A 288,358-nucleotide genomic window follows, 5' to 3' on the forward strand; every position below is an offset into this window, starting at 1 on the left:
TTCCTGTCTCCACACCCATTCTCCTGCCTCAATCCATTTAGGTGCATAAGCAGGGAAGGCATGCTAGTCAACCAAGCCCTCAAGAGACAGTTGGATCTTAATAGCCACTCACATTTGGGATGGCAGACATATATGTAGAGGCTTCCGACATGATCCCAAAAGTCACATCCTCCGTGGGCCCTGTGGTTTCTACTGTCTAGGCAAAGCTTTATGTCTCACCAGGAGCCCTTCCGCCTCTTCCCTGTGATGGTAAGTCAGAGCCCAGAGAGGAGCTGGTGCGTTGATTAACCCCCATCCAGGCCATTTACTATTTACATTTCTTGTTCCCATGGGACAGCATCTCCACACACAAGATTTGAAATGACAAAACTATTATGTACCATGGAATTTTGGGGTCTCTTGGGAATAGTAGAACAGATGCTAAATTCACTCATGCTAGGGTCTACAGAACCAAGAGCCCAGAGGGGTTGCCTGTGGACCCTTCTAGTCACGACTCAGAGCTGTTTGGAGGAAGCCTTAAAAGTAAGGATAGCCATCCTTAACAAGAATACCCTCTTCATTGAGACCTGGGGAGCTGTGTGTGTGTGTGCATGTGTGTGTGTGTGTGTTAGCTTCTTCCACCAGGAACACCAGACACAGATACCCTGAACCACAGAGTTAGGAAGAGGACTCCCAAATCTCACATGTGAAAGGGCTCTACGGCTGGGGCCTGACTGGAAACAACTGGAACCAACCAGCCTTTCTTCAGGAAACATTTACATGGCTACCAGGGGCACTTTTCAAGTACCAAGGGCACACAAAGCAGCCATGCAGTCTTTGCCCCTCCAACTGATAGTTACCGATGGAGAAACCATTTGTGCACTGCTCAGAGCAGAGCACTGGGGGAGCACAGAAGAGGGACTTAATCCCACGATGGTGGGAGGAGGGGGTGGGTCTGTGAATGGTTCCTGCAGAGGGAAGACAAGCGCGCACACAGAGTGCTTGTGGGAGCCTGTGGAGTTGGGGGTCACCACCCTCGGGGAGGGGCGCAGGCTCAGGGGTGGTGTCCACAATTGAGCCAGGAGACAACACCATCTTCCCCAGTCCTCTCCTCTCCCCAGTCCCTCTCCCCTTGGCTTCTCGGTGTAGATCAAAGATAAGCTGGGGTCCATGGTTCACTTTAGGGCAGGCTTGCACTCAGCTGTGGCGGGGCCCTCTGTCTGTCTGGAGGCCTGTGTGTCCCAGTGAGGCCACTACTTTGAGAAAAGGACCTTGGTGTTGGAGTCAGGAAGGCAGCCCCGGCTCTGGCCTGTGCTCATGGCCTTGAACAAGTCACTTTGCTTCTGTAGCCTTATGTCCTCTCCTCTTCAGGAAGGAAGCAGAGCATCTTCCCTCCTTATTCTGCGGTTCCACAATCGACTCTTTCAGTATCAGAGGCCTAGGCTTTGTGCCAAATTAGATGTTACCAATCACCTGCTGCCACAGAACTGGAAAGCAGCAGCATCAAGGAGACAGGCTACTCCCCTGCCTCAAGCACGAATAGCACTTCTTATTCGGAGGTCATGTGCAACCAGAACACTTGCTCTGAGCAAAAGATTTTTCCTTCCCTTGCTCAAGCCAGTCATAATTATTCTAACCACATAGCAAACCTCAGCCACTCTGGTTTCCTGTAAGACCCCTTATCTTTTTTTTTTTTTTTTAAGATTTTATTTATTTATTTGAGACAGAGAGAAAGAGAGAGAGAGAGAGCACATGAGAGGGGGAAGGGTCAGAGGGAGAAGCAGGTTCCCCGCCGAGCAGGGAGCCCGATGCGGGACTCGATCCCGGGACTCCAGGATCAAGACCTGAGCCGAAGGCAGTCGCTTAACCAACTGAGCCACCCAGGTGCCCAAGACCCCTTATCTTTACAGAATATGCCAGATGATCTTTTGGTGTCTCTGGTCTCCATGGACAGCTTTGCCAGTGATCTCCAGGAATTAAAAGACACTCCTGGAGCTCAGGCCAAATGTTTCTCCCTGGAGAGCACAGTTGCTCTGTACATTTGTAACCCTCCTGGCCACCTCATATGCTAAAGGAAGAAGCCAGTGGAGCACCAAGGAAATGGACAATTATTACTCTGTGTCAGGTGCTATGCTAGACATGGTATTCTCGATCATGCATGTGGTCCCCACACTGAGGAGGAAACTGAGGGGCCCTAAGTGCTTTGTCCCAAGACAGATAGCTAGAATGTGATCGAATACGGATTTGAATTCAGATCTACTCCAAAATCCATATTCTTCCTGCTGCCCCAAAGGTCTATGGCTACCACACCACCTACATGCTTTGGAAAAGAAAATGTCACTGTATCCAAATCTTTGGGGACTCACTGCATTGGTAAAGTTACTTTGGGTGCAGGATCCACACCTGCTCTACTCTATTCCTTTTCTCTTTACCAAACTGGAGAGCAAGTTTCTCCAGCAAAGATGAACCAGAGCAGGTGTTCCTTCAACTGTCCAACTTCTGAGAGCATTCATTTACCCATGTACACGTGCGTGTGAGCACACACACACCCCCACACGTAGAAGGAGGGAGAGAGCCAATATACACACGGAGTACGTACTGCCTTTCAGCTTACAAAGCCATTTCACATCTGTTATCACATCTAATCCTCACATCAATTATTAAGGGAATGCCATCGCTTTAAAAAAAAATTTAAGCTTTTATTTTGAGATAATTATAGAGTCACAAGAAGTTTCAAGGATAGTACAGAGAGGTCCCCTGTACCCTTCACCCAGTTTCCCCTACTGGTTACATCTTATGTAACTACAGGACAATATCAAAACTAGGAAACTGACAACTGACATTAGCCTAAAGTGTGCTTGTATAGTCCTGTGGCAATTTGTCACCTGTGTGGAATCATGTAACCACCATGGCAGAAAGGCCAGTATAGTAAGATCATATACTACGTGATTTCATTGACATAGTATTCCCGACTTAAAGATGAAAAGTTAATGTTCAGAGAGATGATGGGACTTGCTCCAGGTCACACAGCTAATGAGTGGCATGTGAAGGTGGGCCATGGCTCCAATTAAATGTACTAGATTGCGCTGAGGGGACCTTCAGGGACAGGAAGCGATTCAGCAGAGAGATCTCAGAAGTGCAATGAAAGTTCTCAAAGAAGCTGATTTCTCTGAAAGTAACACAACTGCCATTGTGAGGCCATCCTGTCCTGTCTGCAGTCCTCCTCTGGGAAGGGTCCGCCCCTTGCCCGGCAGCCCCGGGGGCAGCTCCACCCAGCAGGAGAGGGGAGCAAGGGCTGACTTTCAACAGCAAGTTCTCCTGTCCCATCTGGGACAACCGTGGCCTCACGGTGTGGCCACTTCTGCGGCTGTAGTTTCAAGAAGGCCTCACGGAGGTCTCAATTCTGGATTCCAGCTCAGCCACCCCCACAGAGATCCTAGAGAGGCTTGTCATAAAATAGTAAGCAATCAGGCATTTCCTGAGCATTTGTCCCAAGTGCTGTGCTTTTTTACAAGGGAGGAATGTGTGCTCAGAGCTCTTGATTGCTTAAGAATCCTGCAAATGTGATTTGACCAAACCAGTATTCTTGGCATATGACCTTTAAGGGAGGAAATTTCCTGCCATCATTGGCCCGATTCAGGCATTCATCATTTCTGCTTGGATGATTAGAAATTTTCCTAGTAGTTTTTCTGTTCTAAATCTTATCCTGCTCCAATCTTTCCTGCCCACATCTTTCTGGAATCATGATTGTGTTAACAATAACTGTTGTGTCAAGCACTGCAGTGAGCACTTTAGACCTATGATCTCATTTATTCCCCACAAAGATCCTATAAGGTAGACAGTCCTGTTCTCCCTATTTTACAGATAAGAAACGCTCTTAGAGTGGTTTCCACAATAGCCTGGGTGACACTGAGTGAGCAGAAAGGCTGGTGTAGAATGCAGACCCAACTGACTCCCGACCATTGCCTCTCATTTCCAAAATTCAAATCTAACCTTGTTATTGCCCTGCTTAAAGGATGGGGTAGGCTCGTCTCTCTCTGCTTTTCCCTGCCAAATACAACTATAAGCCCTAGAAATCGACACAAAATGAAAAGATGTTCAACTTCGGTAGCCATGAGGAAAATGCAAATAAAAACAGAAATGAGATGTGACGACATACCTATCATAATGGTAAAATAAAAAGTAACGATGTTACCTAATGCTGGTAAGAGCATAGAGAAACTAGTTCACTCTTTCCTTGTTGGCAGGAATGTAGAACACACAGCCACTCGGGAAAGAAGTATGAAAGTTTCTTACAAAACTAAACATGCAACTATCATACAACCCAGCAATTGAACCCTTGAACATTTATCCCAGAAAAATGAAAAGCTAAGTGCATGAGAAAACCTACACATGAGTGTTCATAGCAGCTTTTTTCATAATAGCCAAAAGTTGGAAACAGCCCAGATGACCCCCTTCAATGGGTGAATGGTCAAACAAATCGCAGTACACCCGTATTGTGTGTATTAGGCAGGGGTCTCCAGAGAAATAATAGTATATAGACAATAATATACAATAATACAATACAATACGATAATATATATAACATATAATATATATATATTTATAATATATATAGTAATATATGATATATAATAATACATGTTATATAATATGTACATGAAAAGAAAGAGAGAGAAATTATTCTAAGGAATTGGCCCATGTGATTATGGAGGTTGACAAGTCCCAAGATCTGTAGGGACTTTCGGCAAGCTGGAAACCCAGGAGAGCTGATGGTTGAGCTCCAAGTCCGAAGGCCTCAAACTCAGGGGATCTGATGTTGCAGTCCCAGTTCAAAAATCAGCAGTCTCTAGACCCAGGAAGAGCTGATGTTTCTCTGTTTAAGTCCAAAAGCAGGAAAAAAGCCATTGTCCCAGTTTGAAGACCATCAGACAGAAGGATTGCCCTCTACATGGGGAAGTGTCAGGCTTTTCATTCTATTCAGATTTTCAATTGATTGGATGGGGCCCACCCACACTGTGGAGGGCAGTCTGCTTTACTCAGTCTACCAATTTTAATGTTAATCTCATCTAAAAACACCCTCACAGACACACCCTAAATAAAGTTTGACCAAATATTTGGGTGCCGCATGGCCTAGTCAAGTTGACACAGAAAGGTAACCATCACACCATGGAAAACTCTTCAGCAAGGAAAAGAACTATTCATATATAACAGCTTGGGTGAAGCTCAAGGGAATTATGCAGAGTGAAACAAAACACAGTCACAAAACATTACATACTGTATGATTCCATTCATTCAACATTCTTGAAGTGACAAAATTCTACAGATGTAGAACAGATGAGTGGTTGCCAGGGGTTAAGATCAGTTGGTGCTGGGGACAAGAGAGAATGGGTGTAGTTATAAATGAGTAATTCAAAAGATGTCTGTCTCCGATTGGACTGTTTTGGATCTTGACTGTCATGGTGGATACAGGAACCTACATCTGTGATAAAATTGCATTGAACTAAATACTCCCTCCCCAGACACACATGGGTACAAGTAAAATAGCAATCTGAGTAGGACTGGTGTATTGTGTCAATGTTAAAATCATAATTTTGATATCACACTATGATTTTGCAAGATGTGAATGATTGGAGGAAATTAGGTGAAGAATATACAGCATCTTCCTGTATTATTTCTTACAACTGCATGTGGATCTATAATTATCTCAAAATAAAATGTTAACTAAAAATTAGTCAGTAGCAGAAAGAATGAATCTGTAATAATTGGCTGAGTATTCAGGATTCGGCCCTGAGCTGAGATTCAATCTCCTCCCATGAGAACATGGTCACACAAAACAAGGACTCCAAAATCAAGGAAGAAGGGGGGGTGGATATGGGGTGGGCAACCAAAGGTATCTGCTTAACTTAGTTCTATTCCTTCTTCCCAGGCTTATCCCCTCTTTCCTCAGACTAGGTGAATCCAGTAGTCAATCGGATATTCCCATCTGAAAAGACAAACATTTCAAGTTTATGATGTTAGTAACGGAACTCCTCTTCTTCCACAAATTTTCCTTTCCAACTGTTTTTCTCTAAATTAACTGGGGGTGTCACCTTGCCTTTGTCACTACTCTAGGAAATGTTTCCTTCCATATGCCTCCTCCTATGCATCTCCCCCTGCCTCACCCTTGTCCTTACACCTCTAAACCCATCTCTCACTCCCTAATCACATATTTCATCTCTGTAACTCCTACTTCCCTCTCGGATCTCCACCTAGCTGTCTTTTCTGCCTGCCACATTTGAGTCCCTCGTGTCACCATGTGCTACCAGCACCCTATACATCCTGGCAAAGGTGCTATCCCATTTCAGTTCACACATCTCTTTGTCCTCTAGACTGTAAATCCTAAAGCCAAGAGTCTCAGCCTTGGCTACACGTAGGAATCACCTGGAGAGCTTTAAAAAATAGCAATGTCTTGTCCTGCCACCAGATTTTTTTTCTGGTTTAAGTGGTCCCATGAGTAGCCTGGGCATTGGAATATTTAAAAGCTCCCTCAGGTGATTCCTATGTGTAGCCAATTTTGAGAAGCACTGTTCTAAAGCTTCCAAGTCTATCTGTCCACCATTGTATCCTCACTTCCGAAATAACCTCACACGTAGTAAGTCCACAGATCATAGTAAACTCATTCATCGACTGAATGGGGCAAGTGAAATTGATCAATGTCTTCCTGGAAATCCTTAGGTCACAGGGTCTGCGAACCTCCCAAGATAGAGAATGACTCACGTCTGAAGGGGAGTGGAGCTCACTACCCTTGTGGCAGCGGCAAGGCCCCTCTGGGAGCTGGACCACACTCCCCTGCTCCCCGCATCTTGGCGCGAGTAACCTGCATCCCCGGGCAGAGGCCCCAGAGTGCTGGGCTGGCTGGCACCCCTTTCTTTTATGCCTTGAAGCGCTGCAGACCAAGCTTGACAAAGTTAAAATTTTTTCTTCGGGGCATGAGCCAGGATGTCCGATTCGGTGATTTGCAAATGGAATCTACATTCTACAGATGCCAGTGCATGTGCTTACACTGTGTTTCTACCAGCTGTGCGTACCAGGCAGCAGAACAAAAGCCTTGCTGCTGAAGACAATCAAGTCACAAATAACTGGAAATGCATGCACGGCTTCTTTTTGCCCAAGCCTCGCTTACTCCAGGCAGATGTTCTGATTGTCTCGAGTCATTCAGAAAAATCGTTCAAAGATGCAGACAAGAAGGTCAGGTTATTTCCTCCCACAGAAATTAGCTGAAATGCACTTTGTGGATGGACAGAGTTGAGATCATTTGACAGGGAGCCCAGAAGAGCAGATTTTTAGGACTCCAAAACATGACTTAGCCCAGTGACTTCATTCTACATCCAAGGATCCTTAGGCATGAACGGAGAGGAGTTAAATGTTCAAGGTTGAGGGTAAAATGCCTATTTCCTGGCAGAAGCAGGAATAGAAGCCATCATGTTTGGAATAGCACCAAAGAAACTGTTGCAAGCTCTTAGGACTTTTCAACAAATAAATAACCGCCACTCATGTATCTGCATTCAACAGCATTCACTGAACACCTACTATAAACTAAATATAACATGAGGCACCAGGGATTCAGAGATGCAAGTGGAATCCTGCCTTTAAGGAGGAGGAGGAGAAAAAAATAAACTAGAAATAAAACAGAGTAGTAATGGAGTGATAGTGGCAGGTGGGGCACGGTGGAGAGACCCCCTAAGGCAGGCATGGGGGCTGGGCAGGGGAAGCCAGGAAACCTGACCGACTTGATACGAGGAGTGCATGGGAATTGAGGAAATGGAAAGAGTGTGAATGGTTAGGGCTTGGGAGAGGTAAAGCCATGATACAAGTACTAAAAAAAAGCATAGGTAAATCACTTTGTCACTTTTAAGTGGAGAGAACATTTCTAACTACGTACGATTCAAAATCCAGTAGCAATAACAAGAAAGATGGATAAGTCTAATTATGCTAATCTTTACCAAGATAAGAGACAACATCATAAACAAAGGTAAAAAGACAAGATACACAGGGGTGAATACAACTGGGGCTGCACAGGTAATATGCACCGGACCTGGTAAAAAGCTTGAATTTATTCTCAAAACAATGAGAAGCCATTGAAGGTCCATAGGCACTGAAGCAACCACAACCCAAGCTAGGTTTCCTGACTCTTCTGCATTTTACAGGTGTCTCCCTGAGCAGCACCAGCTACACATTAGTCACTTCCCAGCATTTATAGGTAAACAATTCTTATGCCTGGGCCCTACTTCCAGAAACTCTGGCCTCATTGGTCTGGAGTGGGCCCCAGGCTGCATGTTTTTGTTTGTTGTTTTGGTTGTCGCTGGCTAGGTGATTTTAACATGTCCCCAAGATGAAAACCTCTCACCAACTGAGCTTCCAGCAGCCTGACAAGTGCTCTTTGTCTTCGAGGATTTTTCAGATCACTTGATTGTCTTTGGTTTTTTTTTTTTTTAACCTTCTTTATTGCATTCTGGCAAGGAGGGGAACAAGATCAAAGAGGGGATCTGCACTCCCAGCTACCTGCCCGCCAGGGGAGACATTGTAACTTGAAGTCTCTGCTTTCTTATGCAACCAGTATTCTCCAGTAGGTCCACTTGGCCTACAGGCTCAGATGGGTGGTTAACACAGATAACAGAGAGGGGTTAACATGTCAACAGCAGAAATAATGAGGTCGGGGAGACTCCCTACATGCACTGGAGGAAGAAGAGTTACCTTCTTTTTGTCTTAAGAATCCCAAATTTCATCTTGATGGATAGGATTTTCTTGAATGGTGCTTTTAAAACTTTCTCTTTGAAGGTAAAGTATCTTCAGGTCTTACTCTGAAGGAAGGGAGAAATCAGAATGTTCTCTAATGTATCTTCCAATCTCTGTGTCCGGAAGAGTTCAAGGACGAGGAAGTGATGGGAGAAGGAGCTCCCAGGCCCTGGCCCTAGCTTCCTCTCCTGAGTCACTCCTGTGGGTACCCTCCTGGCTCTGCACCCTGCCCCCCAAGTCTGTGGCATGCCCCACCTTCTCTGAGTTCCAGCCTGTGAATGTGAGGTGCCTTGAGGATGCACGAGGACTCCTGTGCTCAGCAGTCCTGCCTTCCCTTGCAGATCTGGTCCTTCCCTTTCAGGGATGGTCCCAAGGGATGGCCTCACCACAGAGAGCTTGAAGTTATCCTGAGACGGTTGAACACATCCAGGTGGTTCTTGGCAAGTGGTCCACATTCAACAAGAGTTACGTTTCCTTTCTTCCCCCTCTATCATTGCCCACTCTCAGTCATAACCAAATCCTGTACAATCTAGCCCCCAAATGGCTCCCCAAACCATCCCACTCCCTCTGCACCCCTACCCTCAAGCCCAGTGGTGGAAGTGGTCGGCCTAATGCAGGCTATAGGACAGCCTGATGAATTTAAAAATAAGAATAAAACAAGCTTAGGGGCGCCTGGGTGGCTCGGTCATTAAGCATTTGCCTTCGGCTCAAGTCATGATCCCAGGGTCCTGAGATCAAGCCCAGCAACGGGCTCCCTGCTCCGTGGGAAGCCTGCTTCTCCCTCTCCCACTCCCCCTGCTTGTGTTCCCTCTCTTGCTGTGTCTCTCTCTGTCAAATAAATAAATAAAACCTTAAAAAAAAAGAAAAGAATAAAAGAAGCTTAAAGTCACCAGCAATTCTAGAGGTCAGTGATAAAACACTCCTTTCCCCACAAAATCTTTCATTAGTTTATGTTCTAAAAAATTGGGGCAGTCACTTTTGATTTTAACAATATATTTGCAGGCTTCAAAATAGCAATTTTATTACATATGTTTTTATAGCCATCATATTTTCTATGGAACTTAGTTTGGAAACTTCCAATTACACAGTTGGTCTTTGACCAGCTAGACTTGGTTGGCCACATGGGTCCATTTCAAGAGAAGGCTTGTAACAATTTAAAACCATCTGAACTGACTTCCTGTCTGTTTCTCAAACATCGTTTCAATACATATTCCTGAACCTAAATGATAGGTTCAAAGCACATGATGATAGCCCAGTGATGTTAGGCCAGAGGAAACAGAACTTGAGCTATTTCATTTCTGTCATTTGTGTCCTTGATGTGGTCACTGGGAATGTTTACTTGTTCATAAAATTTAAAACAATGAAGCAGGAGTATGAAGTGCGAGGCTTAACATTTTTGTTTGACAAGTGCAAATTTTAGTTCATCAGGTATTTTATTCCATTTGAAAAACGTATTTAAAATGGACAGATATTATTTTTAAATTTTAAATTGTTTGAAAACTAAAGACTAGAGTAAGAAAAGAATGAGTATCACTAATTATCACACGATTATTGCTAAAAACAGGTTTTTTCCTGCAGAGGAAGGGGGGTGTTCAAACCTGCCCCACGCTGGGCCTCAAAGGCTGGAGTCCACCCTGGAACCGACCTTCCCCGTGTTTCCTCTCCCAGAAAAAGCAGCCGCCTCCTCGCTGACCCTCATGCCCCTTGAATGCGTCCTTCATGTCACCCCTAGGATAATAGTCCTGAAAATCTAATTTTACTCCCTACATGCAAATTCTATGCTCTTTAGTTTGAGGGCCCTCACAATGTGACCTGACATCCTATAAAAAAAAGAGTAGAAACAATCAATCTGCCACAGGGTTGAGGGAGGCAGTTGTGGAACAGATATGGAGCGGGGAGGACTCAGTCATGGCTGGCGTGAGCAATGACAGGCGGGGAAGCCCTGAGGGGGGCCCCATGCCTGGCCAGCTGTGCATTTAAGGGGAAAAAAGGTGGAGGCTCAGGTGCGAGACAGCCTGAGGTGCCATCTCAGCTCCAGATTAACCAACCAGCAGGACTCGAGCACTTGCACTCCTTCTCCTTATTTTGTATCTGCTCTTAGGGGTGTTGCCATGATTAAACACTGAACACATGTGGTGCTGGAGGACATGCTCCTTACCAGTGGTTGTGAGGAGTCACTGCTGCCCTGGGCAAGGATGGGATGTAAAGTTCCTAAGGCCACCGTCCTTCCTTGAGGTGCTTGAGTGTGGACGGGTCAGGTCTTGGTAGTGCGGGTAACTGAAAGGGCGGGAAAGCCCAGTGGGCGTGGCGGAGCTGGGTTGGAGTTCTGGTGTGCCGCCTACTGATCTGATGGCAGGCAAGAGCCTTGTCCTCTGTGGGCATCGGATTTCTCCCCTCTGTGGGAAAACAATCCAGACCGAATGTAACATCCACTTCCGAGAGACCAGGTATAACGTCCAGAACCCCTATGTTCCAGCACGGCGGTGTTCACGGTTCTCCGTCACACCAGATAGTCAGTCCTCCTGACTTTGCCATAGGAAAGTCCTTCCTTCCTTGTGCTCTATTATTTTTATAATCATCTGGATACATATCAACGTCCCCCTGGGATGAGTGAGCCCCTCAGGAAGGGATGTTCCTTATTTACTGGTACACCAGCTGGTGTAGCCTAGAACCCTGTTGGGTGGTGTGTGCATTTGGTAAATGGTGGAATCCATGGTCCATTGTAATATAATATTCCAGAGTACTATGAGAGTAGCTTCGCATGAAAATCCCTTCAGTCAATATTTAAGTTTATTGAGTTTGTGATAAGGTGATCCTAAAGTAACTGTCTTTGATATTTCAAAGGATTCTCATCACTTCATTGTGCAACTCCCAAGATAAGATACACAGTAACTCCACTTCCTGTCTTTTAGTGGTTCTTTCGGGAGGGCACTAAGTCCGTTTCTGTAGAGGGATTGAGCAGGAGCTGGACAAGAAGTGAGGAACGGCAACCTCTGAATATGTGAATGCAGAGGAGGAAGGGTAGTAAAGGTTTTCAAGGTCACTTCCTTCCAACCCTGAGATCCATTAACCTGACACTACATTGTCCTCATAATGTCTCCATGAAGATTGAACCCAGATTCACAAGAGGGTGACTTCAAAAGCAGGAGCTCCCATTTGCTACAAAATCCAGAGCAGGGAGTCTCGGGCCTTGATATTCTTGTGAATTCACCTGTTCTCACCTCAGTTCCAGCACTGGCCTGATACTTTCCATCTGTGTCAGGCCATCCAAGTGACTATAACATGGGCAAAGACCTTCAGAGTTGGCTCTCCTTCCCACCTGCCTCCTTCCAGGAGGAGGCTGTACCACTTGGCAGTGCTCCTTAACCTTTGTTCACTGCATTTCTCAATGCAGAGAGCACTCAGAAACCTTGCCTAGAGCTCATTGCCATCTTCATAGCAGAAATTGAGGTAGGCTTGTTAAAGACAAACCCAAACAAGTCCTAGATTCCTCACATACCCTCATGGAGGATGAGTTGCAAGAGCACAGTGAACTCCGTCCAGCTGTGGGAGCTGAAAGACCTCACTCACTCCGACCTGCACCCTCCACTGCACCAAGGTTCTGTGCATTGAGGCTGGCCCAGGTCAGGGCCTCCCCTGCAATGTCCTCGCCTCCTGACTGCAGACAGGATCCACCTGTCCTGTACTTATCAGTCTTGCCACCTAGATGACAGTCATCATCCCCTTCCTCTCCATTCAGCCCACCACCATCAGCTTTGAGCCACCAGTCCCTAGAAGTTCTGCCCACCAAAATCACCAGTGACCAATGACGTCCTCATGACCAAATTCACAGCCTACTCTCGGTTTCTACTCAGACCGCGTCCTCACACCCAGTTGCTCTTCTCCCTGAGTCCACAACTATACTATATTTCTGTAGTCACGAGATGGTTCTGGCTGATGAAATGCAAGCATCATCTCCACATTGGCACACGAAGACCCCCTCATGTGCCCTCCCAAAGCTCTTCCTTCTGCTGGCTTGCTACAGACTAAGGTGATGTCCTTGGAAACCAGGTGTTGAATGGGGGTAGGGGGCAAGAGGAGTGCACAAGATCAAAGGAGACTGAGTCCCCGAATGGTCCCCTGAAGGTGTGAGCCAAATGCCCACATTTCGGACTTTATATGAACAAGAAATGAATTTTGTGTTCAGGTACTGAAATTTGGGGGTTCATCTACTAGATCACATGCTGTTAAAGTTGCATCCCCATGGGCTTCTGTGCCATCTGATACTCTCAATTCAAATCACTGTGCTTGGCTCCCTGAGCCTGAATTTTACCTTCTCGGCCAGGGTCAGTCACCCCTGGCCACTGTCCTTCCCTAGCACTAGGCAGAATTGGTCCCCAGACAGGGGCTGGGGGCCCCCTAGCTGAGCAGCGCAGCATCATGGCTAACCTGGCTCAGTGTGAGTCCCTCCTGAGGTCCACTGCCCATACCTCTGGCCATAAACTCGGCTGCCTTGGATATTTGAAATAAATGGAAAACCTAAAGTCCTGTGAGGGGAATCTGGAGGCATATTTACTTGGCTATTCTAATATCATTTTCTAGGGCCAGAAAGTGACTGGGTGCTGGGCCCCTAATAATCGGTAATTGAAGATTTGGGTATGGTTAATGTAACTATCAGTGGTTTCTCTTTGATGAGGCAGTTGGGTTCTGACAGGAATAAATGTTTATGGAGGAATAAGGATCATGTCCCTTCTGAATTGTTTTGTCCTTGTTCTGAGCATGTGCTTTGAAGAGGAAGGGTTCCTGGGATGGTAGAACCCTGAGTTATGGCTCAGATGTGGTACAGCTTCTCCCAGAGTCCACGGACAGGTCCCACTCGAATTGTGCCTGTGGGGAGTATGCCAGACCAACCTCACGTAGCCCGGAGCTGGTCCAGGAATGTCATGGTTCTGGGTTGCATCAACTCTCTAAGGAGGCTTGGCCACGCTTTTAGTTCTAGGCATGCTGTAGCCAGCCTTTCCCAAACATGGCACACCCGTCAGCACCAACAGAGACTGGCAAGGTCCCCGGGGGCCAGACTGAATGCTCTGTGCCCAGGGAACCCAGGCCTTCATGAACCACAGGGCCAGCTGTATGGGGCTCACCCGGGCAGTAGAATTTGCCCTAGAGTACACTGGTACAATTAGTGGGGGAGGTGGTTAGGACAAAGAAACACTCCATCAGCAACAGGCCTGGTGAACAGAGCATGAGACACTCCAGAGTAAGCCTCGGCATACACCCACAGAGCCTCGGTGAGGGGCGCCTCACCCACCCAGGAGCGCTGAGCCCACACTGCGTGCTGCACACTGGCCTGGAGGGGGGCATTTAAACAAGACCGCAGGTGCCCCTTGGGCACATCCTGGATAAGACATGCTCTGCTCAGGGGCGCCTGGGTGGCTCAGTCGTTAAGCGTCTGCCTTCGGCTCAGGTCATGATCCCAGAGTCCTGGGATTGAGCCGCGCATCGGGCTCCCTGCTTAGCGGGGAGCCTGCTTCTCCCTCTGCCTGCCGCCCTCCCTGCTTGTGCTCGCTCTCCTCTGACAAATAAATAAATAAAATCTTAAAAACAAAACAAAACGAAACAAAACAAAACATGCTCTGCTTAACAGTCCAGCCTGAGCGCTGTTTACAACACTCAACAGAGGGCAAGTTACCTGAAGGCCAGGACCCCAGAGCTGGTCCAGACACCTTGGGCCCGGCTGTGTCATGTCACGAGTGAGGAAACTGAGCAGAAGGGTCCCGCCAACTCAGTTAGAACCGGGGCGGGCGGGAGGCCCAGGCGGCCCCACACCAGCACACACGCTGGCGGTGCCCCAGGTCAGCAGCGCTGACAGCCACTGAGCTTACAGACCTTGGACGAGTATCTGAAGGGCTTCTAGAGGCCTCTGCCAAGCTATGTAGGCATCTGGAAAGAATTGCGGTCTGGGCTGGAAACCGTGTTGAGAATGACATTTTCCTGTAATATCCCCGTTTCTAAATAGGCACATCATGGCTATTCTGAGTCTGATTTCAAGGTCTAAAATTTGTTTAAATTCACACTGACTTGGGAAGAAGGGGGAAAAAAATACATTGTGGGAGGGAGCAAACAGCGCGGGTCGGTCCAGCCTGTCCCCAGGTACCGTCAGCAGGCACAGCAGACCGCCCAGGCCTGCCGGGAAAGAGGACCGGACTTAGGCCGCGCTCCTGAAGGGGGCGCTCGCACCAGCCCAGACCCCAACAAATCGCAAACCCAGGGCTGAGTCTCCTCTCCCTCCTTCGCGGAAGGGCTTACTCCGGTTTCCTTTCCCATTCCAAGCGGAAGCACAGAGACAACAGCTCCGTAATCAGAGAAGCCTGCATCCCTAAGGGATGGACGTTACCAGAAAGAAAGCCCTACTGAGGAAAGACCATACATTCATGGGAGGCTCAGAAGACAAAACTGAGAGGTCTCACTTTGCCCAGTAAATTGCCTCTTGTTCTGGAGAGTCTCCCAGGATGGACAGCTGGGAATCAGTTCTCTCTGGTCCTTCTCTTTGTTTATGTCCCAGGTCCCCTCCCTCAATAAGAAAGAAAGTTCTCTGAGCATCCCCTCTCCCTGGAGATCAGGGCCGGCTAGTGCTCCTTCCCACTGAGTGGTAGGTGAGGATGAATTCAGAGGGAATCCTCTACAGGAAGGAAAGTAAGCCTTGTGTGTTCACTATCAGCTCTCCCTTTGTACCTTGTGGACGTGGTTTCAGTCTCTAATCTCCATATTGCCAAAGAGCAGCCACGAGGAGGGGAGAAGCAGACGCTGCCACAGAGTCCCCCAGGGAAGCACTGTTTCCTCACCCCCAGCCTAGGGGAGAAGGGGTGGCCGCCCCAAGGCCCACTGTACAGAGACTTCTCCTCTACTCCATGTCAGCTCTGATCTGGAGCAGGCTGTTTAGAGCTCTCTGATTTTCTTGTCCAGATGTTGAGATTGTCACCCCGACCCCCACCTCACATATGCATGTCCACACATGCACACACACTGGTGGTAGGTATCACTGCTCCTTTCTCAATTCTGCAGTCCTATGTTCATTTTGAATATATGTCTGGCTCCCAGACTTGGGCTGCTAAGATCTACTGAAGAAAATAGAACGCTTTGTGCCTGTGTGGTTGTGAATACCACATTGGGCTCCATGTTGCTGGATCCTTACTTTCTAGAGGTCTTTATCCTCTTCCTGCTCATTTTGTATCTCCTGGGAGGGGAGTGCAAACACCTTTTTGGCCCCAGTTGATGCATTTCTAGATTATCCAGGCACAGTTATGGACATTGGCACTCGGTGGGGGGGGGTGCCCTCAGTCACCTTCTTTGGCAGTTCTCAGATGACTGAGCTTAGCTCGCATATGTTGTCCTCATGGCTCCAGCTGCACCCAACACACTGTTGAGGAACCTGACGGGGCTGTGATAAAACACGATGCCCTTTCACACAGACTGTGTCCAACTGGTACTTCTAAATTTTGTAGTAATCCCATGTCAGGCCCCAGTGCTTGCCATTGTAGCCCAATGTCGAGGTGGTAGGCTTGAATTGGAGAAGTCATTGCAGCCACCCCACACCCTACACTATATATATTTTTTCTTTCTGATTTTCAATAGCAGTGATGTTCTCCTTTTCTACCAAATTAACTGAAATAAAATATGGAAACCAGGTGTCTTTAGGGCCCTCCAGCCAACCAACATTTGCAAGGAGATTGCCTGAAAGCGTTTCCCACCAGCAAGCAGGATTCTTGTCTCTCTCACCCATTACTCCATTCTCTCCCAACTGGTTTAGGTAAAGAGGTCTTTAATTGCCTCACAAAATGGGGAGTCTTTTTATTCTCATCCTCTCTCAGGCTCAAGGATAAAAACTTAGCATGTGTTTTCTTAGTAAGTCTACCCTGCCAAAGACTTAAAGAAAAGCCAGCAGTCAGACATGCCCTCCAGGCCCCTATGCCTTCCCATCCTGCCTGCAGCTCTGCCCAGGTCCCTTCAACCCTGCAGGTTTCTCTAACGCATGGTTAAATCCTTTCTCCCCTGGCATGTGCTCTCTCTCAGCTTTCTCTACCCTGTTCTGGTGCCTTTCATGGGTTGCCAAGCTTAGGTCTTTGTAGCCCTACATATTTCTTATGGATCATCCTTCCTTCTACAGGGTCAACCCAACCTTATCTTTTCAAAGCCTTAATTAGAACACACCATTGCTTAGGGCCCCCACACTCAGTATCACCTTCAAAAAGTCTGTCATGTAAATTCCTACGGTCAAGTGTAACTCCACCTTTCTGTCCAAACCAGGCACTCTCAGTATAACTCCACCCCAGGAAAGAGGGCATAGTCTTCTCCACCAAGTTCCCTCCCACTAAAAGTCATTGCTTTTGCTGGAGCTATTCGGTCTTGGTAGAAAATCACTCAGCTCCATTAAGCTCTAAGAAATACTGAGAAATGGCCATTCAACAGCCCAGGTAACATCACCACAAATATCTCTGCTTAATGCCTTGAAGATCATTGGCAGCAGAGAGAAAGCATCACTATTGGACAGTCACAAATACACAGAGACCCCAGATGATAAACTATCTTCTTCCCATCAGACCACAGAGCTCTTTGTGGGCAGCCATGAGATATGTTTTCTCTGTGGTTTCCATTCCTATTTCTCCCCAGCACAAACCCCAGAATATGTGTACGTGTCTGCCTCCCCCTAGGATTGGACAGTCTACTTCTTCCAATTTTTTACTTGGTGAAACTAGATGCAGAGAGTTTGGTCTTCCAGATCTTCTGTAGAAAATGCTCTCTACAGTCAAGGAGCCTTTCCCTTGACAATATGGAAAGCTTCTTCAACCTACATTGGGACATTCTTTGCTATTTTTGTGTCTTTTATCTCCCACTTTTCTCTCTATGAAGGACTGATGGAGAGAGGAAAACCTCACCCTGCTCATAAGTACAGATTTGAATCTGAGCTCTACCACTTACTAGGTCAGTGACTTTGGGAAAAACCAATCAACTTCTCTGGTTGTCAGTTTACCCATCTATAAAATGGAGTTAAGACTCACCTCACAGAGGTTTCTGAGAATTAGACAAAATAGGTGACAGGAACATTCAGCCTTCACCACCCGTCAGTGAAAATTAGGCCATTGTCATTGATGCCACAAATTTTGAGAGCTCTGAGGTACCTCCAGTTCTTATAGAACCTCAGTTCCCCTAAGACTCTCACCTTGATGTCTTTGAAGTGGGCTCAGGGCTGCTCATCTCTGCTCAACAGACCTCGCCTCCAGCCTCCTTGAAGTTGTATGCTCCTTACCTCCTCCAGCAGTCCCGGGAGCAGACCCTGCCCTCCCTCTAATTCTCCATTCCTAGTATTCTCTACAGCAACTTGGCAAATATTTTTGGTGAGTTTGACAAAATTGGGCTCAAGATTCATGAGTAGAAGGAAGCTCATGTGCAAGAAGTGACTTTGTATGTGCCCTTCTTAGTACCAACTTCCCCAGGCTCACTGTCCATAGGTCCTGTCTAGCATTCACTGTCCACCCGCCATCCAGCTTGCCTCCCTGTACCAGGGATCATATGCGTTGGGACATTTTAGGTAATTCCAAGTGCTACCTGCAAAGGCACTCTTCAAATTCACATTTGCCCTCCTAGGCCGTTCCTTATTTACAGTGTTCCTTCCACATGATGTGAACTTCAGGCCACCATACCCTTCCTGCAGTCTCTTGAACTGAGTGTCCACATCTTGTCCACATCTGGCAAAATCTGAAAAATACTTCCAGGTTTAAAGTGGCATTTTCCCCCAGATCTTATCTGTTCTATACTCGTTAAAGAAAAACAAAATGAACAGTAAGAACCAAAGAAAGATAAACAAAACAAAAGCCATAGACAGCTCAGTCAAGGCATCCTGCTTCATACATATGGGAGTAAACAATGTTAGGAAAATATAATCACTCCTTAATTGACTGTGCAGGGGACTCATTGCCTGTTTAAAAATAATAATAGACCATGTATTTATAGAAAAATGCAAATTTCCATCCATCTGAGGAAACTTCTGGAACTACACAAAAGCCACCATCTTGCGTGTCTTCTGCTCCATCAGCATGTCATGGGAACAAGGCAGGAACAGGAAAAAGGAGGAAATGTTCAACACTTATCAATAAAACATGGCGTTTCATCTCTGTGAGTTAGAACTGCAGATCCCTGAACCCAACCCAGACTGAGTCAGTCACCCCTCCAATGGGCAAGGTCCAGGAAATCAAGAAGGGGGGACAGAGAGGCTGCAGTTAGAAAAAATAAAATAATTAATTTACTTATTTTACAATCTTTTCAACAACGACAAGAAAATTAAGTCTTTCAGCAGAAAAGGAGCCAATGAGGAGGCGGGAAGTCACAAGGCAAGGGTATGACAAGCCATCCCCTTATTCAGCAGACCATCTGCAAGCCTGTTGTAGGATGAGGAGGACAGGCCACCGAGTGCCAAACTCATGCTGCGGAGGTTTCATTTTTCACATTTTTAAAATAAAAGGCTTAGCTGAATGACAGAAAACAATAGCAGATTGTTTTAATTGAGTTTAACCTTTTGCCATTTTTTCCTCGTCAACTTGTAACAATTTTTCTGCTTAAATTGTTGTGCTTTTTGTTTTCCATACACTTGAAAATGGCATCTGGAGCACAATCATTATATTCTAAATAATTAATGTAGAGTTAATATTAAAATTAGATTTTAATCATGCTTTGACAAGATTTATTTTATCTCCAATACCAATAATCTTTTCCCCTCATTGTCGGATTGAGAGTGGATACAAATAGGTACTTGATGTACCATTGCTAAAGAATGAGCAAAGACCAGAAAATCCCCAAGAGCTTGGGAGCCCCTCCCAATCCTAATTCACATCAGTCTGATAGTCATCACTGTTGCCCTTGTCCATATTCTCTCCCTTTCCCTTGAGCACCCTTGAACTTCACCCATATAGCTCTGGCTCCCTGGAAATGTGTGTGTTGGCAGAGGAAGGGTCTCAGGCACATGCAAGTCAGACTGACGTGAGAAAACCTCTAAGAAGATAGTGCCTCACAAGGAACTTCTGCCAGGACACAGGGTTTGCGGAGTGAATGGGGACAATGTCCTCAGAGGAATGAAACGTGTTGAGAGGACCACCTCTAAAAAGGAAGTGAGGCATGGAGTCACCGTGAAATAAGTGACTTTAACCACCCACACAAGAAATTGTCCTAAACGTAAGTTACTAAATACCATGATGAAAATAGACATTGGTTTCCATGAAATCTCCCCAAGGAAAGTAAAATGATTGTAAAAATGGATGTGTACTTTACAAGTCATGCTTTAAAAATGCTTTATAGCTATTATCCCATTTGATCCTTGCAACACCCGGAAACATAGGCAGTAGTTCTTTACTTTGTTACACAGAAGGCAGGAATAAAAGGAAAATCTTGAGTTTCTCCTACATCCTTCCAAGTCACTGATTATGAAATGAAAGTTTTGATAATGACTTCACTGAACTGTTGTGAAGTAAGTAAAGCAATTAAAACAATGTCCAAAACTTAATGGGACACACACACACAAAACACGCACAGGGTTGCTATTATTACAATAGATTTGAGAAAACTGGAGTCTAGAGGGATAGTTTAGCTTGGTCGAGAATATACTGAAAATAAGTTGCTGGTACAAGCAGTGTCTTTATTAAGGCTGAAGTCCAAAACCTCCTCAGTATGTCAGTTTCAACTACCAAAAAAATATTATGAAGAGGTATCAAAGTTACATATGCTTTGATAATTCATCCCAGAGATGGTAAAAATATGAAAAGATGTAGGTGTAGGTACAAAGTTATTCATTATGGGACTATTTTTCATAATAGTATAAAAAAGATTGGAACAAATACCCATGGCTATCAATAAGGAGCTGGTAGAATAAACTTTAGTTCAGTCACACAAAGGATTAATCTGAAGAAATAAAAAGAAATAAGGAATAACTCTACATATTCCCTTGAGTGCTCTTCAGGATACAGTTTGAAGTAAACAAAGCAAGATGGGCAAGAAAGTATGTATATTATGCTACCATATACTTATGAACAAAAGGAATAAACATGTATGTAGATATTTTCCATATTAAACAAGTACAAGAGACTTCCACTTTTGGAAAGATGGAGTAGATGTACTTTTTTCTTATTCTTCTTGCTAAGTACAACTAAAATACTCGACAGTAGATATAGAGCAAACATTAGATGGACTATAAAGTAGAGAGAAGGAAGACCACCAAAGAACCTTGGGAACGAAGGCCCAAGTTCGTTGGTTAGTTCTGTGGGTTTTCTTTTTCCCCCTATTTTCCAAACATGGAGCTGAAGAAGACAGCTACCTAGAAGTACCAATGGTTACAGACAAAACAAAACAAAAAACCACTAAACAAAAGCCTACTCTCCTAAGCCAGAGGACTATGAAATAAGCAGCCCAGCAAGAAAAAATAATGACTCTACTCCAATCAAACACTCCAAATAAAAAAAGTGACCCCACCTACTTCCATGGCAGCAAAAGCTGAGTGACGATCCTAGGCTTCATCACTCTGTCAGGAGGTATCCCAACACCCTTGTTGATGCAGTATCAGAAAAGCCTGAGTGGGGATCCAGGACTTTCATCTCTACCAAATTATAGAGCCTCTCTCTATGCACAGTGTCATGGACACCATATGTGGAGCCTGGACTTCCATTTTTACCATGAAGTAATAAGGCACCTTTCCTTCCTAACTGGGGTGGTGACAGAGGAGGTGAGAGAGGAAAGTGGGGACCCTCACCACCACTCAGTAATAATGAGGTCACACTATCTGTGACATCAGTGGATCCACGTGGAGAGAAGTTACAAGGTATATCTATCATTCCCAGAGAGAGAGGTACCAGTGGAGGCTTGGTGGGGAGATAGAACTCCTGTCCCTGCCCAGCAGTAATGAGAAGCTCCTCCCATCTTGGGTACCAATGGAAGCCAAGTGGGAAAACTGGATTCCTAAATCCATCTGGCCATAATGACATAACAAATCTCCCTTTCCTTGGTGGAGCACTATCAGAAAAAGCCAGCTAAAACAGATGGTTTAGATAAGATGCAAAAATCTCAAAACATAATATGCAAACTGACAAGAATTCAATAAAAAAATCACTCATCATACTGAAAACCAGGAAGATCTTAAACTGAATGTAAAAAATTAATCAATAGATGCCAAAACTGAGATGACAGAAATATTAGAGTTATCTAAAAAAGATTTTTAAATCAGCCATCACAGAAATGCTTCAATGAACAATTATGAATGTGCTTAAAACAAATGAAAGAAGAGAAAGTTTAGCAAAGAAATGGAAGACATAAAGAAAAACCAAACAGAATGGATATTTTCTAACTAAAAAATACAATAACCAAAATTAAAAACAAGCAAACAAACTCAATGGAATCGGCTCAACAGCAGAATGGAGAATCAAAGGCAAGAATCAGTGAATGGACAAATAGAAATTATCCAATCTTTACAACAGAAATAACATAGGCTGACAAAGATTAATAGAGCCTAGCCTCAGGGTCTATAACAAAAATTCTAACGTTTGTGTCATTGGAGTCCTAGAAGGAGAGGAAAAAAAGGATAGGGCTACAAAAGTACTCAAGAGAATAGTGGCTGAAACATCCCAAACTTGGGGAGAAAAAGATATAAATCTATAGATTCAAGAATCAGAGCAAACCCCAAACAAGATAAGCCCTCAGAATATACACTGTGACACATCATAGTTAAACTTTTAGAAACTAAAGACAAAGAAAATATCACGAAAAAAACAAGAGTATTACATTACTTACAGGGAAAAGAAATTCAGGTGACAGTGGATTTCTCATCAAAAACCATGGAGGTCAGAAGGAAGTGGAACATTTTTTAAATGCTGAAAGAAAACAACTGTCAATCCAGAATCCTATACCCAGTGAAAATATCTTTCAGGAATGAGGGGAAAGCAAGATATTCTCAGACAGAGGAAAACTAAGGGTTTATCACCAGCAGACCTAACCTAAAAGAATGGCTAAAGGAAGGTCTCAAAAGAGAAAGGAAGAAGGAACCTCAGAACATCAAGAAGGAAAAATGAATGCATAAGAGAAACGATTGGTAAATTAAATAGTAATACTCTATAGTACCATAGTACTGTAATATTCTGTAATACTCTTGGGTTTCCTAAATTACGAATGATGGTTGAAAAAAAATTTTAGCACTACCTGATAATGGTTTTAAGTGTATAAATGGGGATGAGTAGAGGAACATAAAGAAATTACATTTCACTTGAATTGGTAAATATGACACCAGGAGACTGTGATTTATATATTATGTAGATCAACCATTAAAACAGTTATATAAAGATATGTACTCACAAACACTATAAACAAATCAAAATAAAATTCTAAAAAAAATATTCAAAGAACCCACAGGAAGGTAGAAAAAAAAGACACACACACACACACAAAGACAATAAACAAAATAAAAAACAAAATTGTAGGTTTAATCCCTAACACATCAATAACTGTATTAAGTGGTCTAAATGTACCATTTAAAAGACAGAGATTAGCAAAGAAAATTGCTACAGATGGAAAGAGACATATAATGGTTAAAGGGTCAATCCATCTAGAAGATATAACAATCATAACATGCATGGAACAAACAATAAATCTGCAAGTTATGTGAAGCAAATCTGATAGAACTGAAAGGAGAAATATGCAAATCCACAATTACAGTTGGAGTTTTTGACATCTCTTTCACAATTGCTAGAAAAGCTAGACAGAAAATCAAGGGAATACTGAAAACCTTGGTGATAATATTAACCAATAGGTTATACTGGACATGTATAAAACATTTCACTCAAGAGCAGCAGAATACACATTTTTTCAGGATTCACAGAACATAGACCAAGGGAGGCCATACCTGGGCAATAAAACAAAACCAACAAGAACTAAAAGAACTGAAATTATAGCAATTGTTCTCTGACTCCAATGGAATCAAAATAAAAATCAACAAAAGAAGATTTTGAACATTTTCAAGTAGTTGAAAACTAAACAAAGCACTTTAAAATAATGCATGGATCAAAAATAATATCAAGGAAAATTTTTTTAAAAATGTGTCAAATTGAATGAAAATTAGGATGTAACATTATTAAAATTCAGGGGGCACTATTGATGCAGTACTGTGTTGGAAATATATAGCACTAAAACACATTAGGAAAGAGGAAAAAACTCAAGTCAATAAACTAAGCTTCCACTTCAAGGATCTAGAAATACAAGACAAATATAAGCCAAAAACAATTAGAAGGGGACAAATCATAAGGATCAGAATAGAAATTTTAGGAAAAGAAAACAAAATAAATAAAATCATTAACTCAAAACGCTTGTTGTTTGAAAAGATCAGTGAAATTGACAAAGTTCTAATAAGACTGGCAAAGTAAAAAGACACATGGTACAAAGTAGCAGTATTAGGAATTAGTCAAGGAATATGACTTGACACTGCATACAAAAAAAAAAAAGTAATGTGAAAATGCTAGGAGTAACCCTATATATATGAACTGAAAAACATAGATGAACTATACCAACTCCTTGGAAAGGAAGAACTACTACAACTCATCAAATATGAAATCAATCATTTAATAGCTTTAAAATTATTAAGGAAGTTAAATTCATAATTAATACTCCCCCAAAGAGAAATCTCTAGACTCAGATGGTTTCCCTGGAGGATTCTATCAAATTTCTAAAGAATTGACACCAACTCTACACAATTTGTTCCAAAAATGTTAGATGAAGGACACTTGCCAATTTATTTTATGAAGCTGACATTATCTGGATACCCAAATCACACAATACAAAAAATAAAATTACAGACCAATATCTCTCATTAATATAGATGTGAAAAAATATTAACAAAATATTAGCAAATAAAATCCAGCAATATATGAAGAAAAATTATACACCACAGCCAAACAAGGTTTATATCAAAGATGCCTGGTTAGTTCAATATTTTAAAAATCAATAAATGTGATCTACCATATCATTAGGCTGAAGTAGAAAAAAATCACATGATTATGTTAATGTAGAAAAATTATTTGAAAATATCTAGCATTTGTTAATCTAAAAGTTCTCAAAAAACTAGGAATACTAAACTTCTTCAAGTTGATGAAGAGTGTCTACAAAAACCCCACTGCTAATTTCATATTAATGATGAAAGACTAAATACTGTCCCTGTAAGTGTGGAGATGAGGCAAGGATGTTGCATATATAGAAGTTCTGGCTAGTGGAATAGAAAGAAAGTAAGAGAAGAAAGTAAAAGGAATGCTGATTTTAACAGAATAAACAAGAATCATGATTACCTAAATGAAATGTTTTTAAAAAAAGAAAATTCCTAGAATTAATAAATGAGTTCAGCAAGTTCACAGTGTATGAGATAAACATACAAAAATCAATTGTATTTCTATATCCTACCAGTTAACATGTGAATGCCAAAATTAAAAATACAATATCACTTATAGTTGCTCAAAAAATACATAGGAATAAATTCAGTGAAATATGTAAGGAGCTTATACTCTGAAAACCACAAAACTCTGGTGAAAGAAATCAAAGTTTTAAGTAAATAGAGAGCCATATAATGTTCCTGGACTGAAAGATTTTCATAGTAAAAATGTCAATCCCCCTCAAACTGATATATAGTTTTACAACCATTCTTGGGCACCTGGGTGGCTCAGTCCATTAAACGTCTGCCTTTGGCTCAGGTCATGATCCCAGAGTCCTGGGATTAAGCCCCGCATTCTCCCTCTCCCTCTGCCCTACCCCCTGCTCGTGCGCTCTCTTTCTCTCTCACTGACTCTCTTGCTTGTTCTCAAATAAATAAATAAAAACTTTAAAAAATAAAAAATAAAAAAATAAAATAAAACCATTCTTATCAAAACCACAAGAATTTTAGGGGCGCCTGGGTGGCTCAGTTGGTTAAGCGACTGCCTTCGGCTCAGGTCATGATCCTGGAGTCCCTGGATCGAGTCCCGCATCGGGCTCCCTGCTCGGCAGGGAGTCTGCTTCGCCCTCTGACCCTATCCCCTCTCATGTGTTCTCTCTCATTGTCTCTCTCTCAAATAAATAAATAAAATCTTTAAAAAAAAAAAAAAAACACAAGAATTTTAGATATAAGAAAGCTTATCATAGCATTTATTTGGAAAGTCAAGGAAACTAGAAGAGCTGAAATAATTTTGAAAAAGAAGAATAAAGTGGGAGGAATCTGCCTACCTACTTACTCTTAAGACTTATATAGCTGACAGTGATCAAGACTCTGGTAATAACAGAGAAACAGGTACATAGATCAATGGACCAGAAGAGGTAAGTCAGAAATATGTCCACACAAATATGCCCAACTGATTTTTGACAAAGGTGCAAAAGCAATTACATAGAGAAAAGATAGCCTTTTTAACAGTGTTGGAAGGGGTGACATTTCTAGGTAAAAAATGAATCTTAATGTAAACCTCACACCTTATAAAAAAATTAACTCAACATGGATCACAGACTTCAATTTAAAATGTACAACTATAGGGCGCCTGGGTGGCTCAGTTGGTTAAACGACTGCCTTCGGCTCCGGTCATGATCCTGGAGTCCTGGGATCGAGTGCCACATCGGGCTTCCTGCTCAGCAGGGAGTCTGCTTCTCCCTCTGACCCTCCCCCTCTCATGTGCTCTCTCTCTCTCTCTCTCTCAAATAAATAAATAAAATCTTTTAAAATAAAAAAAAAGTACAGCTATAACATTTCCCCCCAAAATTGAAAAGATTCAAAATCTAGTACTAGGCAAAGATTTGACACCAAAAGCACAATTCATAAAAGGAATAATTAATAAACTGGTCTTCATAAAAATTAAAAAAAAAAGTTTGCTCTGTGAAAGACCCTGTTTAGAATATAAAAAGACAAGCTATAGAATGGAATAACATATTTGAAAATCACATATCTGACAAAGGACTAATATCTGGACTCTCAAAATTCAACATTAAAAAAATCTAATTAGAAGATGAGCAAAAAAACATGAACATTTTACTAAAGAGAATAAACAGATGGAAAATAAGCACATGAAAATATATTCAACATCATTAGCCATTAAAATATGCAAATTAAAATCTCAATGAGATATCACCACACTCCTATCAGATTAGCTGAGATAAAAAATAATGACAACACCATATGTCAGTGAGAATGCAGAGAAATTGGACTACTCATACGTTGCTTCTAGAATAAAAAATTACACAGTTCTTCTGGAAAACATGTTGTTAGTTTCTTATAAAACAAAACATGCAATACCATACAATGCAGAAATCATACTCTTGGGCATTTATCCCAGAGAAATAGAAATTTATGTGCATTCAAAACTGATATATAGATTTTCATTGCAGTATAACAGCCAAAAAAGCTGGAAATGCCCAGATGCCTTAGGGTAAGTAAATGGTTGAAAAAATAGTGGTATATCCATGCCATGGAGTACTACTCAGCAATTAAAAAACAAACAAACAAACAAACACAGAAAACTACCACTGATACATACAACAATTTGAATGAATCTCAAGGTTGTTATGCTGAACTAAAGAAGTCAATCCCAAAAGGTTGTATGCATTTGAATTCCATTTATATAATATCTTGAAATGACAAAATTATAAGGATGGAAAGGAAATTAGGAGATTCCTATATTAGGAATACAGGCAAAATTAGATCCCTATATTAGGAATATAGGCAAAATACAGACAAAATTATAGGGATGGAAAGGAGATAGGCAATTGTTATATTAAGAATATAGGAGGGGTGGGGCCAAGAGAGTATCTTGACTCAATCGATGTCAGTATCTAGTTTGTGATACTGTATGTAGAATACTGCATTTTACCTGATATATTTTACATTATAGTACAACATTGTGTCTATTGAACTGTACTGGATCCAGGTTTTGATTTACGAGATGTTACCTTTGGAAAAACCTGAAGAAAGAGTACCCAGGATTTCTTATAACTACATGGGAATCTGCAACTATCTTAAATAGAAATTTTAATATTCACAACAGCAGAAGAATGAAACAATACAAATGTCCATTGGTGGATGAATGGATAAACAAAATGTGGTATACTCATACAATGAAATATTATTCGGCATGGAAAAAGGAATGAAATCCTTATGTCTGCTCTCACGTGCCTGAAACTTGAAGACATTCCACAAAGTAAAATAAGCCACACACAAAAAGACAAATATTGCATAATCCCACTTACATAAGGGCATCAAGTGGTCAAATTCATAGAGACTAAAAGGAGAACAATGGTTACCAGATGTGGGGGAGGGGGCAATGAGGAATTTAGGCTTAACAGGTATACTTTCAGTGCAGGATGATGAAGGACTGCTGGAGATGGATCATGGTGATGGTTGCAAAACAGGGTTTATGTAATTAGTGTCAATGAACTGTGCATTTAAAAATGGTTAAAATGATCAATTTTATGTTGTATCTATCTTACCAATAAAAGGGAAGAACCTCAAGCAGAGCAAAACAACAACAATGACAAAGTTACATTTGGGGGAGGAAGAGAACATGATGGAAGGAACAGGGATAAACCTGGACTTCTCACAGTATGCTTTCTTTTAACCTTGTAAATCTTTTATAGAATTCTAATACAATTAAATTTAAAATATGAAATCCTTAAAAAACAAAACCCAGTTGAAAGAATATAATACACCTAACTCTATTGACTTATGGCATAAGCACACATAAAAACTGGGAAAATAGAAATATTTTCAATGATTATATTGTTGGAGATAGTTTTGGGATTGTTGTTGAGACTGGTTTTTATGTCTTTAATTGTAAGATAAAGCACGTAAGTAATTTTTTTGGAGTTGCAAGGAACTGAGAATTTTAGCATGACAGAAAGAAGATACGAATGTTAAGATTAATGAAGTTAAGGGGTGCCTGGGTAGTTCAGTCGGTTAAGTGTCTGACCATTGATTTCAGCTCAGGTCATGATCTCAGGGTCCTCGGATCTTGCTGTGTCAGGCACCCCCCTCAGCAAGGAGTATGCTTGAGAATCTCTCCCTTTCCCTCTGCCCCTCCCCCTGTACTTGTGCTCTCTCTCTCAAATAAATAAATAAATCTTAAAAAAAAAAAAAGATTAACAAAATTAAGTAAATGGTGGATCGACACCACCTCCATGCAGCCCACAGCAGCAGCACTCTGGGTGGAGAATCCCCTCCCTGCCCGCCCAGCAGCATTAGGCTGCTCTCTCTGCTGGAAATGGTGTCAGGTGAAGGCTCTACTTCAGTCGTAAAACAGGAGCTGCTCGGAGCAGGACCTGTGTCAGATTAGATCCTGGAGGCACTACAGGACAGTGGGAAAGAGTGCAGGCTTTGGGATGAGTGGGGTCAGACTTGGATTCTACCATTTCCCAGCTATGGAACTTGGGCAAGTCTTTTCACTTCTCTGTAGAGGAGTTCTTCATCTGTAAAATAGTTATTGCAAGAATGAAAATGAGTCGATATATGTAAAGTACTTAGATCAGTGCCTGGCATATAATAAACACTCGGTATATATTAGTATTATCATAATTTTCCCTTATCATCCAGTTTAGCATCTGATATATTGTAAGGACCCAATAAATCCTGAATGAATAAATAAAGGGTCGGTGGGAAGGTGGGTGCAGCAGGTTCAGGATGCCCGCAAGTTCTCTGACATCCCTCCTTTGGAAAGGGAGCTCTCTGTCCCCTCCCGTTGAAGTGGGCTAGCCTGTGACCCCTTTGACCAACAGAGTATGGTGTAAGTGACACACACCAGCTCTGGGAGACCTAAACCACCACGTGAGAAATCCATCTACACTGTTGGAGAGGGAGAGGGTCCCAACTGGACTTACCCTTCCCTCCGTCCCCTTCAAGGCACCAGGCATGTGAGTAAAGACATTTGGAGCCCTTCAGACAATCTAGCCATCCGCTGATGACCACCAAGTAAATCCAGTCCACACCACGGGAGGTAAAATTGTCAGTTACGCTCTGACCAAATTCCAACTTGCAACATCATGAGATATTCTAAAGTGGTTGTTGTCTTAAGCCCAAGTTTTGGGGAAGCTTGTTATGGAACAACGGGTCTTCTTGGGCTTATTGCTTCCTTCTTCAGGACCCTCAAGGAGCCTGCCCTGAGGAAGCCCCATCAGGGCAAGGAGCAGAGTGAATGCGGGTGCACTCATGTCTTCCTCCAGGGGGCACCACCAACGTTTGATGATGACCTTCTCATCTTTCTGCAGCTCAGGGACTAGTGATAAAAAACTAGTCCTCCAGGTAGACGAACCATGAGAGACGATGGACTCTGAAAAACAAACAGGGTTCTGGAGGGGAGGGGGGTGGGAGGATGGGTTAGCCTGGTGGTGGGTATTGAGGAGGGCACATTCTGCATGGAGCACTGGGTGTTATGCACAAACAATGAATCATGGAACACTTCATCTAAAACTAATGATGTAATGTATGGGGATTAACATAAGAATAAAAAAAAAAACTAGTCCTCCAGTGAGTGTAGAGCCTGTGACCAGTCCATCCACGGGGCACTACAGAAACCCCTTGCCCCTGGGGTCCAGGCCACTTTCCCTCCAGGCAAGTCTGAGGGGCACCCCCATCAAAGCCATCATGACCTGTAGGACATGAGGCCAACAGTCCTCAGGCCTGGTCTGCAGCCCCTGACCTGCTCTCTCTACTTTCACTGGAGCTGGTCACCCCACAAATCCTGCTACCCATGCCATGGACTCTGAAGGACCTTCTGCCCAGAGGTCATCTGTGTTCTCCCTCCATCACTATGCTGCCTGAAGGACTGGACTTGGGGAGGGGGCACAGAAGGGAGAAGAACACTGGCTAACAGAGATTGCCCAGCACACTTAAATCAATCACAGTTCCCAGTGAGCTGCCTCTGAAGGCTGATTTTCTTGCTTCACTCAGACAGGCTTTTGGATCTGATTTTATAGATTTCTCTGGTCTGAAATACTCAATAAATTTCCAGGAGCCTTTCAGAGTCCTGCTCTGTGTTTCATTCACACCTCCTGACAGTTCCTGTTCAAGTGAGGAGCCCTGCGCAGAGGCTGGTCGCAGCCTGGCCCATCCCCCTGAGCTCCGAGGGATAAATCTGTCTGTATCCTGGCAGAACAGTGCCCCCTCCCTGAGCTTCGCGATGTATGTACGGGGGTAGGACCTGGGAGTTTCGAAAGTCTGGGAATGTTTAATGACACCAATGCTTTCCAAAAGCATGAGAAGAGGAGAATGTTCCAGGCTCTTCCCTTACATCCTGAAGATAAACATTGATTGAAGGGAAGATGGTAAAGCCAATCTACATTTTCTTGGCTCTCGTGCAAAGTCTGGTCTTAATACGAGCTGGCCCAGGACAAGACCAATCTTGAAACATCATTAGACTGGCCCTGGGAGCTAGCAGCAAGCCGAGGCCCAGGATGGGAACTCCTACTATGCGCTGCCCTCCCTGGAGACACTGATCTGTCCTACCGCTCCAGGTGCCTCCTGCAGAAGTCCCTGAGGCACGGCCACTATCTGTTTTCTCCTGTGGACACAGGGTCAGAAGATGAGCACCTGCCATACCCCTGCACCTGTCTGTGTAGGATTTGCAAGGACCGGCCCAGTGGAAGAGGACTAGATGCAAACAGACAGGCTTGAGGTGGGAAGCACTCCCTGGTGGGCTCTCTAGTACCCTGGAGCATCTGGAAGTTGTCCTGAGACAGACAGTGCATTATCTCCTGACTGCCTCTCCTGATGACCAGGATAAGGCCCATGGAACCCCTGGTGAGCTTTCAATAAAGCACGCTCTGACTCTTTCTTTGTGTTGAGCAATATGGCATGATGACCTTTCTTTCATGTGACTATCCAACTTTCACTTGAATACTTTCAGGGCCATGGGACCCGCACTGTACAAGGCTGATGATGCCATCCACAGAAGGACTGTTCTTCACCATGAGCGGCCTCTCTTGATGATCCTAAATCTTCACAAAGATTCCCCATAGAAGATGTTCCCCTCTCCCTTCTACCTTCATGTAGCTTTCCAGACCCCTCACATCTTGACCAAAACAGGATTATAAATAGACTCTTATCATCTTGTCCGTGGATATCCAGCTGGGGGGTGGGGATGTTAGCTGGTTGGCGCAATTTGTTGGTTTGTCACTCAGAACTCATTGGACATGATTTTTAGTCTCCTTTACTATTCTGGTCGCTCTCCTCGCAATGCGTTCCAGTTTATCTATGTGCTCCTCAAGCGTGACATTTGAACTATCGCGTTCTCTGTCCACCATAATTGTATTAACCCAATATTAAGGCCATATTTGTATTTATAACAGCAGCTGCTATATCACATACTATGGTCAAACCAAGCTCTCTACAGCTGTATGAAACCCCAGGTCACTGGGAAAGCTGCGAAGCTGGCTCTTCTCCGTTTTGCTTTTCTAGTGGATGGGCACACCACAAGCCCATGGCTTTGGGTTAAGTTCCACTTTCTTCTCCAATGTATAGTATAACTGACTGACCAAATCAGAAAAACAAATACAAAGAAGAATTGCATAAATATGTTCCCATGTACAGAAAAAATAGAGATGGAAATACACACACATACGCATATGCATTTACATCTCTGTATTTGCTGGTACATAAAAATTTCTGGAAGGATACACAAGAAACTATTAATAATTGCTGCCTTGGGCAAACGTGATTAGAGGATCTGGAATGAGATATTAAATACCTTTAATATTGTTTGAATATTACCACGTACGTATATTACTTCTTTGGTAAAAAGAGTACTAACTATATAGAAATAATCCGTTTCCTCTGAGTCAACCCATTAATCTCGCCTATAAACTGCTTCCTTCCCATAAACAAACTTGAGGAGCTTGGCTTCTCAACTTTCATCCAACCTCCTTTTCCTATTTAAAATGAAGGACAAAAGAGGGGCACACTCCCTTAGGCCCTCCCTCAACAGCAATGTACTGACAGGACTTGCATTAGAATACCCTGCTAGTTTGGTTTCCCCTGAAAGCTCTTTGAGACAGACTACATTTCTGGGTCTTTCTCTTGATAAACTTCCTCTCTTCAAGTACAAGAGTTGCACGGGCACCTGGGTGGCTCCGTCATTGAAGCATCTGCCTTTGGCTCAGGTCATGATCCCAGGGTCCTGGGACCAAGCCCCAGAGCGGGCTCCCTGCTCAATGGGGAGTCTGCTTCTCCCTCTCCCTCTGCCTGCCGCTCCCCGCTGCTCATGCTCGCGCTCTCTCTCACTCTCAAATAAATGAATAAAATCTTTAAAAAAAATAAAGAACAAAAGTTGCAGCAAGAATTCAGGATGGAAGTGAGAGTGTGAATGTGTGCATGCAGATGGCTGGGGGAGGTCTCAAGTATACACTGCAGAGAAACATGCTCTCTCCATATGTTCCATGCTAATGGCACACACAACCTCATGGAGACCATGACCCACTGAGCAGACTACTTTATTTTCTGACTTGCATTTCACTCAAGATCTGCTCAGTCCAGGAAACCTTAAAGAACAACTCCAACACAAGGCCCATTGGGTGAGAAAGTATCTTTTTTACTTGTCCAAACAGAGCAGACAGACGCTATGGTCACAAGGGAGGAGCATTCGAGAAGAGGTCTTCCCAGTGTTTCCCACAGACCCCGCTGCGGGGGTGCTTGGGTGTGACTCTCAGGAGTATGCGATGGCCGAGCAAGGCCAGGGCAGAGTGGAGCATACAATTCCAAGCTTTCCTCTCCAGACTTGTCACATGCCTTGCATCTCCCATACTGCCCCACGTTCTATAATATATTCATCTTCCTATTCTCAGCGAGCGGCATTGAGCCCAATGGCCACATGTCTATGAGCACTGAGGGCTTCAGTGTGTATTTTCTTCTGTGGATCACTCTATAGTCTCTCTGCCTTGGAGATGATCCACAATTGGCTCCCAAATCCAGCCCGATTAGGCTCATCCATTCCACAGCTTCGATGTAATAATCTCCAAGGGAACTCCCCAGAGATAGGCTTGCTCCGCATTCACTCCTAATTACCCTCAGCATCACAGGACATATTATCCAGGGTAACATGAAATCCTGCACTGGAAACACTCATCACTTGGACAAAATTTATACAAAATAGTGCTCTAACTGTGGTGTTATTTGAAAGTGGAGGGCGACTTGCTAGAATTTAGTGAGAGGCAAGCTATATATAACTCATTTGGATGGAGTTAACCTCTGTGTGGACTTCCTTGGGGACCCGCTGCATTTATTACACACTGAAACTATTAATGCCACGGCAGATTGCTGTAATATAACACACACGTGCTGTCATCATCTCGCAATAATGCAAAACCAAGACATTCACTTGGGCCCTTCATTTTGACAGTTCCAGCTCAGTGCCCACTGAACTTGCCGTGCAAATCCACATATTATTTCCCGACTTTGATTCACATTTGCAGCTACATGAGGCCAAATATCCATGAGAAAACCGAAAAGCTCCATTGAAAGTCTTGCTTTTTAAATATCCAGATGTACAACTTTGCCTAGCACAAACATCTAGAATTTTTCCTGCTCTGTTTCTCCGTATTTAACCTGTGTTTGGAAGTCTGTAGACCTTTTTAAGACATCTGGCCACTCAAAACTTAGGCCTAAGGCTTAAACTTGAAAATGACCGATAAACAACTCCAAGGCATGTGAAGCTGCTCCTTTCTTTCCCAGGCCGCTCAGAGCAGTCGTCATGAGCCCAGGGAGGAATGGGACACAGCTGTCTGGACGGTTGGCGCTAAGCGGTCCCAGGACATCGGGGTCAGGCTCACGGTGAGAACTCAGCAACACGTGTCTGATGTGTATTGAATGTCCTGTGGCAAAGTCTTGCTCTCCAACGACTTTTAATGTTAATCTTGTGTCTTACAAAGAGAAGGACATGTCGGAAAATTACAGGAGGCTAGAGCTGGACAGCTGGCCAGTCTAACACCAACAATAAAGGAAGAGGAAGTGATGCTTTCAAATTCTGTTTCTAGGATGGGAGCTCCCTACCCGGGAGTCCCCAGGGAATCCCTTTCCTAAGAGGTGTTCCATATCACCCATCTAACATTCCAAACCCACCGTCTCTCCAAACCCACGTCACCACTCCGTGCTGCCCCAGCTCCTTACCACCATCCACTTGATGCTCTCATCTACTGGGTATCTATGCCACCCTCCCTGGAATTCTTTCTACACTTTGAGCCTTAGTTTCCCCATCTGTAAAATGGGGAGACATTTTCCTAGGATTTTTTAGGGATTCAGTATGACCGCGTATGTAAGGGGCTCAGCCTTGCCCATGGTAAGCTCTCCTTAAATACACCATCAGCATCTTTTATGGACCCATACAGAACAAAGGTTTGAAAGTCAGACTGGGTCTCTAGCTTGAGCAAGTTAGGAGCTCACACGTAGGACGGTTAGAGCAAAGGAGTTAGTCGTGGAAAGCACCTTGAGTAATGTTTGGCACCCAGAAAATCATTGATAAATGTTAGCCATTTGGATTAGTGTCCTCTCCAAGGAAGACCTGTTCTCTCTCCTTTGTCATGGCCCCTCAAGAGAGATGTTAGTCTTACATACTGAGTATTTCAGGGATGACATCACTTGGCTGTTCCTTGTTTCTTGGGTGTGTTTTTTTCACTTAGGGAAAACTCTCCCTTTGTCTCTCCAGTAGGTGCCCAAATACATGTGAAGAATGGTTTGAATGGTGATGGACCTGGTGCCATGTATGCTTTCAGACCCCCATGCACCCTCGGGGCCGAAGTGGACTCCCGCTTTGAGTGACCAGGCCTGGTGATGAGGATTTCCTGTGGCTGCTGGGGGAGGCCAGGGGCCTCAGAACAGCTGCTGGAGGGCAAAGGGAGAGGCCGGGCTCAGGGCACGTTCCGGGTCTGATGCCAGCTCTCTACTCACCAGCTGGTGTCCCACTGCAGTTGCTGTCGGTGGAGGGACCATTCTGGGGGTCTGTTCTCACAGTCCCGAAGAGCCGATGGCTAAGAAGATGCCCTCGAAGCTGCCTGTAAACTGTGAACCCACTTGCTCTGTCCCCAGGTCTTCTTATTCCTGTCTTTCCATTTTGGGGGGTAATAAGTGATTTTTTGGTTAAGATAGAAACCATTTCCTAAGTTACCAGGGAAAACAGTCTTGCTTATTTGCACTAACTGAGACATAATGACATATTCACATAGTATCAGGTCCACCCTTGCAGGTCTCGGTGACTGGTCAGGACCCAGGGAACTGAGGCTCATGGGGAGCAGACTGCCTGCCCCTCAGAGGACACCGTGCGTCCACAGGAACAGGAGGTACTGGCCAGTCGCTGAGGCTAAACCCTGTTTTCTTGACCAATTCCTCTGTCTCTGCGGGAAGGGGAGCTCATGCCTCCTTCTCCCTCCACAGGGACCTCTTCCCACCTTGCCCGAGGGAGGCCTGGCTGGCTCCTGGGACATCCGCACCTTCGAGGAACCACCTCAGCCAGACTCCGAGCTTCCGGGTGGATACCAGCCGTCCATCACTTTCTAGTCACGGGCTTTCTCTTGCTCAGCCCCAATCCCATTGTCTTTTAAATTAAAAAGAAGAAATTGAAAAGGGAGAGAAGAAACTCTAGAAGGCTCCAAGTTCTTATCTGGTGGAGCTCCAGCAGGGCAGAGCTGCCGTTGGGCAGCTAACAAGGGAAGGGGTCCCTAGGGGGTGGCCCTGTGGCCCCCAGCTGGGTGATGCCCGCAGTGCTCCGTCATCCCCGATGGCAGCTGCGGCAGAGGGTCCAGCCACTGACCCCGCACCCCACTCCTTGCCCTCTTTCCCCTTCTCTCCCCTAATCCCAGCTTCACATCAGTCCCTAACCATCCCCACCCACCCCCCACCCCCACATGCCAGGGGCAGCGTTTCTCTCTCACTTCTGGCTCCTACTGCCCAGACCAGACCTCATCACCTCCACCTCTCCATCTGTGACAACAGCCTCGGATTACATCCCTGGGTGTTCGAGAAGGGTCTTCCCTAAGTAAGGCCAAACACCCGAGGTGACAGAGCCCCAAGTTCCTGCTGGGGGGGCGATGTCTCTGTCCACCCCCACATGCAGCCTCAGCACCTGCTCAGCTGACTTCCTTCACTCACACTGTCTCCATTCCCACAACACCACCCATGGAATCCCCTCCATCCCCCAGGGCTGCCCACATACCACCTCCTCCATGAAGCCTACCCTACCTCCCCACCAAGGGTGGGTCCTTCCTCTGTTAGCCTATCAAGCTCACTTTGTGGCTCACAGATCCCATCCTCATTGGTGTAGTGATGATTTGGAACATCTGTCTCCTCTGCCTCGCAGCATGCTTTCTGAGGCAGTTGACCGAGGTTTTCCAGGTTGGCACCTGCGGGTAGGATGTGAAATGTCCATTCTCCCATGGGATCTGCAGTACTGAGGAGCGATCACAGTAGAGGAAAACCACAGCTGGTGGCAACGCCAGGTGTCGGGCCAAGTCGGGGGACTCGGGGGACACACGTGTACACAGTCGCCAACAGACTCAAGTGGCCCAAGAAGGCAACCCAGTCCCGGGAGGAGACCCACGCCACCTGGAGGAGCCATGGAGCCAGATCAACAAACTGTTGGTGGGCTTCAGCCAGCAGACTCTTCTGGTGTCTGCCCCCGATCCTGGGCCTGCCTCAACCAGGCCCCGTGCTCAGCTGTAAGGAGGCTCTGAGGGCCACGTGACCTGAGCCTGGGCCGCTGTCTGGCCACGGTCTGTTCGTCTGTTATGTGTCTTTACTGGGGAGCCACAGCCTGTTTATTATAAAGCTGTTGGAAGTTGCCTGGGGGAAAAAAAAAAACCCAGAAGAAAACCAAAAAGAGCCATATTTCCATAGGATGCTACTTCTCATCAAGTAGCTTATCCCAAAAGTCCTGCCCAAATCCTTGCTAACTGGAGAGCCTCTAGTTCATCGGGGTCACAGAGGCCCTGAGCTTCCTCTTGGTCCCAGACAACAGCATCCCGTCCAACTATGGTTTTCCCTACACCTGGGCCAAGCATGTCACAATTTTTGGCTAAATGAGCCTAGAGCTGGTGACGGTTACCAGACATCTTGTGACAGGTAACTCTGATAACAGCAAATCCTTCGCCCAGGTTTCTGTGGTTTTTATGCCGACTCTGTCTTTCATTCTGACAGACAATATCCTCTGTTCCTCTCTTGCTTATATCTGGATCAGACAGATAAATCTCCAGCCATGATTCTCTGGTCCCGGTCTGGTCAGCGCTGACCTCACAGGAAGTTCGTGGGGAAGGTTCCGACCCGCCTGGAGGAGAGGAAGCAGAGTGCCAGAGAAGGAAGCCAGAGCGCAGGCCTGATGGATGAGCCTGGGAGGAGAGACTAGGGGAGGTTCGGGAACACTGCATGTGCTGGGGAGAGGGATGGAGCCTGCAGATCTCCAGAAGATAACTAGAAAACGGATGGCATCCCATCCTCCTCCTCTTTACTTCCTTCTTGCTTTTTCTGGAAAGCGCATTTAGCGGTCAATTTCCACTCGTTCTCCTCACTGCCTCCCTGACTTCTCCTTCAAGAGTCAGCCCCAGGCTCACCTCCTCCAGGCAGACTTCCCTGAGTTTGCCTTGTCTGTACTGGGGCTTCTCCCCCCATGGAGTGTCAGTGATGCTGTTCAGTGGCTATCAGCTCCCATTTCCCTTGCTCAGGGGACTGTGAGCTCACTGATGCCATTCATCTCTGTGTCCTCAGTGCCTAGTGCTCTGTCCGGCTCAAGTGCGCTTCTGCAGGAGGCTGGCCCTCATACTTTCTGTGTCTGTCTCCAGCCCCACTGGTGTTGTCCTAGCCACATTCACATCATCTCCCGTCCACGCAGCTTCCATGGTCCTCCACTCCCCCAACTCTTCTCCCTGCCTCCACCCAGCCAGTATGTGCTTACCTGTCACCAAAGGGCCATCTCAAAGGAAGCAGAAAGACCTGCATTCACATCCTAGCCCTACCACTCTCTAGCTGTGTAATCTTGATGAAGTACTTTAATATTTCTAAAATTCACATTCCCCATGTCCATAATGGATGCAGACATCTTTGATGACAAAAATAGGATCATGTGTTAGAAGACACCAAGTACTGAGTCCTCCTCTCCAAAACATGGAAAGTTAAGTAAGACAAGAAGCCCTCTCTCCTGTCTCAGAAGGAAGTAGAACAGAGCAATCCAGAGCTGCAAGCCCCTCGTTTCTCCTCTGCCAGATGGCAGGCGTTTCAGGGACAGAAACACAACTTTTCGTTTCCCAGAGGCCAGCACAGTCCACAGCTGATAGGAGTCACTGGGTTGGTATTTGTAAATCAACCACAGGGTGTTTCCTTTGTGTTTTAGATACAGGCTGGATCAATGCTCTGCTTTATGTGGACTTCCCCCTCTGATTATCACCTCACGTGTCCTCCTGGCACACCCCCTCCAGGCCTGACTCCTGGCACAGAAACAACGCCTCAGGGGATTAGAGATCAGGGAGAGGTGCCCCAGCACCCAGCCCTCTGCCGGCACACTGTGGGAGCTCACACACCGCGAGGGCTTGTGGAAACGCTTTCACATGCATCCTTAGCTGAGCAGCTGCTGTAATGAGGGAAGTTCCCTTAGGGGGAACCCGTGACCATGTGCGGGCAAAGGGGGAAGACTAGAAGGAGAAGTACAAAGAAGCAGAGTACTGGGTGAGGATGGTGAAAGAAGCACCGCGGAGGACAACTCTGGGGGAAGGTAAAAGAAGGACAAGTCAGAAGATTCTGGGGGGCTAGGAATGGCCTCCCATCTGAGCCCCAGAAACTGGAGGAGAGCAGAAAGAGATGGGAGCAAGTGGGCCATGCTGAAAATAAGGCTTTGCCCAAGAAACTACATTTACCAGCAGATTCGGGTGTCACCACAAGTGATTTAGGAAGTCATGCTTATAGGTCTGGGCATCCTGAGCCCAGGGTCCTGTGTCCATCCGCTATCAGTCCGGCTGGAGGCTGCCTTTCCACAGAACTAACCTTAGGGTCCAGCTGCCTCCTTGATCCTGTCCTCCTTCACAGAGCACAAGTGAATTATTAAGTAATTACCCACCGACCCCCACCCCCAAAGCTTACCCAGGCTCTGATACATGACAAGCATTGTCCTTCCCATCTCACAGGTCAAGTCACACTGTGAGTGAGAGTCCAGGCTCCATCTGAGCCGGGCAGATTCCAGAACTGTGAGCTTATCTCTTCACTATGCTGTCTACCCCAAGCCTGGAAACCTTTCCCATGTCCCCTTCTAACCCCTTACCTGTTAACTTGTCTGGAACTAGTATACAGAACTAACTCAACCCCACTATTAAAGTCATTCCCAAAAGGAACAGAAAATCAGAACATGTCTAACCCCCGATCCCTGCCACTGTCATAGGCTATATGGACACCCAAGACTCAGACTTTGGACACTAGGATCCCAAATCGTGCAGGTGGGTAATCATGCTCTCCTTCCAAGTTCTTTGGAGAGAAAGGAGGCTCAGGAACACCATTCTGTTTCATTGAAAATCTAGGCTTGACTCCTAATATCCAGAAGAAGATCAACCTTGGTGGTAACTCACCTAAAACTGGGCATCCTAAAAAAGCAAGATGGAAGGTAATAATGGAAATCAGTTACTGAATTTGGTAAGTATAGGAAATGAATTGTCCCTAAGTTTGGCCCCATTTCTAGGTAGCAACTTTCTCTCTCAACTTTGTAAGGGGCCCTTGGGCCCTGGAAAGCTCCATAGTCAAATGATAGTTGCTAGGTGTGGGTGTGCTTCTCTGGGTAGTATGGGGCCCTTGGCGGGGGGCCCATGCAGAGGCATGTGGGACTGAGCTCAGAGTGAATGGAAGAAGGAAGCATGGCTTACAACCTTCTTTTTTTCCTGGAATAATGTACTTGAAATATATTTTATTTTGTCCTTTTCATCAGAACCTCTTGACTTCCTCATCTTTTAATTATTATTCTCTGGATTCTTCCCCTATAATTTCCACCTTTCCTTGGTCTTTTTTGTTGTTGTTTGTTTGTTTGTTTGCTTGTTTGTTTTTGGCAGTTTTATACCTGTATTTGACAATCAGTGATTAGTTCTCATCCACATTAACTGCCTGTAGATTTTTGAAAGTGGTGACAGGTACATAGATAGCCAATGTATAGAGCTTGTTTGGTGAAACTTCATCCTCGTTATGTTTTCTGGACAACCACACATGGATACAGTTTAGAACATTCCTTATTCCTTTGGCCCAGACAGATTTGTTGAACCTGGTATCAATGCACACATCTGGAGTTCCCATCTCCTTCATGGCAAATTTCCAGATCTCTTTGAGTGCCCGACGGGCACGCTTCTTGAAGCTTACTCCATGAATGTGCCTCTGAATGTCAGTGGTGTATTCTCGGGTCATTACCTGGTCGATGGCAGAACAGCACTTCTTCATCTTGCCGCCCTTCTTTGTGGGTGCCATTCTGCCGGGCCCTGGTTGGAAAGGAAGCTGTTGTTTTTAATATAAACTTTTACTGATTTAACTATACATTTACATGCAGTGATAAGAAATAATACAGCAAGGTCCCATGTACTGTTTATACAAATTCTCCCAATGCTAGCATTCTGCAAAACGATAGTATAATGTCATAAACACAATATTGACATTGCTACAAGCCCCAAATCTTATTCAGTTTCACTAGTTTTTTTTTTTATTCATTTGTGTGTGTGTTTAGCTTCATACAATTTTATCACATGTAGGTTTGTTTATTCATAACTAGAGTCAAAATACAGAACAGTTCTATCTTTATGACCACATTCACCTCCCTTCTCCATCGCCTGTCTCTAACTCCGGGTGACCACCAATTTGTTCTCCATCCCTATAATTTTATCATTGTAAGCATGTTATATAAATGGAATCATACAGTATGCAATTTTTGGAGATTGGTTTTTTTCATTCAGCAAATTCTCTTGAGATCCATCCAAGCTATTGCATGTGTCAATAGTTGTTTCCTTCTTATTACTGAGTAATATATTCATGGTATGGATAAACCACAGTTTGTTTAATCATTCATCCATTGAAGGGTATCTGGGCTCCTTCCAGTTTTTGACTATTATGAATAAAGCCACTTTGTACATTTGGATACGGGTTTTTAAATGCACATAAGTTTCCACTTCTCTGAATAAATGCCCAAGAATGCAATTGCTGGGTTGTACGTTAGTTGTATGGTTAATTTTATATGAAACTGCCAAAATGTTTTTCAGAGTGCCTACAACATTTTACATTTCTACAAGTAATGTAAGAGTGAGGCAGTTTCTCCACAACCTCACCAGCATATGGTGTTATCATCATCACTGTTTTTAATTTTCACCATTCTGATAGATACATAGTGATTATCCCATTATGGGTTTTAATTTGTATTTCCCTAATATCTAATGATGTTGAACATATTTTCATGTGATTATTTGTCATCTGTATATGGTCTTCAGTGAAATGTCTGTTCATAACCTTTGCCCATTTTCTAATTAGATTGTGGTCTTTTTACTGGTAGGTTTTGAGAGCTTTCTTCTAGATATTAGTTCTTTATAAGATATGTGGTTTGCAAACATTTTTTTCCCCAGTATATAGTTTGTCTTCTCATCCACACAGAGCAAAAGATTTTGTTTTGGATGTGGCTCAGTGTGTCAATTTCTCCTTTTATGAGTCACATCTTTTTTTTTTTTTTTTTAAGATTTTATTTATTTATTTGACAGAGAGAGAGAACACATGAGAGGGGATAGGGTCAGAGGACGAAGCAGACTCCCCGCCGAGCAGGGAGCCCGATGCGGGACTCGATCCGGGGACTCCAGGATCATGACCTGAGCCGAAGGCAGTCGCCCAACCAACTGAGCCACCCAGGCGCCCTATGAGTCACATCTTTGTTGTCAAATCTAAGAACTATTCCTCTATTCTTAGATACTGAAGATTTTCTCCTATGTTTTATTTCAAAGAGTTTTCTAGTTTTACATTTTACATTTAACTCAGATTCACTTTGAGTTAATTTTTGTATAAAATGTGAGGTTTAGCTCAAGGTTCATCTTGTAATTTTGTTCATTTGGATTTCTCTATTTCTTTTCAGCTTTATCAGTTTTGCTTTATATATTTTGAGGCTCTATTGTTTGGTATGTACATATTTAGTTTCATTATATCTTTCTAGTAGATTGCTATGTTTACCACCATGTAACATGCATCTTAGCTCTAGTACTTTCTTTGTGCTAAAGACTACTTTATCAGAAATTAATATAGTCACTCTTTTTTTTTTAAAGATTTTATTTATTTATTTGACAGAGAGAGGCACAGTGAGAGAGGGAACACAAGCAGGGGGAGTGGGAGAGGGAGAAGCAGGCTTCCCGCCAAGCAGGGAGCTCAATGTGGGGCTTGATCCCAGAACCCTGAGATCATGACCTGAGCCGAAGGCAGATGCTTAATGACTGAGCCACCCAGGCACCCCATAGTCACTCTTTTTTACTAATATTTGCATAGCATATTTTTCTATCATTTAACTTTCAATCTGCCCATGTCATTGCAATTTTTTTTAATTTTTTATTGTTATGTTAATCACCATACATCATTAGTCTTAGATGTAGTGTTCCATGATTCATTGTTTGCGCATAACACCCACTGCTCCATGCAGAACGTGCCCTCTTTAATACCCATCACCAGGCTAACCCATCCTCCCACCCCCCTCCCCTCTAGAACCCTCAGTTTGTTTCTCAGAGTCCATCCTCTCTCATGGTTCATCTCCCCCTCTGATTTCCCCCCTTCATTCTTCCCCTCCTGCTATCTTCTTCTTTTTTTTTTTTCTTAACATATATTGCATTATTTGTTTCAGAGGTACAGATCTGAGATTCAACAGTCTTGCACAATTCACAGCGCTCACCATAGCACATACCCTCCCCAGTGTCTATCACCCAGCCACCCCTTCCCTCCCACCCCACCCCCCACTCCAGCAACCCTCAGTTTGTTTCCTGAGATTAAAAATTCCTCATATCAGTGAGGTCATATGATACATGTCTTTCTCTGATTGCATGTCATTGCAATTTAAGTCCATTTCTTAGAAACAGCATTTACTTGAGTTATTTTATTCACTCTGCCAATCTCTCTCTTTTGATTGGTAGGTTTATACTATTTATATTGAAGGCAAGTATTGATAAATTAGCAATTAAATCCTCTATCATTTTATTTATTTTCTCTTTGTTTCTTATGGTTTTGGTGTTTCTGTTAGGTGTTTTAGGATGAGATTTACATTTAAATAGGTGGACTTAGAATAAAACAATTGTGCTCCATAATGTGGGTTGCCCTCATCCAGTTAGTTGAAGGCCTTAATAGAACAAAAAACTGACCTCCCTAAAAGCAAGAGGGAATTCTGCAGCAGGCCTTCAGACTTGAACTGCAATACTGGCTCTTCCTGTGTCTCCAGCCTGCCAGCCTACCCTGCAGATTTTGAACTTAAGTAGATATACTACCTGTTTACATTCATCACTTGATGGTTGTTTAAGCTGTTCAAACTTGTTTTTTCAAATTTCTCCTGTGATTCCTTTTTGACTTATTGATTATTTAGGAATATGTTGGTTAATTTAGACAAACTTGGGGATTTCTCAAATTTTTTTCTGTTGTTCATTTCTAATTTCAGTCCTTTGAAGTGGAGAAAATAAATGTATCGTTGCAATCCTGTTAAATTTATGAAGACGTATTTTGCGGACTGGCATATGGAGAATAATTCATATGCATTTATATAGTTTATAGTGTTTTTTTCAAGATGCATTTATTTGGTTTATAGAGTTATTCAAGTGTTCTATTTTGTTGTTGAACTTCTGCCCAGTTGTTTTATTCTTTACTGATATTAGGGTATTGAAGCCTCCAAATATTATTGTTGATTGTCTATTTCTCTCTTCAATTCTGTCATTTTTTGCATCACGTATTTTGAGTCTTTGTGGTTACATTCATAAATGTTTACAATCATTATATTTCCTGAATGGATTAACCCTGATATTATTATAAGGTCTTTCTTTGTATCTAGTGATGATTTTTGTCTTAAAGTTCTCTTTTGTGTGCTCTTTGTGTGGTATATCTTTTTCTATTCTTTATTTATGTCTTTGAATATAAAATATGTCTCTCTTAGACAGTTGGATAATTTTTAATACATTCTTCCAGTCTCTGTCTTTTGATTGGGGCATTTAATCCATTTATAAATAACATAATTGCTTATAATGTGAGATTCTTGTTTGCTATTTTGCCATTTCTTTTATATATGTCCTATAGCTTTTGCTAGTGTTTCTCTATTGCTTGATTTCTCAATCTTCGTGGTGTTAAATAGACAGTTCCTAGTGTAGCATTTTAATTCCTTTGTTATTTCTTTTTCCAGACTTTTCCAAGTTATTTTCTCAGTCATTGGCCTGGGATTGCAAGTAGCATTTTAAGAGTGTATAAAACTTTGCTCCACTATTACTTCATTCCCTACCTCATCCTTGGTGCTATTATTTTCATAAAAATTATATTTTATATGTTTATATAAGTTTATATTTATATATGTTTTATGTTTATATATAAAATTATATTTTTATATGTATATGATACAGTTTTATATTTATTTTAATGCAGTATTTTAAGACAGAGGAGAAAAGATTTACAAACAAAAACATGTTTATATTGTCTTTCATAATACATGGTTATTTTTACTGCTGCTTTTTCCTTTGTGTGGATTCGAATTATTGTCTAGTGTCCTTTCATTTTAGCCTAAAGAATTCTGGTTAGTTTTTTGGTTTTTGTTTTGTTTTGTGTTTTATTTTTTTGTTTTCAGGTGTGCTAGCAACTAATTCTTAGTTTTTATTTATCTGGAAATGCTTTAATTTCCCTTTCGATCTGCAGGAGAGTTTAGCTAGATAAAGAATTTTTGCTTAATAGGCTTTTTCTTTCAATACTTTGAAGATGTCATCCCATTGTTTTCTGACCTCTGGTTTCTGATGAGAAGCCAGCTGTTAATATTATTGAGTATTCCTTGTACTTAATAAACTGCTTCTCTTTTACTGTTTTTAATATTTTCTCTTTGTCTTTGAATTTCATTAATTTGACTGTGATATGTCTATAGTGGATCTTTTGGATTTTGTTCTATTTGGATGTGTAGATTAATGTTTTTCATCAAATTTGAGAAGTTTTCAGATACTTTATTAAATTATTCTCTGTCTCTTTCTTTTCTCATCTCTGTCTGGGACTCCTATTTTGCATATGTTGGTATGTTTGCTGGTGTCCCACAGACCTCTGAGGTTCTATTCATTTTTCTTCATTATTTGTTCTTTCTGCTTCTCAGACTGGATAATCTTTAAGCTTATTGATTCTTTTTTTTCCAGCTCAAATATGTTCTTGAGTTCCTCCAGTGACTTTTTCACTTCAATTTCAAAACTTCTATTTATGTATATATACAATTTTTCTCTTCACTGACATTCTGTATTTGGTGAGGCATCATTGTCATACTTTTATTTTATTTTATTTTTAAAGATTTTATTTATTTATTTGAGAGAGAGAATGAGAGAGAGAGCATGAGAGGGGTGAGGGTCAGAGGGAGCAGACTCCCTGCTGAGCAGGGAGCCCGATGCGGGACTCGATCCAGGGACTCCAGGATCATGACCTGAGCCGAAGGCAGTCACTTAACCAACTGAGCCACCCAGGCGCTCTGTCATACTTTTATTTTAATTCTTTGTGCATGCTTTCTTTTCGTTATTTGAACATATTTATAATAACTGATTTAAATTCTTTGCATACTAAGTACAAAATCTGTGCCCTCTCAAGGACATTTTCTGTTGCCAGCTTTTTTCCTTTCTTTTTTTCTGTGTATGTGGCATATTTTCTTGCTTCTTTGCACATTTCATAATTTTTTGTTGTAAACTGGACAGGTGACTTCTCCTTGCCTCGGCCTTTGTGCATGTGTGCTGGCTTTTAGATCTCCAGGAATATGTCAGAGTTTTTCGAAATTCCCTATGGTGGTCTAGTTTGCCAGAATTTCTTTTTAAATTCCCAATCAGGGTCTCGTTTTCCTTAAATGAAATCACAGCCTTAGGTGGCTGAGATGTTGCCAGCAGTTTGGTATCGGTTCAATACGGTCCTGAGAGTAGGTTTCCTTTTTGTCTTCCCCATTTTTCATCCCCAGCTGAGCTTAGACGAGCTCTGAGTCAAATCAAATAGCCACCACATTCTGTAAATAGAGATTTACCAGGGAGCTAAAAGTTCTGACAAAATATTGACTGTTCTCTGGCAGACTACTCCTTCTCTGCCTCCCTTGAGGATGTTTCCTTCCCATCCCATCTGCTAGCAGTAGGTGTGCCTTCGGTCCTGTCCTAAAATAACTATCATCTCACTGGACCTAGTCTCTCTGAATGCACTCATCCATTCATGGGTCATGTATACTCTGATGACTTTGAAATATAAATCTCCCTCCCAGCACTCTGAGGATTTAAGCTCTCAATTGGAAAGTTTCTCTTAAACATTCCTCTGGCAACAAAAAAACACAGTATTTCAAGAACTGAACTTATTCTCTTCCATGCCGATTCCTGAAATGGTTCATCTTCCTATTTTTATATTAAAGACAGGAATCTCTTTATCAGGCAGCCCAAACGGGTCTCCCTGTGGTTTTTCTTCCCACATCTCTGCCACTCCACATTCACGCAGTTGAGGTTCCAAGCAGTTCTGCCCCCTATACTTTGTCCCAGGCTTCCTTTCTCCTCTATTTACACTCTCATCGCCCCAGCCTGGGCCACTGGTCTCAATTTTCCAGGCCGGAGTGGAGACATCCTTGGCACATACCCCTGTGGTGCTCTGTAATTAATCCATTCAGAGCTCTTACCACTCTGAATTCTAGTTGTCTTTTGCTGATCTATCTTCTGCCCCAGAACATAATCTTTAGGAAAAGATCAGGTCTCATTTGTCCTCATTCCCTTGGCTATGGAGCTTGGTAGGTATTCAAAAATACATGTTGAGTAAGTGAATATTTGCCACAGTGACTGAAACTAATGACACTCGTCAGATTGTAAGTTTAGGTTATCCAGGTGGGGGAAATGGGTGATAGTTAATAAAGACAATGAGTGACACTGAAAATGTTTCTGATATTAATCAGATGTGCACTCTTGAGCTGTTTCACCAAACACTTATGAAAGAAAAGGCTATGAGAACACCATGAAAAGCTTGGCAATCATTCTCCACTCCACAGAGTAACTTTGTGGTTCAGAAGTAATTTAAAGAAAGATATGACTAGACAGCTCAGGACCACCATCTTTTTGGATTCCACATCCTTGTTACTTGGCTAGAAAACCCACAGAGATTTGACTTCAGGTTTCTCAAGAGTAAAAATGTGTTTCTTCCAGTTAATGGCAGGTCAAAGTATTTCTTTGTGAGATTTGAGCAAACTCTGCCTTAACAGTACACAGAAAAACAGATAACCTTGACCACCGGGAACTTTAAATTTGAATTTGAAATGAAGTCACTGGAAAATAAAATATTCAAAATGCAAGCACCTTTAAAAGGCATCTATCTGCACAATCTGGGATTTGCGACAGACAGACTCTCCCACAGCTTGCATCTAAGGCTTGCTTTCTAGTGAGGTCTGGGAGTAATGTATTTATTTATCCCACTGTACTGAGTTGGATAGTGTCCTACTAAAATTCACATCTAGCTTAAGAAATAGAACATCATCCTTACTTTTGAAGATCCCAAGTGTCTCTCCTCTACAACCGTAAGAACAATTTTAAAGGAAGAAATCTCAACAGAAATGCTAGCTGTGGGCAGGGTCTCTCCACCCTGCCACCCCCTAAGGAATCCAAAAGACCAGCTATTCCTCCCTGCTTTCTATCACCTAGAGTTCAGGTAGATGGCCTGGATTTGGCCAATCTGCTCCTTCCATTTAGTACACTGAATCTTGAGAGAGTGACCCAAACACTCAGGGACACTTGAGAAAATATTCCGCACAGCCAAAGGCCCACCGGTGTCATCTGGAAAAAAAAAAAAAAATGGCTCCCATGGCTGATATGTTTCCTGTTATTTAGCTTCCCTTGGTTCCAGTCAGTTCTCCAAGTCTGCTCACCAGCCTTCCTATGAATTCTGGGAGTGTCTCTATATACATCCAACAAATTCTTTTGCTGCTTATGCTAGCCAGAATCAGTGTCTATTGCTTGTAACTAAACCTCTTCTCCTGTGCTCTCTCATAGTGGAAAATCCATTGCAACATGGCAGCTCCTGTCTGACACATCTCTGAGCTCCAGCCTCCAGTCCAGCCCTGGACCAACCCCAGAATCAGCACCAAGAAATAGCTGTTGGCTAAATGAAGCCTTAGGGTTAAAAGAAAAAAAGATCTTGGGACATGGACTGAAGGGATTTGGGAGAAAACTGCCCAGCTCCAAGAACCCTGCCTGTCACAAGAGACGCCATTGTGTCTATTGAGTTGGATTCTCTGGCTTGGAACAAGGAGCACAAGTCACTTGTCTTTCTCCTTGGTAATACCAAACAGCTGCTCTGAAGTGAACACCAGATGAAGTGCTTATAACCCCCTTCCCTAAATAAATGCAATAAAGATGACTTTCCCTTTCATAAACCATGGTTAGGAAGCATGCCAAAATATCGTTGTCTTCTCTCTGCTCTGGCAACTCTCTGGTATCCTAGGCAGCAAAGCAAGGGCACATGTTCCCTGGGTAGTACCAGCCCCACTCCAGGCAGCTGCCGTTTCTCTACCTCTAGAGCTGCAAGGTCAGGTGCTGTCAGGTTTGAAGCCCTCTGCCCAAGAAGATGTTTGGTTGGCCCAGTGGTTAGAGAACATGACGCCTTCTGCCCCTCTGCAGAGGCAGGTCAGTCCCGTCCTACCAATTAATCCTTCCAAGGAGCATTTACTGAGGGCTGAAGTCGGGCTGGGGATCTGTAGTCTAATGAGTAGAACAGATCCAAGAACACACTTGCCCAACAGATGGCCAAGGCTTTTGTTTGATGCTTTCTTACACCAAGTGCAAGGAGTACAGGGGAGTACAGGGGAGGTGCCGGAAGGGGTCAGAGAAGATCCACTGAAGAGGTGTACCTGGAAGTGGGTCTTGACATCAGATTAGGGTTTTCCAATGGGAAATGCAGGGTGGATGTTTCAGATTGAAACACAACCTGAGCAAAGGCACAATGGCCTGAAGGTATAAGCAGGAGTCAGGATGGGAAGGCAGAATTGCCAATTGTCTGCGACTGCAGCTGGGCTTCTCTGGGTGGGTCAGGAGTGGGTCCTCCTTTCTGGGAGACCTGGGGTACCAAGGCTGAGTCACACTCCGTTTGGAAACACTGGAGTGAAAGGGCCTCTTGCCCAGGAGAGAATCTTCAACATGGGAGCCATGACTCCAGCTGGTACCTGAAGATTTTCCATAAGCCTGGAAACAGGCCCTTTCTTCCTTTACAGGGCTGGGCTGGAACATGTGAAATGCCCAATGAAGAGACTCATCAGGCACTGTGGCCCTCAGCCTGGCCACAGAGCTCTATCAATTCATTCACCCAACATTTATTGAGCACCTATGGTATACTGTGCCAAGGGTAGATGGTCCAGAAGTAACTGATATACATTCTTCACAGAAAGGTCACTAAATACATGCAACCACTGGAAATTATACAGAAAGGCATTTAATAATTTAGAGAAGGAATATATGCTATAGGAAAAGGCAAGTTACAAATATGTTATACATAGAATAATGGTATTTTTTTAAGATTTTTTAAATTTACTTATTTGAGAGAGTGTGTGCTTGAGTGGGGGGAGGGGCAGAGGGAGAGGGAGAATCTCAAGCAAACTCCACACTGAGTGCACAGTTGGACATGAGGCTCAATCTCACGATCATGATCTGAGTCAAAATCAGGGTCAGATGCTTAACTGACTGAGCTACCCAGGTGCCCTGAATAATGGTATTTTCTATAAAAGAAAAACTTCCTTTCTGCATCTAAAGACACAGAGATTGAAAGGATGTATGGTTAATATCAATACACACACACATACACACACACACGCAACATGCATTTTTTCTGAGTGGTAAGATTACAGGTGATTTACAATTTCTTCTTTGTCTCTATTTTCTAGATTTCCTACAATGCACATGTATAATTTTGAATCTGGAAAAAAACAAAAGAAAAATTTTATGTGTAACAAAAAGCACAACCCTTGTGTTCCCAGAGATGCTCACAGGCAGTATGGGACTCAATCATGCCCACATGGAAGTGTGTTGATGGTGGATGTTAGGAGACTCTGGGTCCTATTTCAACCTATTATTTTAGCAGGCCGTTATCCTGTTTAGTTTTAGCACACAGCTATTGGCCTATTCTGTGGCCTGTGGTTCCAATGACAGTTTAATTGTCAGGGCTCTTGGTTCCAGTCTGCCTGTTTACCTGGTGCTTCTGGGGCTCCCACTGGGCCCTGCTGGTGCTACCTGAGGAGATAGGTGTGGTTCCAGATGGGGCACTGTATCTCCTGGCAGGTAGGGGAGTTCTCGTCCAAGGGTACAAGAGGTTTCTCTGGCCAGATGCTTATTGTGACAAGATTCCCTTATTGTGATGATGACTCCTCTCCCCGCTCAGGGTCTCTAGTGGGAGAACAGGGTCTTAGCCCTAGGGGAACAAAGAAGCTAGCCCCTTGCCTAAGCCCCCAGGTCCAGGAAGCCTCTCAGTGGAGGAGCGACGTTTCAAGCCTGGGGTAGAGAGCTCTGCCCTGGCTGTTTATGGGGAATGGGGTTCCCAATTGATCCCTCTAGCATGTGGTGTTACAGGAACTCTCATGCCATACAGAAAGGGAAGAGCCTACTGGGTATCTCCCATGGTAGGTGGGGATGGGAAACACTGGGTCTGGGTTCTCCTTCTTCGGCTGGCGGGGGTGGGGACCTAAGACACTGCCCCACTGTGTTTTTCCCCCATGCTGGGGCCTCAAGCCAGTTCTCCTTCCTACCACCTGTGAGAGCTCGGGGTGACTCCCGCTGTGCCAGTTCTGGAGCCCAAAGCCGTGTGGAGCAGACAGGAGCCCAGAGAGCTGGAGCTTTGCCATCTCCCCCACAACACAAGCCCCTCGCCGGTCTCCTTCACTTCCTCCCTCTCCTGCATCAGTCCTTCACGCTCTCTGTCGGGGTATAATTCACGTACTATGAAACCGCCCATCTAACACGTAGAGTTCAGTGATTTTTTTTTGCGCAGTCCCCAGCCTGTGCCGCCAACACCACGGTGCAGTTCCAGAGCACGTCCGCTGGCATGGAAACTCTGTATCCAGGAGCAGGCGTTGCCTCCCCCTCCCCCCAGCCCTGGACAACTACTGGTCTACCTTCTCTCTTTAGGGATTTGTCCTTTCTGGACCCTTCACAGAAATGGAATCGTGCGATATGTGGTGACTATGAACGGCTTCTTTTGCTTTGCAAGTCTTCAAGGTCGACCCATGCCGGACACCCTACATCATTCTTTTTATTTGCAAATAATAGTCCATTAAACAGATTCCATTCTGTGTACTCTTTCAACACTTGAATATGTAAGTGGTTTCCACTTTGGGGCTACGATGAAGAATGCTGCTGTGGACATTCAGGCACGGGTGTGTGTGTGGACGTGTATTTTCATTGTTCTTGGTTTTATGCCTGGGAGCGGGATTACTGGCACATTTGGCTGCCATACCGACATCTGCTACAACATGGGTCAACCGCAAAAGCCTTACACTAATTGCGAGAAGGCAGCCGCAAAGGACCACATACTGCACGATTCCATTCATGTAAATGTCCACAATGGGAAAATCCATTGAGACAGAAAGTTAGATTCGTGGCTGCCTAATGATGGTGTCCTGGCTGGGGGAGAGGGCTGACTTCTCATGTGTACGGGGTTTTGAGGGAAGTGAGGAGAATATTCTTAAGTTGACTGTAAGGACAGTCGCGCATTTCTATGAATACACTGAAAACCATCACATGGCACGCTTGCGATCGGTGAATTGTATGGAATGTGTGTTATATCTCAGTAAGGTTATTCTTTAAAAGGACAGAAGGGAGAGAGGAGGACGGGAGGAAGAGAGGCTGTGTGGGGAGACTGTGTCCCCCAGGGCGAGCTGTCCGTGTTTCCGAGAGCCACAAAGCTCCAGCCTCAGGACCTCCTCTGAAGCGAGGCCGCTGTAAATCACCGGCCGGGAATGGCTCTGTAAACACGCACCGGCAGCCTCAGCTAGGTGGGGATTACTGCTTTATTGATCCTCAGGTACCTTCTGGGGATTGAGTTGCTTGGAACTTCTCTACTTGCCTTCTGAGTTCCCCCGTGCAAGTCAGGGCCCATGTGTCCCAGCCCAGGATTCCCGGCGACCCCAATCTCCTGCTGTAAATGTCAGGGATGATAAAGTGGGGCCAAATCTCCTGTAGGAAATGGTGGGAACCATACCTCCAACATGGAGGCAACAGGGCTGGGCAGCGTTCTGGGGAATTCCTCAAAGCTGCCCTCCCGCAGGTGCCCAGGGGGCGGGTGACAGAGGACCGATGAACAGAGAGTGCATCTAGAGCCTTGGCTTTTCTAAAACCCTTCTGTCCTGGTCGCTTGTGCCCACCACGTGATAAATTGTATTAAATTTAAGGTTCAGGAGACATACAAAGTAAGGGACGTGCACAGCTTCCTAGAGAGAATATTGGTGGCATTGAGCTAAGGTAAGAGCTACTGCCAGGTGAGGGCCAGAGCGGGTCTCAGGGCCCCCCAGGAGCAGCAGGGAGTCACACAGCCTGCAGGTTTGGGGTGCTGGCCTTGCCACAGTAACCTCGTCAGGCACAGGATATTAGCAATGCACTCTTTTTATTCATTAGCTTAAACAAAGCAATTAAAGATAGATAGATAGATAGATAGATAGATAGATAGATAGATAGATAGATAGATAGATAGAGTGATGGTTCTCAGTTGAAAGAGAAATGGTTTGGAACCACCTGGTCCTTTGACTTCAGGAGACTGCCCCTGCTTGCCAATTTTATGAGGCTGGAAGAGACGAGAAGGAGAAGATGTTCTGGGAAACACTTTGGAAACTGCAAAGCACCAGACAAACACCAACATCTTATCTTTTCCCTCAGGGCGGTTCTTACTCAGGGACCCATCGGAAGATGCAGCAGGAGAGGCCCAAGAGCCTCGCTGGCCCTCGTCCTCCAGAGAGAAGCAGACCAACCATACAGGCTGCTCCCCACTCCTGCCACCCTGACTTCGAGCAAGCTCCACAGTCTCACCCCGCTTTGCCAGGAATTGCCCTTGTTAGGGAGAATTTAGCAGTTTTCGAAATCCCCAAGTGCCTACTCTCTCATTTGGTGACACAACAGATGGGCAAGACTGGAAGGGCAGGGAGGAGCATCTCCCAGTACAAAGGGAGAAACTGGGGCTCAGAGGGACTGAGATCCTAAGTGCATCATCCTCGCGATCCGGTGTCACGGGGAGGGTCAAGGTTGTTGGCTCATCGGAGAGGCCCAGCATCCCCCAGCCCAAGTGCTGATGTCATTACCCACCCCTGGGTTTCTTAGCCTCTTTGCTCTCCTAACTGTGCCAGTCTGGCTGTACTTAAACCAGGCCCCCAGTGGGCCAGAAGCTCCCCATGCCAGGCCCCTAACTGCCCACTGAGGGAATCTTGGCCCCCCATCACACAGGCACAGGAGCCAATGAACCATGATGCGCACACACTCAGTGCCGCGGGGTCCGGCAGTGCCGTGAACGGGGGATGGGCAGGGCAGAAGGAACCCTTGTAGCCAGAATGTGCACCAAGACACGTGGGGGTATGTCTTTCCACAAAGAAGAGACCCAAAATATTTTTTGAAGCTTGTGCCTCTCTTGATTTCCCATTTTTGATAGAAACATGGATACAGAGAAATATTTCCCTATCTTAAGGGGAAAAATCAATGCAAGTATGATGATCTATGAGCCCAGACCCTCTGCTCCTTAACTGGGGACATGAAGGGGAGCCGTGGGGCAAAACGGACTGAAGTGGGGCTGCTTCTAACCTCCGCATCACCATCCCCACACTGGACAGTGTGTCCAGTTTCACAAGATGTTCTGAGTTTCAAGGGAACCTGGAAATGTGCACCTTTATATGCCACCTGCCTGTTACACAGAGCACAAATCTCGTTGTCCTCTAACAGTCCATGAAGACCAGCTATGCAAAATGCATTGGGGGCCAATTTTTTAAAAAATATGAAACACTTTATGTATTTGCATGTCATCCTTATGCAGGAACCATACTAATCTTCTCTGTATTGTTTCAATTTTAGCATATGTGCTGCCGAAACAAGCACCTTGGTATCCAAATCTGACTTGCAAGTTTGGATGTCTTGCTCAGGTTTTATATTTTACCCTGACTGTCAATGTCTCTGCCTCAGAAGATCACACCTGGTTCTCAGACGAGAAGTTGATTTGCCTTCTGCAAGCAAGTCCCAAAGACCTGAAAGGGAGCCACGGAGAGGTTCCCAAGTGTCGTCTTCCCCGAGAGCACTCAGGGGACACCCCACTCTCTCCTACTCTGAGGATCAGCCACACAAGCATATACTGAGCCTGATTGGTTTTATTCTTAGGAAATAAAAATGGATGAATTGACCGCACTCTTCTCTATTTTTGGTTTCATGATAAGAAGGAAAATCAATTCCTCATTCCAAAAGACTAAAGAATGATTTAGTAGATTTTGTTCAAAAGCCTTGCCCTGTTGAGTTGAGGATGTGGCTTTCTTGACACACATCAATACTAGTTAGCAAAAACTGTAGACATGACCCCTGAGAATCCCAAGTTCAAGGGCTTATATCTTAATATAAACAGGCTGTGAACTTTTGACTAAAACAGGTAGAGTAATGACAAACAAACCATGATGAAATGAAAACTAATCAGAGGAGAATAATTGGCTGAATTTTTTCGAGAAGCCCCGCTAATCCTGGAGGATATGATCTCACCTTCCGGCCATGCAGCTGCTGTCCTCGCAGGGCAGCTGTGGATGCACTGACATCCTGGGTTGCGTGTGTGCCTTTGCTCCCAGCCTCAGGAGCGTGGTGGGAGCGCTTGGCCAGCATCTTCTTCCCTCACAGCCACCTTCTCCTTTTCTCTCCTGACCAACAAGCCCCATGCTTCAAGCTCTCCTTGGTATGCTCGTGCACGCCTGGACTTTTCCTCCTTGTTCAAAGTCATCACAGAATTAAAAAAAAAAAAAAAAAGAAAACAAAAACATTTGAAGAAATTAGAACAACTGACAAAAATGAAGTTGAACAAATTCACTGCCTCCTTCCTTCTGTATGTTCCCCACACAGCAGCCAGTGATCCAGTTAAAATTCAAAGATTCTACCATACCTCTGCTCAGGGCCTGCAGCAGCTCCCTAATTCTCTGATGAAAGCTATGGTCCTTCAAATGACTTCCAAGTGTCTCTATGATTTGTTCCCTACCTTCACACGACTCACATCTGTGGTCTCACCTCCTTCTGCTCTCTCCCTCCCCCATGCGTTCAGTCAGCTACACTGACTCCTCAAGCACACCGGGCCCACCCCACCACAGGGCCTTTGCACTTGCTGCTCCTTCTGCCTGGAATCTCTTCCTCAGATAGCCACATGCTTCAGCTACATCCCTCGCTCCCTCACTTCCTTCAGATCTTTATTCAAGGGCCACCTCATTGTGGTTTTGATTTGCATTTCCCTGATGATTAGTAATGTTGAGCCCCTTTTCAGGTACTTCTAGGCCATTTGTGTGTATACTTCAGAAAAACGTCCGTTCAGGTCCTTTGCCCATTTTTCATAGGATTATTTGGTTTTTTTGCTGTTGAGTTTTCATAGAAACAGAGAAGAAAATGGCAGTTGCCAGGGTCTGAAGGCAGGGGGGGAATAGAGAGATGCAGATCAAAGAATACAAACTTTTAGTTATAAAATGAATAAATTCTAAAGATCTAATGTACAACATGGTGACTATAGTTTCTTTTTTTTTTTTAATTTTATTATGTTATGTTAGTCACCATACATTACATCATTAGTTTCTGATGCAGTGTTCCATGATTCCTTGTTTGCGTATATGTGCCCTCCTTAATATCCATCACCGGGCTAACCCATCCCCCCCACCCCCTCCCCTCTAGAACCCTCAGTTTGTTTCTCATAGTCCTTAGTCTCTCATGGTTCGTCTCCCCCTCTGATTTCTCCCCCTTCATTTTACCCTTCCTACTACCTTCTTCTTAGTTTCTAATATGGTTTGTAAACTTGAAAGCTGCTGAAAGTAGATCTTAAGAGTTCTCACCAAAAAAAAGAAGAAGAAGAAGAAGGAGTTGACTATGTAAGACATTGGCTGTGCTAATTATCTGGATCTCAGCAATCATTCCACAATGTATATGTATATTATATCATCACAGTGTACACTTTCAATATATACAAGTATATCTGTCAATTATTCCTCAAAAGTTGGAGAAACAAATGTCACCTCCTGGAGGCTGTCCTGGCCATGATATCTAACACTTGGATTCAGCGTCCCCCTCTCTAGCACCCCTCCCTGCTCTCCCCTCTTGCTTTGTTCACCCATATCACCCAACACTCACTATCTGAGGTGTGGCCTGCTCTACATATGACCTTGTCTGTTAACTGCTTCCCTCCCAGATTGTCACCTCCCCTAACAGCAAGGATTTTGTTCTCTTTACTTGAGGCATGGTTGACTCCCAAGAAATGTTGAAAATCTTATTCCTTTTTTCAAAAAAAAACACAGAGTAAAAATAGTATCTAGTCCCTGGCACGAGGACACTAATGGAACTGAGCCACGGAGAAAGCTCTGCTCACCTGCTCTGTGCTGTGTGGGGACCTCGGCAGGTCCCTTGTCATCTCTGAGCCTTGGTCACCTCTGTAAAAGGGGCACAATTACACCTGCCTATCTTAACTCACAGGATGTTTGTAAGATATCAGTGAGAGAACAGTGACAGAAGTCCTGCAAACACTGCCCAGTGTCCCTGGGGCATAGGCAAAATTACCCCACCAAGGACCACTGCTCTGTAAGGATCTATTAGTTATAAAAACAATAATATTCATGGCTTAAATTCTTTAACTGGTGTGCTTTTCCACCAAAATCAAAAACTTGCTTTGCCTTGGTAGATTAAATTTTGTTCTTGTGAGAATGAACTAGAATCTTGCCCTGCCCCAGACAGCCCTCTGACTGCTCCTGCCCTGCTTGTCATGGGAGATGTCCTTTCCTCCAGCTGGAGGGCAGTAAAATGTTTTCAGAGTTTACATCTCAATTCAGAGCCTCGAATGAGATCCCCAACGTACTGGGGAGTCTGTGCAAAGCTCCGAAGAAGGATCTGGTAGTAAGTCGTTGGGCGGGGAAACACTTCCCTTCTTTACCAGCCACCATAACCATGCCCTCTGGGAAAAGCTCCAGGTGGGTGGGGGATGCACTAACAAACAGGCTAGGGGCTGCTGGAATGTATTTAATGAAATCCAAGTGGCCCCTTTGGGAGGCCTGGCTTTGGGGGGGCCTTTATGGGGAGGCTGTTCTTCTAAAGGGTAGCAACCATCCCAAATTTAACATGATGCACTCCAATGTGCAAAGAAAAATGTTGCTTTTTTGTTTAAATTATCCTATAGCTGTTTTCATCTTCAACCTGAATCCCTGCTCACAGTAAGTGGAGATAGGAAGGAAGCAAAGATGACTGCGCTTTCCAGTACACAGCATCTCAGTGCTTTGGGGGTTTAAATGGTCGCTTTTAATAGTCAGTTCCAAGTGCAGCTATCCACTCCGGTAGTCACTCCCTCCCTCTTTCTCCAAATGGTGATCCGGGTGTGAGTGAGAGACCTGGGACTAAGGAATCCGCAGCCCATGGAGGGAGGGTCAGCGAGCTGCCTGCTCTGCTGGTGGCCACCCCAGGATTCCGGTGTGGGGTCTGCAGTGAGTAGGCTGAGGACCCTGGCTGCTCTCACAGCAGGGAGGGCACCATCTGCTGCTACAGCCTGGGCCTCTGGCCTTTGTCATCCTCAGTACCTCTCTCCTCCCAATACTAGGCTGCTGCTAGTCCCCATGAATTTCACATGCTCTTATGTGGCAAGCAGGAGCGCCTGGACCCCATGCGTGCCTGGCCTAGATTGCAGGGAGTCAGGAAGACAGCTGGGGCCTGACCTTCTAAATAGCTGCCACTCATCCCCAGCCTGAATTGTATCTGCTATCAAGCCAAGGTGGGGCTTCTCTCAAGAGCCTCCAACCTCGTTCATTCATTTATTCATTTAACAAACATCTATCCAGGGATCACTTCTATGCCACACACTGCTGTGGGTGCTGGCGATGGAGCAGCAAACAAAACAAAGTCCCCAGTCCAGAAGGAAGAAAAAAGCAGTGAGCAATCAAATGAAATACACAGTGTGTCAGAGGGTGATACATCCTGTTGAGAGATATATATCCGGGAGGGTTGACCAGGACCACTGGGGGAAGAGGGAGCTATCTTAAATGCAGTGATCAGGGAAGCCCTCTCTGATAAGGTGGTATTTGAAAAGATTTGAACAGAGATCTAGAATCCGTGAGGGGTGAGTCATGAGACTATCTGCTGAAAGAAACTTTCAGGCAAATAGAACAGCAAGTGCAAAGGTCCTGAGGCAAGAGCATGCTTGGTGGGTTTGCAAAACAACACAGAGTCTGGGATGGCCAGTTAGAGAAGGCTTTAGAAACACCCAGGTAGATACAGGAGTGCCTCACAACATCAAACAGCTAGCTCCCCATTGCAATACGCTCCTAACTGGTCTCTCTGTCCTGACTATTCTCTGAATCAAGAGCCAGGCTTGCAGATGGTGGGCTGTGGAGTCTCAGGTCTGGTTTCTTGGTTCTTCCTCTATCTTGTTCCTCCCTACCAACAACTTCTGGCCCAGGAGAGGTGGGTCTCTTTCAGTCACGTTGGAGAACTCCCTCCTTGTATATCCTGAATTCTCCCTTTTTATGATGACTTACAATAAAACTCCATGATCAGAGTCATGGGAAGTCTCGCTCTTTATGTCTAAAATGGGAAGCTTGGGACTTTCGAAATCCCTACTTTCTTTTTCCAAAAAGCCTGGCTTTGTCTCTGCTGGTCCCCAGGGTGCCTGTGTGAGAATCAGAAAATGTGGCCAGCTCTCAGAGGACACAGCCAGGCACCACGAGATGCAGCTTGCTGAGCCAAGCCCAGGCTGCATTTTCACCCCTTCCTCATACCCCTCAATTAGCAATCCTCTAGCCTGCACCTGGGTGTCAAGGCTATTAGTCCCTAAAGACTTGACAAAGTCATCTTTGAGACTCAACATTGATCAATGACCAATGTGTCCTAGAAATATCAATTCTAAATTTCCCTGGGAGGGGCGCTTGGATGGCTCAGTCAGTTGAGCATCTGACTTGATTTCGGCTCAGGTCGTGATCTCAGGGTCATGAGATCCAGCCCCACATCGGGCTCCATGTTCAGCGGGGAGTCTGCTTGAGATCCTCTCCCTCTACCCCTCCTCCTACTCTCACACACTCTTGCATGCTCTCTCTCTCTCCCTCAAAATAAATAAATAAAAATCTTTAAAATAAATAAATAAATAAATTTCCTTGGGATAACATGTTTCATGGTGCATTCTTGGAGGTAGAAAATGGCCAGAGAATGAGATTTGTCAGGGGGAATGAAAACATTATTCCTATTACCACCATTTCCAAAAGAGCCTGCAGGATCCATTTGATACTGAGAATAACTCTCTTCCCTTCTCTCTCCCCTCATGACCAGGCCTAATGTGTACATTTGTAGGCTGGTTCCGGAAGTTAGCATTCAATGGAGTAATAATGCATGTGGATGGGGAATAAGGTGTGTGGGGGGACCAAGTGAAGCCACGCTTGGGCAAAGAGGGGGCTTCTGAGGAGAGGAACAAGACTTAACGGGTTGATATACAATGAAGGCAGTGGGCATCGAGAGCCCAGGGTTTGAGATTTTCCTCTGCTTACAAAGTAACATGTTAGCCTGCCATAGTTTCAAGGATGAGGGCAAAAGACATGACACTCCTGAGTCAGAAACAAAGGACCTCATAACTCAGCACATAGCAAGCAGGATGGACATCAGCCTAGTTCCATCAAATCCCCTTGCCCCCCGAATCCCACAGTGATGATGCAGAGAGGTCCATGTGGATACTGCACATGGAGTGAGCTTCCATCCAGCTGAGAAACCATGTGCTCAGGAGATCGGAATCATTTATAATATGTAGTTAGCATCTGTATCTGGCCTCTGCCTCAGAAGGAGGCGTTATCTTTCCTACACTGGACAGTTAAGCAAGCTTGCCCTTTGCTTTGGAGGGAACACTCCCTCTGTCTTCCCAGACTGTTCTCTACATAAACACTCTTGGAGAGATTCTGGGACGAATGCAGCCAGTGTGTCTGCTCACAAGAAATGGGAAAAACACATGCACAATTGTCTCCTGGCATGGCAGGTTAGAGCTCAGTCTGTGGTGCTGGTGGAGGGTCAAGAATTGCCTACTGTCGTCCCAGAGCTTCTGTTCTTGGTGAGAAAGCCTGAAAAATATAAAGCTGAAGACCATGCTCGTGTCACTTGAAGATAAGCTCGGCTTTTTCGTCTCTGGTACTGCCTCAGAAGTAAACACAAATGGGCCCAAACACAAAACATAGGCAAGACTGAGGAGTTGGGCAACTTGAGCATTCCTTCCCACCAGGCACGTTTTCTGTCGGAAGTCATCGGCCCCCGGCTGGCTGGGCCAGCAAACCCCTCAATCCATCACTGACAGGCAGCTCTGGCTGCAGCCAGCATGTCCAGCCTCTGGAGCCATATTTCCATGCAGAGACCAGCAATTAAGTGTTTAGATTCAAATCAATGTGTGTAACAGCCTTGGGGACATTTTCAGTACTCCAGAGACCGAGTAAGCTACTATCAATACAATCAGATGAAGTAAAATTGCACAGAGCAAAGTTTTATAAAGTCTCCTGCATATGGAATTATTTGGACAAGAAATCTAGTTTTTCTTACAGCTTCTCTGCTTGTGTAAGAGTATTAATTACTCATTAATCCACTTAATTTGATTAAATGCCTTAATTTTTTCGAAGAAAATTGTTGAACACGTCCTGTGAGTTGGTCTTGACTGTGAGGATACACAGATAATCAGGAAAGTGGCCATCTATTTCCTCAAGAAGCCCAGAGTCCTCTCAGTGACATGGTCCTTTGACAGAAAGTGCTAGAAGTGCAGGCAAAGCCAGTGCCTGACTCATAGCCATGGGGCACTGACCTCTCTTCATCCTATTGATCAGCATGAGAACAACCCCTTTCATCCCCACTCCTTGCCATTTACTGTCTCCTTCTTCTCAGTTCCTTATTTGCTGTGTCCTGCAAATGCCCACTGGGGCTGCAGAAAACGTTTAGGACAACCTGGTCAAAAAGTGAAAATCCAGGCTTACTTGGCATACTCAGAGCACTAAACCAAGGTTGGGCAAGATGGTCAGACATCTCCTCTATTTATGATAGGTGAAGGAATTGAGAGAATGAATGAATGAATGAGTGAATGAATAAATGAATGAATGAATTATATAAAAGCATGAATTCTCGTAAAAAGAAAAAAATGGAAAAAAGGAAAAATGAAATGTATACCCATCAGGATGGCTATATTCAAAAAAAAAAAGGAAGGAAAGACATGTTAGTGAGGATGTGGAGAAATTGGAGCCTTTGTGCATTGTGGCGGGAATGTAAAATGGCGCAGCTGCTCTTGAAGACAGTATGGCAGTTTCTCAAAAGAGAAACATCATTTTTTATGAGCCAGCAATTCCACTTCTGGGTGGTATACCCAAAAGAAGTGAAAGCAAGGACTTGAACAGACAGTTGTACACCAATGTTCAAAGCAGCACCGTTCACAATAACCGAAACATGGCCAAAAGACAGTATATATGTTTACGTATGTATATATGTATGCACACACATACGTACAACAGAATATTATGCAGCCTCCAAAAGGAAGGAACTTGCGACCGATGTTACAACATGGATGAAACTTCAGGAATAAGCCAGACACAAAAAGACAAATATTGTAGGATTGCACATACATGAGGTAACTAAAGCAGCCAAACTGATAGCGACAGAAAGTAACAGGGTGGTTGCCTGGGGCTAGAGAGAGAGAGGAATAGGGCGTTATTGTCTATTGGGTACAGAGTTGCAGTTTGAAAAAGTTCTGGAGCTGGATGGTGGTTGATGGTTGCACAATGCAAATGTACTTCAGGCCACTGAAATGTACACTTGTACATTTAACCATTTAACGTGAGTAAATGGTAAATTGCATGCTACGTATATTTTACCACAATAAAAAGAAAAAGGAAAGGTAGAATATTTGGTGAGCTATCAGTTGAGAAATTGATGGCAGTTTTCACTTTTTAGCCAGATGTTTTGGCGTCACATAGACACAGCCAAAATGAAATGATGAAGGATTTGGGAATTGAAGCCAGGACTCTGGAGTCTCAAGTGACTGTGATAATTACTGCATTTCATTTCCTGCATATAATGTGGATTGAGTTCAAGACCAAAAGCAATATTCCAATGGGCTGTGATTAATTGCCCCTCCTGTGTTTAAATGGAGCTCCTCATGGCTTTTGCTATTGTTCTGCACAAATAATTAGGGCAGTTTCCACTGCCGAGTTCATGCTTGTGCGTGTTCTCGTAGAGAATAACAAGAAAAAAGAGGCAATTTCTGTTCAGTGTTTAATGAGATTTCAGACTTGGAATATGTTAATCCACAGTTAGGTCGCAGACACAGAGGTCTGGCCAGGAAAGGGAAGCACCAGCCTGTGGTTCCCTTATAGCATCTCGCTTAATTGTTTTGGTATGCTATAGAAGTGCAGGCAAAGCCAGTGCCTGACTCATAGCCATGGGGCACTGACCTCTCTTCATCCTATTAGATCAGCATGAGAACAACCCCTTTCATCCCCACTCCTTGCCATTTACTGTCTCCTTCTTCTCAGTTCCTTATTTGCTGTGTCCTGCAAATGCCCACTGGGGCTGCAGAAAACGTTTAGGACAACCTGGTCAAAAAGTGAAAATCCAGGCTTACTTGGCATACTCAGAACACTAAACCAAGGTTGGGCAAGATGGTCAGACATCTTCTCTATTTATGATAGGTGAAGGAATTGAGAGAATGAATGAATGAATGAGTGAATGAATAAGAGTAAGCACAGACGACCTCTTCTTTATTTATAAATGAATTTCAAAGAGGTTCAGTAACTCTCCGAGTCACACAGATAGTAAATGGAAGAGTGGAAAGTTGTACTTTGCTCAGATACCCACCCATCCATGCTTTTGGGAACTCTACATATCCATAGGCCAGAGAAACCTTGACTTTCCCTGAGTAATCTGTTATTCATTCGGTTATCTATTCACTCAGCCAACAAACGATCGTTCTTCACTTCCTATATTCCAGTGATAGGTTCTGAGGATAGAGGCATAAGATACGCTGTTGCTCTCTCCAGGGAAGTTCACTGTTAGTGACCGGGAGGCTCGGGTGGCGATCGCAGAGGGATGCCCGGGTTGGAGACCGCACGGAGGAGATAGCATAGCCCCGGCCACTTTGCAGCTGAGCCAAGGATAAGAAGGACTCAACGGACAGAAAAATGAGAAGCAGGCATTTCAATCACAAGGGATGAACACCAAATTCCCAGCAGGACACTTGAAGCATATGTTAGAAACGAGGGTGGGGGGTAAGCGGTTTGGGTTTTATGTTGAGGTCGACAATGAACAGGGAGCCACTAACATTCTTCTGTGAGAAAATGACAAAAGCAACAAATCTACAATTCAGAAAGATCACTCTGACAACTACATGGAAGATAGAGAGAGAGTGGCAGGCCAACACAGGCAAGGAGATAATACTAATGTCCTAAGACTGTCGTAACAAATTACTACAAATGGGGGCGGGGGAGGGGGGAGCTTGAAACAACAGAAATTTATTCTCTCATGGTTATGGAGCCTAGAAGTCCAATATCAAGGTGCTAGTAGCTCCAAACTCCCTGTGACGGCTCTGGGGAAATGTCTGTGCCCTGCCTTTCCCTCAGCTTCTGGTGTTGCTAGCAGGGACAATCGCTGGTGTTCCCTGGCTTGCGGGCACCTCACCCAAGGCACTCTCCTGTGTGCCGTGTCTCCTCTTCCTGCAAGGACAATGGCCATATTGCTTCAGGGTCCGCCCTGCTCCTGCATGACCACACCTTAACCTGATTATATCTGCAAAGACTGTTTCCAAATGAGGTCACATTCACAGGTATCAGGCATTAGGACTTGAGTGTGTGGACATATATCTCTGTATACATCTATATATATATACATTTCAACCCCAGGGACACAATTCAACCCACACCAGAGACCAGTTAGAGGACACATGCAATTGCTCAGCTGAGAACTGATGAGGTAACTGAGCAGCAACAGAGACCCAGAAGAAAGGAGTTGATCAGGAAGGAGAGCTGGTCAAACCTGAGGGTGGTGTTGGCTTAGGGCCGCTGGGAGGTAAAGGAAGGGGATTCCTGGGAACGGAAGACAAGAAGGGGGAGGGGTGGTGGGGCAAATGACTTGGCATGCCCATCTTTCAAATGTGAAGAAAGAGCTTTGGCAGTGAAGCTGTTGGTTCTCCACTTTTTAAAGCAACAGAACTCTCTATTGCCTGTGAGATAAAATGCCAACATTTGATTTGGGCAACATTTGAATGGTCCAAGTCTGGCTCACACCTCTGTCTCCATCACTCACAGCCCTGCCTTTCCCCTAGTGTGTACACATGTATATGTACATGTATGTACACACACACACACACACACACCAGGTGGTCATTCTCTCCTTTTGTTCACCTTGCTCCTAAAGCACAATGCCAGGGACTATGCTCCTTGAGGATAGGCGGTGTCTTGTGTCTGGCTGTGTCTGCCTGGTGTGCAGGGAGGGATAGCATGGTGTTGCCCCTGCCCTGGGTGCACCCCTCCCTGTTGAACTCCATTCCTCTGCCCATCTATCATCCTTGGAGACAGAATTCATCCTGCCTGCCCCTCACCTTCCATAGTGTGTTGAGTCTAACCTGCACCTATGGGTGTCATGCTCGTTCATGGTCATTGTGTGTGTCTGATCCACCCCTCAGAGTAAGCACAGATGGCATCGTCAATGTTTTACTCATCTTTGTATCTCCAAGGCCTCACAGGACTGGTCGAGAGTAGAAGCTCAAGAAATATTCACTGTAAAGAGCTCTTCAAGGAAAGTTGCTGGAGTGTACTACGGAGATCAGGGGCACGGGCTTTGAGGTCAGGCCGACCTGCATTGGAATCCTGGCTCTGATACTCAGCAGCTCTGTTAACTTAGGGGCATTTTTAAAACTTCCTAAGCTTCATTTCCTTCCTTGAGAATGAGGATCCTGACATTGGGGCTGCCATGACAAGTCAGTGAGATCACATGTGTAAAGCATGTGGAACACTACCTGACACCCAGGCTCAGAACAAGGCTGGTTATCATGGTTAGTGTTCTGAGGCCATCTGGCCTTGCCAATATCCTGCCACAATAGACTGATGGGATTTGTGCGTCCTTGCAGTTCTAGCCCCCTTCCACCATTCTCTTGCCCCAAGGGACCCATAAAATTATGATGTAATTGAGAGGCACAGTCATGGTTCTTCCTCAGTCCTTATGGTTTGGGTGTTGAGCAATCACAAGACATTGGAATGTCATCAAGAATAGCTGTTTGACAGAGAAAGACATGTATCATATGATCTCACTGATATGAGGAATTCTTAATTGCAGGAAACAAACTGAGGGTTGCTGGAGTGGGGGATGGGGTGGGAGGGATGGGGTTGACTGGGTGATAGACACTGGAGAGGGTATGTGCTCTGGTAAGCGCTGTGAATTGTGCAAGACTGTTGAATCTCAGATCTGTACCTCTGAAACAAATAATGCAATATATGTTAAGAAAAAAAAAAGAAGAAGAAGAAGAAGGTAGCGGGAGGGGAAGAATGAAGCGGGGGAAATCGGAGGGGTAGATGAACCATGAGAGATGATGGACTCTGAAAAACAAACTGAGGGTTCTAGAGGGGAGGGGGGTGGGAGGATGGGTTAGCCTGGTGATGGGTATTGAGGAGGGCACATTCTGCATGGAGCACTGGGTGTTATGCACAAACAATGAATCATGGAACACTTCATCTAAAACTAATGATGTAATGTATGGGGATTAACATAAGAATAAAAAAAATTAAATAAATAAATAAATAAATAAATAAATAAATAAATAAATAAACAAAATCTAAAAATAATTAAAACAAAAGAATAGCTGTTTGAGGAGGAAAGTTCCAAGAAGAGCATAGAACCAGAAATGTGCCAAGAGAACATGTGTGGGAGTTGAATGATGTCTTTAGAATTTGCAGAGAAGATGGGAGCTCAAAGCAGTGGAAAGAGCCTGAGCTGGCATCTCCCCCATCCAGTCCTGGCTCCATCTCTTATGGGCTCCCCCACCTTCACTGTTTCAGCCTTGTCATGGGCTGTTGTGAAAATCGGAAATAATGTATACAAACTGACCAACCCAGTGAGCAACAGTAACTATTCAATAAAAGGTGCCTCCCTTTTCTGTCCTTAAGGTGATGGTTGCGGTGGAGAGAGGAATCAGAGGTCCTCAGTAGGGAGTACTCATGGTAAATCAACCCCAGGGGGAACCTCAGCATCCCTCTCCCTGATGCCGAGGGGTGAGCTCTACGGTCCAAGAGAATGTGGTGGACTGTTTGGAAAGCAGGGTGCTCCGAGAGACCAAAGGTGACTGTCCTAGACCCCAACAGAACCCCACTCCTTTTTCTTGCCTGATTTGTCAGGCAGGTATTCAGGCTCCATCTAGGTAACAGGCAAGCCCCATAGGGGTAGTAGCCTTGAAAGTAAAGGACAGAGAGGGAGGCTGGAAACAAGTTCAAAAAGGACCCAGGAGGCCACCCAGTGGGTGAGATGGGGGGGCATGAAGGTTTGAGGCAAAGGAGGGTTTGGGGAAGGAAGAGAGAGCAAGTCACCCCAAGCAACTGTGTGATGACTCTGAAGCTTTTTATTTGGACATCTTTGGAAATGTTCACAGGAGGCTGACAAAGCAGGAGAAACTTCCGAGGGTCTTCAAGAATTGAGAGGGCCTTATTTTAATTCCAATGGGAATTGTTATCGGCCTAGGGATGCCTTTAAGCCTCAGTGTTGTGAACCAGAGGCCGGGGGACTTGCCTCTAGTCCTGTCCTGGCATTTTGTAGTTGAGTGACCTCGGTCAGACCCTCCACCTTGGTGAGCCCAGCTCCCTTCTCTGCGAAGAGCCAGTTGGAAAATCTGATTTCTTGGCTTCCTTGTGATGCTTTGTAACCTTTAATTTCAGATTCCCAACCTCTCTTTCTAATTCTTTTCAGTTGGAAACTATAACTTAGAAAATAACATTTTTGCCTTCACTCTCTGTATCATTTCCTGGACACCAGAATCTCTATCAAAAAATTGCAGCCTATTTTAAGCCTATTTTAAAAACCCTCTACTGGGAGGGGACTCAGGAACATCTGTCAATTTAACAAGCTCTGTAGGTGACTTTTTATGATCACACAATATTAGCCTACAGTGTCTGAAAATATAACCTCATAAAGCAGCTGCTGAAAATTTAACATGATTCAATCCTTAAAAGGCACATCATTAAGCTGTAAGAAATGCCAAAGTCTGGCAAAGTGAAGTCAAAACTTGAGAGAAGTATGATGACAAACACCAGCCTTCACCAGTGGGGGCTGAGGATGTCTGTGATCCACTGAGGTGGCGCAATGTGTCTGGGCCACAAGGTTCCAGGAGGATACTGCTTGTCAAAATAGCCTTAGGACTCGGACAAGTCATGTACCTGATGTGCTGATCCATGCTATAGGCCACATGGCCTTTGATTTAAGCTCAGCATACAAGGTATGTATTTTGAGCTGCTTTAGAAAAATAGGAAAAATTTGTGCAGCCCTTTGCATCTCATAGCCCTTGTGGGAAGGCAGACAGTGGTGGGATCTGGGTGTCCTCTGTGGCCATGGCTACAGCCAGAGGCTGACCATAGATCAGACCCTCAACCATGGCTGCCCAAGAATAAGCTCTGCTATGGCTGGTTTCCAGAAGGCCACAGGCTAAACAGAGAACAGAAGCTCAGACGTTGGTGGCCCCCTTTGAGGAAGTGGGTGGTCTGTTGAAAAGGCATGCTTGCTTGAGCTTCTTTAGTTAAGAAATTTTCCATTGAAAGAAAAGGCAATTGAATATTATTAACATTTTAAAGAGCAGTGGCATTAAGTAGAGTACAGTTAGTCTTTAGTCTTACAGTCCACATTCATTTCCAAAGTTGGTAAGGTCAGCACTTCTTTTCTCTATGCTGCTCAGTAAATTTATCTAATGTATTTGTAATAAAGTTACATTAGTTACATTTTTCTTTGCCATAACATACAGTCCATCCTGATAGCCACTGCCCTCCTAGTTGAGTTCTTAAAATCTGCATACATTAAAGTCCTCTTTTTATTCTGTAAAGTTGTATGGGTTTTGATAAATGCATGGTGCTGTATACCCATCAATCATTATGGTATCCAAAAGAGTAGTTTCACTACCCTAAAAATTCCCCTATGCTTCACCTGTTCATCCTTCCACCTCCCCAAACTCTGGCACCTACTGATCTGTTTAGCCACTCTATCATTTTTCCTGTCCCAGAATGTCCTAAAAATGGAGTAAAACAGGGACGCCTGGGTGGCTCAGTCGGTTAAGCGTCTGCCTTCAGCTCAGGTCATGATCCCAGGGTCCTGGGATCGAGCCCCGCATCGGGCTCCTTGTTCCGCGGGGAGCCTGCTTCTCCCTCTGCCCCTCTCTCTCTATCTCTCATGAATAAATAAATAAAATCTTTAAAAAAAAAATAAAAAAAAAAATAAAAAAAAAATAAAAATGGAGTAAAACATTTCAGACAACAATAGAGAGAAATTGCAGCCAAACATGGATTGCACCCAGAGCCTTACCCGTGCCTGATTTAGATGAGAAGGTTTGGGAGCTATGATTTGATGAGACTTAAATGAATTTTTGTACTTGAAGGCTGTAATGGATCAAGACTGTGGGGACCTCGGTGGCATGGAGTGCAAGTATTTTGCATGTGGGATGGAAATGCTTTGGAGCAAGAAGGTAGGCAAACTCATATCTCTCCAAGATTCTGGAATCTTAAATATGTTACCTGACATGGAATTCGGGACTTTGTAGGTGTGGTTAGGTTAAGGACCTTGCAATGAAGAAATTATTATGGATTATCGGGCTATCAGGGTGGTCCCACTGTAATCACAATGGTTCTTATAAGTGAAAGAAGGAAGCGGGAGAGTCAGATCAGAATGACGTGGTAGAGTAACCATTGTTGGCTTTGAAGAGAGAAGAGGACCAGGAGCCAAGGAATTTGGGCAGCCTATAAAGCTGGAAATGGAAAAAATAAAATTCTCCCCTAAAGTCTCTAGAAAGGAATGAAGCCCTGCCAACACCTTGATTTTATCCCAATAAGTCTCCTTTTGGATTTCTAACATCCAGAACTGTAAGATAATAAATTTGTGTGTGTTAAACCACTAAGATTGTGGTAATTTGCTACAGCAGCAATAAAAAGTTATACAAGATCTATGATTCATTTGAGTTCATTCTTATGCAAGGCATAAGGTGCGTGTCTAGGTTCATTCTTTACACACAAACATTTGATTGTTCTAGCATCACTTGTTGAAAAAGACTACCTCTTTTCAGCTGAAATTACCTTTATCCAAGATCAGTTGACTATATTTGTTGGATCTGTTTCTGGGCTCTTTATTGTGTTCCTCTATGTGTGTATTGTTTTGCCAATACTCAGTTTTCCTGGTTGCTGTAGCTTTATAGTAAGGCTTGAAATGAGGTAGCATGAGTCCTCCAAGTTTGTTCTTCTTTAATATTGTAATGGCTAGGGGCACCTGGGTTGCTCAGTAGGTTAAGCGTCCGACTCTTGGTTTCAGCTCAGGTCATGATTTCATAGGAGGTAGGATCTAGCCCCCTGCTGGGCTCCACACTCAGCATGGAGCCTGCTTAAAGATTCTCTCCCTCTGCCCCTCCACCCACTTGTGCATGCTCTCTCTGTAAAATACATAAATCTTTTAAATATATATATTGTATTGGCTATCCTGAATCCTTTGTCTTTCTATATAAATTTTAGCATTAGTTTGTTGATACCTATAAAATAGATTGCTGGAATTTGTGTTCAGATTATGTTGAATCTAAAGATCAAGTAACAAAGAATTGACATCTTAATAATATTGAGTCTCCCAATTCATGACCGTGGACTATTCCTCATTTATTTAGATCTCCTTTTATTTCCTTCATAAAAGTTTTGTAGTTTTCCACATATAGATTCTGTAAATATTTGCTAAATTTCTAACTAAATACTTCATTTTATGTTATTGCAAAGAGTATTTTTATTTTATTTCAATTTCCAATTGTTTATTGCTGGTATATAGGAAAGAAATTGACTTTTGTATATTGGCCTTATATTCTGCTTCCCTCTCATACTTACTTATTCATTCCAAGGCCCTTTTCTATTTTGCTTTTAGAGATTCTTTGGTGATTTCTATCTAGACAATTTCACCATGTATGAATAAAGACAGTTCTATTACTATTTTCAACTCTGTGTACAATATACTTATTTTCCTTGTCTTACTGCACTAGCTGGAATTTCTAATATGATATTGAATACGAATATTGAGATATTTTGCCTTGTTTCCAATCTTAGGGGGAAAACATCAGGTTCCCAATATTAAGTATGGTATTAGATGTAGGTTTTTCATAAAAACCCTCTAAGTTCCTTCTATTTCTAGTTTTCTGAGAGTTTTTTTTTAATCATAAATTGGTATTGAATTTTGTCACATGCTTTTCTGCATCAGCTGATATGCTTACATGTTTTTCTTATTCAATCTGTTAATAGGATGAATTCCATTGGTTGATGAATATTAAACAACCCTTTCATTGCTGAATGGAATACCACTTAGTTATGTTTCATTTTTCATCTTATAGATTGCTTAATCAATTTTCTAATATATTTTTAAGAATTTTTATAGCTATGCTGTTTAGAAATATTTGTCTGTAATTTACTTGTAATACTTTTCTCTGGTTTTGGTATTAGGGTAATGCTAGCCTCAAAAGTTGGTTAAGAAGTATTCCCTCTGCTTCTAATTTCTAAAAGAAATTGTGGGAAATTGATTATTATTTCTTTCTTAAATGTTTAGTAGAATTCACCAGTGAAACCATGTGGGCCTGGTACTTTATTTCTTTCTTTTTTCTTTCTGGAAGGTTTTAATTATCAACTCAATTTATTTAATAAATTTTCTACTCAGGTTATCTATTTCTCTTTGAGTGAGTTTTGGTAGTTTGTGCCTCTCAGGTAATCATTCATTTCATCAAAGTTATCAAAGTTGGAGACAAGTGTTATTTATGGTATTCTTATTATTTATTTAATGTCCCTGGGGTCAGTAGTGATGACTTCTCTTTAATTTCTGATATTGGTAATTTGCACCTTCTCTATTTATTTCTTAGTTAGCTTGGCTAGAGGCTTATCAATTTTCTTGGTATTTTCAGTGACCCAGATTTGACTTTGTTGATTTTATCCTTTTTCCTCTTTTCAATTTCATTGATAGTTATTCTAATTTGTAATATTCTGTTTTTTCCTCTTGCTGTAGCCATAATTTGCTCTTTTTCTCCAGTTTACCAAAGTTGTAGCTTAGGTTATTGATTTTAGATCTTTCTTCTTTTCAGGTATATGCATTTCAATGCTACAAATTTTCCTCTAAGAACCACTTTACCTGCATTCTCAAAATTTTTATTTTAATTTTTATTTAGTTCAAAATATATTTTTAATTTTTAAGACTTATTTCACTAATGAGTTGTTTAGAAGTGTGCTGTTTAATTTCCAGCACTTGGGAATTTTCAAGCTATCTTTGTTACTGATTTCCAGTTTAACCCCACTGTCATACGAGAACATATTTTGTATGAGTTTTATTCCTTAAAATTTTTTAAGGTGTGTGTTATGGCTAGCATTTGTCTGTCTGTGTTAATGAATATTGCAAATAAGCTTGAAAAGAATACATATTCTGCTGTTGTTGGATAGAATATTCTAAACCCAACAATTAGATCAAGTTGATTCATAGAGCTATTCAGGTCATCTTATTTATTTTACCCTTCCTGATTTTCTGTCTACTTAATCTATCAAGTAATGACAGAATAGTATTAAGGTCTCAAACTGTAATAGTGAATTTGCCTATTTCTCCTTTTAGGTTTATCCATTTTGCCTTATGTATTTTGATGCTCTCTTTTTAGCTGCATGAACATTTAAGATTTTTTTATGTCTTCTTGGAGAATTGACCCCTTTATCACTATTTTAATTCCCTCTTTATTCCTATAATCTTCCTTGTTTTGAATTTGGTTTTGTCTGAAATTGATACAGCTACTCCATCTTTCTTCTGGTTAATATTATGGTAGTATATTTTTTTCTCCATCTCTTTGCTTTCAGCTTGTCTGAATCTTTGTATTTTAAGTGGGTTTTCTAGACAACATTATTTCATCTTATTTCTTTTAATCCATTCTAATAATCTTTGTATTTTAATTAGTGTGTTTATATCACTCATATTTAAAGTGATTCTTTATAGTTGGGTTCTTACCTACTTAGTTTTTGACTTTTTTATTCCTTGCATTTGTGTTTTGTTTCTTTTTCCCCCTATATTTCTGCCCTCTCTGTTTTTAATTGTGTGTTTCATATGATTCTATTTAGAATCTTTTCTTAGCATATCATTAATACTATGTTTTAAAATTTCTTTTTATGACTGCCCCATAGGTTACAATACTCATCTTTAAATAATCTAAATCCACATTCCTACAAAACCATACTACTTTGCGTCTGGTGCAGGTAGCTTATAACAGGGTATTTCCAATTCCTCTCTTGTGTCCCTGGAGGGCTAGCCTGTGCCAGGCACTATGCAAAGTGTGCTGCATATGCAATACTATTCAAATTCTCGCAGGAGGCAATCATTACATCTCTTTCACAGAAGATGAAATTGAGGCTTACAGAAGTCTAATTCCCTCCCTGGGTCATATAATTGATAAGGCCCAAGATTGCCAGAACTCCAGGGCTTTGAAGGAGTAGAGACAGCCCATACAGTACTCAATACAGTGCCAAGCACGTAGCAAATATTCAGTAAATAAGACAACCCACGCCTCCAGGATGGTAAATGTCTCAGTGAGGGGCCTGGGACACATGGTTGCAAAAGGAAAAATACCGGCTGGCTGAGGTTTGGTAAGCAAAACGGGGACTATTTGTTGTTGTTCTTGTTTGTTTGTTTTTAATTTGTTAAACTCATATTCACAAATGTGCCTGTTCTATTTTCTGTGCCTCTGATGTCCACAGTAACCCATCATGTTAGCTCTGATTTACTGAGTATCAATTTTTATCTGGTAGTGTGTTCAGTGAGTCCTCAGGCTTTCCCTATGACTTATACTCTATCCCCATGTGATCAAGGAGGAGACTGAGGCTCAGGGAGGTCTTGCCAAGGCCACAGACTTTTGGAAAAGATGAGACCTGCAGCCAACCTGCCTACGTCCAAAATCTGCCGCCATAGCCCTCCTCAGGCAGCAGGCGTGAAATACTTGCTATCATATCCCTTTTTTCAGGGGAGGAGCAGAGAGCCCCAGCTACAGCTTCCTGCCAGGCATGGAGCTTTCCAAGCTCCCTGCCTCTGGGCCACCTGGGTAGGGGTCCCAGGGCCTCAGCAACAAGCTCATGGATCCAAGGAATAACCCGTATTTGGGCTTAGCGGTTCTCATTCTGAGGACTAATGATGTCCAGAAGTCTCAAGAATTCCTCTGCCAGAAACATCAGATGGAAGTAGGTGCAGTTGGCTCAAATAGCAGCCAGGGGACAATTTATCACAATTTATTAGACCACCCATGAGGCAGGAATCCAAGCCCTGCATTCAAGTTCCATCCAAGGGCTGCACCTAGCATCCTGAACCAGCCTGGGGGGGCTGTCTAGTGATGCCTGAGAGTCATCCAGCAGTCTGCACTTGGGTGCAGGATGTGTGTGTTGGGGTGGAGGGGACCCGCAAGAGCCCACAGATTGGACTACAGGACAGTCTCAGATGCTAGGCACGAGCCCCGGAATGCCATCACGTACCCCTGCCTGCCTTCACACAGGGACAAGTGCAGCTGAGGGGCTGCGTGGAAGCCTGTAGCACCCCCCCAGTTCTTCCTGCCCCCCTCTCATCACTGTATGGGTTTCTCCCAATACCACAATCTCGATACCTCATTTTCTCATTGATTGAGAAATAAATAATCTTATAAAATAACTAACTAATTAAATAAGGTACTCGAATATTCCAAGGCATCCAAAACCACACAGCTAATAAGCAACAGCTCCCTAGTATCTCTACTCTTTTTAGTTCATCAGGGGAAAAATTATTCATTTCCTAGTACATATTTTAGGGGCATCCATCCATTGTTTTTTGATTACGTGAAAACATTAAATTTTCTTCCCCACCCCCAAATCCATAAATGCCTTGAGTGCCAAAGCTTTTCAAGTGGCTGCCACAGTGAGAGCCAATTAGTAAATGTTCTGTATGTACTTGATATTTAGTTAGTCAGTGACAATTCCATAAAGAATTATGGACCATGTGGGGGTCGGGCCCTGTGGACACTTGGGTCATGGGGCAGAGTCCCAACCTCCCCGAGCTCAGAGCTCACGGGACATTGGGGTGTATCAGAGTGACAAGGCTCTCATAGGAGTGCTGCCCCTTTGCCACAGCTGCCCTCCCCACATGCTGCTCCTGCCCTGGTTTCCTGCTCATAGCTCTCATCAAGCACTTACCAAAGGGTCTCATAAATGTGACTTAGATCTAAAACTAGTGTGCAAACCAGTGGTTTAAAAAAGCATGCAAGGAAAATGTAAGGATGTAGAAAAAATAGAAGTTTAAAGATTCTCTTTTATTGTCTCTGAGCATAATGTTATTTTGCCTAGAACTATATTACCTGCAAACACTCCCTGGTTACCATAGTCCTAAGTTCTAGAGATAGACAGATGGTGGACCATGCCATGAAGCAGGAAGAAGCACGTGTGCACCCGGAGCTCCAGGTGTTCAGCTCCCTCACTCAGAGATGAAAAGCAACAAGTACCTGTCAGTGGCCAGGCTTGGGGGTTAAGTGATGAGTAAGGCAGATGAGGCCCCTGACCAGGAAGCTTACATTCCCAGAAGGAAAGACAGACAACAAACAAGTGAGTAAATAAATCTGAATCATTTCAGATCCTGAGAAGTCATCTAAATAAAATGAAGCTTGCTGTGGTCAGGGAATATGAGTGGGCAGTGCAGGGGGATGGCAAATCGGGAGGTTGAGGTGAGGTTTCTCTGAGGGAACATGCTTGAGTGATGTGAGAGATGTGCTCTGAGAAGACCTGGGGGAAGGCCATCCAGGAATGGGTGTGATCAGTGCAAAGGTCCTGGGGCAGGAAACAAGCTTCATATTGCAGGAATCTCAAAGTCAGTGTAGCAGAAAAGGGGTGAATGTGGGCAGAGCAGGAGGTGGTAAGGGCCATATAGGCCATGGCTTGGGTCTGGATTTTATTCTAGAAGAAATGGTAAGCTACTGGTATTTCTGAGCAGGAGCACAATGTGGAAACCATCACCATGGGCACTGTGTGGGAAATAGGCCAGGCAACAGTATAAACTCCTCAGTGTGGGGCTCAAATAACAGGATAAATGGGGTACCTATGGTGAGAAGGCAATCCTCTCTAAGGTGGAGCAGGCTTGTGGGGATGCTTGCAATGGAGTAAGAATCAAAAGTTGAGTATCAGCCACACCACTTCCAAAAATACTCCTTTAAAAAGGAGCAGAGAAGTAGGATGGTAGCTGAAGAGGGATGAGGGGTCAGGATGCATCCTTAGAAGACCTGCAGGAAGACCATCTGGGAAGGAATGAAGCCAGTGCAAAGGCCCTGGGGTAAGAAATAAACTTCATATACATGTTTTTAAAGACCAAGTTTCACCCCAGGTTAATGTGCTGCTGGAATGATCCAGAGGCAAGGGAAAACCCACTAATGCAGGTGACAGAAGTGATCATCGTGGGAGCAATCAGAGAGGGATTCTGCTCTTTGCTTTTTTTATTTCTCCTGCACATAAAAGTAAGGACACAGGTGCCTGGGTGGCTCAGTCAGTTAAGCATCTGATTCTTGATTTTGACTCAGGTCATGATCTCAGGGCGGTGAGACTAAGCCCTGCATCGAACCCCAAGTGGGGTTCTGTGCCAGGCATGGAGCCTGCTTAAGATTCTCCCTCTCCCTCTCCCTCTCCCTCACCCTCTGCCCCTACCCCCTTAAAAAAAAAAGCAAAGACAAAGTGCTGAGGAAGCAAGAGCCAGTGCATCAGACCCAGACTGAGAACTGTGAGAGCTTCCTAGAACAGGCAGCACAACTTCATGCTGAGAAGTGAAGAACCAGCAGCAGCCTGGAAGAAGGAGCCTGAGACCAGGGTCTCATAAGAGGTGGTTAACTAGTCTGGGAGGGAGGCCATGAGGCCTAAGTCAGGGAGAGGGCAAGGGGCAGTGAGGCGGGAAGGAGCTACTTCATGACAAGGGGCATGATGAGGACGTGGCTAACAAGTGGGATAAGAGAAAGAGGAAAGAGCCAAAACTAACATTTGGGTTCTGGCCACTGGGTGTGGGTAATACCATTGAACTGAGTCCCAAACATCCCTGTGGCTTACCAAAAGTAGTGCGCAAACCAAAGTCATTGAGTAGACCCATTCTGGACAAAAGCTGGTAGGACTAGCTCAGTCCCCGGCTGGTAGGGCCATGGGTTACCAGAGCTACTTACCCTTAGTCCCTTGATGCTTTGGGGACACTGGGAAGTGGCCCGAGTGAGAAAGGCAGTACTCCGGGCTGATCTGAGATACGGTGGCCTTTTCCTACTTGTCAGAGCCGATGTCAGCTCAGGCCCTCCCCACTCCCCACCTGAGGATGTGCACTGCCCGGCTTGAGTCCCCAAAGCCCTCGTCAGTGTCACTGGTCCCAGTGTCCCCTCACGGTCCTGTGATTCACTTTCAAACTTTGGTCCCAACCTGAGATGTGAGTGACCAAGTAGAAGACATGAATAGGGCCGGTGGGATCTGTGGGGTTCCCCAGCCCACAGCTCCAGACAGTCCTCCCTGGGCCTGGAGATCTGTTTTGGCCCATTTCCAAATGGGTGGTAGGAGGAAGAGAAGGTGACAGGGAAGGGGCCTAACATCTTCCAAGATCAGAAGCCCACATCTGATCAAGGCTGGAGACAGAAGTCACCTTTGGGAGAGGACTGAAGGTATAGGGTCTGGATAAAAAGCTCCTGGGCTCCAACCCTATAAGACAGCAAGATGGCATCTTCATCTTTGGCCCCTGAAGTCCAGTTAGCCCCAGTGTGTCCCAAAGCTGCTGACACTCACTTTTGACAAAATGTGCCCTTCTTCTGTTTGCTCAAACTTCTGCAAGTAGCATAATGGAGCTAATCCTGCCCTTCTCTGACAATCATGGAAGGTCTTGGAAAAGGCAGACGTGCAATCCCACAGGGACACTTAGACTCACCGTGAAGATCTGCATAAGTGGAAACACGGCAGCTGTGAGCTCTCCCTGGGATCCCCTTGTCTTTACTCAGAAAGATGGAAATGAAATGAGACGTAGGTCCAGAACCTTGAGCATCTAATACCCCAAATCGGCTTTGCTTCCACCAAGGCCAGGCCAGGATGGCCTCCCTGTGGGCTCCAGGATAGTCCCAACCATCAAACTCATCACACTCTGGACATGACCAGCCACACCCACAAGACAACTCAGACACTGGGGTGCTCCCCAGGGTCACTCTGACTGCCTTCAATGCCTGCTCCCCCTCCCTGAGGCTGGGAGGCAGCTGGGTCTCCCTGTGATGAAGGGAAGGGCCCGCCTGGGGTTGGAAGCTCTCAGAGGAGGGCCACACAGTCTAGTAAGACACACAAATAGGACACGCAAGAGGATGGACGATATAAGCACACAAACAAAGGGCTGGCCAGAAATGAATGCCAGGAAGGGAGGCTTGCATTTGTCTGCATTTCCTGTGTGCCAGAGACTGTGCTGGATGGTGTGTTAGCCCGTGTCCACCGCAGGGTGGGCCCGGTCGGCGCCCTGCTCCTGCAGGAGCTCGGACGCCTTGCCCAAGAGCATGCAGCTGATAAGAAGGCGAGCTGTGGCTCACCCCCTGGGGCCCCCAGACACAAAGCCAGGATCTCCCCCTCCCTACTGGTGCTCCCAATGAGGGGCCCCCAGTGGAGGAGCAGAGTTGGGTGGGGTTGTCCCTGTTTTCACTTCCCGGGAAACCCAGTCCAACCCCGACACGTGGAGAGGGCTCCAGCAGCTTCTCTCGGGGTATCATTTTCGAGCCCCGTGAAAGGAGAGTTTGGATCTGAAACCAGGTTCTATTGTGCCCACAATGTCCTCTTTTATCAAGTTACAGCATCTGGGGTGAAGAATAACAGACTTGGGCCTATGGCCCATTCTTGGACAAAAGCCATATTTGTCGCTGGGCTTTGGGCCAAAGTAATAATCATTTTTTTAAAAAATTGACCCTGGTGGAGGGGAGCAGCCGAGGGCCACCAAGGCAGCGGTGGGCGTGCTGAGGAATTCCTCCTCGGCCAATCCGTCAGCACCAAAGCCTGACGGATACTCCATTCCTGACAAGGACACCCAGGGGCTGTGCGCCATCGACTCCCAGCCTTGTTTTCTTAATAAGCAGTGAGGTCACAATAATGGGTCCCGGGTAAACATTAGGGTCAGATGTCATAGGGGTCTTTATTGTCAAAATATGAAAAGCAAATTATCTGGGGAGCACAACCAACATACAGACTCTTCATTAGCCCTACAGAAGCTGCACTGTATTTGATCATACCTTCCATGGCTCTCAAGAGAAGAGAATTTTGAAGACTACCTGAGTTCCCAAAGCAGAGTCTTCCTCTCTCTCTCACTTGCAATATGCATGTTGAGGGTCATCGACGTCCTGGTCATTATGGGGCATGGGCAGGGGGAGCTGGGCTGGTCAAGGGTGGGAATAGGACATTTAGAGATTTTGGAAGTCCACCTCTCACCCCAGCTCATGGCAGGGGACAGGAACCAAAGGTGACATTTCTAAATCAACAGTAAAAACACCTAAGGATAAAATGAAAATCTAGGAGCCAGGAGGAGAAAGCAGGGTGCAGGGAAGCAAGAAGGTGTCATGGGGAGTTAGGGCAGCCGCGGTGAAGGGCAGGCTGTCAGGTGAGTCTGGGTGGGCAGACCACTTTCCCCCAGATGTACTCCCAGCAGGTGGTGGCCTGGAAGCCATGGCACCTGCTCAATCCGACCTGAAACCTGCAGAGAGGACAGGGAGGGGGCCCTTCCTCCTGGTCTCTCACCAAGTTAAGGAGCAAGTCCCTGTCTCCCGCCACCGCCCTCAGCATGCCTTCTCTGCTTCTGTCCCAGGCCTTTGTTCCAGCTGCACCTGAGCTCCGAATGCCCTGCCCCCACTCTCTTTGTTAGGCAAACCCCAGGCATCTCACTCTGGAGGCCTCGGAACAAGCTCCCAGCCCCCTCCGCCTGCACCCTGAGATGAGACGCGTGCTTCCAGGCTGCGCCCTGAGCACCTTACCTCCCACATCGTGGCTGTCTGTCTAGTGGGCTTCTGTCCATTCTGTGGGAGTGCCTCGTGGGCAGGCATTAATTCATATTAATTTACCTATGCCTAGTTCCTGGTAAGTAAGCTCTCTGTCATGCTTGTGGAATGAATGAACCAGAAAGGAGGAGCAGCTGGAGAGTTGGCCCCAGCAGCTCAGAGGGAAGGAGGACAAGGGCTCTGACTTACGCGATGCCCCCGCCACAGGTCCCGGTCTGATTGTTAACCTCTGAATAAAAAGAAAATAAAGACTTCCAGGCCCCACGTAAACTCCGTCCCGAACTGGCTTAATAAATGCATCAGAGTGAAAACAGGCTCAGTGTCTCCCGCAGGAAGCCTAGAGAAGACATGCCGCAGTAAGCGTGAGCGTGCCCTTGCGTGTGATTTACACGCCGGCCCGGGGAAGATGGGCCTGTCCTCATCCTGCCCCGCTGTCTGCTAATAGAAATCCTGCAGCAGCTTCACTGCATGAGGAGGATACGTGAGGGGTTGGAGGATTATCCATTAGGAGAGAAAAACACCCTTTATTAAAACTCGATAATGACTCAGACTTTGAAATTCAGATAAGAGCCACTGAACTTGAGAAGGTGAAATTTCAACAGACTGGAGACACGTGATGGGCCCTGTTGTGGGCAGGAACCAGGCAGAGGGACTGGACCGAAGCCTGGGCTGGAGCACGAGGCTGCCCAGCTCTGGGGGCTCGCCTGCCCCCCACATGGTAGCCTTTTCAGACCGAGGGCAGGAAGGCCCAAAAAGGGCTGGACTCTGAAAGCTGGGTGCGTTTCACTCCCCACAGACCAGGGGAGCACCCGAGTACAGTCTCTCAAATGTGTAAACCTCTCACTGCCTTCTCCATTCTCCTGTGTGTGTCTGCTGGATTGCTGATTTTATTCTCTGGGCCCCAACTTTCTCCTTGGATTTTCTCTTCCTTTGGAAGACATCCAGACAGGGGTGACTCTTACAAGTGTATGTCTTTGTGAGTGTGTGTTCCAGCAAGGAGCAGTGAGAGGGGCAGAAGCATATTCCCAAAAGGTCTGGAAGAAGGCCCAGGGGGGAAGGACAGGCATGTTTGGCCACTACGCTGTGCAGGGAATTCTCAGCAAACAAGACTGAGGAACCTGGAGCACGTGGGGTTTGGCTGATTGGCGTCTAGAAGGGAAGGGCTTATTGGAACATGAGTGCCTTGATCTCTAGGACAAGTCTTCAAGCAGAAGATCCCAGGGAGCTGTCAAGGTTACCATCAGAGGTGGGCACTTACGGGACTCCATGTTTTCAGGGGCAAAAGCTGTGTCCTGTGGCCTCGAGGGAGAATGTTCTGGGAGAAACTCGGATGAACAAAGGAAATGCGAAGAGAGACAGTGGTGCCTAAAGCACAGAAGGGGCTGTGGTCTGAGAGCTGAGGCTGAGCTCTGCACCGATGTCCTGAGGTGAAAACCCTGAGGCTCTTTATGCCCTGGGCTTGCCTGTGGGGTGGGTGGCTGGTGGGGCACCAGAGCTCAGACTCTGGCTTTGTTTAAGCAATCCGAAAATGCCTGGTATTTAAACTAAACCCAGGTTTGGCCAAGGCAGAAGCTTTCTCTCCCTGACTGTCCTTCGTGATCAGCTGTCCCAAAGACTGGAAATCCAGTGGCAGCTTCTTGGCAATCACCACACATCTATTTTCCGTTATCTGTCATATCAAACCAAATCTCACCACATTGACAAGATGTATATACATAAAATATATTAATACATGTTTCAAAGATAGCTATACTACAGACAACAGTGGTCCTTCCAGGGCAACCACTCAGATAAACACATCTGTGGGAAGTCAGTATGGCGTTCACATGCCTCCCACTTTGGGAGGACCAATGACTGAGGCATCTGTGTCTCCTAAGAGAGGGAGGTACTCCAATGGTGAGCATGCAGCAGGACGGGGGGTGGGGGAGAGATGGGGTGCCCTTTTCAGCTCCTCCTTATTCTCATGTCCCCCTTCCCCTGCCTTCCAGCAACCGGGGCTGATGGCATTTCCATCGGCTGAGTCCATAACAGTCCAGACACCAGGTAACACAGCCCAGGAGGGGCGCCTGGATGGCTCAGTCAGTGAAGCGTCCAACTCTTGATTTCGGCTCAGGTCATGATCTAGGGGTCGTGAGATGGAGCCCTGCCTTGGGCTCCGTGCTGGGCTTGGAGTCTGCTTGGGATTCTCTCTCTCCCTCTCCCTCTGCCCCTACTCCCCAGTCCATTCTCTCTCCCTCTCTAAAGAATAAATAAAATAAAATAATAAAATAAAATAAAATAAAATAAAATAAAATAAAATAAAATAAAATAAAAAAGACAACGCAGGAAAACTGCCTCTCTGACCGTGGCCTTGAGCTCTGAGTTTCTCTTCCAGTTTTGTGACTGCACAATTACTGGCTCAAATTTAGCTTTACATATAAAAGCAGTCATGTTTTGCTCAATGCTTTTGACTGGGCAACCTAACCATAGTAAACATGCAGAGGGAATTGGATGGATCTGGGACAGTGGCGTGGGTGACCAGCCATATGATTCTAAGAAGGAGCTGGTGTTTTTGTGAATGGAGGTAGGAGGCAGGTGGAGTCTCAGGGCTGTGGAGACCATGGGCCTGAAGAGCAGAAGAGAGCCACAACGTCCATCACACGGGGCTTCAAAGACTCCGGCATCCCAGCATGTGTGTCCTCACCACGTGTGGAAGCACAAATGCAACACTTAATTGTGCACTTAGGTGATCAGATCCTGCATTCCTCTTCCCAGCCGGGCAGAGGGCGAGGCATGGCTGTCGTCGGTTTTGTAACATGGTAGTGCTCTGCACTCTTGCGTGCCTCCCTTGCAGTCTGTGATAAATAATCTCCTCCTTTGAAGTTGGGGTGACAGGGACACTTCTCAGAGGGTGCCCCCACCAGCCCGCAGCAACAGCCCTGGGTGGGGCCCACAGCTAGAGCTCCGTGGGTTTTCTGGGCTGGTAGCAGAGCAGATCCAGCAGATCTGGGTGCAAGGCCTGGCTCTGCCATTCACTTCGTAGCTGCGTGATTTCGGGCAACTTGCTGAGCCTCTCTGAGCCTCAGTTTCCACATCTATAAAATGAGGATAATAATAGTGCCTATATCAAAGGATCCCTCTGAGCTTTAAGATGATGCACATAAACCCCTTAGCACAGTGTCCACCAAATGGCAGTTTTCATTAAATGGTAGTTACGCTGACATGCTGACCACATGATGCATTGGCAGGGAATGATGGGTTTAATAAGTTTGAAAAGGCCTTCTGGAGAAAACGGGCTTCCAGAAAAGCACCAGTGAATAAGAGGCATGGGAGCCGGTCACCCTGAAATGGAGCAGTGTGCAGCTTGGACCCACCTTCCAGACCCAGGTGCACGCCGGGGAACACAACAGCGAATGCAATTTCATTAAATCCCATTGTGATAACTATTTCACAGAATATCGCAAGATGGAACATGGTCACCATCACCGACCCTCCCATCTCCTTCAGGTAGTTCTCAGACTATCTGAGTGACAGAATAGAGATGTCTCCTGCACAGTTACAGAGAGGGTTGACCAGGTAGAAACTGCTATGTAATACAAACAGGAAACATTACATGTTTAGGCTTCAGAGGAACTCACCCTCAGGCTGCAGTTTGTTCACGTCACCTGAAATCATTTGTACTTTTCCTCAACAGGAAGAGGGCTTGTTGCAGCAGGCATGAGCTTCTCTGGGATAATCCTGGCTGACCCAGCATCCTCCACTCCACCCCTCACCCCTACTCTATTCTGTTGCTCAGGGGAGTTAGACAGAGACAGGAGTTCCTGCTCCGCTGTCTTGGTGAAGCCTCATCCTCTGGTTCTTCAGATATATGGGCTGTGATTTCCTCTCTGCCAGCCTTCCAGAAGCCTCCAACCAAGCCCCATTATCATTTCCCTTTGACACAAGCTGAGGAGGCTGGGAGTGGCAGGGACCCTCCCCACCTCTGGCCCTCCAGCTGGAGGCCTCTCCCCCAAAGTCCCTTCTGCTTTGCTTTTCTTGAACAGAGAGACATGGGCCTTCCTCAGCCACCTCTCCTGCCCCACCTGCACCTGCGCAGACTGTCCCTCCTTATCTACAGAAGAGGCGCCGCCTGGCCTACCGTGCAATACAGCCACCGATGTCTGGGGCCCTGCAGCAAAGTAGCCCAGATGCACTTGGCTCAGGTAAGCAAACCAGCCTTCTCCACACCCATGGAAAATTCCTCCCACAACAAACCAACAGTATGAGCCCAGACTGAACACAGAGTCTCTGTAGATGATCCTTAATATCTATCCATGAGGCCACTGGTTTAACTGGCCAGTGACCTCAGTCCGGGTCCCAGAGGCCCGGAACTGCTCCCAGCGGCACACAGTATGACATCTTTCGGTAAGCCAGGACGGGAGGGCCAGCGTCACAGCCAGGGCGCATGACCCACATCTCATGGGCTCACCCCGGGAGAGCTAGGCCGCGCCAGCATCAAAGGGCAAGGAAGGGGACAGGAGACCATCTCCTGACCTGAGGAGGGCCCCAGGGGAGGAAAGTTGGCAAGTTGCACAAGAAGAGAACAAACACTTCTTGCTCACTCACTATGCGCTGGGCCCTTCCCCTGGGGCCAAAACTGATAGTTGCCCTCCATGCTACCAGGAATGGCTCTGCAGGTGGTACAAGTAATAGCTCAGTGGGCCTCTGCCTGTTCTTCCACCCTCGTGTCCCTGATGGCTCAGATGTGCCCATCACCATTCAGTTCACTGTGGGATGATGTTCAAATGGGGTGGAAGGAGGAGGGAAAGTCAAGCAAGTGTGCCCCCCACCATAAAACCACATCATTACCTCACTTAATATTCCAGAAGCCTACAAGGGAGGCATCATGGTGAAAAAACCCCAGGGTCTCAGAGTTTCAGGAACTTGCCAACAAGTGATTGAATAGGATTCTAACTCAGAACAGACTGGCTCCAGAGCCTGGGCTCTCTGCACTGCCCTCATCAGACTCCAGCACAGCATGCTTCTCTGAGTTCCTACCCATTCCTGGCTGTGGGAAAAAGGAAGCCAGAGAGAATTGGCTTGTTGCACCCATCCTACCAAGAGGAAGCAGTCCAAATCAGGTCTTCCTAGGGAAGAAGAAAGATCTTTGAGGACTTGGTTTCATTCCCCAGGGTTTAGGTCTTTGGAACATTGTGAGAAACCATGGTAAGATCTGTTCTCTAAAGCAAAATAAAGAAAAGGGGCTCAGATGAAAGAGATTTCACGAAACCATGTAAGGTGCTTGATTGTATGTAACGGGAATAAGCTAATCCTTACTGCACTTACGTGTATCGCCACAACAATCCAATGGGGGAGCCCAGAGTATTCTCTTCATGGTGGAGATGAGCACTCAGTAATCTGCCCAAGGTCATGTAGTTAGAGCCTAGTGAAGCTGGGATTTAGGTGACCAGACTAACTCTGCTCCACTGCCCTGCCCTGCCCCTGCATCTCACCTATGGTTCACGGGAGGTGTAGAGTGTTGCCTAAGAGGAGAAAACACTCCCCCCCACCCCCCACCACACACACATCACACACACACCTGTCATTAATGGTCCTTGGGCCAACTTAACCCTGTAATATGACCCCAGTATTTGATTAGCAAATATTCATTCTCCCGTCCCTCCCTGCCTCCCTGTTCCCCTTTCTTCCTTCCTCCCATCCCCCCTCCTTCCCTCCCTTCCTCTCTCCCTCCCTCTAACCCTTTTCCACTTCTTTCCTCTCCCCCTCAAACACTGACCCTGCCCTTACCATGTGAAGGAATCCAAGCAAAATCCTGTGCACTGCAGAGCCCAGCCCTGAGAATGCCTTCCTCTTGGGAGGATGAGCCACACATATGCTTCCACCACATGGACGGATGTAAAAGTTCCAGGAGTGGGGAATGAAGCAAGTTCTCCAGCTGGGAAACCAGAGTCGGTGCAATAACAAAAGTGGAATTTGGACTGTGGGCTAAGGGATCCCTAAAGGATAGGTAATATCTTGAGAGAGATGGAAAAAGAAGATGCTAAATGCCCATAACTTTGCACTAGAAGTAGAGATATGATCCAACCATGGGACTGGAGGGCTAAAGGGACCTTATGGACCACTTTGTCTATGCATCAGACCATCAGAAAGGCCTTTTACAAAGTAAATAATGGCAAGTAACCACCAAGTTCAAATCCCTCCAGTGGCCTCCTGTGCACTTAGCATGACACCTATGTCCTTTCCCTTGGCTCTTGTGGCTCTGCATGATCTGGGTCCTGGCTACCTCTCCAACCTCATGTCAGTCAATCTCCCCTCTTCCACCAAAATAAGGGTGCCTTTCTTTTTCTCAAACACACCAAACATGTTCCCACCTTAGGGCCTTTGTACAAGAGGTTCCCACTCTCTACAACATTTTTCCAACATGTTGTTTTGTGGCTGTCTCATCACGATTCAGGCCTCAGCTTAAGCCTCATTTCCCACAAAGTTCTTCTTGGCCACCGTGGTTAAAGGAGCTCTTCCCCAACACACACACCCAAGCAACCTCTAGATCCAGAGCGTCACCCTCTTTTATGTTTTTCAAAATGCCTATCTCTCCCTGGCACTGCCTTCGTTTTCTTGTTGATTGTCTCTATCTCCTCACTAAAATGTGGACTCCAGAGAACAGACTTCAAGTTATATTTAATCATGGTGTTAACCCCAGACAGTGCCACACGATTGGCCCTTAAGAGCTATCTGTTGCCAAATGCTCTCCCCCACCTTCCAATTCTCAGCACCCAATCTCTAAAATGAGGAGTGGTATGGGTTGAACCGTGCTTTTTGAAAATTCATAAGTTGATGTCCTAATTCCCAACACCTTGGTTTGTGAATTTGTTTGGAAATAGGATCTGTGCAGATATAATTAGTTAAGTCAACATGAGGAGTAGGATAGGCCTTAATCCAAGAAGACTAGTGTCCTTATAAAAAGGGGAAGTTTGGACACAGAGACAGAGGCATAGAGGGAAGATGATGTGAGGACACAGGGAGAAGACAGTTATCTTAAAGCCAAAGAGAGAGCCTTGGAACAGAACCTTCCCTCACAGGGGAATGAAACGCTGGTGAATGAAACCAAGTCCTTGAAGATCTTTCTTCTTCCCTAGGAAGACCTGATTTGGACTGTTTCCTCTTGATAGGATGGATGCAACAAGCCAATTCTCTCTGGCTTCCTTTTTCCTACAGCCAGGAATAGGTAGGAACTCAGAGGAGAAGGATGACATCTTAATTTCAAACTTCTAGCCTCCAGAACTATGAGGCAATAAGTTCCTGTTGTTTAAACCACCCAGACTGTGGTACTTTGTTACTGCAGCCATAGCAACCTCATACAAGGATGTGTAATATGATAGCCAAATTGCTCTCCTAGGACCCCCAACCCATCCTGTTCCCCCCAGTCCTATGGGAAGAGCACTTTCCCTCACACCCTTGGGGAGGGTAGGTGGCAAAGTCTCAGGTCCCTTCCTGAGCTGACTCATTTAACATTCTTAGCAACTGGACATTTTCATTTCACTCAGGTGATATTAAATTCCTTGGCTGGACAGCATCCTAACATCCCCACACTGTTCCTTAAAAATATTTGTTCTACCTCTTCCTACAGACGACTTTGCTGAGGGAGTTTACGACATGGCTTAAAAGAGGAAGCTTTTACTTCCTCTCTCAAACCACTACTACAAGACCTTCTTCAGGGAGCTGCGAGCCTTAGCTCCATCCAGCACCAGGGCACTAACAAGGCCCTCTAGGGCTTACCGTGACAGTCCCAAAGGTCTAGCTCGGTTTGTGCCTCAACCACATTCCATCCATAACAATTCTTCCAGCCGGCACCCCTCGCATCGGAATACATAAGCCCTGGTTAAAGCACAACTCAATCTTCAGTCTTATTTTCCAAAGCTTTTTCCAAAATGGGAAAACTATAGGACTCAGGAGACTAGCTGAACAACTTGAGGTTTCTGGCAAACACAAATCTGTGCAGATGTGTTTTTCAAAACAAGAGCAGGGCCTCACACACCAGTTTGCATGGGTCTCCTCTCCAGGAAAAAGAGGGACTCAGTAGTTCTGGCACATGTATCAGAGAGAGCATTGTTTTCTACATATTTAGATCTGAGGAAAGGGCCTCCAGTTCCAGCTCAAGAGACACAGAGAGCTAAAAAATATCATCCTTACAACAAGAAAAAAGCTAGACAAATTGCAAATTAGTGGCATTTTTTGAACTGATAAATTGCAAACTAATGATATTTCTTGAACTCAGACGATTAAAGAATGGAGATTACAGGTCAACTGACTAGCCCAACATCTGGGGAGAGACAGATGCGTGCAGGGAGAAACGGGGTTTGAGTGTTTGTTTATCTGGAGTGGACACCACCAGGTGCCATGGCAGCTGGTAAGAAGATTCAACTAAAACTTTTTGGTGAATTGATAAATGCCACATGTGGGCTAGCAGGACAAGGTGAAACCCTAGGGCAGGGGAATTGAATGGTGATATAAGGATGTTGGCAGCCTCTTGTGGGCTTTTTCTCCATCAACCCCACAAGGCATTTGAGGAGAGTTGAGATAGTCACACTGAGCTGGAGAGGGAAAGGTAAGAACAGACTCAATCTTCAGAGCAAGAGCAACAAACACTGCTGCCTGAAAGCATTAGCAGAGACTCACTGCAGCTGCTAGGAGAAGGGAAGTGCAAAAGTGAATCTCTCTCCCTGGAGAAGGTCAGGAAAATGTGCTGGACCCAGCATGACAGCTGAAGCATTTAAAGGAGCACTTACTAATGCCATCCCCCCCAACATCATTTTCACTGTGCCTGCCTGAGACTGAGTCTTTCCCATTTCCCCAACACCATGCTGATAAACAAAAACTGAAAGTAACAGCGGACCAGAGCTGGGGAAGTTACAACAAATGGATTCTCTCTGAAGAACAACATGAAGGAGAGACCTCACTCACACCAACCAGCTAGATCCCAAGCCAAGCAGAGTGCAGACAGTGGAAAAAACCCTTGGGAAAATTAACCCACACCCTAAACACAAGGCATTACCAGGGGAATATGAGGTATATTGAGGAAACCAGGGCAACAACAAACTTCAACAAAACCCAACTCTTGACTATATTAACACAAACCCCCACACTACGGACTTAGCAGAAGGAAAAGCATGCCCATATCCAAGCACAAAATAATATTTATCTCAATATCTACTACCCTACATAACATATCCAACTTTCAACAACAATGACAAAAATAGAAGGTATATGAAAATGCAAGAAAAACACACTGTAGGAGATAAAGCATGCATCAGAATCAGAGTCAGATACAACAGGGAAGCTGGAACTGTCAGACAAGAAACTTAAAATTACTATGATTAATATTTTAAAGGTTCTAATGGGAAAAGCACAACATGTAAGAACAGATGGGTCATTTCAGCAGAGAGATTAAAATTCTAAAAAACAATCCAGTAGAAATGATAGAAATTAAAAACATGGTAACATAGGCAAAGAATGCCTTCGATATGGGTATGGGATCAGTGGGTATGACACAGATGAAGAAAAAAATCGATGAGTTTAAAGATGGGTTGGTAGAAGCTAGCTAAATGCAAAGGGAAATAGTGCGGAGCATAGTGTAAGGCATAGAATTGTCGAATCACTCTGTCATACTAAAATAACATAGTGTGTCAACTATACTTCAATTTTAAAAAATTAGAGCTAAAAAAGAAATAAAAATACATAAAAGGGAAGTTCCAACTAAAAAAACAAAAGTACATCCAAGAGCTGTGGGACGATATCAAATATTAACTCACATAGTTGGCATTTCAGGAGAAGAGAGACAGATGATGGAGTAGAAGAAATATTTGAGGAAATAGCATGCAAGAACAAGAATTTTGCCAAATTAGTGACAAACACTAAAACACAAACCCAAGAAGCTCACAATACCAAGCAGGATAAATAGCACACATGCACTCACACACACACACACACACACACACACACACACACACCCCAAACAAAAAATAGACACACATATATTTAAATCATCAAAAACCAAAACAAAGAGAAAATCTTTAAGGCAGTCAGAGAAAAAAGGCACATTACCTACCAAAGAACGTGGATAAGAATTACAACAGACTTCACATCAGAAACTATTACAACAGAGGGATATTTTCTAAATACTGAAAGAAAAATAAAACTGTTGGCACAAAATTCTATAGCCAGTGAAAATAATCCTTCAAAAAGAAAGGAAAGATAAAGACTTTCTTAGACAAAAACTGAGTTAATTCACCCAAGCAGACTTCCTCCATAAGAAATGTTAAAGGAATTTCTTCAGGAAAAAGGAATATGACCTAGTTTAGAAAAATGGATCTACACAAAGAAATGAAGAATGGTGGAAACAGAATAAATTAAAGTAAAATAAAATGTATTCTTTCTTATTTTTAATTACTCTAAAAGATAATGGAATATTTAAAGCAATAATAGTAAAAATGTAATATATATTTGAAGGTGAACTTGGATTATTCTAAAACGTGTATTGTAAACCCTAATGCAACATTAAAATATTGTTAAAGCACATACACACACACACACACACACGTTTCAATAGAAGAGATAAAATAGAAAAATAGATGAGGTGAGGATTTCTTTCAACTCAGTCTAAGCAGGCATGGAGGGAATGGGAGCTGGGAGGAAGGGGAATGTAATTTGGTTAAATGTAAGTGTGTTGCTTCAGATTCGTGTCCACAACTGTCTTTTTTTCCTTAACTTACCCAAAAATGAGTACTTCCTTCGTTACTAGAGAAGTTGTCCACTCATAGAGTAATTTTTCTGAACAATTCCCTTGATCTTTCAGTTCTGTATCTGGTCCTTCAAGTCAATAGTGACCAAGTGATTGTAATAAAAAAGCCAGGCATACTTGATAAAACTTTGTTGACCAAAATAAAACCTACATGATGTGGGAGGTTTATTAATACTAAGCCAAATTATTCTTAATATTATATATTAGATTGGTGACATTTATCTTTTTAACCCATCTTTTGCTTCTTAACAATGAAAAATGATAGAACAGGGAAATAGGTGTGTACAAAATTATCTTCTACTGATGCAACAACTTTAAATCCTTTAAGCCATGAATCCATTGATAATTCATGACTAAAGAAAGAGAGAGAAGAAAAAGAAAAAGGAAAGTTATTTCTACAGCAGTATTTATCAGGATTATTGAAATAGAATCTAAAAGGAGTCTTTCAAATTGAGAACAGTAATTTGTTTTATAAAAAGTAGATATCTATTTTCAGGAGATTAAATACCATCAAAAGGAGGGACCATTTACATATAGCCAAGACACTGACTCTCTTATAATGAGAATTTGGAATTCTGGTTGCCATGTAAGCCATAGTGAAAATTAAAAAACTTCACCAAAAGAAGGAAAGTTCTCATGAGAAACCAAACTGGAAGCACTAAAATACAACCATGCAACTGTAAATTTTCACATGGAAACCACTTCTCCAGATGGTTGAGCCTCTTGAGGACAGCATTATTGCTCCAGAGGCTAATTTACTGTCTATATGAACTTGAACATGGTTCTTCTTCAGTGAAAGTTAAACTTCCCATTCTGAACATTGACCATTAATTACTTCTCCCAAAGAATTTCTGGACTTTTTCATAATAAAATCAAGGTCACAAGAAAATACGCCCTAAATGTTTTTAATGCTTATTTTAAAGAAGAAAAGCTTTCCTTTTTTAAATAAAGCCTTTTTATCGTGTATTTTTAATTCTTTATTATTTTAAAATAAAAATCGTATATATTTAAGGCATACATGTTTTAATATACATATACATAATGAAATGATATAGTCACGATAATTAAAACATCCAACTTTATCACAGTTACCATATTTTGGATGTCTGGGCTGAGAAACCCTGAGATCTACTCTCTTAGTAAATTTCAGGTAATCAAGACAGCATTATTAACTATAGTCACCATGCTGTACTTTACATCTCTAGAATTCTTCATCTGACATAACTTGAACTCTGTACTCTTTGACCTACAGCTTCCCATTGCCCCCACTTCCCCAGCTCCTGGCAACCACCATTCTACTCTTCATGTCTATGAATTTAACTTTTTAAAAAGATTCCACATATAAATGAGATCATGTGGGCGCCTGGGTGGCTCAGTTGGTTAAGCGACTGCCTTCGGCTCAGGTCATGATCCTGGAGTCCCGGGATTGAGTCCCGCATTGGGCTCCCTGCTTGGCAGGGAGTCTGCTTCTCCCTCTGACCCTCCTCCCTCTCATGCTCTCTGTCTCTCATTCTCTCTCTCTCAAATAAAAAAAAATAAATAAAAAATAAATGAGATCATGCATTTGTCTTTCTGTGTCTGGCTTATTTCATTCAACCTAATGTCCTCTAGGTTCTTTTCTCAAAACAGTACTATTAGCTACAATAAAGATAAAAGTTAAACAGAGGGTCACAATGTCAAGCTGGGTATCTCTAACAAAGAAAGCGCATATGGCCTGGCAGGTAGCAACTGTGACAGGGATGCAGAATCTGACCATCAGTTGTCTGTGCTGCAGACGAGAGGCTTACATTTACCAGTCCATCCTGCACACTGCTGAGGTTTGCACCCCACAAACACTCCTTGAGCCCTTCCTGCCTGTCCGGCACAAGGCTAGGTGCTAGAATCCCAAACATGAAAAAAAGACACTCCTCCTGCTTCCAAGACTCCCATCCTGGAGAAGAAGACAGACTCAGAGGTAATTAAAGATGGCATTTCAAGTCAATGTTGCCAAGCCTCCTGCCTAGTAATTTTTCAAATGAACCAAAGAACCCTATCTAGAAAAACGGGGAAATAATCATCCACACAGAACTAAGAAAGTCTCATCTCATTCCACAATCTCTGCAAACCACCCTCAGACACACCACGGTGGGGACTGAGCCCAGGGACCGAGGTCATCACGAAAGAAGCCACCCAGGGCAGGGCTGTCTGACAGAGGGAAAAGCACTCTGGATGTCCCTAGTGCCCTCCGGCATGGAGGAACAAGGGCCAGCAGCTGGTGTTCCTTTGAGACCGGAGGGTAAACCCCATTTAACTTCTCCTAAATACCAATTGCCATGGGCAGAGGGGTTAAAGAAAAACTTGTTGCCAAGTAGGGTTTTTTTTTTTTCTGTCATCAGATTTCACAGACAGGAGGGGTAAGGTCAGGAGACATCTAATTTTATAACTATCGATCACAGGTGACTCAGATCAAGTGTAGAGAAAAACAATACGCTGAAGTCAAATCATAGAAAGTTCTTGAGCTGCAAGGCATTTTTCTAATCTAGCTCCGCATCGTTTTGAATCTTGTAACATGGTAATATATCTACTTTATTATTTTAAGTTATAAAGTAAGACTAAAAATCAACTATATCCCTTTCCTAATTCCTGGCATTGGTTTTGAGGTGAAAGAATACAGACCATGGTTCAAAAGATAGAGAAAAATTAAAAACACCCAGGAAGCATTAAAATAGAACATCAATGCTGTCTTTTTATGAGTTAGCTATAAACGTAACTCATAAAGAAAAGCTATCAGTGAGGGCCAAAACAAAATAATTCAATACCAAATCACATGCATTCTGCAAAAATATACAATTAAAAGAAAAGAACTTAGGAAGGTTGAAAGTAAAAAAGAGCAAAAATATTCCATTTCAGTGTACATAAATAGAAATCTGAGTGTTAACATCATGCATGGTTACATTCAGGGCCAAAAATGAGGATTATGTCACAAAAATATTGAATTGTATTCAATATAAAAATACTGTACTGAATATAGTAAGTATTCAACATAAAAATATAAAATATTTTATAATACTTTTTTGTTCATTCGGTTTACAGTAAAAATAGAGCTGTCAAGAACTTTTATTTACTATGGGGCACCTGGGTGGCTCAGTCGTTAAGCGTCTGCCTTTGGCTCAGGTCATGATCCAGGGTCCTGGGATTGAGCCCCGCATCAGGCTCTCTGCTCAGCAGGAAGTCTGCTTCTCCCTCTCCCACTCCCCCTGCTTGTGTTCCCTCTCTCACTGTGTGTTTCTCTGTCAAAAAAAAAAAGATTAAAAAAAAAGAAAAGGACTTTTATTTACTAAATGGTATAGCATTAATAAATAAAGAAAAAGCCAGAGTCAATAAAAGAATAAATCTGGCAAAACACAAAATCATTAGAAGACTTTACTGTAGCTCTTATTTAATCCTGTATGTCAAGAAATTAAGGATGAAAAAAAAAGAAATTAAGGATGAGTAAATTCCAGAGAATCCAAATAATATAATTAATTGATTATACATAACATACATGTATTTACATAAACACATGTACTTAATTTATATATGAATTTGTCTCCTTCCCTTGTAAACAGAACGTTTATATCCTTTTCTATGGTCCACTTTTCTTATAGTATTTCACAAAGAAAATCTCGAATAAAAAAATGAACAATACCAGAAGCCACCTGCCATAACATTAATAGAGTCAAACTAGAAACACCTAACAGAAGTCCAGTCGTTGCCAATTACAAGGAACAATTTTGGAATTTGAAAATCTCTTTCCTAAACAATACATTGGTCAAAATAAAACTTAAGATAGATCAAAAAAAAAAAAAAAAAAAACTTCCTTAAAACAATACTCCTTGTTAAAATCTTTGGGATACTGTTAGAGCTGCAATTGCAGAAAAATCTGTAGCCATGAATATTTTTAGTAACAAATGTGATAATAAAAACAGGTGAACTAAGAATCTATTCAATAAATTTTTAAAAATTGAAGTCACAAAAAGAATATTAAACATAGAATCATAAGCAAAGTAAGAAGTTAAAACAGAAAAGCAGCATACATTTGATCCTGGTAGAGAAGGTGGATCTTTGGGGGAGAATAGAATAGAATAGAATAGAATAGAATAGAATAGAATAGAACAGAATATTAACTAGCCCTGTTAAGGAAAACAAAAATAAACTGAGAAAAGAAAAGGAACAAGGAGGCAAGGAAGGAAAAGGGGAAAGAAATAGAGTGAGACAAAGCACAAATATTCAAATTTGGGTATAAAAAAGAAGGGACAGAATTATACAACCGTATTAATGACTTTGAACACCTGAATAAAATGTCCTTTTCTCTAGAAAAACACAGATGGTCAAAATGGACTCAGGAAGAGATAAGAAAACCAAAAAATCAAATCAGAATAACTGTTGAAGAACTACACTCAGTAAAGCACCTGGTCCCAATGCTTTTCTGGATGCCCTGAACTGAAACTAATCCCAAGACCAGATACAGGAAAAAACAAAAAACAAAAAACCTCTTTCAATTATTTCTTGGAAAGCTAACATAATTCTGACATCAAAACCTAAAAGAGACAGCCCAGAAAAAGAAGACTACAGAAAATCCTCGCAGTATTCATGCATAAGTCCTACATTAAATATTAGCTTAAGTAAGAATGTGGCAATGGGAAAAGGGGCACCACACTAATACCAGCCGATTTTGTGAGTATCATGCTTGGTCGTTGTGTCCAACTCTGTTTCTGATGCTGAGAGCCGGATCTTCTCTGAAGACACTGGAAGGTCCCACAATATCCCTCAATATGGTGAGGCAGGAATGAGGACTCAAGAGAAGGCCAGGACCGAGGGCCTTCAGGAGCAAAACAACCAAGTGTGGCCAAGCTTGGCATACCTACAGAGAGGGCTGGGAGCAAGACGTGGGCACCCAGGCAGGGTCTCTAGGCAGGTGTGGGTCTGAGAGGTTGGGAATTGTTCAGGGACACTGCAGTAAAGTGGAGGTAAGGGGTGCAGTGGGGAAGAAGGGACGGAGGTACAGGAGAGTGGGGGGACCAGAGTGGCCTCGGGTGTCCTCCTCCACGCAGGTGCAGAGTCATCGGGCAAGGCAGGACTTGGAGCTGAGAGCCAGGGGGCTGGCTCACAGTTCCTGAGCACCCGGAGATTTATCTTAGCTGGAAGATACTAGGGAGGAAAAAAAGTACAAAAAGTGAAAATATCAAAGTAGTATCAAAGGACAAAAAAACTAGGCCACATTTCACAACTACCCAAGTCTCTTTGCAGCTTTTTAGTCTGTTTCTTATCAAGGTTTGGACAGTGACCACCCCCAGGGTCACGCCTCAGGCAGGCTGGGGTGTTAGGGAGAACATGCCTCCCCTTCTGTGCTTTAAGCCCTGCCCCACCATGCCCCCTACATCCAGACCCCAGCCTCCCTCCCAAGCCAGGTGGTCCCTGCTGTTGGGGCTTTCCGACTGGAAGTCCAGCCCAGCTTACACGCATCCAGCCCAGGAACGGCCCAGGGTCCTCGGAACCCATTGGAGCTAGGACATTACCCCTCCTCTCTGTCCCTTCTGCTTTTTGCCACATTTAACTCCATGGATTCCGCATTCTCCTCAAGGCCCTGGAGAAAGTGATTTGTGTGAATGACGAGGTAAACCAAGAAGGTTATATGGCAGAGCATGATTGAGTCCCTGGGGCTTTATTGTAATAACTTTAATCTTCTGGAACTCATCTGGTATGAATTTAGGAACCGTGCAGCATTTCGCTGAAATTCCCCCTTAATGCGGCCCTCGCTCTGCTGGCCTTGGTGGTTACAGTTTGCCATGTTTACGATTTGGCCCCAGGCCCCTTATTAATGGGCCTTGAAAAGAGGGTGTGGAATGTGTGGGCGTCTTTAGTTATGCTTTTCTTGGGGAGGAAACAAACAGAAATATCTACCTTGAAGCGCTTCTGGGCTCTGCCTCCCTTGAAAGAGAAGTAAATCAACTTGTGTTTCTCAGGCCCCATGGGGGTAGAGAAGCGTCTGGCACCTGAAAGGTCTCTGAGCTCCTGGTGTTTGCAGATCAGAAGAGGGAGCAAGATTTCTGAGGTCTTTATGACAAGAAACTCAGATCCTTCCACTGCTGGATCCACCAGGGTTGAAGAAAGAAAGAAGGAAAGAAAGAAAGAAAGAAAGAAAGAAAGAAAGAAAGAAAGAAAGAAAGAAAGAAAGAAAGAAAGAAAGAAAGAAAGAAAGGAAGGAAGGAAGGAAGGAAGGAAGGAAGGAAGGAAGGAAGGAAGGAAGGAAGGAAGGAAGGAAGGAAGGAAGGAAGGAGGGAAAGAAAGAAAGAAAGAAAGAAAGAAAGAAAGAAAGAAAGAAAGAAAGAAAGAAAGAAAGAGAAAGAAAGAAAGAAAAGAAAGAAAGAAAAGGCCATAGGTTTTGAGGACCAGTTTCCTCTACTTTCTCGTTCTCCTGGTCAAATCTGACGGCACCTGACATCAGGAGATGTCCCCTGGCAAACCTGTCACCTAATCTCTCTCCCCACATCCATCCCTATGCCCATTCAACAAGCCCTTCTTGGAGTGGCCTTACAGAAGGGTCCTCTGTGTTGTGTATCCACTGGGCATTGGGGTATCAAGATCAGGAAATGAGGCTGGACCCCAGTGGTAGCAAGGTCGAAGAGTACCTTCTGAACTTCACGTTCCTCTACAAAACCGCCTGCCTGCTGATGAAAACAGGCTCTGCGTCATTACTGGGCTGAGGAGTCCGTGGCTCACTTTATCCCCCCCAGCCAAGGGGCATTTGTAAAGAGGTAGAAAACAAGCCAACAAGACTTGCCCTCGTAACGTTGATGGACCTGTGCAGTGAGCAGCTGAGGGGGTGGGAATCATGACAGCTCACGGTGCAATGTGCCCACCCCTCGACAATTTCCAGAGCACTTTCGCATAGACCTGTTCTTTGCGGCAAACGGCTTTGCTTGGCCATTTGTGGGGACACTGATGCGAGGCTCAGCACTGTAAAGTGACTTTCCCTGGAAAGCGGAAGGAGCTGCTGTTGTAGAGACAGGTGTGTGGCCCTCCCAGGCTTCAATCAGACAGCCCAGATTTTAATCCTGGCCACTCACCAGCTCTGGGGTTGGGCAAGTTACTGATGTCTCCTAAGCCCGTTTCTTTCTTAGGTTAACAGGTGGCAGTAAAATTGCCTGCTTTGGAGGGCACGTGGCAATTAAAGTAGATAATGGGCGTCTACTTCCCGGGAGGGTGCCCACGTGCACAACCCAGATCTATGGCACATCTGCCTGAACCGCTGTCCCCGGGGTCACTGGGGCTTGGACTTGCCTGGAGCAGCTGGGGCTGGGCTGCAGTGGCCCTCCAGGAGCCAAGGAACCCAGCGAGCACTCCTAGCCATCCTCCATGCTGCTACTCCCCTCTCCCAGCTCAGGATGTGCCCCAAGACCAGACCCAGGAGCAAAATATGGGAGGGGGGGGCAACTCCCCTTCTATGGAGCAACTGCTCCTCCCCCACCTCAAATATGTGGAAGGGCAGAGAAAGGGAGAGAGGACATCTAGTCTTCCCTGAGGCCAGTCTGTCCCTCCCTTCCTTGGTCTATTTACAAGAACCCCCTAAATTCCCCCACCTTGGCCCGAGTTAATTCAACTCGGTTTTAGTCATTTGTGACTGTAAAAAATGACTAATACAAAAACCCTTGCAAAAGAATTTGTAGACATTCTGCTCTAACAAGCTGGTGGAATTTTTACATCCCTGCTGTTTTCATTATAAAAGTTTCTTAAACTTGCATTTCATCTTAAACCAGGCCAAACCCACAGCCTGAAAAGTGTCCCATGAAATTCCACTGGCACCCTGAGGCTTCACAGAGGTTCTGTCTCCCCCGGCTTGTCCTAGCTGGCTGCCCACACCCAGGAGCCTTCTGTGTGCATGGATTCCTCTCCCGGTCCCCGTCCAGTGACTTAGCTGGCCAGGTTCCTCTTCTAACACAAAACTCTTCTTAGACGTGGCTTGGCGAGGCAAAGGGGTGGACTATAGTAAGTGCTGCTATGGGCCAACACGTCCCCCTTGGGGCCTGAAGGACTTGTTTCTCCTAAGTGCTGGGAATACCACTGGCTAATGGCCACCTGGCAGCCACCCCACCAGAAGCTGCCCTCTGCTGCAGAAAGCCGCCTCTCCCAGGGCTAAGCCTCTTCCCAGGGGGCCAAGCCCCAGCAGGTAGAAACATGGGGGCCCTGCTCCCTCAGGGACAGGGTTCCCATGAGATTGGCTGGGACCTTTTTCAGGCTTCATCACAGGCTAACGCCCTCTGGCCAATCCTGCTATCTTCCCTCCCCTTCCACAGGTGTCAACCCTGGGAGCAAGCCGGAATAAACTTTGTGCATGCTAATGAAACACGCAGATAAAAGACTTAGTCTCTGATCCCAACAGTCCTGGGCTCAGATGTTGTCAGGGGCCCCCTTTTGCCTCCAGAACTCAGCAGCACTCCCAGCAGTGGTCCAAAGGGGCCAACCGTGGGGGGTGTGGGGGGGGGTCAGGTCATCCCGGGCCTGGCCTGCCCCTGGCTCAGCCAACCAGAGTCAGCTGGCAGGGAGAGTGCCTGCGGAGAAGAGCAAAGTGACACTGACTGCAGGTGGAGGGACGGGAGAGGAGCAGGATGCCTTCTGATTCCTGGACGGGCCCCTCTGGAGAGTCTGAGACAGCCAGAAGGCGTGCTGTGGCCGGTGGGCCCTCTGCAGAGCAGGTCATCTTGGTGGCAGAGTGTGACACAGGCGGGAAAGACGGGCCCGCTCCACACTGCAAAGAGAAAAGCCCAGCTCTGCCTCAGCAACTAGAGGTGGGCAGCTGGCCAGGCATGGGGCTCAGCCCATGGCATTAATGGCCATTTGAGGGCTGGTCCAGCATTTGGACCAGTGTCAACGTGTCCTCAAACAGCTCTGGGGCCCAGACATGAAAGAGCAAGTGGGTGGAGCTGGACTCCCCTGGGCGCTCCTAAGATGACCCCCCCAGAGCAGGGGCATGGGGAAGTGGGGGCCCGGTGAAGAGAGGAGAAGTACCCTTTCCTGCAGATGCAAACCCACTGGTGCCCATGGGCTGGGAGGGTGGGGACACCAAAGACTGAAGAAGAATTCTCTACTCCTTTGTTGGACACTGAAGAATTCTCTACTCCTTTGTTGGACACTCAAGGACTCTGAGACCTGGTCACAACCTGCCTTCCCCATTCAGCCCATGATTTCCCCTCATGCATCTGCTACTCCATCAAATCATCCTCCTTGCTGACCCCGACCACCATGCTCCCAGTGGCCACACACTCTCCTTTGCTCCCCTAACACTCCCCTGCACCCACCTCAGCTCTGGTTTTAGATCTTTTCAGTCTTTAACATCTAGCTGGGATCCGCCCTCCTCCATCCAACCTTTCAAATTGCTCCTGAGATTTGCCTCTGTCCTCTGCCTCCACCCTCCGCTGGCACCCCTCCTGAGACTCATGGGTATTCTTGTCATAACTCAAGACCCCATCCATCCCTCTGAGATGCCCCCTCCACCTGCCCTGAGGGGGTTTGTGCTACGTGAAGGGAAGGGAGAGCACAGGACTGGTGGTTAAAGTGTGAGTTCAAATCCCACCTTTCCCACTGACTGGTGAGACACTCCCTGAGCCTCAGCTTCCTCGTGTGACACAGAAATGTGTAACAACATGCAGGCCCTGAGTGCCATGGCGGGTCCCTTCTCCTGCCCCCATTGTCACTAGGGCTCTAGGGACTTCTTCAGGAAGTGGAAGAGCTCTTGGGAGTCTGGGTTGTGCACTCTGATTTCTGCATGAAAGTCATACCCTTGGGGGTCAGGTCCCGCACTGGGACTTCCAGTCACCCCCTGAAAGGGAATGAGGAAGAGCCCAGGTGGCCACTGAGAAGGGAGTGTGCTCTCACCACAGCATGGCACGGTGGAGGCAAGGAACCTTCGGGAATGGTGCTGAGTGCCAGGAGGGGCAGCTCCAGTGCTCAGGTGTGGCCACTGGGACTGGAGACCCCGCATCCATGAGATACCTTGCTTTGTGCGGTCACTTGCGGAAAGCAAATACCGGGCTGTGGAGAGAGGGGGCAGGGAGGCTGTTCAGTGCCCAAGGATGGTAGAGATGCCTCTCCAGATCCTTTCCCCAGATAGGGAGGCAGGGGACTTACTGGGTAAAAGCACAGAGCCTTCTGTGGCTGCTGGCTAGGCTTTCCCACCATTACCCCACCTTTCCTGAGCCGACCTACCAGGGGGCAGAAAGCTCGGGGTTCACCCCCATCATGCTGTGCTCCATAGCATCTCAAATCTGCCGCCACCTCAGCCAAATGGGTTCTGTCCAAGGTGACAGGGCATTGGGTGGAGACTGGCTGGCTACACACTGAGTGCATCTCATCCCTCCTTGGCCATGATCTGAGCTGAACTTCGCATCTGTGAAGCAGTTCACTTGGTCCTGTCGTGGTCGTTGTGGTCCCAGGCCAGACTGGAGAGGTGGAGGGGACCAGCATGGGAGCGTAAGCTCTTTCTTGGGGTACACTGGGTGTTGCCACCCACTGGGACTCTTCCCTGCTGGGTGCACACCATGTCCTTCTGAGCCCGGAGCAGAGAGTGGGCACTGCAAGCCTCACTGGTGGACCCCCATTCACTCCACTTCCTTCTTTTTTCTTATCTGCAAACTAAACACATCTACCATCTGTCAGCCTGGGGAGACGGAGGTCAGAGTTTGCACACATGATGCATTTCAGGCTGAATAAACAAGGTCTTTTTTCTTTCTTTCTTGGTCCCCTGTCATTCCCAGAATCAATCCAGCAGTTCTCAGCCTGGGCTACCTCCCGGCCCCAGATGTACTCTGGGACAAGGACAGCAACACAGCTGGGCTGGTTGAGTGGGGGGAAGGAAGAGGAGGGGGTCTCTCTGGCCCGGGAGGGAGGTGCCTGCACTGGCTCAGGGAGGGGGGGCAGAGCAGGTGGCAGCCCCCCACCCCCCAACCTGGCCCCTCCCTGGCCCTGATTGCTCTCCCCAGGGGGTCTTGGAATTGGAGGTTCCTTCCAGTGAGGCTGACTGACCTGGACACACACAGGCACCCTCTCGCTCCTACCGCGATGAGGCTCCTAGAAAATGCTCTCCCCCCCGGACCTCAGCGGGCTCCAAGCCCTGCAGCTTCCTTCTGTCTCCTCTACCTCCTCCTCCCCCTTCCCCAGGGCTAACGGAGAGCAGGTCCCCGGGTAGGGGCCAATTTATCTTCTCACTTCTATCTCCCATCACTTCCTAGGCCTGCAGACAGGCTGGTTCTCGCTGAAACCATACCGGCCCGAACCCCAGGGGTTGAAGCTTACAGAAAATAAGCTCCCATTTAAATGCCTGTTAAGGGGCCAAGCTGAGAACAGCAAGGGGAAGAAGTGAGCAGCGTGGGCTCAAAACCTGCTCTCCTTGACATCAGATCTGACCCAGGGACTGCGTGTATACAGACACCTGCCTAAAAAGCCCCCTGTGATAAGAGTGAGGTGGCAGGCAGTGGCTGTTGGAGGTGAACTGGTTTTCAACGTCCTGTGAGGGACAAATCCCTGGGGGACCCGGCAGATGCACCCCCACCCCTGAATGAGCTGCTTCTTCCCGGCAGCACTCCCAGCCCTCCCAGGCGCTGCTTCACCAGCCTTGAGAGGTCACGCAGCCGAGGGCATGACCACCCCCAGGACCCCACCTCCCCTCCTCACCCAGCACCTGAGCAATGTCCCTCAAGCCTTGGAGTCTTGGATGTGTCCTCGGCAGAATGAGGAGGTGAACCCTTGCCTCACTGCAGTTCAGTGGGAGAGAGAAATGCATCTGAGGGCTGTTTCCTAAACCAACAAGAGCTGTAAAATCACAATAAATAACGCGGGCACTCCCTGCCCCTCCACAGAACAGAGGGTCACCTGCAGAGCCTGTGGCTCCGTCGAAAAGGCAGAACAGACTCTGACCCCTCTTCCAGCTCCACTAACCAGCGGCAGCGCCCTTGAACTGTTCCGTGCTAAGAACCTGGCATTTGGGTCTGATGTCAGTCATGAGGATTCCGGGTTTGCTAGGGCACAGTCAAGGCCGCCCCTCTTCGGGAGCCCACAGAGCCATGTCTGGAACCCCCAGGCAGGGGCTGGTAAGCACGGAACAGTAGAAGCCAGTGCCGGCCGTCCAGGGCCCCGGGCCTGCGGCCCCCACGGTAGCTCCCAGGCAGCCTGAGCCTCTGAGGCTCTGCAGACCCCGTGGCAGGCCGTGCACCCGGACCAAAGGGACCCTGGCCTTTACAGTCAGCTATTCTGTGGGTTTATTAAACTGCCTCCTGTTGGCTTTCTGGAGAGCCCAATAGAGATGTGACGGACCCTACTGCACACCAGCAGATGCACCCCGCCATAGGCCAAGGGGTCAGGAGGGAACATGCACGTCTGCGTCCAAAGCAACCAAAGGCCGAGCCTTCCCACACCACGATCAGGGCCACGGTGGGGAGCGTGCAGGCCCTATCATGAGCCCTTGCCAGCTGCCCTGCCAGTTCACATTGTGTTGGGAAGGCCCTTGGCTCGCCGAGCCTGGACGTCTACACCTGAAGATCGGGATAAGCACACGACCCTACAATACTGCTGAGGGACTCAGATGAGCTGGCAGCGAGACCCGTACAGGGGATTGTCTGCATCTGTCTGCCATTCAGCCACACTGTGCTTGTCGCCACACCCAGGACCCACAGGCTAACTGTGGCATCTCAAGAGGTGGCTTGGTGCTTGGCCACTGGGAAAGGTTGCCTGTCCTCATACGTTGAGGCTTTAATTTCCCTTCCGACTTCAAGATCTTTGCCGGGTCTAGTGGACTCTGTCTACCGAGGTTGCGTGAGACAGTCATCCAGCCAAGACTACCATCCCTGCCCGGTGGTGTATCAGAGAGGACAGGTGTTGCAAAGGCTCTGGGACAAAATGCAGCCGACAACTGCACAAACCAGTGGCGTGGTTGGACCAGGTACAAACTGAGGCCATCAGTCTCTGTTGACAACGGCCTGGGTGTGCGGAGACCCTCACCCCATCCGGCCAAGACAGTACAATGTGCTTTTCTTGGCGTGCTCTGGGCAGGGGTGCCTGACTCCTGCTGAGTTATGAGCGCTCAGGGTTTGGGCTTCCTGCTCAAAACCTCAACTCCAGTCAACCGGTAGACAGAATTATACCCACGCTGACCTGCTGAAGAAGCCGCAGAAGTAAATACTGCCTCGGGTCAGAGCCGCTGCCGGGATCTCAGCCGCTTTGTTGAAAGCTGGGGAGGCAGGGGCCATATATCATGGCCGCCCGCCTCTGTTTACAACCGGGTAATGCCTTTTATGACTGCCTCTCTCTATCCTGAATATTTGTTTTATTGCCCCTGTAGGGAGATTTTTCCATTTGGCAAAAATCTTCAGGTGGTTTTAGTCATGTTAACAACTGGTCATTAAATACAGAGGAGTAAACAGAGAAATAAAGGTTTGTTTCTTTGCTATTTTTTCTTTCATTTTTTTAATAACTTATGGAAGAAAATTATGAAATGAACAATTTCATATGGTGAGGAGTGTTCGCGTGCTGCTCTCAGCTCCTTCCTGGGTGGGCATTCCCCAGGAAGCCCTCCCTGCCTTTCAGAGAGGTCATTCCTTCAGCAAGGGGAATGCAAAGGTTTCAATCTGTTGCAAGGTAAGGGCTTGCTCTGTGATCTTTGGATTTGGGGCCCTTGATGCTTGATTATTCTTCCCCTGTGGCCCAGGAAGCAGGAGGCACATCTGTTTCTGGCAGAAAAGGCATCTCAGGGCTAGAGCACCTGGAGAGGGTTGGTGGGGAGTGGTTGAAGGGGAGAGCCAGGGGGAGGGGTGGGTGGGTCCTTGCTGGCTAGGTGGCTGGCTGCTAGATGGATGGATGGATTGGCGAGTGGATGGGTGAGTAGATGGGTGGGTGGATGTTGGATAGATGGGTAGGTGGTGGAAGGGTAGATGGATGGATGGATGGAATGTCGGATTACAGATTTATGAAGGAGGTATATAGCACCTCTTGGTGGCACAGCCTAGGGCTCTGAGGCAAAACTTGGGTACTCTACAGAGAAAAAGGGAACATCAATGATCAATCAACCTGCCTGCAAACATAGAAACTTTATACTGGGAACCTAAGAAGAGAAAGAATGCTAGAAGCTGGAAGCCAATGAGACTTCATGGATGAAGCCCAAACTCCCAGTAGGCATCCTGGATTTGCTTTGTTTTTTGTTTTTTGTTTTGTTTTTTTTTAAAAAAACAACACCTAATTTACAAATTCTTTGTTTGATAAATTACCCCTAAACAAAACCTGCCTTTCAACCTCCCCAGTCTGCTTCTGAGCAGTGGGGTGGGAGGATGGGTACCATAAAGGTGCTGGGCCCTTCTCCCCAGCTGAGTCCATCCCCCACTTACATCCCCTGGGCCAGGCAGCCGGTGGGGCCTGCCTTTGCACTTGGCCTTGAAAGCCTCTCTGGGCAGCCTCCCTGTGCGGTCTTATCCAGTGCATCTGTGCTGCAGGAACTATAGACTCCCAGCCACAGGGAGGTAAGGTGGAGGAAAAAGGACAAGTCCCTCCTCTGAACAAGGAGGGCCAGTGAGATTGGAATCCTGGCTTCTCTGACCAGGGAACCAGCTGTGCAGGCAGCAGGCCCAGAGCCCCCTCCATGACCCACAGCAGTGCTTAACCTCTTTCCTTGTCTGCAGAGCCCTCCGGAGCAGGATACTACTCATGTGAGCATCCCTCCCACCCCCCACCCCCCGGGACCACAGCTCCTCATCTTCCCGTATCTTCAGCCCATGCCACCTAAAACAGAAGGAAGGGTGTCAGGAGCTGGGCTTCTGCCTGGGTGGGAAGAAGAGGAGGGCTGGTGACCTTGGGGAGAAACTTGTCTCTTTTCACCTCAGGTATGAGCGGGCTGTTTCTGGAAGATCGAAGTTGAAGCAAGTATAGTATTAAAATGCTCATGGCAGACAGGAGAGAAAGGGGGAAAAAAGATCATCATTCCCATACTGCTCTAATGTACCATTTCACACCATAATAAAACTCTGTAGTAATAAAACTCAAGAAATCCCTCACTGAGAAAGTGGGTGATTCCAGAACTTGCCTTCCCAATACCCTTCCCTCCCTCTGTCCACATGTTCTGAAGGCCCAGGGAGAAAGCCCACAAAGAGGGCCTCCTTTGTGTTGTGAAGAGTGTAGACTCTTGAGTAAGGTTACCAGGCTCAGCAAATAAAAATCCTGGACACCTAGTTAAACTTGAATTTCAGATGAACAACGGATGATTCTTTTTAGTATGTCTTGTGCAATATTTGGAACATATATGCAAAAAAAAAAAAAAAGACTCATTGCTTATCTGAAATTTAAATTTAACTGGGTTTTCTGCATTTTGTGTGGCAAATCTGCTCTTCTATCCTTCACCAGGAGCAGTCCTACTCCACAGCCAGGCTAAGATGATTTAAATCCTGGCTCTGCCAAAGAGCAGCTGTGTGATCTTAGCTCCCAAATCTGGGGCATGGGGTGAACACTGAACCTACCTCAAAAGCAGGTGTGAGGATAGAAGAAGTTGAAAGTGCACGACACTAAGTAACTCACGTGTAAATGTTATTTATCCTTAAAGGGCTCACACTTCCCATCACCCAAGGGTTTGTGGTAGAAGCTGATGCACACTCCCAATTCTAGAGACTGATGGAGCTCCAGATACTGAGGCCCGTTTACCCACAGGCAAGGGTAACAGGAGAGAGGGGGGTGGGGTTGGGAACCAGAATAAATCTGGACGGGACTGCACTGATTTTGGCGATGGGGTGCAGGCAGAAGTGAATGGGTATGTGAGAGCTAGCGTGGCTGCTGAGAGCACGGACCTGAACCCTCAGAGCCCTTGGGTGAGACTTTCCCTAGAACATTAGCTCTGCACATCCAATGTTCCTGGAGGATGTCCTAGAAAATACCACCCTTATTTTAGGAGTGTCCACGAGGGAGAGTTTTTCGACAGAAGATCTGGCTTGCTGGATTTGGACATCTACCTAGGGTAAGCCTTGCCTGCTTATGTGCCCCACAGCTAGCCAGGACCCGTCAACAGAGCCCTGCATCCACAAGCCCTGACTCAGCCTCCCTAGGCTCCTTCCCTCCAGGAGGAAATGAGACTCTTGGAACTGGCTCCTGAGGCCAATTTGGGATCCAGTTGAGGAAAATATGGCCAGCCTCACAGATGCTAAGCCCTGGTCCTCGGTACAGGCCTCCAAGAGGCTCCCTAGATTTCTTCCGTGAAAGCGACTTACATCCCTATGCACACTCCCGTGTTGTTCCAGAATCCAGAGATGCTGGTCCAGAGAGTTGTGCCGTTGCCCCCGGCCACATCTACCATGCTGGTCAAGGCCTTCAGCCACTCTGAGCTTTGGGTTTCTTGTCTTCAAAGCTGAGCTATGAGGGCTTCTTCTGTGAGTTCTGTCTTTGTGAGAACAAAATGAAACAAATTCAGAGAAAGGAAGCTGAAATCCTATCATCCTGAGGGCCTTCTCTGGGCCAAGCTGCTTCACACGTGATAAATCCCAACACCAGCCTTGAGAGTTAGTAGACCTGTTCCACAGGTGACAGCATCCAGCTCTGAGGATTTGTCTTTCTCCCAGGGGCTCCTTGTTCCCAGGGTAGAATACCTACTTGTGAATCCCAATGTGAGGTGTCAAAGGTGGGACAGCAGAGGTGTGGGGGGGGGGCGGGGGGGGGCAGCATAGACAGCCGTCTCCTGGCTGTGTCGCTCCACGCATGCACCAAAAGTGGGGAGAAAGAAGAGTCATGGTTGGGATGGGAGAGCCATGGGTGCCCAGGGCAAGGGGGCAGGAGGTGGGATCTCCAGTGTCCCCACACCCTGCCTAGAACATGAGCGCTCCTGGGTGAGCATTCTCTGGCCTCTCTTGGACGGCGAGGGTGAGAAAGATGCCATACCTCCTTTGTGTGATTTTGTTTTACCGCTCTGGGACAAAATGGTTTGTCTATAAAGGGGGTGGGTAGTATCAAATAATACCGAAAAAAGGTTCTTTATTTAGGCAGCATTTTCAAACTTCAGGTCTTTTTGTATCACTGTGTGGATTTTTGCTGCATCTCCAACCACTTATCCTATTACATGCTATTAGTTTAAATCTACTTGCTTTTTAAATCATATATTTAAAAAAAATGAAATCAATCCTGAGCCATATCTGAAATGTCTGCTTTAATGTACGAGTTATACTTTTTTTTCTCATTACTTTTAAAAACAAATATATAAATCTGTATTTCTCACAATTAATGTTTTCAGAATACCACCTGAAGTCATCTTGTCGGTTACACACTGGAAAACAATGATTCGGTGCAAACCTTCAACCTTGTACTGAGGTCCTTCCCTGAAAGGCCAACCATTGAACTCCGAAGGAATGAGCAACCGAGGGGCAGAGGGCCACAGGCAGGCACCTGAAGTGGGCACCTGGGATCTAGAGACGCACCTCAACCACCAGACCCCTGCCTGCCTCCCACCTTGAAACCCGCATGACTGTGGTGTTTCTGAAGAGCAGCAACTCAGAGTGCTGAGCAAAGAGAGCCCTGGAAGATCTCACAGGGAGGGGGACCTTGCTTTGGGCCTTGATGGGGAACCAAGTTTCCTGGCAGAGAAAGACATGTGGAGCCTTTTAAGTAGAGACCATGGCACAAGCAGAGGACAGAGGAGAAAGGGTGGTGGGCTCTGCCATCCAGAATCTGGGAGGCACCCCTATGGCTGAACACAGAGCTCAGGCTAAAAGGCATAGTCTAGTAGCCCATGGCCCCCAGGAGTGTCGGCCAGTACCGTTTTAAATTTAGATAGCTTGCCAACTGAAAAACTGTGGAGATTTTACCTAAAATGCAGATTCCTGGCGTCCCTGTTTAAAATCTTAACTCATTCCCCTTCCCTCTGCTCCATTTTCCCATAGCACCTAAGAACCTTCTATAGATTATATGTTTAATTACTTATGTTTTCTGCCATTTTCCTTCCCCCTCCTTCTCCCCCCTCCCATGTAAATTCCAGGACAGGAGGTTTGGGGTTTTCTTTTTCTTTTTTTTTTTGCTTCCTTTACTAAAGTACTTCAAACAATTCGCCAGTGTCTGGCACATAGTGGGTGCTCAATAAGTATTTTAATAAATGAATGGAAGAAGCAGGGGGCTCTGATGTATCCCACACTAATATCTATCCTGGGGTGGCAGGGCCCAGCCAGGCAGGAAGCCTCGGTTCTCCTTTGCCCCAGCCCACGCGGGACACAGGGACTCCCTCAGCTGCGGGGACAAAACCCGATTTGAGGTAAAGAAGAAGCAAGTGAGAGACTGGCATTTGCTTTAGCAGGATTTGCAGGAAAGGCTTCACGCGGCTTCCGCCGGGGTCTGGGTTCCAGCTCCGAGTCTCGCCAACTCCCGGCTTCTTGATTTACCGGGGAGCACCGCAGCTTTACCAGGCTGCGTTGGGATCAGGGGAGGGCCTGTGCCTTGGTCCACCCAGACCCCGGGGGCGGGATGGGGGGGAGACTTTGCCACCAGAGGGCGCCCGAGCTCAGTCGGCGAGCTCTTTCTCATCTGTGGCTGACCAAGGCTCACTAGTTCCGCGATTACCCACCCCGCTCTCCCGAAAAGAGGTGGGGCCTGAGGAATGCCCGAGGACTGTAGTCCCCACTGGATTGTTACTTCTTTAACGGCAGGGACCAAGCCAGTGCATTTCCCGGCTTTACGCCCAGTGCCCAGAAGTGAGCTCGGCCTGGAGTGAATGAATGAATAGATGAAGTTCACAGGGCATGTAACTGGGCGTGAAAATAGTTTTGGAAAAAAAAGACACAAAAGACACCCATCCTCACGACCTGAGCCCAGAGCTCTTGCAGCTTTCTGTTGACCGCCCCCTCCTGTGGCCCCCGGCTGGAGCTACTGAGCCCAGGCCCCGAGGGCTCTGCCCATTCCTCCTATGGTCCGGACTACCGGACTTCCCAGGTACAGAGACCTGTCCCCACCGCGCGCTCCTTGGATGGGGCCTGGTATAGAATTCACTGCACTGTCTGGTTATGCCAGTAAGGGCAAGAGGAGATGGCTGGAGCATCCTGTGGTCACTAGTGAGGCCCCAAAGCGTGCTCCTCTCATCCCTGCGCCTCCTGGGCCGCCTGCCTGCACCCCTCCCTGCTAGGCTGGGGCCGTCTCCGGGTGTCCAGGTTGGGGCAGGGCCTGCCAAGAGTTCAGACACCGCCCAGGGATTACTCGTTTTGTGGACCAGAAAGGCCGATGCCGGGAGTACTGTCCTGGGGCAGAAGGGAGAGGGGAAGAGGGGGGAGTTCTCTCAACACTTTGGGTCGCGCAGGGCATTCAGTGGGAGAGGGAGAAAATGCTGAAGTTTAAACAATTATTCTAGCTTCCATTTATTAAGTACTATATGCCGGACTCAATGGTGAACACTTCATGGCGGAGAAAGGAGTCTCAATCATTTCCCCCAGTTACACTCGGCTGGTGGGAACTGTGGTCAGCCCATTTCACAGTTGAGAGCACAGAGGCACAGCGAGCCAAGTACATTCACGCTTACTTAGAGTTCAGGTTAAATTCACCGAGCCGCAGAGCGGACTGATTATGTTTCCTCTCGGCGACACAGCACTCTATTTTAGAGTCGCAGTTTTACAGGTGAGAAAACTGAGGCTTGGCTACTAAGTGATAGCATTGGCTTGGGATGGCATTCGCTCCTTCTGCAAAGACTGGTCTCCTTCCCTTAGGCGGAGCCTGCGGGGCCACAGCGCAACGAGCCCGGGGCCGGTGGCCACCTCCAGGTTCTAGACTCCAGAAACGCGACGCTCTTCGCTACCTCGGGCCTCGCCGGCACACATCGACTTGTTTATCATTGGTCCTCATTCAGGTCCCGCCCCTGGCCTCCATCTGTCCACCTGCTAAGTGGGCACGATAACTAGCCTTTAGCCCAGGCTCACCGCGCGGCTGGGTTCCCTCGCTGCAAGTCGAGCCTGACCGGAGCAGGGGGCCCCGCGCAACCGGAGAAGGTCAGAGGCCGGAGCGCACCGCAGCCTCCGGAGCACCCCGGGCGCGGAGGGGACGGGGAGGGGACAGGAGGGGCGGCCGTGTGGGAGGGGGACGCGCGCCCGAGCCCCCCGCCGCCGCCGGGCTGCCGCTCCAGGCCCGCCCCTCGCCGCGCGCCCCGCCCCGCCCCGCCCCGCTCTCGCCTCTAAAGTGCCAGGCGCGCGCCTCCCGCCGCCGCACTTTCACTCTCCGCCACCGCGTGCGCTCCGCGTCCCTCCTGAGTCCGCCAGCCGCCCGCCGGTGCCATGAATGCCAAGGTCGTCGTCGTGCTGGCCATCGTGCTGGTTGCGCTGTGCCTCAGCGACGGTGAGTGCGCTCGGCAGCGGAGGCGTGGGCGCCGGGCTCCGTGCGGGGCCGCGGCTCCTCTGCCCGCGCTGTCCCGAGCGAACCCAGTTCGCGCCGCTTCGCACAGGGGAGGTCGAGGCAGCCCCCTTCGCGGGGCGCGCTCCCTCGGGGTGCGGCGCTGGAAGCCCCAAGCGTAGCAGCCACCACCCGCGCTGAAGCTTCGCGCTCCGCAGCGGGGCTCGGGTCCGGGACGGTGGGCGGCCGCCAGACTCGAGCGGCAGGCAGCACAGGGTCGGGCAGGATCCCTGGGCAGGAGCGCTCCAGGAGCGCCGGGGAGTAGAGCGGAGCCGAGAGCCGCGGGGCCCGGGGGGTGGCGCGCCCACCGTCCCCCAGCCCGTGCTCCCCAGCGCGCGGCTCGGTTTCTCCGCGCGAACGGACTCCGAGGCCCCGCTGCGCCGGGTGCGGGAGATGCGTGTGCGAGAGAGCGCTTCGCCAAAGCCTGTCTCGCATCGCGACGCGCGCGTGGCGCCGGCGCGGTCGGGGGCTGCTGCGCGGCGTCCCCTCCGGGCGAGGCTGGCCCTGTCTCCGCACCCACCCTAGCGAGGCTTCGCGGGCGAGCCAAACCGAGCAGCTGTCGGGTCTGCGCCCCCCGCCCGGCCGCGCTTCTGCACAGCCCCGCGGGCCGCAGCGCCGCGGCGAACCCGGGCGCGCGTCCAGCCTGCTTCCCGGCCTTTTCCCGGGGCCACCGAAGAGAGGCCCAGGGGCCGCCAGGGTCGCTCATGCCCCTCCCCGGTCCCCCAAACACACCTGCAGGCTGGCGCCTTTGTCACCGGCCAAGCCATCGCTCTTACCTCAGAAGGAGCGCTGCCGCAGAGTTCAATCGCCAAGGCCTTAGGCCACTGGGAGAGGTGGTGTCCTGTTTCACTGCGAGAGGGAGAGCGCTTTTTTTTTCTTTTGAAGCTTGAGAGAAACCTCGCTGACCTGTCACAGGACACCACTGCTGCAAACCAAAATAAACTGTTGTCTTTAAACACGCAAAACAAGCCATGTTCGCCAGGCCACGCTGTCCTTTCTTGGCTGCGAAGTTGCCAACAAACCCTGCGAAGGGCTGAAGGACACTCGGAGTGCTCTTGGGGCAGCCACGGTCCAAGCAGGGCCTGAGTCCCCACAGCCCTAGGCTGGGTTCCAGCCGCCGACCCTCCTCTGCATCCTGGCAGGCGGTGGACTGGAAGCCGGTGTGGGTAAGGTGACCATGCATGTGTCTGGGCCAGGCAGCAGGGCCAGGACTACCAGGGGCTCACCGCTGACTGCCTGGGGAGTGTTTTTTAAAAGTGTAGCAACTGAAGGGGCACCTGGGTGGCTTCTTGGTTGAGCGTCTCAGGTTTTGATCTCAGGGTTGTGAGTTCGAGACCGAAGTGTGTGTGTCTGTGTGTGGGGGGGAATGTAGCAAGTTGCTTGGCAGAGCTGCAGAGGGACTGGATGGAAGGCAATTTGGATTTTACTGCCTAGCCGAAAAAGTATGCGAAGCTGAGTCTCCACGCTGACCCCCTAGGTCATGGGAGACACTCTGGTTTGAGCATTAACAATTCAGTGTCTGGTGAGAGTGGAGTGGTCATCATGCACCTCTCTAGGGAGATGGTGCTGCCGCCCCTTCCCTGGGGAGCTGCAGAAGGTATGGGAATGTGGGCACCCACCCAGCTCATTGAATCCTAGGCATAGTTGACCAAGAAGGAGCACAGAGGGAGTAACGGTCGGTCTCATTAACAGACTCATCCTGATCCTGGGAAGGGTTGGTTGCTTGCCTCTTTGAGTTGCCGTCTTGGTAGCCAAGTGGCCAGGACAGGGTCCTGGGCTCGAGGCCGGTCTGCTTCTCCTTGCATTCATAGGCTGGAATGTACTTTTTGACCTTCTGGAGCCTGTGTGTCCATACTGAGTTCCAGAGCTGCCCTTGGAGACACCCTTGTTCAGGGTCAGGATCAGGCTGCTGCCCTCCCTCCACTGGCTGACCTCAGCCAAGCAGCGGGGCCCCTGGATGCCCTGGGCTTTCAGGGGTTAAATTCAGGGTGGGCTCCATTCTGAGGCCAGGTTGGAGAGACTGGCCAGGGCTCCTGTTCCTGCGTTAGAGTGGAAGGTTCTCTTGGAACTGCTCTTGAACAGAGCCAAGTTCACCAGCTCCCAACCCGGTAACATCTAGGCCAATCAGAGTCACCTCCAAACCAGTTGGGAAAGTTAGTAATATTGACAAAAAGCTGGAGGAGAGGGCACAAGTGGACACAGCAATGCGTCCTCTTGGTAAGAGCCCTTGGTGCTCTGTCACTTTAAAAAACCTGTTGAAAGTCCCCACTTGCCAGTCAGGCAACTGGGTCCTGGGAGCAGGAATAAGAATTGCCTTTGAAGGAAATGGATAATCCCAGGGGGTAGAGGGGGAAAAGAAGAGAAAAGAAAGCCTGTGTTTTGAGCTCAGAATCAGCTCTGATTTCTGGCCTGATCTCCACTACTGGCTTAGCGGAGCCAGACTAGCTTGCTGACCCCCGACCCGGGAGAGCAGCAGCCCCCACCGGCTGAAGCGCTCGCCCTGTGTACCTTTCAGCTTGCTGAGACCCTTCCTGTGTCACCGCCCAAGCCCAGTTCTCCAGTCCCTGCTCAGCTCAGGAGGACCCAGGAGAATTCCAGGGCGACTGGAGGCGGGACACTCAGAGGGGAGACTTTTGGCTTCTGCTTTTCCTTTACCCTGACCACCCAGCCCCCAGCCCCCAGCCCTGGGGTCCCTTTCCCAGGCGATCTGGTTACAGGGCGGTAAGGGCAGGGCAGTAGGAGCTTCCCCTGCAGGGACTGGGTGCCCTGGCTGAAGGCCAGCCCAGCAGACTTTCTGGAGTCAGGTATACAGCGAAGGCTGCTGCGGGTGCTCTCCAGTACCCTGAGTCTGAGCACCCTGAAGCCAGGCTTTCTCCTTACCGGTTTTTAGGGAACCACGTTTGATCCTAAGGGGCCAGGTGGTCTGCTTTTTCCCTGACTTGGTGGCTAAATAGGCTGCTGTTTGCAGACCCTGCCATCTCTCAACTGAATGCAGCCTTTAGGAGAATGAAGTCCCTTACTCACAAGGTTTCCTGCAGCTTCCCCAGCTCTCTCGCCCCAAAGTACAGAACTTCAGGACCAGCAGGAGGCCTCTGGGAGCTCTGTAAACAGGCAGACTTTTTTTTTTTTTTTAATCTCTGGACTGAATATTCTCAGACATACATTTAATCCCTGATGAAAGGATCCACAAATTCAAATAATTTGGGGTATTAAGAAGGGCTTGGATAAAATCTGCCCAAAAGAAAAAAAAAAACCCACAAAGATCCCAGCCCCCCAAGGCTTGCAAGTCTAGACTTAGAGGGTGAGTGGTGGGTTCCGCAGGAGCCCTTCGCTTATTTAAACTAATGAGTGTCAATTATGGCATTTTGCAAATTGGTGAATTGGCAAACAAAGAGGTAATATAACCCAGGAGGCTGTAGCATCTCTGCACAATGAAAGCCACATTTGACTCCAGCCCTGATAATCTCCCTGCCTTCAGGGGAGTGCTGGGGAGAAGGTGGGCCCTAGGCCTGCCCTCCAAGGACTCCCAGGTAGGAAGCCTGCCAGGATTCTTTTGTGGTTGCCTGGGCTTAAGGTGAATGTGAGGGGAGAGGATTGCAGGAGGGGGAGGGGGAGGGGGGAGGGGGCAGCATTCCCCTGGGGAACTACAGTGGCTCCTGGGACAAGGGAGAGCCTGGAGCCTCCTGCTTCCCCCTCCTCCTTCCCTGAGTAAGGAGGGCTTTCTTAGTTGGCCCTGGAGGAGTTTATTTTGCAGAGATTAACTGGGAACCCCAGTACCTTGGACTGAAACAATTCTCTCCTGGGATTAGTATATTTTATCTTAAAATGCCTGAGCAAGGGGCCGTTTCTTTTAATTCCCCAGTCTCCTAGGGTCCAGCTCTCTACAGCTCCATTTGCCCTCTGGCCCTATGGAAGCTGGGCCTACCCCCAGAGCTCACTGTGCTGCCCAAGAGCTCTTAGCAAGGATGCCCCTGTGACTCGTCCCATGGCTCTTGATCCTAAACATCATTCCACCACCTTAACCCTCAGCCATGGACCCATACACACATGTATCCCCAAGGTCCAGCAGGATCGTAACAAACTGCCCTGTTTTCACTACCTCTTCTAGGGAAACCAGTCAGCCTGAGCTACAGATGTCCTTGCCGATTCTTCGAGAGCCACATTGCCAGAGCCAACGTCAAGCATCTCAAAATCCTCAACACTCCGAACTGTGCCCTTCAGATTGTGTAAGTCTGAACATCATTTTCAGGAGTGTTGCATCTTAGTGGGTATAGTAGCCCCTAACGCAAAACTTGTAAAAGCTAGAGAATTGACCCATGCTGAGCGGCTAGCCTTGAAGTTGGCATAATTAGAGGCAGCTGTGATTACCAGGAGGCTTTTGCGTAAGCTACCAGGCAGGAGTTTCAAAAGACACTCTTCCCTTGGCGCCCTGCTGTGCTCCTGGTTCTTGCCTCCTTTTTTTTTTTTTCTTTCCCAAATTTCCTCCTTTAGCATAGTAGATGACAGTACAGTGGGATGCCTCCAGACCAGAGAAGCAAGGAGTTTCTGCTGAAGTCCCATAAATTAGACAGCTCTCTGCCGATCACGGTGGTCTGTCCTGCCAGGTTCCAGGTTTCAGTGTTCTAAATCCATCCTCATCACATAGCGGAATCTCACAAGACCCCAGTTCAGGTTAAGTGGTCTTTAACCGTTGGGTAAAACTCAAACTTTTCAGCTCACTTAACTGCTTTTTCTCAAACACAACACATGAATTTTTGTTCTTGCTGGTGTTGATGGCAACTGCTGATGTTTGATGTCATTTGTGTGGGAAAGGAGACAAATGAAAATTACACCTAGAGAACACATGAAAACCTCTCGCCCGGGGTGCAGGAGGCTGGGTGAGGTTCAGCAAGAGAGCCTCGCACAGCTGCTCATTGCTTGGCCCCCGTGAGCTCGAATGCACCGTGCTTGCACCCAGCGAGTATGGTCACGTGTCTAGATGCAGGGGTGCTGAGGCTCAGGGTCTTTTACGAGGAGCTCACCTCCTGAGAAGTTCCAGTGCTGAGAATGGGGTGGGGACACAGCAGTGGGAAGGCAGGCTGCAACTTCCTGAAGCCTTTGCACCCCAACACCAACTATTTTAAGTTCGATTTTGTCTTCTTTTTGCCAGCCTTAGCTGTCTTGAATGTGTTTGTCATTTAAAGGGTGTTTTAGGCCACTGGAAGATGAATGTTTTTTCACTGACTTTGCTTACAATAAAATACTCTCTCTCCTTTGAGAAGTATTTTATCAGATACTGAATTTAGCTCCATAGACCTGCTCTGCAGTTCAGATTACGCTGGTGCACATGCTAAGAATGCACATTGAAGTGAAAGAATCCGGATATAATTTGCAGGTCTGGGCAGACACAGAATCACACCCTTCCTCTGCGCATGTCAGTCACTTCACAGGCAGGCTGCATGATTCCCCTGGGTGTCCGTCCCCAAGCCACTATGCTGGCCTGAGTTGTCCTCACACACCCATGAGTGGCTGGGCAGGGGAGTCCTCAGGCTGCTTGAGGTTACTGGTACCCAGGGCTTGATGGAGGGGGACCCGGAGATAAGTCCAGTCTGCCCCCAGGAGGTGTCGGGTGAGGAGGTGTGAGTGGAGCTGAGTAGTGGGAGGAAAGTGCCCTGTGATTTTTTAAAAAACAAATGCAACCATGGAGCATTCAGTGAACCTGTAAAATCTCTCTGGAAATCCCTTTCTGGCAAATTACCTGCACTGTCCCTCCCCCACTGTCCTGTCACCCCCCCACCCACACTGTCCCTCCCTCACTGTCCTGTCACCCTCCCCCGCACTGTCCCTCCTTCACTATCCTGTTACCTCCCACCCGCATTGTCCCTCCCCCACTGTCCTGTCACCCTCCCCCGCACTGTCCCTCCCTCACTGTCCTGTCACCCTCCCCCGCACTGTCCCTCCCTCACTGTCCTGTCACCCCCCACCCGCACTGTCCCTCCCTCACACCCTGTGGCCTCTCTTCCCCAGACTATTGCAGTACCTCTTTTCAAATCTCCTACTTCCAGGCTCACTCTTAAGTCTGTCTCCCATGTACTTTCAAGATGATCTATCCAAATAAAAATCTGCCTTTGTCCCTCTCCAGCGTAAGTACCCATAATCTTGCAGAGAAAGTCCCACTCTTTTGCCCTAACATCTGGCCACCTGCCTCTCGGGCAGCCCATCTTCCTGCACATCCTCCGTGCACTTACCTCCTTTGATGCCCTTGCTCTTGCTTTTCCCTCCCCCCTTATTCCACTTGCCCAGCTCCTCCGCATCCTTCAAAGGCCAACTCAGATGTTCCCTGGCGTGCGCTGTCCCCGGACTCCACTGTGAAGACACGTTCCACCTTCCCTTATCTCTGCGGTATGACTTGGCCCACTGCTAGGGACGTGTTTCCCCATCTTGAGTTCCTCCTGACCCTGAGCCTGCCACGTGGGGCCCTGGTGCTCATGAGGGCCCTGACGTGGGTGTCTGATGAGCCAGGGTCCAGATCACGACAACGCCTCCTTCCATTCAGCGGCACACTGTGGTCTCTTCTCTTTTGGCAGGGCAAGGCTGAAGAACAACAATAGACAAGTGTGCATTGACCCGAAATTGAAGTGGATTCAGGAATACCTGGAGAAAGCTTTAAACAAGTAAGCACAACAGCCAAAAAGGACTTTCCGCTAGATCCACTTGAGGAAAGCTAACATCGTATGGCAGATGGAAGGGCGAGGTGTGGGGGAGGATGGCCTGGATGGGGAGGACCAGGTGTGCCTTGGGGGGGACGGGTAGTGCACTGACCTGGGAACGGGCTTGAGGTTTGCCCAGCATGTAGACATCCGCATTTATAGTGTCTGGTACGATCCTGCAGCTTTTATTCCCCTGTGCCCCAGACCCTTGTGCATTGGCTGTTTTATAGCTGGGGTTTTTCTAAGAAATCATGTTGTCGCAACAGCATTTCCCACTGTCAGCTCTCTCCCGATCATCGCAATCCTCATCATTCCCATTATCTTTTTTTTAAATCAGTGATTACTTCAAGATCTGTATTTGGTTTGCTTTGGAACTTTTCTTCCTTGCCCCCGGGGCATCTGGGCACAGTCAGGTGATGGCCAAGCATGGAGCTCAGAAAAGTCTCCTTCCTCCAGACTCAGCAGGCTTGGAGGAAGGCTATGGGTGGCCTCCGCAAGGAGTGCCCCTCCGGGAATGACACCCCCCCAGGTGACTCAGATACTGGCCAGCGCTAGGCAGCGGCCGCCGCCCCCACCTCCTCTCTCCAGCTCAGGGGTTGGATCTTTAGGCTCCACGTAGAAGCTACTGTCACTGGGGACTGTGCTCAGAGACCCCCTCCCGGCCATTCCCAGGCCTCTCCGTGCCACATGAATAGCATGCTTTCCTCTTGCTTCTGCTTCTCATTTCTGTACATGCTCCGTGGGGAGGAGGGTGATTGCCAGAGCACTGCCCTGCAGCCCCCTCCTCCCTTTGCCCTCCCCTCCTGCTCAGGCCCTCTGTGAGAATCTTCTCTGGCCTTCTCCAGAATGGGGCTGGCCCTCTCCTGGGGTGGGGGGACGGGGGTGGAAGATCATGTCTCCGCCTTCCCTCGAAAGGCCGGTCTTTGCAGAATCAAATGCAATTTTCCATCTGAGAACTTGTTTTGAGGAATTCGGTTTCTGTGATTGCCTCTGAGGCTTATATAGGCCACGGAGGCTCTAGAAACTCTGAGGTCTCTGAAATCAGAAGTGAACAAAATAAATGAATAAATGAGCCTCTTGCCACGAACCCCTCCTCCTAAAACCACAGCAGGGTTTCAGTTTCCAATCAGAAATGTTGGCAAGGGGACATTTCCATGCATAAATGTGATCCACAGATGGGCCTGGTGGTATTTGTAACTTTTTGCAAGGCATTTTTTTATATATTTTTTGTGCACATTTTTTTTATGTTTCTTTAGAAAACAAATGTATTTCAGAATATATTTATAGTCGAACAATTCATATATTTGAAGTGGAGCCATATGAATGTCAGTAGGTTACATTTCTCTATTATCTTGAACTACTGGCAATTTGTAAAGAAATATATATGATCTATAAATGTGATTACAGCTTTTTAATGTTAGCCACAGTGTATTTTTTCACTTGTACTAAAATTGTATCAAATGTGACATTATATGCACTAGCAATAAAATGCTAATTGTTTCATGGTATCAACCTCCTACTGTACGTGGGAATTTATTTACCGGAAGTAAAATCTATCAGCTGTTAGACATGGGGCTCAGATACATTTGTCGAGTTGATGAAGGTAAGGTGGCCTGCTGGTCAGGTGCCTTAGATCCCTCCTGCCAACTTCGCTTGTGAGCGTGGGCCTTGCTCAGGAGCAGATTAGAGCTGCCACTCAAATTTTTGTGCCTTTTTTTTTGTTAACCCAATGGAAACAGCAGTGCTAGTTTTCTGAAGAATAATATTTGACTCACTAATTCCTCTTCTCCTTCCTCCTCTTCCTTGGTTCTCCTAACATCCCCACGTAATCTCCAGAGACTCAACTCTCATAATATCCAGCTTTCACATTTACCCATGTAAAAATCCCGTAATCCCAGGCCATGGTTAATAGCAAGCTTTCATGGGAACAGGTGGCCTTACCCCATAAATCATTAAATACCATTCAGCTTGAATCATTTTAATGTGACAATCATGAGCCAGTTGCTCTAATCAAATTCTGCTAACCAGCTCTCTCCCTTGCTCTCCAGAACAATCCCAGTCATTCCCAAGGGGTGTCCCCAGGCATCCAGAAAGGAGAAGGTGGGATCAGGCCCGCCTTCTTTCTCCTCTCCTGGATGGCTGCCTGAATGCAACACATGATTCGATTTGAAATGGAAGTATTTTTTTGTAGCTACAGCAGAGTTCAGCTCTGCACTGAGAAGGAAGGAAGCCAGAGGAGGTGGGATTGAGGTGAGTTAGAAGGCCAAGTCCAGCCTGGCCCAGAGCGTGGACTTCACACCCTTTCAGATGTGAATGCCCTTCAGGGTTGGAAGCCTCAGGCGATAGCTGGAGCCAGGGCCAGGCTGATACCTTGGCCCATGGCTGTAACCAGTTCCCAGATGTTCTGGAAGGCCAGCTAACATTTTTCATTGAATTGGGGAAAATGTCTGATTTATTTTAATGAAGTACTGATGGACGGTGCTTTGCCCAGGGGCCTCCATGCCTAAGACTGAAGACAAAGTTAAACAGATACCCAGGGCAGTGTTAAAAAATTGTGCAGACTGAAACAGACCCCTGTGTATTTCAAGATCATTAATGGTTCTACTAATTTTATCTAAGGGGGCGCAGAGAAGAAAAAATGGGGAAAAGAGAAAAGATAGGAAAAAAGAAGCGACAGAAGAAGAGAAAGGCTGCTCAGAAAAGGAAAAACTAGTTATCTGCCACTTCGAGATGGACCGCAGTGCACGCTGCTCTTGTCTCCCCCGGCGCTTTGTAAATTTGCTCTAACCCTCCTCCAGGGCAGACCCCTTCCCCCCCGCCCCGCCTTCTGCGCAGGGGCTCAGACCTCCGTGGAGGAGTAGCGTTCCCGTGGCCACACAGGCTCCTGTATTTATGTGCATTTTCAGGCCCTTCCTGGTCTGCTAAGTTATGAAGAAAGTAGTTGTGCAGAGACTGGGGCTGCGGTCTGGGACGAGGAGACTCTGCTCGGGGCTCTGGAGTGGCCCAGGTCTCGCCAGCCTTGCCCTGGGCTGCCTCGCACCCTGCCCTCCACTCCCTCTCTCAGAAGGGCTCCGGAGCCCGCCCGGCCCCACACCCTCACGATCTGCCTTCCTGCTGAGGCCAGGGTGTGGCTGCCCAGCTGCACAGAGCCATCGCTAGCCCAGCAGTGGGAGCCTCGGCCAGCAAGGGACATGCGCCCCCTGCCCTCCCCTTGACTGCTGCTGGTGCCGCCCGTCACTGCCTCCATGGGGCAGCTGTGGCCATGCCTTTTGCAGGTGCTAACTGACTCTTTTTTCCCAAGTGCCTGCTGCCTGGCCCTCCACCCCTCTGCGGCCTGGGGTGGGACTTGTCCAGCAGCCCCTCGCTAGGCCCGAGGCTGTGAGAGCCGCTTTACCTCTGAGCAGGGGTGGTTTCTGCACACCCGGTGGGGAAAGTAGGTGGGAGTTCCACATTCCCAGGGAGCAGCTGTGGAAAATACTTCTCAGGGAGCCTCTGGGCCGGGCAATTCACTTTATAGATTCTTTAAACGGGTCCCCGACATGGAGGAACTGTGTGAAGGGCCTATCCCCACCCACCTTCTGCCGGGAGAGGCTCTGTGACCCTGTGCGATTAGGTTCCAGGACACAGCTGCCTCAGTCCTCACTCATGGGAAATATCTGCTTAAAGTGAACATGGTGTTCTAGAAAGTTCTAGAACTTTCCTCATACCACCCACAGATTTATGTCTTAAGATTTCTTGCCTAGTCTCTCTAATTTGGATCAGAAGGAGGGTGATCACGTGGGAGAGCAAGGTCCTGATTTCAGTAGTACTTTGAAAGAGGACACCTCGCATATCTGGACTGTTCTCCCCATCCTCCTGTCCCTCATAAACACTCACCCTGCACCCCAGGCCCTTGGTCATAATTCAGTATGTGGACCCAGAAAGATGAAGTGGTTGGAGGACAGAACAGGTGGAATCAGGAGAAGAAAATCCAAGGTCCCCGCCTGTCAGACTCCCCTGGCGCACTGGTCCCTTGTGCTTTAGTGCCTTCCTCCGTGACGGCAGCCTAGAGCTCTGGGGGCATTCCTTTTCTCCACTAGAGAAGTGTCCTGCTAGGGTGCTGCAGCCAAAGACCTTTTAGTCCCCATCGCCCTCCCTTTTATCCGGCTGACTCGCAGCCTGCGCCCCTCTCACCAGCCCTGGGCTTAGCAGGCCTGCTCCTGGGCGTGCAGAAGGCACCCTCCCCGCCTCGGAAGGCACTGGGCTGTTTGCTGATCTGCCCAGGGCTGCAGTCTTCTGTGGAAGCTAGCAGCAGGCCTGGTCTGGGGGACATTGGCTGGGGTAGTCCTCCTCTTACAAAGGCACCCCAGAGCCGGTCAGACCTGTGGCCCCATGCTCTCCATTCTTCCTGCAGCAGGATCAGCACATCTCTGTGCCTAGAGAGGGGTGGCAGGTCCATCCTGGACACCATGGAGGGCTGCTCGCCATCTAGCCATGAGGGGTCAAGCTATGGCTGCCCTGAGGTGACAGACTGCTTTCTGCAGTGCTCAGGACAGCAGAGCCTCCCACTCCTGCTGGGGGAGCTGGGGCTGCGGGGACTCAGACAGTTGGCCCAAGGTTAAGAAAAGCAAACAAGCTCAGTCCTGTGGCCCTCACTGTATCTGACAAGCCAGCGTGGTGCCCTGGAAGAGTGGAGAGCCGGCCTCCATTCTGTTGTGGGTTGAAACTAGGCAGCACTCACGCAGCTGGGCCAAGTGAATGGCACTGGGTTCCGGCGCTGCCTGGGGCCACCCCCGCCGTGCTGGCCAAGAGACCCTGGGGCCAGTCGGGAGGGCAGGGGGTCCATGGAGGCGGTTGATGGTGCCAAGGCCTCGGAGGAGCAGGCAGCCTCCTCCGGGCTCGGAGTGAGACGGGGCCACGCTTGGGCGGGGGGCTGGCAGCCCTCCATGGGTGCTGGGCCCTGGTGGGGCGCCCCGCCTGCCCTGTCGTGTGAGCACTGTGCCATGCTGTCTGTCCGTGTGCTCTTGTTCATCTGCTGTGCCCCGTGCTGCCCGCGCCTGTCTGTCTTCTCCACTTCCCACCTTCCACCCATCCCTCCGCTTCAGCCCCCCTCCCCCCGCTGCCTCTCACCACGCTCCCCCTTCCCAGGGCCTCGGAAGGGAGGCACAGCCGGCGATTTGGAAGTCAGGAGTTGGGAGCCCTGCCGCCGTGGGGCTCGGCGTCTCAGGCGAGCGACCTGGCCGCTGTGGGAACCCGCCTTAATGGTGTCTCCCTCTGTTCTTGTTAACAGGAGGTTCAAGATGTGAGAGGCGCAGGTGGGGTCAGACGCCTGAGGAAGCCTTACAGTAGGAGCCCGGGTCTGAAAGCAGTGTTAGCAAGAGCCCGCAGCGGCTCCCCTGCACCCAGGCAGGGTCCAGTGCATTTCCAAGGGCTTCGTTTTGCACAGTTTGCCTTACTTTCACCATTTGATTATGTAGCAAAATATATGGTGTTTATTCTTCATTTAGTTTGATTATCCAATGTCACTGGTGACAGATAGGAACTTAGACTAAGGCCGTTATTTTACTTGCTTTCTTATAATATCTTTCCCATGGAGCCCCTTGCCTGGCCAGAGGTTCCTGAGTGTTGTATCTCCCTGAGCTGTACAGGCTGGGAACCCCGATCATCCTGTCCTAGGATGGAGAGCCACCAGGAGGTATCAGAGCCAGTCGGCCTGGGCCAAACCCTAGTGAAGGCTGCCCCGTGCAGGGGGTGGAGAAGGGTTAGGTTTAGAGGGCCAGGCAGGAGCCTCACCCTTCCCCAGAGTGAGGGCTGGGGTCTTCCCTTTCGGTGAGCATGGCAGAGCTTCCCCAAGCAGGCAGGAGTGTGAGGCCAAGGTAGGGGGAGATGCGCTCCTCATCCTCAGCTCTTCTCTACATCCCATCACGTTCTTCCCATCATTCTCTCTCTCATCCATCATCATGTGTATCCAAGACTGTCTCCATCAACCCGGAAAAAGACTCTCTCAAGACCAAAGCTTTAATTTAAACTGGGCACCAAGAAGCAAATCAAAATGTCTCGTGTCACCCGGTTCTGAAAACACTGTGCACATCTGTGTCTTGTTTGGAATATTGTCTGTTGTTCAATCCTGTGTTCTTGTTCAAAGCCAACATCCTCGCTGTGTGCACAGTCAGCTCCTTGTATGCAAAGACTCAGAGTCAGGAGATGCCTTTTGACCAGGTTTCTGATTAGGGCTGTGAGCCTCTCCGGTAGGCAGCCTGGGTTTCTCCACTGATCACAAACCCAGGATGGATCCGCAGAGCCCAAGGGAATTCGGTTTGCAGCAGTGTTGACCTGGGAGATACACCAGCCCTCCATGCTCCCACAGGTGTCCATATCTCGGAACCATGGGGAGTTTTGTCTCCGTTCGCCAAGCACGCGATTCTTTTGGCAATCACGTGAAAATCAACTCTTTTTTGGTTTTTGAAAACCTGGTCCACAAAACAGTTAATCCTGGACATGAAGATTCCTTCCCAATTAAAATCGAACCTCATCTTTTTCCCCACCTGGCAATTCCATCATTTGCTACCTTGCACAGCGGCCTCTGGACTTGGCCACTAGTGTTATCTTATGCTTCCAGAACATCCAGCAGGGCATTCCTCTTAGGAAAGGGGATGTTTGGGAAAGTAGGTTAAAACCTTAACATGTAGCGTGTTTCCCTTTACTGAGACCAGTTTGTAGACTTGCATTAAACAGTTTAAAAATCTCACTTTTTGAACAGGTGGGCACTTGAGGGGTTTTTGCTTATTGTGCTTTGTTTCACATTTTGTCTAATACTTTGCCCCTTTGGTTAAATAGCCCAGGAAAAAATTTTAAAGTAAGAAAGCGGAAAAAAAGAAGGGCAAAACTAGGAACTGTATCCATTGACAGGACACTGTAAATAACATGCAGGAAGTATATTATAGTAAAATAATCTTGAATTGTAGGTGTTTTTAGGTGTAATAATCTTTGGGTTATCAGTAACATGTTTAAAGCAATTCCATAAATATTCCTTTATATAGGATCTTCATGGTAGAAAGACAATCCATCAGCCAAACAAAAATCTGTATCTTCAAGTCAGCTATGTTATATTGAATAAAATAGAGTACAGGAACCTTTATTAATTATAAGGAATACGGAACTGGTCTCAGGACCCTCTTTTGAAATTAAACTGTCACTGCAGGTCTCCTGAACTATACGTGAAATGATCGAGTTTCCAGTGGGATGGGCATTTTCTAAGTAATCCAAGATATTTAAAACTCTGATGGAAAATTTGGAACCGTCCTCTCCTTTGGAATCCATGAACCAGAACCATTAAATCTGTTACTCCCAGAAAAACATGGCCCTAAATCTTGACTACACTCAAATAAAGAATCATTCCTTTCTCCCCAAAAGAGGGAAAAATAGATAAGAGTAGAAACCACAGGGAAAGTTATCTGCCTAACAATCGCCCTACTTGCAATCTGCTCCTAAACAGAGACTGCCCAGCGAAAGCAAATATGCATTTAAATAGTCTATTTGCAAAGGAAAAGGCTCTCCCGATCCCCTTTTGCTTTAAAAATACAAGTCAAGTGCATCCCTTGATTAGGGGTCACCCAGCTGTTACTCCTTGTCCAGTGCTGCTCCACCTGACCTTCCCTTGGGCTCCTTGTAACCTCCAGGGTTGTCCTCCCTGGCCAGCCTTTGCATCAGGACCCAGGCAGCTGTGGGGCCGGGGTGGGGCTGGGACTCACGGAAGTGCTGTGTGTTTATACCCGAATCTGCGCCATGTGTTGTGTGTACTGTTCTTCGTCCAGCCCTGTTCAGGTGCTGAGACCCCAGCGAGGAGGCTCAGGAGGGGGACCCTCTGCGTGTGCGCCTGTCCTCCAGAGAAAGGAGGTTCAGCTTGGAGCAGAGGGCCTGAAGAGCAAATAGTTGCAGTCCCACCCCTCTCCCCGACCCCCCGCCCCATGTGAAATCCAGAGAACTTGTAAGCTTTTTCATTGGATCCGATTTGACCTTCCTTTTCTGACTGCTGCTTGATGTTATGGCCATGGGCTCCCCACGGGGAGTTTATCACCCCCACCCCTGCCCCAGGCGGTGCACCCTTCTGCAGCAGGATGAGAATTGTGGGGTCCCTGTACCCATCCTCCCTGACCCATTCCGAGGGAGCCCCATCCCTGGGAAATGCTCCCTACAAACCTTCAAGTCCCCTAAGCAGACCACTGACATGGCCAAGTTGAAAAAAAACTCCCAGGCTACTTATGCGTCAGGAACCTCGCTGGCTTCTCAGTCTCCGGGCAGTGATGGGTTCAGTGTTGAATGTGATGAATACTGTATTTTGTGTTGTTTAAATACATCTCCCAGATAATGTGAAAATGGTCCAGGAGAAGGCAGCTTCCTGTATGCGGTGTGCTTTTTTTTTTTTTTAACAAATAACAACTCCTTTTGAGAAACAGCCATTTCTACTTTGAAGTCATATCAATGAAAAGATGTATGTGCACTTACAATTTTCCTAATAAAGACATGTATTCAAATGTAGCAGCCAACAGTTTGAAATTAGTCTTGCCATTCGGAATTTTCCAAACCCGGTTTTTCTTCCTCCAACCCAGCACGGGAGGAGTCGCGTAATCCCAGCTGCACTGGTTAGTGGAAAACAGGCCATTGCAATCACGCTAATCATAAGGAAAATTCTGGGGGCATGCTTGCCTCTCCTAGTCAACTGATCTGTAGCAGGGGGAAAGGCACTCTCTTTTCTCTGAATGTCCTTGTTTTGCTGGAATCCCTTCTTAAAGGCAAGCCAGTCCTCTACTCCAGAAGGGATGGTTTTGTGCAAGGGCCCACATAGTTGCCTGTCAGCTGTGGGGAAGGAAGCCTCCATTTGGTACTTCCCAGGCCAGTGGAGGACAACAGCGGCTGGTCCCTGAAGGCACCATCAAGGACCCAGCACCCTGGGCATATTTTCTGTCCTGCGCTGGGGCCTTCTGGAAACTTACTGAATTTCTCAACAGCTGCCCGCCAGCACTGCCCTGGATACTTGACCAGGCGGTGAGCCTGATAGGCTTCTGTCCTCATAGAGGTCAGCCTGTCACACTTTCTTCTACATTTTTTCTGGTCCACAGTCAACCGCACTGGAAAGGAGGGGCCAGTACAGAAGCCCCAAATGTCTGAGTCCAGATTGCTCTGTCCTCAGACCCTCTGCCCGTTGGCCCAGACATGACCACGTTACCCCTGTGCTCGGAACCTCCCAGCTCTCTATAGGGTGGCTTTGATGTGGTTGCTCAGTTGCAGATGGACTGGAGGAGGAAAGAAGTATTCGAGGAGGCCATGGCAAGAGACAGCATGGTGTCCGGGGACGAGCGTGGGTTTTGCAGAGTCGCAGAGCAGTGCTTGGATCCAGGTCTTTTCTCTGCTCCCTCCGTGACTTAAGACACACCACTTGCCCTGAGTCCCAGCCTCTGCAGCTCTAACCCAGAAGCTTAGCATCCCCAGGAGTTGGGCACACTAGACGCCGGTAGGATATGCTTCGCTCCCTCTCCACCTGCTGTTTCCTGGGGTCCACCTGCCTCTCCTTAGGCCTCAGCAGTGCTCAGATACCTGGAGCTAGAGGTGATTTTGAAAGGTGAGCAGGCGGGGAGAAACCTCTTGTTTGGGTCTTGTAGGTTCCCTGAGCACCTTTGCATGCTGGTCCCAGCACACACCACCACACTTCTGGCACCAGGAACCGACACCGTCTGGGTTAAGTATCAAGATTTCAGAATGATATTGACTCTTCAGAACGATGTAGCTTCGCAGGGCTACTGGTCTCCGTGCAGTTGGCCGACAGCAGCTGCACCAGGCCCTGGAGGAGGCAGTTTGGATGCTGTGGGGAGCAGGACGGCCTGCTCCCTGAGCTCATGGAGGCCGCAGTCCAAGGGACTGACTTGCAATTACATGAGCCTTTTGGTAGAGCATGGTAAATAGGACTTCAGCTAGCACTCCAAGGAGGTACCCTTTAAGCTTGTGCTTGCTGCCATATTGGGACTGATAAAGGACCCAGAGGCATCCCCTAAGCACCCCCACAAAAGGTGCACAGATTCTGTTTAGGGGCTAGGCTCTCTTCCATCCTTGAAGGCACCCACCAGCACCGACCCAACTTACCTACATCACTTGTAGTGAGGTAATCATCAGCCTGTGGAGAGCTCCCCTGAGAACAAACTGGGAAAATGGAGTTCCCAGGTGGAGTCCCTCCCTAGGGCATCCCCCAGGGCGCTGCACAGAGTCCTGGTGGGGATGGGGGGAGCCATGTTCCCAGTGCCTCAAAGAGGACTCGTCACGGTGGGTGTTTAACAGACATTTGACGTGCGAGCAGGTGGTGCAGCTAGCAGCCTCCGGGCAAGCCACACCAACCCCCCCACTCCCCGCGTTCCTACCTGGGCCTGGAGCTACTCTCAGATTTCAAGGAGGTTGCTCTGCTAAGTTTTCAAGAGTCAACACTCATTTTAGAGCAAATGAGTTGCAGCTACCTCTTGGCCCATGAAACCAAACAGAAACAAAGCCGAGTGCTCCTTCCATACTTTCTTCTCTCCCTTTAACACGTTTCATCCTCCCCCCTCCTCACTCCGCTGATGGTCTGGCTCCTAGTCAGAAGGAAAGGCAACAATAAGAAAGGGGATTCATGAGCCCCACCTCTGGTCCACGGCCACCGCTCTCACCGGGCAGGAAGCGCCCTGCTCCCTTGCTACCCTACACCCGGCCCCGGAGCCCAGCTTCTCACCTGTCCAAGGACACCTCTCCCGACTCCCCCTCTCACCTGCACCAGCAATCTTTGACTCTACATCAACACACCAACATGCTCTAATATCTCCCATAGGAAACCAAATGAAGTGAAAATAGAACCAAGCCCGACATGGGATTCTTCAGCCCTCTGTCTCCTACCACGTCCGCCCTCCTCTGCTTCTCGTCACACGCAAGTCTTCACAAGAGTGGTCTATATTTCCCGTGTCCACTTTCTCTCCTCCTCTCTCTCTTCTCTTTCTTGAAAAACCCACCCCCAACTAGAATTTTGACCCTACCACTCACTCCACTAGACCTGCTCGTTGTTAAGGTTGTCACTGAGCCGTCGGGAAGTGCAATGGTCAGGTATCAATTCTCAGCTTCCTCGGGCTCCCGGCAAACTTGACAGCACTGGTCACCCTCCTTGAAATACACGGTCTCGTTGGCTCTCAGGAGACCATTCCTGACTGCTTCTTCAGCTTCATACCTTCCCATTTTTTTTCTGTGTCCTCCTCATCCTCCCGACACCCAAACACAAGGACACCCTTAGGTCAGTCCTCGGATGCTCTGTATTCATACCAGGTGACCTCATTCACTCTCCTGGCCTTGAACACCATGCAAAGGCTGAGGAACCCAGACGGATCTCTCTCCTGGGCTCTGGGCTTGGACACCCCCTCCTCCTCTGAAAGTGATCATTTGCAAAAGGAAACTCCTCTTTTCCACGTCCCTCAACCTGCTCATCCCCATTTCTGTAAATAACAACTCCATTCCTTCCAGGTGCTCAGGCCAAAACCACATAGCCATCTTGGATTTATTTTATTCCCTTACAACCCTGAACTAAATCATTAACAAACCCAATTAGTTAACCTTCAAAATATACCCAGAATCCAATCACTTCTCACGGCTGCCATCTTGGTCCAGCTCCCGCCCCCCACCGTCGCCCCCGCAGTGGCCTGCCGAGCCGCCTGGTCATGCCACCCCTATTCACACCCTCCAGTTTTTAACCAGTGGAGGTTTACACCAACTGGCTCCTGCCATCTCCCTGACCTCACCACTCTCTCTGCTCCTGCCACAGAGGCTCCCTCGCCCTTGATCAGGCCAGGACTGCCCCTGGCCGGGGACTTTTGTGCTGGGTAGCCTCAGCCCAGATAGCACATGGCTCACCCCCTCCCTTCATTCAGTCTCTGTGGGCCACCACCTTGTCAGGAGAGCCTTGGCAGACTCCCCCAGCCTGCGGCCCTTCCCCGATGCGCGGCCCCCTTATCCTGCTCGGCCTCCCCCAAGGCACAGCCCCCTCTGCCAGCCACCCATGCGCTGCCCGCTTCACATGAGAAGGTTCAAACCACACGGGAAGAGAGGGGCTTGGTCTGTTTTGCTCACTTTGTGGCCAGCACCTAGAAGTATTTTTGGAATGACTGCCTGATAAATCAACAGGAGGTTAACACATTGGAGTCTTTCTTCACACATCTCTGAGATGAAGATAGCAGGACTCACCTCACAAGGTCACGTGTTCATTCCCACACTCAAGGGCACACTGTGAAGTCATCATTTAGCACCAAATTCACCTCACGCCACTGTGCACATATCGGCTGGTCACACACACACACACCTTGCCTCATATCTAGCATCCCCCGTGCCTGAGGCTTCCCCCTGGAGTCCCCAGAGCACGGAAAGCCATAGTGGTTCAGTTCCTGTGACCGAGATTGAAGACTCATCCCTGTCCCCCTGGGCACCTCCTTCTGAGTGCTCCTTGCTCCTGTGGGAACCTGCACACACTTCCTGTGCAGATCGTAGGGGTTTCAGTGCTGGCCTGGGGTCCATTAGGCCTGGGCTTTGCAGCCAGGGCCCAGGAGGAGGGCAACTACAACTGGCCCAGGGTCCGGGGACGGGGCCTCTGCTGCTACTGCTCCATCCCAGGCCTGACTTGGGGCGGTGGATGGCAGGCCAGCCCCCTGGGAAGGAGGTCAGGGGAAGAGCTGAGGACTCAGGAAAGGCTGGTGGCAGCAGGGCAGTGTTCCACTCTCCCAGGCAGCAGCCCGGCTCTGCAACCCAGCTGGGGAAGTTGCTCAGGAGGAAGAGCGACCGGTCTTGGTCAGCATAGAAGGCCCCAGATGCAGCCACAGGCTCACCTTGTCCTGGCCTCTTCCAGGCATTTCCCTGAACATCAGCCCAGGTCACATGGGCTTGTAGGCCGTGAGGAAACAATCATTTGGGGGCATTCCTGAGCTCCGGGGGAGGCGCCTCTCCTTCTGGACACTGTGGGAACCCTCGAGCACCATGTCCAAACCTTGGCACCTGGGAATGAGGCCTGCCAGGGACCAGCTCTTTCCAGTTCTTCCTGTGTGGGGGCCTGCCCCCGTGCTCAAGCAGCCAAGGGGAACTGAAGGCTAATGCATTCACGGTGCTTCTCCTTAAGTAGGCAGGACAGAGTTCCCAGGGAGGACAAACACACACCTTGGTCAGATGCTTTCCATCCAGCTGACATTTCGGGAGCAGCCTCTGCCTGCCAGCCCACAGAGATGTTTTTCAGATGACTCCTTCTTCAGTGTTCCCCACAGTCCCACAAGATAACAGCCCTCTCCCTTGTGATGGACACAGAGACAGAAGTCCAAAGCAGCTGTGGAGTCTCCACATCTCAAGGCTGGGACGTGGGAGGCCCAACTGATCCTGGGCTGTTAGGCTCCAGTGGACCTGGCAACCCCTTCTTGCAGTTTGCAAAGCTCCCCAGGCAGAGGTGGTGGGCGGGGAGCTGCTGCGCTCAGGTCTGGGTCTGCCCTGTATGGTTCAAGTGTATGTCCGGGGCTTAAGAGTCCATCTAGAGGAAATGCTCAGCAAGCTCAGGCTACGAAATCAGTATAGACTGTCAGAAGCAGCAATTTTTTTTTCTTTTTTTTTTTTTAAGATTTTATTTATTTATTTGAGAGAGAGAGAATGAGAGAGAGAGCACACGAGAGGGGGGAGGGTCAGAGGGAGAAGCAGACCCCCCGCCGAGCAGGGAGCCCGATGCGGGACTCGATCCCGGGACTCCGGGATCATGACCTGAGCCGAAGGCAGTCGCTTAACCAACTGAGCCACCCAGGCGCCCAGAAGCAGCAATTTTTTAAAAAGTGAAATAGCACCAAAAAATAAAGAAAGAAGAGAATGGTATGGAAAACGTTGGCATATGTCACACCTACTAGAACAATTTGCACACGTGTGTGTGTGCACGTGTGTGTGTTTTATAATGTCAAATCCAATTTTTTATGGTGGACTATCCTCATAACATGTACTGCTCTTATGCACATAAAACCCGATGATGAACATGGCTTGCCTCCCTGAGTAGAAGGAAAGAAGTTAGAAGAGGACACCAGATTTCTTTGATTTAATAAGAGTTTTTAAAAAACACAAATGTTTCTAAAATCAGCCTACATTTTACCACCACGGTAGACATCTAATGGCTTTTTTTTCTCTCCTAAACAGCTGTAGGCTTTACAAGTAAATGGTGATATTAAAGAACCAAGACAGCACGGCCATAATCGCTACCCCGTATTGAGCCTCCGGCTCTGTGCTTCTGCATTGGTACTGAAGGTAGTCCTTCCCAGGGAAAGCTCCTGACTGATACGCAGTGTAAAGGTGCCGCTGATCCCAGCACAGATGAGGACAGGGAGGCTCAGAAAGGTGCAGGGGAGCCCCCGAAGCCTAGGCGCATGTGCTGGGCTGCAGCTCTGGAAGCCAAGCGCAGGTGTCTCTGACCCCAAGGCTCACTCTGTGCACTCTCTGGAAATGGCTGGGTATGAGCCATCCCAGGAAAGGCACGGTGCTCACTCTGCTTTTCTAGAATAACAAAACAAGATCTCACCCACAAGGCGCTCTCCCTTATAGCTGCCAAGTCCTGTGTTCTCAAGTGGCCTTGTGAGAGAGCCCACTCCAGTGTGGCAGGCTCACGAGGCCCCTGCTGCCCTCCCCAAACCTGGTCATTGTGGACCTGTGCACTGGGTCAGCACCGGGGCCACAAGGAGCAAGGGCCTGGCACCTGGGGTCCCAGAAAGGGAGGACTTGAACCCGAAAATTCTCAAAGTGAGGAAGCTGAGGGAGTCATTCTTTGGGCAGTCAGGGGTATCAGTGATGCTGTTCAGATGCCTTTTCCAAGGCCTTAAAGAATTCTGATGTGCCTAGACAGTCCCAGTAGCTGCCTGTTGTCCCAGCAAAATGACTAACAGTGCCCTTCCTCTCTCAGAATGTCCTATTTCAAATGATAAATCCTCTGGCCACCTCATCAAATAATGAAAAAGTGTGTGGAATCTGCTAGGCTTGTGCCAGAATGGCAAAAGGTCCTGCTCCTCCCAGCCCTCTTCCTCCTCGGTCTTCTCCTCTCCTTCTAGCAAAGCCTAGACAAGCCTTGGGTCCACGTCCCACTTCCTCCCCTGGCCTTCTACTCTTCACCCAAACCTGGAGCTGCTCTCTGGGGCATCCGAATCCCCAGCCTGGCCTTGGGCTCTTCATCCTCTCTGGAGGCCAGGCACGAGGCAGGGAGGCCAGCCCAGGAGAAGGAGCACGGGACCTGCAGTCCGTGCCCACCCCATCACAGACCACACGGGAGACCTGGGGAGGGATCCGAGCCTCCCCGAGCCTGGAGCTCCTCACATGCAGTTCCTCCTCTGTAGCTCACTGCACAGGGAGAAGGGCCAGCTCTGGGCTGCCCCGGGGAGGGGGGCGGGTGGGGGGGGCCGGGGGAGGTGCTGGAGATAGGGCGGCTGCCTGAGTACAGGGAAGGGGGAGAAATCAGAGGGGGAGACGAACCATGAGAGACTATGGACACTGAGAAACAAACTGAGAGTTCTAGAGGGGAGGGGGTGGGGGGATGGGTTAGCCTGGTGATGGGCATTAAAGAGGGCATGTACTGAGTGGAGCACTGGGTGTCATATGCAAACAATGAACCATTGAACACTACATCAAAAACTAATGATGTAATGTATGGTGACTCACATAACATAATAAAATAAAATTAAAAAAAAAAAACTTAAGAGTCACTTAAAAAAAAAAAAATAAGTCTGCTGCCCAGGATGTGGTTTGAAAATCATTTTTGCCCCTTTACCTGTGAACTGAAAATCTTATGTCTGGATTTCACTATTTCTTAATTTTGCTGATGGCTCACAAACCATAGACCTCCACACTCTTGAACATATTTGTCCTTGGAAGTTCAGCCTCCCCATCATCCTTGCTTCCCAATCGGTCCAGCTTCAGCAAATTCATGCCACCAGCTGTCCTGCCAGGGGGCCCCCAGCGCCTGCGGGGTCAGTGCAGCAAACACGGGGCCCCTCTCAGAGCAGCCAGATGGCCTCCTACCCACAAATACATTAATAAATAAATGAGGTTTCCAAGTAAAATAAGACGGACGGCGCCCTCTGCTAGGGTCCCCACACGCCCACTCCTTGGCCTGGTCCGCACCCGGAGGTTGTCTTGAATGATGTTACAGAAATGTCCAAAGCAGGTTGGAAATGATTTCCATTTTGTCTTCTCCCCCCACCCCCACACGAGGGGCTGTTTTACAGAAATCAGATCAAAGTGGAACAAATTTGTGAGGTTCCCAGCACTAAAATGCTCCTTCCCCCCGAGGTTTTTGTTCACATGTTCACACCCTTCGGCCCCAAAGTGAAACAAAACAAGACAGAAAAAGGCATCTTCGGCAGGTGTGAGCTTGGAATTGTGGCAGGAACTAAAGACATTTATAAGAAATCTCATCTTAGAGACTTAGCCAAACCCAAACACTCGATTGGCCAAGGGGGCTGCTGCCAGCCTTTGGGAGCAGCTCCAGCCTCGATTTGTGACTCTTTGGGTATGTCCCCCCATGCTTGGTGTAATGAAGGTCAGGTTCGTAGATCCTGGCATTTTCCAGAACCCAGAAATTGAAACCCAGAGTCTAACTGACTCTCTGGACGTGGCCAGTGCAGGTCATCTATGAGAAAAGATATGCAGAGCTTTGATGAGAGTCTGGAAGAAAAAAACAAAGGAAATGAATGGAAAACAGAATTTATAAAATAATATCAAACATTTAATTTTAAACAATGTGAAAAGGGCCTTTATAATGGCCTTCAACTACTTAGGATTTTGGAGTCAATCGACTGCCTTCCTCACAGAAGACTGAAAAAAGCGCCTCCACGGGAGCAACCTGTTAGATTCTGGAACAAAATCATCAGCCTCTCCTTGCTTTGGCATTCCCCCACTGTGCCCAGGAAAAAGCAAGCTTTTTGTAGGCACCAAATAAAAATGTTCCGCATGGATCTCACCACTCCTTTATTTGATACCCTCCAAGAACTTCCCTAGGCATCCCTCTCTACCCCCATTTCCCTTCTCCATCCTCAATCACACGGGCTCCCTCCTGCCTCCTCCAGGGTCCTCAAGTGCACCTTTCCTTTGTCCAAGGCCTTCTCCCAGACCTTCCACCCCACCATGGCCCTTATCCTTCAGCTGGACCCTCCCCTCCCCCGGGAAGCCTCCCTGATAACCACTCCTGCCCCACCCGGTTTTCTTCACACCCCACCGGCCTCTGCATCACCTAGGAGGCAGACACTTCCTTCCACACCGCACCGAGCCCTCCCCGCTAGGACACCCTTTGAGGGCCGCTGGTCATCCCGCAGTGTCGCCTCTCTGGAAGTCCTCTCCTATCACGCAGCCAGGTCTAAGTTTGCTTACCTTCTCTCTGGTGGGACCCTAACTCACTATCCCAAGCAGCATGCAGCAAAGGTGTCACCTGCTAACGAGTTACAGAGCAGCCCCTGTTTTTGTTTGTTAGTATGGCCCGTATGCCCTGAGGATTTTTCATTGGTGGAATTATCATCATTTGAGTAATGTGGCAAGCTCATATTTCTCTAAACACTTTCATGTGGTTGCATTTGCAATATGTGTTAATATATTAAACATAAAGAGTAGTATTCATTTTATTTAAAAAGAAAACAATTTAGTTTAGCAAGCTTAAGACAGAACACTGTGACTCCCCAGAACTATAGATTGCAGCATTAGGAAAACTGGAATGTACTATTTTTAGCATGCTTGTGCAAGACCCCCAAAGGACTGGCTCACAAATATCTATCTTGTTTGGCACTTTCTTCCCCATACATGTTTGGAAAGCAGATTATTGCCTTAGCACATTTTCAGTGAGTATATGAAAGAAAAGAGAAGGCAAATTCAAGAAGGGGATTTAGTAAAAGAAACAGAGAAAAGCAGGCGTGAAAAGTAAGTGGAGAGGTGCAGAGCACCCCCCGGGGGAAGGCCTGGGCCAGGGGCTCTCAGCCCGAGCAGCATGGCAGGACCGGGATTCCCAGGCTGTGACCAGAGAAATCAGTCTTGGGGGTGGGATGCAGGCAGCAACCTTTTTTGTTCTGTGGGTAATATCATGCTGGGAAATCACTGCTCTGGACTCATGGTTCTCAAATTTAAGGAATTAAAAGAATTGCCCCAGAACTTCTGAAGACACAGATTTCTGGCTGTACCCCCAGAGCTCCAGATTCCACAGGCCTGGGTGGAGGCTAAGCAGGTGCATCTCTAACAGGTCTCCGGTGACAGGATGCTGCAGGTCCAGGATCACAGTGTGAGAGAGAGCCTGTGCTCTGGAGCTTGGGGCCTTCAGCCTAAAAAGTTAAAAGTATTGGATGGTGTGTGGGCAGTGACCGTGTCCTGTCCCGGGAGCAGTAGGGCAAGAGAACTGTGAGATTTCAAGATTGAAAGACACACTCATCCTCTGGAGTGTTAATCCTACCTCTTGGTCTCTCCCTCTGCAAGCACCCCTCCCCTCCGGCACAGGGAGCTCCCCTGTCTCCTAGGGGAGTCTAGGACATTTCTTCCAGATTTGATTACTGTGAAATTCTCCCTTAAATGGAGCTGAGTTTTTTGTGCTGTATCTTCTCTTCTTTGGTCTCAGCACACCTGAGAGTGAAGGCTGCATCATTCAGGTGATATGAAGACCAGGGGCGTTACCATCTTGATTTCTGATCCAAGTATCTCCCCAGTACCTCTTTGGATGGGGTGCAGTACCCTGCCCTGGCTCCTGGCCCAGGCCAGCCCCTGTCTGCATGCTCCAATGTTTCCAGAGCTCAGCCTGCTCACACTCCCGTACCTCACCTGTTTGTTTTGTTTTGTTTTAAGTTCAAGTTAGTTAACATATAGTGTAGTGTTGGTTTCAGGAGTAGAATTTAATGATTCATCATTTACATAAACACCCAGTGCTCACCCAACAAGTGCCCTCCTTAACGCCCATCAGCCAGTTACCCCATCCCCCCACCCTCCTCCCCTCCAGCAGCCCTCAGTTTGTTCTCTATATTGAAGAATCACTTATGGTTTGCCTCCCTCTCTGTTTTTATCTTATTTTATTTTTCCTTCCCTTCCCCTATGTTCATCTGTTTTTCCTTGAACTCTGTTTTTATCCCCAAGAAGGGAAGTCCCTGTGATGCCTTCACTTCACTTCTAACTAGCCCTCTACAAAACCAAACAGGATGGGTGCAAAGGGGAGGACAGGTCATATGAACTTGGGCACCAGAGGGCATGTGAAATTTGATCCCATTTCTGTCACTAGCACTAGTAAAACCCTTAAAAAGCCCCTCCATGTCCCTGAGCTCCAGTGGCCACCAAAAGTCTTTGTGGCCAGAATCTGAGGTAGGGGCTCTATTACCAAAGGAAAGCCCTCTTGATTCGGGATCCACTGGCTCCGTGAAGCACTTTCTTTCTCACCTGGTGGAATAAAAGGCTTTGTGGGGCTAGGTAAGGCTGGCTGGCCCTGTACGTTTCTCGAGGCTGGCCTGAGAGGCCCTGGTGAGTGGCCCTGTCAGACTGCCCTTCCTGGGGCTAGGCAGTGAGCACTGACCCCACATGCCCTGAAACTAGGCATCCTGGACCCATGTGGTGTGTTGGTGTGTCCTCCCTTCTGAGGCTTCCCTTCCCACCTGCCTTGGACTTCAAAAATGAGATAGATAGAAGATAGATAGATGATAGATAGAGAGATAGATAGATAGATAGATAGATAGATAGATAGATAGATAGATAGATGATAGATGATGATAGATAGATAGAGAGATAGATAGATAGAGAGATAGATAGATAGATAGATAGATAGATGATAGATAGATAGATAGATGATAGATAGATAGATAGATAGATAGATGATAGATAGATAGATAGATAGATAATAGATAGATGATAGATACATGATAGATAATAGATAGGGAATAATTCTACTCAATGAGGAAGAAGGCGAATCTACCCAATCCCCAGTCACTAAGATCCTCAGGGCTGGGCAGTGCTGAGGTCCAAATGCTGATGTCAAGATTCTGAGAATCCTACATGCATATCTTCCACCCTAATCTCTCAGCGAAGCTGCAAACTCATTGATTAAATCACCTGCTTGCACATCAAAGGCATCTCAAACTTTGCATAGACAAAACTGAAGTCCGCATTTTCACATCCACCTTACCCTGGTCAAGTAATTCCCCTCCCAGTTTTTCTACCTCTGTAGGCTACATGGTGTCACCCCAAAACCCAGAGCCACCTGTGATTCCTCAGCCGCAGCCCCACCCACCCACCCTCACCTCCATCCAGCCCATCAGCAAAGCCAGAGAGATTGTTAAAAAACCAACTCAAACTCAGACTCTCTCAGAGCTTCCCATAGCCCTCGACCTCCACACCTGATCGATCACACCTGCCCTTGCCCACCGCCTCACCTGGCTGCACAGAGCATCTCAGGGGGAGGGAGGGAGTGTGCAGAGAGTGAGAAGCGAGCTGGCAGGGGTGGGGGGCCTCCAGGGGCCCCAGAGTGCGGGAACCAGTGCATTTTGCCCGTTTGCCACTTCCAGGCTGTGGCCCCAGCCTCCGTGTTGCTGCCTCCTCTTAGTCCTCAGCCATGTCTCCGTTGCTCTCATCCAATTCATGGGACGCCCTGAGTGTCTCCAGCATGCTTCATTCCACTCAATTCCTCACAGAACTGAGGGCAGAGCCAGCTGCAGGGGCTTCAGTCTGGAGGAACAATCAGGGGTTAGTACATGTCTTGGAGACTTAGTCCCTGAGACCATGTGTAGAGACATTGCCACCGAAAGAGTGGTGCTCTTTTGGGATGGGATTCTGGGGGACTGTGTGGAGTACCTTCTGTTACCCTCCAGACCCAATCCCCTCTCTGGGGCCTGATGTCTGCCCTGGGGTCCAACGCTGGGCCAGCACTGCTATCTGCATCACCAGCAGGAGGTGAAGATGTCGGGAGAGGTGGGGTCAGGATGTTCATTCCCTGGAACCTTCAGACCAGGTCAGTCCTGGTTTCCGCAGTTGGAAGGTTGCAGCTCTGTCCAGGGGTACCCCCTGAACTTGCATCTAGTCACGGCTCCCTCTCCCTGCTCAGGGGGTGGCGGACCCTGTGTCCTGCCTGCACCTTTGTAAGGAGTCTCCTTGTTAAACTCTTCTGAAATGACCCTCGCGTGAGTGCATCATCTCTTTTCTGCTGGGACCTTGATCGCTACACTCACTTTCCCGTTTTCAGATTCTATTTTCCCATGATGTCTGCATTTCATATAACAAGCCCATGTTACTGTTTAGTAGAGGTCAACAGCAAAGATAAAGAACAAGGAAAGGCAGCATGCAGGCGCTGCATGGTCAGGGGGCTGCTTCCTGACCTGGCTCATCCCAGTTTCAAACCCAACGGGGTCACAGGGCTGACCCAGCCCCTGCATCTGTGCATAAAAATACCCAGGGGTGGATTCTAACTCAGTAGTTAGGATGGCACCAAAAGGATTGGCTGAGCACGACTCAATTCCCACTCTGGAGTGAGGCGTTCTAACTCTAGTCTGCGTTACTTCCATAGTTAGACCTGGAAGGACCTGGGGTCCAGCCGGGCTTAGCCTGTGTGACCTCAGACAAGCCACCTAAACTCTCTGTGCCCCAACCTTGTCATTGACAGAGTACTGCCTATGGAGAGAAATAAATGAAATAATGTATCTAAAATGTTTAGCATATTAAGCACCTAAGAAGTGCTCAAAACACGGAGATGATTTTCATTGTAATTATAAATGCCACTCTAGGGGTGCCTGGGTGGCTCAGTTGGTTAAGCGACTGCCTTCGGCTCAGGTCATGATCCTGGAGTCCCGGGATCGAGTCCCACATCGGGCTCCCTGCTCAGCGGGGAGTCTGCTTCTCCCTCTGATCCTCCCCCTCTCATGCTCTCTGTCTCCCATTCTCTCTCTCAGATAAATAAATAAAATCTTTAAAAAAAAATTAAATGCTACTCTATATAGAGAGCAATTAATGAGCACGGTAAAGGGGGTTATGGTATGCCTACTTCTAGTTTCTTTTTCCCAGGGTGAGTGTGGCAAGGAAGAATTTGTGTCCTGGGTCTTCTCGTGGTCTTCAGGCTTTATTCTGTCCATGCTCTTCTGTGTGGCCCAGACTGCCTGAGGCCCAACCTGCTCTGCCTTGGGGGAGCGAAGGCCTCCTATCCAGGTCCTTGTTTGTTCACAGAAAATCTGCAGTCTCTGCATCTGCAATCAAAGTTCACCCCGTGCACAGAGACATTACCACTTAATGTCTGAGGAAGAAAGATCCCTTATTGGGTCCCCCAGGGCACCCCCCTGTTGCCAGCCTGGGGGTCCATTTGGGACAAGCATCTTGCTGTAGGTCACCTGAGGGCTCTGTGACTGGCTCAGGGTGGCAGTGGGACCCTTTCAACGGTTTGCTATTCAGGACGAGTCTTTTCCTGAATGAGATTCAGGCTGAGTCCCCCCATTGGGCCCCTACATGGACAATTCCCCCATAACAGTACCTTGTCCTTGCTGTCCACCTAACCACTCTACCCACCATTGGAGGCTCTACCAAAGCCTTTGTGAGTCGGCACAGTGAGTTGGACGCCCACAGTAAGGGCACCAGCCCATGTGAGGGTAGGAATGTAGGCCTGAAAGACCAAAGACACGCATCGTCCATTCTAGATGGGCCAGGAGCGAACGCTTGCCAGGGAGGCTTTCAGGACGACACCCGAGAGACAGCTAGAGCGCCACAGACTTTGCCTGCCTCCCACATCTGTCCACTCCCTTCTGCTCATGTGCAGCCCAAGTCCACAGGGAAATCAAGAAGATCACATTTGCAACATCTGGGTAGCTCAGGGCTCCGTTCCACGGTCTCCACCATAGCACCCTGGCTCTAGCTACATGATGCGTAATGGACAACAGGGTTCCCTATGGCACTGCACCTTCTACCCACCTCTGTTGGGTGTTCAACAGCTCCTGCCAGCTAGTTTGATCTTTAAAACATAAATTCTTTCAAACCCTTCTCCCCAAGTGAAATTCTCCAGTGTGTGTGTGTGTGTGTGTGTGTGTGTGTGTGAGCGCGCCTTTAGAATAAAATCCAAACACCTCCCCAGAGCCCACAGGCCCAAGGATCTCTGCCTCTGGTTAGCTTGCAGTGTTCACCCAAACCACCCCTCTCCCCATTTCCTGCCACCCAGCCTCCCCAGCTGCTTCTGTGTCCCTTGGCCAAGCCAAGCTTGGTCCCTCCTCAGGACATTTGCACTGACTGTTTCCTTTGCCTGGAGCACTCTCCCCTCATCTTCCCACAGCTGCCCCCTCTTCACGCTCAACTTACAGAAACGTCCTCAGAGAGGCCTCCCCAGATCACACCAGGCAGACCACCCTCTCCATATCAGCCCCTCGCCCCACCCCATTTAGGCAATTAGGGTGCAAAAGCATTTCCTTGATAATTTTGGGTTTTTTATTCATTGTCTGTCTGTGGACATAAGTGTATAAGGACAGAGCCTTATCGTTTTCCATCCGTGTCACCAGGGCCCTAGAACACCAGTGCAGAGCACATAGTAGGTATGTAGTGAATGTGTGAGGCCTGGATGGATGAATGGTCACCCAGTGTAGAGACACAGGGTTGTAGCTCCAGGATGAGGAGCCAGGAGAAGGCCAGGCCGCCATGCTGCCCTGTGGACCTGCTGCACGACAGGACTCATGGAAGCAGAAATGCCCACACATCCTCTTGTCGAGTGCAGGCCCGGGTGCCCCTGATGAGGGAGACTGGGGTCTGAAAGCAGTGCATGCTCAGACGCAGACATTCAGGTGAGGGGAGCATGGGGGAGACACGGGCCCTGGGGATTCCAGCAGGCCTGGGACCAAGGAGAAGAAGCCGGGCTTGACACCAACTGGTGGGATCCTGGGCTTTGGAGCTAGGCGGCTTGCCCAGGCCACAGCTGGCTGGGCTCTGCCGGGCCTCCCTGGGGAAGGAGAGCTGTATAAACAGGAAATCCACTGCCTTTGATAAGCCCTAAGTCCTTGTAGGTTTCTTTGTCCCAAACATTTTCTCTACTGGTTTGAGGCCTCAGCTCTGATACAGGAAAATGAATTTCACACTTGCCTCCTTCCTTACTCAATCACCATGCAGGAGAGGGGCAGGGGAAGAAAGAGAGAGAGAGACAGAGACAGAGACAGAGACAGAGGAGGAAGGGGGAGAACAGGAATACAAGAGAAAAAAAGGTAAGAAATGGAAAGAAAGAAGGAGAGAGGAGAGTAGGAGAGGGTGACACATGGAAGAAGAAACAAAGAACTGAGTGATTATAAAATTTCTCTAAAGTCAACCATCTATGCAAGAATAGAACTTTTGAAAGCTAGAGGAATTTTGAAGGCATTAACCTATAAAGTTTCATAGGTTGGAATTTCTGTGCACTCCTTGTTTGCAAAACACCCAAGTAAGAAACACTCTCCTTCTGATGAAACGGGTCTCATCAGAAATTCCCTCTTCTAGGGGCGCCTGGGTGGCTCAGTCGTTAAGCGTCTGCCTTCGGCTCAGGTCATGATCCCGGGGTCCTGAGATCGAGCCCTGTATCAGGCTCCCTGCTCGGCGGAAAGCCTGCTTCTCCCTCTCCCACTCTCCCTGCTTGTGTTCCCTCTCTCGCTGTGTCTCTCTCTGTCAAATAAATAAATAAAATCTTTAAAAAAAAAAAAAAAAAGAAAGAAAGAAATTCCCTCTTCTAGCACGTGCTGTCCTCCCCAGGAAGGTGGCCAGAGCCTGGGGCAGTGGGAGGGCGGGCAGAGGGTGTCGTGTCCTTTGTCCCCCAGGAACCAGCATGTGGTCCTCTGCGCACCCACAGCAGCCTGCCCTGGGCCCTCAGAACACGGAGACCTGGTCGGGAGTTTCTGCTACTTGAAGCCGGTCATGCTGGTGTTCACATGGGTCCTGGTGACCCTGTTCTCCAAGGGAAGGTGGTGCTGAAGAGCAGAAGTGAGACCATGTTGCTAGTCGATAACTGCATGGCCTCCAGGAGGGCCTTCAGTATTTTAAACCCCAGTGTTTTCATCTGTGAAATGGGGAGAATAAGAGTACCAACCTCTCAGGGTTATTGACAAAGCTCAGGAGGAACAAGGCAAGGGCAAGTTAACTGTGAGCACAATGCTCGTGCCCACAGGGAAATCAGACAGCACAGTTGTCTCCTTCACCCAGCACATCCAAGTAGGCAGTGTAGAGGATAAGTGGGTCAGGTCATGTGGCCAGTAGGCCCAAGACAACCTGTGCGCTCCCTGCACAGACTTTCTACTTGTTCCAAGCACCCAGCACTGGGCAAAGATGGATCTTCCAGTTTTTCAAGACGAATTTGTTGAACATAAACGAGGCACTTGCTGGCACATGCTGGGGCCTGTGCTGTGTGCAGGGGCTGCAGAGATGAGTAACAACAGCCGTTGATTATCGACCACTTGCTTCATACATCTATTTCCTTTATTCTTCCCACAGTCCTGCATGGTGGGTGTTATTCCCATTTTACAGATGGAGAACCTGAGGCTCAGTGAGGCTGAGTCAAGTCCAAAGGCCATTTAGTCATTAGGTGGCCCCCTAGTATCTGCTGATTCTCCAGCCTTTGACCATAACCACCTCACAGGAAGGACAAGTCCTTGGCTCTGAAGACCTTGGGGAATCGGTAGAAAACAGACATGAAAATGAGCAAGATGTTATGCGATGAAGCTGTGGGAGTGGGAGAAGAGCACAGTGCACAACCTGCACAACCACCCATTGACCCTTGGGGGAGAGAGGTGCAAGGAGCAAGGGAGGGAAATCCTGGCTCCTTTCGGGAGAGACAGGGAATTTGAAGTGGCCGAGATAGGTTTCATAAAAGGTGGTGCTGGGGAAACAGGCCAAGCTGTGCACTGAAGTATCTCCCTCTACCTGACCTCAGGGACCACTCCGATGACCCCACATCAGTGTGTGCACAGCTGTAATCCAGTATATCGGAGACTTCCCCAGCATCTCCACTAGCACGATGGGAACAGGCAAAGCCAGCTCATGCTTACCTGGTACAGACGTGTGTCAGCACTTTACTGAGTAGCCCTTTCCATCGTCCCAACAACTGTAGGAAGGGGGTACAATGATTAGCCCCTTTCAGAGGCAAGGAGATGGAAACTGTGATCGTTAATTTTAGGTGTTAACTTGACTAGGCATGGTGCCCAACTGTTTGGTCAAACACTAATCTAGATGTTGCTGTGAAGGTATTTTGGGGGTGTGATTAACGTTTAAATCAGTAGAATGAATAGAACACGTTATCCTCCAGAATGTGGGTGGGTCTCGTCTAATCAGTTGAAGGACTTAAAAGTAAAGATTGAGGTCCCCTGAAGAGCAAAGTGTCTGCCTCCAGGCTGCCTTTGGACTCAAGACTGCAACATCAACTCCTGTGGGAATTTCCAGTCTGATGGCCCGTCTTGTAAATTTTGAACTTGCCAGCCCCAACAATCGTGTTTGCCAAAGCAAACTTCCCTTTCCACAGGCCCTATGAAGAAAGCTGGTTACATTTGCCAAGGATCAGGAAAATAGCCCAGAAGCTTCTTCCTCGGGTAAGCTGAGAGCGGGCACTCACTCAGCTCTGATGCAGAGCCCCTCAGGTGAGGCGTCCTGTGGCGGGGTATTTGCCACCCAGCCAGGCTCCCTAGGGAGACCACAGAAACCCTCCTCTACTCGGGGTCAGAGGCTGCAGGGCCTGTGTCCCAGGTCTGTGACTTTCGCTTCACCTCTCCCCAGGTCATGGAGCTCCCAGTGTGCCCAGGTCATGTCCCGGGTCCTAGCAGCCCAGCTGAAGCCGCCAGCTCTTGGGGGAGGGCAATACTGATCTCTACACGGTATTACCATGCCCTACTTGGTCTCGCAGAGTGACTCAGAGGTTGGCAGAGACTGGGGGTTCTATAAGAAGGGAATTAGAAAGAGATCCAATGAATGAGGCCATGGCATTTGTCAAATCATCCCTCAATGAATTTAAAGGATCTGCTCAAAAGTGCTTCAGACCTTCTTGGAGGCCTCTGTGCCTGGGCCAGTGAAGGCCTTTGGTCCTCAGCTCCACCCAGGGTCCTGGGTGCCTGTGAAGAGTTCCTTGGATATCCTCAGTGAATATTGCTATTTTCATATATCCCCCTTCCTAAGAGCACAGAGACTCCATTTTGCAGAATCTTCTCTCTCCTTCCCTGATCCCACCCATCACATCTCTCCTGGGGTGAGGGGTCTGGGAATTGAGGGCTTCCTTCCCAAGCTGGGCTGAGGGATGCCCTGTGAGAGATGCAACCTTCAAGTGCAGAGAGGCAAGGACAGAAAATGTAATGGGATGGGGCTCCTTCTGGTGCTGCTGGTATCTGGAAAAGAAAACTGGGGTCTGCTGACCCCCCAAGGCAATGCTGGTCCTTGTTCTGCTTTTTTTTTTTTTTTGTCCTGAGCTGATTTTCCATTGCTCTTTCCATCTATGCCATAAATGTCCCTGGTGCCTGAGCGGGGTGGGGATGGAGGATACACATTTCTAGTTGGTATCTGAGTCCTGAATGACTTCGAACATGGATACTAACAGAAAGTTCTAAGTCAACCAATATATACACGGGGGCTTACATGCATTTAAACACAAAGGTGTGTTTTGTTTAAAAATTAAGAAAATTATTTAATTAAAAGAATTAAGAAAATTAGTTTGGCGGCTGCCAAGCAGGGAAACGTGTGTGGGCCATGGCAGGATGGACAGCTTAGAGCTCCTGAGACTGAGGGTGTTTGCAAAGGAGATCCTCCCAGGAGGGCCCGTTCAGCGCGCTGGGGCACCTGAGCGCCGGCTGCAGGCACGCAGGGCAGTACGCTGTCCTGTCCTTTCACGGAGCTGCGCGTGAAGCTGGGAAAGAGATCAGAGGGGTTTTGTCCCATCCTTGACTGTCTCCCCAGCTCTCTTCTCCCTCCTCCCTCCACTTTCCACCTTGCAGAGCTCAGCTATACCAATCGGTCCACGTGAATCACTCTTAAATCTGCACTCTGTCCCCATTTCACTTCCAAAGTTCAGTCTCACATTTTCTATTGCCACCTCCAGCCTGATGCCCCCTGACACCTCAAACTTACTAAAATCTGGTCTTTGTTCACCAAGCGATATACAGAGATAGAGAGGAATACGTCAAAGATAAACAAGAGGAAAATTGCTTTGGAGAAGCACTCTTTTGTTTCTGCTATATTGCCCTGTCTCCCCACATATCACTTGGTTCTTTGCATGCAGGAGGCGCTCGGTGGCTGCTCACCGACCGAATGAATGGACCATGGACACCACCATCCACCAGCTGGCAATCACGCAGTTGTGAAGCCGGGAGCCCCAGTCCTGCCCTCCTCCCTGCTCTCTCGGCCGCCCTAACGCAGCTTCACCTTCTTTGGACCACATCTGCAGTCGTATCTTTATTGTCCCCCTCTTCAGTTGTTCTCTTCAGTTCCCCCCGCCCCGGCCCTGTGTTAAATCCTTCTCAAGCCAAGGTCTTCTATTATTTGACATGTACGCAGACGTCTTACTGTGTGTGCCTGGCCCTGTGCTCATCACCTCACAGACAGGAGCTCACTTGCTGTTCCAGGTCACCACGTGAGGCAGGTTCTCTTCTCTGCCCCCATCCCTCACCCCGGACCCCATGCTGCTGACAAAACTGAGAGGCGGCACAGCTCACCAGCGCGGGAGCGGGGAGCAGGTGCACTATGACTTTATTCCCAGCGCCACAGCGAATCACTGCTCTGCTCTCTTGGGCTCTCACCTAAACACTATTAACTGATCCCCAAACCGGAAAACACAATAACGGGTCCTTCAGTCTGACATTCCAGGACTTTCCCAGTGTGTGCGCAGCCCCCTCTCCAGGCGGATCTCCCCCTGGTCTTCCGGTTTGAGTCTTCCGAGTGCCTGCCCCACAGGCTCCCCTTTGCTCTTCCCCCAACTGAGGAGTGATTTCTCCACGCGCTCAAATCCTACCCATTGTTGAGGGCCCAGGTCATGGAATACTTGAAACCTCTTTTTGAAAACACCTCTATGTGCCTTTACTGTGCACCCAGTAGTTAGCCCTTGCCCAGACAGCAGCTTCCTGGAGAAGCCCGTCCGGCTGCACCATGGAGCCTTGGCCAGGTCCCCCGGGGCAGAGAGGAATATCCACCTCCTGTGATCCAACTGCAGGAGCCCGCCCCCCCCCTCCACTGTTCCCGGTGCCTTCCCCCTGGCATCCAGATCAATGGCTAAAAGGCAAGTCATCCTCAGAGCCTACCGTGAACCTTCCTTAAAAGAGAAGGGTCTCTAGGGAAGAGAGCCCCGCCTCACCAGCCCCTGCCCCGAGATCAGTACGCCCAAGACCTTTCATAAGAAACCCAGAGCAGAAATCAACAATTGCCTTTCAAATGTGCACTATGACTTTATTCCCAGGTAAGCAATTTTGGTATTTTAAATACTTAGATCCATTACCCTAGCTCATTAAAAATAATCATGAGTTTCAACATTCAATACAATAATTAAGAGTTCACAGGCAGGTTCCTGCCATTTCTTTTAAGCCCCGGAATTCCAAGTTCCCTCATTCCCCAGTTTATTGAAATTTGAAAGCATGTCCTGTTCTGTCAGGTTCCAGAATGACCCTGTGTTAAAAAGCCACTTTTTCAACCCAGAAAGTAGGTGGTATGCATCTGACTCTAAGAACGATTGATTTTAAAGAAGTGTAGGACATGTATTTTTTTAACCATTGAGAGTGCCTCCACCCCCTCCAAAAAAAACCCCTTAGGATTCTTCCCCCAAAGAGCCCCAGGGACAATTTAACGATGTGTACGAAATTCAGAGGAATCCGTGTTAGTTTGATGCTTCTTAGCCCTCCCTTGAAGGAAAGAAAGTGCAGAAAGTTAAATGCAAAAAAAAAAAAAAAGTTATGCTCTGAAGCTGTGCTAGTAACTAAGACAGGAGAGATGGTAGGTCTGGCTGGGCAGTTAGGTCTGGGCAGCTCCTACGCCTGGGTGCACACCTGGTTGGCACCCTATGTGGAGGGACTCTTGACCACCCATGGGCTCAGGGCCACCCTGTCCTCTGCCACTGGGACCTACAGTCTCTGTGGGCTTGAAAGTGCTGGTCCCTGAGCAGTGCAGAGGAGAACTCACATGCATTTGCAGGCCTGCAATGGATCTACATAACCCAGGTTCTCAGAACCTTCCAGGCAACCATCAGAGGCACGGTTGATGGATGCCTAAGGCTTTCAATTCTCTCTAGTCTCCTCTGCAGGAGGGTCTGGAAGCCGTGTTCAAACCCAAGGTATTCTCTTTGCGTTTTCATTTTGCTAAATTTTCCCCATTTTTCTGGGTCAGCCAAGTTAATTTGGGGATCTTGGTTCTGTCACCCAAGGCATTTGAAATTCCTTCCAGCTTTATGCCCTCAAGATCTTGATCAGAGTGTCTACAGTTGGCGAGTATCTCGAACGCCCCTTTGGCAACTTGCCGTTCTGCCTGTCTTAATAAATGGCACCAAGAACTGAGTCTGGACCATAACTTGGGGTTCTGAGATCCCCCCAGAGAAAAAAGTGGAGTCAGCCTTCCCCTTCATGCAATCCATTTGACAGTCATCCCTGCCTCTCTCAGCTAGATTGTGACCCGTTTGTGCCCAAGTAGAAAGGAGCATGACTTGGCCTACTGCATTTTTTCAATTTCATCAATGTTTTCATATGTTAGATACACTAAGTTTGTAACGACACTTTTCCAAGCGTGTTTCCCAGAAAAACTTAAAGAGAAGGGCCTAGCTGAACCCTTCTGTGTCAGAATGTGGAGAGCCAGGTCTTCTATCTGTACCCTCCCTTTCCTTCCGCAAAGTGGGCATAGCTCTTTACACCAGCCCGGGCAGTGGGAACCAGGAAACAAATAGCCTGTTGCATTCTCTTTCCTTCCTACAGAAATGCATTTCCTTCCCAAGCAATCTTATTATTTTTGTATGTTCCCAGTGTCCTTCATTACAGGTGGGCTCTGGACCATCTCAGGACTGACTGTGAAATTCATAAGAGAGCCCTCGTAGATGGAAAGAATCCATCACTAACTCCAGTAAATATGACATTTCTTTCTTTTCATTAATAGAGCAACCCCCAATGTGCTCTCAGCTAAGTTATCTTATTTATCAAATAAAGATTCTATAGCCTGTACATAATTGGATTCTTTAAAAGCTTTAAACTGATCCATCCTATAGACCTGGTTTGTTGAGGGTTCAGTGGCGCATAAGCAAATGAAATGAGGGGGACTGGGGAGTTAATCAAGATCTCATGGGATGGTTCAGAGAAGGGAGGATTTCTGGGGAAGAAAAACAAAGAAAGATGAGACAGGAAGAGATGAGAAGCCTTATGATTTGGTGTAATGAGGACTGTTTGGGGAGTGGTGGCTTTCAGCCATGCCAACAAAATCCTCCCTTAGCTCATCTGAAGGCTACATCAGAATTCTTCTCCTAAAGATTTTAGTATTCCAGTTATGTGTTACTCTCCATCAAACGACCCCAAAATGCAGTGACATGAAACCACCCCCATTTCACTGTCTCACAGATTATGGAGGGCATGTTTGAACAAGGCAGAAGGGAGTAGCTTGTCTCCCCTTCACAATCTCTGGGGCCACAGCTGGGAAGACTTGAATGGCCAGGAGTGATGCTCACAGCTGGGAGTTGAGTTGGACTGGGCTCATCTGGAGGTGCCTTCACTCAATGTCTGACCCCTGAACTAGATGGGTGATAGGCTAGGCTCTGCTGTGCCTGCTGACCACAGTGCCTCCTCCTTGCCATGTGGTTTGGGTGGCTTGTGGCACGGTGGCTGGATTCCAAGAGAGAGTGCCTATGATGGTTAATTTTATATGTCAGCCTGACTAAGCCATGGTGCACAGATATTTGGTCAAATGCTAGTCTGGATGTCACTGAGAGGTGGGTTTTTTTTTTTAGATGAGATTAACATTTAAATCAGTAAACTGAATAAAGCAGAGTACCCTCCATAATGTGGGTGGGTCACGTCTCATCAGTTGAAGGCCTCAAGAGGAAAAAAAGACTAACCTTTCTCCAAAAAGAAGGGATTCTGCCTTCAAACTGCCCTGAAACTCAAGAGTACAACATCAACTCTTCTTTGAGTCTTCAGCTTACCAGTCTACTCTGATTTTGGATTTGCCAGCCTCTGTAATAGTGTGAGCCAATTCCTTAAAAATACATCTCTCTCTGTCTCTCTCTCTATATATATATGTCTACATATATGTCTGTATATCTAGTTTTTTTCTCTAGAAAATCCTAATACGTAGGGACCAGAGAGGGATAATCTCAAGGGAGCGTACTGGAAGACATGAAGGCTAAATTATTCAGGCCTTCTTTGGCTGAGCCCCAGAAGTCACAGGGCATCACTTCCCTATGCTCTATTGGTCAAATGCAGACTCATGGTGGGGGTGTCAAGAAATATGGGTCCATGTCCTACAACAGCACACTGTGGAATTTGTAATGGCCCTTTGAGAACAAGGATCGCAGACAGGGTATGAAGAATCACATCTGTGCCCAGAGCCCTGCTACCATGGCATGGCCTCTGCTTGCATTTCCCTCCTAGAGACAAGATGGGGACAGTCAAGGTCACGTTTGTCCTAGGTGTCAGGTAGGACCAACTGCCAGGTGAGCTCCTGCCTTGCCCTGAGCTTTGGAAGAAGCCTGTAGCACATGGACCATGGATCTAAACATCTGGTCAACCTAGGCAACTTGGAAGAGCACATATGGGCAAACCCTGAAATTCAAATATGGGTTAGATTGGTGGGATGGTTGAGTCCATAGCCATAGGATGCCTCCTCTCAGTGCGTTTAATGTACGGTGGGTCATACTCAAAATTCTTTCATTGTCTCCTTTAACTTTTGAAGTAAACACGTAAAGTAGTTACCTGTTGTTGCTGCACAAATCACCCCCAAACCTAGTGGCACGAAGCAACGCCAATCATTGCATCATTCATTCTTGTGGTTCTGGGAGACCAGGCTCAGCTAGGAGAGTAGGAGTCACCTTGAGGGTCACTCACTCACAAGTCTGGCTGTTGATGAGGGACTGGATGGGACCTCAGCTGGGGCTGTCAACTGGAACATCTGTACTGGCTTGCTCATGAAGAGCGGCTGGATTCCAAGAAAGAACCTCCCAAGAGAACCAGGCAGAAGTTGTATGGCCTCTTATGATCTCACTTCGGAACCATGTAGCATCACTACCACTACACTCAATTTGCTCCAAGTGGGCCACTGAGGCCAGACCATGCTCAACAAGAAGAGTGTCAAAGCATTTTCAGACAGGTCTAAAAACCGCTGCACACTGTATTTCTTTTTGTCATCCTCCAAGGCCTTAATAGGCTGAGCTGAGCATGGTGGTTCACACAGTTAGTAAGTAGCAGAGGAGAGACTTGAAACAAGCTCAGCCTGTGCATTTAACCATCGTGCCGCCCTGCCTCTGTGGGAGCCCACATTTTAGCAGGGCACAGAGATATGTAGGGAGATGGAGATATGCAGGGACAGAAATTTTACAAGCACCAGAAGAAAGGGGCTGTTAAGCTATTCCAAAGGCAAGGGAAGAATGAACATGTCCTGCTAAGAGGGGTCAGAAGAGGCTTTCTGAAGCAGGTGGATTGGAGCAGAATGGGGGAGGATCTGTGTAAGATAAGAATGTACAGAGACAGGCACCTGGCTGGCTCAGTCAGTTGAGCATCCGACTCTTGATTTCGGCTCAGGCCACGATCTCAGGGTCCCGGAGGAAGGTGGAGGGGTACAGGCATTCCTGGCAGACACAGGATGAGTGGATATGCAGAGGCAGGGACACTCATGGCAGCCTGACTAATAGCAGCCGAATGTGCAGAGAGAGATGCACGAAAGAAATGCGGGAGATGTGGACTGCCACCTGATTAAGAATGTGCTCGAATGCCAGGTGGAGGCCTTTCGCTTTCATTTAAATCTATGCTTTTCAAAGTGCAGTCCCTGGCCTGGCAGCACAGGCAGCATCAACATCACCTGGGAAGTTGCAAGAAATGCAAATTCTTGCCCCCACCCCAGCCTTACTGAATCAGAAACTCTGGGCATGGGGCCCAGCAACCTGTGTTTTAACAAGCCCTGTAGGTGATTCCAATGCAGGCTTAGGTTTGAGACCCTCCCAGCTATCTGGGAGTCTCTCGGCAGGTTTGAGGGGAGTATGCTGTGATCTGTGCCACTCTTAGAGCAGATCACCCTGGTTGTGGTGTGCTGGACAGGCTGAAATGAGAGAGCAGACACTTGTCTCCAGGAGAGAGGTAAACCACAACCGGATTAGCGTAGGAGGAGAGCCCTCCCTCACAGCCTCCTCTATAGACCTCACAGGCACAATTGGCGACTTAGAATTTCTCTAAATATTTAAACCACGTGGCCCAAGAATCTGAGTACAAACTGAGGACCCAGGGGTTAAGTTACAGACGCGGTTTCCTGTTACGCAATCAAGCTACTCTCTGCCGTTTGCCTGGGGAAGAGCATTGCTTGGTCAAGTGTTTTCTCTTGGCTTCCCATGCTTCATTACAAGGTCTCCTGGCTCTGCCTGAAGCCCATTGATTTTTCTAAACCACCTCTGCAGAAGGGATTTAATAATATGATGTATCACATATGGTGGAACATTAAATGAGGTAATTCCTGCATGCTCAAATATATTCGCTATTTTTATTATTATCCTTGTTAGCACCATCATTTTTAATCATTAATTTATTCAAGATACATCTGCTGTATACCTACCGCGTAGAGGGCAATGAGAACACAGTGGTGAATTAAACAATCACCGGCTCTTTTCTATCCTCCACTGTCCATTTGTCTCTGAGACAGACGGAACATGGAGCTTAGCGTTTAAAGAATTGGGTTTGAGTGCTAAGGTTTAGGAAGCATTCAATTTATCATCTTGGAAAACCACATCTCTAGGCCTGTTTATTCATCTGCAAATGGAATGAAAAAACTTGCCTTGCTTCACCAGATTGTGTGAAGATCAAATGAGGAAAAGGACAGGAAGACTCTTCTTGACTCTTCATGACTAGTAAAGGCTATGCATCCTCAGGAGCTAAGAAAGAATGCTTCTCCCTCCCTCTAGGCCTTGCAGATTTCGTGGTCTCTTTCCAGGCAGCTACTAGCTCTCCTCCACTGCAGGAAAAGCCAATCAAGTCATGAATCAATTTGCCTAATGACTAATTCAGTGAACATACCAAATGCACAGATTTGTCAACAACTTATTTCTTTTGGCTCTTTATAGAGTGTCTGGCAGTTCTTCCTGGATGTGATGGTTTTATCAGCTTATCAGGGATGTCATCAGGGATGTTCCATTTGTGCCTCGGAGGGGATCCTGGAGGGGACTGAGGCAGCGAGGAATTCTCTGATGGAAGAATAGCAAAGGATGGTCAGCACAGGGTCCCACTTGCACCGCGTGACTCAGAGAGTGAGGGACTGGAGGTAGCAGGAAAATATGGAGACACTGGGTCCCCAGAGCCCCAACTCCTACATCCTCCTTAGGCCCTGCCCATCCATCCAATATAAATCACTGGAGGCTTCAATAAATCACTTTTTAAAATGTTTTTGGTAAACCTGCAAGTTGGTCATTGAAAACTTAGCCATTCCGGTACCAAATGATCCAGGCACTGATGAGCATGTAGTCAACTGGTCTTGGACTCGTAAGGACTCGTCGAGGCCAGACAGAACCTCCCAGGTGGATTTCCAGCCTCTTAGGAGCACAGGTGGCAGGGCCTGGTCTTTAATGCACTGTGGTCAGAGCTGCTCGGACAGCTGCCCGCCCTCTGACCTGAACTGGAAGCCCAGCCCACTTACCAGTGGCCCCGCACAGGCCATCAGGTGAATGGGACAAGGGCTGCTTTCCAGAATCCCAGGTGTGAGACTCAGTGCCACCTGAAAGGGTCCGGCCTGGAAACGTCTTAGGTAACATCTCTATTTTTTCTAACATTCCTCAAAGTTACCACGTTCCCTACCTGTTTCAACAATTTTTCTTTTCCGAGCCAAGAATGAAGGTAAAGGAACTCTCCCCATGAGCACCATTAACAGATGTCCTCTGTGTATGCTCACCTCCCGGGGGTTGGGAGGGGGCAGAGTGGCGGACGGCTGACCTTCCCCTCCTTTCTCTGCTCGGCGCCTGTGGCTGGGTTAGCCGTCCCCAGGGGCCTGCACCTGCGTGGGAGGCCTCAGCTGCGGTTCCACTGAGCATGCGTGCCCTGATGCTGGAGCATCCCTCCACCAGGAAGAAGGTGCGGTTCCCAGAATGGAAGTGACCCCCAGGGCCCAGTGGGCTCAGCATGGGTAAGGCTGAAACCGTCCCATCCTCCCACTGCACTTCCTTAGGAGGAAGAGAGGGGTGTCTGATAGAGAAGTTCACTGCTGGGGTTCTGTCCTCACATTCCACACGTGAGCTCCGTGTTCGGACCCTGCTCCTGCCAGGTGGTGGGCAGTGAAGGCAACACCTCACGGTTCTGTTCACCAGGAGGAACTTGCCTAAGGCACACGTCAGTAAGAGACAAAGCTGGAAGCAGAGCGCTTCCTGCAGGATTCTGAGCCACTCTGCTCCATTCGGTTGGCGGCAGCTGGGTCTCTCTGTTGGGGCTCTCTAGGCCTGCTGCCCTAGCAGGGGAATCGGCTGAAACTCAAACCGGATCAGATGTCTCGGGTCCCACATCCCATTCCAGAATCCCTTGTCCTGAAGACAATTCCCAAAGTCCCCAGTTCTGCACATATGGCCTTCATTATCGGAGTTCTGTGTCTAAAGCCTAACCACCTACTCTGGTATTTCACTAAACCGCAACACCACGTGCATGCTCTCTCACAGGCCAGGGCCCTTGGACAAATGTCTCTTCTCTCGTCTCAGGGCTACCTCTTTCCAAGTGTATGAGTTTGCAAGGGCTGCCATAACAAAACACCACAGCCTGGGGCAGGGGCTTAAACAGCAGATGCATTTATTCTCTCACAGTTCTGAAGGCTGGAAAGACCGAGATCAAGGTGCAGGCAAGGTCAAGTCCCTCTGAGAGCCGTGAGGAAAGCATCTGTCCCAGGCCCCTGTGCTTGGCTTCTAGATGGCGGCCTTCTCCCCGCGTCCTCACATGGTCTCTCCTGTATGCCTGTCTCTGTCCCGACCTCCTTGTCTTATAAGGACACCGGTCATTTTGGCCTAGGGCCTACCCTAATAACCTTACTTTAGTTACTTCTTTAAAGACATTATCTCCAAATACAACCACGTTCCAAGGTACTGGGAGTTAGAAGTTCAACATAGGAATGTGGGAGGACACAATTCAGCCCATAACACCAAGCCCCAACTAGGGGGAGTAATTGCCCTGGTTTGAAGACGCCTGAGGGGTTTCCCCACAATGTGGGACCTGGGGTGTTAAAACTGGGGCAATGCTGAGCAAACCCAGACAGTTGGTCCCCTGGCCCTAAGTCCCTGCAGGCCTCGGTGTGAGCGGTGTGATTCCATTGTGTCTTCTGTCCCTTGTTCTCCTGAGTCTCTGCCTGCTCCGTAGGAACTCCATGAGTGGAGGGGCCATTGCTTACTTATCTCTGCATGCACTTAGCATTTATTAGGTGCTCGTATATGCAAAGGAATGAATAAACGTTCCCTGAGTATGTTCTGGATCCTTCCTTTCCTTGTGCCTCTTCCTGGAATGCCCTTCCCCCTTCCCTTTACTTGAAGTTTTTTTTTATATCCGACCCCCACAAAAGCCCAGCTAGAACACAAAAAGCCATTCCAGATTCTTCCACCAGAGTTGACAGGGAAGGTTTCTCCATCCTTTGTGCCTGACCCGTTGTCCTCTGCCTGGGGCTTAGTTATGTGGGAAGAGGTTTGGCTATGAGTGTGTCTCATCCTCTCCAAAGGCTCGAATGCAAGAAGCTCAGCAGCCCCTCGCCAAGGAGACATGCTCACCTCAGTTAAAGCAATGCCTCCCGCAAAGCTCATCCTTGTCTTGGTTCACCTCAGTCCTCTCAGAACCTGAGGAGTGAGGTCCAGAGAAGTCACACAGGGGGCAGGGGTGGAGTGTGGAGGTGGTTTTGCGGGTTGCAAATCTGCTGTGGTGGCTGGATTCCCCTGAACACCGAGCCTGGGGGTGTCTGGCCCACGTGCTCCTCCTGCCTTGCGTCTTGCTTTCCCATGGGCACCGTGTGAAGCCCTCACTAGCCTGGGGTTCCCTGGGGGTGGGGTCGCCAATGCCTCTCTTCATTTTTCATGGTCTGGGCACAGTGCCTGCAAGATCTCCCTAGCGTCTCCTGGCTGATTTTTGGTCACCTGCTCTGTGCCCATCTGTGACAGGAAGACACTAGAACCGTTCTAGGAACAAGAGAACTGAAGGCTCTTGAACTATAGCTGAAGATCTCCATAGATGGCTCTAAATTGAAATTCTGTGCATCATTATAATCATGACAGTGAATATTTCTTCTGCGCCAGACCCTGGGCAAGGGGGCTTCCATGGATTAATTCATTTTCAACAGACTACAATCCAATCAGGCCAGTTCTCCTGTTACATTGCAGATGAGGAAACTGAGTCACAGGGAGTTTAGATTACCTCCTCAAAGACCAGGCATGCTGGACTCAGCGTTACACACACGTCACCTCTCTAGCCTGCTCACAACAGATCTTAAAGTTTGTGTTCCCCTCTAAACCAGAATTGAGACAGAAACCCTCCAACAGAGAGTTTACAAGCACACATACCTACAGGATTGGGGCCACCTAAGTCCGTGCAGCGCAGGCGCCGTGTGCACCAGGCCGGGAGCTCACCAGACAGGAAGCATCGTGCAGGTCAAACACACCCGCACACTGCCACCTTCATGCCTCCCATCGGCCTTCGCCCTGCCTGTCCTCCCTCCCCTCCCCCTGCATGGTCCCTCTACTCCGTGGTCATGCCGGCCACACTGGGGCCTGGTTTCACCGCAGCTGTGGCCAGGGCCATGGGATTTAGCAGGTAATGAGTCTCTAATTGTATCCTGTGAGTCATGAACATCTCCCGGCTAATAATAACTACAGTTAACCCCTGCGCAAGACCTCGCACGTCTCGGAGCTCTTTTACCCAAGACAACCCAATTGATCCTTCTCATCCCCTCATTAGGAAAGCAGGTGACTTTGTGGATTCCCATCTTCTTGGTAATCCAAGGGCCAGGCAAAAGGACAGAGAGTGGTGGTTCCTTTGCTGGGTGACTGGAAACCTGACCCAGCTTCAGTGTGGGGTGGAGCCGTGGAATCTGAGCACAGCAGCTGCCTCTGTTTGGACTTTCCAAGAGAACACAGATGGGACAGACGCTTACCCCACAGCATGGGTTATTGCAGAAGGGACAGAACGCAGTCCCTGCAAAAGAATCCATGAAGAGACAGAGAGGAAAGAGACAAAACAAAGTGCAGAAGGGAGGCAGCACTACTCAGCAGGCACATGGAAGTGATTGGAGCCTTCGGGGATCGCCTTACACCCCCGGGGAAATCAAGCAGGTGGTGGTGCCCTGGGCTCGAGGGGGGCTGAAAATAATTATCCCCGGTTTATTATTCAGAATGGTGTCGTTTATAGCTGAGCAAGAAGAAGAAAGTAAATCCCCCCTTTCTGATCTTTGGCCTCCTTGACGACACCAACATCAGGAGTTGGACTGTAACCTGGTGGTGAAGAGAACTGGGTCAGACAGTTGGGTCCGGGAGAAAGGCACGCATGCTCAAAGGAAGGCTGCAAATCTCATAGCTGCGAGACAGAGCGAGAGTGTCTCAGGGTCTTAATTTGGCATGCATGGAATGGACATTTGAGACTCTGAGGGTTAAGAACTGGCTCCCCGTCACCACGCAGTTGCAGGGCAGGTGTGGGCGTGATATCTGGAGGCCTGCCTCCCAGCCCAATGCTGGGCAGGACCCCTGTAGACCAGGAAGAACTCCTCATCTTGAAATGCCCTTGGGGTCGGGGCTGACTTGACTTTGAGCATCTGAGCTCAGTCTCTCTTGGACAACTTGGCATAAGTCTTTCTCTCCAGCCCAACCTGTGATCCGCCTGCATAATGCAGGACAGAAGAAAAGGATTTTTTCCCATTTCTGAAGAACAACATCAGGCTTTGTTTATCTATTGTGGATTCCCATCTTCTTGGTAATCCAAGGGCCAGGCAAAAGGACAGAGAGTGGTGGTTCCTTTGCTGGGTGACTTTTTCTCCCCCTTGTTCCTTTCTCTGTTTCTTCACTTACAACAGATCAGCACCAGGCACATAAGTGTTCAACAAATGGCTCTTAAGTATATTACTTTATTCTTCTTCTGTGTTTGATTATGGAATGAATACAAGTTCAACTGTAGGAAGTCTCGAAAATATAGAAAAGTGGAAAGTGGAAAATAAAATGTCTTTAAATTTCCACAATTTAGACAAATACGTGCTAACATTGAAGTGTATCTTCTTCCAGTCTTTAGTAGAATGAATACCTTCACATATATAGTTAACAAAGTTGGGTCATCATTTACACACAATTTTTTATATATTTATAGTTTTGTTTATATACAGTTGTTTTTTTACTTATTATTTCACCAGAAGTATTTTCCCCACATTATTCAAGTTTCTTAGAAAAACTGCATCTTACAGCTGGCTCACAATTCCATCATATGACGGGTCATAATTTATCTAACGCATCCCTTTATAAACACCACCATGCACAAACCGTGTATGTCCCCGGGGGTTTCTTTTGGGTCATTCCTAGAAAGCAAGAGTGTGGGGCAAAGGGCATAAGCAGCTTGGGGTCTCCTGTGCACACGGCACCCCAGATGGTCCTGAAGATGTTGTGGGTGGATTTCTCTGACTTGCTCACTACTCTGTAGCTTGAGAACACCTCGGGCATGTGAAGTTCCATGAGTACTTAGCAATAAGCCTGGGCGTCATTAAAAATACCATAACATGGGGCACCTGGGTGGCGCCTCAGTTGGTTAAGCGACTGCCTTCGGCTCAGGTCATGATCCTGGAGTCCCGGGATCGAGTTCCGCATCGGGTTCCCTGCTCGGCAGGGGGTCTGCTTCTCCCTCTCCCACTCCCCGTTTGTGTTCCCTCTCTCGCTGTGTCTTTCTCTGTCAAATAAATAAATAAAATCTTAAAAAATATATATATCATAACATGAATAAAGGAAGGTGGAACCCAAACATGGAATGCTAGAGAGGACAAAGGTAAAGAGCACCCATCCAGAGTCCGGCTTAAGGACAATGAGCACTTTGTCAGCGCTGCAGTCCTCCCAGGGCCGAGGCAAGCAAACGCACCCATAGTGTCCCAACGGCCACTTCTGTATGGAATGCCTACAAGGGGGCCTGTCTCCCTGTAGCCTGCTCAGCTCAGTAAGTATTAATATTAAAATAAATCCCAGCCGTGGCTCTCCACTCCTTGGAAAATGCCCATGGTTTTCACGCCCATCAGGTGGAAGTGCCAATTTCTCAGACCTCCGGTCGGAGTTTATCTTTCAGGTGTTCTTTTTCACTTATCCACTTGTGCAAGCTTCAGACTCCAGCTGGGAGAAATCTCTCTATGATCTGGCCATACCCCCCACCCCTGGTTTTTCCTTTCTGACCTTTGTGGAGCCAACTCTTTGCCCCTAGAAGGCCACTTCCATCCATAGTTCCGTTCACCTCCTATAGCAGTTCGAATTTCTCCAAATCTGGGAGTTACTCAAGAGTTCTGGGTTTTTTAAAGGCCTCACGTGGGGCCTCTGCCATGTCAAGAATCAATGGATCAGGGGGGCACCAAACTGTCACACATCTAACACATCATCTAGTACCAGAAGAAAGGCACAAGTAGAGAGCATCCTGTGTCTCCGTTAAATTGAGAAGGAAACAGGGGGCGAGGATACCTCATGAAGCCTAACGCTGGAGGACAGAGGGGGATATATCAGCTTCACTTCACCTGGGCTTCTGTGCCCCAGGCTGAAACAAGGCACACAGGCAGGTTCTCTTTCTTCTGATGAAGATGCCCCTCAATACAGCTGAGAAATGAGACTTCGTAGGGAGTGAAATTCGGCATTTGGATCTGGCTAGCCCCACACTGTGTTTTTGTCCAATCTGAACCGGTCCCAAATGGAAACAGCAGCACCCACTTGCAAGCCCTCACAGCCTCGGACTTCCCATGAGCAAAGTGTAGAGCGGGAGGAAGGTGCTTGGTTGACCTAATTTCTTTCCTGTGGAGGAGGAGCCTGGGAAACCTGTGTCTAACGAGGGCTGACAGGCTGCAAAAGCTCAGGCCAGGCTGTGGAGCAGAGACTATTTGGACCATCTGACCAACGTGTTCATCACAGAGCCACGTCAAGAAAGGAAGGGTCCAGCTATACACAGAAGAACAGACAGAGCAGAGGTTTCAGATGGGGATGGGGATAGTTAGTGGAGGGGGGAATGGAACAGGGAATCCTAGAGGTGTCAAGGAAACGAGCTAGTTCTACTTATTCCTTTGCATATTTTGAGATAACAGTTCAAAGTAAGTTTCTAAAAATCAAAAAGTAAACACATTCCTATGATCCAAGATTAACAATTGTTTTCAATATTCTTTTAAGGAGAGCAGATGTTCTCAAATAAACTAAAATATTGTTTTAAAGATTGATTTATTTATTATTTTAGAGAGAGATAGAGCACAGGGGCTGGGGGAGGGCAGAGGAAGAGAGAGAATCTCAAGCAGACGCTCCCCCTGAGCGGGGAGCCCGACTGAGGGCTTGACCTCAAGACCCTGAGATCCTGACCTGAGCCGACACCAAGAGTCAGATGCTTAAGCGACTGCACCACCCAGGCGCCCCATGAACTAAAATATTTTTTAACCACTCACCTCTGTCTTACTTCTTTCCTTTTTGTCTGCAGCAACCATTGCTGTGAGTGTGGTGTGTTTTCCAGTCGTTGCTTTTTATATCCTTACAAACATATATCTTCATGACCAATATATAGTATTGGGGTCTCTATTGTTCCATATGCTTTATTCTTCATCTTGCCTGTTGTTCAGCAATATTTTTGAGATCTATCCACATTGACACATATGAGCTAGTTCATTTCACTGAACATTTGTGTATAAGTTCTATTATATGAGTGTCACACATAGATTTATAACGAGATTTATACGAATTTATACTCTACCAGTAGTGAAAGAGATGCCAAGTTGCTCCACATTCTATCCAACCTCTGTCTTTTTCATTTTAGCCATTCTGGTACGTATATCTCACTGTGGTTTTTATTTGCGCTTGCCTGGCGGCTAATGCTGTTGACAATTTGTGTATGTTTGTCATTTGGATATTCTCTTTTGTGAAGTATCTGTTCAAGTCTTATGCCCTTTTTTTGTTTACTATGCCTTATTTCTTACTAATTCATAGGAATTTGTATATTCTAGATAGGAGCTTCTTTTGGTTTTGTTTTATGGCAACTATCTGCTACTGTTCCATGACTTGCCTTTTCATTTTCTTAATTATATATTGCAATGAGCAGGCATTCTTAAATTGAATGAGGTCCTATTTATCGTATCAGTCCTTTATTTTATGATTGGTGCTTTTAACTCCCATTTAAGGAATATTTGCATCTCTGAAATTATGTGATATCATCTTTTATTATCTTCTGGAGACTTTATTTCTTATATCTATAGTATAATCTACCTTGCAAGTATTTGTGTATGTGTGTGTCTATGATGTGAGATAGGGATCAAGATTCATTTTCCCCTCCAAAGGAATTTCCAGTAGATCTGGCACCATTACATGAAAAGGCATTGCTCCACAACTCCACTTTATCATAAATTAAGTACCCATATTTAATTGAGTCTATTTATGAGCTATTTTCCCATTTATCTGTTTGTATATTCTTCCCTAATATCACAAACTCTTAATTATTGAAGTTTTGTAGACTTGATAATTAGTAGAATGATTCCTCCCACTTGGTTCTTCTATTAAAATTACCTTGGCTACTCTTGGCCTTCTTGCATTTTCACATAGATTTTCTTTCAGCTTGTGAATTTCCATCAGAAACCCTACTTGATTTTTGTAGAGATTGCCTTAAATTGTAGGTCAATTCAAAAGAGAATTAAAATCTTTATGATGCTGAGTCTTCTAATCCATGAACACGGTAGACCTTCTCATTTATTTACGTTTTATATAATGTTTTAGGGATTTTTGCAAAGAGGCTTTGTACATCTTTTACTAGATTTATTACTTGATCTGTGGCATATATTGGTTAAATGGTATGCTTTTATATTTAATTATCTAACTTTTTTGTTACATATAGATATATAATTGTTTTTTAATCTTATCTATTTCTGGGCACTTGGGTGGCTCAGTCATTTAAGCGTCTGCCTTCAGCTCGGGTCATGATCTCAGGGTCCTGGGATTGAGCCCCACATTGGGCTCCCTGCTGCTCCCCCTGCTGGTACTCTCTCTCTCTATGGTATTTTGTTATGGCAAACCTAGTAAACAAATACAGTGGTGTTGACACAATAAAAGACAAACAGCTAAGATTTTTTATAAGGTTTTATTTATTTATTCACATTTATCTAAGGAAAGACGTTTATTTTTTATAAGATTTTATTTATATTTATATTATATTTTATTTTTATTTATATTTATACTTATATTTATTTATTTATATTTATTTATTAATACCACTTAGCCTCACCAAGCCTTATGTCCTCACTTGCGAATGAAGAGTACAATGACTACCTCAAAGGGCTACTTGTCAGGGCACCTGGCCTATCATATGAGCATACATGGTCACAAGCACTAGAGTGCTGGTCCACCCCCACTCCTCTTCTCAGGCAGGAGGTGCATAATGGTAACACTTGTAACAGCCTTCTGCAAACAGGAAGCTGCTTGCACACATGTTGTGATATAGACCTGTGTGATGTGTGTATTTTTAGGTGTAAGGTGTGTACAAAATAGTGTGTGTGCATCAAACGTCTTTCCTTAGATAAATGTGAATAAATAAATAAAATCTTACAAAAAATAAACGTCTTTCCTTAGATAAATGTGAATAAATAAATAAAACCTTATAAAAAATCTTAGCTGTTTGTCTTTTATTGTGTCAACACCACTATATTTGTTTACTAGGTTTGCCATAACAAAATACCATAGACTGGGTGGCTTAAACTACTGAGACTTCTTTTCTCACAGCTCTGGAGGCTACAAATCCAGGATCAAGGTTAAGCAGGTTTGGTTTCTCCTGACTCCTCTCTCCTTGGCTTGTAGATGGCCACCTACTTACTGTGTCTTTACATGGCATCTCCTCTGTATGCACACATCCCAGTGTCTCTTCGTGTGTGTCCAATTTCCTCTTCTTGTAATGAAACCAGTCAGGTTGTAAGGACAACAATCAGATTATTCTTCTTGTAAGGAAACCATTCTAACAGGCTCATCTTAACTTAATCACCTCTTTAAAGGCTCCATCTGCAAATACAGTTCAAGTACTGAGAGTTTAGGGCTTCAACATACGAATTTTGGGGGACATAATTCAGTCCATAACAACCACATTGTTATAATTATTATAGCTTTGTAATATGAATTTTACATGTTTAATGCATTACTTCCTTTTCTTCTTCCTTTTTAGAATTATTTAAACTAGTTATTTAGTTTTACTCTTCCAACAGAAAGGGAAGCAGGAGGAAAAAAGAATATGGGGATAGTTGAAAGCAAAACCTGGAGGAATTCCATGAAGTGCCAGAGAAGTAGTACTCATGGTCAAGGATAGAACCGGTAAGCATTCTGAGTTCCTCAGATTTCTCTCTTTCAACCTCTTATTGCAGGTAAAATAAGGCAACGAGTCACCTGTGTCCAGTGGATGGAAGACCCTACCATTTTCTGGAGCACTCTGAATGTAGGACAGGGTTCTTATTTCCTTTTGTCTGAGTCATACTCTTCCCAGTGGACCAAGTAGTAGAGTTTACTGTAGCTTCCTCATGGGTCTAGTGCCTCTTTCACTTTACTACTACTACTAATAGCTACCATTTAATAACATTAAATTAGGACCTAATTTAATCCTCTCAATAACCCTGTGAAGTACACATTCTCCATATTACAGATGAGAAAACTGAAGTTTATGGAAACTAAGTAACTGTCCCAAGATGTCATTAGTTGGTAGTAGAGCTGAAAATTAATCCCAGGCTAGTGTGACTCCAGATTTCATCTTGCTCCTTGGCTTTTATCCTCTCATGGCTAAGTAAGAGTCTCATAGCACTGGCTGCATTGTCCTGGGTACGGGTCTGAAGGAAGACGACTTGCCTAAGGGCTTTGATTGACAGAGCAAGAGAGTGATTCCAAGGATTTTCTAACCAAGATTTTTGTTAGGCCAAGAGGTACAGTATGAGAAAAGTGGATATCAAGGCACAAATTTTGGGAAACTAAGTAATAGTCATATTGGTAAGAAGTGAATGCATGGGAGGCCAATCTAGATGTTCTCTGATTTCTTTCCTACTCTAATATCCCTCCAGAATTCATATCTACCTGGAACCTCAGAATGTGACCTTATTTGGAAATGAAGATGTAATTAGTTAAGATGAGGTTATAATGAATTAGGGTGGGTCCTAAATCCAAAATGATTTGTATCCTTATAAGAAGAGGTGAGAACACACAGAGAGACCGTATACATAGAGAAGAAGGCCATATGAAGACAGAGGTAGAAATTATACTGCCATAAGCCAAGGAAAGCCAAGGATTGATGGCAACAACCAGAAGCTGGGAGAGGTAAAAAAGGATCCTCCCCTAGAGGTTTTGGAGGGGGTGTGGCTCTGTTGACACCTTGATTTCTGACCTCTGGCCTCCTGAGCCATGAGAAAATACATATCTGCCATTTTAAGCTACACAGTTAGGGGCACTTAGTTACAAGAGCCCTAGGAAACTAGTACACATACTTAGAAGTGGGAAGAGATATCTCTAATGAGATAATTGAGGTGACATCACAATACTCCTAATTTCTTATTCTTTTGGTTTTCAGACTTGCAGGATTCTCTCTGCTTCTTGGCACATGAGATACAAATGCACAAAAACCTGGAGCTGGGGCTGCTTCTTGATCTCTTCGTTTTAGGCTGTGATGGACTTCTCAAAATGAACATTGTCTGGCATACAGTAGACTCTGCATATATAAGTGTATTGAAATGAATGAAGACATTTATGAATGATGGGCATGGGAGATAGGAGATGATTATACCTCTTTGTAGCAATCAGGCTCTTTCATATTTTTCTTTGATTCAATTGTCTACTGGGGACAGTCTGGTCTGATGCATTATAGTGAATGGGCTGGAGAGTCAGACAAACCTAGAGTCACTTGCTGTGTAACTTTGAGCCAATCACTTAGCCTCACCAAGCCTTATGTCCTCACTTGTGAATGAAGAGTACAATGACTACCTCAAAGGGCTACTTGTCAGGGCACCTGGCCTACCATATGAGCATACATGGTCACAAGCACTAGAGTGCTGGTCCACCCCCACTCCTCTTCTCAGGCAGGAGGTGCATAATGGTAACACTTGTAACAGCCTTCTGCAAACAGGAAGCTGCTTGCACACATGTTGTGATATAGACCTGTGTGATGTGTGTATTTTTAGGTGTAAGGTGTGTACAAAATAGTGTGTGTGCATCAAACGTCTTTCCTTAGATAAATGTGAATAACTAAATAAAATCTTACAAAAAATAAACGTCTTTCCTTAGATAAATGTGAAAAGCTGTGACTGCCCTTGGCAGCGGTTTATTTCAGCTCTAGAAAAATCAAAGTTTTCTTAATAGTACTCCTCTGACAGTGGAACATCAAAGAATTAAGTCACTAAGTCACACATTTTAAATCTCTATAACATTTTCCCCATTCATCCCAGGACTGTCAACACAGCTGTTACCCCAGCTTAGGTGCAGACAGCTTTCTAAACAGAGTGGTAAGTCCATTGGTTCTGGTTTAATAGACACAGTAGTAGATGTTTTCCAGTTTGGGCTACTGTATTCAATAAATCATCTTCTCTGGAGGAAATAAAAAGGGAATTGAAAAAAAGAGGGAGAAGACAAAGATATCAATCTTCGATAATGATCCCAGACCCTTCGATCCCAGGGAAGAGTCTGGGAAGAGTGAGTGGATGCTAGTGCTATCAGTGGACACAATTAACCCGTCCCAAGATCGATCCACCAGCACCCCATCCCTGGGCTGTGACCCTGGGGAACATGCTCCCAAGATGTTTGTAAGGAAACAGTGGGAAGTCTGACTGCCGAAGGCAGCGGCTCCAGGTACCTTGGAAGCAGATGTTGGCAAACAATTACTCTGCACGGCCTGGTCTCCAGCCAATTTCTTAAGCTTCACCAGATCCTATAACCAGAGCAAAGCGGCTTCTAGGCACCCTTGGTAGATTTTAAATCCAGATACATACCCAAACCATTAGATGACATTGCATCTGTGTTTTTATGGCTTTGTAAATCCATTCTTTGTCTAATACCTTAGACACCTTGGAAAACGATTTGGGTGGCTGGGAGGAGGGGAAAGCCAGAAATCCCCAAAACAAGGCAGCACGGCCGTGAAAGCTAGGTCTGACTCCAGACGCCCATAATCTGGCCTCAGCTCCTCTCTTTGGTCTTATTTCCCACAAATCTACACTTGCCTTCCTGGTCTCCAGCCACACTGAATTCCTCACCTTTCATGGATGCACATTAGCACTCACAATGATGTCTTTGCACTTACTTCCTTCGATCTGGAACACTCTCTGCTTAGAATAGTTTTTACTCTCCCGGATGCCTGCCAAATTTCTAAATAAGGGCAGCCACTTCTGAAAAGTTTTCTCCAGCTCTTTTCCCTCTGTCCTGGCTTTTCATAGCTCTTTTTAATAGCTCTTTTTTTGATAACGCATATTCTTGAGTCTCTAATTGTTCACCTGGATGTCCTCCTCACCAAACTGTCACATTCACCTTTGCAGCTCCTGATTTGGGAGCACTTCTGGGCTCTGGTGGCATTTGACAGGGATAGTTTAATGAATGAAGGAAGGAAGGAATGGACAAATCCAATGAAAAATCTCTGTGAGAGTCCCCAAATCCTTGGGATGAGGTGAGTTATTATCATTACGTATCACACACATCAATAGATAGCATGCTAAATAAACCATGAATGAGCCAGATCTCTCTGAAGCAGACTACATGCTTTTTTCTGAGAGGGCAGAAGTCCCAGTTTGGTTATAAATTAATTATCAGAAATAATCAGCATTGCAGTCATCAGCTGGTATAGCCAATTATCTCATATATCCAAGGAGAGAGTTTAACTACTGATTCAACTACTAGCTTAGCATGTGACTTTGAGCAAGTTTCCGTTGTTCCTTAATCTCCCCAGTCATACATGAGAGACTTTGATCTTTAATTCAAGGACTAATGAGATTGAGTGTGTGAAGGCTCTGAGCATCTTGGGGGAAAACACTTGCCACAGGACTTATGACCATGCACTCTCATCTTATGTGGGGCATAAAAGTGGGTGGTAGAAGTTGTCACCATTCTTCTCCCCCAACTAAGGCAGATAATCTGGATTCAAAACATCACTATGGAGAAGGTTGCAGTTAAGATAAACATTTCTGGCTAAGAAAGAGAAGAATTAGCACTTTGGGAATTTTCACTAGCTTGAGGTACAAAATGAAGCCAGCACAGCTTTATAGGGCTAATTTTGGAACACCCAATTTGCAAAATGTAGGAAATTCTATCTTCCTTCTTGGATATCTCCCTCCCGTGATAAATTTGGGAAAGTCTTTCTTGGCCCCTGAAGGTTGGTCCTGGTGATTATTGTCATCTAGATGCTCCATTGCTTTAGGTACTGAGTTCTGTCAAAGGTCTCTCATGCTGAAGGCTGGAAAGAGCCACGCACCCAATTATGGATGCTCTACTCGAGAGAAACCTGGGGCTTGGATGCTGTCTTTTGCCTTAATCACATGCGGTGTCTGGAATGAGCCTTTCCCACAGAAAAAGCTCACGATATTTAGATGGCAGCTTCTCTCAATTAAAAAAAAAAAATGAAACCCCACAACTATAAATGAATCAAGATGGGATCTTAAAATTGTTCAAGTAACCAAAAGGAAGGCAAGTAGAAATAAACAAAGTAACAGAAAATAGAGAAAACAACAAAATGACAGACTTAAGTCTGTCACATTGATGATTGTCTTAAATGAAAACGATCTAAATACCAATCAAAAGATAGAAATTGACAGAGTAGATTTAACAATATGGTCAAAAATATGTTGTCTTAAGACATATACAAATACAATGATGTACAAACATCAAATACAATGACCTAGGTAGGTTGAAAGTAAAAAGATATATCATGAAAACATTAATTAAAAAAGAAACCAGGGATGGTTATATTAATATTAGGTAAAGTAGGCTTCAGAGGAAAACAAAGAATAGATACAAAAAGGGACATTGCATAATGATAAAAACATTTACCCACCAGGAGGACATAATGATCGTAAATGTGCATGCAACCAACAACAGAGCCTCAAAATACATGAAGCAAAAACTGTTGGAACTGAAAGGAGAAATAGACAAGTATACAATTATAGTTGGAGACTTAACACTTTGCTCTCAACAATTGATAGAACCACTAGACAGAAAACCAGAATGAACACCACCATCAACAGACAGGATTTGCCTGACATTTATAGAGCATTCTATTCAATAACAGCAGAATACACATTCTTTTCAAGTGTCCACTGAACAATAACCAAGATAGACCATATTCTGAGTCATAAACACACCTCAACAAATTTCAAAGAATTAGAATTGTACTGAGTATGTTCTCTGAGCATAATGAAAATCAAACTAGAAATCAGTTAACAGACAAGAGGAAAATCTCCAACAACTTGGAAATTAAACAACACACTTATAAATAACCCATGGGACAAAGATAACATTTAAGAGTAGATTTTTAAAAAATACATACAACTGAATCAAAATAAAAATACAAAACATCAAAATACGTGGGATGTAGTTAATGTAGTGCATAGAGGGAAATTTATAGTCTGAAATTTTGAGTTTAGAAAAAGAGGAAAAATATCAAATTAACAATTTAAGCTCCTACCTACTTGGAAAAAAAAAGCAAAATAAACCCAAAGCAAGCAGAAGAAACGTAATAATAAAGAGCAGAAATTTGTGAAATCTAAGACAGAAAAACAATACAGAAAAATCAGTAAAGCAACAAAAAAAGTTATTCGAAAAAAATCAATAAAACTGATAAGCCTCTAGCAAGGCTGACAAAGAAAAAAAAACCACAAATCTCCAATATAGGTAATGAAACAGGATATCATTACGGATTCTGAAGCCATTAAAAGGATAAGAATGAAATACTGTGAACAGCTTTACTCTCATAAATTCATTAACTTAGAAGAAATGGACCAATTATTCAAAACCAGAAGCTAGCAAAACTCAGTGAGGATAAAATAGACAATCTGAATAGTCCTATAATCATGGAAGAAATTGAATTTATAATTTAAAAATTCCCAGAAGAGAATCTCCAGGCTCAGATGGATGTTCTAGAGAATTCTACCAAAGAGGAATTAATATCAACTTTACACAGCCTCTTCCAGAAAACAGGGGAGGAGAGAACACATCCCAACTCATTATACCAGGCTAGTATTACACTGATACAAAACCAAAACAGTACCAGAAAAGGAAAGAAAAGAAACTGCAGACGAATACCTTTTTTTTTTTTTGATGCAAAAAAAAACAATCAACAAAATATTAGCGAACAAATCCAGTAATGTATAAAATGAATTATAAACCATGACTAAGTGGGATTTATTCCAGGTTTGCAAAGCTGGTTTAACATTTGAAAATCATCAGTGTAATCCACCATATCAGCGGGCTGAGGAAGAAAAGCCATATGAGCATATAAATTGATGCAAAAAAAAAAAAAAGGCAAAAAACAGAAAATGAAATTCCATTTCACCAGAAAACAAGTGTGTGTTGTACTCATCTTGTCCAGCTGTGACAAAGATGGAGATGAACAAGATTTGGCCCCCTGGCCTTGGAGAAACAGGAAATCTGGGATGGAGCAGAGATACAGAGAAGGATGGAGACAGAGCCCTTGCACTATGGGCTCAGAAGCCTAAGTCCTTGGCCTTATGTCATACTGCCAGAAATTGAGAATCAGATTGTTTGACAGCAAATCCAGAGATATCTACATAAGCATACCCTGGAATTATACTCTTGATCAAATTCCTTCCTAAAATTACACACACGTACACATGCATGTGCGGGCACATTACCATAGAGATGAAAACAACATGTATCAGGACAAGATCGTAAACACAGTAATGTGAAATCCTTGCGATAATTTCAACTAATGACTTTCATTCTCATAATATTTTGGAGGGATAATTGGCATCACAGAACTCTTTCAGATGCCTAGGTTTTCAAGGATGAAATTGAAGTTCAGAACAGTAAGGCTTGCTGAAGTCACAAAGCTACTTAACGGCACAGAGCAAACTAGACCTAGTTTACTGTCTGGCAAAAAATGCTTTTTATGTTGATTTTATGCAGTTCACTAAAACATCAGTTATGAATGCACTATGTGTATTAATTACATAAGAGAACCTCATATCCTTCAAAAAATGTCAATGCCATGTAAAAATCCAGCCTCACTGTATCATTAATTGGAATTATAAATCTGGCTTTTACTATAAACTGTCTCAAATTCTTCTAAAATTATGTGGGAAATACTTCATAAACACGTAGAATTAGATCTCATGTATTTGGTCTCTAAAATGAATATTTTATTCAAATATGGTAAATATCCATAAATATTTTAAGAACAAAATCTGGCTAGAGGATGTGGAAGGGATTGGTCTGGAGGGACTGTCTATGTTATTTACAAAAGCTCTTCATAAAAATGGGAACAATGTCTTATTTTTTCCCCAATACATCTCCTCAAAGGAAACAGCTGTTCAGAATCCTTCCATGAACTGTTCTTTTCACAGGGATTTTGAGCATTTGGAGGAGAAGGCATTTTTTAAATTGTATCTCATTAACATTAATGATGGTTTTGTGCCAGGCACAATTCTAGGCCCTTTCTACATTTTTTTTTTTAAATCCTCACAACACTTTTCCAAGGTAAGTATTACTGATGGCAATATTATTCTAATTTTACAGGCGAGTAAACTCCTTAGCTCACCCAGCACCACAGTGGGCAGCTGGGGGAGCTGGGGCCGGACCCCAAGCAATTCTGATACAGAAGCTTGGGCCCCCTCCTCACTCCCACTGCCCCGCCACCCACCATGCTCCCCACTCATCTCCAGTGATGGAAGTCAGTGTGAAGTTACCTTCCAGGATACTATAAAGGGAAAATCTGAAGGGACTGCTCAGAAGGAGGGGAAGGTCAGGGTAGTCTGCAGAGGTCACATTCTTGAGCTGATGTAAATGCCCAGGATTTTGTAGAAAACTCAGAAACTGCCGGAATGGTAAGGGCTAACCATTACCTCAGAATGCAGCTGAAATTGTGCCCACTACCAAGCAGACCCATGTCACACGGCTGGCCAGATCCTTCCAAAAGTTCAGGCTAAAAGGAATGGTTGTTTTGGCAGGCATGATGGCCCCACCAAGCACCCCTCCAGCTGCACCTGGTTTTGGATCAATCCTCAATCGACATCCATTCTTTTGCTTCCTATTTTCCAAAAGTTAGGGAGAAATTAGAACTAGACCTAAGAGGAGCAAGTATGTGATTAAAAGGAATATAAAATAGCTCACTGAGGGAAAGGTTAAAGGAGGTGGGTGGATTGGTGGGAAAATCACACAGCGCACTGTTAATATCAATCATGGAGGAAAATCACTGTGATGTAACTTTGGATCTGAGGTATACAAGAGGTTCTGGTTCTGAACAAAAGTGGTGGCACAGAGCCTGGATTAATCCCATTTTGCAGGTGACCCTAGGGAAGTCATCTGACACTTGTGATGTTCAGTCATCCCTGACCCGAAGGAGTTTTAGAGCATCAAGTGTGATAATGGACCAAAAGTGCTCCATGAATCATAGTAACTTATGTCTATCGAGGATCATTGAAAGATCATGGTTACCTCCTATTTCTTGTCACCAGAGATGACCCCACTCAAAAAAAATGAATTTTTGTTCAGAAAACAGGAAACCAGACAGACACTGAGGCATGTGCTCCTGCCTCTGGAGGGAATGCTATCAGCTTGGCACTGGGCCACCAGGGAGTCAATGGATACATGGAGTGCTAAGATGCAAGGTGGCTCTGGGGCCAGAATGTGGAGCCCTGCAGTAATCATGAGAGTTTCCACAGAAAAGCCTCCTACACTGGAGATGCCACAGCTCTGAGCAGGGTCAGTTAGAGTGGGGAGACTGACATTGGACCAGAGTCAGCTGGAGCAGGACTGTCCTGGCGAGCAGGGCGTTAAAGAAAGCAAAGCTGAGGAGCGGGCAGTAAGATTTGTACCAAGACTCCAGGCTTCCTCTGTAGCTTTGGGGCTTTGGGGTTTCCTGGTGACTGATCCAGCCACATTTTGCTTAGAGCCTTCAAAAGTGCATTTCTCTGCTTACAGCAGGGATAGCATTGGCCACCTTGGCAATAGGAATTGCTAGGGTTAGAAAAAAAGAAAGAAAGCCAGAAGAATTAGTTTTCTATAGCTGATTCTCTCCCCATTTTCCTACCATGGACCACTTGGCAGGTAACAGTCAAGACTTATTCCCATGGGTCTACCTCTAGTGCAGCCTCTATCTCTTGCTCTATCAAGAGATGTTGGGGAGTGAGAGGGACATTGTTGGGAATAAACTTGAATCCTCTCTATTAAAAATTAACTGTTTTATTCATAATGCCCAAAGTTGGGAGTAACCAAGATGTCCTTCAGTAGGTGAGTTATTCAGAATTAAAAAGAAATGATCTCAAGCCATGAAAAGACATGGAAGAAATTTAAATGCAAATCACTAGGTGAAAAAGTCAATCTGGAAAGGCTACATACTGTATGATTTCAACTATATGACATTCTTGAAGAGGCAGAACTATAGGGACAATAAAAAAAACCCATAGAGACAGTGGTTTCCAGAGATTGAGGAGAGGTGGTTGACTAAGTATAGCACAGAGAATTGTTAGGGCACTTAAAATACTCTGTTTGAGACTGTAATGGTGGACCCATGTCATTGTGCACTTGTCCAGACCTGTAGAATGCACAATACCAAGAGCGAACCCCAATGTCAACTATGGACTTTGGGTGATAATGATGTGTCACTGTAGGTTCATCAATTGCAAGAAATGTACCATTCTGGTGGGGATGTTAATAATGGGGGAGACTGTGCCTGTGTAGGAGCAAGGGATATATGGGAAATCTTCATAATCTCCACTCAATTTTGCTGTGAATCTGAAACTGCTCTAGGAAAAAAAAAAAAAGTTTTTTTTTAATTAACTGTTTACAGGGTAAATGCTTTCCTATGCATTAATTAATATGCATGATGCACCTCATTACATGTCAAGACAGCAGGGTTTGGATGAGACAGGATCCATTCTCACATATTGCCTCAGGGTACATCCTCTGACTGAAATTAGCAACTAAAAGAAGCGCTAAAGAAGTGAACAGAAACCATATTTTACCAGTAGGAGAGCAGCCACCTCGGTGGTGACAACAGAGGGAAGCTGAGGTCTCGACACACACACAACAGGCTGGGCTGGAAGGTGGACACACAGCTCTGCATCTCCTGCCATTGGCTCAGCAGGACTGACCCTGCCCCACTCCGCTCAGGAGGCTGAGGAGGCAGGGCTTCTAGGAGGACCATCCATATTCACTCATGGCAAAGTTTAGCTCTGAACCTGAATAATAAACTTTCCAGAACCTGGGGGAGGAGGGAGGAGGAAGGGTTTTGTAACATGACCAAAGAGCCTCCTCTGGGAAATGCATTTTATGTTGGACTTACCAACATCAAGGTAACCTTGGTAACCTCCATATCATACCTCACTTGTGGTAACTGAAGGAAGCCATGTCATCTACAAGGGAAGCTCCACCTGGGGACAATTGCATAACCATGGTGGTCACAACATCTGTACTCTTTCAGCGGTAGTCTAAGCCTAACATTTTGGGAATGAGAACTCTGCTCACCAGCCATATATAGGATATCCAGTCATCAAATTGAAAAATGATTTCTTTTCTTAGGTGACCGTGACCAGATCTTCTTTAAAAAGTGAGCAGAAATTTCAACCTTAACACAGTATGGAGTTTAGTGACATTGAAAAATAATCAACATATTTTTAGTAATAGCTTTATTGACATATAATTCACATATCATAAAATTCACCCTTTTTAAAATGTACAATTGAGGAGTTCTTAGTATATTCCTTAGTAGTTCTTAGGAGTTCTATGTATATATTGAGGTTGTGCAACCATCACCATTATCTAATTCCAGAACATGTCATCACTCTCAAAAGAAAACCCACGCCCACTAACAGTCACTCCCTATCCCTACCCTCAACCACCTCCACCTTGGCAAGGATTTTCTATCTCTATGGATTTACCTATTCTGAAAATAAAATGTAGAACATCATATATATGTGGTCTTTTGTGTCTGGCTTCTTCCACTTAGCATGTTTTCAAGGTCCATCCGTGTTGTAGCAGGTTGAGTCAGTATTTCGTTACTTTTCATTGCCAAGTAATATCCCATTGCATGTATATACCATGTTTTGTTCATCCATTCACCAGTTAATGGACAGTTAGGTTGTTCTCGATTTATAGCTGTTATTAACAAGGCTATTATGAACACTCAAGCACAATTTTTGTGTGGACATGTTTTAAATTCTCTTGGACATATATCCAAGTGTGGAATTGCTGGGTCAATGGTAACTGTATGTTTAACTTTTTCAGAAATTGCCAAACTGCCCAAGGGGCTGCACCATTTCACATTCTTACCAACAACATATCTAAGGGCTCCAGTTTCTCCACATCGTTGTCAACACTGGTTATTGCCTGTCTTTTTTATTATAATCATCCCAGTGAGGGTGAAGTGTTTTCTATTGCATTTCTCAAATGATGTTGAACATACTCTCATGTGTTCATTGGCCATTTGTGTAGTCTTTTTAATAACCAATCCATCAATCAATCTCTGCCCACTTTTTATTGGGTTATTTGTCTGGATACCAGACCCTTATTTGATATATGATCTGTAAATATTTTCTCCCATGTTGGCTGTCTTTTCACTTTCTTGATGGTATCCTTTGATGCACAAGTTTTTAATTTTTATGAAGTCTGACATTAATTTTTTTCATTTGTTGCATGTGCTTTTGGTGTCATATCTAAGAATTCATTGACAAATCCAAGGTTATTAAGATTAATTCTGTATTATTCTAAGAATTTTATAGTTTTGACTCTTACAAAGAAATGTATAGCTTTAATTTTTTTTTTTTTTTAGATTTTATTTATTTATTTTGACAGAGAGAGAGACACAGCGAGAGAGGGAACACAAGCAGGGGGAGTGGGACAGGGAGAAGCAGGCTTCCCATTGAGCAGGGAGCCCGATGTGGGACTCGATCCCAGGACCTTGAAATCATGACCTGAGCCGAAGGCAGCCGCTTAACGACTGAGCCACCCAGGCGCCCCTGTATAGTTTTAATTTTTACAAAGATACATTTATATCTTTGATTTGTTTTGAGTTAATTTTTCTATATGGTATGAGGTAAGAGTTGAACTTCATTCTTTTGCATATGGATATCCAGTTGTTTTAAGCACCATGTGTTGAGAAGATTATGCTTTCCCCCACTGAGTGACCTTGACACCCATCAATTAATAATAAGTGTGAAGGTTTATGTACAGACTCTCAATTCTAGATCACTGACCTCTTTATTTACCCTTATGCCAATACCACACTGTCTTGATTAGTTTTGTAAGTTTTAAAATGAGGAAGTGTGAGTCGTCTACCTGTTTTTCTTTCTCAAGATTTTTTCAACTATTCAGAGCCCCTTGCAATTCCATATAAATTTGAGGATCAGCCTGTCCATTTCTTCAAAAAGGAAGTTTTGATTTTGATAAGAATTGCACTAATCTGTAGATTATTGGAAGTATTGTCATCTTAACAATGTTAAGTTTTCCAATCCATGAATATGGGAAATATGGGACGTCTTGCCAGTTATTTAATTTAATTCTTTATTTCAATGATATCTTGTAGTTTTCAATGTGCGAGTCTTGCATTTCTTTTGTAAAATTTATTCCAAAATATGTTATCCTTTTTGATGCCATTAAAATGGGATTGTTTAATTCTATTTTCAGATTGTTCATTGCTAGTAGAGATAGGATTGATTTTTGTATATCGATCTTGAATACAGAAACTTTGCTGAACTCATCTCTACTAGTTTTAATAGTTTTTAGTGGATCCTTCAGGATTTTCTATATACAAGAGCATAGCATCTGCAAACACAGTTTAAATTCTTTCTTCCCACCTAGATCCTTTTTTATTTCTTTTTCTTGCTTAACACCACACTGCTAGAACCTCCAGTATAATGTTCAACAGAGGTGACAAGTGCAAACATCCTTGCCTTGTTCCTGATCTTAGAGGAAAAATATCTAGTATTTCACCACTAAGTATGATGTTACTGTGAGCTTTTCATGGATACCCTTTATCAAGTTATATAATTAGCTTGGTATGTGATTCCCATGACTAGTTAGTTTCATTTGCTAGCCATCACATACCTCAGGAGCTGTTGGAAGCTTTGTTGGTGTCATCAGAGTTTCAGATGACAACTTCCCCTATTATATCTGTATAATATATCACCACCAGAATAATCATATTCTAGCATTTAATAGACCACCAGGCAAATATGTTCTCTTTGATAGCTGGTAAAGCTAAAATAGCTTAGGCTAAATATCAGAAAACCTACCATGCTCTTATTTGGAAAGGTACCTGCCCTGGCTTAGCATTAATTATCCCTCTATAACACGGAGGGAAATTGCCTTTACTTTGACTTTCTAACCACTTAAATAACTGGCAAATGAGAACAAATGGATATGAAAAGGCATGGGATCTTAGAGTGCTGTGTGGCTCTGAGGGGATGTTGATGAGGAAGACAGACCAGGTAGAAAATACAGAGGTCCAGTTGGCCCCAGCCTGGAGCTGTGCTCTTGATTTATGGTTTTCATATTCCGGCTGCAGCATGCACATGACCAATATCTCCATGAACTGAAACGGGACATCAAGTATGAGAAAGGATGCCTAGAACAGGCAATGTTCTCAGGGGCAGAGGAGAGTATAACAAGATAATAATCAGAAAAGGGGAGAGAGGGCTCCCCTTTACCTTTACCCCACAGCTTCCATTGCAATGTGCCATGAGGCCATGGGTTAAAAGGAAAGGGGAGCGGGGGCACTTCTTCTTTGACTCAGGACACGGAGGGTGCCTGACTCCGGGTGCACAGAAAGGGAAGCGGAGAAAAACGGTGCCTGTCCCTCCAGCCAGACTGTCTCAGGGTGACCACATGCTGCTCAGCTGCCAAGGCGATTGACCTTGTGAGCCTTAAATTTACCAAGAGCTTTCTTGACTTTGGTGTTTCCTGGAATGAACCCTCTCTTTGGGGTGATTATCCATGATGGGACCCAAATGTAGCATTTTCTACTAAGTGATTTGATGATAAAATGATAACCTCAAGTTATAACTGAAAAAATATTTTTAAGAGTAAATCTGGAAGTTGTCAGGGACATGACACTCCAGTTACAACACTCACAGCTGCCTTGTTTAACAAAGGGAGCCGGGGGCGCCTGGCTGGCTCAGTGGGTTAAACGACAGGCTCTTGATTTCAGCCTAGGTCATGATCTCAGGGTCGTGAGATAGAGCCCTGTATCAGGCTCTGTGCTGAGTGTGGAGCTTGCTTAAGACTCTCTCTCTCCCTCTGCCTCTGACCCTGCCCTCTGCTCTCTCTCAAAAAAAAACAATCAATTAATTAATTAATTAAAATAAATTAAAAATGGAGCCAGGGGACTTCTTCAAACGATGACCAAAAGTGAAATGTATAAGGGTCTTGGCACAGTAACAGCTAACAGCCTCAGAGAAGAGATACTCACTTTCCCTAGTCGGCCATCCTTGGTGCACCAGGACCCAGCTGGCAATGTCCCTGCGACAGCCCTGGGGATAAAGGCACCAGCGGGATGCATGATGGGACACGTATTGGCTGGTAGCCTCACCCTGGACCTTACTAGATACAGTCCAAAGTAAAGCATCCCTCTGTGTCTGTGAGTGTGCAGCAAAGTAAAAACACACCAAAAAAAAACAAAAAACAAAAAAACCCAAACTCATTTTGTTGATCTCTGAACCTGAGTTAGCAGAGCAATCTTGCTACAAAGTAGATGGTCTTTGCTGTAAAGGAGGAGGCTCCCGGGAAGTTATTTGGAAAGAGCAAAAGGAAGAGAGCTACAAGATGTTGTCTAGGAAATCAAAGGGAATGTGGATGTGGAGGAAGCCAACGATGACAGTGGATGCTTTTTAGGGGAGGGGAGGAGGAATGAGGGCAGAGTCACACGGACCCCTTAGGAGAAATGCATTCAGTGAGAAATTCCCAGAGGCATGAGGTGGCTGAATACTTTGAAAAACAAGGCTGGCGTACATTCAGTTTTATTTGTTTACTATCTGCTACTGGCATTTTACTACCTGCCCCCCAGCCTCTCAAACCTTTAAGGGTCAGCTAAACTCCTATTTACTTTTGAGGTGGTCCAGGGAACACAGATATGGGCAGCAAAGATTCCCATCTCCATTTAGGGACATGATCCCAGGCAGCAGTGTCCAGAAGAGAGGTCAGAAATCCTGCAAGGCCCTAAAGTCACCAGCTGCAAAAAACTGTGGGAGAGCATGGAGGAGCGAGCTCCAGCTGGTGGGATAGGCCAATGCTGATGGACAGGGACAAAGATGGTTGGAGGGGCTAAGGCAGGTGGTGGTGGGAGTCAGTGATGGTGGGAGGGGCTGGGGCTGGTGGGAGAAGCACCTGCCAATGGACTGGCCAGGAGCAGTTTTAAGGTCAATCTTATTTGTCTCCACACAGAAGGAAGTAGGTGGGGCACAGGAAACCTACCGAAGTAACCTTTCATAAGTGTCATTCAAGCAATGAAGATGGAGAATCGATTCAAACGAGAGCAGAAAACTGGGAAAATTGGTGCCAGTCTCAGGGTTGAGAGGCTGCCAGTAGGGCAGAATTTGCTCAGAATTCGGAGGCAACACAAATCGAACGTGAATCTTACTTCTGTCGCCTGTGAGCTGAGTGATCTTGAGCAGAACAGACCTTCACTGGACCCCAATCTCCTTACCCCAGAAGTGGAAAGTAAGAATAATGATGTTGCTGGTAATCTTATCCCCTCATCCCCTTCCCAGGGGGAGAAGCCAGCTTCCCCTTTGCCATGGCCGTCCGCAGCATTAAGAGAGCCAGAGGGTCTGAATTAAGGAGGTCCTGTCTGAGGGGGCATGGGCTACCTCTGGAGTCCAGTGCGCTCCTGGAGGGCCCCGGCTCCTCTCTCGGCTCGTGGCTGCCAGGAGCCCTTTATCAGGCTGTGTGGACAATGCCCCCGCACTCTCCAGCACCAAGCAGGCCAGTATCTCTGGGACAGCAGCTCAGAAGGAGGTATGCGGTGGATTCCAACACAAACAGGGACTATGTCCCTTTTTAAACAACCTGTTTGGAAACATAGGAAATGGACAGAGGGATAGGGGAGGTACAAAGACCAATCCCTGTAAGAATACGACACAGCAGGTACCAATGATTATGTCCTGGAATGCATGAAAGGAGGTTCTGGGATATATCCTGGACTCTCAGCATTCCCTGAATTATCTATGGAGCCAGGATTGGACAAAGGTATTTTGGGGTTAGAAGAGGCTCTGTAAATCCGGGTGTAAAAGGACCAAGGTCTGGACAAGCCCTCATGGCAGACGTGCATTTTCCTGAATCAGTCCATGTTCCGGAACCCAAATGTTACTGTGTCAGTCTTCCATTTAAAGCCTTCTGTGGTACTCATTTCACAGCTTAATGATGACCATTTCCTCAGCTGATGTTCTAGACCTTCTTGGTTCAATCTTTCCTGCCCCTCCCCCTTCCTTCCGCTCCTGGCATTCTCAGGTCCTCTCGTACTTCCCAAAGGAGCTGAGGCCGGTACGGCAGCTTGCCTCACTGCCAAGAAAACTCAGGCTCGTCCTTCACCGCCTTGTGTGTGTTTGTTTTTTTCCTGTCCTGCCTCCAGATTATGACAGTGTTTACTGTCTTTACTGTGCCAGGCACTTTCTGAGCATTTTATGTGCTGAAATGTATTCCCATTTCATCCTACAAACAAATCGTCCACATTAAAAACCAAGAAATTAAGGAATTGGCCTAAAGTCAAACAGCCAGTAAGTGGCAGAGCCAAGACCATCCAGATTCATCCACATGCCCTCCAGCATTGTTTTAAAGTTTGGAAAAATTCAGAAATCTTTTTAAGCAAATTGTAGAGACTAAATTGAGGGAGCTATGCAGTGCAGGGAATGTGTGCAAGCTTTTTTGCCATGTGACTTTGAACCTGAGCCTCAGTTTCTTCCATCATAAAATGGGGATAATCCTTTCGAACCACAACACTTTTGTATGGATTAGATAAGCTAATGTAAGTAGGTCCTTAACAACCCTCCTGGTCAGGGCTGGAACACGGGTGAGGCCAGCCACGCACGGCCCTGCCAAGGGCCCAACATTTAAGAAGGTGCAGACTCTGAGGAGCCGACCTCCAACCAGAACGACGTTGAGCATGAACACTTATGCCCTCCTTTACCCTCCTTTACCCTCGTACCTTCCGGCACTTGGGCGGCGAGGAATCATTACCAGTCCCTCTCCATCTTCTTAATCCAGCTGAGTTTTCTTCTAGCCACGTGAGGCGCTATTTCCACGAATCATCTGTCTTACCTGTAATCATACACACCTCAGTATTATGACTGTTCTTATTAGGAACGCCCCCCTCCCCGGACTATTTTCAAATCTTCACACAGTTTCCACGCACAGTGGGAGTGATTTGCTGTGAGTCTGGTTATCCAGTTGTCTGCAGAAGCTCCAAGGGGGCCCTTGGGCAAATGCAGTCACGTGCACAGTCTGTCCAGGAAACACGCTATCCTTTCCACTTCTAGAACCGTTTCAGCTTTCCCCAGACACCAGGGTCCTTCCCAAGGCTTTGGCAGAAACCTCACTGGGCTACAGATGCCATACTCCTGCCCTAGGCCCTGTACTGAGACTGAGACCTTTGACTCCCTTGTCACTGTTGGACAGGCAGGTGGCTCGGGGCCACATCTGCAGGACTGGCCAGGTCCTGATTACCAGGAAGCTGCTTCTTGACGTGTGGGGAGAGTGGAATTTGCTGCAGGGCGGGGCTATAATGGAGTGGCCACTGGCTGCTTGGTGGGGAAGGCCGGGCAGAGAGGAGCGCCGGATGCCCTACGAGTTTCTGAAATGTTGATTGTGAAATAATCCTGACAAGGGACTGGGGAAACTGAGTCATGTGGATAAGGCTCTCTTCTGATTTGGGGGGAAATATTTCCTTGGGCATTTCTCCCCTTGTTGCCTTCCTTGCCTTGAAAACAACACAGCGGAGGTCAAGTCCTCTCGATCAGCACCCTCCGTGACGGCAGAGCATGGGCTGCACGCTGAGCCCTGTCCATCACGTGCAATTGTCTAGTCGCCACATCAAGCAGAGTAAAAGCAGATGAGATGGATGTTTATGATGTATTTGTTTTTTTTTTTTAAGATTTATTTATTTATTTGAGAGAGCGAGAATGAGAGAGAGAGAGTACATGAGAGGGGGGAGGGTCAGAGGGAGAAGCAGGCTCCTCGCTGAGCAGGGAGCCCGATGTGGGGGTTCGATCCCAGGACCCTGGGATCATGACCTGAGCTGAAGGCAGACACTTAATGACTAAGCCACCCAGGCACCTCTATTTTTTTTTTTTAAGATTTTATTTATTTGCGAGAGAGAGAATGAGAGACAGAGAGCACGAGAGGGAGGAGGATCAGAGGGAGAAGCAGACTCCCTGCTGAGCAGGGAGCCCGATGCGGGACTCGATCCCGGGACTCCGGGATCATGACCTGAGCCGAAGGCAGTCGCCTAACCAACTGAGCCACCCAGGCGCCCTATGACGTATTTGTTTTAACTCAATATATCCAAACTATCATTTCTACATATTATCAATATAAAAGATTACGAATGAGATGGCTTCCACTTACACAAAATGCACTGTGCATTTCACACTTGCAGCACATTTGAATTTGGACTGGCCACATGTCAAGGACTCTGTGGCCACTAGTGGCCCCCACGTGGGACATTGAACTAGCTCTAGACTCTCTGTGTCCACTCAGGATCACCGTGCTGAAGTCCTGGCAGAAGAACGTCATGGATGCAGACAGACCGGGCTGTTCAGCTGTCACCTAATGGTGCGTTCATCTCAGTAAGAGATTTGAGGGCAACAGACCTCAGTCTTTCCCACCTATAAATGAGAATGGCATATCTACCTCATAGGTTTATTATAAGAATGAAGAAAATTGCTGAATTCAAAGTCACAAACACATAGTCAAAAGTGCTCATTAGTATTACAGTACTAGTAGTAATAGGGGCACTATTATAAGCATCAAGTTACAGGCGTCAGAGACAATGGGTCTATATTGCGAGTGATCATCTACATACATTGTAGAAGAGTTAGGAGGGATGTCCCAGCCATTCGTCGTATAAGCAATAAAGCTGAGGCCCAGAGAGAAATAGCAATTCTCCAATGTCACACAGCAGAACAGAGCGAACTCTTGATTTCTGGTCACAGATTCTCACACACATTTCCGCCTCTCCACAGTCACATCTTAGGCCTCAACCATCACTTTAAGATATTTTAAAGTGAGATAAAGTTCTGACTTTTTTGTGCATATATTATAATATAGTATATATTATAAAATATATATAAAATAGTAACTGTCTTGCATAAGGTCCTTGTCATACATCTCATACACATAACACGTATTTGGGCACAGACCAAAGAGATGGGTGTTAAGTTGTATTAAAAACCAAAGGTTTAAGAATGAATAATAGTGTGAAATCAGTGCAGGACAATTTATGACTAATATCAGGAAGTCCTTGTTAAGAATGCCATTTATTATTAGACTAAAATAGCCTCCCCAGGGAACCAGGGAGGCGCTAAGACTTGAGACATTTCAGCCAAGACAAGGCACTGCTAAGCACGGGAGAGAAACAAAGCACCCTCCTCCCAGGGGATGCTCCCAGGGAACAAAGCTTCAGTGCTAGCCTGCTTTCTGGGTCAAGGGCATAAAACAGAAGTTTGAACCAGAATCGACCATGCCTCTGTATGCAGCGGCGGGACCTCAGTGTCCGGCCTGGCCAGCCGAGCACTAAGCTAGCTCCTAATAGGGGCCACTTAAAAGAAATACGTCAAAACCCCACAGCAGAGCAAGGAAACATGAATGCACTTACTCGGCTGCACATAGGGATGTGGTGGGCTCAGTGTCTCTGGGTTTTTATGAGGCATGTGACAAGGTGACATGTGGAAGCTTTTTGATCAATCTAAAGACGACAGGACAAGATCCTCATGGGCTCCTCATAAAAGCCTTGGTAGTTGATTGAACCATCTTTCACAAAGGGGTGTGATGAATGTGGACCCAAAGGAGCTCTCTAGGAGCTGCGTGGCCTCTTTAAATAATTAAGATGGATCATGGTAGTCAGAAGCACTAAGACATAGAAAGGTTACCTGCCAAACTCATCAAATTGATCTGGAAGGTGTAACAGATATACTGGATATATAAAACTAATCCACATCTCAAATGATCTTTGGACATGAGAATTATGGACATAATAAACCAGGAAGAAATTTAATACAGAAATTGTGAAGATGTACCAAGACCAAATGACAGTGGTAACAACTGCCTGGCACATGGTGGGAATTAAATGTTTGTTAGCTACTCTGGAAAACAGTATGAAGGTTCCTCAAAAAGTTAAAAATAGAGCTACCCTATGACCCAGAAACTGCACTATTAGGTATTTATCCAAAGGATTCAAACATAGTGATCCAAGGGGCATATGCAACCCAATATTTTATAGCAGCAATGTCCACATTAGGCAACTTATGGAAAGAGCCCAGATGTCCATCGACAGATGAATGGATAAAGAAGAGGTGGTATATATATATAAAATATATATATATAAAATATATATATAATAGAATATTATTCCACCATAAAAAGAATGCAATCTTGCCATTTGCAACAACGTGGATGGAACTAGAGGATATTATACTAAATGAAGTAAGTCAGTCAGAGAAAGACAAAATACCATATGATTTCACTCATATGTGGAATTTAAGAAACAAAACAGATGAACATAGGGGAAGGGAAGGAGAAATAAAATAAGATGAAATGAGAGAGAGATAAACCGTAAGAGACTCAACTCTAGGAAACTGAGAGTTGCTGGAAGGGAGGTGGGTGGGGGGATGGGGTAACTGGGTGATGGGCATTAAGGAGGACACGTGATGTAATGAACACGGGGTGTTGTGTGCAACTGATGAATCACTAAATTCTACCCCTGAAACTAATAAAAAAAAAAGAAAGAAAAATGTTTGCTGGCTAGATTAATGGGTGGGATTAATTAGCATATATATAAATGAATTAAATTTGAACATAAACTTAAAGTGTATCAGAAGTGCACAGGTTGTGAGGGGCGCCTGGATGGCTCAGTCCACTGAGCATCTGACTCTTGATTTTGTCTCAGGTCATGATCTCAGGGTCATGAGATTGGGCCCGTGTCGGGCTCTGCGCTCAGCGGGAAGTCTGCTGGAGGTTCTCTCTCTCCCTCTGCCCCTCCCCCACCCTCCCCCGTCTTAAAAAAAAAAAAAAAAAAGTGCTCAGGTTGTGATACATCAACTGCTGTGACCCCCCGACCTGTGTGTTCCAGGTCCAGTCACCAGACCCGGGAAGTGACATCCATCTTGGGCACTGGTCAGACTCTACTTACAGGGTGTTTGAGGAGTGGATGGTGTTTGAGGAGTGGATTGTGTCGAGAAGTGAGGGATCCAGCTGCTGAAATGACCTCCCACGGGGATGGCTGGAGGACCTAAGAGGGTTTAGAAAGAGGGGAAGGACTGGGATTAGCTGATGGTTGGGTTCAAACTCCTGAAGGGTGGTCATGAGAAGCAGAAATGTGCTTGCTCAGGGTGGCTTGAGAGGACAGCGTTAGGACAAGTGGAATGAGCAACAAAAGGCAGGTATTGGCTCAGCATAGGGAAGATATTTCCAGTGGTCTGAGTTGACAACAATGGAGCTTCCTGTCCCTGCCGGTGTTCGAGCAGAGGCGGGACAGTTTCTTCCCGTGGTTGGCACAAGGCAAGATGCACGCATCGGGTGATCAGTGGTTTGTGCTCTCCCCAGCTTTGAGTCTTGAGAAAAGCAGCCAGCTTGCTGGCCAGACAGGAGACGCCATGACCAGCAGAGGGCGCTCTTACAGGGGACCGGAGAATGTGAAGGCCTGCAGCTGAGGCCAGTGGGTGAAGTGGCTGGAAGGTGCCATGGGAGAGCTTGGGGCCCACTCAGCTTCTCCCTCTCTCTCTGCCCCCCCTGGCAGGAACGCTGGCTAACCCACAGTCCTTGCACTGCTCACGTTTGCACTTTGTTTGGGGGTTTTCCCTTCCTCCTCTCTTCAGGCCTGCCTTTCCCCTCCCGATGGGGTCCCGTGCACACACCACCCTCCTGGTCTCAGGGTGAGCACCTACAGGCCGTGGGGGGCCCTCTGGGAATCGGCTGCTCAGAAACAAACCTTCTAGGGCTCCTATTGCTGATGGTTGAAGGGAAGCCACTTGGCCCCTGAGGCAGAAAACATCTTTCTGGTACCACCCTCTCTGGTTTCCTTAGTGGCTTTTCACCTTGACACGTCATGAGGTGAAAATTCCTCTGCAGGTTTTCACAGGGCGTGAGCTCGGTTTGCTCAAACCTGGATCGCACTGTTAAGCTCAAGCGTCTTGTTTCCCGTGGATTTAGCCAACTCCACAATCTCAAATGTCTTCCCCACAGGAGAAAAAAGAGATGAAATGAACAGAGCTCCAGACCCAACCTTCCAGGGCCAAGTCTCTGGTCTTTCCCAGTCACACCAGGCAGCCAACTTTTTACAGAGACGTCTGGACCTTTCAGAGCTGAAACGTGGATGCTTCCCTCCGTCCCCAGGCCCGCCATCCCCCATCATGTCGCCACTGGACGAGGGTGCTTGTGCTGATGCTCCCACCTGTGGGCTTTCGTCTGTGGACAGAGCATCCCCCAATGTACCTCATGTCACCCAGAATCATCAGTGAATTGTCCACCGCAGGCATAGTGAGGGCAGCTTTATCTGGGGCCAGGAGGCCACATGGGCGGGTGGAGAGCTGAACCGACTCCACGCACACACACCAGCTCGCAGGAAGCCGACTGGCCGCCCTCCCGCCCTCCTTCCCTCTCTCCCTCCCTCCCTCTCCCGTGCATATAAAACCATATGGACTATTCATCTAAAAGTTCTTTGATTCTTTGTCCCACGTGATGTTTTCAGTGGCTAAACTGTTGATGATTAAAAGAGGCCACAGTTCATTAGACTTTGCTTGTTACAAACTGATTTTATTTCCCTTTCTCTAGGTAGCCAGGCTCCCCCGAGCGGAGCAACACCACAACCCCCGTGTACCTGGGCCACACACACGGTTGTGTGCCATCCCCCCTTAAACTTCCCAATGGCAGACCACGGAAACTAGACAGTGGACCAGAAAAGGGGACATGACAGCCAACGTTGGGGGGAGCCAGGACAGGCCTCCAAAGCAAGCCTCCTGCAGCCTCGGGTGGGGGTGGGACATTCATCAAAATCCAAATTGACCACACGGCTTCCATCCTAACAAGCAAGCTCTGGATGTAACACTCGATTCTCGGAGGGGAAAAAAATAAACAAATCACCCAGCTGCAAAACTATACTTTTTAACAAATTATTAAGTAAACAGTTTGGAAGATTTCTGCCAACGATTTACTGGGAAAAATGAAAAGGACTAGTAGGTTCCAGATTTTTTCTTTTTTTAAAGATTTTATTTATTTGACAGAGAGAGATACAGTGAGAGAGGGAACACAAGCAGCGGGAGTGGGAGAGGGAGAAGCAAGCTTCCCGGGGAGCAGGGAGCCCAATGCGGGGCTCGATCCCAGGACCCTGGGACCATGACCTGAGCCGAAGGCAGACGCTTAACGACTGAGCCACTCAGGCGCCCCCCAGATTTTTTCTTTTTAAAGGCAGAGGACTCTTCCATGTGTTTGTGTTATGAAGACATAACCGAGCTTCGGAGGGCCCAAGGCAAAGCTGTCACTCTGCTTCTCTTTTTCTGCGGTGAGGCCTTCACTCTATGTCACCAGCTATTTCCTATTTCTAGGCTTTAACCGATGACCTTATTGCCAAATGATTGATAGAAACAACATGAGAGCACGCAGATAAAACATCAGATGGGACTCCGCAGCTTTCATAGAGACAACTGTTTAGAGGTCCCAAAATATATCCCCTACTCCTACAGGCCTCAGGAAGGGTTGGGAGCAGGACTTAGCTCGTGCACAGCAAAAGCACTAAAAGTTGATAGATAGCCAAAGTATCAATTGTTGAGATGGTATGAGATGTCTCACGGTCCCCTGGGTGGCGTAGGCGTATTCTCTTTCTCAGAGTGGACTGAAGTCAAACCAGAAGGTTGCTTGCTCTACAAGGCCTGGGGCCAACAGAATCACTCATCCCATGCACGCCTAGGACACGCTGCCCGCTGGATGGGCCCTGTGTGTGGTTCTGGCTCAGAGGCAGATAGGCTGATGATGGGAAATGCTGGGCAAATAGCAGAGGTATAAACAGAAGACTGTATCACCACCCAGCAATGATGGTTAATGGGCTAAAGGCCCTTGTGAGCCACCACCTGGGGTGACAATATCTAGCAGTGGTTACTTTCTTTTTAATATTATTTTACTGATGCAGGCAATAGACACTGGATGTGTTTGGACAGAAAAAAAAACCATTTTAAAAGATATATTAACCATGTCTTTAGTTTTTCCTTATGCTGATGCATGGACATCTTTGGGCCTTGGTGGCCTGGAGGGCCTGCCCCTCCTAGGGTTAGGGACTTCCTAGAGATAGCATATAACTTGCCTTTGAACGTGTGGTCGAATGCAAACCAACAGAATGCAGTGCAGATGCAAAATTCCTAGCCCACATCCCCTTCCCACTCCCTTCAACAGCTCTCATCCTCTGGACCACTACCCACTTGCCCTGATCACTCCAGGGCCAGGTACTAGACAACTGGGGACAGTCCTTATGCCCACAGCCTGCTGAAATTATTCAACCTGGCCAATCCTTCTGACAGAAACCACAAGAAATGCTCCTACCCCCTTTTCCCCTCCACTTCTTCTTCCTCATCAACCCTGGCGCCACACTGTGTGGCCCTATGTGGATGTCCTCTCCTCTGGGAACTGTGAGTAACAAACTGTCCTGTCAATGGCAGTCATCCTTGATCTGTTGGCCTTACTCTACCTAAATAATATTAAAACAGATATTTTAAAAACAAAGAGTTGTGAGCAATGATTTTCCTGGGAGTCAAAAATGGCAAGCGTAGTATTTACAATATCCTGAGGGATTTCTCCTCAAAATGCTCTTTGTGAGAAGACAGGACATATCTCTGTCCTAGAAGTACAACAAATTGGTTCTAGGTCATTTTTTAAATTAAAGTAATACACATCCATAATTAACAAATCAAGTATTAAGAAGGGCTTATAATACAAAGTGGCCAGAAGTACAGCAAATTGGTTCTAGGTCATTTTTTAAATTAAAGTAATACACATCCATAATTAACAAATCAAGTATTAAGAAGGGCTTATAGGGGGCGCCTGGGTGGCTCAGTTGGTTAAGCGACTGCCTTCGGCTCAGGTCATGATCCTGGAGTCCTGGGATCGAGTCCTGCATCGGGCTCCCAGCTCAGCGGCAAGCCTGCTTCTCCCTCTGACCTTCTCCCCTCTCATGCTGTTTCTCTCTCTCTCGCTCTCTAATACATAAATAAATAAAATCTTTAAAAAAAAAAAAAAAAGAAGGGCTTATAATACAAAGTGGCCAATTCTCACCAGACCCCTCCATAGCCCAGAACCAACCAGCAGAGATGTTTCACTTGCCCTTGGTAATTGTTCTGAGGGCACCCCTGTAGCCCTATGTAACAGGCTTCACCTCTGCTGGTCTCGATCCATCTTTGTGCCTTGTCCATCTGCCCCTGCACACTCTGCTGGGGACCTACGGGGTTTTCTTCCCTCACTAGCTACCCCTTCCATCCTCTGCTCCTTGAACGTGTAGCGTTACATCATTACTTCTTGTGCTTCTGCTGGTAATATCGTACCTTTAACACACGCACCCTTTAGCTTCTGGCTCTGCTTACTTTTCACAGACTCTGTTTCCACTGCACTTTGTACACTGAGGGTATTAGTTTCCACATTTCTTCTCCCTCTCCCTGCTCTTCATGTCAGCTCAGCCATCCTGCCTTCTGTGGGCTGTGCCTGAACTGGTACCAACTCATTCCCAGCCGGTATCCGTGTGCGGCAACGGCCAGACCAGGAGGTCTCAAGGAGGGAAAGGGGGTGATTTGTGCTAGTGACTCTCCGCTCTCCTGAGCCAGCCAGCCGATCTCCTGAAGCCTCCGAGGCCTCACGCGATTTCTTTTAGAAGTTTAAAATGAGCTGAAGTGGGATCAAGTGAGACCCCGAGGGTGAAACAAGGTATAAGCCCCTCCACCCCCGCCCCGTGCTGTCCACATGGAGATGGGGGATTATTGTCGTCCGTCCTCCAGGGTGTGCAGTGACTGGGTGGACGACCCTCTTGTCCCTGGGCATCTCCTAGCACTTCGGGGCATGGATTGATGTCCTCTGGGCCTCTGGTTGAGAAGGGAACCCTTTCCAGGGGTCCCTTCCATGTCAAATCCCACCACCCCAGTCTCGTAAGTGCTCTTGCTCTCGCGGTTTCTGATGTGTCTATTTGAACTCCAGTCCTGTTTCGTGACTTTTAAAGGGGCAGAGGGAGTTATTTCATCATTATCCACCCCTCTGGGGTAAAATGTTCTAATTTACTGATAATAAAATTCAATCCCCTCTTTCCCTCAATATCCTTAGTAGTCCCATTTGAATCCCTTTACTGGTCTTGCAGTAAAACCTTGACTATCCCAGAAATGTTATTTCTACGTGGCCTTGACTCACAGTGATAAACCCCAGAAAGGATTGTTCTGTACCTCGATCGGTTCATACGTAGCACCCCCTTTCTGTCTAACTTTATTTTTCTCTGTTTGAGGATTGCTCTCTATTTTTGGACTCTAATTCAAAAATGTTCTAGTTGTTTTTTATTGTCTTCCGAATATTTGTCAATAAACAAAGCTGCCTTAGGCACATGACGCTTTATGTCACCTCCCTGTTCAAAGAATGACAGTTTCAGGGCAGTAATAATAGTGGTTCTGCCAGCAGCCAGCTTGTACGTGGCAAGACGCTATACGAAAGGATCTGTACCTGCCCAGTCCTAAAAACCATCTTGTTATTCTCGTTTTACAGATGCAGAACCGAGAGAGTCAACAGCTTGAATTAAAATTTGGCTCAAGGCCACCCGATAATTCTGGTGGGAGGCACCTTCACATCTCCTCTGCTGGGCCCCCAAGTGGGGTGGTCTGGAGGCCCACGTGGGCAGAGCCCCGGACTGGCATCACTTATGGAGTCATACTTGGCTTCCTGTACCTTATTAACACTGCGTCACTATGTAGAGGAAACGCTTGTGCTATGTGGGGGTAGCAATGGAAGCACTTCACGGACCAATTAACTGCTCTTCACACATGATCACTCTGACGGATAACCCGGTGAGTTCCCCTCTACTGCCTCCTCTGACCACCTCCAGCCTCCCAGCACCAGAGGCCCCTGGGTCGTGGCTTTGATGGGAGCGGGAGATGAGCCGGAGCGGGGAGAGAACACCTAGTTATTTAAGTATCTTTATTTCTTGATTTTCCAATGTATTTGATGACAGTAACAAATACAGAGAGCTGGAATAATGCCAAGCACTCATGCATCATACAACATAGGTATTTTTGTCCTGGGACACTTTCTGATGCCATGTTCCCCTTGACACGTTATGTTAAGAGAATTTGTAACTGAGTACAGTGTAAATACATTGAGTGCTTTGATCTGGAAGGATCCCCAGCGCCCTCAGATGGAAGCCCTGAGCGCCTCTACAGCAATGGATATCCCTTCCCTTTTCCTGCCACCCACCCCTTCAACAGAGATTTCCCTGGTATCCTGTCTTACACATTGACAATTATCTTGGGCTACTTTGGCATAGGCCTCATTTTTTCCTTCTTGGGGCCATTAAAAAAAATCTTGGGATGGGCTCTTCTCTCAAGCATCACCACCCATTTGACACTTGCTACTCTGTCCAAGAATCTAGGAATATTCCAGGCTCTCAACTTTTCTCTCTCTTTTCATTATCCAAGCCTTGACTCCCTATGCTGGCGGCTGGCTACCAACTCTGCCTGCTTCACTGAGCTGGCCCCAGCCTCCCCTGCAGATGGCTCAGGGCCAACAGATTTCTGACACCAGGAGATTAATTAGGTCCAGGGAAGCCGGAAGCAGATGGCTGTGAGTGACTTGGCCATTCTTCAGCTGCTCTTTCTCTATGATAGAATGCAAGCCACCCCCCCCCAGCCCGACACACACACATTCCTAGTGTCATCATGACCATCACAATCCCTAAGACCATGGCCACAGAGATCTTAACTCCAGTAATGGTGGGTGGTTAATTTAGCTACATCTCAAGTAAAGAAGTACCAGTCATGAAACCAGCCCTGGAAAATCAAAACCATTGACCACATATCATTCCAGGGAGAAGATCACAGGCTCCAGCCTGGGGGCATGTCTGTCATTAAGACTGGCCAGATCCTGAGTCATTTAGAAACCAGCAGTTAGGCATCTTCTCCTCAAGGAAAAAGTAGCCAGACAAATACCTGATGAAGTAGGCCAGGAATCACAATAGGAACAGTAATAATTGATTTGCAGGGTGATCTCTAGATCTAAAAACCTCTCCATTTGTTTCTGTATTTATGTATTCATTCATGCATTCATCCAATGGACAGTTTTAGGCTCAAAGATGAACGAAGCTCTGTGCTGGGTCCTGTGCTATGGAGGTGACCGTGGCCATCAGGGAACTCAGTGTCCGGGGCATGATTTAAACACAAGGATTCACAGCCTGTGGTTAAAGGGCAATAACAGAAGTTAGACCGTGTGACATGGGAACGTGGGTGGGGGGGGAGGGGGCTCAAGAACTCTACTTCTAGATGAGTTCCTTCGTGTCCATTCTTACCTCTACATCACTCATTCCCTTGACTTCTGGCAAGGCTGAATTTCCTTACTCTACTGAACACTGGCAATCTTCCAGAGACTCTAGAAAGATGCAAGACCCTGGCCTTCTTTCTCTCAGGCAGGTCAGGTCATGCGTGTGTTCAGGAAAGGAAGTGGACATGCAGCTGATGGAGAGACAGACCTGCAAATAGCCTCCCATTCGGGAGGAACTCTGCCTACAGCACCCCTCCCAGAGATAGAGGATGGACCTCCAAGGGTGGATGGCAGAGAGAAATTACTTTAGCAAAACCCCACAATATTAGCAGAGCCTGTGTCCAGAACATTTCTCTCTATATACAATATATATGCATGTACAATATATAGGTACTATATACACGCAATATATAGTAAGTAATGTGAGTACACAGTTGTGTAATGTGGCACATAAAACAATCTTTTGGGATGAATTTGAAATATCCCAATTAGGGGCACCTGGGTGGCTCAGTCAGTTGAGTGGCCGACTCTTGGTTTAGTGTCAGGTCATGATCTCGGGGTTCTGGGATCCAGCCTGGCACGGAGCCCCACCTAGGAGCCCCATGTCAGGCTCCATGCTCAGCGAGAGGAGTCTGCTTATGGATTCTCTCCCTCTGCCCCTCCCCCTGCTCACTCATTCTCTCTCTCTCTCAAAATAAATAAATAAATCTCTAAAATATCCCCGTTGCCCCACCATTAGATGGAAGATTTTACCCTGAATGCTCACATCTCTAAAGAGCTGGACCTCGCAGAACTAGATTGTTACGCAGACTGCTTCAGGGATTCTCTCCATGGTGCCAGGCTTCTCTGGGAAAAGACTCCCAGTGTGGGTCAGCTCTCTGGGCATATGCATTGCCAGCACAGGCCGCCAGATCTGTGACAGCATGGTGTGGGCTCAGGCAGTGCGCCTGCCCTCTCCGCTCCCGGACTCCTGCTCCAGACTCCTGGGCCATGGTTCTACGGCGGGCGGGCGGGCGGGGGGGGGGGGGTACATGCAGGGGCAGGTAAGGACCGCCCACCCCCTGTTCTCTCCCTCCCCCCTTTATTTTAATGCTTCCCTCAAATTACAGAATTGGCACATGCCCACCTTGGAAAATTGAGGAAATAGATACAAACTTCAAGGGAGAAAATAACACTTTTGCTAAGTCCCTCCACCCAGAGAAAATTTCAGTTAATATTTTAGTGATTTCTCTTGCAATTTAAAAATCCATATTGTAGGGGCGCCTAGGTGGCTCAGTGGTTAAGTGTCTGCCTTTGGCTCAGGTCATGGGGGGTCCCTGCTCCATGGGAAGCCTGCTTCTCCCTCTCCCTCTGCCCCTGCTTGTGTTCCCTCTCTCGCTGTGTCTCTCTCTGTCAAATAAATAAATGAAATCTTTTAAAAAAATAAATAAAAATCCATATTGTATATAGAGGGAGATTTCTGGAGGAGAGGTGGCTAGAGATCATATTCTACATCCAACTTGTCTTTTTATTTTATATTACATGAGTAAGTATTTCCTTATATCAACAGGAGTGCACCATAATTGAAATATTAACATCTGGAGTCATATGTTTCTAGATAGATCCACACACATCTTATTTTTTCATCGTATTATGCATGCTATTCTTTAATCAGATTTTTTACTTAGTAGTCATTATGGATAGATTTTCACGTTAGTAAATATAGATCTGTATCATATGTAATTTTTTGTATGGTATTTTATAGAACAGAGGTTACCTTAATCCTGTATTGAGAGGCACTTAAATATGTCCTTTTCGTTTTCAGTTAAGAAAAAAAGAGTACCATGATGGTTTCCTGAATTATTTCTTTAGAACCGTTTCCTGAAGCTGGAATTCCTAGTCAGGGAAATGTGCTTTGAATTCCTGCCCATGACCCTACAGGTAGGTTGTAATGCTGTTGCCAGCAACAGTTTATGAGCAAGAATGGCCAGAGTCCTTGTTAACATTTAAGATTCTTTTTAAACTGGGGCGCCTGGGTGGCTCAGTCGTTAAGCGTCTGCCTTCGGCCCAGGTCATGATCCCAGGGTCCTGAGATCGAGCCCCACATTGGGGCTCCCTGCTCCGCAGGAAGCCTGCTTCTCCCTCTCCCCCTCCCCCGGCTTGTGTTCCCTCTCTTGCTGTGTCTCTCTCTGTCAAATAAATAAAATCTTTAAAAAAAGAAAAAAAAAGATTCTTTTTAAACTATGCTGATTCGGGGCTATGAATTAAATCTCACTAAGTAGTTTTCATATTTATTGGTCATTTGCATTTCATTTTATTCTATTCGAATTGCCTGTTTGTATTCTCTCTCCACTTTTAAAGATAGCTGTTTACCTTTTTCTTAATGTTTTATAAGACTTTTTCATGTAATAGCTATATTTATCTTTTTATATGTATTTGGCAATTCCCTTCCTGCCTGCCCCTTCCCCCTAGTTTTCCTTATCTCTTAACTTTGTATCCGGCAGGTTTTGGTTTTATTTCAAAGGACATTTTAATTTTTTATGTATAAACATGTATTGATCTTTTCCTACATTTATTTCAGATTTTCGTTCGTGTCCTTAGAAAGAACTTTCACACCAGATTTTCATACTACATTTTACTCTATTTTCTTCTATTGCCTTCATGATTTCTTCTTTTTTAAAACATTAAAATATTTAGCCCATCTGGAATTCATTTTGGTATGAAGTATGAATTTAACACTATTTTCCCCTGAAATGGTTAGTAGGTTGTCACAACACATTCCCTAGCCAATCCTTCCTTTTCCCAGAGATTTAAGGAGACCTCTCTACACGTACATATCCTTACATGTGCTTCTGCACCGTTTCTCAAGAACACCTCCACACAGTGGTGGGCATGATGACAGAGACCGAAATCTGTTAAGATAACCTCTCTGTGCCTGGACCCTTAGCTCAGCATCTGTATTGCTAATTTGGACAGTAATTCTTCCAGATGAAAACTCGGAATGACATATTAATGGGATGTTAAATGGCATTTGGTGTATATATTAGTGGATTACTTTCCAGAGAACCATGATAGTCTTACCTAAATATAATAACCATTTTGTTTTTTTCCTTTCCAATATTTGTATGATTTCCTTATTTCTCCTTCCTTTTGTGAGTAGCTAAAAATGTGAGGCCATGGCAATGCTAAGACTTGATACTGAGTGTGGATATCCTCATTTTAGTCCCAACTTAGCCACAGATCCCTCTGTGTTTCACAGCTAAGTACGGTGTAAACAGGGTATTTCTACCAGACACTCCATAATGTCAGGAAAACACAGGAGCAGTCGTTGATTTTTATTATCTGCCACTTAAGCAATAAATGAGATAATTTGGGGATTTTCTCCTTTAATGAACTGTTGTTACAAATTATGTTAACATATTTCATGCTAATAAATTATTTCCACATCCCTTGGAATAAATCTGGCTAGTTCATGGTATTTTGTTCTTTGAATATATTCCTGAGTTTAATGTAAAAATATTTCCTTAATAAATGTTACATCTATATTTATAAGTGCAATTGTTCTAAGAATACTTTTTATTGTTATTACTGTTAAGTTCAGGCTTCAGTGTGATGTTGGCCTTCTATAATCAAGACAATTTCTAAAAACTTTCTAGGCTTTAGAAACTTTTTGTTTTTAAGATTTTATTTATTTATTTATTTATTTGAGATAGAGAGCAAGAGCAGGGGCAGATGGAGAAGCAGGCTCCTCGGTGAGCAAGGAGCCTGATCCAGGGCTCAATGCAGGGCTCGATGCGGGACTCCATCCCAGGACTCTGGGATCATGACCTGAGCCGAAGGCAGACGCTTAAGTGACTGAGCCACCTAGGCACCCCTTTGCTTTGGAAACTTTTTAATAGCATCGCATTTAACTATCCTGTCAAAGTCCAATAAAATCAACTATGACTTATATTATTGATAAGGGATCTGGAGGAGGGGGACAGTAATTTACATTTAAAGAAAACTATCCTTCTCTGGGGTTGCAGTTCTTTGATAGAGTAGTTTTACAATTTCTATGTTATTAAATATTGTTGTCATCCTTTGTCTTTACTTGCTAATTTTATTACATTGTGGTCAGACAATAAGGCTGGTGGAATTTCTACTTTATTTAAATAGAGCTTGTGAAAGTTTTTGGGCCTAGTTCATGACAAATGTTTATAAATATTGCATGAACATATTAATATTTTTTAAAAATGTGTTTTATCTCTTTGTGGCTTACAAGACTTTCTTTGTAGCTAGTATGTCAAGTTTGTCAATTATATTACTAGTAATATAAATATCCTTATTTTTATCTCTTTGATCTGCAAAATTTTGTGCAATGTGTTACAACTGTTTGACACCAAACCATTTCATTATCTACTGTTGTATATTTTTGCATAATTTCTTCAATATTTGAAACCAGTACTAAAACCAGCATTTAAAATGCAAATATTCATGACTATAATGTCTTAATTTGGAATTATTTATTTTATGAATACAAATATATTTTCTCATATACCATTTTTAGACTTTTCCCCCTATATTTGACATAAAATGTATTTGTTAGATACTTGCACATTTCCTAAGTGTCAAAATATCAACCTTTCTGAGTCATTTTGCTTTAGGCACATATAAATTTTGCCTTTTGAAGCATTCTTGGGTACTTGGTGTTTGAGTAGGTAAGTTTAGCCTACTTATTTTTTTAATGTAGTCTGATAACTGATAAGTTTGGTCATATACTTATTTCATGTTTTGTATTTATCATGTTTCTAGTATTCCTGCTTTACCTTCTTTTAGTTCAGTGGGTTGATCCAGTAATATTTTTTCCCCTTTGTTTGTTCAGAATTTGGCGAGTTATATATCCAATTTCTCTTTTCCAGTGGTTACTTTTCAGACTGTAAAAATAAAATGCAACACAAAAACAACCTTGATCTTATATTTCACTATAATTGTAAAAAATGAAATGGTTTCCATCAAACGGGGTTTGGAAGAAAAAGAGAGATTTTGTATTTCTCTCCCTCCTCCTGACTTCCCACATCAGGTCTGGATGTCCCATCGCTGGAAAGACAGCCAGGGAGGAGTTTGAATTTGCCCTTGCTTGGGGGAAAATTAGTTTAATGTGGCTTTGCCTATGCCACAGAGATCATATTCAGGAAGAAAAATGATGAACTGACCACATCATATCATAAAAGGCAATTATGGGGAGGAGTGAACATGTTCAAATACTGTATTTTGTTCCCTTACTGGTCCTGGCCTTTCTTGGGTGCCTGGTGATTCTTGGTATCTGCTCATCTTTGAATTTGGTATTCTTGTATGCTAGAACATATTTGTTAGGACCAAGCAGCAGAGGTTTGGGATCAGGCATCAGGCCAAGTGTCCACTCATTATTACCCATTATTCTTCTGCACATTTCCACACACTCAGGTCACTACTCTCACTCGTGGGCTCAGGTAGACAATTGGGCACCCTCACCTGATGGAGAGAGCAAGGGGTGGGCAAGGGGGGGAATGTCTGCAGCCCTGGCTGCTCCTATTTTGCCCAACTGATCACCCTGTTCATCTCCCAGACTCCCTTCCTGCTCCCACACTCACCACCTTTGGGCTTCAAACACCTGGCAAGCTGCACCCACCTTTTGTAGAAGTCCTCTCCTGTGTGAATTTGACCCTTAGTTTCCTTCTTCAAACGAATCCCATTTACCCTCAGCCTAGTTTTTTGTTGTTTTGTTTTGTTTGTTTGTTGTTGTTTTAGAGAGAGAGCATAGGTTGCGGGGAGTAGCTGAGAGGGAGGGAGAAAGATTCTCAAGCAGACTCTGTGCTGAGCATGGAACCCAATGCAGGGTTCAGTCTCATAACCCTGAGATCATAACCTGAGCCAAAACCTAGAGTCAGATTCTCCACCGACTGAGCCACCCAGGCGCCCCTACTTTTAGTCTTTTAAGGATTCCTCATAGTTTCTGGTCCACTATCCAGATATGTATTTGTTTTCTCATTCTATTCTTGATTTTGTAAGATATCTTTTCTTTTTTTCTTTTTTTTTTCTTTTTAAAGATTTTATTTATTTATTTGAGAGAGAGAGAATGAGAGACAGAGAGCATGAGAGGGAGGAGGGTCAGAGGAAGAAGCAGACTCCCTGCCGAGCAGGGAGCCCGATGCGGGACTCGATCCTGTGACTCCAGGATCATGACCTGAGCTGAAGGCAGTCGCTTAACCAACTGAGCCACCCAGGTGCCCCTGTAAGATATCTTTTCTGCAACTTTTCAAGATTTTGGAGTGGGGGGTGGAAATAAAATGAGAGTATATTAGTTCACCATCTTTACCAAATTTCCCTTAATTTATCTCTCAAGATTAATTTTTGGTTAATAAAATTTGGTTAATAAAATCTGCTGAATTTATTTTTGCAGTCTCCATTCTGCTCTTAGTTACTTTATCAGTTTATCAGGTTGCCGTCACTGAAGATTTTCAGTTTAACAATAAAGATGTGTCTGTAATCGCTCTCTTTTCTTTCCCTCAGATTGCTTGGTCTGTATGACAGCCACATCAGGTGATAGACTGGTCCTTACATATTTATAAATTAAAGTAGACTGAAGATGAATATGGATCTTATCTACACTGGCAAAGGCAAGTCGAATTCAAATACCCATTCATGGAATTGGACCAAATGAAAACAGTATTGAGGAAGGTCCACATGTGGTTGGCAGGGCATGGGGGAAACAATGATCGATTGAGCTGTTCGGGTGGGTACAGAAAGCCCATACCCAGCATGATGAACTTGGTCTTTAACTTCAATCTGCTCAGGGACACAAGGCTTAATGGTTCCTTAAGCACCATGACTAAGCATTATCTGATTTCCCACAGAATACACATTTAGAAAAGTGGGTTGCACAGTGGTTAAAGGCTTGATCTCCAGACAGCAATTCTCAAACTTTAGCATGTGCCAGAATCACCTAGAGGGCTTGTTCTTAAAAGAGATTTCTGCCCCCCTTCCCCAGACTTTCTGATTCCATAGGTCCGGGTGAGGCTCGAATAGTTGCATTTCTAACACATTCCCAGGTGATGCTGATGCTGCTAGTCAGGGACACACTTTGAGAACCACTGATCCAGAGTCTGACAAACTCAGGATTGAGACTTTCTTTATCACAAGTGATTGATCCTCTCAGCCTCAGTGTATTTCACCAAGGATCCTAATAGACCAGAATAGTAGCATTTCCCCCACTGGGTTGGCATAAAGATCAAGTGAGATTAAGTGTACACTAAGCTCTGAATATGCACCAGGTTACAACAAACACTCAAAATCTAGACCTAATCATGATTTGCTTTGATAAAGTTAAGGATTATAATTTTGAATTTTAAAAATGCAATTTCTTCTTGTACATACTCTTAACTTGTATTTCAGAAACGTGTCACAGGGCATTCAAGCCTGGGTAGCCACTGCCAATCTTCCCAGTGTTAGCACTTACCTCCAACCCAATTCATGGAAAAGTCCATTAATTGTGCATCTAGTTGGTATGATATTCCGTTTGTAGCTACTTATGAAGGTGAAGCAGAGACATAGATTACCAGACTATATTAGGCCAATCTTTGTATTTTACATTATAACATGCAAAAATCTATTGGAAACTGGCAAAAATGAAATGAGGATGCCATGCCCAAACTTAGAATCCATATAAAAAAGTCTAGTTTTTCTTAAATATATAATGTTTCCTTGGAGCTGGTTCTCAAAGTTATGTCCCTGACAAACATCATCAGCATCACCTGGGAACTTGTTAAAAATGCAAGTTCTCCAGACCTACCCCATGTTAACCGAACCAGCAGCTCTGGGGATAGGGGTGGGCCCAGGTGACCCACCGGTGTGTGACTTTAAGAACCACCGCTCTGGAATGCCAGCATTCAGAACACGAATGGATGCAGCCCACCTCCCTGATTCTACAGGTGCGGGAACTAACATCTGGAAGGAAAATGGCTCACACCAGGTCACAGGGCAGACCGGTGGCAGAGCTGGGATTAGGAGGGGGGCGTCCCCCATCCTGGGCCTGCCTGCTGTCCCAGCTTCGGTGCCTTCGCAGACCAGAGTCACTCAAGCCCCCCGAGGAAACAGACTCCCCCGGATGCGTGGAGCCGCCCTTTGGAATGTGGCTGCTTGGAGAAATGAAGCCGCTTCCTTTGTTTCTGGTGACACCGCCTTTATCACAGTCAGAGCAGCTGAGCCAGAGCCCTCCCAGAATCAAAGGCGCCAGGAAGACAGACCTCCTCTGGAGGCCGTGAGGAGCGGCCGCCGGGCGAGGAGGCCCCAGGCTGAAGGCGGAAGGCTCGGCTCCCGGGAGCGCGGCGGGGGACGTGCGGCTGGGAGCGGAAGCCGGCGGTGGGACGGCCTTCCCCGGCTTCCTGGCTGCCCGTGGGCCCCCCTGCAGAAACCCGGCCGATTTGGGGGTTTGTTTTAGTTTGCCGAGAAGACTCAGCTCCTCCAAGACACGAGCCAGCCCTGGCAGAGTGACAGGAAGCTGGGCTTGCTCAGAAATAACTTGATTGTCTCAACATGTCTCCGTGTCCCTCCTTCTACTCTTCCCTGTCTGGGAGGTGGGGGGAAGCCCAGCTCCGCATGTGAGTGGCCCTGGGGCTGCAGATGCTTCTCCTGGTTGCTGCTTTGCAGGGCAGGCAGGCTCCCAACATCACAGGACAGGACAACCACTGAATGCGGAAGCAGGGCTCTGCCTTCTGGTCTACCATCCAGCCTCCCCTCCAACCTCAACACCCGTGGGACTGTATCTACTTTTTGGAATACACACACACACACATACACACATATAAAATATAACATATATATATATAACACATATATGTCATACATGTTATATATATATATCATATACATGTATTTATACATATAGTAAGTTGTGGGGTCCAGGTGGAAACTCATTTCTGTTTGACTCCAAAGACTGTCCCATCTCATATTCCTTAATAGAGTCAAGTCCTTAAGAATAGAGACCCAGCCACTCTCAGCTAATTTTAGGCAAGTCACCTTCACTTTGGTGTCACAGTTTCTTCATCTGTAAAGTGGGGATATGAGATGGTTATCTATCATCCATTGTGAGGTTTAACTTTGTCATGTGTGCAAAGAGCTCAGAACCAGGTGTGCGTCAAGTACTGTAACAATTTAGTGATGATTAGTGTTTTCCTCTCTTAAGACCCCCAGATGATGAATGTCCGTGTCCTCTGCTTCCCGCTCACCTCCAGAGGCCCTCAGAGCCTCCGTATGTGGTCTGTGTGCTGGCGGGCAGGCCCTAGCTCACCTTTGAGTGGCTGGGTTGTGTCCACAGAGTGGCCTCCTGTATTGTGGTCACCTGCTCTCTAACTAGGCCCCTGGATGGAGCTTAAAAATTGATAGGGATGATTCAGCTGGATAGGGGTCAAACCATTCCGAACACCTACGAACTCAACAGGAGATCGAAGAAAAGAAGAGCAACAACTCTCTGAACAGAAAAGCGACCACTTTCTGCAAGGTAGGACGTGCGGAGAAGTGAATAGGAGGCGATATTCGGAGGCTAGACGGCGGGGGAGGGGCCTCCGTCGGCCCCTTCTCGCAAGTGATAGAGCCGTGGAGCACAAAATCAGAACTTTTAGAAGTCAGCTCCGCTGAGGGACGTCACTCCGGTGGCTAAGCGGGGGGTGGAACCCTTGTGGGACAGTGTGGTCTCAGGACCCTCAGGGTCACAGAAAGACCAGGGGTGCCTGAGTGCAGCAGAGCTCCCAGGTATGGGAGCGGGGAAGCCGGCTGCAGAGACAGAGCCCAGGCTCTCAGCTAGGGGTTGTCATAAACCGTGATCCGCGGCACAGTCGGGCCCCTGCTCCTCCAGCAGGGACCCAACAAGCGGCAGATCCGGGGAGACTCACCTTTTTCCCCCCGGGAGGAGCCACACGGGAGTGCACCACAGGGATCTGCTGGGTTTGGAGACTCCACCCAGGGTCGGGTGCCAGAGAGAGAAACACGCGGTCACAGGCCGTCACAGGCCGGGTGAGCACGGAGTGTGGCCAGAGACCGGGGAGACAGGAGTGACTGGCAGCTTTTCTCTGGGGGCGCACTGAGGAGCGGGGCCCGAGTTCTCGGCTCCTCCGAGGCGGAGATTGGGAGGCTGCCATTTTCACTCTCCACCTCCAGAGCTGTACAGAAAGCTTGAAGGGAACAAAAGCTCCGGAGAGCAAACCCGAGCAGATTACTTAGCCTCGACTGGGCAAGGGCAGGGCAATTCCACCTCTGGCAAAGACTTTTGGGAACCACGGCAACAGGCCCCTCCCCGAGAATATCAGCAAGAACAGCCAGCCAAGACCAAGTTTACGGAGCAATGAGAATGGCAGAACTCCAGCGCTAGGGAAATACTGCACATAGAATCCATGGCTTTTTTACCATGATTCTTTAGTCTTTCAAAGTTAATTTTTTTTAACTGTCTTTTTTTTTTTTTTGAATTTTTCTTTTTCCCTTTTTCAACCAACATTTCATCAATCCCTTTAAAAAAAATTTTTTTATTTTTCATTTTTATTTTTCATTTTTAGAGTCATATTCTATCCCTTCATAGTAGTTACCCATATTTTTGGCATATATATATAAGTTGTTCTCTCTTTAAAATTTTGAGATAGTTTCTTCTAACAGATCAAAATATACCCTAAATCTCTAGTGTATGGTTTTTTTCTACTCCCCTGCCTGATCACATTCTCTCCCTTTTTTTTTTAAATCCTCTTCTTTCTTTTTTCAAACAACTTCTTACCAATTACTTTTATAAAATTTTTTATAATTTCCATCTTTACAGTCATATTCCATCCCTTCATCATATCAACCCTTATTTTTGTACATATATAAGTTTTTCTTTCTTTAAAATTTTGGGAGGCACTTTCTTCTAACAGACCAAAATACACCCAAAATCTAGTGGGTGGCACTGATCTATATAGCAGCCTGATCATATTTGATCACATTCTGTTTTTTTTGTTTTGTTCTGTTTTTGTTTGTTTTTATCTTTATCTTTTTCTTTTTCTTTTTTTTTTTTTCTTTTTTCTCTCTTTCCCTTTCTTTTCCCACTGCTTCAGGTCTTTTCTGATTTGTTTAGAGTATATTTTCTGGGAACATTGTTACCCTGTTAGCAGTTTGTTCTCTCATTAATCTATTCTCCTCTGGACAAAATGACAAGATGGAAAAAATAACCTCAACAAAAAGAACAAGAGGCAGTACCGACTGCCAGGGACCTACTCAATACGGACATTAGTACAATGTCAGATATGGAGTTCAGAATCATCACTTTAAAGATACTAGCTGGGCTTGAGGGAAGCATGGAAGTTATTAGAGAAATGCTTTCTGGAGTAGTAAAAGAACTAAAATCTAACCAAGTAGAAGTCAAAAAGGTTATTAATGAGGTGCAATCAAATATGGGGGCGCTAACTGCTAGGATAAATGAGGCAGAAGAGAGAATCAGTGATATAGAAGACCAAATGATGGAAAATAAAGAAGCTGAGAAAAAGAGAGATAAACAACTACTGGATCACGATGGCAGAATTTGAGAGATAAGCGATACCATAAGAGGAAACAACATTAGAATAATTGGGATCCCAGAAGAAGAAGAAAGAGAGAGAGGGGCAGAAGGTATAATGGAGCAAATTATAGCAGAGAACTTCCCTAATTTGGGGAAGGAAACAGGCATCAAAATCCAGGAAGCACAGAGAACCCCTCTCAAAATCAATAAAAATAGGTCAACACCCCGACATCTAATAGTAAAACTTAAGAGTCTCAGAGACAAAGAGAAAATCCTGAAAGCAGCTCGGGAGAAGAGATATGTAACCTACAAGGGTAGAAACACTAGATTGGCAACAGACCTATCCACAGAGACCTGGCAGGCCAGAAAGGACTGGCAGGATATATTCAGAGCACTAAATGAGAAAAATATGCAGCCAAGAACACTATATCCAGCTCGGCTGTCATTGAAAATTGAAGGAGAGATAAAAAGCTTCCAGGACAAACAAAAACTAAAGGAATTTGCAAACACAAAACCAGCCCTACAAGAAATCTTGAAAGGGGTCCTCTAAACAAAGAGAGAGCCTAAAAGCAACATAGACCAGAAAGGAATACAGACAATATACAGTAACAGTCACCTTACAGGCAATAGAATGGCCCTAAATTCCTATCTTTCAATAGTTACCCTGAATGTAAATGGGCTAAATGCCCTAATCAAAAGACACAGGCTATCAGACTGGATTAAAAAACAAGACCCATTGATATGCTGTCTGCAAGAGACTCATTTTAGACCCAAAGACACCCCCAGATTGAAAGTGAGGGGGTGGAAAACGATTTACCATGCTAATGGACACCAAAAGAAAGCTGGGGTGGCAATCCTTATATCAGACAAATTAGCTTTTAAACCAAAGACTGTAATAAGAGATGAGGAAGGACACTATATCCTACTTAAAGGGTCTATCCAACAAGAAGATCTAACAATTGTAAATATCTATGGCCCTAACATGGGAGCAGCCAATTATATAAGGCAATTAATAACAAAAGCAAAGAAACACATCGACAACAATACAATAATAGTGGGGGACTTTAACACCCCCTTCACTGAAATGGACAGATCGTCTAAGCAAAAGATCAACAAGGAAATAAAGACTTTAAATGACACACCAGACCAAATGGACTTCACAGACATATTCAGAACATTCCACCCCAAAGCAATGGAATACACATTTTTCTTTAGTGCCCATGGAACATTCTCCAGAATCGATCACATCCTAGGTCATAAAGCAGGTCTCAACCGGTACCAAAAGATTGGGATCATTCCCTGCCTATTTTCAGACCACAATGTTTTGAAACTAGAACTCAATCACAAGAGGAAAGTCAGAAAGAACTCAAATACATGGAGGCTAAAGAGCATCCTACTGAAGAATGAATGGGTCAACCAGGAAATTAAAGAAGAATTAAAAAAATACATGGAAACCAATGAAAATGAAAACACAACTATTCAAAATCTTTGGGATGCAGCAAAGGCAGTCCTAAGAGGCAATATATAGCAATACAGGCCTTTCTCAAGAAACAAGAAAGGTCTCAAGTACACAACCTAACCCTACACGTAAAGGAACTGGAGAAACAACAGCAAATAAAGCCTAAACCCAGCAGAAGAAGAGAAATAATAAAGATCAGAGCAGAAATCAATGAAATAGAAACTAAAAGAACAGTAGAACAGATCAACGAAACTAGGAGCTGGTTCTTTGAAAGAATTAACAAGATTGATAAACCTCTGGCCAGACTTATCAAAAAGAAAAGAGAAATGAACAAATCAACAAAATCATGAATGAAAGAGGAGAGATCACAACCAACACCAAAGAAATACAAACAATTATAAGAACATATTATGAGCAACTCTATGCCAGCAAATTAGATAACCTGGAAGAAATGGAGGCATTCCTAGAGAAGTATCAACTACCAAAACTGAACCAGGATGAAATAGAAAACCTGAACAGACCTATAACCACTAAGGAAATTGAAGCAGTCATCAAAAATCTCCCAAAACACAAAAGCCCAGGGCCAGATGGCTTCCCAGGGGAATTCTACCAAACATTTCAAGAAGAATTAATACCTATTCTTCTGAAACTGTTCCAAAAAATAGAAATGGAAGGAAAACTTCCAAACTCATTTTATGAGGCCACCATTACCTTGATCCCAAAACCAGACAAACACCCCATTAAAAAGGAGAACTACAGACCAATATCCCTGATGAACATGGATGCAAAAATTCTCACCAAAATACTAGCCAATAGGATCCAACAGTCCATTAAAAGGATTATTCACCACGACCAAGTGGGGTTTATCCCTGGGCTGCAAGGTTGGTTCAACATCCGCAAATCAATCAACGTGATACAATACATTAACAAAAGAGAGAACAAGAATCATATGATCCTCTCAATAGATGCAGAAAAAGCATTTGACAAAGTACAGCATCCTTTCTTGATCAAAACTCTTCAGAGTATAGGCATAGAGGGTACATACCTCAATATCAAAAAAGCCATCTATGAAAAACTTACAGCAAATATCATTCTAAATGGGGAAATACTGAGAGCTTTCCCCCTAAGGTCAAGAACGCGGCAGGGATGTCCACTATCACCACTGCTATTCAACATAGTATTAGAAGTCCTAGCCACAGCAATCAGACAACAAAAAGAAATCAAAGGCATCCAAATCGGCAAATGATTTGGAGATCTTTGCAGATGATATGATACTTTATGTGGAAAACCCCAAAGACTCCACCCCAAAACTGCTAGAACTCATACAGGAATTCGGTCAAGTGGCAGGATATAAAATCAATGCACAGAAATCAGTGGCATTCCTATACACCAACAACAAGACAGAAGAAAGAGAAATTAAGGAGTCGATCCCATTTACAATTGCACCCAAAACCATAAGATACCTAGGAATAAATCTAACCAAAGAGGCAAAGGATCTGTACTCAGAAAACTATAAAATACTCATGAAAGAAATTGAGGAAGACACAAAGAAATGGAAAAACGTTCCATGCTCATGGATTGGAAGAACAAATATTGTGAAGATGTCAATGCTACCTAGAGCAATCTACACATTCAATGCAATCCCCATCAAAATACCATCCATTTTTTTCAAAGAAATGGAACAAATAATCCTAAAATTTGTATGGAACCAGAAAAGACCCCGCATAGTCAGAGGAATGTTGAAAAAGAAAAGCAAAGCTGGCGGCATCACAATTCCGGACTTCCAGCTCTATTACAAAGCTGTCATCATCAAGACAGCATGGTACTGGCACAAAAACAGACATATAGATCAATGGAACAGAATAGACAGCCCAGAAATGGACCCTCAACTCTATGGTCAACTCATCTTTGACAAAGCAGGAAAGAATGTCCAATGGAAAAAAGACAGTCTCTTCAACAAATGGTGTTGGGAAAATTGGACAGCCACTTGCAGAAGAATGAAACTGGACCATTTCCTTACACCACACACAAAAATAGACTCCAAATGGTTGAAAGAGCTCAGTGTGAGACAGGAGTCCATCAAAATCCTAAAGGAGAACACAGGCAGCAACCTCTTCGACCTCAGCCGCAGCACCTTCTTCCTAGAAACATCGCCAAAGGCAAGGGAAGCAAGGGCAAAAATGAACTATTGGGACTTCATCAAGATAAAAAGCTTCTGCAAAGCAAAGGAAATAGTCAACAAAACCAAAAGACAACCAACAGAATGGGAGAAGATATTTGCAAATGACATATCAGATAAAGGGCTAGTATCCAAATCTATAAAGAACTTATCAAACTCAACACCCAAAGAACAAAGAATCCAATCAAGAAACGGGCAGAAGACATGAACAGACATTTTTCCAAAGAAGACATCCAAATGGCCAACAGACACATGAAAAAGTGCTCAATATCGCTCAGCATCAGGGAAATCCAAATCAAAACGTCAATGAGATACCACCTCACACCAGTCAGAATGGCTAAAATTAACAAGTCAGAAAACGACAGATGTTGGCGGGGATGCGGAGAAAGCGGAACCCTCCTACACTGTTGGTGGGAATGCAAGCTGGTGCAGCCACTCTGGAAAACAGTATGGAGGTTCCTCAAAAAGTTGGAAATAGAGCTACCATATGATCCAGCAATTGCACTACTGGGTATTTACCCCAAAGATACAAAAGTAGGGATCCGAAGGGTATGTGCACCCCGATGTTTATAGCAGCAATGTCCACAATAGCCAAACTGTGGAAAGAGCCAAGATTTCCATCGACAGATGAATGGATAAAGAAGATGTGGTATATATATATACAATGGAATATTATGCAGCCATCACAAGGAATGAGATCTTGCCATTTGCAACGAGGTGGATGGAACTGGAGGGTATTATGCTGAGCAAAATAAGTCAAAAAGAGAAAGACATGTATCATATGACCTCACTGATATGAGGAATTCTTAATCTCAGGAAACAAACTGAGGGTTGCTGGAGTGGGGAGTGGGGGTGAGGGATGGGGTGACTGGGTGATACACACTGGGGAGGGTATGTGCTCTGGTAAGCGCTGTGAATTGTGCAAGACTGTTGAATCTCAGATCTGTACCTCTGAAACAAATAATGCAATATATGTTAAGGGAAAAAAAAAAAAGAAGATAGCAGGAGAGGAAGAATGAAGGGGGGGAAATCGGAGGGGGAGACGAACCATGAGAGACAATGGACTCTGAAAAACAAACTGAGGGTTCTAGAGGGGAGGGAGGTGGGAGGATGGGTTAGCCTGGTGATGGGTATTGAGGAGGGCACGTTCTGCATGGAGCACTGGGTGTTATGCACAAACAATGAATCATGGAACACTACATCTAAAACTAATGATGTAATGTATGGGGATTAACATAACAATAAAAATTTTAAAAAAATTTGATAGGGATGGGTGGGCTCCTTGAATGCTCCTCTGTGGCAGGAAGAGCAGAAGGTGGTAGAGAAAAGAAGTGAGAGAAAAGGGAACAGAGCATTGATGGTCCCCGCATCCTGGAGAGGAGGTTGCTGAGCGGGGTGTCATGACCGGAGAGCATATAGCTTGTCCTTACCTGAAATTCCAACCTCACTTCTTGACTGAGACACATCCCAACAGAATCCTATTAGGGACAGAGATCCCAGGAGCAAGGCACCAGAGGACCCTTTTATCGCCTCAACCCCCCCATCACCTGCAAAGTGTAGGCCTGGGCTCCTCATGGCCCCTGCCCATGAGTGAGGCTCTTCTGGAGTCAAGAGTTGTTTCCTTCAGGCCTCTGTGAAGGAGAGGAGGAGTTAGGACTATGAGAACCACTGAGGAACGAGCTGTAGCAGACATCTGGCTCCTACTTCAACCATTGACTGAGGTGTTGAAAAACAAAATTTAATTTAGTGAATTTGTAGATCTAATTGGTTTATTGAGCAATTCATGAATTGGGCAGCATTCCATCCAGCAAGCAGAGATGCTCCCAAGTTGTACAAAATGGAAGGTTTTTATAGGAAGGAAGATGGGGCAAGAGGTTATTAGCAAAGAATTGTTTAGGCAAGATTGTTTTGGGTAGAGGGAAAGGCAGGCTTGACCTCACTAGTGCTGATCAGGAAATTTCGGATGGACTTTTAAAAGGGATTCCTGGGATGGATTGAAACTGTAATCAAGTCTTGGTTTGCTGTCATGGAGGGCAAGTGACTCCAATTTGGACTTGTTTTTCTCTTTTAACAGAGACCACTTAGCAAAATCTGAGTAACCTTATCACTAAACCCAGTGAAGTGTTTTCCTCTCTTCCCATTTGTCCAGTTGGCAACATAGGGCACTGTTAACCACTTCCTTCCTTCACCTCACTGTCCATTCTCCTACCCCTTCCACCACTCCATCCTGCTTTGCCTCGACAAGAGGTGCCATGTTTTAGATTACTTGACATAAGGCCCAGAGAACTTTCTAAGGGACCTCATAGTCCAGCCAGGCAGGGGCCTCAGCCACACATCTGGGCTTCCCCGGAGGCACTGTGTGGGCCGGCCTCATAGGAGAATCCTGGACTTTCATAGACCACCTGGCCTGGGCTCCTATGTTGCAATGAGTGGCTTCTATTGATCACTGACAGATGCTCATGGAAGAAAACAGGGACATTAATATTTGCCAAGTCTAGGTTGTGTACATAATCTGCAAGTCTTTGTAATTTCAGTCAGTAGGTTCTTGATGAGGCAGTAGGTACATGAAGGAGAATTTTCAAGGAGTCAGCTCTCAGTGGGGCTTGAGAAAATACACGTTTTGCTATGGCTTCCCCATCACTGCATCATGCAAAAAGAGCCATTTCAGTGTTGCTCAAAAGGACCCTCTCCAGTGATGCACTTTGCCAGCCCTTGGAAGCCCTGCCATTTTGCTCATCAACATGCTCTTGGTTATCCTTTTATGAAGTAGGAGGTACTCTACCCCTATTGTTTCCATAAGCCATAGCTCAGCCTGTTTTCCATAACTCGCTTTAATAAAAGACACATGAAAACGTAAAAATCCTCTTTAGCATGTGTGAAATGAAATAAAAAAACAGTTACAAAAATACCAAAGAATCTGGTGGGTGAATCCACAATCAAGGGGAAAAAGAGGAAATCTATGCCCAATTCCTAGGTGAGATATCGGTTTTCTACCAGGGACAGAGTGAGAAGGCTGCTTTCCAGAAAGATTCGTTATAGTGGGGAAGCAAAGAATGCCAAGAAAAATAATACAGCTTGGTTTAATTAACTTAGTTGAATGCATGTTTTCCTTCTGCCATGGCAGCCAGCTAAAGGTTTCTGGCCTGAGTCACTCAACCCTTCCACCTTTTACTTTTCTTTGTCTTCATTCAGCCCTGAACTCCTCCAGTCCGCTTAGGAAGATCCTCCATCCAATGACTTGTCCTAGTATCTTGATGGCCTTTTCTGCTTTGGGCAACTTTCTCAGTCTTGATTTTGGTTCCCAAACTTCTGAACAGGCTAGTCTGAGTCTTCCTTACATATTATCAATGGGGCAGTAAACAGGTATAAACTTTATGGAAGGAAATGTCATCAAATCTGTTAGATTCTTGGACCAAGGAATTCCACTTTTATGAATTTATAATACAGAAACATGCGCACAGGTATTTAAAGATATATGTACATAGGATACATTTGCAGACTTGTTTGCAAAAAACCCAACTTTTCATTGAGAGGGACTTATTCAATAAATTATGTTGTAACAGAGAACTGAATTAATATGTGCCACTGGAAAAACTAAGACAATGCTATATGGATTGACATGGAAAAACCCAATAGGATCTTAAATGAAAAACTAAATTGTAATACAATATGTATAGTAAAATTATCTGTTTAAAACATAGAGTATACATAGTAACATAATCTGAAAGAACGTACCCCAAAAGCTGATGGTGGTTTTGAGAGTGAGGGAAGGGCAAGGTGGGATCATGGCTTCCCACCCATCCCATGCATGTTAATGAAGTGTGTTTAATTCTTGCTGCTACCTGGATGATTCGTCAAGATATTTCCTTTCAAGTGTGCTCAGCTGCTTCCATTGGACCTTGCAACCAAGTGCAGAAAAACTCTGCTGTCTTTTTTTACCTGCCTTATCACATCTTTTTCCTGATGAAATACATATGCTTGAAAGGGGAGAAAGGAAAACTACAGGGGATGGTAAGTAATTTCGGTAAGAATTTACATTGTTAACTATAATGTTTTGGTTATTTTTATAAGACATTACCATAAAGATTAAGCAGTACCAAAAAATGGAAAAAGGACAAAAATCGGCTATCTGATTTACTAATCATATGAGCACAGCCATTTTGAGTCTTTGTTCTTGGAAGCCTTTTGAGGAGGAAGAACAACCCAAGATTCTGTAAATCTGCTCTGTTGTCATTTGGACCCAGCTGCGTTGAGAAGGCACTTTCAAGATGTCACAGACATTGAGATGAGTCATATCCAGCCTCATGGAGCAATGATGCAAGGACAGGAAACCTGAACAGGAGGGCCAGGAGGGGCCTCCTACAGCTGGGGCTCTCAGAAGCCAAGTCAGAGCAGCAGACCTGAGCTCCTCAGAGTTTGTGCTCTGCTACCACAGAACCCTCTGGTAATAGGTACAGGCGCAGGGCCATTGTTGGGGTGCTGGGAGAGCATGACTAGTGGAGATAGGGCACTCCAGGGACTCCTCCAGGGGCACTCCAGGGACTCCTCCCCCAAGCCCCGACCCCAGGACCTTCACACATCCCTGTGTCCCCTTCCCACCATGACATACAGGCTCCAGCCCCCTCAGCTCTGCCTCTGCTGTGTGAGACGACCCCACTGGGTCTCAGGAACACCTGAGTTCACAGACAACACTGGTGCTAAGATCTCAGGGCTATCTTTCCCTTTCTGGGCTCCTTGTGTGGCAGAGACACATCTGAGGTGAGGATTGTTTTAAATTCTCTCTGTAATCACTTCTTTTCCCTGTGAGTTTTTGAAAGTTCTTTCCCTGACAGTCATATTTAGGCCCATCACCTGATATCCTCCTGGGTAACTGCTTGTCACGTGTGGTCTGAAGCTTTGGTTCCTCCAGTGCCTTTGCCTTCGGTTCAATGCCAGATCGATTACATCAGTGTTTCTCTGGGCAAGAGTTCTCTCCACTGTTCCAGTTTCTCTCGTTTTCTTGGACAGAAGGCCATCATTCTGATACTTTAGACCAATTATGGTATTTCAACACTAGCTTGGAGTCCTAATCCTAACCTTAACATTAATTTCAAACCAAAGCTTGCCCCCACACCCCTTTCTCAAGGCATCCTATAAGGAAATGCCATTAGCTGTGCAAAGAATTCCAGGCTAGAATAGAAAGAAGTCCCAGATACACCGTTAATTTACAACAGAGCTGGAGGACAGCATGTTTAGAAGGATCTCCTTTCCTCAGTCTCATGCAGGTCCCACTCCTGGGTGTCTTGGTTTCTAGGCCCTGGGTGTGGGGTCCTGGAAAGCAGCTCCATGACTCCTTCCTGCTGGCTGGCTGGGTAGCTCACTATATCCTGGAGCTGGGATGGCCCTCAGAGCTAACCTGGGTGCCTGCCTCTTGATTTTCTCACTCACTCCTTTGCCCAGGTGCAACCAAGCCATGGCCAAGTGGGACATTCCCCTCCTTGGGTCAGGTAAAGTGCAAGAGGGCTGGGCCTCGGGGAACGGGGCTTTACCCATTGTGTTAGTTTCCTGGAGGCCGCTGTCACAAATTACCACAAACTGTAGTTTCAAATAACCAAATTGTATTCTCTCACAGTTCTGGAGGCCAGGAGTCTGAAGTCAAGATGTCAGCAGGGCCATATTGCCTCCAAAGCCTTCCACAGGAGGATCCTTCCTTGCCTCTTTCAACTTCTGGAAGAGTGGCTCTCCTGGCATTCCTGGGCTTCTGGCTGTATCTCTCCAATCTCTGCTACTGTCTTCACAGCACCTTCTCTTCTGTGTACGTCTGTGTCAAAACTCCCTCTGCTGCTCTCTTAAAGGCATATGTGTGTCTGAAAACAGTAATTTGAAAAGATACCTATCATTGCTGCTTTCTTTACAACAGTCAAGACATAGAAACAACCTAAGTGTCCATCAATGGATGAATGGACAAAGATGTGGTATATATATATGTATGTGTGTGTATGTGTGTATATATATATGTGTGTGTGTGTGTGTGTGTATATGTACATATATAATGGAATATTATTGGGCCATAAAAAGGAAGGAAATCCTGCCATTTGCAACAACATGATGGACCTTGAGGGCATTATGTTAAGTGAATAAGTCAAGCAGAGAAAGACAAATACCATTTGTTTGATCTCACTTTTATGTGGAATCTAAAACAACAAAACAAAACAAAAAAACCAAGCTCATAGATACAGAGAACATATTAGTGGTTGCCAGGCAGGGGTGGGGGGGTGAAATATGTGAAGGGTGACAGATATCCAGTGACAAAATAAATGTCATGAGGATGCAATGTATAGCATGGTGACTATAGTTAATAATACTGTACTGCATATTTGAAAGTTGCTCAGAGAGTAAATCTTAAAAGATCTCATCATATGAATCACAGACCTGTATCTCTGGAACAAATAATACATTATATGTTAAAAAAAAAAAAAAAAGAAGAAGAAGAAGAAGATAGTAGGAAGGGAAAAATGAAGGGGAAGAAATCAGAGGGGGAGACGAACCATGAAAGGCTATGGACTCTGAGAAACAAACTGAGGGTTTTAGAGGGGAGGGGGGTGGGGGGATGGGTTAGCCTGGTGATGGGTATTAAGGAGGGCACGTATTGAATGGAGCACTGGGTGTTATACACAAACAATGAATCATGGAACACTACATCAAAAACTAAACATTTCTGAGACCATATTTTTATGTTTCTCTCATCTCAAAAATGTTGAAGTCACACATCCTAATGCGAGACTTGTTCTGTTTAAAAAAAAAAAAAAAACAGAATAAAGGGTGCCTGGGTGGCTCAGATGGTTAAGTATCTGCCTTCGGCTCAGGTCATGATCCCAGGGTCCTGGGATCAAGTCCTGCATCGGGCTCCCTGCTCCTTGGGAGCCTGCTTCTCCCTCTGCCTCTCTCTCTCTGTCTCTCATGAATAAATTTAAAAAAAAAGAAGAAAAAAAAAACAGAATAAAAACAAACAAACAAAAAGATCTCATCACAAGAACAAAAATGTTTATAGCCATGTATGGTGATTGATGTTAACTAGATTGACTACGGTGATCATTCAGCATATATCATATGCCACATCCCTGTCTTATACACCCGAAACTAATATAATGTTATATATCAATTATACCTTGATTTAAAAAGAAATACATGTGACTGCATTCAGGTCCCACTCAGATAACTCAGGATAAACTCCTCTCAAGATCATTGACTTCATCAAATCTTTTGCCCTATAAGGTGATATTCATAGGTTCCAGGGATTAGAACATGGACATATCTTTTGGGGCCACCATTCACCCCACCACACCCACCCATGGTATTCATGGAGCTGAGATAGATGTCAGAGGTCAAGTACTGAAGGGGGTCAGAACTGTTCACACAAACAACCCCCCCAAGTAAATGAGTCCAGCAGTGAGTCAGTACATAGACAAGGTTTGTTTGCCTTTGCCAAGTGCTGAGTTAAGTGGACTCAACTCTCCTATGCCACTCAGGCAGCTCTGTGTGCCTGCTGGGTCAATTCAAGATCCTTCTGCTGGGTTTGGCCCCAGAGATGCCTCAGGGCAAAGGTCAGAATCCCTATTTTGAGGAGTGTGTAGATACAGGGTACCAGAGTGTGATAGGGAAGCACTGGGCTCAAGTCCTGGATCTGCCACTTACTAGCCGTCTGTCCTTCAGCAAGACACTTGCTTTCTGGTTTTCCAATCAGCAAAGAAGGACAAAAATAATCTCTACATTTTTGGATTGTATAAGGATTAAATGATAAACATGTATGTATATTAAAACCAAACTCAGCACCACAAGAGCCCAGGAATTACGTGGCCCTGCATTAGGCTACAGAGAAGGCAGTGGGCAGGCTGGTTGTCCTAACGTCTACTATCAATGGAGCAAACTGACTCAAGTCTTAGCTCTCCACTCTGTTTCTCAGTTGGTTCAGGAAGTTCCAGAGACTCAGAAGGCAGTCCTACCTTCCTCCACTGGCCTGAGAAAGTGGCGGTAACCCAAGGTCTCTGCAGGTAGGGAATGACACTGGATACTGGACTCACAGAAGATAGTCACCCCTTATGCAAGATGATTTCTCCCTCCTGATTCTTATCTTTAATGCACAAAGATATTAAGAGTCCCAAAAGAATAGACAAAACGGGGCATCAGGGGCACTAGAACTCCTGTTCTGCACTGAGATGTGAGAGGCATTCTTCCCAGCGGGAACAGCTTCCTCCAAGCTCTAATTGAGAGATTAAATAAACACCCTCTTGGCAAACCCTCTTCTCTTGGGAGGCCTGACCAGCCTATTTGCTACCATCACCATCATCACCAACGATAACAGTTATGTTAACAGACACCATGGAGAGGCAGGGCAGGAAGTGTTCCTGACTAGCCCCTTGGGCTCTGAGGCCCTCCGGGGCCTCCCTTCTGATCCACTCCACCCCCCTTGCCCCCAGACGGTCTGCACAGGCTCCCATGCCCATCCACCCAACCCCACCCCGGCCGCCAGCCACAGCTAAAGTGAAGTGAAATGGAACTGTGAGCAGCTGTCAATAGGCAAAGTCTCCAGGGATTTGTACTAAATCCAGTCAGGATCTGTGGCTTATTTATGAACTCTTGTGGCTTTTTGACTTCTCTGACTTTTGCCAGATTGCTGACATGTTTTTAAATGATCCAGTTTTTGTTTTTCCTTCGTCTCTGCTTCTCGGGAAGATAAAGCCTCAGGCATGTGGTCCTCGTCTATTCCTAACAGTGATGGTTTTCTGGGCCATTGCTTCCCGCCCAGACGGTGCACCATTCACTGCAGTTACCCTTTCAACCCAGACCTCAGAGGCACTCAGCTCCTCAGAGCACAGAAAGCAGGCAGTGGAGAGGGAGGAGCTATGGTGCAAAGGTGTTTTTGTTTTGTTTTGTTTTGTTTTCATTTCATCTATGTAGCCATATAATGGGAAATTTCGTGGGAATTCAAGAAATTCCCAGGCACCATATGAGCTTTTACCCGGTGATCTCTAATGGTCCAAGCAAATCCAGAAAACTCCCTGTTGCTTCAAGGACTGACATGATGGCAAATATCGAAGGCTGTTTCATCCAAAGCCATGAGTTGTTTTATAGCAGAGAAACAGGGTGTAGCTTTGGAGACAGTTGGCTTTGTCCTGCTGAAAGAGTCCCAGGAGATTTGGCCTGTGGGCTGTCATCTGAACTCCACCCCAGTCCTCACCCCGCCCCATCTGGGAAAGCTGCGGTGCTAAGGCTCCCCGAATTCAGCACTCCCGCAAGGTTCAGACTGGGGCCGATTAACACATTGTAACTTTCAAATTAAAGACAGGAATTCTCCATCCTCATCCAGGTCCTACACAAAAACTCTACAGAATGCTCACAAGAGGACATCAAAAGAGAAAAAAATAAGCACCAACCTCCCACATCGCAGCTGGGATTGTCACTTCCTAAAAGAAAACTCTCGCTTGCCTTACCTAAGCCTGTGACGTCATCCTGCAGGAGTTGATTCAAGATGCCGAAAGCATTGGCCGCCATTCATCTCTGTGTTGGGTGTATCAGCATGCCCCATTTGCACTCATGGTTGGTCGGCGGTGCTTTGAAATATGTTCGCAAATTCTCGGACACGCCCTTCAAACAGCAAACCCCTCCCCTTGGGCCTGGTGGTCTTGGTGACTCGCCACCGATGAACAGAAAGATGGCAGAAGTGACAGCAGAAGTACAACTTCAGAGAATAGGTGTATTCGTTTTTTATTGCCTTGTGACCAATGACCACGTATTAATCTTAATTAACACAACTTTAGAATCACACAGTTCTGTAGGTCAGAAATCCAGGCACCGTGTGATGGGGTCTTCTGCACAGGGCCTCACAGGGCTGAAATCTGGTGTGGCCAGGACTGAGATTTCATCTGAAGCTCTGGGTCTTCATCCAAGCTCATGTAGGTTATTGTCAGAATTCAGTTCTTTGCTGTTGCAGGATTGAGGTCCCCATAATCTTTCTGACTATTGGCTGGGGACCACTGTCAGCTCCTAGAAGCTGCTCTTGGAGCCTTGACACATGGATCCCTCTACAGTATGGCACTTTGCTCCTTCAAGGCCATCAGGAAAATCCCCAGCTTCAAATCTCTCTGATCCATTTTAAGGGACCACCTCATTAGATCAGACCAACCCAGGATAATTTGCTTTGTCATTAACTCAAAGTCAGCTTGTTAGGGGTCTTAATTGGAATATCCCTTCTGCCACATAATGTGACAGAGTGAAAGGGGTGAGATCCCATCATTGTTATAAGTCCTGCTTACACCCCAAAGCAGGGTATTACACAGAGCCTGTGCACCAGGGGGGCAGAATCTGGGGGGCCATATCACAGAATTCTGCCTGTCGCTCTGAGTCAGAAAAGCCCCTGTGTTTCCCTGCTTGTCTCACTCCCTCTCTCTGGGATCTCTCACTTTGGAGAAAGTCAACTGCCATATAGTGAGGATACTCAAGCAGCCATGTAGAGAGGTCTACCAGGTGGAAATGAGATCTCCTGTTAGCAGTCAGATGGGGACCAAGGCCTACAAACAACAGTCATGTGAGGAGCCTTCTTGGAAGCAGATCCTCCAGGTTCAGCCAAGCCTTCAGGGGACAACAGCCCTGGCCAACATCATAATTTCAATCTCCCTGCAGACGCTGAGCCAAAACTGCCCAACTGAGCAGCTCCCAGATTCCTGACCCTCAAAGTTTGTATGATATAATAAATATGTGCTGTTTAAGATGGTATATTTTCAGGCAACTTGTTACACAGCAGTAAATAACTAATACACAGACTTTTACTAAGAAGGCAATTAAAAACAGTGGGAAAAATGTTGTATTTAAAAAAGGAGAATAAAAATCCCAACAAAACTGCTTTCTATTTTCAAAGACAGAGCTTTCCTCTGGGCCTTTGCCACACCAGCCAAAGACTCTGGGTTACACTGTGCTCACCACTGGATCCCCTCCCTCCTGGGGTGGGGGGGGTGGGATGCAGAGCCATGGTGCCAAACCACCAGTCCCATTTCCCAGGGTTCTGGTGCCTCCTGGTTCATTCCAAGTTTCTCCCCCAAATTTTGCTTCTTTCCCATTAATACCTTGCTCCATGCTGAGTACCAAACTCATCACCCTAAGTGTCCTTGACCCTGCCATGCATCCCAAATTTGGGAGGGGGCTGGGGCAGCAGAAGGCAGAGCTCAGGTGGCCCCGGAGAGGGCGCATGTGGGGCTTCCCACATCCTGGCTTAAAGCCATGACTTGATTTAAGCTATTTCCCATGGTGGGAAGCGACACTCTCAAATCTGGGTTGTTTTCCTCCCAAGCTCTGAACTCAGCACTAGATGACAAATCACAGCATCTCTTCCTCCCGACCGCTGCATCCACTCCCGACAGTGATGGAGAATTCAAGTGTCAGCAGGAGGCAAACACCCAGCCTTTGCCTTGAGCTGGGATGAGTGAAAAGGGCAGGGTAGGCTTCAGTCCCCCTGGCCTTGCCACTTGTGGGAATCTGCTGCCAGTCCAGCCCGGACAGAGGAGGGGCAGAGGGACCTGAGTGCCCCATCCTTTGCTGGAGGCAGGGACGAGAGAAGCTGCTCCTCCAGCAGCAGCAGATTTGAGCAAAGTGCCAATTCCAGGCCCAACAAAGCCGAGGCTGCAACTCTTCCTATTTCAGGTCAGTTCACCTTGAGCTTGAAGGAGCCGTCAGTCACCAGAAGGGTCGGTGTGACACAATGCAGACCCCTCCCCCGCCCCTGCAGGCAGTGAGTAATTGGCACGAAACACGGGATGTGTCTGGATTTAATCTAACCTGAGCTCAATTACTTGACTCGCCTGATGGAAAGCTGCCCAGGCTCCAGTGTTTAAGTGAAGAGGGCTCTGAGATCTTCTGAACCCTGCAGCACGGGTCCTGCCTCCCCCACCCCAGGCTGGCAGTGAGATGCACCAAATCTGGGCCAGCAGCCCACTCTCCATGTGCTTCCCTGGCCATTACCTCATCTGATCCCCAAGGCACAAGTGGCCTGCTGGGAGGGATGGGGTTTAGATGCTGCACCCCTGTCACTTGGTGAGAAGGTGGAGGCTCTGAGTCAGTCACCTGCCCCAGGGACGGAGCAGAAGTAGCTGAGAAGAGAGAGAAAACCATGGTTGTCCCTTCCTACATCACTGTGACCGAATGCGGCTCAGCCTCCCAGCACCCCCAGAGAGGGAGACTAGCCAACAGAAGCCCACCGGGAGACACCTGGGCCCAGACTCTGAGTCAGCCCACTGCACCCTCGTTCTGCATCTGCATTTGATTTTCTGAAGCCAGCTTGTATCTCTCAGCTGGAATCCTACCAACCTCCAAGACCTCTCCTCCCACAGAACAAAGACAACTTGCACAGGCTGGAGATGCCCAAACCCCAACCCCATTGAGCTCTTTCCCTTCCTCCCACATCTTCATGCCTTCAGGCTCACTTCCAGCCCAGCCCTTCAAAGCGTCTCTGCTCCATCCAACCCATGCCTTTGAGAAGGTGTCTCTGCTCCCTCCAGCCTGCCTCTGAATTTGGTAGCTCTTGCTGTGGAAACCTCCCCCAGAGCACATCTGGGTGCTGCTGGAGGGGCTGGTTCCTGAGGCAGCCATCTCTCCCTCTTGAGCATCATTCTGTGTCCGCAGGCTTGTGGGCCAGCGGGGAGAGAGAATTCTCTTCACTCCGTCTCATATAAGCTCACGTCTCCACTGTGCTACAGCTACAGGCCTCACCCTGCCTCCCAGTCTGGCCCCCGCTAGGCTTAGGGCAAGCAGGAGAGTCCTAGAGGGAGCTCTCAAGCAGGAGGTGGGACATGTCCAGCTAGAACATGCTTCTGTTTGCTTAGGGGCCAAGTAGGCACACTCAGGGAGTAATCAGGCTGCCAACATGGAATCCTGCCCTGACTTCCATCTGGATTTCATACCTCCCCCCAAAAGGCTGCCCCCCAGGCCCCTGCCCCGAGTCGGAGAGAATTAAAAGGACATGCAAGTGGAGGGTAATCAAATCCTCTCTCATTATTTTTCTCTTAAAACTCTGATTCCCAGGCTAAGATGTTGTCAGTGGGAGAAACAGAAAAAGTGTGTATCTTAGACATAATTTTGAATGAAAAGTTGAAGCAATTGGTAACCACTAAAAGACCATAATGCAGTTGGTTAACATGATTTGAGCCAAAGTTAGAGTCCCTGGGTTTGAATCCTGGCTCCGCCATCAATTAGCTGTGCCTCAGTTTCCTCATCTGTAAGATGCAGACAATGTCAGCACTTGCATGGTTGGGATGCTGTGAAGATTGAGTGAACGTAGGGAAATAGCTTAGAACAGAGCCTGGCCTCCACTGCGCTCTCAGTACACATAATAACACAGGATGCGTGTTCTGTGGGGGCTGAGAGAGCGGGGATTCAGAAGCAGAGGGCAAAGTGAAGGACCAGAAGATGGTGCCGACTGTCAGGATTCTTCTTTGGGAAGAGGAAAGAGAAAAGACTGGCCTGGGACCTGGGCTCAGGAGGGGACGAGAAGGAAGCCTTGGGCTTGCAGAGCATGGAGACAAAGACATTGCCTGGGTCTCAGGCTGAAGGCCAGCAGCTGCTCAGGCCATGCTGTCATCATGATGCGGTCAGAGAGAGAAACAGAACGCAGGCCTGGGCCACAGAAAGGAGCTGAAAGCTCAGGATGAGGAAGAGCATTGAAGACTAGCCAGGAAGGAAGCCAACGTGTGTTTTGGGCCCAGTTGCACACATTTCAGGGGTAGGACACATAGCATGTTCCTGCAAAATCAGCAAAATTTAGGGATACTTTTCCTTGGGGAATTGATAACTTTGTATTTGGATTTGAGCTTCCCGGCCTACATAACTAAATGACAACCACCCTTCTCTGTTCTGAATTTTCTCTTCTGAGGGTTGCATTGCCTAATGTTGAGTCAGGAGCCAGGCTCACTGTTGGCCCATTTCTCCCCCAAGGCTTTTTCAAAATAGGGAGATTTGTGGGTCCCACTCCAGAAATCCCAAGCCAGCAGCTCTGGAGGAGTAAACAAGGGCATCTACGATTGTAACAAGCACCCCAGGGATTGATGTGGAGGATGTAGGACACTATGAGCGACACAGGCTGGGGCCTCACATATTGATGAGACCTGGTTACAATGTCACTAACAGCAAGAGCAGGACCCAAAGACCAAGAAGCACAAAACTCTTCTTTCCCAGACCTCAAGTGAAAACATTCCAAGGCAAGGAGCCCAAACCTTCTCTTTATTTAGAACTTTCTACAGCAACATTCTTCAAAAGAACTTTCTGTAGTGATGAACTGTTCTAAATCTACAGTGCCTGATATGGTAGACACTAGCCACGTGTGGCTATGGAACACTTAAAATTTGTCAAGTGCAAGTGAATTTTTAATTTCATATTTTTTTTAGCTAATTCAAATTTAAATGTTTGCCGTCATATGTGGCTAGTGGCTGCCATATTGGGCGGTGGAATTCTGGAGGGATGTGGATTACAGAGAAATTAGACATGGGGTCAGCACTGGCTGTAACTCAGTGCAACATCCATATGCACACACATGCACACACACACACCTAACAAAGATAATCATACCAAAAGAGCTAACAAGTGAAAGAGCTTCACTTGAAAATTTGTCTGGTGGAAAGGAGAGAGCAATGCAAGACATCTATGTGGAGTACTGGGCCTTGCATCATGTCAGCTTTTCTCTCTTTTTTTTTTTAAAGATTTATTCATTTATTTTAAGAGAGAGAGCACACGAGCAGGAGGGGGCAGATTAAGAGGGAGAGAGAATCTCAAGTACAGCGCTCAGCACAGGGCTCAATCCCACGACCATGAGATCATGACCGGAGCTGAAACTAAAAGTCAGACACTTACCTGACTGAGCCACCCAGGTGCTCCATATCAGCTCCTCTCTTAAGAAATAATAAGGGGGGGGGGCGGCGCCTGGGTGGCTCAGTCGTTAAGCATCTGCCTTCGGCTCAGGTCATGATCCCAGGGTCCTGGAATTGAGCCCCACATCGGGCTCCCTGCTCAGCAGGAAGCCTGCTTCTTCCTCTCCCACTCTCCCTGCTTGTGTTCCCTCTCTCTCTGTCAAAATAAATAAATAAAATCTTAAAAAAAAAAAAGAAAGAATAAGGGGAAGAAGGGTGGCCCTCCCCATGGCCCACCGGCATACCTATATTTCACTTGACTGCAACCAGACAACTCTGCTTTGCCATCATCCTGCAGAGTCAGATCTGTAATAAACCAAGCTGCAGGTCGGGTGCTGGAAGGCAGCTGATATACCCAGTCACCCAAATATAATACTAGAAGCTTCTGAAAGGTCATGAGCTGACAGGGGGTGAGACTAAACCAAAACCCAAGCCAGGGAAGTTGGCAGAAGCGAGAGATGGTTATCACTGCTTAAGGATGCCAGCAGGTGTAATCTTCGTCACCCCCAGCCACTCTGGGCCCCGGCTGAGTATGACTCTTGCTCCAAAGACCTGATTTTTTTTTTCCTAAGAGTTTTAAAAGCACCATCAGGCACCTAACATTGGAAGACAATTTGAGGCAGGAATGAGCATCTCTAAATCGGGTGACATGGACTGGATTAGGTACTCCCCGGGCGAGTGTTTGGGGACCTGAGAAGGGCCTCACTCAGGTGAAAAAGGATTCTTTTTAACTCTACCATGCATTGGTAGGTGTAAAAACAGCTCTCATCTGAATATTGGCCTGTGGACAGCAATGCCACTTTTTGGCTCATTCCCTGAGATTTAGAGACCAAACCTTATATGGCATTTGTGAAAACCAAATGTCTGACACTTTTGCAGGATGTGTGAAGCCAGGGACAGACATTTCTGGCATGTTTCCAGCTTGCTGTAAGTAGCGCCAGGCCTGTGCTATGCTAATGAGGTCATTATGGAAATCACAGTAAGCCTATGAGGCGCGAGGAGCTAACTGAGCATCAGACAGCCTAGCATCACGGGCCTGAGGTCTCTGGCCACAGCCACGTGGTGAAGCCTTGAGTTGGTGCGAAAATGTGCATGTGTGAAGCCATCTGCCACCAGGAACCAATGACCACTGACTGGTCCTCGTCTCCCAGAGGTAGTTGCTACAAAGCAATCTGTGATTCTACCAGCAAGTGTGCCAATCCTCACAATCTCCCGTGAGGGGGATGGGTCCGAGGCTGAGAGGTTATCTGCCAACAGGGCCCGGGCCCTGAGATGGACTGGCCAGCAGAGTGAATGCTCACATCCCCCTCGGTGGCCATCCACAGCCCATGTGCAGACTGGGCTCTGAGGCAGTGGTGCAGCCCTTCACTCTGCTCCAGAGGTGTGGACACAGAGGTTCCATGACTTTCCCAAGAGCAGAACCCAGAATATGGCACAGCAAAGACTCTTACCGGGAGATCTGCTGACAACCTGGTCTGCCTCTCACCTGTACCTTCTTTGTTAATTGATGTGGAGGGGTAGGGTGACTCTCTGGTCCCCCATGCACCCTGACACTCCCTCTCAAGAGTAGGAGAAGAAATCTCCTATGCTGACCTGTCATACTCGGCACCTCTCCCCTCTCGCCAGGCACGTACCTTGCTGAGACAGGAATGGTTCTGAAAGGTGATGCGAGGGGCCCTGGTGATGGAACTGCTCTGTATCTTGACTGTGGTGGCAGTCACATGAACTGACGGGTGAGAATTTGCGTAGAACTAAACACACACAGAGAAACATATGCAAGCTGGTGGAATCTAATAAGGCTGCTAGTTGTAACAATGTCAGTTTTCTGCTTGTGACACTGTATCACAGTTTTGCAAGACATCCCCATGGAGGAAAGCTGGGGGATGTCTCCATACTATTTCTCACAACTGCCCGTGAACCTACAATTATCTTAAAATAAAAATGAAAAACATACATTGAAAAAAATTAATGCTCACTGTGTGAAGTGTGTTTGATTTAAGGTACTTTAAGAAAGAGGCAGCTGAAGCCCAGGAGGACCCTGCTTCATTGCCTCTGTCCCCGCTCGGATCTCGGAATTCACACTCACCCTCCAGGACCAGGAACTGAGGACTGCGAGCAGCCTCCAGGCAAGGGCTGGGAGGAGCATTTCAACAGGGGGAGCCAGGCGGCTGAGGGGTGAGAATGAATCCAGGGGGAGCCCTCCAGAGAGCTGGGATGTGCACGGGGTTCCCAGCTCACAGCTGGGCAGGCAGGCCTGGCTTCTTGCAGGGGAACAGCCCCATCTGCTCTCAGATCTTCACCATGTGGACTGCCTCTCAGGATGAGACAGAGGGAGATTTAGAGCTGGCATGCAGACATATTCACCTTATTTATAACAACCACAAAATGCTTATCAACAACAAAAAAGTATACCATGAAAAAATATTTTTAATTGATGTTTTTTGTTCTATTATAGACTCCAAACATATTAACATTTTGATTTTCCTATTTTAAGGCAAGCATGATCTTGTTAACCCTGATTTGTGTTTATCAGGACACTATAATTTTAAGAGCATCTCATGGTCAGAGACATTTGGGAGATGCTGACCAAGCCAGCACCACAGGCCTCCACATTCTCTGAGGCCGCCTCCCGGGCCCCCTGAAGTCCCAGGGCACTTCACACCTGCTCTCCTCTGGCAGGCCATGATTGCTGCAGGAGTACTGGGCTGGGCCCATGGATGTGAGCAAACCAAAGTTCTTCTCGCAGCCCAGTCTTGGGAGGGCAGGAGAGATGATTGACTGCAAAATGAGGTGGTGTCTGGTCTAACCTCAAAGATCCTGCAACCCTGCTAATGAAAGTATGTCTGCCCTTGTGGAAGCTGTTGGTACCCGTGTGTGTGTATGTGTGTGTGTATGTGTGTGTGTGTGTGTTTTGTTTTGCTTGGGATTATGACTTTTCTTCCATGTACCATTCATAAAAGGCAGGAATCAGTGAGATCCAATGCCATTTCCCTTCATTAAGAGTTAGCCAGGCTTGATTCCTTTCCTGAGCCTCTGTCCTCTCTCCCTTGCTTAGGGGAAAACATCTCAGACCTTGCGTTCTTCTACTGATTTAAGGTACAAACAGAATGCCAACCAGAGTGGGAATCTTGCCTTGAGTGTATTAATAAAGAATTATCTGCATAAGTGCTATCAATTAAAAACTTAAAATATTTCCCAGAGGTTCTACGTCGTCATATGAGAAGACAGCAATTTAAGACTGCCCTAAGGGGATGCCTGGGTGGCTCAGTAGGTTAAGTGTCTCCTTCGGCTCAGGTCATGATCCCGGGCTCCTGGGATCAAGTCCCACATCAGGCTCCCTGCTCAGTGAGGAGCCTGCTTCTCCCACTCTCTCTGCCTTCCACTCCCCCTGCTTGTGCTCACTCTCCTCTCTCTCTGACAAATAAATAAATAAAATCTTAATAAATAAGTAAATAACTAACTAACTAACTAAATAAATAAATAAATAAATAAATAAAAACTGCCCTAAGGTCAACATCCTAAGCAAAAGCAACCAATCTGAGAAATAGGGAGTAACATGTACTAAAAGCTCACGGCACGTGGTGGACATGGACAGGCCTGCAGCACCCACAGCCAGTGGGTAATTAGAAGGAAAATTGCTTATCGGAACATGATAGGTGGTAGGTTGCCATTTATGTTCATCAAATTTAAACAGTCGGGTTAATAGAGAAATGGGGTTTCCTGTGCCTTGATATTTGCTACAAGCAACTATTTCTGCATAACTTGGATCGTGTTTTCCTTATAGCTACCTGAGCAGTCAATTCACTACCTACTGTGCCTCACTTATTGTAATGGGGAGCGAAAAGTGGGCCCTGAAACTCCACTGTGAAGACTCTGGAACAATAGGACAGGAGACAAATAGTCTTTGTGGCAAAGAAGTTTCTCAGCCTTTGGTAGACATAACACAGGGAAATCTGAAACTCCTTTGGTCCTCTAGGACTTTGAGTTTATGGCTCAAGAGGAACTACTCTGGGAAGTTAAGGATCCCCAATTTGGGAAGATGTCAGAAGACATGAAGTCGCTTTGAGGACATTTTTCTCAGATTAGCAGGACTGGTTAGATTAGAGCACCAAAGAACTCTCTAACCCACCTGCAACTATCCTCCCTTCAAATAACACCAGTGAGGTCATTGCAACAGGGGTCAAATTTTGAAGGTCAAGGCCAGACAGTATACCCTGCCTGAGGCATATTAGTATCAGAAGAGCAAAAAGGGTGGATTCAATCCAGATCCCTGGGGATATCAGAACCCAAAACCAGGTCAAAGGGGCAAAACTGGGGTCCTTAAACATGTAGTCAAGATTTCAAAGCCGCAAGGAGACTGACTAGATTGGAACAGTTCTGGATCAGAGTGAGAAGGTCCTGAATGAAGTCCCTAAAAGCAGCATTGCTTGTATTCATTGTAGGGTACATGGTTGCCAAGGACTGAACTTTTGTGTCCCCCCCGCCAAATTCGTATGTTGAAAAGCTAACCCCCAAGGTGATGATATGAGAAGGTGGGACCTTTGAGAGGGTGGAGCACTCAGGAATGGGATTCATGTGCTCATGGAAGAGACCCCAGAGAGCTCTCTGGTCCCTTCTACCAGGTGATGACACAAGAGGAGTCAGCCATCTGCAACTCAGAAACAGCCCCTCACCGGAACTCGACCATGGTGGCACCCTGATCTTGGACTTCCAGCCTCCAGAGCTGTAAGTGGTAACTTGTGCTGTTTATAAGCCACCCAGTCTGTGGCACTTTGCTAGAGCAGCCGAGACTGACCAAGACGATGGGCAGGTCAGGATGACTTAAAGGCGTCAGTGCAAGCAAGACAAGCCGTGAGAGCTTAGTCTAGGTCCTATGCTTTTTCTCAGAGCTGAGTAGGATCAGATGATCTGAAGTTTGTCTATTTTTTCAATAAGCATTTATATTTGCTATGTGACAGACACTGTGCTGAGCTCTGGATAAACAATAGTAAATAGGCATAAACCTTGACCTGAAGGAACTTATAATTTAGTGGCAGAGATTAAAAATGGAAAGACAATGGCAATATGGTGTTTTAAATTCCACAATAATGGAAAGTTCTGGGTAGAACTGAAGTATCTGAGAAAGGCAGTCTTGGGAGGGAGATAGAAATTTTACAGAGGAGATACTGTGTAAGCTAATAAATGCACAGAGTACCTAAAGGAGATGGTCAGGTAAACCGGTGGGGAGTGCATTTGAAGAAAAGGGTCAGCGTGCACAGTAGAAGCTTCCTTAACCAGCTGCTCCTCAGCTGATGCTCTGGATTCCTGGATGCTCCATCTCCTCCCTTTGCAAACTTGCTGAAGGCATGTGCAGAGCGGGCTGCTCCACCAGCTGCCCTTGCTCCTCCTTCCCCAGCTTGTCTCGTGCTCCTCAGGGGTCGGTTTCATTTTTCCCAAATCTGTTTATGATTGTTATGCTTGTTATCAAAGCAGGTTACTTTAAGTAAATGTTATTAAAATCAATGAAATATGGGTACAGAGAGTGTAGTTTCTGTGAAAATTAAATGGTAACGTTTGAAAAAACTGGCTAAAGTTTGAGCCACCGAAATATAATGCTATTGAATTAGGTGTAGTGGAGCAGCTGTAAATTACTGGAGAAATAAAACAGTGACATTCCATTAGGATCCTCTAAGCAGAATGTTGCAACAGTTTTAAACTTCTTAATCCTTTTAAAGAAATGAACACTGGAACTTGTAGATGATGCAGTATAGACGGGACTTGCGTGAGAAAGACACTATACGGAACTCCTACCAGGGCCCTAACCTAAGAAGAGGCTTTGGCTTTATATCAAAAAATTAGGGAATAAACGTTCATATGTAAGTTTAAAGTGACATAAAATATTTATGACGCCCAAATATTATTTGTGTGATTCTTTGCTTAGTTGGCTTTTTGATTAACAAACCAACCAGAGACCCCAAACCCAATGGATTGGAGAACTCCTAGGCTCCAAGGTCTAGCTCAAAGAGAGAGCATGAAAGAGAAAATCAAGTAGCTCAGAGTAAGTGCAGGATTGAGTTCCTGCACTAGAGAGCTGGGAGGATGCTAGTGGGTGTGTTGGAATTGAGGGAGACCAGAGCTCTGTCGGGGACCACGGGGTGTGGAGCGAGGCTGAGAGCATGCTAGCAGCACGATTTCAGGGTGGGTTTTGAGATGAGGTAGGCACCACAAAATGAAACCCCCGGGCAACCTAGCCCCTATGCACAGATCCCCTTGCCCACACTGTCCTGGGGACTGGTGAATCCAGGACCCTCTATTCTGAGAACAACCATTTCACTTTGTATTTTTTATAGGTCAGCAGCATTGTAGAGTTGTATGTAAATCGCATGGCCACAAACCAGTGTGAGGCTCATGTTCCTAGTTCTGAGGAGGGTCTTGTGCTGATAAGGAGATGGTGAGCAATGCTTTATGTCCTACAGATGCAGAGTGCTTCACAATATCCCAAATGTTTTCTACTCATCATAACACCTTAAAACACTTGTCTTTCCTCCATTGTTCTCATATTCAGTGTGTTGTTCTCATATTAAGTTTGAGAGACATGAGCTATAATAAAGCACATGGGTTTAGTGTCAGCTCTGAGTTCAAGACCTGCTTCTACCACTTGGCAATTTTCTACTCTTGAAACTTACTTAAGCTCACTCACTTCTGTCTCCTCACATCTGAAGCAGGGAGACTGATGCCCACTAGGCAGTGTTAAGGAGCAGTCTTAATTATTACCAAGACGACATTCTATCATTCATCAACCACTCTGTGCCAGCACTCTTCTAAAAACTATATGTTTACTATCCAGGAACTGTTACCACAATATAATAAAGTACTATCCCCATTTTACAGATCTGGAAACCAAGACTTATGCTGTTAAATGACTCAGTCGAGGGCACAAGCCAATAAGTTATAAGAGACAAAAGTCAAAGCAACTGTCTTTAAGAATGTAACCTCTTCACTACATGAGAAAACTGGCTCACATGCATCCAAAATGCCCCTGGTTGTGATTTCCTGTGAAGTCCCCTCCTCTGCGGACATCCCTCCTGTGTGGATGTTCACCCCTGCAGACATTCCCTTTGCTTTCTTTCATCTTGCTCTGTGTACAGGAGGTGACCAGAACCCCAATCCCTTGCCCTCCGAGAAGACAGAAATATCTATGATGGCCCCAAAATGCAGGCAGTGCACAGAAATACTAAGGCAACATAGGATCCAAAGAGAACGCGTGGTTAAAGAACACACTGATGAAGCTTAAAGTCAAGCTCATTGCCTTAGTGATTCTGTGATGTCCATGGCCACAGGCTGAATTTCTCCAGTACCAGGCTTCTGGTAGATTCTATATGGCCATTTGGCTTATGTTTCTCAGAAAGTGTCGAACTCCAAAAAATACGAGCAGAACAACATGAAGGAAATGAGTTTGCTCATGTTCATCCAGCATGCTTCCTCAGTATAAATTGTTAATCTGATTCCCGGGCTAGGCCAGCCTCCTGAAAAGTAATTCTCAGAATAAGGCAAATAGTCCTTGACTGCTCAGTCTCAGGCCCCATTGGTGCACTAGCTCATTTAAACTTCATAATCGCCATGTGAGGTAGACATCACCATCATCCCTACTTTGTAAATGAAAAGGCAGACACTGAGGGCAAATAGTGACTTCCCAGCCAGTACTAGGATGCAAACTTCTATCCCAGGTCCTCTCACTACCCTTATCTATTCCTTCCCCTTCCCCAACCCTACACGACCCTTAGGAGATCACATCATTAAGCTCAGTGGAATAATTGAGTCTTTAAAATACATAATTATTGGGGCACCTGGGTGGCTCAGTTGGTTAAGCAACTACCTTCAGCTCAGGTCATGATCCTGGAGTCCCGGGATGGAGTCCCACATTGGGCTTCCTGCTCCTCAGGGAGTCTGCTTCTCCCTCTGACCCTCTGTTCTCTCATGCTCTCTCTCTCTCTCATTATCTCTCTCTCTCTCTCAAATAAATAAAAATCTTAAAAAAATTTAAATACATAATTATTAATCAATACAGTATAAAATGATATGGGGTTTTTTTCTTTGCTCACATTTAATTTTTATTTTGATTTTTTTAATGCTGCACAAGACAATATTTATTTCATTTATTCCTTTTCTTTTCTTTCATTTCTTTCTTTTATTTCATTATTTCTGTTTGCTGCTGTTATTTTATTTACTGAAAGAGAGAGGGAACTTTTGTGGCCTTTTTTTTTCTCTGTAGGCCGCCTTAAGCTTTCTAAATTTGGAATATTTAAGCAAGCTGAAGGGGAAAGGGGGACTTCGCAAGATCACTTGGGGGGAAAAGGAGAGGTTGCCTTGTTAATCATGCCCTATGGTGGGTGATCAACTGCGTGTACAATTACGCTTCACTCTGAATTGTGCTCAAGACTTTACTTAAATTTGGGTGTCCCCTTCTCAGAGCAGCTCTTACTGACGAAGGTGCATGCGCTGGATGATGTCCCGGCAGTCGTTGAACACGCGGCGGATGTTCTCGGTGTCCACGGCGCAAGTGAAGTGTGGGTAGCAGTAATGCCGCCCGTCCCCACTGGCGGTGCTGATTCTCAGAAATTCGTCGCGGATGAAGTACTTGGCCCGGATCACGCGGGGGTCCTCTCCGGGCTCGGGAGTAGCATCCTCAGGAGTAGTGTAGCGAGCAAATTCTGGAAAGTAGTCCTCAATCTTCGATTTTCCAGCAAGGACTTTCTCAGCGAGCAGGTCTTGCTTGTTGAGGAACAGAATCACAGAGATGGTGCGCAGCCATCTGTTGTTCCAGATGCTCTTGAAGAGGTTCAGAGCCTCCTGCAGGCGGTTGGTCTGGTTGTCCTCCCGAATGACCATGTTGTAGCTGCTCCTGGCCACCACGAAGATAATGGCAGTCACATCATTGAAGCATTGGATCCATTTGCGGCGTTCATCGCGCTGGCCACCCACGTCAAACACGTGGAAGTTGACTTTGTCCACCTGGAACTTGGTCTCAAAGATTCCAGAAGTCAGGACGCGGCAGCGAAGCAGATCCTGATCGCTGGGCACATAGTCAGCCTGCTTGATGACATCAATCTTGTCCAGGAAGTACTGGGCGCCGTCGATCAGCGGGTACTCGTTGGAACGCTCATAGCAGGCACGCACCCCTTCATCCTCCCACAGAGCCTTGGCATGCTCATAGAACTCAGGAGGGAAATCAAAGTCAGGCACGTTCATCACGCTCAGAATGTGGTCCGCTCTGAACTGGTTCTCGGGGTTGGCCAGCTCCACAGGGGCACCAGGTTGCTCATGGCGGCCACGATGGTTTCGATCGCCTCTTTCAGGTTGTTTTTGATGTCCTGCACTTTGGCCGCCTTCTCACTATCTCCCTTAAACCCATTAACACGCAGGATCCTCATCTGCTTCACAATGGTGCTTTTACCAGATTCTCCGGCACCCAGCAGCAGCAGGCGGTGCGTGGCCCGGTAGACTTGCTTGTCCTTCTGCAGCTGCTTCTCGATCTTTTTGTTGGCCTCGCGCTGCGCCTTCTCCTCGTTGCGCTGGTCCTCGGTCTTACTGTTTCCGAGGCAGCCCATGGCGGCGGCGGCGGCGGCGGCGGCGGCGGCGGGGCCGGGCGCGGGCGGCCTCACGCGGGCCGGGCGGGCCGGGGCAGCGCCGGGCGGGCGAGCCGGGCGCGGGCTCGGCTCCTCCGGGAGGAGCGCGCGGGGCGGACTGCGGGCCGCGAGGCGCGCGGGGAAGGGAGGTTGGCGGTCGGACCGAGGGGAGCGCGTAGCTCCCCGCCCCTCGAGCCCAGGCCGAGGGGGCTGATGGCCGCCGCCGGGCCGAGGCGGACCAGAGAAGGAGCTGCGGGAGCTGCTCGATATGGGGGGTTTTAAAAACTCTACTCCCTGGAGTTAGATACTGTTACAGTTTGAATTGCAGCTTTACAGACATATAAATCTATCTAATTATCTGTTTGCCTCTGTAATAATACTTTACGATTCGCTCTTTGAAACAACACAGTCCCAAATGAAACAAAGTTATACAAGCCATAAGAAGTTAAGCATTGCAAAGACTCATGAAATAGCCATGAGCCCTCAACATAAGTCTCTGAACAAAAAATCCCCCACAAACTAAACACCATAGAAACAAAAACATGTCAATGGGCCCAACCTGGCAGTCCCAGTGAGCCTTGGCCTGGCCATTGTCTGAGCAGCTCCCAGACTATAACACACAGTGTTGTACAATTGGTGTTTTTCCACAGTAGAGCCTCACTTCAAGAGTCTAAGAATTCTGAAGTGTAGCTAACTCAGTGCAAATAAAAGAAAAAAAAGAAACAAAGAAAGCTCAAACTAAATTTTATCAGCTGCCAATGGCATGATGTCATGACTTATGTAGTGTTTGGTTCTCAGTGATGTCACTGCAAGTGTGAATTTAATGTAGTGACAATGTCTATCAAGAATGAGTAGAAGAGCCTTGAGGACATTATGCAGTGTGAAATAAGCCAGTCACACAAAAGAATAATACTGTATGATATGAGGTACCTAGAGTAGACAAATGCACAGATACAGAAGGTAGAATGGTGGTCACCAGGGGCTGAAGGGAAGGAGGAATGGGGAGTTGTTGCTTAATAGGTATGCAGTTGAGATCTTGCCATTTGCAACGACGTGAATGGAACTGGAGGGTGTTATGTTGAGGGAAATAAGTCAGTCAGAGAAAGACCTGTATCATATGACCTCACTGATATGAGGAATTCTTAATCTCAGGAAACAAACTGAGGGTTGCTGGAGTGGGGGGTGGGGTGGGAGGGATGGGGTGACTGGGTGATAGACACTGGGGAGGGTATGTGCTCTGGTAAGTGCTGTGAATTGTGCGAGACGGTTGAATCTCAGATCTGTACCTATGAAACAAATAATACAACATATGCAAAAAAAAAAAGAAGAAGAAGAAGAAGAAGAAGAAGAAGATAGCAGGAGGGGAAGAATGAAGCGGGGGAAATCGGAGGGGTAGACGAGCCATGAGAGACGATGGACTCTGAAAAACAAACAGGGTTCTAGAGGGGAGGGGGGTGGGAGGATGGGTTAGCCTGGTGATGGGTATTGAGGAGGGCACATTCTGCATGGAGCACTGGGTGTTATGCACAAACGATGAATCATGGAACACTTCATCTAAAATTAATGATGTAATGTATGGGGATTAACATAAGAATAAAAAATTTTAAAAAAATAGGTATGCGGTGTTAGTTTCTGCAAGATGCAAAGTTTGGGAGATTTTATGCACAACCATGTGAGTGTGCTTTACACTGCTGTTCTCACACATAACAATGGTTACGATGGTAAGTTTTACGTTATGTAGGTTTTACCACAAAGGTTTTGTTTTTAAAACAAAAAAGAATGAGCGGAAGATGAATATCCTTCATATGCTATGCGTCCCTGTATTTTCACTGTCCCATAATTAAGATCACTAGATAGCCCTGTATGCTTAGGACAGTCTCAGTTCACTCTTATTGTCCTTGTACAATTACTCACGGTGTCCTTTTCACTCTTCAAAGTGTCATGGGTGATAATCATTATGCTCATCTTATCCAGAATGCCTTTGGTAGCAAAGAACAACCAGAGAACTTAAAGCTAGTGAGCACCTCGTGCAAATCAGTAGCATCCGCATTCATTCATTTACTCCTTCATTCATTCACACCAGAAGGACCTCTGTGTACCTTGTACCTGTTACCACTCTGGGCCCTACATTTGTGTTCAGGTGACTATCTTCCGAGATAACCTATGGGTTCCTCAAGGGCAGGACTGATATCTAATTCATCTAGTGTCCCCAGATCCCCAGCCCAGGGCCTGACACATATCAGGTTCCCAGCAGATGTCTGCTGAATTGCAAAATGTCCTGGTTCCAGTGAAAGAGGACTGGCCCTCATTAGTGTTGAACCCTCAGAACGGCCTTTCCCCTCTGCCCTCTGGGATGGCCCCTTGGATGGGCAGACAGGGAGAGCAAGGGCCTCAGCTAAATTTCTCTCTCACGGGTTACCCACTTCCAAGTGCCTTGTATGGTCTTTATCTTTCCTGATGATGCTGTCTATGTTTTATTTTTTAAACAAACTTAGAAACATTTCCATCAGTCCTGAAACAGATGCTCACAGTAAGCCAAAAAATGCTTGATAAAGCTTGTCCATGAGCCCCTAATATAAGTTACTCATTTAAATATCAGAGCTTTGAAACTCTGGTGCAATGGCTCAGCCAGCTGGGCTAATTAGCTCAGTTCAGTGGCAGGTTTTGCAAATCTGGTCTTGGTTTCCTCTTTCCAAGGCACGAATGGAGCATGCCCTCAAGATGAGATTCAGGGAGTCACCTCCTCAGAGGCTGCACATCTGTCTCCAAGTGGGGGTTGAATTACATCCTTGCTTGAGTATTGTTTGGCTCTCCTCTGATCTCTAATGACCTGTGGTCACTTAGGAACTCAGGGATGGCATCTCTATCTTCCAAGTTGCTTAAGATCTCTGATTCCAGGAAAGCATGGAGCTTAGCATGCTCCAATCCTCTGCTCACTTCCTCCTCCCCCTCCTCCTCTTCAGCACACTAGATTTGGGGGCTCAAGACCCCAGGGCAATGAGAGGAGAGGCCTAGAGAGGAGCGCTAAGTTAATGTTAATGAACCAGCAGGTTCAGATAGGAATGTCTTTTAGGGATTTCAGAATTGTTTTGATAAATTAAGCCCAACATCTGGATGGCATTTGGATTAAGAACCATCAAGAGCTACCTATTTATCCCTTGGCCAATCTTGCCCAGAGTGCATCCTTTTTATTAGTCTTTTCAAAACAACTTTGATTTTATTTATCCTCTCTAGTGTATTTTTTTCTTATTTTATTACTTTCTGTTCTCATCTTATGTTCTTCCTTCTATAAATGTAGTTAATGTCTTAATACACATCTTAGTTGTTAATTGATAACTTTCTGGGGAACTTTTCTTTTTCCTGCTGATTGTCAGATTCATTAGGGTTCTTCTTTTGACACAGTGCCATGATGTGTCCTGTGTGTAATTGGCTAATGACTAAATGAGACAATTATCTGTCAAGGGGGTTCTATTTAAGGAAGGAGACAAGAAAGTACATGGCAAGTGTTCAGTTAATAACACAGTAAAAGTGACTCTAAGATTTCAGAGGAATGCTTATACAGTTCAGTGACAGTTCCAAGGAGGAGGGGGTACCAAAAAGTCAGTCCCTGTAGGACAGGCTGAATCTGAACGGACTCAGAGGAGTTGGAGGGAAGGCCGGCAGAGGCACCTTCAAAGCCCACCATGATCCAGAGGAACACCTCTCCCAAGGTGAGGAGACCGTGAGGCAAATGGCCTGGGGAAGGAGCCAAGACCACAGTGCCGAGGACCCAGTTTTGGGCATAGGGCATGCTGACCCCCAAGAGCGGTGTGTGCATGCAGTGAGGCATCCTGGAACCCTCAGATCAGCAGCACCATGAGCAGAGTGAGGTTAGAGAGAGACAGCTTGACGTGGAGACACTGGAAACAGGGGGAACAGCAGGGAAGGAACTGTGGGCAAGATCACGAGTAAGATGACAATGGGAGGATGTGGACTGGGTGACTTTCCACCTGAGCTTCTAGACGCGGGAGGGGTAGGGAGTGCAAGCATGTTTCATGTATGCAGCTCATCTGGTTCAGACACAGATGGGTGCGTTTAACAAAGAATCTTCATGACAAAGTTATGAGTCCAACCTTAGACAGGAGACAACGGTGAGGCCACACAGCGAGTGGCACCCAGGGGGGCTACATCCTAGGCTTCTACCACATCCCACCTCCTTTCCAGACCTTCACCCAGGTCGCTTTTGATCCTATCCCCTTACTTCCTCCAGAACACTTATCATGAGCTGCAATTCTTTTCTTTGCCCACTAGCTTGTTGTCTCTCTGTCTCCACTACAATATGGCTAACCAAGAGCTCTCCTCTGAACCCCCAGCCCCGATGACATAATAATACCCCTGGCATAGAAGGGGCTGCATGCATGTTGGTTGAAATGAAACAACATGCCTTCACCCCGGCATATTCATCTGTCACTTAGGAGCCAGGGTGTCACTCTCAAGGGAAGCTGCAGTGGGGTAGAGGCCTGGACCATTCTACAATCAGCCCTACATGGATTCCAACACAGCAGCTCCAGGGGCCCCAGCTCCTACCTGGAAAAGTGGGAATCCTAACTTACAAGGCTATTGTGACAATAAGACAAAGCATATGAAGTGCCAGGCCCGGCACAGATGGTCAGTGAACAATTGCTACTATGACCATACCTGATGACCTCACAAGGTGCTTTGTCTGTTTTGTTGTTTTGTTCTTTTTATTCAATTTTTCTAAAAGGAAAGTGACCCGGGTCACTCAGGACATCGGGGCTGATGACCTCAGGGATACTAGAGGTGGAAGGGAGTGGAAGGGGCCTGGGTTCCCTGAAGCCCCTGGCTGAGAGGAATTACTCCTCCTGCCTTGGGAGAACTTTGTCCAAGGCTGCAGGAAACACTCCTGTGGCACCCCAGCTCTCCCAGGCAGGGGGTGAGGAGTTTTAAGGTTATAAAGGAGTAGGTTTAGACCTTGGAGAGGTTCTTATGTTTTTCAGACCTGCTCCGATAGTATGAGTCAAAATTTCCCATTAAGAGCTTAATAGTCTTTACTTAGGAGAGAATATGTAGGAAAAGGAGAATTTGTGTCTCATACCTACTTAACAAGATCCCTAACTTCCTAAAATTTTACCCCCACCCTCAGCCTCTAGGAAACACTCTCTCTTCTTGATTCTGCAGTTTCATTTTTCCCTCGGTGTCCTCCCCCTCCTCTGGGGTCTGTCTCAGGCTCTTTGTGGGTCCACCTTCCGCTACCCCAATAAGCACTGGGTTCCTGTCCACACTCTTTCTGACTTCTTTCTCCAGGTGCACCCCCATGCCTATAGCATCATCTACTTGTCCGGAATGATCAACATGCACCCTCCCCTTGCCCCACCTCTCTGCTTCAGACCCACATGCCTGACCATCTGTATAGCCTCTCCATTTGGTGGCTCCGAGCATCTCAAGCTCAACATGCTCCATGCCCTAAATCTGCTCATCATTTTTCTCTGAAGGCCCCTCTCCAGGTTCTCCGGCTCAGTGCATGGCTTCCCCACTCCCCAGGGGAAGACAGCATCCAGGAGCTCAGACTTGGCCTTTCCATTCCCAGACCACACACAGTCAGTCAGCGGGTCAGGAGGATTTCACCTCTGTCTGCCACTCTTCTCCATCTTCTCCACACCCCTCCCCATTCAGGCCCCACTACTTCTGTTCTGGTATCTGAAGAGCCTCTAACTCAGTGTCCCAGCCACAGGTTGGCCCCTCCCATCTGTTCTTCATGCTGCCATCAGCACCATCTTTCCAAAGGCACCAAATGCAAACCAGATGGATTGCATACACCTCCCCCCAATTAGAGTCCTGTAGGACTTTCAATAAAGTTCAGTTAAGGTCAAGAAAGTGGCTACCCCTGGAGGTGGGGCAGGAATGACTGTGAGGGGCAGGAGGGAGTCCTGTGCAGATCTGGAAATGTTCTATATTATGATCCAGGTGATGATTATCTGGGTGGATAAATAGATCGACAGTCATCAAGCATGAACTGAACATTTGACACTTCACTATATGCTAATGATATGTCAAAAAATAAACACAGAAAATTGATAAGTCTACACAATCTATTGAAAAGGGAAAAAATTTAAAAACCTGTCAGGGCTTTCAAATCTCTTTTAGGATGAAACCAAATATTTCAATGTAGCCTATGTTTATGATGTTCATTTATCTTGGCTGGTCTGGCACAGTCTTGGCTTATGCCTAAGGTCCTGCTATAATTATTAGCATGCCCCAATTTGTATGATCAATTACCACAAATCTTGCTTTGTTTATCTGGAGATCACATAGTCTTTCAAGTTTACATCTAACTGGCAGCTGCAGGCCCTGGCAACCACACAGCTGGGCAGATGTTAGAAATCTGAGCTGAGTTGTAGCAGCTGAAATGTCCAAGTGGGTTCGCCAGAGCCACGGTCTGGGAGAGAAGTAGGCAAATGGCTTTGGGGACTCCATCCTTCTCTGCCCAGTCTCTGGTGAATAGCTCCATTGTTGCCCACTATGACTGGACTGCAGTCACCTTCTACACATGAAGGTCATATCATTGACCACCTGCAGGACAGCAGGCCCCAGAGCTATTTTGCTGGCAAGTGGGTGGAGCTTTTGAGTCAGTGTCATCATTAAGACAACATTTTGCAATCTTTCTGGCCAAAAACCAATAGATCTGAGTTTCTCACCTATATTATTTTTCTTCTCTTTTTAAAGAAATTCCTTTAACATTTTTTTTTTTTTTTTGCAGAGCAAGTCTACTCTCAGTTTTTGTCTGAAAGTCTTTATTTCTCCTTCACTTTGGGGGGATAATTTTGTAGGGCACAGAATTCTAGGTTGGTGAGGTTTTTCTCTCAACACTTCAAATAATTCACATCCCTCTCTTCTTACTTGCATGGTTTCTGATGGGAAGTCAGATATAATGTTATCTTTGTCCATCTGTAATAAAGTGATTTTTCCTCTGGCTTCCTTCAGGATTTTTTCTTTGTCTTTTACTGTCCATAGTTTGAAAATGATATGTCTAGGTGTAGGGGTTTTTTTTTTTTTTTTTTTGTAAGAGCTCTTTATATATAGAAATTCTTTTTTTTTTATTCTTATGTTAATCCCCATACATTACATCATTAGTTTTAGATGAAGTGTTCCATGATTCATTGTTTGTGCACAACACCCAGTGCTCCATGCAGAACGTGCCCTCCTCAATACCCACCACCAGGCTAACCCATCCTCCCACCCCCCTCCCCTCTAGAACCCTGTTTGTCTTTCAGAGTCCATCGTCTCTCATGGTTCGTCTACCCCTCCGATTTCCCCCGCTTCATTCTTCCCCTCCCGCTTAGGTGTAGGGTTTTTTGAGGTGGTTTTTTTTTTCTGAGGGAGTGGTTTTGTGTTTTTGTTGTTATTGTTGTTGTTTTAGCATTTATTCTGTCCAGTGTTTTATGAAATTCTTGGATCTGTGGTTTGGTATCTAATGTTAATTTGGGGAAATCTTTTTAATTATTATTTCTTTTATTATTATTTCTTCTCTTTCTTCTCCTTCTCACATTCCCATTAAGCATATATTATACCTTTCTGTAGGTGTCCCACAACCTTTGTATATTCCATTCTGAGTTTGTTTTTTTTTTTTTTTAACCTTTATTCTCTTTGTTTTTTGGGGGGAAGGGGGCTGGGTTTTGTGTGGGTGTTTTTTTGTTTTGTTTTGTTTTGAGGATTCTACTCTATATCCTCTATCACAGAGATTCTTTCCTCAGTCATGTCCAGTCTCCTAATAAATCTATCACAAACATTCTTCATGTCTGTTACAGCATTTTTGATCTCTAGTCTTTCTTTTGGATTCTTTCTTAGGATTTCCACCTCTCTGCTTACATTGCCCATCTGTTCTTGCATGCTATCTACTCTATCCACTAAAGCCTTTGGAATACTAATCACAATTGTTTTAAATTCCCACTCTGATAATTCGAACATCATGGTCATGTTTGATTCTATTGTCAGGACCTCCTAGCATCCTATAGTCCTATGATTAGGTGTCTGCCTTTTAGTAAGCCTATGCCTCTGGACTATGAACTTCACAAGTGTTTCTCTGTGTTTTTATCCACTTACGTGGGACAAGATGGCTAGAGTGGGCTGGAGTTCAGTATTTCTCTTCCCCGGGTCAGTTCGGTTTGGTAATAATCTCAGCAGGTTAGGCCCTGGTTAATTGTTTCCCCTGAGGTCAAACCTTGTTAAGAGCAGAGTGCTCTGGTTCCTTTTCCTCTTCTCTTGCCAGAAGCATGAGGGAATTTTTCTCTGATATTTATAGTGGGCACCTGGTCAAGTTCCTGGAGGCAAATCTCACATTATTGTGGAAGCCCCATTATGACTGGTCCCCCTAGAATTTTTAACTCACAGACTTCTATGCTCTGAGCCTCTAGCAATTCAGCTAAGTTCCGATTTTCATACCCCACCACTGGCTCCCAAGGCAGTTTCCTCTTGTGAGTCTTTGGTAAGCTGTGACTCCCTGTATTTGCCTGTCTTTCCAATCTTAGAAGCTGTGGTTTGTCCTGTGTCCTCCCCTCTCTTATAGATCTAAGAAGAGTTGCTGAATTTTCAGTCTATTCAGCATCTTTTCCCTCTATCTATTATTGATTTCAACAAATACCTTGAGGGAAAAACCACCAAGTGTTGGGCTGATTTTATGTGGTTCACTCCTCTCACGAATTTCTGCCACTTAATTCCTAACTATGTTGGTATCTCTTCAATGTCTTCAAAAGATGTTTATTTTGCATTATATCTGGATTTTTGAATTTTTCTTGGCAGAAGTGTCAGTCTACTTTAAGCTACTCTGTTTTGGTCAGACTTAGAAATCCCTCTAATTTTCATTTTATGAGAGACAGACTAACATACATCAACAACTGTAGATTTAGAAAGATCTGTGATTCATTTCTGGCTCTGCCACTTACTAATTTTGAGAACTTGAACCTGTTTACTTAACCTCTTAGTGATCAAATTTACAAAGTCCTATAATTGTTGGAGCTAACGTTTTAATGGAAGGGGGGAAGTAATAAGAATAAATAACTTAATACATTACAAAATCTGATCAATGCTGTGAAGAGATGACAATTATGCATCATTGGCATACAAATAGTATTTAATGATGTGGGAATAGACAGCACCCATTATGGAAACAGGTCAAAGAAGAGAAGAAATTCCAAAATGCTGTTCTGAAAAATGACACCAGCATGGTAGAATTAGGTAGAGAAAGAGAGCTGCAAATAGGTAGTAGGTGAAAAATTGTAGAGATGTGGCATGACAGAAGCTGGCAACATCTAGAGGTAGACAAAGAAGTAGACAGTCCTGTCAAATACTGCTATGATATAAAGTAAGACAAGGGCAAAATATTACTTATTGGATTTGACACTGTGAAAACTGTTGGAAGCTTCAAATGAGCAGAGATTTTTGTAGACAAAACCAGATAGAGAGGAGTGGAAGAAGGAATTAGTGGTAAAGAAAGGGAGATGTCCCACTGAGACAACTTTTGCAAGAAGTCCAGCCTAGAAGAGGGGCAGGATGGGGAGCTGTGCTTACAAAATCTCAGCTGAGTGTTTCTCAAGACCGCCCCCCCTCCATCTCATAAACTGTAGAGAACCACAAACTCAGTGCTGGTCTTGTCTTTTCCTCAGCTTTTCTGATGAGCTCTTTCTTTTGTTGTCTGTTCATATGGCTTCTCTCTCTCTCCTTTCTTTTTTATTGGTGGTATAACTAATATTATCTGGTTCAGTCTTCTCAGTTTTTAATGCAAGTTGTGTTCTTTCTTATTTTTTTAAAACAATATTTCAGACTATGGTTACTTTAGATAAATTAGTAGGGAGTTAATATCTTCTGTTTATTTACACTTTTCAAAACAGTACAAAAATCTGTCTTAAAACAATGTAGTCAAATTGCAGAGTTTCTATAACAGATTCAAAAGACAGATTGCAAGCAAAGCAACATGGTAGAGTAGAAAAATCTACAGGATTCTGAGCCAGAAAAATTCCAAGTTCAAGTCCAAATCTGTGTCATCTGGGGCAATTTATTAATCTTAATTTTATAGATTTTATAGAGAGGGATTTATATAGTTTATCCATATATAGATTACATATAAACTACAGATTTATATATGTAAATTTTATAAATCTATAATTTTAAATATATCTTTAATTCATTTCATCTTTAATTGTATATTCATCTATATGTATATATCATTTAATCTTTAATTATATATTCATCTTTGCATATATCTAGATATCTATATCTATACAACTGTCCTTAGTAATCTATTGAGAATCCTTGATTAGATATTCAAATACTGGCCATACAATAAATTGTTCCTTTTTTCTTTTTTCCTCACAGCCATCTCTTTAACCAGCGATACAGCTTTTAAAAAGATGTACCCTTCTTTCTTCCTTTTCCAAGGTTCTCTTGTTCCTAACAGTTGCCTGTTCTTATTGGCACCTCATCTTGCCTATCTGCTAGGCATCATTCAATTCAGTGCAATCAATTTAAAAAAAAAAATTGTTTTGCAACTTCCTGGGTCACACACCAGGTTTTTTCTGACACTCATCTTTCATTTCATAGGCTGTTTCCTGAGCCTGCTACTTATTTATCGCTACTGTTAAAATTATGTTAATAACCATTTTAAAGAACCAGTCTTCCTTCCTCACACACTTAATTCTTACTTCTGTTTCCTGATTCCCAACCAATCTCTGCCAAATCACTGCATTTTCATATTATCGTCTGCATCCCTTGCTGTTCGGTCTGCATTTTTTAGATTTAAAATATTCTGCCTTCTTTCAAGTCCTGTCTTCGAGGCTGGCTACATAATTCGTGAGGCCCAGAGCAAAATGAAAATAAGGTACTCTTCTTCAAAAAACAGGGAAAGGAGTGGAGCTACAAATGTAAAACTATAAAGGTTTTCCTATAATAACATTTTATTATGCATAAAATGTAATGAGACAATAGTGATATTATTTAATCACAGTATAACATAAAAGGAACAGGGATCCCTCCACGCTGTCCCGAGGCGGAGCCATCACTGTTTCTACTGCTGCCACCACTGTCGCGGCTGCCAGTGTGGACCCAGATCCCAGAAATGACCGTCCTTCCAAGGTCATGAAGTGCCTGAGACTGCTGGATGGCCTGACCCAAGATGCACCTGCTGCCGCCTGGCGCATCTCCCGCATCCCATCCGACTTCACTTACAAAACACAAATCCAAGGATGAAGTTGTGAAGAATTTCAAGATGTCCACAGCAGAACGATAAACCAAGTGTGGGCACTTCTGCCAAGGGGACTCCAGGCGACTGCCCCTGTTGTAGGTGCATAGGACCGAGCAGCCCCCGCCCCTCCCCCTTCTCCCGTCTAAGCCACAGCTGCGGGCTCCCTGGGTGCTGGGATAATCTAGCTGCGGCATGCCTGGGATGGACACACACTGGATGAGCATACCTTTCTTTCTTCCTCACTTTCAAATTAAGTAAGAGAGGCTCAGGACCCGTGTTTTCAAGGTTTGCATGTCAACATTGGCTCTATTTAGCAATGCAAACTTTGAGTTTGTAAGATTTGTTTCCTATACCTCAGTTTACATATATAAAACAAAGATTTATTTGGTTGTCAAAAAAGTGAGAGGTCATGAATGAACCTCCTGATTTCTCATTTAAATCCATATCTTTACAGGTGCTTATTTCTTTCCAGCTATCAAGTGGGAAGCTTCACAGAGAAATCATCTTGATTTGAATCCAGATGGATGAAAACCAGTTTCCCAAGTGCACCAGGAGGGGAAAGAACATTTTCAGGCAGCCTGTATGTATGAACACGAAGTGAAAGTTTAGGACATTCGGCAGGAACTGTAATAGGAAATTTGGAGCAGGTGGCAGAGGGACAAGAAGGAAGCAATACAAGTCACAGGACTTTTCAGCCTCATGAGGAATTTTGGACTGGATCTTGGGAGGAGGTCTTAGAAAGACTTTTAAACAGATGAATGGCATGGGCAGTTAGTGTTGTTGAGCTTTTTTTTTTTTAATATATATACCTATTGGCTATTCATATGCCTTCTTTAGAGAAATGTCCTTATCCCATTTCTTAATCAGGTTATTTGGGTTTTTTTGTTTTGTTTTATTTTTGTTTTGTTTTTCACTTTATCAGGTATATAGTTTGTAAGAATTTTCTTCATGATTTAGTCTTAGTAGATTGTATGTTTTTAGGAATTTATCCATTTCTTCTACGTTGTCCATTTTATTGCCTATATTCATTCAGAGTAGGCTTTTATGATCCTTTTTATTTTTGGCATCAGTTATAGTGCCTCCTATTTCTTTTTTTTAATATTTCCTTTATTTATTTGAGAGAGAGTGAGTGAGCAGGGAGGAGGCTAAGAAGGAGGGAGAGGGAAAGGGAGAGAATCCTAAGCAGACTCCATGCTGAGTGTGAAGCCCGACTCAGGACTTGATCCCAAAACCCTGAGATCATGACCTGAGCCAAAACCAAGGGTCGGACACTGAACTGACTGAGCCCCCATGTAATGCCTCCTATTTCATTTCTGAATTTATTTGAGTATTTTCTGGTTTTTTTCTTAGTCTAGTTAAGCATTTGTCAATTTTGTTTATCTTTGTAAAACACCAGCTTTTTGTTTTGTTGAGACTTTTTGGTTGCTTTGTTTTAACTTCAGACTACCTTCTGCACATATACCAATTTTTCCAAATTCAGCATTGGATTCCTTCTGACCCTGGATACTCTGTGCCTCCAAATGTTTCCCTTTCCTCCTCCTTAAAGTAACCAGTACTTTGGAGTTCAAACTTAGGGACAGAGCTGTAGACTGAACAGGAGGCCCATCAAATTTGTCAAGGCCCATTAGAGTGTTTCTCTCTGAAACATCAACTCTAGCAACATAAAGTCTACCTATGATAATTGGGCTCCTTCTGGCCAATTATCCAACTCCACCAAACTGGGAGTTTGTGAGGAAAGTGGTAGAATCTCCCAAGGTTCTATGTTCGGGCTTTGGTGGCCACTTTCTCACTGTAAATTCCCAGGGTTTGGTGTGTTCTTTCTGGTCCCTGCCTGACCATATGCCAGATCCTCTCTGCTCTGAGTAATCAGCTGGAAGATCTGCTTCTGCTTGAGGCACAGATTCCTTGGACTAATAATCATGTGCAGCAGCTTCTAGATTCCAGTAAGAAAGGCAGTTACCTCTCACTCTGCCAGATGGGAAGCAGGAGGATTCATTCTGCAAGCATTTACTGAAGGGCGTGAAGAAAAAGATGTGCTTTGGAATTACACTAACTCAGGACCCACCACTTTTTAATTATGACTCTGGGCAAAATTTTCAGTTTCTTTAAACCATGGATTTTTGTTTTGTTTTGTTTTTTCATTTGCAAGATGTGAATAATAATATTTTTCTTCTGGCATCATACAAAGGTTAAGTATAATGCATATAGGAATTCCTAGCAGAGAGCCTGGCACATGGATGAGATAAATGGCAGCTGCTCTTTTTTATGCAAAGAAATAAACAAATGATTAACAAGGAATGTTAAGGATCACATTGTCTAGTCTTCACACTATTTTTTCCTCACACAAGAACACTGAGTCCTCTAATCTCTATACATTCTAATTACTAAAAATATTTTTTTCTGGTTTTCTTCTTATTGTGCATATTGAATTTTTTTTTTTTTTTTTTTGCAATAAAAAGCTCCGACTTGGTAACCTGAATCATGTTGGTTTCTCAATTCAAGCATAACTGGGAAGACCTGCAGAGATCATTTTGTATTTTTCCCATTCATGGAGAATGGGAATGTGATAACATGGAGCAAGGATGATGGTCCAGTGTTGCAGGGAGAGGTGATTTTGACTACAATTTGGTGGACTCTCAATAGATTGGCCTATAGTACATAAACTAGAAAGACAAGGATTCAAAAAAACAAGGAGAGCTTTTTCACTAAAAAACCAGGTGAGGGGCGTCTGGGTGGTTCAGTTGGTTAAGCATCTGACTCTTGATTTTGGCTCAGGTCATGATCTTGGGGTCCTGGGATAGAGCTTCACGACGGGGCTCCACATTTAGCAGGGAGTCTGCTGGAGATTCTCTCTCTCTGTCTCCCTCTGCCCTTCCACCTCCACTGTGCTCACACTCGCACACACAAGCTCTCTCTCCCTCTTTCAAATAAATAAATATTTAAAAAAAAAGTGAGAATTGGACGTTGAGGGCAAACCCTCCCTGGGGTCCAACATAATACAGTGTTGCATGAGTAGTGGTCAGAAGTACTCTTGCCAAATGAGATATTGTTGAGGCGTACTGGAACATCAGAAAAAGTATGAAAGAATTTGAAACGGAAAATAGACAGGATTACTCACTGCCCTGTACAGTGAACACTTCTAAGTTATCCCTGCTTTTCACTGCCTTTGAGCTGTTTTACAACTCTGTAAATTGTGGAAAATGAATAATGATGAAAATGACTCTTGTTTATAGAAATAGAAACTAATTGTGTTCAATGGAATGTAATTATTGCCCTGGGGATATGCCATTTTTACAACTAAGTTAATTTCAACATCTTTTCTCTACCTATGCATGTGTGATACTTTGAATCCACCTGTGAACCACTTGAAAGAAACATCTGACTAATCACATTATTATTATTAGGGCAACATTATTATAATAAATTATTATATTACATTATCAATGAGTAAAGTACAACACTTGACAAGTGCTATTTTTATACCTATATGGGAGATATAGTTATATCCTCTTGAAAAAATAATATTTTAACAGTTTGGGATATCATCTGAAATGCGCAGTGGACTCACCTGACAGAGGCAGGTCAAATGTGTTGCCAGAGAAGTACACAGCAGATAAGTTATTACTAATTGGTGGCATCAATGATTAAGAATTTTGCCTGACCATCTGGTCATCTCCCTAAATGGATTAGTGGCTAGAGATCTACTCTGGGTTGACAGAGAATCTGGTTTGTTATTCTTTTGTTTGTCATTATGCCTATTTTAACTCAAGTGAACTAAGAATGGCATGGTCACCAGGTAGAAGTACAGCTCTCTGAGATATAGTAGAAATCAATTGTAACTCCACCAAGGAGAGTCATGGGGTCAGAGTGTCCCATCCAAGACTGAGAAAGGGTCTGTGAGGTTCCCACTAGAGCCTGAGATTCAAAAGTGGACTAGGAGTGGGTAGATGAAAGACAGTGTCCCTGGTAGAGGAAGCAGCATGCGAGACGAGGAATCAGGGGCTCTATGTGGTTCCAACTTAGTCGTTCTTTTACCATAACCACGACTGAGCCTTCTATGCTATGTCCACACAGGTGCTTGAAGAAATGAAAATCAATAAGGACCATCTACATGACAATGGCCATGTAAATACTGTTTCTAACAGAATGCATAGGTTTTAGGGCAAAGGTCTCAATCCCTGGGCCACTGCAAAGAGACTATCTCTGTGGATGGACCTGAAATTGGAAGGAGAGGTCTATCTATCTCCAAATTCACCAAGTTATTCTGCCTTCAAATCCTCCAGGATATGCTGGCCAGTGGTTCAAAAGTAAATACATCTGATTTTTTTTTTTAGCAATGTTACATATTTTCTGTCTCAAAGTGCACACCACCACAGTCCTGAGCTCCATGCCCATTCCCTAGAGCAGACATCTGGCTAGGAGGACCCAGGGAATCCCAAAAGAAGATGTCCACAGCCAGGAGCCTGTGACCCTGGGCACCCCTTGGAGTATCCCCAAACAGTAAGAGGGAAAATCTCTCTTGGTGACATGGGCATGTGCTAATGGCATGTGGAAGACTAGAGGGTGTAAAGGAGAAGACTCCAGCCTCTCCTGAGTGGCTGCTTTCTTCTCTGGCCACTGTGGACCTCCAATGGCTTTTCTTATCCTTTTAGGACACAGACACACACACTAGTGCTGTTCTTTCCCTTCTACTCACTCTCTGTCTCTCCAAGCCATCCCATGCTTGTCCTCACGCCTTGTGGAACACTTAAAAGTCTGGGCATTTTCACTTCCCTTCTCTGGCTCCCTCCTCCATCTTTCCCACAAGAGAGGGGAAAGTAGGCAGCACACTCATTTTCTTCTTTACACGGATTCTCTCTAGTGATGCATGCCTGCAAGAAAAGCAGGGGGAAGATTCAGACACTTACACAGATCATTCAGGTCTGAAACCCCTGGTTTGTTTTCTGTTGGGAAAACACAAGCATCTAATTCCTCCTATTTCATGTTGCCTGATTTTGAAACAGAAAAATCTAGAGCTGTAAAGGATATACAAGATTACCTTTTAAACTACCGCAATCCCCATGTTATAGATGAAGAGATTAAATTGAGACCAGGGAGGATAAAGGACTCCCCTTTCCACCCCATTATGGGCTGAATTGTGTCCCTCTCCCAAAACTTGTATGTTGAAGCCCTAACCCCCAGTACTTCAGAATGCAACCTTATTTGGAGATAGTTTTTGCAGTGGTGATTAAGTTAAAATGAGGTCATTAGAGTGGGCCCTAATCCAGGATGACTTGTGTCTTCGTAAAAAGGGGAAATTTGGACACAGCACAGAAGGAAGTCCTTGTGAAGACGCAGGGAGAAGGCAGCCATCGACAAACCAAGGCAGAGGCCTCAGAAGAAAGCAAACCTGCTGACACCTAAATCTCAGACTTCCAAGCCTCCAGGACCATGAGAAAGTTCATTTCCGCTGTGTGAGCCACCCAATCTGTGCCACTTTGTTACGGCAGTCCTAGCAAACTAATACACCCCTAACTTACACTGCAAGAGGTAGCAGGTAGAGAGGCCCCTGGGCCTGCCTCATTCTCTCTTCTGTCCCTTGCCCAAGGCTTCTGCCCACTGTCTCATTCTCACCTTGATGGGTTTCTCTCCTCCCCTAGGGGAACACCCAGCACATTTGGACCCTGAAGGATGAGTATGCAGTTATGTAGGTAGAGAAAGGGAATGAGAAGATATGTAATAGGAAGGAAACAGCACCAGAAACATTGTGGGGGGATGGTCGGCCTGGACAGTGGGGTCACTAGAAGCAGGTGGGAGAGATGTAAGGAAAAGTCAGGGATAGTCCAGAGACCAGGGTGGAAGAGCAAGCAGGGCTGGGCCCTGGTGCTTCTGCTCTCCCAGCTAAAGATCTCCCACTTTATCCTACACGCAATGGGGGCCCTGAAAGATTCTAGACAGTGAGTAGTATGGTCAGATTTAGTCTCTGACAATTTGTTCTGGCAACCGAGGAGAATTAACACTGTAACAATATTGAACCTTCTGATCCATGAACAACGTATACCTCTCCACTTATTTGGATCTTTTAAAATTTTACTCAACAGTATTTCATAATTTTCAGTGACCAGATTTTTCACATCTTGTCAGATTTATTAACAAATAGTTAATATTTTTGATGTTATTGTAAACTGTTTTTTTTTAATTTTTACTATTTTATTGTTCATTGCTAGTATATAGAAATAATGTGATTACATCCTACAAATTGCTTAACTCACCTATTAGTACTAGTACTAGTACCTTTTTTTTTTTTAGATTCCATTTGTACATAGACAGTCAAGTCATCTGTAAAACAAACCATTTTGCTTCTTCTTCCTTTCCAATCTGGATGCACTGGCTGGAAGCTTCACTACAAGGTTAAAAGAAGATGTGAGACTGGACATCCTTGTCTTTTTTCCTGATCTCAAGCAGGAAAACATTCAATTTTTCACTAATCAGTATGATATAAGCTGTAGGTTTTTGTAGATGTTCTTTAACAGGTTGAGGAAGTTCCTTGTTTGCTGAAAGTTTGTCAGCAACCGATGTCAAATTTAAATGATCATATGGCTTTTCCTCTTTAGTTTATTAGTAGGGTAAATTATACTGATAGATTTTCAAATGTTAAATCAACACCACATTCTTGAGGTAAACCTCACTTGGCCATGATGTATCATCCTTTTTATATATTATTGGATTTGATTTGCTAAATTTTGTTTAATTTTGTTCAAATCCTTGCATCTTGCTTCAGGAGAGATATTGGTCTGTAGTTAGGAAGTGTTCGCTCCTCTTCAGTTTTTTGGAAGTATTTGTATAGAATGGGCATTATTTCTCCTTTGGTAAATTTCACCAGGGAAGCTATCTGGAAGTAGAGGGTTTTTCATAGGAAGGTTTTTCGTTACAAATTAAGTTTCTTTAAGAGATACAGGGATCTGCATATTATCTAGTTCTTCCTGAGGGAAGTTTGGCAGTTAGTTCACAATCATGCTTTATGAGAGTTTGAATGTAGGGAAGAACGGATGAATAAAAAAAAAAAAAGGGAATTTAGGCCAAAGTGGCAGACTATCCTAAAATGGCAAAAGAAATCTAGATACAGACGTTTTCTGAACTAGAGAAGCTAGTGCCTACTCGTGGGATTTCAGGAGCTCTGCTGGGGTCAGAGTTGGAAGGATTTCAGGGGCCCCTGATCACAGGACCCTATTCCATTCCTTAGGAACCCTGCACCCATCAGCAGACAGGCCTTCAGAATGCACCTAAATTATTGGGAATACTCATCTGGCACCCAGGCCACAAAGATCTTGTGGAAACAGAGACACTATCAGGTTGTGGAGTCTTTTTGAGAGTGTCAGGTCTCTCTCCACTTTTCACAAACCCTCTCTTTCTGGGGAGTCAATCAATGTCCCTGACCTTGCCATTTCCCTAAGTTTTCCTTCCAAGACACGGCCTCTGGTGGTGATGAGTAATATAGGTAGAGAGATGCCCCAAATAAGACAACTAATGCTGTATTTGCCCCTGGCCCTAAGGTACCCTGCTTTCCTGACACCAAGATATAGTGAAGGAGGGATATGTGTATGTATGTGTGTGTGCATGCACAAGCATGTGAGGTGTGGGGAGGGGGTGTCTGTGTGTTCACATGTGCATGGGTATGTTGGGTTTGTCGGGGAGGTGGTTCTCTTATAATCCAAGGAGCTGACAAATAGCCAATGGCTTCAGCCTGTCTCTGGAGTGGGGTTCCTTGGTCTGAGGGTCTGATGAGGGAGGGAGGCTTCTCCTGGACACTGGCTCGAGTCTGTAACCTTGAGCTGCACAATGGCCAAAATTGTCATTGTTTGAAGGAACAATTTTATAATGGGTTTCTGAAATAGTTAGAACCAGCTTTTTATTATTAAAGAAACCAAAGCCAACAGTTTCCCTTTATAATGTGTGTGGAGAAGGAAAAATTTTAAAAACAGCTTCCCACCATGATATCGCTTCAAAATGAGGTCCATTCTGTGCCGGGCCCTACCCTGAGGAGAGTTGGAAGACTCTCAACAGGGTGGTGTCTTTCCCCATCCAGCTCTGCTCTGCACAGTCACAGGTCACCCTCATCACCCTGGGCTCTGCCAAGGCCACTGCAAGGAGCGAATGTCCCACTGGGCTCTCTTTACAAGACAAAAGCAACAGACCTGAAGCCAGGGTTTGTTTGAAATGGGAAGCTAAAGTAATCCTTGGAAGAGATTGTGGGATTGCCAGCTGGGCTTGCAGACACTTTTCCTGTCTTACAACATAGTCCTAGTTTGCCCAGAATCACTGTCCCCTAAATTCTCTAAAAGTGCCTCTTCCCATGGGCAGAAAGAGAAGACAGCATGCACACTGAGGTTTCTCTCCATTTGTCAAGAGTCATCAACAGTGAACATTGATCCTGAGCATCCTGTCAGACAGCTTGACGTGCAATTAGTTTAATACAAGAATCAGACCAACATTAACAAAAATACATATGTGAAGATTTCAAAGCCACAGAGTCTCTTATGTAACTATTTCAAAATGTTCTCTTGCCTTGTCCCCTCTCCCCACCCACAAATAAATAACACCACAAATGAAGGATAAATTCAGTGGGGATTGAAAATGGAGGGATCGCTTTCACCCACCACTTAAATGCCCCCTTTCCTCGCTTCTCCATGAATTAAGGGCCTTTATCTCACTCATCACTGCAATCCTACACACACAGTAGGGGCTGGGCACAGGTCAAATATAGTAATTATTTTTTTCTGTTTTACATTTCAAGACAACTCCAACACAAGGAATAATAGATGAGTTGAAGTCACTACATTCATGATGGGACAGAAACATGCTAGAAAAAAATCCTCTTATTTTCTCGCCCAAGCATTTGCTTGGGTACCAGAATTTATCCATGTAGCACCAAGTTCAACACTTTTATGTTGGCCTTCTTCCTGTGCAATAGTCTCCTCTTTTGTAAGATGGGAATTTCCTCTTTCCCTTCGAAAGGTGGAGAGGAGCATGAAAAATGAACATGTGACAATACTGGATTTACTCAGGATAAGCTCAGCAGAGAGAAGGATCCTAAGGAGAATCTTTGGGCTCTCCCACTCCCATTCCACTGCTCCTCTCTTCCCGAAGCTGAACTGGGGCTTCTCGCTGGGCTCCTGCATCCTTTATCTTTCTTCCCTCCCTCCCTCTCTCCCCTCCCTCCTTTCTTTCCCAATCCATCTGATGCATACAACAGGTTTACTGTGCTAATACCTAGCTCCAGCATGCCTGCACGAAGCCCCTGATACAGTCCCCCTCCCCTCACCCTGTTATCTGACATTGAAACTTTTCAACTTGGCATTTGAGTCCTTCTGCTGTATGGTTTCAATTCACCACCTTTTAGAAGGGAGGCCTAGGAGGTTGAGGATTTCTCCATGACTGAGCTGGTGAGGAAGCCACTTATAAAGGGAGTGGGAGGGGTGTAGCCTGGAGAAGAAAGGATCCAAAGGAGTTAGGCTGCAAACCATAGCATGTCAAAGCCTCCCTGCTCTACTTTTTCCCTGTGCTGCCTGAGCCCCAGCGATCCTAGCTTTCCCCATTTTTGACTGTGCCTGGTCCTTCAAGGTTCATGAGATTTTTCCCCACACTTCCTAGAATAAACCTTTCTTCACTCATGCCTTCCTACTTGATGGAAATCCTACCAGCATTCAAGTGCATGTTGCTTCCTTGCCCTCCCCAGTAGCTTTGGATCTCTTCCCCTGAACCACAGTGTTTTCTGTTCCAATTCAAGCCACACAGTGACGACCATATGTGGGATGTGGGACGGGGCTCTCCTGCAGGAAGGGGATAAGACTGGGAAGAGCAGACGGTGAAGCAGCAGAGATAGGCAGTGCAGGATTGACTGAAGGGTGATGTTCCCAGCTCTGACCACTACATCATTTTCCCTCTTACCTACTGTCATACGGACTGACTGATGAATCCACAGGACATGGAATAAATGCAGTATATCTCATAGTGGCCAAAACTATCTTATTTTATTTTTAAGAATTGTACGGGTTGCTTTGTGGCGCTTCCCACTAATGCCAAGGGCATCAGATCTGACCTCACAGACCACAGAGAGGTGGTAGCTTAGGGCACCTCTGAGCCAGGCTGCCCAGGCTCGACCCCGAGCTCTCCCCACAACCAGCTGGTGATCTGGGAAGGGTGCCTACCCTTCCCATGCCTCAGTCTGTTCATCTGTAAAATTAGAATAATGTGTACCCCATAAGTTTGTTGTGAGGATTAAGTAATCTATAGTGGATCAGACCCAGAGCCATTGGTGTCCAGCAGAGCCACACTGACCCCTTTGAATACTACTCTGAGCACTTTCCTCATGTTCTAAGAAAATCGATCAAACAAGCGTAGCCACATTGAGCAACAGGGCCCCCAGTAAATAATTTTGCTTTGACTTTCTGCAAAACACATTCTGCAGTGCCAACCAAGTTCGCAAAAATAATTGCTTGGGGAGTCTGTTTTCTTAACTTCTAAATAATAGCTCTGCAGTGCCTGGAGGAATGTTATTTACATTTGCAAATTTAAGGTTTGTGAAAGAATTTGCCATACTAGAATTTGAAAACTCAGCAAGTTTCTAGTTTTGTGACCGGTTTTTCAAGTTTTAAATTTCCTTCACTTTCATACAAAGCTAACTCTCATATCCCAAATATTGCAACCAACTCGGTGCAGAAAATAACTGTAATAGTTAGATCTTTGTTTAAAATCTAGCTCTGCCCTTGGGGAAATCACATGCATTCTCTCCATCTTGGTGCCTTCAACTCAAGTGGGAAAAATGGATCTCTTTTCATGATTTTTATGACTCCTATACAGAAAATGTATATGCTATACTTGTTTTTAGATAAAAGGCTCAACAAATAATGGTAAATACTGGTTTGGGGGCTGATGTTTGCTATGTGCTACACAATTCATTTTTATCCATAGGCTTTTCCCCCAAGAGACTTTGAACTTCTCAAGTACAAGAACCTTGAAGAAACAGTAGAAATTTAGGCAGATAGCCAGGTGGAGATCCATGGAGTGTTTAAAATGGGCAGAAGGAGAAGACACAATACAAAGATAAGAACGAAAGGTATCAAATTCAATGGAACAGAGTATTGAGACAAAAACTAAGGAAGTCTCTTAGAATTGTTACACACGATTTTACCTAAAGGTAAATTGGCTTAAAGCAAGTTGGCTCAAGTTCATGTGGGAAAACACGACGATGTGGTCTAAGGACATCTGAGTCAAAAGCAAACATTAAACTCATGGGTCACTTTGTACACATCCTGGTGGGTAATTTTGTTAACTTTGATTTACCTTGGAGCAGAAACTCTTTCTAATGTCCACAAATGTGATTGGATTTTAGCTTGTTGTTTCTACTCTGTGGAACTTTAAGTAGTAAAAAGATAAAACAAATAATGTCCAACAGTAGATTATCTGGGACAATTTCTCAGATAAATATTAGCAATTTATATGATTTCATTTATATAGCAAAGATATTTAAGGACATATTCCAACATGGGGGCTGTGTGGTTGTTCAAAAGTCGGGGGGAGACTATGGAGGGTTTTGTTGTTATTCTTTCACTTTTCTGTATTTTTAAATTTTTTAATGAGCTTGATTTCCTTTCATAATAGAAAGAAAGACTAAATGTAAGAGAAAAAGATCTGGAACATTCAGAGATGTTGAAAGAATATTTTCTGGAAAGAATATTTTAAATTCATTTTAAGCCGATGTTACATGGGCTTGTAGGGGACAATTCCAGAGTTCAGGGCCAGGGAATTGAGGGGAATGACCCAGTGAACAAGGAGAGGTGGACACTGTGTGTGTCTGAAGAAAACACACCAGGACCTCTGATATGCTCCTCTCTTCCTCCATCCCTTCATCTCAGGGCATGTGGCGAAAATCATCATCACTGCTGAATATCCAAAGATCTGGCTTTGCATTATAATGCAATTTACTCCTCTTTATGGGCCTGCACAGTGCAAAGATGAGGGAAAGACACTTTCTAGTTTTTGTTGTTGTCGTCATCAATTTGTCAGGAATAGCACATATCTAGTAGTCTCCCCAGTAAGAACCCTTCACAAGGAAGTACACAAACAAGGATCTGAAGCTATGCAAATGTCACCAAATGAAGAGAGAGATGGGAGAATTGGTAGCTGTGTGTACATTTGGTACATGATGCATGGCTCAGAGCCCTCATGGCAAAGCTACCATGTCTGATGTATAAACAAAGACATCACACTCTCAATTTGTTGCTTGCTATATCATATTTTTTCCACTCAGCTGAAATGTGGTAATTAGTCACTGGTTTGGGTTTGGATTACTGCAGTTTTTCTTCTCTTTTTTTTTAAGTGTGACACTCAAGCTCTTAAAGACAAATGAAGACATTCTTTCTGTTGAATGTGTGCAAGAGTTACAGCTTCTTGATTAAATTCATTTATTTTTTTATTCTACATGGCTTGAACTTTTCAATGGGGCAATGATATAATTTTCAAATTACCAAATTGCAAAATGTAGATGAATGAAGCATGTTTTTGAACTTGTAGCTCAGATGGATTTGGCAATATTGGTATTTTCCTTTCTCAAGTTTCCCAGCCCTTTGGCTAAGGCATCTGTGCCCTCCATGTGCTCCTCATTAGAACACTGTCTCTCATTGAGGGAGGAGTTCCAGTGCCTTAGATGGAACTAAGCAATATTTTCTCTCCAGCAGCACTAGTGTACTTTGCCAGAGCCATCCAAGAAAGGCAAGGAGGTCAGGCCCTCTGAAAGACTGACGAAGTCCACTTCATGGAATACAACATCTGGAGTTTGACAGGACACTCATTCAAATGACTCAATCAGAGGAACTTTTGGAAATACAACCAACTGTGCCCCAAGCATCAGTTGCCTGCCATGGCACATGAGTCGTAAGGGACAAGTGGCTCTGAGAGAAAATTCCGAAACCCAGAGGTTCCTGAAAATTTGAAAAAGGAAAGCCTGCTTCTCCTATCTCACTGGAATCACTGTTGTGGTCCCAGCCAAGTAGCATTGGGACTTACCTACGTATTGTTCAGTAGGTCACTAGGTTATAACAACCGCTCTGAAATTGGACTGCATCGGACTCAGCAGGTGGACTCAGGTTGCTGAGATTCATAATGGTCTCCTTAGCTCTGTGCCACCAGGTATCTGGGCACCACTCTGGGTTGGAAAGACCCCACATTGCCGTGGGAGCTATGCAGATGGAGTCGAGGTCGCTGAACCTCAACTAGAGCACAAGAACATGGTGTGGAAAAGGGTACAGTGGTGTGCCAGGAATGCCACGATTCACCACAGTCTTAGTGGCTTAAAAAACAGGAATTTATCTCTCCCAGTTTGGGAGGCTTGAAGTCTGAGATCAGCGTATCAGCAGGGCTGGTTTCTTCCGAGGCCGCTCTCCTTGGCCAGCAGCTAGCCACCTGCTCACTCTGTGTGTCATCTCTCCGTGTCCTGATCTCTTCTAATAAGGACACCAATCATATAGGATTAGAGTCCACCCTAATGACACTATTTTAACTTAATTACCTCTTTAAAGACACTATTTCTAAATATGTTCACGTTCTCAGGTATTGTATCAATGGGAAGGGGATGCAATTCCACCCATAACAAAGAGTGGAGAGGAATTTGGCAGCTCTTGCTTTTCCTTGACCACCTTCTTCACGATGGAGAAAGGGCACAATGGAGAAAGAGCTAGGACTCCCAGCTTTTCATCCCAATGCTAAGTACCATATTTGGATATGATACTAAAGAGCCATTGAGATCAATTAGGCAACAATTCAAATATCTTTAGCCTTCACCTACTTAGTAATTGCTATATTCCTTAATTTCTGCCTCCATATCTTAGTGTAGTGGTTGGAAATCCCAGAAAGATGGTAAGTAATAATAATAGCCTCTACTTCCTTGCATATGGTTTTAAAAGCAACGCCTCGAGAGTTTCAACATCGTGAAGAATGTCCACTATTGCATTTCCTTAGATATTCTTTGTCATGCTCATTGCTGATTTACCTACAATTTTCATAAGACCATATGTTGAAATTTATCAAATGACCTTTGATATTTTTCAAAATGAAGTTGTATCATTTCTCCTTTGACCAATCTATTTCAGGTAGTCTCTTAGTGGATTTATTTTAAACAGATCAGCAATACATTTCTGAAGAAAACAGACATAGGATACTAGTTTTTAAATATGTAGCTGGACCCTATTTACTAGCCTTTAGTGTAGAATTTTTGCCTTGCTGCTCATAACTCAGCTAAGCCTAAAGTTTTCCTCTTTGTTTTAGTATTTTCAGATTTAGATGCTACCGTGGTGCTCACATGAAAAGTGACTTGGGAAGACTTCACATTTCCATATTCTCCAGAACAGGTTACATAATGTAAAGATTTCTCAATGTTGCAAACTTGAAAAAAATTATCGCTACTACCCTGCCGAGGAACCATTCTGGCACAATTCCATCACCTTCACCTCGATCCCTGTAGCTCTGTTCTTCTAGTTAATCTTGGTAATTCCTCTTTTCCTGGGAAAGAGTTAATTTCATAGGCATTTTTAAACATGTTAATGTGGTTTTATTCTGAGTGTTTTCTTGTAAAATGTGAAGTTTATGTCTGTGGTTAGATATTCCTCATTTTTAGCTTTTCATCTTTGTACTGTCTTTTCCCCTTTATTTATACTTCTCAAGTATATCCGTATAATTGTGGTTGAGCTTTTCCCCCTGCAAGTGTCAGCTCTCACATTGATCTAAGTGGTTATAAAATTCTTCTAGGGGAGGGATGGGGAAAGAATTCGCAGCATGAATCAGGAGAGAAAAAAACAACTGGCCGTTTCTCTGCCTGAAGGCTCAATGAGCGCAACTTTGTGAGGTTTCATGGAGTGAGGACATTGACAATGTCCACAGATTATTGTGACAACATTGTTTATGTCTCACACAATCCTAAACCTCAAAGAAGTCAGTCACTGTGAATATGGGACACATTAGGATAAAGTCATAAATTGGTGCTAACACCATGCTCCTTCTGGACAATTAAGGACCTTTTCTTTACTATTATTGTCCTCATTTGATGGAAATAAGCAGAGGAAATGAAAAACAATCCCCCCCCCACCTACACACACACACACACACACACACGGACTGTCAGAGCCATTCTCAGCAGTAATCAAAGGAAAGAAAGAGGAAAAATCACTGAGGTCAACCTTTAGGGACTTGGCTTTCAACTCATAATGAAAAAAATTGGGGTGGGGAAACACTGAAGAACAATATAATAATAATAGCTTCAATATTGAGAAATTATCATCCAGGGTGTCAGTCGGACTCCTATAATGGGGAAAGACTGGAAAATTAAAATGCACTGCTATTATTGAGAGAACCCTCTGACCTAGATGTTCTGGCAATCCAGTTGCCCTAATACTCATCTGCAGTGCATTATCTTCTGGCAAACCTGATCGAATTCCCCTCTGAGCCAGGCACTCCGTTGGCAGCTGAGGGTGTCAACATGCACAGAACACAAACTCCCAATATTTACTTCACTTCACTGTGCTTCATCTGCCTTGAGGGGCACACTGATTCATCAGTGTGGGTCCCCGTTTCCAATAATGCTGTCTACACTCAGCACCTTGAATCGGTGCCTCGGGGGTTAGCACTTGCCTTGCTCCTGTTCCCAGAGGAGATGCCAGCTGGTCCCCAACATGCCCTTGACTTATTAGTCAAATTTTCTCATTACCAAGCTAAAAAGAGGACTCTTGGTCACGTCATCTTGATTCCCCTCCGTACATGATAATCTCTCTAAACCTTAGTTTTCTCATCTCTCTTTGGAAGGTTGGAATATATTGCACGTGGGATAGTAATTTCTTGGAACGGGATACTGCAAGAGCAAAATGAGTGGCTCCCTTCAGCTGATGGACTCAGGATGAGGATGACGTGCCCATCCAATAATGGAGCCCTGGTAAGACCTCAGTCTGTCACATGCAGAGAGTGTGGTTTAACAACTCAGGGCTACAGGGAATGGACAAACATGGTGATGGGGATTCTGGTCATGGAAGTGTTTTTAACAATGTCTAGTGACACAGATTTGTGAATTATTCTTTTCAAACTGGACTTGTGATTTAATCTGTAGGAGTACACATGGGGACGTGTTGCCTCTCCTCTGGCATGTACATGATCCACAACACAGCTTAGACTATGGCTCATTTCTTATTTGGGAGCCTGGCACAGTGGACCTGACACGGGGAAGGGGCACTTCAAGCATAGAGACATCCCTGAATGGAAGAAATGCTGATTTCAACCTGTGATATCTCTGAAGCATTTTATCTTTCATCTCAGAAATCTGGGGAGATGAGGTGACTTGAGAGCTATAAAACGAGAATGACCTCATCCAACTCACAGTTATTGAGAAGACCAGGTGAGAAAAATGACTGTGATAGCATGTTCAGCGTTGTTTGTAAATTGCTGATACAATGTGGGGGACATTTGTTACCTCATTTGTGGGACAACATCCTAAATAGATCAGGGCTTCTAACCCTAAACATATACAAACACCGGGACAACTCTCTCTGCTATCTCTGGGCTGTAAATCTTTGAACTTCAGGCCTAAGTGAAATTCCTTTTCTCACATTTTTAATGAAATCAAAATAAATACAATTACTGAACAGAAGCCAAAAATCACAGGAGGTTAGAAGTGGGGTGAGGATATAGTCAATACTGTTTGTTTGCATTTTAACAGTGTTTTCTTGGTGAATATTTCATTAAAGGGGGGTCCATGAGGGGGCAGGTATGGCCCTTCATTGCTCCTGACGGATGTCTGCTGCTGATTAACTCTGAGCTGTAGTAGCTTTGTGATGTCCGGGCAACTGCAGATCTTAATGAGGACACAGTCTAGTAGAATGTGAGAGATTGAAACCAGAAGATATTAAAATACCCCCCAAGTAAAAGCTTTTTCTAAAGATTAGACATTTGCTCTCAAAATCATGTCTAGGAATACATAAATATACATAGACCTTTCTGTATTCTGTCCCTGCATCCAAAGACCTTGAAATCCACTTTTTTTTTTTTCCTTTAATCCAAGTGAAAGTACATAGAAGAATTAGCAGTTTACTCTAATGGAAAGTCTAGTCTTTAAGTAAAGTCTGGACTTACAATTAATACTCTGGTTGGTAATTAAATTTGCTGCTGATTCCCCATCACAGAGCTAAAGACATTTGGTAGACACTATATCAATATTATTGCATTTTCCACAGAATAATCATGGCTGCTCAAACCAAAATGAGCAAGATATCGGAGCAGTGCAGAAAATTAGTAATTACCCAGACCCTATTTCAGTAAATCTCACTTTCTTGGAGAAACTGTCTTATTAGACCACAAGTAATTTTTGCTTGTATAAATCCCCATTCACTCTCATTAAGCCATATTATGTATTCAGGATACATATTGGAGAAGCCTTGGCTTCTCCTCCCAAAGGGCTCGGTCAATAATTCATTTGCAACTAGGTATAGTGAGTGTCCCAGATTACAGAGAAATTCAAAATAAGGCTAACCAATCTGGTATGGGATTCTCTAATGCAGTATGCTTGTTTTTTACTTACACTCAGATCAATGCTCATGGCTTTGAAATACTAACTCTCTTATAATCTCTCATCAGGGCAAGGGATGATGTTATTCTTTTTTTTATTATTGTTACGTTAATCACTATACATAACATCATTCGTTTTAGATGTAGTGTTCCATGATTCATTGTTTGTGCATAACACCCAGTGCTCCATGCAGAACGTGCCCTCTTTAATACCCATCACCAGGCTAACCCATCCTCCCACCCCCCCTCCCCTCTAGAACCCTCAGTTTGTTTTTCAGAGTCCATTGTCTCTCATGGATCGTCTCCCCCCTCCGATTTCCCCCCCCTTCATTCTTCCCCTCCTGCTATCTTCTTTTTTTTTTTCTTAACATATATTGCATTATTTGTTTCAGAGGTACAGATCTGAGATTCAACAGTCTTGCACAATTCACAGCACTTACCAGAGCACATACCCTCCCCAGTGTCTATCACCCAGTCACCCCATCCATCCCACCCCACCCCCCACTCCAACAACCCTCAGTTTGTTTCCTGAGATTAAGAATTCCTCATATCAGTGAGGTCATATGATACATGTCTTTCTCTGTTTGACTTATTTCGCTCAGCATAACACCCTCCAGTTCCATCCACGTCATTGCAAATGGCAAGATCTCATTCCTTTTGATGGCTGCATAATATTCCATTGTGTATATATACCACATCTTCTTTATCCATTCATCTGTCGATGGACATCTTGGCTCTTTCCACAGTTTGGGTATTGTGGACATTACTGCTATAAACATCGGGGTGCACGTACCCCTTCAGATCCCTACTTTTGTATCTTTGGGGTAAATACCCAGTAGGTGCAATTGCTGGATCGTATGGTAGCTCTATTTTCAACTTTTTGAGGAACCTCCATACTGTTTTCCAGAGTGGCTGCACCAGCTTGCATTCCCACCAACAGTGTAGGAGGGTTCCCCTTTCTCCGCATCCCCGCCAACATCTGTCTTTTCCTGACTTGTTAATTTTAGCCATTCTGACTGGTGTGAGGTGGTATCTCATTGACGTTTTGATTTAGATTTCCCTGATGCCGAGCGATATTGAGCACTTTTTCATGTGTCTGTTGGCCATTTGATGTCTTCTTTGGAAAAATGTCTGTTCATGTCTTCTGCCCATTTCTTGATTGGATTCTTTGTTCTTTGGGTGTTGAGTTTGATGAGTTCTTTATAGATTTTGGATACTAGCCCTTTATCTGATACATCATTTGCAAATATCTTCTCCCATTCTGTCGGTTGTCTTTTGGTTTTGTTGACTGTTTCTTTTGCTGTGCAAAAGCTTTTTATCTTGATGAAGTCCCAATAGTTCATTTTTGCCCTTGCTTCCCTTGCCTTTGGCGATGTTTCTAGGAAGAAGGTGCTGCGGCTGAGGTCGAAGAGGTTGCTGCCTGTGTTCTCCTTTAAGATTTTGATTGACTGCTGTCTCACATTGAGGTCTTTCAACCATTTGGAGTCTATTTTTGTGTGTGGTGTAAGGAAATGGTCCAGTTTCATTCTTCTGCAAGTGGCTGTCCAATTTTCCCAACACCATTTGTTGAAGAGACTGTCTTTTTTCCATTGGACATTCTTTCCTGCTTTGTCGAAGATGAGTTGACCATAGAGTTGAGGGTCCATTTCTGGGCTCTCTGTTCTGTTCCATTGATCTATGTGTCTGTTTTTGTGCCAGTACCATGCTGTCTTGATGATGACAGCTTTGTAATAGAGCTGGAAGTCCGGAATTGTGATGCCGCCGGCTTTGCTTTTCTTTTTCAACATTCCTCTGGCTATGTGGGGTCTTTTCTGGTTCCATACAAATTTTAGGATTATTTGTTCCATTTCTTTGAAAAAAGTGGATGGTATTTTGATGGGGATTGCATTGAATGTGTAGATTGCTCTAGGTAGCATTGACATCTTCACAATATTTGTTCTTCCAATCCATGAGCATGGAACGTTTTTCCATTTCTTTGTGTCTTCCTCAATTTCTTTCATGAGTATTTTATAGTTTTCTGGGTACAGATCCTTTGCCTCTTTGGTTAGATTTATCCCTAGGTATCTTATGGTTTTGGGTGCAATTATAAATGGGTTCGACTCCTTAATTTCTCTTTCTTCTGTCTTGTTGTTGGTGTATAGGAATGCCACTGATTTCTGTGCATTGATTTTATATCCTGCCACTTGACTGAATTCCTGTGTGAGTTCTAGCAGTTTTGGGGTGGAGTCTTTTGGGTTCTCCACATAAAGTATCATATCAAGGGGATGATGTTATTCTAAAAGAAAAACAGAATGAGCTCAGCTAATATTTGTCAACAGAATTGCAAACATCAAGCTGTTGCCATCTTGCAAATCACTACTCCTCCAGTTCATTTGCAATGAACTATTGCAAATGTTATGCAATAAAATTCTGTTATGCAATAAAAATCACAAAAACAGACACATAGATCAATGGAACAGAACAGAGAGCCCAGAAATGGACCCTCAACTCTATGGTCAACTCATCTTTGACAAAGCAGGAAAGAATGTCCAAAGGAAAAAAGACAGTCTCTTCAACAAATCACTAACTAGTTTTATTTGGCCCAACACGGTGCCCAGTGCTTAAAGAAGTATGGTTTTGTAATTAATTACCAATAGTTGAAAACCAAGAAGTTGAAAACATAGACACCAATCAGCAGCCAAATGGTGGAGCTTGACTCATTCTTTCCAGTTAGACCAGGGTGGTCTTTCAATCTCAAAGGAGGCACAGACACCTTCTGTTTGGCTACATCTTCCTTAGATTTATCTCTGGGAATATGTGGATGTGGAGGAGTCCTTCAAATACATCTACTGTTTATATTAGCCTGTGAGCTGTAGGAAAGATCACTATAGCTTCTGTGGTCATCCTGTCATGTGTGTCCAAATAGGTGCAGCCGAGTGAGGAAGATATTGTATCCTGATCACACCACTCAATCTTTTTCTTCTGTACCTCACCAAGAGAACAGTTTCAGGACAACTGTTGACTTAAATGGGTGCTGGGCAGAGATGACCAATGTCCTTGGGTATATTTGTCCCCTTCAGCCACACTGTAACTGGCACAACCACTGGAAGATGATAAGTCAAGGTCACCAGGAGTCCAAGATTGCCGATCTTGGGTCAGATTGACATTTACGGGCCATATATCTAATTCTAGACCGATGATTTGCTAATGGGGAGTTCCAGACCTCTCCAGCCTCCTTAATGGGCTTTGCTCACAAAGAGAAATGATAACCCAGAAATACAGAGGAAACCGGCTTCTGGAAGTTGCTCTAAAATTCCTTCTTTTTTTTTTTTTTTTTAATTTAAAAGACCTTAGAGCTAACAGAGAGCTTAAATCATGCATATTGAGCTTTTGTGCAAGGAAGAATAAATAAATGAAAGATACTATGAAGGAGAATGCTTGGCTGGCCACCTGGAAGTACATACACTTGAATTTGGTTCCTTGAGCAACGCATTCAGGTGAGACCCCTTTTCTTAACCGTAACAGAGCTGCTCTTTTTGAAAAATGAGATCACTGTGGCACAAGTGAGAACTCGGAGTTGTTGCATTTTTAGATGCCCTGTGTAACATTCTTACCTAAGACATCGAGGCAAAATGGTTGTGGGAGACTAATTACAGGAGCAGTTGGTGGAAGTAAGATTTGGGGTGGGGAGGGGCAGAAAGAACATGGAGAGCAAATGTTGCTAACTAGTTTTATTTGGCCCAACACGGTACCCAGTGCTTAAAGAAGTATGGTTTTGCAATTAATTACCAATAGTTGAAAACCAAGAAGTTTCACATAAAAATCCAAACTCCTGCCGTCCCTTTTTTTTTTTTAAAGATTTTATTTATTTATTTGACCGACCGAGACATAGCGAGAGAGGGAACACAAGCAGGGGGGGTGGGAGAGGGAGAGGTAGGCTTCCCGCCAAGCAGGGAGCCCTACGCGGGGCTCGATTCCAGGACCCCGGGATCATGACCTGAGCCAAAGGCAGACGCTTAACGACTGGGCCACCCAGGCACCCCCTCCTGCCATCTCTTGGAAGAACACTTGGTTTTCATTCAGGTGTGGTACCTGTCAGAGGTGCCCCACCCCCTTAGCTAGCCCAAACCCACTAGCTCCCTACCTATAGGCACTGGAGTCTTAAACCTACTTCCTGTTGATCTTTACCACCCACCCCTGTTACATACTTGCCCTAGAACCATGCTCACATCAAGCATATTAAATGAGTGAGAGAATCCTCTAGGAGAGTATCAGAAACGTGCAAAGGTATGTTCTCAGACTAGCACCTCCCATGAGTCTGAGAGCCCCGCCTGATTTCTAATTACTTGTGCCTGGTATTAAAATGACCTATTTACATAAATACATGTCCCTGGAGATTCTGAACCACCCCTAGGCCGACCCCCACACAGAACAATGACTCTTATGTGTAAGTTGTTGTCAGTGATGTTTTTAAAGATTGATGACACTGCTCTATCCTTGACTCTTAGCTTTAACTTTTTTAAAGAAACATGTAGAAATTCATTCAATCCTAATGTTTGGAAAAGTCCTAACAAGCTGAGAGTTGGTTTAGAATTATTTAAGCTATTCCCCAGGCTCTCCCTACAGACAGGACTAAACCTCAAAGCCCTAAAGGTGTTTGGAAACTCTGGTAATTTGAAATGTCACTTTGTGCATAATCCATTTTATTTAGGGAATAAAAAAGCGAAGTCTGGCTAAACTCTTGAAAATTATACCAGCACCAAGAACAAATCAGTTTTCTCAGATAGTAATCTAACATTATTAACTTATTAAAGGTTTTTAGCTTAAACTAGTTTGTAATTATTAAATGTTATGCAATAAAATTCTGGAAATTTTTACCTTACCTTATCTTACTTTTTTTAATCATCTTTGTCAGTGTTTGAAAGGAAGAAGAAATATGGACTCTGCTCCATAATAAATGGGTCTACCCTGGGGCACAACACCCCCTCCCCCCATGAGCTCATTAATCATTAATCACTGAGGTTTCACTGGGTAGATGATCAGAGGCAGTGAAGTAACAAAATTCAATCCCCATTTCACAGATAGGGAGGCCAAGGCAGCGAGAGGTAAGCGATTTTTGAAGACCAGACAGCAAGACGATGGAGGAGCAGGGCTAGACCTACTGCCCTGGGCTATGTTGGTGGCTCCATGAGGCCCCGCATGAAGAAGTGGGGAGACCTCGATTCAGGGTGTGGTTACAGCCGGAACCCCACAGGCCTGCCTTCAAAACATCTCCCAATTCATGGACTGAGACTTCGGCTAAGAAGCTTCCCTGAGTCCCATTTCCTCCCCCTTCAGATGTTATAACGATAATCACAAGTAGGATCATTTTTTTGTTTGTTTGTGGTGAAGCTCACTTAACATTCACATACGAAGAATCTCTAACACATTATGGACACTCAGTCATGTCTCCCTTTGACCCTGCAACTCACCCACAAATAGAAAACTATTCTTTCCTTCCATTCCTGGACTGAGAAACCCTGTGTCCACCGTGCCACCCATCAAGAGGACAGGGGAGGGTGGGCAGGGCCAGCCTAGGCTCTCTGCAGTCCCGTTGGGTCCTACAAGATTTCACCTGTATCTTGCTATCTATTCCATAAGCACCCTTTTATGATGCTGTGAAACTGTTATGATTATAAACATCATCTCCTCCAACCCCTCACAAGTGTACTCTGGGCCTCTACATATTTATAAGTGTTTACTTCCTTTCTAAAGAGGTCTCTCTATATAACCCATAAATAGTGTAAACATTCTACTGCTACTCATTTATGTAACATTACCTTGCAAAGAACATCACCATTTGTCCCAAACTAAACATGAATTTCCTTCCAATTATTCAGAATGGCAATGTAATCACTGTGAATCCACGATGTTTGGTGTTGGCCATTAAAAGGGGAGATGGTGAAATAGTAAATAGTGAATAGACAGTGAAACATTCTAAAACCCACAGGGCCATGAAGATCAGAAAGCTCGAATACCCTGTGCCAGGGGACCAGGCATCCCTGTCCCCTAGCCAGACACTCGGAAGTCATCCTGTGTCTCTCCTCCCTCTGCCTGTGGCACCATGTCCTGTACCCCGCAGGTCCTTCAGCCTTTACAGAACTGTCTCCTTCTCTTCAACCCCTGGAGTTCTGGCTGCATGCCAGCCCCCAGCATCCATCCCATGTTTGAACCGTGGTAACGATCTTCTAGCTCATGTCCCTGCTTCCATTTTTACCCACTTCCTGTCCATCCTCCACACAGAGCCAGAATGTCCTCTAAAGTGCAAATGTGACCGTGTCCTTGCTCTGCTTAAATTCCTTAGTGACTTCCCTGGGCCTGTGAGGAAGGACACACAATATTCTCCCCAAGTGGGGACTGCCTCCCTCTGTGGCTCTCCCTCCCACTGCGGCCACCGTCCACCCCTCACACCCACATGGACTGCCTCATTATCTCCCAAGCCTAGCAAGTTGGTCCCTGATTCAGCGGCCCATCACCCTGCCTCACATCTCCCCATCTGGCTTCTAGAGAGAGCAGCCACCTCCCTAGGCCTGTTCTCTCTTCCTTTGAGCCTCTCTTTAAGCCTCCTCGGCAACTGTTCTCTAAATGCTCATCTCCTCCACCCGCCTGCTGGTCTATAGGGTTCTGTGGCTTGACCACCATGGATTCGTTTCCCTTTATCCCCCTTGGGACTCGCTACACAATGTCAACTGAAGATTTATTACGTGTGGAAAGTTCTGGGACTTTGATATGACCTCCCACATCCTCTCTGTCTTACCTACTTTTACAACTCCCGTTGGATGGACACTGGATCTTCTTCTCTATATTTTCTAAACTGTGGGGTATATTTTCTATCTCCAGTTTGCTCAGCTCCAGCACCCAAGCATTCACTCTTTCTTCAGTTCAATCTCACTTGCTGGCACATTATCTTCTTGTTTACCTCAATTACTGCATTTTTATTTCAGGAAGTTCATTTGCTTAACTTTGCCCTGCTTGTTTTGTTTTTCCCCAGAATCTATTGTTTCATTTGAGATTCTGGTCATTCTTTCATCTTTTGGATACATTAAAAGAGGTTTATTTTTAGCCTCTCGCAGCTTGATTATCCCACATTCCTATGCGTTATTTTCATGTTTGTTGGGTTTTCTAAGCGCTTCTCACAGTTGACTGCTTTCTTGTACAGTTCATAATTCCTGTTTTAAGGTCCACCTTCTGAGGAATTTATTTCTCTCTAGGTGCTCAGGGCACCCTGGACTCTGGGAAGTCCAGGCAGAGGGGTTTTATTCCTACAGGATACCTGTTTTGTGTGGGGCTCAGCCTATTGATGGTGATGCTAGGCTAGGACTTCTCGGGGCCCTCACCTGGACGTACCTCTTGTGGCCCAGCCCCCACAGATGGTTCTTCGACCAGAGCCAGTGTTGAAGCTGGACCAGCCCTTGTGATTTTTACGACTGCAAGATGAACCTCAGCAACAGTCATCACAGAACTTCAGAAAGACAAGTTTTATTTTCTTACTCACAGGTCTTAGAGGGTACATGGCATGCCTGGGGCCACAAAGTGAGGTCACGGATAGAAAGAGAGAAAAAGAAAGCATGGTCCTGGAGTTCAGCCTTATTGGAGTCAAGAGTGGGGAGCTTAGGGTTTTGCAGGTTCACTCTTTATTGATGAATTTAAAACACAAGAGTGGGAATTAAAGCACAGGAAGGGAGGGGCGCCTGGGTGGCAACATCGGTTAAGCGACCAACTCTTGGTTTCGGCTCAGGTCCTGATCTCAGGGTCATGAGATCGAGTCCTGTGTGGGGCTCCACGCTCAGCACGGAGTCTGCTTGAGATTCTCTCTCCCTCTCCCTCTGCCCTCCCACGCATGCTCACTCTCTCTCTCTAAAATAAATACATCTTTTAAAAAAGAAAAAAAAAACGCAGGAAGGAAAAAAGCAGGCTCGCACAAGTGGTCAGTTAACTTGGTCACTCAAAGCCTTCTGTAAGGAGACTTCCCAGGCCTGGCTCCTCATCTAGCTGTGTAGCTGGTGGTGTGTTTATTCCAGACGGACGTCTTTGAAATGGATGTCTCCATAGTCAGAAGCTTAATGTCAGCCACTTATTCTATTACAATAAAAAAACCTAATTGCCAGGTCCTTACACTACAGCACCTTGCCGGGTCCAGTGCCATGCTCACTTCTGAGGGGTTCCCAGGGGTATCATACACACTAGAACTCCGCACCACCCCTCTGCGTGGCATGGGCTTCCTGTTTTGAAACCTTACAGGTTACTCTTCTTTCCTTTCTCCTCAGAGCCCCACGTGAACAGTAAGCTTCCTTATGGCTTCCGTGTTTGGAGCTTCCCTTTATGGAAGGACAGCCCTTTCAGACCCAGCTCTTTCTAGGGCATCCCAGATCCGACCTCCAGCCTTCCACAAGTCTTCTACCCCTTCTCCCATCCCGGTGGGGCATCCAGGGCCCACCCCCAGCCCCTGGGACCTGCCTCCAGATTCCCTCCTCTGCTGGCTGAAGCATCTGACCGCAGGCTACTTTTCCACCTTCAGTTTCCATTTCGTTTCTGGCATGTGGAAATGTGTCTTTCTTTCTTTCTATTAAGGTCAGCTATGTGTCTAACAAGACTTTGTTTTCGTTACACTTATCCAGTATTTTTCTGCTTTTATAACTGGAAAGGTATCACACATTAGCCCTGTTCCCTTGTTTTATGAACTCGAATCTTCCCTCTGGGCTCTGCGGGCCTTGAATTAGGACATGTGGTTTATTCAGCATTCAGCAAGTGCCTCCGATGTATGAGACACTTAGATTTTGACTGCTGAATAAATAAAACCTGAGATGAATCTCACCTTCTCCACTGAGCAACTGGATCTTAGAAAAGCCATGAAATCCCTGTAGGCCTCAGGTTCTCCATGATCAAACCAAAGGAAAATAATCCCTCCCCCATTGTCCCACACAAAGAATGGGCTGAGAAAGTCAATGCAATAATATTATGAAAGACCTTTACATAGTCATAAGTGTTAGTTAAGAAAAAGACGCTAAGGAAAAAATAATACTCTACCAAGCGATCATTCATTCACTTCTTCCTCACCAGGACAGCGAGAGCCAGAGAGAACTGAAAACCTCTGGTCTCTGTCAGTTGGTGTCAGACTCCTAAAGTGACATCAGCAGAGCAGGACAGAAAGTTCGCCGATGCTCCTCCCTCAAACATAGACCCTTCTTCTGTGGTCTTGTATTTGAATATTTTGTGAAAAGCTTGAAGTTCTCCCTTTAAACTTGGCTCTGCTATTTGTCCTGTCTTTGTCCAGTGCTGGGAGAAATAGGAATGCCAAGGGCAATGGCCTCCCTGCTGGAATGACACTGAGCAACAGCTCTCTCTCTCTGACTCGTGCTTTTTGTTTCCATTAATCTACTGGTCTAGTTGGCAAGTACTTACTGAATGACAGCCACATAACGGTGATTATGACAGGTGCATTTTCCCTTCCCTTTGGGCTTATAGGTACTTACTGCGGGGGAGGAAACACGAGTCTAATCATTTGAAGCATTTGCTGTAAGAGTCTTTGGGCCCCTAGCTTCACATATTCTAGATCTAATCCAGTGCTTTTCACCATGGGGAACCAAACTCCCTCTGAAAGCCTGCTCATCTTTTCCTTTACCTCCCACTCTGCTCCTATGCATTCCCTAGTCATCTACTACAGTGTTCTACAGTATTTGTGAAACTGTTCAAAATCTGCACTAGATCTTAAACAGGCTCCTTGATTTCTGGACCCAGTGCCTTTACAATGCTGTTCTGCTGCCCCAAATTCAGCTTCTCTCTCGAAGCCTCATCTGACTACAAGGCTGAGCTCATGTACCTCGTCTGTGCTCCCCATTCAGGTGAGCTGGTGTTCTAACTTCAACAGACAAGGTTGCCTATGCCCCCCCTTAGAGCTCTTACCAGGCTCTGGCAGATACTGCCTTCATTTAAGGGATGGTCTTCTCCCCAGAAGGCGGTTTTTGTGAAGTGCATCTATGTCTTTCTTACTTACCTTGGCACTCCCACATACCAAGCATGGTATCTCACCTAAAATTAGTGCCTAATAAATGTGTGCAGCTATTGGTTTAATTTGGATGGATAAAGGGTGAGTTTTCAATGCAAAGAGATAATCCACAACAATACCTAGGCGATAAAGTTAGATCAAATTGAAATTTTGGAGTACTCAGTTCTACAAACTGGTGAGCAGTAATTTGTTCCTTTAAAGGACATTTCTGAATCATGAGAATGCCCTAGAAAATTCTTAGCCCATTACTTTGAATCCAGGGTCCTAATAAAATGTCTTCATAGGTTCTATATTTTGTCCCTGGGGTATCATTTTACCCATTGAGCAGATGCACAAATCAAAGCACAGAAAAGGAAATGTCATGGAGGACAGACTCATTTCTATGTCTCAGTAAAAGCCAGAAATCGAGCAGAGGCTTTTGTGTCTCACCCTTTGGCCAATGGCATACACTGCTTTGCACAGCATTATCATAAACTGTGAAGCACAGAGGGCATAGTTCATGGTTGACCGTGAGCAATAAAGCATTTCAGATTAGTGTGGGAGAAGGAACAACATGGAAATGATGACAAATGTACACTCATTCATTTATTTATCGGTTCTCAAATAGTTGGTATGCATCACAATACACCTGGGCATGGTGTGGATGGATAAGAAATGGGTGTTCCTAGAAAAGACCTCAGAAGACCCCGATACAGGCAGTCCTTGGGGCTCCCTTAATGAAATTGAATTAGATGTGCACAGTTCAATGAGGAGTGAGCCAGAATCCATTCACTATTTTACAACTGGCTTTTTTTTTTTAACTATAAAAAAATATCTTGTATATTGTTCCATATCGGAACATATTGAGGTGCTTATTATTCTCATTCTTTTGACAGCTGCAGAGTATCTCATAATATTTTTTAGCCAGTTCCATGTTGATGAATATTTAGGTTGTTTTCAAACATTTGCTAGTTATAAAAATTTTTGAAAGACCACAATGATATCCTTACACATACATTATTTCACATGTGTGCCAAATATACCCTTAGGAAGAGTTTTTAGAAATGGATCTGTAAGTCAGATGACATGTGCATTTTATGTTTTGATAGATATTGCCGAATTATCTTCCATAGAGACTGTAGCTGATATTCTAGTTTTTAAACATTATGTATTTACTACCTATTATGAGCAATGATAGGCTGTTTTATTTTCTTTCCCTTTCTATTCTTTTTGCTGAACAGTTATTTTAATTGTCTTATTGCCCTGGATAGGACCTCCTTAGTAATGTTAAACAGAATGGGTAAGAGCAGACCTCCTTCCCCAGTAAGGATGTTAACCTCTTTTTCTACTGACTTAGTTCCCTTGTATTCTACTTTGCTGAGAGTTCATGCTCCACATCTTAAGTGAGTGTTGAATTTGTCACATCTTTTTCTTGCATCTGTTAGGATAACTATATTATTTTCTCTTATTCTGTTAATGTGCTGAATTACATGGATGGATTATTAAATATTAAACCCACATGCATACCTGGGAGAAGCAGTACATGATCATAATGATTATCTTTTTTAAATATTGCTTGATTCATTTTGTTCAATTTTGCTAAAAATACGTGTTTCTGTCCTTCAGGGTCATTATGGTTTCCTTTTCTTGTAATATCTTTATTTAGTTTTGGTATCAAGGTCATATTGGCCTCGGTTTGGGAAGAGTTCCCACATTCTGCATAAGTGTTTCTATTGTAGATGGTTTGCTGCTCTTCTGACCACACTTCTGCCCCTGTATTTGTACTCAGCCACTCATATTTCCCCTGAGTGATGGCCCACCCAGAATTGGAACTCGTCTCAGGGACACTCAGGCCCCTGTGTCTTGCTGTCTGACCCCACTCCCCACCTAGCCCCAGACAAAGGACACAAAAATAGGTTTCAGTCAGACACTTAAGGATGAAATGAGGGTGCCAAATGCCATTTGAGATTGACATTCTACTTATATTCCTGGGCATCATGAGAGACACGTAACTGAAATAGAACATTGTTTTCAAAGACCTCCACACTGCTTGACTGAGACAGGTGGTAACTCTATACAACAGAGGAACCATGGCGTTAGCTGAGAGTGGCCTTAGCACATCCCAACAGGCATTGCTTTGTGGAAGGGAAGAGGAAGTTTAGACCAGGGCTTGCACACCCACATTCTGGAGCCAGCCCACCCAAGTTTAAATCCTGGCTCTGCCATTTCCTAGCTGTGTGACCATACCAGCAAGTTATTGCCCCAGTGTTCCTCAGTGCCCATATCTGGCAGATAGTAAGAATCCATAGAGTTGTTGTGAGAATTACAAAGGCCATAGGTTAGCATACACAGCACCCTCCAAATAGTGCCTGGTACAAAGTAAATGCTCCATATGCATTTGCTATTATAATTGCTCCTTTTTCTATGTTCCCACCTGTCTATATGTCAGGAAGAAAAGGGTGGTTGGTTCTGTGGATCTTTGCTGCTCTCTCAAAGCCTGTCTCCTGTTTTCTCAAATGTGATTATGCATGTATCCACTGCAGGGTCTGGCAAGAAAGGCGGTTTGGCGAGAAGCTTTGTCCTGCCTTTATGCTCTGTATGCTGCCCCTTCTGAATGCTTTGTGGGCAGAAATCACAGCAGACTCCATAAGAGGGGTTCTATCCAGTCCCCTCACAGCTTCTCCATGAGCCTGTCTGTCAGGGTGGCAGATGCTGAGTTCTCACAGAGTGATGCCTGAGCTTCTTCAAATCATGCCTAACAGCTGGTTTGGGACCAGTTGTGGGGAAATCAGATCCCAGAAGTGAAACCAGCCAGATCACCCACTACTGTCACCACACCCTTCAGATGATCAGAAAACGATCAACAATTCTAAGCATCCCAGTAAGTCTGATAAGCCTGTACAATAAGCTAGGAAGAAATAAAACTGAGATCCATCCAAAGATATCTGGCTTGAAAAAAAGAACTCAAAGTGTTTTTCAAAACATCTGGTTCTTGACAGAGAACAGGATTTTGCCAACCAGTTCTCCCCTGCTAAAGCCCTGAGGTCCATTCTATGTGGTTCTGATTCCTTTTTTCCGGCCTCCATCAAAGGTTACATAAGGACCATGGGATTATTCTATGTTCACAAAACTTTGACTCTGTCATGCCCCCATGCCATGGCGATTCTCCCAAGTGGGCAGTATATAATGGCCCAGCCCCACTCACCCACCCCAAGTGGATGTTTACCCAAGGTCAGCCATGTTCCCAGCCAGTACGGTTTCACAATGCATGGTGTCATGGCCTCCCACAAGTACTCCGCTTGTGTTCTCTCCGAGAGTCCCCTGATACTCTCTGGGTGCTTGGCAAATATGAAACCACAAACAGAACTGGAGTTCACAGACATGGTCAGCTCAAAGGGGATTTCCTCAATGTGCATTCTTTTCTGAGAACCTCATTGATTGTTCTCCTGAGGCTGATTGTGGAAAAAACTCTGAACTCACACCATTTTGGTAGATCAAGGGCCGCATTTAGGGGAAATTATCAATAAAAGCTGAGATGAGGCAGGTCAGATGTCCTACAATTGGAAGTCCTCTGAGACAGCTCTGGAGTTGCAAAAAAAAAAAACCAAAACTTTTTTTAGAGGAAAAAAATGACAGCAGGGTCACTGGCTTCCAGTGACTGAGTCCATAGGGTGATACAACTAATAGCTCTGTGCTGAGTGCCTTGGAGACTTGTAATCAGGATACTCATATTTAATTACAATTGCAATTAAAGTAATGCAAGCACATGATTTAATATCAAATCCTTGTCCCCTCCTATAAAATGAAAGAAAAATATATATTTATTATACCTGTTCCACTCCCCAAGGACAACCTTGGGTTCTGGTGGTTGCCATCATTTATAAACCGACTTTGGAACTGTTCCTTCCTCTTCTATTTTCTGGAAGAAATTGTTTAGAATTGGTGTTATTTCTTCTTTAAATGTTATTTTAGATTTTGCCAGTGAAACCATCTAGACTAGACATCTCTTTTTCAAAAGGGTTCTAACTATAAAGTCAATTTATTTTATAGTGGTTATCTATTTAATTTTGAGTGTGTTTTGGTAATTTATGGTTTTTAGAAATGTGTCAATTTCTTTTAAGTTGTCATATTTATGAACATAAAGTTGTTCATAATGCTTCCCTATTATTCTTTTAATGTCTGCAGGATCTACAGTAATACACCTTCTTTCATTCCCAATATTGATAACATGAATCTTCTCTCCTTTTATCTTTGTCAGTTTTTCTAGAGGTTTGTCTTTTTAAAGAACCAGTTTTTGGTTTTATTGATTCTTCTCTTTGTTTTTCTGTTTTAAATTTCATTGATTTCTGGTCTTACCTTTATTGTTCTCTTCCTTCTGCTTGCTTTGGCATTCTTTTGCTCTTCTCTTCATAGAGACTTAAGATGAAAGCTTAGATGAAAGATGAAAGCTTATTTATTTGAAACTTTCCTTCTTTTCCAATATAAGCACTTCCTTCTATAAATTTGCCTCACAACATCCCTTTACCTTCATTCTACAAATTTTGTATGTTGTATTTTCATTTTTGCTCAGTTCAGGTAATCTACTTTACCCTGAAATGTGTATTCTGCTGGTTCACGTGGGAAATTCTATAAATGTCAATTAGATCCACTTGGTTGATGGTGTTTATCAGTTCTTCTATATCCTTGATGATTTTCCCTCTGTTAGTACTATCATTACTGACAGAGTGTTGAAACCTCCACCTAAGATTGTGAGTTAATTAATCCTTTCAGCTCTGCCACCTTTTACATTATGTATTTTGAAGCTCTGATTTTAGCTTTTACACATGTATGATTGTTAAGTTTTCATGAAGAGTTGACTCCTTTATCATTATATATTTTCCTTCTTTGTCCCTGGTAATTTTCTTTGCCTTGAAGTCTACTTTGATATTAACATAGCCATTTCAGTGTTAGCTTAGTGTTTACATGGAATATGTTTCTCCATCCTTTTACTTTTAACCTACCTCTGTCATTATCATTTAGACAACATATAGCTGTGTCATGTGTTTCCTTATTCATTCTGACAGTCTCTCTTTCTTAATTGGTGTGTCTAGACCATTTACATTTAATGTAATTATTTATATGTTTAGATTTAGGTTTACCATTTTGTATTTGATTTCTGCTTATTACCTCAGTTTTTCATTTTTTTTTAAGATTTTATTTATTTATTTGACAGAGACAGACACAGCAAGAGAGGGAACACAAGCAGGGGGAGCGGGAGAGGGAGAAGGAGGCTTCCTGCTGAGCAAGGAGCCTGACACGGGGCTTGATCCCAGGTCCCTGGGATCATGACCTGAGCCAAAGGCAGACGCTTAACAACTGAGCCACCCAGGCACCCCCAGTTTAATATTTTCATTTCTTTGTTTCCTTTTTCCTTGCCTTCTTTTGGGATATTCCAACACTTTTTAATATTCTATTTTCATTTATCTGTTGTATTTCCACTATATCTCTCTGTATAGTTTGTTTTCCTATATTTCATTTGTCTGTCTGTTTAGTGATTGCTCTGCAGATTATGATAAACATATTTAACTTTAAAAAATTTTAGAGTCAATGTTTTACAACTTTAAGTGGGATATACAGACCCTACCAACATACAGGTCCCCTTTCCCTCTCCCTTCTATGTAGTAGTATCAGAAGTATTACATCTATGTGCTTTGAAAATCTCTCCAGAAAATATTATAATATTTGCTTTTAGCCATCCAACATATTTTAAAGAATTGAAGAAGGGAAAAGTAGTCTATTGTATTTATGCAAATATTTACTATTTCTATTGCTCCTCCTTCATTCCTGGTGTTTCAAGTTTCCCTCTGATATAATTTGCCTTCTGTCAAAAGAAATTACTATAGCAATTCTTTTAGAACAGATCTGCTGGCTTTCACCTCTCAAGCCCTTTTATTGGGTAAGCCTATTTTGTTTACAGGATCATGAATACAGGTTGCCAGAATGGACAAATTAGCCAATCATGCCTTTCTGTGAAGTCAGAGCAAATTTAACAAGTTCCACAAAACAATGAGAGGTATGCTGCTACTGTGAAGTTTTCAACTTTGGTTCACACAGATAAAATTAATTATTGTTATAGCTTTCTTTCATATACAGCCAAGGCTTAAATTATTTTAGACTTCACTCATCCTGCCTTGATCAAGAAAATACACACTCAACTTCTCATGCCTAGTGACTTCTGGCAAAGAGTTTCTCTGATCAATTACATGGGTACAGCCTATTGTCTGGATCTCCCTCTTTCCTTCATAATTCCCTACCCCCAATCCACATATCCCAGATCAGGGGCAATTTTATAGAGGAGATGGCAAAGAGGATTTGCATCATCCACCCCCAACATGATAAAAACAAAACAAAACAAAATGCTATCAGACATTTCTTTCTTTTCTTTTCTTTTTTTTTTTTATTTATTTGACAGAGAGAGACACAGTGAGAGAGAGAACACAAGCAGGGGGAGTGGGAGAGGGAGAAACAGGTTTCCCACTGAGCAGGGAGCCCGATGCAGGGCTCACTATCAGACATTTCTGTTTGCTCTTTTGGGATCTGCTCTCAACTCCAGAGCCATTCATCATCCCTTCCCATGGGAATCAGTCCTTTTTCTCTCCTCCCGGATTTGTCTCTGTAGGAACATCAAACTCTTCCCCTTCCCATTTATTACACAGTTTTTCTCTTCTTCATGGAAACTAGGCACCAGCCCAAAACCCAGGTCCTTAAAGCTTGTTTCTATTGCCTCAATAGACTTATAAAGCCAATTTCCAAAAAAATTCAAGTCCCTTCTGAGTAAAGAATTCTTGTAATAACCACTAAGAAGAGAAAACATTTCTTCACTTTATGACATGCAAATCTCAGAAGAGACATTTGTGTTCAGGTTGTAGGGACATTTCACTCTAACCCTCAATGTTTTGTCCAAATGAAAGCCCAGTACAGCGAGTTTCCACAATGAGTGTGAGTTTGTTATAAGCACTGTTTCCTCTAATATATTTGTGGGGGTCCCTGTAGTCATTTCTCCCTCTACTCACCAACAAGAACACATTGCACTGTGTGTATCGTGCAGGGTCCCAACCCAGTTTCTCCTTTCCCAACTCCTCCAGTAGAATATCCTTGGAGCCAGCCAGACTTACACCTTTAACTGAGCTAAACTGCAGGCTCATACAACTTTAGCCAACTTCTGTACTCAAAAGTTTGAAGGGTCGTACCCTAAGTCATTCAGTTGAGGGTAGCAGGGTGCCTATATCTTGGGTGAATTCAGCAACTAGCCCCAGAAAAACCACAGAGGACACAGCAAAGAACTAGAGCAGTAGGTGGAAATTCTGCATGCCTGTTGCCCAGGTCACAAGCCTTGGCTCTCCTGTACTCCATTCTGTTCAAATGGCTTCCCTATTATATTTTCAAGTGTGACTCTGCCTTCCTACTCCCAACATCAACTCCTTGGCTCCAGTTCATAAAACTAGGCATGTGTCTTCAGCTCCTTCTGATTTCTTTTTCTGCTACATCCCTGATTCCCCAGCCCCTATGAGGACTAATGTCCTGTTCTACTTTTATTAGACTAACAGAATGGGGTGAGGCACTGACCGGGAGCTATGTCTGCCTCCAGATATTATCAAATGGTGTAAAGATTACAACAGAAACAGTTCTTGATGGAGAACAAGAGTGTTCAAGGTCATGTTCAAGGAGTTCCTGGTTCCTGACATGAGGCTACCACTGTCATTCACTTATGTCATTTATTTGTATGCTATAATCACCCAATAATTACTATTATTATTTTAAACAATTAAAATTTAGATCAGTTAACAATAAAAAAAGTAAAGATTCTATTTGACCTTCATTTTTTTCTTCTCCAACACTTTCTTTACATAGATCAGTTTCTCACTTTATCATTTTCCTTTTACCTGAAGAACTTCTTTTTTTTTTTTTAAGATTTTATTTATTTATTTGACAGAGAGAGAGATAGCGAGAGCAGGAACACAAGCAGGGGGAGTGGGAGAGGGTGAAGCAGGCTTCCCGCTGAGCAGGGAGCCCGATGTGGGACTCCATCCCAGGACCCTGGGATCATGACCTGAGCCAAAGGCAGACGCTTAATGACTGAGCCACCCAGGCGCCCCCTACCTGAAGAACTTCTAAAACATTTCTTAGAGGACAGGTCTGACAGTGATGAATGTCTTCAGATTTTTTTTCTAAGAAAGTTTTTATTTCTCCTTAAATTTTGGAGAATAATTTTCCAGGGTACAGAGGGTGGGAGCCAAACTTTTCACTGGAGCAAGTGTTGACAGATAAGCAATGAGAGGAGGCTAAAATATTCCATACAGAAATGCATTAGAGTTGGGGAAATAGCATAAATTCATGTTTACATTAATAAAGATACAAGTGATTACATATATACATACATATATGCACGTACAAGCATACACACACATGAGTTAGTATACACACAAATATTTCCTTCCTCTATCCCCTGAGAGGACCCAGAAGCAAAGACACCCCAATAGCGAGGAGCATACCTAGCACCTAGATCTTGGTTTCTAATACCATTCTTGATATAAAGAAACTGTGCTCCTTAGAAAAAATGGTAATTGTAGAACTGGGTCAGAAAATACACAAGATGAGCCTAGAGCATCTTATAATGCCAAAAAGTAAGGAAATGATCAAACAACAACAAAATATATTGATGGGGCACATTAAAAGGACGCAGGAGACAACTGAAAAAGCTCCCAATGGCCAAAGTTGGAAGAATTTCATCAGCAAGATAAATAATGTAGTACAGTTGATCCTTGAACAACATGGATTTGAACTCCACAGGTCCACTTATCTGGATTTTTTTCAATAGATACAGAACAGTACTGTAAATATATTTTGTTTTCCTTATGATTTCCTTAATCACATTTTCTTTTCTCTATCTTAACTTTATCATAAACATATAGTATATAATACATATGATATACAAACTATTTGTTAATCAAATGTTTATGTTATTGCCAAGGTCAATAATAGGCTATTAATAATAAAGTTTTGGGGAAGTCAAAAGTTATATATGAATTTTTGACTGCACAGGGGGTCAGCATCCCTAACCCCTACATTCATTGTCCAAGAGTCAACTGTATTAGATTATAACCCAAAATATAAAGTAAATATTCATGAGTCCATACGGATACAAATAAATGACTGAATAAATAAATAATTGGGGAGAAGAGACAAATCTCCCATACAGAATTCCAAATAAATTATGTAGATACTCAGCCTTCAACGAGGTGGGGCATAACTGTCCATAACTCTCCATGAGTGAGTTATATATAATGACTTCCTTCCAAAGAGTAAAGTATGAAAAGGGAGCGGAGCAGGGAGAGAGTAACTTCACAGTGGAGAAGCCTGACAAATACTTTCTCAGTCAAGTGATTAAGGTCAATATCAACAGTAATGTCATATTGATATTACCCTTGATATGATGTGATGAAAATGGCTCTTTACCTCTATGGTCTCCCTCCCAAGAACACAAAATCCCAGTCTAATCATGAGAAAAAGTATCACACAAATCCCAGTAGAGGGGCGTTCTAAAATTCTAAAATATACCTGACCAGTACTCCTCAAGACTATCAAGATCAGGGGCGCCTGGGTGGCTCAGTCGTTAAGCGTCTGCCTTCGGCTCAGGTCATGATCCCAGGGTCCTGGGATCGAGCCCCACATCAGGCTCCCTACTCAGCAGGAAGCCTGCTTCTCCCTCTCCCACCTGCCCTGCTTGTGTTCCTGCTCTCACTACCTCTCTCTCTGTCAAATAAATAAATAACATCTTAAAAAAAAAAAAAAAGACTATCAAGATCATCCAAAACAAGGGAAGTTTAAAAAACTATCATAACCAAGAGGAGCCTAAGAAGACATGATGACTAAATGTGATATAGTGTCCTGGATGGGATCCTAGAACAGACAAAAGACATTAGGTAAAATGGAGGGAATGTGCATAAAGTATAGACTTTAGGTAAATCTAATATATCAATATTAGGTCATTAATTCTGGCAAATGTACCACCTAATGTAAGATGTTAATAATAGGAGAAACTGGGTGTGGAATATGGAACCCTCTATACTATCTTCATAATATTTTTGTAAATCTAGAACTATCCTAGCTTTTAGCTTAGAGGAGGCAAAAGTGCAACAGTTTTCAGTGGTCCCCAATCCAGCTTCATTTAACATGAGCCGTCTCCACCATGGGCCCAGGTTGGACCCCAATAAAATCAAAGTCCTATACCTAAAGTGCACCGGTGGGGAAGTTAGTGCCACATCTGCCCTGGCCCCAAAGATCAGCCCCCTGGGTCTGTCTCCAAAAAAGGTTGGTGATAACATCGCCAAGGCAACTGGTGATTGGAAGGGGCTGAGGCTTATGGTGAAACTCACCCTTCAGAACAGACAGGGCCAGATTGAAGTAGTACCTTGTGTCTACGCCCTGACTATCAAAGGCCCTCAAGGAACTGCCAAAAGACAGAAAGAAGCGGAAAAACATTAAGCACGGTGGAAATGCCACTTTTGATAAGATTGTCAACGTTGCCCAAAAGATGTAGCACTGATCTTTAGCCAGAGAATTCTCTGGAACCATTAAAGAGATCCCGGGGACTGCCCGATCTGTGGGCTGCAATGTTGATAACCACCACCCTCATGACTTCAATAGCAGTACAGTGGAATGCCCAGTGAGTTAAAAATTACAAGGGAAAATATTTCAATGAAGGCTCATTTGACAACCAAAGCATTTTTTTTTAAACTATCGTAAGAAAAATTAAATTTATTTTAAAACAAATGAGCACAAACTTCTGACTGAATATGGCAGTCCAATTGAGGAAACATTTTCGATCAATACTCTGGTTTTTACCAACTGTGGTAGAAATATTAATATATAAAAAGTTGCACATATTTAATGTTATACATCTTGATGAGTTTGGATATATACATACCTGACAACACTTTTCTCGAAAGAAAAGTCCCCTTAGTTTTGGTCAGGTGCTCACCCCGTAGTCCACTGTGACTCTCTCGGAGGCAGCTGAAGAGGGTTACTTCATACCATCCGCAGCTGTCAGCACTGTGTCTACTACACGCCAAGTTCTATGCTAAACTCCTTGAATGGACCATCGTGGCACTGTTGTACGGATAGGGAAGAAGCAGAGCAGGCGCTCCTAGGTGCCTACTCACCATTTATCCTTCTTGTTCACCAGCAGAATCTTTTGTTTAGGGCAGTAATCAGCCAGTTGCCTCTCCAGACAACCTGCCCTGAACTGGGGGTCTCAGAATAGGTTGCCTCCCAGGTTCTGGTGCCGTCCTTCTCTGCTTCTGTCCTCTGTCCATCAGGGGTGCAGACACAGGCTGTGGGGAAGCAGCCTCCTACGAACATGAGGCAGGAAGCGAGAGGACAAAAGCTTCACCTACAGGCAGCGTACAAAGAGAGGATCCGGGGACACAGATGACATGGAGAGCCACTTCGCCAGCCTGGACAGCTATCTCAGGACTTTGTTTCGTGTGAGAAAGAAAATCCTTAATTGGTTAAGCTATTCTATTGTGTTCCCACTCTATGAATTTGAGCATTAACTCTAATGGAAGAATTAATAGACTTGCCCAGGGCCTCATATATAGGACATGACACACATGGAGCCCAAATCAGGTTGGTGCAACCCCAAAGCTTGAAACTGCTGCATTTTCCTTCCTTTTACATTTGTGGTCGTTGCTTATCATTAACTATTCCATCCCAGGCCTTCCCAGCTCCTGATTTTCAATATTGACTTTATAATTGAAACGCTCAAAGGACTATTCCTGGGCTCACCCCCTGGCTCTTCCTGGTCCTGGCCACCCCAGGAAGCAAGCCCGCCCCTGAGTGCACCCCTGGACCCTGGAGTGTGGGGTTCAGACAAAGCAGATCAGGTGGGCACGCAGTTTTCAGCTGCAGCTTGAATTCACCTCTATACCCTCATTGGCCCTTTGATCTTGTCATGAGACAGCTGTTCTTCCTAAGCCACATCTCTCAAACCCCGACTCCCATGCAACTCCTACTTATCAACGAATCAAATTATTAGTGTCTAGCCCGATGTCGGAGTCCTGGGTTACAACAAGGGAAGATGATGGCAGCCGTGACCAGTGACCATAAGGACGGGCAGCCGTGAGCACCGCGGGGAGGACACCCTCTCACCCCTCCCTTCTCGTTCCCTCCTCGCCATCGCACCTCCATTAAACCCTGCTTCCTCTCTCCGGCCTTTGGTTAATGCTATTCTTACCACATCACAGACAGCGACTTTTGGAAAAAATAAATCAGTAAAGGCCACTATCCCTGGCTTGAGTCCTCTGTTCACCCCCACGTGCCCAGGGCTGCCGGGACCCCCACGGAGCTCTGTGTCTGCAGCCTGGTGCCCTGAGCAGCGCCGGCTCTGTCTGCTGCAGGTGGAGACCAGGACCTAGACCCCTCCAGAACTAATGCACCGTGGACATGAGCTCAGGGTGGCCCCCATGCCCCACCGCCTCCACTCTGATGCTTCTGAGTCTCACTGCTAAGAACTGAACGGCTCAGAGGCCAGCGGCAGGGTGCTCAACGCATCTTGGCACTCATAGTGCCTCCGAGCGCCTGGTGGGGGAGGCGCCTGGCGAGCACTCTTGAAAGGAATCCACAAGCAATGCACACCTCCTGTGCAACCAGCCCTGGCCTCCCTTAGGAGAAGCAGCTCCTTGCGTCCGCTTTCTCCTGGCCACCGCTGCCTGATGCCCCAAGGACACCCTACATGGAGCAGTGCCCCAGGAAAAAACAATTAACCCCCCCTCCCCAGCCTGTTCTTTCTTGCGGCGCGTGGACAGTGTTAGAGCCATCCTCAGCCTCGGGCTCTGCAGAGAGAAGGGGGCAGAGTCTCCTCTGGTCCTTCTCTCCTTCCTCCTCCCTATCCTCCCTTTCCACAGACTCCTCACCTGGGCCTTGCTGCCTGCACCATCCACTGCTGCTCTGTATTATCACGCGGATTCCCATCTTAACCTGTATTTGAGGCCCTCATTATCTGCACCTGCCTCGCTCCCACTCCAGGCTCCTTCCCCATTATTCCTCCAGCACACTTGCTGTTCCAGGCCCATCCTGAAAGGGCTTTTTCCATTTAGTTCCCCCTAACTCCACCTGTTGAAAGTGGATATCTCCCTTCTGAAGCCCCGAACGCCTGCTCTCTCTCTCTCTCTAAGAGCAGCTTTTGTTTTCAACCTAATCATGTAGTAGACGGTGCATGCATCTTATCCCAGCTGACTTTGGGTCAGGACTATCTCCACATCCTGTATGGTCGTGAGACCAGTCATTTTCCATGGTGGGCACTCAGGAAGGAATAGAATCCCGGAGGTAGAAGCAATCTCAGAGCTCACAAAAGCAGCCCCAAGTAGGCACATCCCATTGCCAAGGTGAGGAAGACAGAGAAAGGAAACAGGTTGCTCAAGGTCACAGCCCTCACTTATGACAGTGTTAGCATCAGATGACAGCTGAGTTTTGAACAAAAATATGTCAGACTTGGAGCTGTAGAACATTTGTAGAATTCCAAATGTCTGTGTGGAATTCCAGCTCTGATCTCTCACGGTTGATACATAAACAATTTTTTTTTAATGGTTAACATGGATTAAATTATCATGATGTGCAGGTGCACTGCGAGGAACTCTGGGTGAGCTGTCTCATGTGATCCTCACAACAGTCCTATCATTTAGGGCTAGTTTTGCCCCCACTTTCTAGATGACCCCAAGTCTTAGAGAGACTAAGTAACTTTCCCCAGTCATATATACTGATAAATTTTTAAGAAAGGTTTGAGCCTAAGTAGTCTCACATGAGAAGTCACACTCTGAACCAACACATTAAGTCACTCAAACTCTCTGGACCTCAGTTTTGCCATGTGTAAAATAGGCATAATAGTAGTTTATCTTCGTGGCGTACACCATATATGAAAGAGCTCCAGAGTGTGCATCACTCTCTATAGCTCAGTGAAGACTCCAGAGATCTGAATGCTCATCTCAGCTTCTGTCCTTTGACCTGGTGTACACAACCCTTCACCTCTCTGTGCCTCACTTTCCACATCTATAAAGTGAGGAGCTTGACCACACAATATTTAAGACTTCCTCTACTACAGTCTGAGCATCCTGGTGGTGAGTCTTCTGGCTGGAATCTGCTAACATCCAGTTGATTTTGCTTTGTGCTGAGTCACGTGCTCATTGACAAGTGGTGCCATTAGCATGATATACCATGTTCATTTACTTGCCAGGCTTGCCTCCAGCTCTACACATAAAAGCAAAGCTTCACATGAAATGTTCTTTCCATGTTTATTGTCACTTAGTTTATGGGACATACTTGGAAAGGGATTTTTCTTTGCTTTTTAACTAAAGATACTATTTTGCACAATACTATCCATATGTTACTAACATTAAAACTTAGAAATATGCCTTTGATGTCACTTCATGGAATACAAATAAATATGCTTCATTATTTTTAATAATTGCATAATATATAATATGAATTTACCTAAAATTTGTTTTGTTTCTCCTATTTTCATTGAACATTCTTTGAAATATTTTTCTTGATTCAACATAGTTTTATAATTTTAGAGCTTGCATAAAATTTCATTGCACTGAAGTGTATAATTTATTAAGCTCTAATGTTGGGTATTTAGGTTATTTCCAATTTTTCTTGGATTTAAGTGCACATTTGTGAAACAGTGGATTTCTGGGTTAGATTGAGGCATTGAGCACCATCTAAAATTGGCAATAAAATGAAGTCCAAGTTTTCAGTTCTAAATGAAAGGACACATTAATATTACCCAACAGTGAAGTTCCCATATATGGCTCTTCGTTAGACCAAAAAGCTCAAGTTTCTAGGGCAAAGAGCTGGTGCATAATGATTTTTTAATTTATTTCTTCATCATGCATTTATTCAATTTATCTAAATATTTATCTTAGACTTAGCGTTCTAAGCACTCTGCTAAGTTCTGATGATATGGGTAGAATGCCTTCCCTGACCTTGTGGGGAACTTATAATCTAGTAAAGAAACAGACAGTATAGCAGTAAAACAAATATGCATGAGAGATCACATATGGAAAAGGAATCTAGGTATATTTAAGTCACTTACTATGTATGTACCTCGTAAGTTACGTAATCTTTCTGTACTTCACCGTCTTCATCTGCAAAACAGACAAAATAACAGTTAACATGTGTAAATGCTTAAAAGAGTCCTTGACACGTACTAAGCACTCAATATGTTTTAGTTATTATTGGTTTTTGTATTAATTATTCACTGCCACATAACAAATCACCCCCAAATTTAGCAGCTTCAAACAAGCATTTACCATCTCACATAGCCTCTGACGGTCAGGGATCTGGAAGCAGCTTAGCTGGGTGGTTCAGAGTCAGGGTCACTCATGAGGCTGTGGTTATCTGAAGACTTGGCTACAATGGGAGAATCTGCTTCCAAGATGCCCCCTCGACATGGCTGTTGGCGGGAGGCCTCCGTTCGTTGTCCTGTGGATGTCTCTGTAGGGCTGTTAAATGTCCTTACACTATGGCAGCAGGCTTCCCCTCTCGCCAGTGATCCCAGAGAAAGAAAGAGGAGGTAGTATCTTTTATGACCTAATCTCAGAAGCCCTACACACCATCACCTCCACCCCAATCTATTTGTTAAAAGTGAGTCACTAAGTCCCGATTTCACTTAAGGAGAGGAGACTTAGGGTCCACTTTTCGAACAGTGTCAAAGAGCTTGTGGACATACCATAAAATACCATACAGACATGGAAGGACCACTCAGCACCTGACCCACAGAAGGGGTCCTCTCTTCCCACTCCTTTGGGCCCCCTCAATGGAACAGTGCATACAACACAGCCCCTCCATAAAGCTCATTCACTGAGATGCCTTCTATTTCTACCTTACCCTATTTCTACAAATCCCTATCATCTTCATCACCAGATACACAAAGTAACTCTTTTGTTTCCAATCTCATGTTCAATCAAAGCAACTATTAGGTTGATGGCTTTAATTCCTTTAAATCCAAGCCAGCTTCCATCGCTTTCAATCCATCTCTCTAAGAAAAATTTCCTTCATTTCAGAAAAGAAGCTTCCTGTCCTGCGAGATGCAGGGCAGCCTGCTGGACAAAATCCACAGTGGCAGATGAGAGGTGACTCCCACAACCCCCAGGGGCCAGGTCGACCTGCACCCAGGACACCTCTTCCAGTCTTCCCCACAGCTGCCCAGCAGGCTTCACCTGGCCTTCGGTTGTCTCAGAGACTTATTCTCTTTGATCATGTTAATCTTCCCTTGGGAGGATATTTACCAGTCCTACTGTATTTTTAAAAATTCATATATCTATAAGATGTCACATTCTTGGCATAAGTTATCTTCAATCATTACTTCAACTCCAAAAACCAAGTATTCCTTCCTAGTCCCCACTGTACATGAGAAAGCTGAGTCTCAGAAAAATCAAAGTACTTGCACCAGCTACCACAATGATGGAAGCCTCAGAGTGAGGCTTGCTGGACTCCATATCCGGGTCTGTCGCCGATGCTGACAGTCCTTGGCATTTTATTTTAGAGCCGCAAGACTGCAAAACCCTACAGTCATTCAGGTTATGCCCAGACATGCCAGTTCACTTGCCAAACCTTTCCCAGAAGTCTTTTCTACCCTCCTATGAAAATGACATGTCACCCACACCTAGTGTTGCCTGGTAACTTACAGAATGTCCAGCTAAATTTGCGTGTCACATAATTTTCTTAATATAAATCCGTCTCATACATCAGCTAAAAAGTAGTTTGTTGTTGGAATGTAAGTTTAACGGGGCATGCAGTGACCGCAGACTAGAATGCTTATAGCTCTCCCTCCCCATGGCGGATCTGGAGGTCTGAACAGATCCGAAGGTTCTGATCTCTTCACAAAACCACAGAGTGGATGTGGGACCTAGATCACAGGAGCTCTGAGTTCTGAGTTTCTGCAGTGGGAACTGGATAGGACGTCCCAAGAAGCTGGAGCTTCTGCTGACACTGAGATCCATGTCCCTGGCTGCTCCACCTCGGGTAAATGCAAAAGAGTTTGATGTGTGCCTTCTGTTCAGTCAGAGATGAGTTTAAGTGTGGAGACCCGATTCTGTGGGTGTTACTTGTAGCAAAACTGTCACCACAAATTCATGTTCGTTCATCACCCATGTGCCTTTGAAGGGCCCCATTGCCATTCAGTAAGTAATGACCCTGGGTGCAAACCACAGCTGGGAAGAGCCTACAGCAACCCCAAATAAGGCAGGCTCCATGGAATTAAACTTTGTTTTAGTGTCAAACCAAGTTGGCCAGGACAGATGGACACCACTCTTGTCCTATACTGTCTTTGTCCAAATCCTGGCTGA

The 288,358-nt window shown here is 45.4% G+C and overlaps 2 protein-coding genes, 2 long non-coding RNA genes and 1 other non-coding gene across 11 annotated transcripts; 1 reads left to right on the forward strand and 4 right to left on the reverse strand.

Moving 5' to 3' along the window:
* Nucleotides 1-40,374: 40,374 nt before the first annotated feature.
* On the reverse strand, nt 40,375-112,432 carry LOC123845516 (uncharacterized). Of its 2 annotated transcripts, none has more exons than XR_010412506.1 (3): nt 112,349-112,432; nt 55,681-55,897; nt 40,375-41,229 (listed from the first exon to the last, which is right to left on the reverse strand). It is a non-coding gene; the product is annotated as an uncharacterized LOC123845516 (long non-coding RNA). The 2 variants fall into 2 exon arrangements; XR_010412505.1 differs by lacking the exon at nt 40,375-41,229 and adding an exon at nt 53,566-53,740.
* On the reverse strand, nt 54,929-55,035 carry LOC123847181 (U6 spliceosomal RNA). The gene has a single exon (XR_006791435.1). It is a non-coding gene; the product is annotated as a U6 spliceosomal RNA (small nuclear RNA).
* CXCL12 (C-X-C motif chemokine ligand 12) lies at nt 111,361-148,967 on the forward strand. Of its 5 annotated transcripts, XM_054508295.2 has the most exons (5): nt 111,361-111,518; nt 115,681-115,798; nt 118,139-118,225; nt 144,744-144,810; nt 146,484-148,967. In XM_054508295.2, the coding sequence occupies exons 1-5, from the start codon at nt 111,458-111,460 to the stop codon at nt 146,514-146,516; spliced, it is 366 nt and encodes a 121-aa protein (XP_054364270.1). In that variant the 5' UTR covers nt 111,361-111,457; the 3' UTR covers nt 146,517-148,967. The 5 variants fall into 5 exon arrangements, with proteins under 5 accessions (XP_054364270.1, XP_054364271.1, XP_045734277.1 ...); XM_054508296.2 differs by lacking the exon at nt 144,744-144,810; XM_045878321.2 differs by lacking the exons at nt 144,744-144,810; nt 146,484-148,967 and adding an exon at nt 129,090-129,273.
* Nucleotides 134,030-202,659, reverse strand: LOC123846641 (uncharacterized). 2 transcript variants are annotated; one of them, XR_006791334.3, is made up of 5 exons: nt 202,364-202,659; nt 185,128-185,226; nt 180,928-181,040; nt 138,682-138,973; nt 134,030-134,962 (listed from the first exon to the last, which is right to left on the reverse strand). It is a non-coding gene; the product is annotated as an uncharacterized LOC123846641 (long non-coding RNA). The 2 variants fall into 2 exon arrangements; XR_008506370.2 differs by lacking the exons at nt 134,030-134,962; nt 138,682-138,973 and adding an exon at nt 162,809-163,607.
* A 27,958-nt stretch (nt 202,660-230,617) lies between these two features.
* On the reverse strand, nt 230,618-232,406 carry LOC123846642 (guanine nucleotide-binding protein G(s) subunit alpha-like). Its single transcript, XM_045878324.3, is given in 2 exon segments — nt 230,618-231,840; nt 231,843-232,406. Coding segments are annotated over 2 exon segments (1,140 nt in total). The 5' UTR covers nt 232,141-232,406; the 3' UTR covers nt 230,618-230,998.
* Nucleotides 232,407-288,358: the final 55,952 nt, after the last annotated feature.

This window comes from Mirounga angustirostris, unplaced genomic scaffold (assembly GCF_029215605.1).
Source record: "Mirounga angustirostris isolate CCGP_5_RB_7025 unplaced genomic scaffold, mMirAng1.0.hap1 SCAF_6, whole genome shotgun sequence".
Lineage (NCBI taxonomy): Eukaryota > Metazoa > Chordata > Mammalia > Carnivora > Phocidae > Mirounga > Mirounga angustirostris.

Bases quoted from the DNA above. Each gene is read 5' to 3' on its own strand.
- CXCL12 (XM_045878321.2), top strand. From the start codon at position 111,458: ATGAATGCCAAGGTCGTCGTCGTGCTGGCCATCGTGCTGGTTGCGCTG. The intron at 111,519-115,680 runs GTGAGTGCGCTC...TACCTCTTCTAG, and splicing joins TGCGCTGTGCCTCAGCGACG to GGAAACCAGTCAGCCTGAGC. The intron at 115,799-118,138 runs GTAAGTCTGAAC...CTCTTTTGGCAG, and splicing joins AACTGTGCCCTTCAGATTGT to GGCAAGGCTGAAGAACAACA.